Here is a 288358-nt window from a genome sequence, read left to right as displayed (position 1 = left end):
AGAAGATAAAGGATTCCTCTGAGATATAAATGGCTCTCCTGAGACTAATGAAGGGGACTTTGAACAGGCCACTGGCCCACACTTTGAACCTTGGAGGAAGGTCGAGCTGAGGCCCTGCGATGGTGCCCCATGGACTCATGGTAGAACCTAGTTAGATGTGACCAGTATGTCAGGTGTGGCTAACAGGTGAAGGTTGACAGGTTACTCTACCTGAAAAAGCCTTTGCATCCTTCACAGGTCATGACATTGAAGTGATAACCAGTGGCCTTATCCCCACATACACGGCAGATTTGGGGACCCCCATCTCCCTCCTTTGCATTGACCGTGGGCTTCCCAGGAGTGGAGTCTGCATCTCCGCCGTGCACAAGGTCAGCATGGTTCCAGCTTTCTTCATGTCTCACCTCCAGGTTTGCTTCTGGGCCTCGGGGACTAGAAGTAAAACAACCACAGGGAATTAGAAGGGTGGACAGGGATGTGCGAAGGCACTTCTCCTGTGTGTCACTCTCATTTGGTTCTGTGGACACAAGAGATGACCTATCATGGAAGAAGTGGGGTAGGGTTGGAGTTGTTATAAAGAGAGATGAAACAATGTCATTGTATATACAATAATAGGGCCTTGGAGTAAAACCTGTGAACAAGACCATGGGAGAGAGAAACCTAAGAGGAAGAAATGAGAAGGAAAAAGAAAAGGATATCTGAGTTGGATCATAGAAGTAATTCGTGAATGGACTGAGATTAGGAGACCAGGAGCTGGTCAAAGGCCTGAATAGGGAGCAGCCCATGAGACAAGCTTCTTGTTCGAAATGGTTTCTGTGACTGGGGAGAACCAGGAGGGTGGCCCCTCAGGTGTGTCGTGGCCCCATCTTCCAGAGAGAGCTGGAAAGGATGGGCAGAAAGATGATTTTCCATTGAGTTACTAACCAGATGAGGAGAAACATAGAGAGGAGCCCAGTACAAGATGCAGGAAGAGAATGGTCCGGGTGCCAGTCAAGCTGGGGTACGAGTGAATATCAAAGAATTTTTTTTTAACAGGACTTTATTGGGAACAGTGTGTACTTCCAGGACTTTTTTCCAAGTCAAGTTTTTGTCCTTTCAATCTTAGTTGTGGGATTTGTACCTATTCATAGAGCTATGCTTAAGGTGTTCACCAGGCAAATTTCACCTTGAGAAAGTGACTTAAATTCTACTTGGGATGGGCACTGAGAATGATGAGTAGAAATTGTGAACTGTCCTATTCACTACTCTAGTCTCTCTGGGCACTGATTGCAAAGGGCCGCCATGCCACAAATGATGTAGCTTTTTCTAAAACCAAAATAAAACTTTTAGTAAAATTGCAACACACAAATTTCTGTGTCTAATAGCATGACAGATGAAAGGTGACAGTTTTACCTGTAAGGATGAATTAGAAATTAATCTTTCCCCTGACGCTGAAACTCCAGAAAACTGCAAATAAAATAGGCTGACTGGGAACTTGAACTGAAGAGGTGTTGGGTGGGGGGGAATCTCCTCCAAGTTTTCAAGTCATAATCCTGACCTCATATAGGTTTGCAGACACAATGTAAACTTCAGGTGTTCACAAAAACTCAAGGCAAGAATTTGACTTAAACTGCTCTTGGGGTGTAGTGCTCCCAGCCCCCCACAGAAGCAGATGCATTCCTCCTTTCTATGTAACTTCACTTTCCACTTAGGATCAAAGAATCACATAAGTAATTTTCAAGAAATATGAGCAAAAACTCATAAATCGTGAATCAAAGATAACACAGTACCATGAGCAAGAGCCAGCAAGCGAAAGCAACTTACCGAAGAATTAGACACGCAAAGACTCCTGAACTACTCGACACAGAATCTGTTTAAATAAATGGTAAAAGAGGTTGGAGATATAAGAAAAGAGCCAGACTATAAAGCTGACCAAGCAGATTTGAAAATGAATAAAAATTGACCATAAAATCTGAACAAACTATCAATTTCTTGGGAGTTAGAAAGAGTAAAACACAACTAAAATTGCAATAACGTGTAAGTCAGAAGATAGATGATCACAGTCAAAGTTTTCTAGGGTTAAAGGAGGAAAAAAAATAATAAATAATCCAGATTTTGATTAATAAAATATGCTTGTTAAAATTTCTCGGTGACACCTAAAAGTCTAGAAGTAGAATGTATAACTTGGAAGTTAATAGAAAGGGAAGAAATGGAAAGAGAAAAAAATATCCAACTAGAGATCCAACTAAAAAGAAACTGAAAGAGTGAGACAAATAGGAAGCACAAGATAAGATGGTGGAAGTAGCAAATATATTGATAATTAAATGTAAATATATTAAATGCCCTGTGGTGGCTGGGGTAATCTAAGGTTTGGGATTAGTATTTTGGGTGCAGACTTTGTGTCAAAAGTAAATGATAGTGATGGATGTTAACCAGACCTATTGTAGTGATTGTTTTGCAAAATATGTATACAAATATTGAATCATTACATTGTACACTCAAAAGTAATATAATGTTATATATCAATTAGTATCTCAATAAAAAAAAATAAGGGGGGTGGCTGGTTATCTCAGTTGATTAGAGCATGGTGCTGGTACCCTGTTTCCCCAAAAATAAGACCTAGCTGGACAATCAGCTCTAATGCGTCTCTTGGAGCAAAAATTAATATAAGACCTGGTCTTATATAACATCATATAAGACCCGGTATTATATGATATGATGTGATATGATATGATATGATATATGATACGATATGATATTATATAAGACCTGGTCTTGTATTATATAAGACCGAGTCTTATATTAATTTTTGCTCCAAAAGACGCATTAGAGCTGATTGTCCGGCTAGGTCTTATTTTCGGGGAAACATGGTAGCACCAAGGTTGCCGGTTCAATCCCCGCATGGGCCACTGTGAGCTGCACCCTCCTTAAAAAATAAAAATAAAATAAAATAGGATGGGGGAAGGGGGGTTCACACAGTATGAGGGATATAAATGATAAATGTCTAAGTATTACTTTGTCTTGTGCACCTGAAACTAATAAAAAAATAACTAAAATTAAAAAATGAAATAAAAGGAACAAAGTAGTCTTTAAAAAAAAATTCTCTGGAAGTCATGTGCTGACCTCAGCACATTAGAAAAATATATTTGGGGCGGCCGGTTAACTCAGTTGGTTAGAGCACGGTGCTATTAACAAGGCTGCCAGTTCGATTCCCCACATGGACCACTGTGAGCTGTACCCTCCACAACTAGATTGAAACAACTACTTGACTTGGAGCTGATGGGTTCTGGAAAAACACACTTAAATACAAGTTTTTTTAAAAATAAGGTAAATAATTTTTTAAAGGATGGGGTATATACTAAAGTGGTAATTAACAATAATTGAAATTCACAATGTTATAGGTCCTTTGCAAAAAGTGAATTCACTTATTCACCATCACAATTATTAGAACATTTGTCATTTCATTCAACAAACGTGTGTTGAGCATGTATCACACACCCCATCCTCTGTTATAATGGGTTCTTTTTCAGGTTCTGCAAAAGCTGGAAGTGACTGTTTTGGCAGAAATCCAAGGCCAGCCATAATACCTTCTAACTGCTAACAGTCAAAAAGACTGTTCCAAAATCAAAGGATACTGTGTTTCCCCGAAAATAAGACCTAACTGGAAAATAAGCCCTAGTATGATTTTTCAGGGTGATATCCCCTGAACCATAAGCTCTAATGTGTCTTTTGGAGCAAACCTTAATGTAAGACCTGGTCTTATTTTTGGAGAAACATGGTATCACAGGAAGGGAAATTTTTATATGAAGGTATTGTTTCAGAGTGCACATAAGAGGAGAACAAGCTTCCTTAAGTTCACAGCTTCATTCTAGAGCCATTGGGAATAGCAGAAACTGGGGCTATGGAGATGGATGGCAGAAATTCTGCACATAAATGATCAACTTTTGGCAAAGGAAGACAGTGGGATGGCACTCCCTCAGCCATCGGTATAAATGCTGTTCCCTAGTAGGGAAGCAAGACGTAATTACAACATGATGCACGAATTTCCTAAGAAACTCAGTAGATGACACACACAAAGATGAAAGAAATGTCTCCAAAGGGACAGAGGAGAGGCCTTTACTTAAACTGTGTCTGATTAATACACTCCCCAATTCTGTAATGAGGAGGTATTAGAACTAATGCCAGAATCCCACTCCCTAGCGCTGGTACAACTTACTTTATTTTGCCAAGTTTTCTGTTAAATAAGCAGACTCTGGTACAATCCGTAGTCCATTCTTTCATATTCTTATGAAACCCCAGGTAAAGAACCATGGCAGCTATTCTCCAGAGATGATCCCGGGATTCCCACCCTTACAGTCAACTCTCATGATGAATCTGGGATGGTCTGTGACTTGCTTTAAGCAATAGAATGTAGGGAGGTGACACTGTGCCTGTTCTGGGCCTGAACTGGAAGAAGGCCTGGTAACTTCTGTATTTGTGCTTTGGGGAGCCCTAAACCATCATGTGAGAAATTCTGATGGCAAGGACAACACACAAAAAAAGAGAACTACAGACCAATATCTTTGATGAATACAGATGCAAAAATCTTAAACAAAATTCTAGCAAATTGAATGCAACAATGCATTAAAAAGATTATTCATCAAGACCAAGTGGAGTTCATCCAAGGGGCACAAGCATGGTTCAACACATGCAAATCCATCAATGTGGTACATCACATAAAAAAAATAAAGGACAAAAATCATATGATTCTATCAATTGATGCAGAAAAAGCATTTGATAAGATACAATATCCATTTATTATTAAAACAGTTAATAAAATAGAATAGAAGGAAAATACCTTAACATAATAAAGGCCATATATGACAAGCCCTCAGCTAATCTCATAATTAATGGTGAAAAACTGAAGCCCTTTGCTCTATGTTCAGGAACACGACAGGGCTGTCCCCTATCACCTCTGCTTTTCAACATAGTGTTGGAAGTCCTTGCCAGAGCAATCAGGCAAGAGAAAGAAGTAAAAGACATCCAAATTGGGAATGAAGAAGTTAAATTGTCACTCTTTGCAGATGACATGATGTTGTATATAGAAAACCCTAAAGACTCCACCAAAAAACTATTAGAAATAATCAATGAAAACAGTAATGTGGCCGGCTACAAAATCAACGTACAAAAGTCCATTGCATTCCTATATACTAACAATGAAATCTCAGAAAAAGAAATAAACAAACAAAAAAAAACAATTCCTTTTGCAATTGCAGCAAAAAGAATAAAATACCTAGGAATAAACTTAACCAAGGATGTGAAAGACCTATATGCTGAAAACTACAAGACATTTTTAAAGGAAATTGAAGAAGACACAAAGAAATGGAAAGACATTCCGTGTTCATGGATTGGAAGAATCAACATAGTTAAAATGGCCATATTACCCAAAACAATATACAGATATAATGCAATCCCCACCAAAATCGCAATGGCTTTTTTAAAAGAAATAGAACAAAAAATCATCAGATTTGTTTGGAACCACCAAAGACCCCGAATAGACAAAGCAATCTTAAGAAAAAAGAACAATACTGGAGGTATCACACTCCCTGACTTTAGCTGATACTACAGGGCTACAATAATCAAAACAGCATGGTATTGGCAGAAAAACAGACACATAGACCAATGGAATAGAATTGAGAACTCAGAAATAATACCACATAAATATGGACAGATAATTTTTGACAAAGAAGCTAAAAACATACAATGGAGGAAAGACAGCCTCTTCAATAAATGGTGCTGGCAGAATTGGAAAACCACATGCAAAAGAATGAAACTGGACTGCTATCTGTCACCATGTACCAAAATTAATTCAAAATGGATCAAAGACTTAAGCATAAGACCTGACACAATAAACTGCATCGAAGAAAACATAGGTACTAAACTTATGGACCTTGGATTCAAAAAGCATTTTATGAATTTGACTCCAAAAGCAATGGAAGTAAAAGCTAAAATAAATGAGTGGGACTACATGAAGCTTAAAAGCTTCTGCACAGCAAAATTAACCATCGACAAAATAAAGAGGCAACCAACTGAATGGGAGAAGATTTTTGCAAATAGCGCCTCCAACAAGGAACTCATACAACTCAACAATAAAAAAACAAATAATCCAATTGAAAAATGGGCAGAGGACCTGAAGAGACATTTCTCCAAAGAGGACATACAAAGAGCAAATAGACATATGAAAAAATGCTCAACATCACTAATAATCAGAGAAATGCAAATGAAAACCACAATGAGATCTCACCTCACCCCAGTCAGAATGGCTATCAGCAACAAGACAAATAGTAACAAGTGTTGGAGAAGCTGTGGAGCAAAAGGAACCCTCATACACTGTTGGTGGGAATGCAGACTGGTGCAGCCGCTATGGAAGGCAATGTGGAGGGTCCTCAAAAAATTACAAATAGAATTACTGTATGACCCAGCCATCCCTCTCCTGTGTATCTACCCAGAAAATCTGAAAACATTTATCCATAAAGTCACATATGCTCCAATGTTCATTGCGGCTTTATTTATGGTGGCCAAGACATGGAAACAACCAAAATGTCCTTTCATAGATGAATGGATAAAAAAGTTGTGGTATATATACACAATGGAATACTATTCAGCGGTAAGAAAAGATGAAATAGGACCATTTGTGACAACATGGATGGATCTTGAGAATATAATGCTAAGCGAAATAAGTCAGACAGAAAAAGCAGAGAACCATATGATTTCATTGATATATGGTATATGAACCAAAAACAACAAAAGAACAAAACAAACAAATGAGAAACAAAAACTCATAGACACAGACAATAGTTTTGTGGTCACCAGAGGGTAAGAGGGGAGAGGGTGGTAGATGAGGTCAAAAGGGGATCAAATATATGGTGGTGGAAGGAGAACTGACTCTGGGTGGTGAACACACAATGGGATATATAGATGATGTAATACAGAATTGTATATCTGAAATCTATGTAACTTTACTAACAATTGTCACTCCAATAAACTTTAATTTAAACAAAATGAAATTCTGGCTACCCTGCTGGAGTGTCCATGCAGTGAGGCCATGTGAAGAGGGAGAACCCTGAGATGACATTGATGAGAAGGACCCAGCTGCCCCAGGCATCCAGCCATCCCCACGAAGCTCCAGACACGCGAGCGAGCCCTCTTGCACATCCCAACCCAGGCAAGCATCCAGCTGATACCATGTGGAGCAGAACTCCTACCTGAGCCCTGTCAACACACAGAACACCACATGGTGGTTGGTTTAATCCAGTCAGCTTGGGAGAGGCTTGATACCATGGCAAGAGGCAATGGAAATGGAACGCTTGGAGCTTTGTTAGAAATAGATCTGGACTAAGATGGGCTGGGCGTGCCAGACAGCACCTGGAGTCCTGACCCTGTTCCACTCTCACATCAGTCCTCCTGGCAGAACGGTGCCCCGTGGGCGGGAACTGACAGTGACAGGAGACTCGTCTGTGCCAGGCATCTCTCTCTTTCATGTGAATTTAATAAAACCGATTAGACCTGCAGATTCAGTGGAATCCAGCTGCGTTTACCCGAGGCTTGGGGATGTGAGCAAGCCAGCCCGCCAGCAGAGGGCCGACATGATTGCCTCCCGTATTCCATGAAAGTGAAATCCTTCAGTGAGGCCTTTGCCAAAATAATTAATTGTAAAATCCAGTACATAGGCTGAATACCGAAGATAGGATATATTCTCAGCAAGGAGGAGCCACCAATAAAAGAATTATAAGTCAGTGAATGTAGTGTTTTTACAGGACAGAGTCTTGCTGCGCGGAGCACACACATTCCACCCCCTCTCTGGGTGGGTGACCACCTCCTTACCTAGTAGGAGGTAGAACCAGAATTTGAATCCAGGCCAGTCTGCCTCCTAAACCTGTGTTCTTAATTCAACATTATGCCCATCCTTCACAGGATTTGTTTCTGAATGAGTGAGGCATTTATTAAACTTGCTTCATTTCTATGCAGCTTTTTCCTAGGCAGTGCATTGCAAACAGAGGCCTCCACGGCATGTGATGCCTTTGATGTAGCTCTCTGTTCTTGGGCAGAAAGTGATTCGCTAAGATCCTCAGTTCTCGCCGTCTCAATGCTGCTGGTAGCAGAAGGAACCAAGGAACCTGGCTGCCACTCCTGCCACACCGAAAGGCATCTTGTCCCATGCCATCTGAAGGGCTGAGGGTCCTCTCTTTCATGTCAGAGAAATATTCAAGGTCGTGATGCCCATCCACTGGATCTTGACCAGTTGCCGAGAGGTTCCATCTGTATTCCACATCCTTGACTTTCTGAGGAGAGGCCCATGTAAGTGGCTGACCATGTGACTAAAAGGACCTGCAGTTTTCTGGGGCTGAGGGTTGCCTGTTTCCTGCAGATTCAGTGGTTCTCAGCCTTCGGATTTTAGTCATCATTTATGTTGGAGGCTTTTTCTTTTGTTTCCCACTAGTCAGGCCTTTTACTAAGCTCTTAAAAATACCGGCTTGCCTTACTCACAAGAGACCTCTGAAGAGTTATGGGATGGGCCACAGATTCAGGTGGTCTCACAGGGTGCTGCCTAGCAAATCGCTAAAATTGCTGAAGGCTCAGTCATGTGTGGGGGCAGCAGTGGCCTTTCCAGGTATGCAGTGATTTCCTTTGCTAAGCGCCCCAAATTCCCTATTAAATTAGGGAGGAGGGAGGGCCTCCATGAATGAGACACATATACCCATGGAAATACTAATTGTGACCAAACAGGACACAGCTGTCCCACAGTCTCCTGGAGGTCAGAAGACTTTGTTGTTTGCTCCCTGAGGCTGGAGATGCAAAGAGCACTGTCCTACTCTTATTGTTAAGAAGTCCTAGCCCCTGTCACTGTCCTTGGACTAACTCGCTCTACTCACCAACTTCTCTGGTGCTTAAGATTCTCAGAAAGAAAATGGAAACTGCTGAAGAGGCCAACATGGCGTTGGGCATGAAGAGGACGAGCAGACTGCCCTCGGGGGGGGGGAGGGGTGTTGCCATAAGGGCAGATCTGACAGGGCAAGAAGTGAGGGGAGAGGTGGAAGTGTGGAGGCAGGTGCCACGCAGAAGCCAGCCTGGGGACCCCCCAGTGGTGGAGAGCATGCACTTCAGGGGAGACACCTTTGGACTTGGGGAGAAAGAAAGGAAGGAGAGTGGTGCGGAGGGAAATTCTAAAGCAAACATAAATCACATTTCTGCTCTAGAAGGAGCAAGGGTCCCTGGGAAGAAGAAAAGAGGAAAGGAATGGGTGCAGGAGCAGGATGGGAGACAGGAGAGTAGCACTGGTGTTGAAAGAGGACAAAGGGCTGAAAAGGGGAGCAAGGAAAGAACTGCAGAGACAGTGTTGACAGATGAGAACTAGATGGAACCCCATGGTGGGCTGGGGCCAGCAGAGGACAATGGGTTTCAGGAGGCTCCCACAGGCATGCTGGCAAAATGCTGCTGCCGTGGTGCTGGGAGAGGACTCGAAGCAATTTCAGGTTCAGAAATAAGGATGACCGAGACCCTGCTTCAGGTCCACAGACTTGAGGTTTCCTGATCAATGGGGATCAAGCTGTGAGACGCAGCACACTCAGCGTGAATGGGTCAGTGATCTGAGATGACTCAATAACACAGGCTAGATGGCTGATCATGACTACAAACTAGAAAAAAAAAACAGAAAAATGAGTGAATATGTACACTCCTCCCCCTGCACGAGGAACATGTGAAAGGGAAGGACTAAAAGGGAAGGTGCTGGGAAGCAATCAACTGGTAACCTTTGGAGTCAAATATTTAGAGACTGTGTGTGAGAACATGGGTGAGTGGTGCTGTGGGTAACCCAGGCCAACAGGTCAGAAATTAGGCATAGACGTGGGCAGTGGTTGTCTTCACGTGCAAGAAAGGAGAAAATGCCCCGTAAGAGGTTCAAAATGATGCCCATTAGGTTGCAAAGTTTAGCAGAGAGGTACAGAGAAGGGGAAAATACTCACTAGAGCAGGAAAAGCAAAATGTTAGAGGAATGGTGAGCAGGACAGAAGTCCTTGTCAAGGTGTTGGAATATAGTAGAGAAACAGAGAAAGAGAAAACTAAGGAAGGGAGAATAGGGGATTATCGCTTAGAAATTGGCGAGAGCAGAGTGAAACAAGTTCAAGCAAAAGTGAGGGACCAGCCTTGGCCAGCAGCACAGACGGTGGGAGGGGAGGCAGCATTAGGTGATAAAGATTGAGGACACAGAGAAACCACTGGTGATGGGTGTTTTCCTTATGGAGAAAAGCAGAGGGACTGCTGGGTAATGCTGAGGCCAGAAAAGAATACTAGAGAGCAAGGCAGACAAACTGCCATCTCGTAGCCATAAGCAAGGGCGAACGAGTTGACTGTGTGAACAGAAGAGAATTGTGGCACTTGCCAAAGCAAATTAGTTAAGTTCCCAGTGTAACGGTTCAGGGGGTCACCCGTCTTCCTCACCACCCTCCCATGCTTGTGAGAACACAAAGCTCATCTGTTATTCAGGGCTTCGTGCTGCCCTTTGCTCGCTAAGTGACAGACAGAAGGAGGGTCCCTGGTGAGATACCGGTAGTCTCCACTTCCACACTAGCTTGGTTCCCTTGCTGACCCAGGAGCCGACCCACCAGCCAACAGCAGATTCTTCCCTGCTAGGGTGGGAGAAATTTCATCAAGCTGTCAGTTTTGTCAATGGGGGAGCAGTGGTGCCGTGCTGTTGGTCACCATTATATCGTGGTACATATAATGAAATACTTTCAGCCTTGCAAAGAAGGGTAATTCTGATACCTGCTACACCATGGATGAACCTCCAGGACATTATGCTAAATGAAATAAGCCAGTCACAAAAAGATAAATATTATATGATTTCACTTATGTGAGCTATCTAGAATAGCCAAACTCAAACAGAACGTAGGATACTGGCAATGCACAGCAAGATACCTGTAGTGCATAAAACAGTGTTAGACACTTGAAAGTTGCTAAAAGTAAATCTTAAGCATTCTCAATGCACACGTGCACGCACACACACATGAGTTATTTAACTATGTTAACTATGTGAGGTGAAGGATGTGTTAATTATCATGACCCTGGTAATCATTCTACAATGTATATGTATATCAAATCATGATGTGTACCCTTTACACATATACTATTATAGTTGCAATTATTCCTCAATAAAGTAAAAACAAACAAAAAAAAGAAAAGTAAAGGGTCCTTGCCGGGGTCTGTGGGAGGGAGGAATAGGGGGTTGTTTAATGGGTATAGAGTTTCAGTTTTACAAGATGTGAATGGTCTGGAGATCAGCTGCACAACAATATCAATACAAGTAACATTACTGAATTGAACACTTAAAAATGGTTAAGATTGTAAATTTTATGTTATGTATATTTTACCACAATTTAAAAAATAACGTCACTTGTTACTAAATAAATGTTGGTCTACTATTTAAAGAATGTTCCAAGGGGAACCAAAATATAAGAGTCATGTGAGTGTCCACGTGACCCAGTCCGGCCTTGTCTAGGTGGCCCTTATACCCACAGAGAGAATGCAGGATATGGAACCAGGAGAGTTATGAGGAAACAGAAGCTATGAGGCAGAGAAGAAGCAACAGTAATTAAAAGCACTACAGTGCGGAGTCAAAAGATGACCAGGTCAGTTAAGCTGCATTTGATCCTTAATGACCCTAGGTGTTTTTGTTTTGTTTCGTTTTGTTTTTAGTTTCAGGTGTACAAAACAATATAGTAATTAGATATTTATACCCCTCACAAAAGGATAACCCTCCTCCCCCATTCTACTATCCCTCTGACATCGTATATAGTGGGTACAATGACCTTAGTTTTTGAACCATATCTGAATCTTTGTGAGGCCTGGGTCTGTGGCAGTTATGACTGCTGCCTCCCTTCTCGCCCACGTCTGCTTCAGAATCCCCACTGCTTAAGGTCACCTATTGCTCACACTTATAAGCTAAGATAGTGATTCTCCAACTTTACTGTGCATGCGAAGCACCTGGGAAAATGCACATTCCAATCCAAGCCCTGGAGTGGGCCTGAGACCTCCTGCCTTTCTGACAGATGTAAAACTGTGGTCTGCAGGGCCGGCCCGGTGGCTCAGGTGGTTGGAGTTCCGTGCTCCTAACTCCGAAGGCTGCCGGTTTGATTCCCACATGGGCCAGTGGGCTCTCAACCACAAGGTTGCCAGTTCAACTCCTCGAGTCCCACAAGGGATGGTGGGCAGCGCCCCCTGCAACTAAGATTGAACATGGCACTTTGAGCTGAGCTCCCAGATGGCTCAGTTGGTTGGAGCACGTCCTCTCAACAATAAGGTTGCCGGTTCGACTCCCGCAAGGGATGGTGGGCTGTGCCCCCTGCAACTAGCAATGGCAACTGGACCTGGAGCTGAGCTGCGCCCTCCACAACTAAGACTGAGAGGACAACAACTTGACTTGGAAAAACATCCTGGAAGTACACACTGTTCCCCAATAAAGTCCTGTTCCCCTTCCCCAATAAAATCTTTAAAAAAAAAAATTTACAGGGTTTATCTTTAAAAAACAACAACAACAAAAAAAACCTGTGGTCTGCAGCACACACTTGGAGTAGCAAGGATCTAGCAATCCAACTAACCCAGATGGAAAACCAGCCATGTAAACTGAGGGAGAAGATGACCAAAATGGCAAGCAGAGGCGATGGCAAGAAAAACATCTGAAGGTTCTGAAAAACAGAGAAAGTGATTGTCATACGGGGTCTCAGCTCCCGCTCCCCACACAAGAACGCAGGATAAGGTGAGGCCAAAAAGGAACAGCAACAGAGCCGTAGACAGGGGTGTCAAACCACTATATTCTGGTTAAGACACAAAAGCAAACATCCGCCAATACCCCAATGAGAGGGTCTTCCTGCACCCCAATCTTGCTGGTGGCCAGGCGAGACACAGGAAGTAGGATCAACACTATCCAACCGCTTCTCTGCCAACCAACCAAACCCCTAGAGTAGCTACGACAATTATATCTGTGGCTAATATCTAACCGGTAACAGCTGATGGCCACTAGTCACAGCAGATGGCAATTTACTACCTAAGCCAGCACCTTTCCACGTGAGGCTGAGAGCCTGGAAACTGCTCTCTGGGACTCTGTCCCCACACTGATCAAACAAGCTTGTGAAAAGACTGGCATCATAAATTGTTATTTATTCAATATACATTTAGGGGTGAGAGAAACAGCCCCTTTCCAGGAAAAGGGTATGTGGAAGAGATACAGTAACATTTCATCTTCAAATGAGTCAAAGCAAAGGTTTTGGGACCAGGTCACAGAGATTATGGGAAGGAAAAGTGGGCAATAAGAGTGGGCAGAGTCTAAGTGAAAGGGGGAAAATGGTAAAAAAAAAAAAATCATTATCTTAGGGATAGAAATTATTGGAAAAAACAGGATTAGTATACATACATATATACACCTATATACATATATGTATATTTTATATATGTAAAATAATCCTGCTTTTTTGTCTGTATGGCTTATGAGTGTGTATATGTGTATATCTATATACACACACGTGTGTGTGTGTGTGTGTGTGTGTGTGTAGCAGAACTGGGCAGAAGATGAAGGGGAAAAAGCAGGTAAAAGGAAATTATATAAGAATTGAAATTCTAACAAGTCAACAATGAAGCTTATAAAACTGTTGGCTTTGTTCAATGAAGGGAGAAGTTTGGTTAATTTATTAACTCACATTACACAGGTTTTGATGTTTACAAAATGATTTCAAAATCATCATCTCCTGTCAAGGTGCCTGTGAGGTGAACAGAGCAGGTCTATCCCCAGGTGAGCAGGACAGGGCAGGTCTTGTTATCCCTTTCACAAATGAGGAAATTGGGGCTTTGACATGTGGCAGGAAGGCAATAAGTGATAGAACTTCGTTTCCCTTTATTCTGATTCTTTCTGTAGTGCAAGTAGATACACTATGTAAATTAATTTTTGTCACAAAGCTCACGGGAATAAAATGAGATCATATATTTAACTTTTTTAATGGATCTAATGTTGTGAACAAAAATCTACCCTCCCCTTCTTGGCCCTGGCATGGGCTGGCCACCCAGAGGGAACTCAGGTAGCAAAAGTCGCATTGTATGAATTCACATAAGACAGGTCAGCTGCTATCTTCAGGTGGTCATACATGAAAGTTGGCCTTTGTGTTTCCCAGGACGCAGTCATCAGATCCAAGAGGTCAGAAGGTTCATTCCTAGACATGGATCATGAGTGAGAGCTGGCGTCAGCCCAAGTCAAAAGTACACTGCGTACCCTCTTCCAATATTTAACAGGGTACAAAGACCTCTGATTTAACTGCCTGTCTCTTACATGCATGTGTAGATTCCTCTTATTACCTATCGTTTTATAGTTTGACTCTGTTTGGAATTCACAGAAACCCAGGAGAATTGTTCATATATATCTCTTTATCTTAATTGTCAGTTGGATATTCAGTTTGTTATTTCAATGTTTCACAGAAGTTCAAGAGGTATGGCAGATGGATGAGCAGGTATTGGGTGGCAGGGAACACTTCTCAGTCCCCTTTATATCACACCACCTAGAACGCCCCAGTATGCAAGAACAGCCCCACACATATTTCTATGTCCTGCCCAGGGTATAACCAGGGCACAATCCCAAGCCTCAAAGAATCCTCAGAGGAGTCTTCAAGAAATATGAGCTTACAGCATGTAATAAAAATGGATTAAAATCAGGAACATGAGAATACTACCTACGACATCTAAGTGTGAATGGTACCCCTTAGAACTGTGCAGTGTACAACCCACACAACTATACATCAGCCCTGAGACTTTTCTCTCTCAAGGTATTACTCAGCATTGCGTTGGAAGGCCAAGAAAAGGAAATAAGACCAAATACATACATTAGGCTGTGTAAAGATTAGACAAGAAGGAACAAAACTATTGTTGTACGTGTATAACATTGTTTACCAAAAAATTCCAAAGGAATCATCTGATAAACTTCCACAACTATTAAGAAAATTCAATAACGTGACCAAAATATCAAGACATAAAATAGACTTTCTATATATCAATAAAAATCAATTAGAAACAGTAAAGCTACAATGGAAATTGGCTCAGGAATAGAAAATGAATACAAAGAATAGAGTATCCAGCAACAGACATGTAAAAATGAGAATTTAGTACATGATAGAGATGACGTTTCAAATGAAAAGGGAAAGAACAGACTTTTCAATAAATGCTATTGGAATAATTCATAGAAATAAGTTCCAGGTGGACTATCTTTAAAATAATAAAAGAATTAGAAGAAAGTATGCCATCATAAACTTGGAGGTTGAGAAGTCTTTTTAAAGTAAGACCCAAAGAGCAAAATCCATAAAGGAGAAAATTAGTAACTTCAACTACATCAAAATAATGATAGCATGACAATAATAGTAAATCCTTCTGTTGACTAAAAACATCATGCAAACAAAGTTAAAAAACGAAATTACAGACTTAGAATATTTATTATACGCATATAAAAGAATTAGCGTCAAGAATAAATATTAGACTCCTACTAGTAGAAAAAATATCCCAATATAAAAGGAGCTAACAGTATAAATAAGCAATTAAGAAGAATTATATTAAAAGATGGCCAAGAATTGAATAAAAAGATGGTTCACCTCACTAGTTGTTATGGGTTGACTTGTGTCCCCCAGTACCTCAGAATGTGACTATATTCGGAGATAGGGCCTTTAAAGAGGTAATTAACATCCAATGGGGTCATTTGGGTGGGCCCTAATCCAATACAACTAGTGTCCTTGTAAGATGAGGAAATTGGAGCACAGAGACATCAGGAATGAACTCACACAGGATAAAGGCCATGTGAGGACTCAGGGAGAAGACAGTCACCTGTAAGCCAAGGAGAGAGCCCTCAGAACAAACTAAATCTGCTGACACTTTGATCTTGGACTTTTAGCCTCTAGAATTGTAAGAAAATAAATGTCTGTCGTTGAAGTCATCCAGTCTCTGGCATTTTGTTATGGCTGCTATGGAAATCGAATACATTAGTAATCAGGGAAATTTAAATAATTTTTAAAATGGGTTACTATTTTCACTTAACCAATGGGAAAAATAATAAAATGTTTAATGAATAGCAAGCATCAGGGTGTGAAGGGACACTAACAATTGTTCCCTGCTGGTGGGAGTATACATTGGTACAGACATGGTGCAGGGCAATGTGACAATATCCAAAATTAAAATGCACATATTCTATGACGTAGCAATTCAACTTCTCAGTATGTCCTCTGGTAAAATACCTGCACATGGGCACAAGGAGACATATACAGGGCAGGTCATTGTAGAATTTTGGTAAGAGTGGAAATTTAGAAACAGCTTACGTATCTATCAAAAAGGAAATGTCTATAAATACAAGAATTGTACTCTGTGGAATACTATGTAGCAGTTAAAATTAATGAGGTGGAGACATACAGAGATCTGGAAAGTCTCCACATGGAATACACATATGGAAAGTTTGTTGAGTGGAAGAACAGAACGACAACAAACAGTTTATTAGTACATATATGTATTTATAAATGCCAAGGAGACCATCTGGCAATAAATACACCAAGCTGGTTAGAGTAGTTACTTCTGGGGAAAGAGGTTATTAGCATTGGCAGGATGGCTCAAGGAGAATTTAGCTTTATCTATACTCCTTTGTCATTTTATAAGGAGCAAGTAATCATTTATAATTTTAAAAAGCTATTACCTTCTAATAGTAGTTCAGTTTTATGATTGTCCATTATGTTTATTCCATAATAATTGAGGAACAAGCTGATAGCTTGAGACTAGGAGTTGGCAAACTTTTTCTGTAAAGGGCCAGACAGATAATATTTTAGGCTTTGGGAGCTACACTGTCTCTTTTGCAACTACTCAATTCCACTGTTGTAGAGCAAAAGCAGCTATAGATAATACATAATGAATGAGCATTATGTATTCCAACAAAACTTTAAAGAAAACTGTGTTCCAATAAAACTTTATTTTTTATTTTTTTTTTATTATTATTTTTTTTAATTTATTCCAATAAAACTTTATTTACGAAAACAGCTGCGGGCTCAGAACTGGCCTGTGAGCCATAGTTTGTAACCCCTGGTTTAGACTGTTTATATATAACTGAAGTTTTTAAAAGTTATTTATTTACTATATACTTAATATTATTTTACTTATTTTATTTTTATTTTACATTATATTTATTTGTATTATTTAGCTATTGTATAACTAAAGTATTTTAAGTTAGTATTTTTGGTAGATGGAAAAATGATCTTTCCTACTAACCAAATAATTAAACAAGTAGTAGCTTCTGGGGCCTTGCTTAGACTGTTTTAGACTCTGGTCATATCATTAGAGACCAAACACTCATCCCAGTGGAGATAATCCAGTCACCATGGCCATCTCGTTGGTGACCATTGACTTTGCCAGCAGCAGAGTTGCACAACCATGCATGTGGCGGGGGATGGCACCTGCCACCGCTGATTCACTGAGTCAAGGTTCGGTGACCTCAGAGGTGACTCCTGACCATCCGATGCGATGCAGAGTTGCCTGATAGCAAAGCCTCTGGCCAAACAGCCTCAGCCAAGCTGGGCTCTGCGGTGGGGAGAGGGCGGACTTGCTGACTCTGAGCACAAGAGCAGACCTTGGTTCTGGGGGATGAGGTGCCTCCCCTCGCAACTAGGGGTAGAAAACTCACTCGTCCAAAGCCAACTCAGCCCCATGGGTGGCAGGGCCTCTGAGGGTCCCCTCCCTGAGGTGGTGAGGCGCTGTGACTGTCATGCTGCTATCTCTTAGCCCTGCTTCCAGGGGCTGCCAATGCAAACCCAGCAGGTAGAGAGGAGCCAGGGCTGAGTCGTTCCCAGCTCCCACAGTCAGGAGACTCCAACTCTGCAACAGAGAGGGGCTGATTGTATGTACAACTCATGGTGGCTCCTATGGGACTGAGGTTTCCACTGTGATTCTTTCTCGAAGGGGCGGGTACAGGATCAGAGAGCATCATTACTGGGACTCAATATGAAATGACTGTCTTCACGGTTTCTTCCAGCCTGAAAGTGTGGAGAGCAACAGGCCAACATGATACACAAACCCTGTGATGCTGACCTCATACATAAGAGACTGTGTTCCCTCACTTCTTTTGTATGGAGCTGGCGGGGGCACTCTGCCCCCAGTAAAAGAGAAAGAAAGAAAATCCATACCTGCTGGGTGATAAATTCTTTGCTGTGACTTCTCCTTTGGGGTCCACTTTGAACAATCAGGAACAAAGGATCAATCAGAACATCAAGCCCCCCATTAGCTTAGTCGCTGGCCTTTGAAGGTGAACACTTCCCTTGTAAGCAGAGCCGGAGGCAGTGCTTCCTCTTCCTCCTCTTAGGTTATTATTCCCCAGGATATGAGCCAATCTTGTCTCTCACCTACATTTCAGGCCAGGTCAGATGTCTTCTCTAAGTGGCCCCATCTGGCACTCCTAAGTCCCAAGTCCAGCACTCCAGTGAGCAAATGAACAGATTACCGTATTTCCTCTCATTATGTGCCCCCACTTTTTTCTCTCAGACTTCTTCACTGAAAAACTCAGAAGGGGAGGAATGTTGCTAGTATCTGTTTTGTCTCATTAGTTCTGAGCAAATTTCATGCTTCTGACGGTCTCTGCATTTTAGCCACTGGGGCAAATTTAATTTAAATTTAGATCTTTCAGCATGTTTTCTTGCATGTCTAAGCCACCTGCCTGGATAGTGTTACTTGATGTGAAAGCCAGCCAAGTATTGGATCCTGTGAGGCCCACATGTTTATGTAACAGAAAGACAGGCACAGAGGAGTTGGGAGAGTGTGAGATGAGGGGACTGAGCACGGTTCACCGGAGTGTGACCTGTGGCTCCACCTCAGGGCAGCCGGCTGACCAGGAGCAAGGAGAATGGACCTCGGAGAAAGGTTCTAAGGGTTCTTTCCTCTTCCAGGCCCTGCCAGGAGCCAGCAGCTCCTCACGCCTCAGCCTGATCCTTTGTGTTCCCCAGCAGTAGCTGCTGATGGTTGTTCTAGACCCTAAGGGAAAAAAATAGACAAAGGACAAAAGCAGTAGGTTTCGCAGGATTTATTTCTTCTATTTGCTTTGTTGTAAAGGATGCTTTATAACAGATGGGGGCAGTGAACTAGCCATACTTCAGACAACAGTAAAGCAGGGTCATCAGCCACCTGGGGAAATGGGAGAGGGAGACTCGTCAATTAGATAGGAAGAGAAGAAAACCAGGGATTTCCAAAAATCACAGCAATCTTCATGTGAAAATTTGGACTTCTGTACACTTATTTTCTGATTTAAACTGTTTTTATTTTGAATCACATATTTGAATCCAGCCCTCCTGAGGAAAAAAAGCAAGTCTGATTTTTTGTTTTTTTAATTAAATTGCCTTCTTCTCTTCCACTTAATTTGCCTGTACCAGGGGGTGAGGAACACTTAAGTCTGGAATTTCCTAGGGTCAACATTTCTCAAGTGGTTGCTTGCTTGCTCTTCCCAACCAAATACAGAAAATAAGACAGCTCACACAGTTCACTGCCAGCAGTGGTGAGTGGGACCCAAGGCCTGGGCCTTCTTTCTTTCAGTCAAGTTTCTGACTGTGCACAAGGGATTCCGCTGGGGCTGGGAGGCACTGGATTATAAACTATACTGGTTGGAAGGTTGGCCTGGGCCTTGGGCAGGGAAGACCTGGAATAAATGAAATACTGGATTCAGGCCCCAGTGGAAGCAGCCTGTCCAGTGTTCCCTGGGGACTATATGAGGGGCCTGGTGGCACCTCTAGGACCCTGGAAGCTATGACCAGAAGGCCATGACCACAGTCACAGGAAGTAGAAAGACTGAAAAGGGTTAGTAACTCACCCCAGGAAACTTTTGTTTCTAAGATTAAAAATAGGCCTTTCTGGGAGCATAGAAAAATTTTAGGACAGTGCAAATATCCTTGCATGATGTTGTAATGGTGGATACATGTCATTATACAGTTTTCCAAGCCCATAAACTATATAACACTAGAGTGAACTGTAAACTACGAACTGTGGGTGATTATAATGTGTCGGTGGGGGTTCATCAATTATAACAAAGGTACCACTTTGGAGGGAGATGCTGATAATGAGGGAGTTATGCCTGGGGGTGGGGTGGGAGGGCAGGGAGCATATGGAATCTCTATACCTTCCTCTCAATTTTGCTGTGAACCTAAAATTGTTCTAAAAAAAAAAAGTCTTAAACAAAAAAAAGGTAGGCGTTTTTGTAAAGACAGGCATTTCTATGTCCAGGAAAAAAAGGCAAGCTCAGGGAGGGCAGCTTGCCAGAAGTCCTTGGGTCATGGGTAAAATACACAGCTTTCGTCATCTCTCAAATCTCTCCTGGCCCACAAGGGCTTGGCCTTATCTCTCTTATAAAAATGGTGAATTATTTACAGCAGAAACACGGAACTAAGAACAGGTTATAAAGTCACTAAGACAACGAAAATATTCTTAGGTTTTTGCAGGAATCTTCTGGATTCCCTGTCCTCTGCTGTGCGGTGTCATGGACCAGAAGGCTTTAGGACTGCCAGGCCTCTGGAGTCTGTAAGGGCAGTTTTAACATTAGGCATGGCTCTGAGCTAAGAAAACACCCGGAAAATACACTGTAGTTATTACGGACAGCATACTGACGCCCCCAATGACGGTCTGGGTCAACCTCAAGCACAGCTAGGAAACGGGAGAAACTTGAGTCCTTTCAGGATTTGTCTATTGCAGCAACCAGAAATGTGCAGCTCCCAAGCCACTCATAAGAGAAAAGCAGGTCTGATAAGCATAGAGTTTCCTTAATGGGAATTCATTTCATGTTTTACCTCCCTCCAAGAAATATTTCCATTTAAAAAGAACCCAGTCGACAAAAGGAGTGATGCAATAACAACGGAATAAATTCAGACAGACCCTGAGGAAAACAGATGTTTCTCAACCAGTCAGGTGGTCTTTCTCAAAATCTCTTAGGAATCCTCTAGGCTCAGGTAGGCCTGGAAAAGGGGTCAGGGCAGCACATGAAGGTGAAGCTCCGGTCCCATGAGGTGATCTTGAAGGAAGCCTTTCCCTTTTGTTCTTGGGTGGAGTCAGTAGAAAGCTGTCCAAGAAGACGAGGAATAGAAACCTTGCCTTTGAAAGTGGTCCCGTTTTATCACACATGGAAGCAGTGACAAGAATTTTCCCATCCTAGAAATGGCAGGTTCCAACAAGTGGGGGAGCCACTACAATTGACCGTGCGCTGTCCCAGATCCTATAATTGCTTCAGGACCCCATCAATCCTACCAGTGGTATTTGGAGCCCCAATCTGTCTCTCCTCAAACTCTTGAAACACTTTCTTTTCACCTCATTTATGAATTATACTGTGGAATGTGATACCTGTGTCTTACTCCCCAGTAGGTTATGTCTCCCTTAGGGCAGAGGTCCTTACCTGTCTTTTATATACCACCTTGTACAAAATTCATTGGATGGGTGCTCAGGTTGGTTCAATCATTCTTTTAAAGATGGTCTTTCCTAACACTGCTTTAATTAGTGTCCTGCTTTTATTGAAAAGGAGAAAAAAAAATCAGCTCACAACCGCCTTGAGAGAAACTTCCCTGCTGCTTATGCTACCATTAAATGAAACCCATGCTCACTATTAATTTATTGTTAAATGAATTAACTCTTCAATGAGTAAAACTTCTTAAATTTTGATTGGTAAAATTTAAACACATGATGATGGCAAATGTCATGATGAGATAAATTATATTTTGATAGCAAAGAGATAATTGGGTTTTAATAAATATGGAATTATCTAAAAACTAAGAATTTGGAATTTTACATTTTTGATAAAACACTATAATGTATAGATAATAATATGATCATTACCTTCTTTCAACAGCTGTAGCTGTTAAATTCCTTTGCTCCACAATATTGCATGAGACTCTTGAATGAAATGTAAATTTAGGGGTCAGATGGAGAACACCTCTGACCCATGAGTTGGCTCATCTCCTGGAAAAAGTGTGCCTATTCCATGGATAGATAACCAAATACTGATCATATTTACAATTGAGGTTGCTTAGCCAGTCAACCTCAGCCAGTCAGTTGCTTAGACCTGTTTTGTCTCTGTAACATGAGCTGTGACATTATTCCCTAAAGTAGGAATTGAAGAAATTCATTCTAGTATTTAACTGTCTTAAAATTGCCAGGTACTATTATTTTTAATTTATTCATTTTATTTTCACATGTTTATGAAGTATAATTTATGTCTTTAAAAATTTTTTATTATGGTGTTATAGATATAGATCTATAGATAATAAAATTAGTGAGGTTAAGTAACTCGTGGGAGGACACAGTGTCATTGGCCTGGGATTTCAATCCAGACCATCTGGCTTCAGAGCCTGCTCTCATAGCCTCCGTGCTGCTGCACTTCTAGGCTGCTAGCTTGGCTTTGTTCCACAGTTGGAGGCCATTCGCTGTCACTCATGTGCTCACTGGTGTTCTCCATTCTGCTGGTAACTAGGTCTATGGGCCTCCATGCAGCTTGCTGCATAAAAATACTCTAAGTCTTCTGAGTAGATGCAACTCTACTCCCAAGTGGGTACCATGATCCAGAATTAAGGAGGGGGATGAGAGTTAGTAGTGGGAGCTTCCCCTGAACTAAAATATGCGCAGGCTTTAATATAATTTGTCTGGGACGTCTGCACTTCAGGAATTTGGAATCTCCAACAATTTTGTGCTAACAGTTTCTTATCCCAAAGAGATCCTTTACTCCCACTACACACTTCTTCCTTGGATTTTACCTTGCCTGTTCTTAAGAATTTTGAAGCAATGCCTTTGTTAACTGGCACAAGGGTTCATGATATCTGATTATGCATCCATGAAAACAGTTTTCTGTCTCAGAAATCAGTTTATTGTGATTTTGTACTGCTTTTGACTGTATTAGCAATAGTTTAGTCTCAATCCACTACGTGGCTCTACTTGCCATGATAACATGGCTTTAAACATAAATTTTGCTCATCACTCAAGGTATTTTACTTTCAATGGCAAAGGTTATTAAAGTTGAGGTGTTTAAATTTAAGCTATTATAATTAGAAGGTTTCCAGTATCAGAAAATCTTTTTTCCTCTTCTGGTAAACTTCAATTAGCTACTGGGAATTCTGTAGTACTTTACAGTTTCCTTTTTGTCTAAATACAAAGCACTTTTTTTGACTACATAAGGATACAATTTTTTAGAAAATACTCTTAGGTTTCATTATATGTTCTCTATAGAAGACATTTAAAATCCTTCTTCAAAGTAGGTATTGATGTTAACTTTAGTTATTGCTATATAGCAGGGATGGGCAAACTATAGCCCATGGGCCAACTCCTGTCTTCTGCCAGTTTTTGTAAATAAAATTTTATTGGAACACAGCTACATTCATTCATTATTTCTTATTCATGGCTCTTCTCACCCTACAACAGCAAAGATGAGTAGCTACAACAGAGACCGTCTGGCCTGCAAAGCCTAAAATAGTTGCTTTCTGGCTCTTCACAGAAAACGTCTGCTGTTCTCTGCTGTACAGCATGACTCCTCTTTCCTTCCATTCCATCATTCCTAACTCACTCCTCATTTTGTGGTCCTGATTTTTTACTTCACCAGTAAATAATACAACCTTTACCTACTTCAGGTTAACATTTTGAAAGGAACAAAACAAAATTCAGTTGCCTCCTTACTTGTGCAATACTTTTCTGTTAGTCAGTTAGTCAGTTAGTCACTGCGTTGATATGCTAAAACTGATTTTTCCATTCCAATGTAGATGGATATTTCGATTTCCAGTTTGGGGGCTATCATGAAAAATACTACTATGAACATTCTTGTCATGGCTTTTCGTATACATCCTCATGCATTTTTATTGGGTATGTATCTAGGAGATGAAATGCCGGGTCATGGGATATGCATATTTTTAACTTTAGGAGATAATGTTAATGTACTATGAATAGCAAACCAAAACTACTCAAGAAATATCCAATATCATTGCTTTTTATTTGATTCCACAGCTAGCATAGCCTCGTAGTCAATAAATGTTGAAATGAGACATGACAAAACTTTCTCTTGAAGTAGAGCACTCAGGAAACACCAAAGAGAATAAAGCTCCTTCATTTGATTACTATTATTACTGAAAATCATTTTAAAGTATTGGGAGTTTAAGAAACAGAAATCTCTTTCCTCATGAATCACACATTGACAAGCCCATAAGAGGTGCACATCGTGGGAAAAGCAGAGACTACTGGAATTCTTTATGATGATTTGGACAGCTTCTTAAAAAAAAATCATAATCTGTAAAAAAAAAACAACACAAATAGTTATCACTATGTCATCTTTTTAGACACAATCATTATCAGATCAGTACATCCAAAAAATTACTGTGATACAATTACACAGAGCGTGGTCTTGAAATCAGACAGCCCCAGACAGCCCAGCTCTGCCACTTAATGAGTCCTATGAGTCAAACCTTTCTTAACTCACAGGGTCTCCAAATTCTAGCACTTAAAAAAAACAATCTTTACAGTAACTAGGTCATAATTGAAAACTTAGTCTGTGTACACCATAAAAGTATTCAAATTACAAAAGGATACAAACATGAGGAAAGTCTCTTTTCCCTCAGTCTGACCTCCAGTCTCCAGTTTCTGTGCCTAGCGACAACTACTTATTAATTTCTTGTCGATCTTTCCAGGAATAGTCTGTGTATGTTGCAGGCATAATGAATGTATATACATGTTTGTGAATATACATACATATTTCTAACTTTTAATTATGGACTATGACACATATAGGAAAATATAGAAAACCAATGTGTAGCTTAATGAATTCATGTATTCATCTGTGTAAATACCACCCAGATCAAGAAATCCTAGAAGCTCCCACTTACTCCTTCCCAATCACAATCTTCTCCCTGCCTTCTAAAAATAATCTATTCTTATTTTTATTTGATTTTTCCAGTAATCACTTCCTTGCTTTTCTTTATATCTTTACTTCCTAATTATACATTCCTAAACACCATAGTTAAATGCTACTTTTGAACTTTATATAGACTCATGCTGTAGATTTTTTTTTTTTTTGTATTTGGCTTCTTTTGATCCTTATTTTATCTGTGAGATTCATCCATGTTGTATTTACTTCTACTTCGTTCATTTTCAACTGCTGTAGAGCAGGGAATGACATTACTTTTTCTGCAGAGGGTCCAATAGTAAATATTTCGGCTTTGTGGACCAAAAGACAAAATCAAGGATATTATGTCGGTACTCAAATAAAAAGAGAAAACAAATTGTCACAATTTTTTATTGATAAGATTCAAAAGATAGCAACAATGATTGACTACAGTTCTTTTGTAATACAGGTCTACTAATGAGAAGAATGGAACTTTTATTTAAGGGATACCATTTTGCTTAATTGAGGTTCAAATCATCAAAATTGACTGCAGATGTTCATGTGTTAATGGTGATGTGTAATGAGACATCACCCACCTCAGCTTTGAAAATGTCTCTCACACAGATATGTGCTGCCAATACGGATATTAATCCATGAGCTTATGTTTTTAATTGTGCGTATTTATTACTTAGAAGCTTTTTCGAATTCCTGTAGATGTTTCTCAATATTTGCCTTTTAGCATGTCATTGCAATGTAGGCTAATCACTTCTGATTGAAGGTTAGACAGACATGCCCCCCATTGCACAGTTAAACAGATTTTGAAGTATGGGCATTTCTTTTGCACTTATTTCAAGGTCCATAAAACACTCCTGGAAGCGTAGTTTTAAATTCAGAAAACATATTCACTGCAAATATGTGTGGGAATTGCAATTCTTGCTTCTTGTTTTAACTTTTGGCAGCACAGGAAGTATATAAAGCAGCTTATATTCACCTCGTAATGTCCCTGTGCCTTTGGCAAGCCTGAATCTTAGCTTGTGCCCAGAGTGGGCCAGTGCCCCAAGGGAAGAAAATGGCCAGTGATCTCAGATCACTTAGGAAGGACTCTTTCCCCTCTACCATTATAGTTCATATAGTCCCCTTCGTTTCCACAATTTTCCAATGTCTTTAAAAATATGACATTTACAGTACAACCATTATTTTTTCTAATTGTTGCAGCTACCTACTACAGCCTACCTAGAATCAGAAGACATCTCTATTTTCCCTTTTATTAATTTATTTTATTTTTATTTTATTATTTCCTTCCTTTTACTTTTTTGCATCTAATTTGCAGTTATTTTTCTAATTTATTGAAAAGGATGCTTAATCCTATTTTCACCTTTTCTAATAAATGCCTCTAAGACTACAATTTTCCATCTAGTGCCACATTAGCAGCATTCCACAAGTTTGATAAATACATAACATTTTTGTTATTTTTCAGTTCAAAATATTTTCTAGTTTCTATTCTGATACTTTCTTTGATGAACATTTATTTACAACTGTATTTCTTAATTTCCAAACATACTAGAATTATCTTGTCATTGATTTCTAGTTTCATTACACTTTTATCAGAGAACACACTACACGATTTAAACTCTGAAAATCAAGGATATTATGTTGGTACTCAAATAAAAAGAGAAAACAAATTGTCACAGTTTTTTATTGATAAGATAACTCTGAAATGGCTGACACTTGCTTTATGACACATTTTGTAGATGGCTGCCTTCTAGCTATGTCCTCATATGTGAGGGAAAGACAGAGAGAGCGAGCTCTCTGCTACCTCTGATGATAAGGATACTATTCCTATCATGAGGGCCCCACCCTCATGATCTCATCTAATTTTAATTATCTCAGTCCTCATCTCCAAATGCCAACATATTGGAAGTTAGGGCTTCAATATACGAATTTTAGGGTGACACGATTCAGTCCACAGCATTCCACACTGACCCAAACATCCAGATTCATGTCCTTCTCACATGAAAAACACATTCATTCCATCCCAACAGCTCCATTTGAACATTAACTCTAAAGTTTAAAACTCAAAATCTGATCTAAATATCATCTCAGTCAGATACGGGTGAGACCCAAGGTACGACTCATCCTGAGGCAACATTCCTCTCCAGCTGTGAACCAGACAAGTTATGTGCTTCCAAAATACAATATCGGGACAAGCGCAGAATTGATATTCCTATTCCAAACGGGAGAAATCAGAAGGAAGAAAGGAGTAATGGATCCCAAGCAAGTCCAAAGCCTAGCCAAATTCTATTGGATCTTAAAGCTTGAGATTAATACTCTTTGGCTCAATGTCCCGCCTTCCAGGTCACTGGGAGGGCAGCATTATTCCCATGGCCCTGCGGGGTGGCCCCCCTCTCAGGTCTGCTGTGCCCCATCCCCATGGCTCTCGGTGGGGATCCCGACACTGAAGCTCTGCCAGGGTGGGGTCCTATGTGTGGTCCCTCCCTTAACGTTCTAGGCAGAGGCCATCTGAGGCAGTGGCCCTGGAATCTGAATAGCCTTCAGAGTTATTTTTCCCTTTTCTTGAAGAATTGTGCACATTAGCAGCATAATAGCTCATCTTCTCATCCTGTCAAATCCAAGAAGTCTGACAGACTTCCTTCATTTCATCTCATCTCCATCCCTTTCAGTTCAAATTGGCAGTGCTGCTACTCTTATAATCCCCATAAACTCTTTATCAAATAGCTGCTCAGCCACATTCTTAGTGTTTTTTCTAGAACACATTTTCTCATTCTTTGAAATATTGATAGGCTAAGAATCTTCAAGTTCTTGTTCCTTTTTGCCTAACAATTATTTCTTCAATTCATCTCTCTGCTTTCATGTTTTACTATAAGCAGTCAGAAGGAACCAAGTCACTCCTTCAACACTTTACTTAGAAATCTTCTCAGCTAAATATCCAATTTCATTGCTTGCAAGTTCTACCTTCCATAAAACAGTAGAACAAAATTCAGCCAAGTTCTTTGCCGCTTTATAACATGGATTGCCTTTGTTCCAGTTTCCAATAACACATTCCACATTTCTGTCTGAGACCTCACCAGAATTACCCGTAAACATCTGTATGTATTTCTAACATGCACCCAAAAAATCTTCTCACCTATACTTACTATCTAGTTCCAAAGCTGCTTCCACATGTTTAGGTATTTGTTAGAGCAACTCCACTCCTGGTACCAAAATCTGTCTTAGTCAGATCGGGTTGCCATCACAAAATACCACAGAGTGGGTGGTTTAAAAAATAGAAATTTATTTTCTCACTATTCTGGAAGCTAGCTGTTCAAAGCAGTAAATATAGTTATTTTAAAATTTATGTTTAATAATTCCACTATTTTATGTCCCTTTAGTCTGTTTTCATTATCTGTAACTTCTGCTGCTGTTTTTTTAAGTTGTTGTGCCTCCTCATAAGCTTGGATATCCTTGATTGTATTCTGGAAACTACACTTGACAAATTGTTTGTGAAAATAAACTGAGGTCTAAGATGATGTCGTTTCTTCAAAGAGAATTTATGTTTTCTGACAAGTTCCTTCAGGCAATAGGAATCAAGGATCTATAATTCAATTTCTGGGATTCAGATTTTTTATTTTTTTTTATCATTCAGGTGATTAGATGCTAAACTGCAGTCTATGCGAGGGACTGTTCACTTCCAATTAACCCTTACAACTAGGGCATAGCCTTTTGGAGTCCCAACCCAAATGGAGGAGATTTGCCAGGGCCTCAACCTTGACTCCAGTTTTTGTCCCCCTGGTTTTACAAAGCTGGTATAGCACTGCTCAGCCTTTCAGCCACATTTTCTAGAATTTGCATATCCAATCAGGGAAGAAAAAAAAAGTGGCTCCAAATGCCAGACCCAACGCTCTGAATTTGTCTTTTCCTAGATTTTTGCCCAGAAATTCCTCACTATTCCTCACTATTCCTCACAAGCTTTCCTTGTCTTAAAGCTGATTAAAAAGTTTTGTTTTTAAATCAATGTCCATGCCTACTGCCCCTTTCCCTAAGCATTATTAAATAAACTCACATCTGCCCTTCCCTGTGAGAGAAGGAAGAGGAGTAATATATATGTGGGAGCCACTAAACGTCATGTTCCCGTCATTTAATAAAGTATTAAAAAGATACTTTATGAATTTATTGATTGCTCTTTCTTGCTGGGTGTCTGTAGTTAGCTTGCCAACTAGAATTTTTAAAAACTATATTTTAGAAAACTACAATGTGCTTTACAGTTTTAATGAAATGTATTTTATTTCACTACGTACAAAAGAGAAAATCATTTTAATACTCTTCTGACTTGATTTCACAGCTCACCATGGATGTCATAGAACAGGTGTTAAATTCAGAAGGAAATGCAGATGTATTTACTTCAAACTATGTAAATTATTACTCTTATTAAATTTGCTAATAAAAATGACTACCCCAACATCAAAGCTGATTTTTATCGCAGTAACAAGACAGGCAAAATGCTTTGGTCTTTGAATTTCTGTTATACAGATAGTATATAACGTTATGTATAAATACATGGTTTATATCTTCAATGATTTCAGAGGTTATTTCATTGTTAATTAAAAACAAAAGACTTTCTGCTGTGATTTATAGCCACAGCTTCATATTTAAGAGTCCTTTATCAGTTTTCTCTCTGCTCTCTTAATTTCCCCCTCCTTTCAACCGTCCTTCCATGATCCTCTTTTATTGAGAATTAAGGTCCCTATAGATTCCCCTAAAGAGGGTCTCTTGGTCACATGTGCATGTACAAGCCTCTAGGGAAATTATTTGTATAAAATTATACAGGTAGTGGCAGAGCTGGCCAGTACCCAGACCTTCTAAATGCCAGGCTCAAATTTCTGGGTGCCTTCCCTTACCCAGTAGCACACCCTCAGGCCAAAATAGCCGATGATGTTCCTCTACCATGGGAGGGCTGAGGGAAAAGGTATGGGCAAAGGGTTCACTTCTTTCCCTGTCTCATGAGATTTTTACTTTCAATTGACTCTTTAGCTCTGTTCTTCTAGTAATCTGATAGGTGGTATATGTCAACTACGTTACTAAGAAATACCACTGAAGGTAAAAATGACCCCTGATTAGGATCTAGCATGTGACTGGGAGGTGTTTTAAATGAACTATTAATACCAAATAGGAAACAGTAGCTTTGAGCTTTCCTGAGTGTGCTGACTTTGGTCACTGGGAATACCAATTAGGGAGACACTGGAAACTTTGCCTATGGAATTATTACAAGAGATACTGGTCCAGGGACATGAAAACCAGGCCAGCTCCCACACCCACCCAATGTGAATCTCTTCCCTGCACCTGAGCTTCGTCACCTGTGGGCAAAAGAAAATAGCTATGGGTCCTCTGTGTGGATATGGCAAGAGCTCCCACAGGAGGAGAAACACCTGATTCTGCCCTGCTGGACACTGTGGTTCCTGTCTTATCATATCTTTCTGAGTAGAATGATACTCAAATCCCATCAAATGTGTCCTCTGTTAGTCTTGTGAGCATGAGTTGAGGCTGAGACCAATCCCTCGTGGGCATTGCAGAAGGTGTCCGGGCTAGAACCAGGCAGGCTGTGCCTCATGCTATGTGTAAAACTAGCACAGTGTGATAGGGTACCTTGTGCACCTCCATAAGAACAAGCTTTTTATTTATATATATATATATATAAATATAATTATATTAATAATATATAATATAATATATATTAATATGTTATATATATTCTATAATATATTATAATATATTATATAATATATTAATATATAATACAATATATTAATATATAATATATAATATATTATAATATATTAATATATAATAATATTATTAATGTTTATAATATATTATAATATATATAATATATATTATATATATATTAACACTGACACATTTTGTAACTTTATTTGCAATGGAATACTGTCACATGCTAAAAGAAACCATAAAAATAATCTGGAGTCCCGTTTTCTGGTCACAAGAGTCCAATTGCTATAATATCAACTCTATTCTCTAATAATTTCAATAGCACATTCCATAACCTAGATGAAATGTGCCAATTTAAATGGGAGTGCTTCATTTTCATAAAAAACAGACAATCTTTTCACATTATGATTGTGAGAGTGTAGTACAAAGCTGAATGAGGCTACTTTTCGTCCTCTCTCTACATCCTTTCAGATGAAAAATCAAACTCACCTTAGCTGTCTTGCTCCTTTTGAGTTTCTTCCTTAAGTAACTTGTCAGTGTTTGAGACCTCATCTTGCTGTTGCTCAGCAAAATTCCTTAGGAGCATGGATTCTGTGTGCCTGTGGATGAGCTGATGGGCTGCTAGAATATGCTTCCGCTGTGCGTTCCTCACTGTGCCAAAGTGACAGAAGAATTTTTACTCTGAAAGTCTGAATGAAATTATTCCCAAAGGTTTTCAAGAGCGTAGTGATAGAAATGATAATTTTGCATTGTAACGCAAATTTCATGATGCAAAGATCACATATGACATAAAGGTAAGGTGTCTCATATTTCTCTTTGAGCCTTAGTTCCTAATATGGAGGGTACTAGCTGATTGGTAATGAGTTTCTGAACTCAATGGCTTTAGAAAGTGGTCCTAGCTCCATACCCTCAGCATGTTTATTATCAAGGCTGTATAAACATGTGAAGCATCCCATACCCCTTGGAAAGGAGTGAGCATGATGATGATGATGAAATGTTAGCAGTCAGCATCTGTCCTTACTTTGTGCCAGGCATTGTTTTAAGCGGTTGGCATATAATTATTCATTTAAACCACCCCACAACCCTAAAAGAGAGTATTATTTATATCCCCATTTTCAGATGAGGAAACTGAAACACAGAGATCAGGTAATTTGTCCAAAGTCATCCAGCTAGTAAAGGACAGTAGGAAGTCCTGTGGATTAGATTTTGTGCTACTTAGGTATCAGCTGGTTTATACAGGGTAAATCACACAGGAACTCACAGCACTTCACAATAGCATGGTCGACTTTGGAGCCTCACAGACCATGTTTCAAATCTGCAAGTCGTATAATGTCTCTAAGCACTAATTCCCTTAAATGAAAAATGAGAACACACCCACCACTGTTGTAAGAAATGGAGATAAAGTACTTTTCTTAAATGTTTAGTACCTGGTCTGGAACTTAGTATGCATTTAAAATTTGGTAGTTACTGTTATTTTGTATGTATATATAGGTCTCTTCAAGGTCGTTCCAATCTATGAGCTTTTTCACAAAAAAGAGATCTGGAAACTGTCTGTATATGATATTATCTTAATTGGGGGTAAAGAGTATATATAATACATATGGTTCTCTTATTTGAAAAGAGAAACAAAAGGTCCCTATCCATATGGTATGTGTGTAAAGGGAAGAGGTAAGGACCTGCCCAGCTTGCCCACAGACCAGTCCCACTGCATTTCTTCAGCTCAAGTTCCCCTCTCCAGCTCCTTCCCCTCAGAGCCAGGAGAAGCTGGGGGAAGTGAGGGGTTGGTCACAGACTAGTAACTATTCAACACACTATTTCCCCCTTTCCTTCAATTCCCTCAGGTGGAATTGATCTGAAGCTGACCTCACTTAGGATCTAGGAGAAGTAGAAAGGAGTTGCATATATTCTTAAGGATCCAGATAACACAAGATCCCTCTTACAGTATAAGATGACACAGAAATATTTATTATTTGATCTGAAAATTAAATTTTGTTGCTGTAGGCACTATCACACACTGTTGATGGGAGTATGAATTAGAACAATATTTTTGTGGTGGCCGTTGGGTAGTACCTACCAAAATGTATAATGCACATACCCTACTTTTAGCATTACACTGCTAGGAATTTACTCTCAAAAGCATGACCAGAATATATGTAAAATATACTGATTGCAGCACGAGTAGTTATAGGAAAACACACTGGAAACAAACTAAACACTTATTGCTAGAGGATACTGTTTTAAAAATTACAGATCAATCATACAATGAGAAAATAAGATATTTCTTTGTTCTCTTGAAATGCATGTGAACGCCACCATTCCTTTATCCCTGGCTACGTGATTGGAAATCATGTTCACACTTCTCTTAAACCTGTCCAGAATCCCCCTGCATAACTCTGAAACCTTCTGAGATATTATTTCATTTAAATATTTCACCCCTCCCTCTGGGATCAGGTCTGAAAGCTCCAGAAGAGTATTCTTTTTTTTTTTTTAAGACATGTTTGTTTGTTTGTTTCTCCTTCTCCATTGACTGAAAACATCAATCTTTAAAAACATGGCACTTCTGATGAGTGACATATGAGGATATTTATACTTAGACACACTCCTGGAAGAAACACAAGATATTTGTGACACAGAGCACAGAGCCGATTTAAGCCCTTGACGGCATCCCAGCTTTTCAACACCCGCCTTGCATGTGCTCTGCCTAACACAAGGATGCTATAGTTTGAAAATCTTGCACATTCTCAACATTTGCTTTTAGTTTAAAAACAAAATCAAGTCCCAAAATACACCTCTTCTGGGAAGTTGGGAACTTCCTGTTAAAGAAGGTTTGGATTTTGATACTCTGTCAAACTTATTAGAACTATATTCCATTTGTACTAGAGGTGATTATACTCTGGAATCAGATGATGTGAAGAGAATTTGACATAACTCTGAAATAAAAAAGCTCAGTGATTCTCCTTCAGACATTTCTGCAAATCTCTGGGATAGTGAAAATCATTCATATCTTTAAAAAATCATCAAGTGCAGCATTTACATCGACTTACCTTTTTCTTTGACAAAGTCCCTTTGCACCTCTGGGATCAGGAAACTATAAACCAACTCAGCAACAATTTCCTCTGACTGAAGCTGAGTTCGACTGAAAAAAAAAATTAAACTATTTTCTTTGTTGCTTTACTTGAGCTGCCTATTTATACTGAGATCCTCCTTAAATGTGTAAGGAACTCCACTGCTCAAATCCCACCATAGCCTTTTCCTGGATTAAGTGATCTGAAATATTATATTCCTGCTGAGCTTGGTTAACTCCATGAAAAATTCCTATTTGACTCTGTCCTTCGTTTGTCCTATCTGCTTGGAAGGGAATGTTAGAAATACAACTTATACCGGGAAGCCAAACACCTTGGGGTGAAGTCCAGGTAGTGTCGCACGGATTTACTCACATTGCTTTCATGCTTGTAGTATTCTAAAAGCAAGTAATATGAAAGTGATCCACACTGCACAGGATAACTGAAAATTCTATTCCCAATGCTCCTACCATACAAAGGTATAGGCGTGTTCGCTTCCAAAGAGTTATGCAAACCAAGCAATGGGCAGTGAAGCATGGTGTCCTTGGTGGTAAAATCTTCAGCTCTTAACGATGCATATAAGTTACGGTTCCACTCTCTTAGTACATACCGGCTCTCCATTTCGTAAGCGATGTCATTGATTTTCTTAGCCATCTTCTCAATTTCGGCCCTGGCTTGTTCTTCTGCAGTATTCTCTTCAGTGTTCAGTATTATGTCTTCCAGATAGGACGTTATAGTACTTTGGTGAACTTTAACCACCTGCAAAAACCCAAAATAACCCCAGTGACTGAGAACAGGAATCCTACTATTAACAAGACAAGAAAAATGTACAAACATTGGTTGACTTTTTTTTTTTTTTAGCACATCTATTTCCTTCATTAATTTGATAGTCACCTCACTGACCATTCCTTTTCTTTACTATCCAGTCCGTCTGTTTCCAAACCACTTGCCTAACCATTCTGGGTAGGCAGCCTCCTCCCATCTAGCCCATTTTAGAATCATGGGTCTTACTTGCAGGTGGGCAATGTAACAATTCAGAAAGGTCATGGGCTTCATAGTCAATAACGCTGTTTTGGATCCTGGCTTTGTTCTTACCAGCAAGGTGACTTGGCCAAACTACCTAACTATGGCAGAGACTTAGAGGTATTTCCCAATGTCCTTTCTCTTCTTCCCCTTAAATAATAAAGCCCCTGGATTTTAACTGAGCCAAAGGTCCCTAGAACAAGGATTATATTTCCTAGCATCCATAGTTCTGGCCAAGGGAATATATACAGAAGTGATCTGAGCACCTTCCAGAAAGGATTCTTAAAGGAGAAGATCTAACTTACTTTTTTTCCTTTCTCATTTCATAGGGACCCAATGCTGGAGCATTAGAAGTCATCTTAAACTGCTTTGCGGTCCATGCCTTAGGGACAGAAATGCAGAAAGCTAGAGGGACCCTGGGTCTCTAATGAATTTTTTTCAACTATCACATCAGCTCAGCCCTGCACTGCTTCTTTGTGAAGCTTTCTTGAAACTGTGAAATATGATACATATTTAGAGAAGTGCAGAGTGCGTAAATGTAGAGCGTAATGAATTAGAGGAAAGCCAGGACCCATGCAGCCACTGCTAGTAACCTAGAAGACCGCTTTGGGCTCTTCCTGACCACAGCCCTTTTCCAATCTCGTGATTTTATAGTGAACACTTCCTTTTCTTTATAGTTTTGCTCCCAAAGTATACAACCATAAATAAGACAGTTAAGTTTTGCGCATTTTACAGATAGACATACAGGAAGGATCAAACAAGGCACACTTAGTTTTGTATAGATTCTGTCCCATCATCATATTTTGAGCTTCTTGGGTGAAGGCACTTTTCTATTTCATATCTGATTTTTTGTGTGTGTCTGAAATAATGCCTGGGACTCAGTAACAACTCAGTACCTGTTTCCTGACTGGCACTGCAGCAGGACTCTGAGTATGTCATGTTTACTGGGTATCTACCTGGAAACACCAAGTCCATAACCTTGAATCCCTATGCCTTTCCTATGGGAGAGACCAAATGACCAGATTAATACAGCATCAACCAAGCAAGCAGGCAACCAAAATACATTTGCTCAATATCTGTGCCTATGCAGGCATGTAGGCAGGTGCTCTACGAGCCACCAAGGCCTATACAACACGCCTGCTCCAGGAGCCCCGTCTCACTCAGAAAGCAAGTCACACTGACATGGGGAGGTTAGACAGCTGAGTCTTGTAATAGTTCAGAGGTGGGAAGTTTCAGAGGGTTCACTGCAGCAACATATATATTTGTGTGTTTCTGTATATCTTTACACATGTGTGAGTTTCCGGGTACATTTGTGCTTGTATGTGCATGAGTGACTAAGTAAACACACAGGTGGCTCTATGTGTGTCTCCGCGTGTCCCTCCATGTCTGTGATAATGAGCACACTGGGTTACACTTGTGAATATGTATTTGTGTATGTGCCTGCAAAAGTGTGTATGTTTAAATGTGAGTCTATATTCCTCAGTATTTATGTAATTTTTCTGAAAATTTACTTAATGTAAACATTCTGTGTTTTGGTATATTTATGTGCCAGTATATTTATCTTTAACAGGGCTGTATGAAGGGAGATTGAGAATTTAAATGACAATGGTATTCGAATGGGGGTCAACAGATGGATACATTCTTTACATAAATGATCCTTAAATCAGGTGCAAGGGTCATCTTAACCCTTTCTTGCCTTCCGAGACATGGCTGACATTTCCTGGGGTCATTCCTATTTAGGAGATACCTTCTCAGAAGCCTTTTACCAGCTTCTTCTTTTCTGTGTTTTTGAGCATAGTGGTTCCTCTGTTCCTTTCCTTTTTATTCTCACTCCCAGTTGGATCTTCCCATTCTAGCTGGTTTTTTCTTAGTGATATAAGGTAGGGGATAGCAAGTTCTGATTTGTTAATTTCTAAATATCAGTAACTCTTTTTGAAGCTAAATGTGTTAGGATGGTAGGAAGCTAGAATACAAATTATTGTACAGTTAAAAAGCTGAATTTGACAATATAGAACCCCAAACTTAAGCTGTAGAAAGAAAGGACAATCTGTTTTGTTTCAATCAATTTTATAATTAAGAAAAACATACACCAAATACTATTCATGGATCAATCCTAATTCCATGGGAATTGGGTAAATCCTTAAAAATCTCAAATCAAATATGAAGACTCCAAATTGATGTAGCAGTTTTTTCTTTCTGTTTTTAACTGAGAAGCTCAAAAGTATCCACATATACAATTCAGACAGCCATCTTGGACAAGAATTTTTTTAAGTTCCAGGTTGGCTCTTTCCTTCCCATGTGGCCCACATCTGGTCCAAGGGAAACTCTCACACAGTCTCACACAAGTCTTTGCCTTGACACATTCTGGGTGTGCCGGCCACCCATACAGCATCTTCTGTGCCCACCTCCAAAGCAGCCAGCTTGCCCAGCTCCCCTCCTCTCCATTCCTAGGGGATCTGACACCCTAACTGAAAGAATACATATCAAGTTCTCCAATGAGTACAGGAAAGGGAAGTACCACCCCCATCCTCTGGTGTTTTTTGAGGGGAATATTAGTCACAGCATTAGTCACCCCTTTAAAGAAATTTTCCTCACCAATCCCTCCAATTTCAACACTTGACTTTTTATATTCTCAATACTTGACCTTTTGTATTCTCAAGAATGCTTTGAGATATAACTGGTTCCTCTAATTTCCTCTGAATTTGCATCTTGGTCACTTTGGAATTTCACATCCACTGTGTCTTGGTCAGAATTTTAATTTACCAGCCTGGTACCCTAACTCTCAAGGTCGTAGTTTAGCCAAAACCTGTCTTCTAATTCTATCTTGGATATCTATCTGCTGAAATGACAGCTCTAGGTAAGATGTCTTAAACTTAATATAAATCAAATTCCTGCTAACCCATGTCCCTAAACCTATTCCACTATCAGTTTTCCTTCTTCAGAAAATAGTACTTAAGCTGGAAACTGGACATTATATGTGACTTCTCCAGTTTCTCTGGCCTAAACTACTTCGACAGCTTCCTTTCTGGACTCCTTGTTTCCACTCTGTCCTTCCTCCAACCTGTTTTCCATAGAGAAAGCATAATAATGTGTCACTGGGCCCCATTTGTTTCCTTCGTGAAACTTACTACATTTTCTAGTTCTACACTTACTTGCATGTTATATAGTAAGCTCCAAAGTATCCACAATGCCTTTGCACATAGGAACTCAACACATATTTGTTGAATACAATGAAAAATAAAAAACAAAAGTCATTTCCTATTATGAATTCCCTTTGGTTTGACTTGGCTCCTTACAGACAGTTTCCAGACATCCTGCTGCCCCCACTTGCCTCCTTAAATATCTGGTCCTCTTCCCGCAGGCGCCTTTGTTCCACCTGGCGCCGACCACTCTCTTCGGCTTCCCGCATCCTCCGCTGTCGTTCAGCCAGCATGGCAAAGGCATGGATTCTCCTCTCTTCCTGTAGTCTCACCAGCTCTTTGGAGAGGAAGTCAAACATGTCTGCCAGCGCCCTTCCTTCCAGTCCAGCCAAATGGTTTTCAACTACTGACACCTTAGAAATAACATAATTTTAAGGATGCAAATTCCGCTAAAAATGGTGATTTATAAAGAAGGTTGCTGGATTACCCAACACTCAGACAGTCACTACGTGTTCAGAATGCATTTTGTTTTTGTTAGTTATATTACCTCTTGACTGGCTCCATCCCAAGGGTTTTTACTAGGAAAACTTAAGACACAAACTTAGACATGAGGAAGTGGATTGCTCAGTCACTGGTGGATTGTAGTCCTCATATTAGGATGATTTAGCAAAACATTTCTGTTAACGTCCACACAGACTGTATTTTTTTAATTTCAAATTTATCCAAATTTAGGGTGCTATGTCTTCCCAATATTGAAGGAAAATGTCAAGGGTTTTATTAAAATATAACATTAGAATTTAATAAAATAGAATCTCCTAGAAATTCACTCACGATACCTTTTAAATTTTTAATGCTTGATCTTTTAACACAAGTTTGGGGAATTTTTAAGATCTTGAATAACATCAAAGTAGAAAACCCATGGTACTTTTTACTCCTTTTTTCTTTTAACATTTATGTATTTTAAGTGTGTTTTTCCAGGACCCATCAGCTCCAAGTCAAGTAGTTGTTTCAATCTAGTTGTGGAGGGCGCAGCCCACAGTGGCCCACGTGGGGATCGAACCGGCAACCTTGTTGTTAAGAGCACTGCATTCTAACCAACTGAACTAACTGCCCATCCCTTTTTATTCTTTTAAATAACTTCAAAGTCATTAACAACTATCTTTGAAACAGAGCAGGAAAAATACACGTCTATGTGATCACTGAGGTAAAACAGAGGTCTGGAGCTCTTGACAAGGAATGAGCCACAATATCTATTTATGGATTCCTGTGTCCCAGCTTTGACACCTGGAGAATAAATGTGTCTAAGAAGATTGTATCCTTTGAAACTTCAACCTGTTCCCTCTCCCATCCTCAACTATAAAGAAGAACAGCTCTCCTCCCAGGGACATGCTACTTTAACATTGACAGTTCTGCCACTGTGCTCAGTTCCCCTCTCGTTTGTATCTGAAAGGGAGGAAATCCACAAAGGTCTCAAAGGTGACATGGCTACTAGGTAAGACTGTCATTCGGGTGTTACTCACCCTCCTCCTTACCTACCACCTAGCCCAACATACCTTCTAACCACAAAGTCCAGCTTTTCCTACAAGGCAAGGTGGAAAGAAAGGGAGAGACTAAGAGCATCTCCCGACCCCTTACATTTATACACCGTGGTCAGTCAGCCCAGAGATCACAGATTTTCTCATGCCCAGGGATCACAGCCCCCTCACTTGGGGGGCAGACGCAACCTTTAAAATCCTGAGATGGCTACCTGTCCATGTTTAGCTTCCTCCCTCAGCAAGAACTGGGGGTATGCTCAAATCGTGCAATTTAATTTGAAAATTAAGTCAAATATTCAGCGAGGTGATTCGGCTGCAGTCACATCAGGTAATGCATGACGTAATTGGGAACTGTGCTTTTTCTGGATTGTTTTCCACAGAAAACATAGGACAAGGAGAAAGGAGAGGATCAGCATTGCCACAGGCACCCGTGAGGGGCCTGTTCCCTGGGCCCCTGCACATCACTGGTGTATGTAAACTCAGCTGCAAGTCAGCAGGGTGAGTCCTTGGCTACTATTGCTCTTCCCATTAACTCCTCCCTTAGCTCTTAGCTGACATGATACCAGTCAGGTATTTGTCCACTACATGGCATAGGTGAGTGGAAAAGACTGGATTGGCTTAGCTGTACCTGCCAGGGTCTATAATCAGAAACCTCACAGGGCCCAGGAGGACATTTGCGCATCCAGGTCCTGGGACCTGGTGCTTCCAGGGCATTCTGTTCCCCATCTGAACGGAAGTGCAGCCCTGCCTCCACCATTTCCAGGACTCTCAGACTCTAGATTCAGAGACTCCAGTGTCCACATTTTCTTCTTCTTTCTAGGGTCCTTCTGTTGGGTCTCAAAGCCCCAACCTATCTTCTTGCCTCCCCCACACTCAGGGACCATCCAGTCCTGCTGTCATGTAAAAGGAAAACCACTGTGCTCATTTCCGAGCTGCTTATCATTTATTTGTGCTCAATTCCACGCAGCACAAGAGTTATGTGTGTTACTAAAGGTGGGTCATATTAACTCTACTGTAAGTTTACTTTCTTAAAACACTAAAGTCGGTGCCAATTGATTCTTTGTCACATTGATTTACAGATAAGCGGGAGAGGTAGTAAAAGTGCATCTGCACTGCAGTCAACAACATTACAAACTGTGTATATAGAGACGAACGCCAGAAGAGAACAGGAAAACATTTACAGTTGTTGGGTTAGAGCTGCTATTACCAGCTGTTGTCGGGTGAGCAAGGCACAGGTCGTGATGAAAGTCACAAAATAGCATGAGATAGTAACATTTAATATGCAGTATAACCAGCATGAGCTATGTAGAGCTCCAAAGCTCATACATAAGTGCTGATATTTAAAAATAAATCTCATTTCTCACTTTTTTCTTATTGCTTTTTTTACTTATTCATTCTGCTAAGTCCCACTAACTGAGATATACACATAGTAGAGATGCCAAATATTTAAGAAAAATTGAAAGGGAAAAACCTTTTAAAATGTAGTTTATTTTTTCTTTTATCTTTTTCCTTTTTGTGTGTGTGTGCAAATAATGAAAATAAGACCATCTTCAATTCACTGAGGGCAATTTGAATGGGGATTCAAATTATGGACTACAGCAGCATTGTTTAAAAATGCTGACTGTGATAGAGCGATGGGATTGTGGGGGAATGTTTCTGCCTCAACATTTTGTTTATCATCATGATAATGTTGCTCATGCAATAATAAAAAGCAGGGAAGAAAACGTAACAAGAAAGTTAACAAGAAAGAAAAAGTAATAACCTTGTGTTGGTACAAGTGCCTCTGCCGCTGTAAGGCCAAGGTGACTTGCTTCTCAGCTTTCTTCACCAGCCTGTCATCTTCTTGCAGTGCATGGGTGGTGCGCAGCTCTTGGATCAACTCCAGTCGCTTTTCTTTCCCTTCGAACATCTGTATCAAATCAAATCAAAGAGAGACTTGCAAATTAGCATCCCTTGCAGCAGGTACAAGGACTCACACGCAATGACTTGTGAACAGTGGGTTCTCTTCTGCCTTTGGGGATGACAGAGCAGGTGTGTTCCACAGAGCGAGTTCAGCCCTCTTTTCTACACCTGCAGCTGCTCAGGCAGAGAAGGAGCTTAGTTAAGAATGAGTTGTTTACTGAATTTCTTAAAATGCCTTGCAAAGACAAGGTGATAACTTAGGGTCATATTAAGAAACTTGAACCTTCCCTCATTTCCTGTGCTCCTTCCCTAAGAAACCTGGGGATGGTATATTTATTTCATGGCCATATGTTTTTTTCCCCCAATAGATCTGCCCCTGGTTTGTAAGATACAATGTGCTGTCTGAACTGTGGCATTTCTCCTGGGAAAATACTGAAAGGAGAGTAAAGAAGAATGCGGAACCCAAGACGCTCGCCCAGCTTCCCCGGACTTATTCTTCAAAACTGAGTCTCTTAAAAGTTATAACTGTTTAGGGACAAGAACAGTTTATATCAGTCCATTTTTAAATTGAGTGCCTGCTCTGGCAGCACAAATAATCTGGCTAAGGCTTTACAGTTAGGGAGACCAGAGGTGAATTTGCTGGCAATTAACATCATTGCTCTCAGACTCACATTACTTGCCTGTAAAAGGGGGTAATGGATAGAAAAAAAGAGATGATATAGAGAGAGCAAAGAATATATAATGTGAGCATATAGTAGGGGTTCAAAACTGTAGTTATTATGTAGCTATTTCATTTATTATTCAGGTATTGTTAGCTATATGCCAACTCAAATAATTGTACTATGACTTTGTCAAAAATTAGGAAATCCACTTGGTTTGTGATGCTTTAATGGTCAAAATTCAGGTAAGAAAATTGCTGTATTTAGCAGTCCCAAGGAAGGCAGACCTTAGTTTCACACTGCCTCGGTTACAACTGTGACAAACAGCAGGCGGGTTCTCGCTGTCCTTGACACAGTGTCCCTGACAGTGGAAAATCCATAGCAGTAGAGGGAATGGTAATTCAAGGGTATAGTTCCACAGGACAGCAGGGTGCAAGAGGGAATTCACCCCGAGAAACCAAGCACATACGCATTCTCTAAATCTATTTTCAAAGCAGAAGCATAGGGCCAGCGGTTGGACCCTACACACCATGTTCTGAACGACTCTGCCTCGGAGTAACTTTTGAAGGCAGATAACAGCCATTTCTTTATCTTCTTCTTCCTAAAAGAACAAAGGGAGAACCAAGCAGTTTGAGAAGAGCAGTCAGCATCAAATAGTTTTGGAAGAATCGTATCAAGCAAAAGAGACTGTGCTCAATGACAGAAGGATGTAAAGAAAAAAAAAAAACATGGTTCCTATCCTCATTGAACATATAGTATTTTAAATGTTACTGTATTTTAAAAATCCATTATTATTTTTTCATTATAAATATCATTAACGAATCATATTCAAAAGCAAAAAGTTCACCCACTGTCATGCTATCACTACCAATTAAGCCATTTTGATTTTTCTATACTCCTTTCCAGCAAAATCTTTCTTGAAGTAACAAGTATCGTTGATAACATCTATTTTGTAATAGTTTTATTATGTTTGACCACGAGTAGACAAAGAACACAGCTAGTCTATATCTGTGATAAATTCACAAGAACTTATCATAGCTACACTGGCGAAATCAGAATATAATGTACAAGGTTAGCGATCTACAAAAATCACCTTAAATAACTGTGTCAAAGCAGGAAGAGCAGAGTCTACAAATCTAATTAAGGCACCTCTGACTTCAGAAGAAAGCAACAGCAAAATCAATGGCATTTAACACACGTGAAAGTCCACGTGTTAACCACAGGCAGTGGCTAGCACAAAGTCAAGAAAATGGGGTGCTGCCCAGAAGCACCTCCTTGCCAGTCAGTGGGAACACTCCAGTCCCGCCACAGAGCTGACCCATCAGGGGTGCTAGCGGCTCTCCTGTCCACTCCCCATCCTCTGAAGCACAGCAACCTGAATACAACCTGGCTTCTTGTGAGAATTGCCCTACACTGGGAGAGAGTGGGTTGACCTGCAGGAGGGACATCTGAGTCACCAGGCAGTTATATTTCTCTCTGTAAAATTCTAAACGTACATTGTGACATTGCTAGTGGTTTCTTGTGGGTCTGTTGAGTCTGAGTCGGTCCTTTAAATGCTAACCAACTCTGTACCTTGCTCAAATTAAGTAATGTGCAAAGCTGAGGTATCGTTCTGATCAGAGTGAACTCTGCGTCAGTCCTATCCCGGCAGCCAGCCTGTCGGGATGGCTTCCTGGCAAGTCATTCCTCTCCGCTTCCAGCTGTCATCAGCCACCTCCCCACGTGGGAAAATAGTTATAGTAACTGATCATCACTTTAATTGTTTTTTATTTGAGGATTTCCCTTCTGATACCTATTTGTCTTGGGAAATCTTTTTATTCTTTGTGTTTTCACTCTTAGATTTCATTTCATTTTATTTGGCTTGCTTGTATGTATGTTTGATGTTTGAAAGAAACATAAGGGAAAAAGGCAACATAGGTCAGTTCTTGGGAAATCAACACTCTTAAATTATTTGTTTTTAATCCAGACTATGCTAAGAATAAATGGGCAGCAGTGCTGAATCTAGCATTTCAAATAAAAAAGTTTCAAACTTACAGTGGAAGTCATTTCCAAGGTTGGAGTTGGAAGCCGAGGTTGAGGTACTGGCTTTCTTTGGAGAAAAAGCAGAGGTTTCTTTGGTTCAAGAATCTTATTCTTCTGATCTAGTAGTGCCTGAAATAACATAAACCACTGTCATTTCTTACCTTTGTGTTTTCTTCCAACACCAGATCTAGGTCAAAGATCTGAATATCAATCAGAAATAATCTTCTCTATGGCTATGCTAGGTCAGTTGGAGAAAGTCCAAAACAGGGTGCTGTATCTCCCAAGGAATGCTATGCTATTCCTAAGGAAAATTTGACCACTGAAAAAACATGGCACATATTCTAGGTGTATCCTTTTTAATCAAAGATTTCAGAGACTTACTTTTTTTTTTTTTTTTGAGTTTTTAAAAGGTTCTGTCATGTGTATGCAAGCAAAACCCCTAACGCCTATTCTTCCACATAAGCTAGTTTGCTGTTTTAAATGACTGCCTGGACAATAGAAAATTTTCCTGTGCAGTAAGTGACTGAAATGTTTGGCATATTTTGCTGTTATGGGGGAGCTGAGGAGCATTATATGGCAATTGTCTCAAAGTGAGAGAGAGATTTACTTTAGCCTTAAAAGCCTGCATGCCAAGATTTTTGAAAATGAATTTGTTTCCTTATGAAAGAGTGTCTGTTTCTGTTTCAATATACTTTTTTTTTAACTTTTGATCACCAAAAATCCTGCCAAAATTATACATAAGGTTTTATTCATTCATTGGTTCCATTTTCAGCTATAGGAGGATTGTTTAACTTAAAAATAGCAAAAGTTCTGATCTCTATGATTTTAAGATCATATTTTAGTGACTTTTTCATCAAATAATAATTTTATATTATTTTTTCCCACAAAAAAATAGATAAGTGATAAAACAACAGGCACTAAGCCAAAAGTTAAAATTAATAAAAATATGCAAATCATTAGTAAAATCTGGAACCACATGAAATTACTGTGGTTGTAATAGAGCCTCTGAGTTTCTTCAAAATAAAACTGACAGCAAATATATAACAGCTCTATGATAATCACAACTAATGAATCAATAGAAAGCAGCAGCAATCTAAAAGTAACTAATAATTCTAAATTCTGACATGTCCTGAGTGAAATGCCCTGAGCAGTATCACATGAAACTATTTTAAAAACAATCATTCTCAAATATTTTTGTTGGTTTTATTATGCTTTTCATTGGACTTCTTGACCTACTATTTTTCTTTTCCTTTTATTGGGGAAGGGGAACACGACTTTCTTGGGGAAAAGTGTGTACTTCCAGGACTTTTTTCCAAGTCAAGTTGTTGTCTTTTCAATCTTAGTTGTGGAGGGTGCAGCTCAGCTTCAAAGTTGTTGTCCTTTCAGTCTTAGTTGTGGAGAGCACAGCTCAGCTCCAGGTCCAGTTGCTGTTGCTAGTTGCAGGGGGCACTGCCCACCATCCCTTGCGGGAGTCGAACCAGCAACCTTGTGGTTGAGAGGATGCACTACAACCAACTGAGCCATTCAGGGGCTCAGCAGCAGCTCAGCTCAAGGTGCCGTGTTCAATCATAGTTGCAGGGGGCACTGCCCACCATCCCTTGTGGGACTCCAGGAATTGAACTGGCAACCTTGTGGTTGAGATCCCACTGGCCCATGTGGGAATCGAACCAGCATCCTTTGGAGTTAGGAGCATGGCGCTCTAACTGCTTAAGCCACCGGGCCAGTCCTTTTTTCTTTTTAATTAAAGTTTATTGGGGTAACAATTGTTAGTAAAGTTACATAGATTTCAGGTGTACAATTCTGTATTACATCATCTATAAATCCCGTGTGTGTTCACCACCCAGAGTCAGTTCTTCCATCACCATATATTTGATGCCCTGTACCTCATCTACCACCCCCCTCCCCCCTTACCCTCTGGTAACCACTAAACTATTGTCTGTATCTATGAGTTTTTGTTTCTCATTTGTTTGTCTTGTTCTTTTGTTGTTTTTGGTTTATATACCACATATCAGTGAAATCATAGGGTTCTCTGCTTTTTCTGTCTGACTTATTTCGCTTAGCATTATATTATCAAGATCCATCCATATGGTCACAAATGGTCCTATTTCATCTTTTCTTACTGCCGAATAGTATTCCATTGTGTATATATACCACAACTTCTTTATCCATTCATCTATGAAAGGACATTTTGGTTGTTTCCATGTCTTGGCCACCGTAAATAAAGCTGCAATGAACATTGGAGCACACGTGTCTTTATGGATAAATGTTTTCAGATTTTCTGGGTAGATACCCAGGAGAGGGATTGCTGGGTCATATGGTAATTCTATTCGTAATTTTTTGAGTACCCTCCACACTGCCTTCCATAGCAGCTGCACCAGTCTGCATTCCCACCAACAGTGTATGAGGGCTCCTCTTTCTCCACAGCCTCTCCAACACTTGTTACTAATTGTCTTGTTGATGATAGCCATTCTAACTGGGGTGATATGATATCTCATTGTAGTTTTGATTTGCATTTCTCTAATGATTAGTGATGTTGAGCATTTTTTCATATGTCTATTTCCCATTTGTATGTCCTCTTTGAAGAAATGTCTCTTCAGGTCCTCTGCCCATTTTTCAATTGGGTTGTTTGTTTTTTTGTTGTTGAGTTGCATGAGTTCCTTGTATATTTTGGATATTAGCCCTTTATCGGAGGCACCGTTTGCAAAAATCTTCTCTCATTCAGTTGGTTGTCTCTTTATTTTGTCAATGGTTAATTTTGCTGTGCAGAAGCTTTTAAGTTTCATATAGTCCCATTTGTTTATTTTAGCTTTTACTTCCATTGCCTTTGGAGTCAAATTCATAAAATGCTCTTTGAACCCAAGGTCCATAAGTTTAGTACCTACGTTTTCTTCTATGCAGTTTATTGTGTCAGGTCTTATGCTTAAGTCTTTGATCCAGTTTGAATTAATTTTGGTACATGGTGACAGATAGCAGTCCAGTTTCATTCTTTTTCACGTGGCTTTCCCATTCTCCCAGCACCATTTATTGAAGAGGCTGTCTTTTCTCCATTGTATGTTTTTGGCTTCTTTGTCAAAAATTATCTGTCTATATTTATGTACTTTTATTTCTGAGTTCTCAATTCTATTCCATTGGTCTATGTGTCTGTTTTTCTGCCAATACCATGCTGTTTTGATTATTGTTGCCCTGTAGTACAAGCTAAAGTCAGGGAGTGTGATACCTCCAGCATTGTTCTTTTTTCTTAAGATTGCTTTGGCTATTCGGGGTCTTTTGTGGTTCCCAACAAATCTGATGATTTTTTGTTCTATTTCTTTAAAAAATGCCATTGGGATTTTGATGGAGATTGCATTAAATCTGTATATTGCTTTGGGTAATATAGCTATTTTAACTATGTTGATTCTTCCAATTCATAAGCACCGAATGTCTTTCCATTTCATTGTGTCTTCTTCAAGTTCTTTTAAAAATGTCTTATAGTTTTCAGCATGTAGGTCTTTCGCATCCTTGGTTAAGTATAGTCCTAGGTATTTTATTCTTTTTGCTGCAATTGCAAAATGAATTGTTTTTTTATTTCTTTTTCTGAGATTTCATTATTGGTATATAGGAAAGCAATGGACTTTTGTACATTGATTTTGTAGCCAGCAACTTTACTGTATTCGTTGATTGCTTCTAATAGTTTTTTGGTAGAGTCTTTAGGGTCTTCTATATATAGCATCATGTCATCTGCAAAGAGTGACAATTTAACTTCTTCATTCCCAATTTGGATGTCTTTTACTTCTTTCTCTTGCCTGATTGCTCTGGCAAGGACTTCCAACACTATATTGAAAAGCAGAGGTGATAGGGGACAGCCCTGTCGTGTCGTAGAGCAAAGGGCTTCAGTTTTTCACCGTTAATTATGAGATTAGCTGAGGGTTTGCCATATATGGCCTTTATTATGTTAAGGCATTTTCCTTCTATACCTATTTTATTAAGTGTTTTAATAATAAATAGATGTTGTATCTTGTCAAATGCTTTTTCTGCATCAATTGATATAATCATATGATTTTTGTCCTTTATTTTGTTTATGTGATGTATCACATTGATACATTTGCATGTGTTGAACTATCCTTGTGCCTCTGGGATGATCCTCCGCTTGGTCATGATGAACTATTTTTCTTTTAATTGTGAAAATCTAATGATTTTTCTTCAAAGTTTGAATTACTTTTTTCAGATTGTTTGGTAAGGGTGTTGGAAAACAGGTACTCTCACAATTACAGAAATTAGTACATCATTGCTATAAGAAAATTTAGCAATATCCACCAAAATAAGAGATGTGTGTATATTGTGGGCCAGCAATTCCATGTCTAGAAATTTAATTCTAGATTGTTCGCACATGTATCAAATTATATGCAAACAAGTTTATTCATTGCAGCGTTGTTTTTAATAGTAAAAAGTTGAGAACATTATAAATATCTATCAAAAGGGGACTAGTTAAATATATTATGATACATTTATACAGTGATATATCATGCAAAGAATAATAAGAAAGTTTTTCTGGTAACATTGATATGGAATAATCTCCAAGATATATTAAAAAAAAAGGGCAGAGGCAGAACAGTGTGTATGACATACTAATATTTATGTAAAAAATAATTTAAACATATAGAATATATTTATATGTATTTGCTTATATATTTATAAATACACACATGCATGTATATATTTACACATACACATATATTTGCTTATATAAAATATCTCTGGAAGGCTAGATATGAAACTAAAGACACCAGTTGTTGCCAAAAAGGAACTGCATAGCTGAGAGACAGGAATAGAAGGGAAACATTTCATTTAATACTCTTACATAAGTCATGAACTTTGAACTATGTGGATATATTTTCCAGTCAATAAACAGATTACAAATACAAGAAACAAGAAAGGGGCCGGAGCAGCGGGCAGAGGCTGCATGTGGGCTCCCTAATAAAGGGGCAGGGCCGCTGCGCAGCGCGCTCACCCCGCCCGCTCTCGGCACCCACCTGGCTCCCGGGCGCGCTGCCCTGCGCACGGCCGGCCGCGCAGACCTCGCCGAAGAGGCGCTGCCCACGGCGGGGACTGACCCGTGGCGTCAGTGCCACGCCGCCACCCCCACGCGCCTGCCCGCCGGGCCCTCCGGTCGCCGCCATGTCCTCCTCCTCCTCCTCCCCCAGGGAGACGTACGAGGAGGACCGCGAGTACGAGAACCAGGCCAAGCGCCTCAAGACGGAGGAGGGGGAGATCGAGTACTCGGCCGAGGAAGGCGAGAACCGCCGGGAAGCGACGCCCCGGGGCGGGGGCGATGGCGGCGGCGGCGGCGGCCGGAGCTTCTCGCAGCCGGAGGCAGGTGGAAGTCATCATAAAGTTTCTGTTTCACCCGTGGTCCACGTCCGAGGACTCTGTGAATCTGTGGTGGAAGCTGACCTTGTGGAGGCTCTGGAAAAATTTGGGACGATATGCTATGTGATGATGATGCCATTTAAACGGCAGGCTCTAGTGGAATTTGAGAACATAGATAGTGCCAAAGAATGTGTGACATTTGCTGCGGATGAACCTGTGTACATTGCTGGTCAACAGGCTTTTTTCAACTATTCTACAAGCAAAAGGATCACTCGGCCAGGAAATACTGATGATCCATCAGGAGGCAACAAAGTTCTCCTGCTATCAATTCAGAATCCTCTTTATCCTATTACGGTGGATGTTTTATATACTGTATGCAACCCTGTTGGAAAAGTGCAGCGTATTGTTATATTCAAGAGAAATGGGATACAAGCAATGGTTGAGTTTGAATCAGTCCTTTGCGCCCAGAAAGCTAAAGCAGCGCTCAACGGAGCAGATATATATGCTGGATGTTGCACACTGAAAATCGAATATGCAAGGCCAACTCGTCTAAATGTTATTAGGAATGACAATGACAGTTGGGACTACACTAAACCATATTTGGGAAGACGAGATAGAGGAAAGGGTCGCCAGAGACAAGCCATTTTGGGAGAACACCCTTCTTCGTTTAGACATGATGGCTATGGATCCCATGGTCCATTATTGCCTTTGCCGAGTCGTTACAGAATGGGCTCTCGAGATACTCCTGAGCTTGTTGCATATCCATTACCACAGGCTTCTTCCTCTTACATGCATGGAGGAAATCCCTCTGGTTCAGTAGTAATGGTTAGTGGATTACATCAGCTAAAAATGAATTGTTCAAGAGTCTTCAATTTATTCTGTTTATATGGAAATATTGAAAAGGTAAAATTTATGAAGACCATTCCTGGTACAGCACTGGTAGAAATGGGTGATGAATATGCTGTAGAAAGAGCTGTCACACACCTTAACAATGTCAAATTATTTGGGAAAAGACTTAATGTTTGTGTATCTAAACAACACTCAGTTGTTCCAAGTCAAATATTTGAGCTGGAGGATGGTACAAGTAGCTACAAAGATTTTGCAATGAGCAAAAATAATCGCTTTACAAGTGCTGGCCAAGCATCTAAGAATATAATCCAACCACCCTCGTGTGTGCTGCATTATTACAATGTTCCATTGTGTGTCACAGAGGAGACCTTCACAAAGTTGTGTAATGACCATGAAGTTCTTACATTCATCAAATATAAAGTGTTTGATGCAAAACCTTCTGCGAAAACGCTTTCTGGGCTATTAGAGTGGGAATGTAAAACTGATGCAGTAGAAGCCCTTACAGCACTTAATCACTACCAGATAAGAGTTCCAAATGGCTCCAATCCGTACACATTGAAACTTTGCTTTTCTACATCATCCCATTTATAAGAAGAGAAGAGCATGTTAGAATTTATGTTCACCTTTATTACCATTTTAAAGCTATACTTCGTTTAAAAAATCTAAAATGGTTGACCTAATGTTGCCTTGCTTACTTTGACTTAAGATCCTGTTCTGTAATAATCAAATATTTTGCCTTGAGTAAATTTGTTGTAAACTTAAAAAAAAAAAAAAAAAAAAAAAAAAAAAAAAAAAAAAGAAACAAGAAAGGAAAAAAACCCCTCAAACTTCAAAGGAAAAATATCATTAGATTTTCTTAAAAGAAAAATGTTAGGTCAAGAAGTCCAATGAAAAGCATTATAAAACCAACAAAAATATTTGAGAATTTCTTCAATCTCAGTCTCACCATTGCCTTGAAAGGTAAAGCTTGTGGGGTGTGGGGGGGGGCAGAAAGGGGAGGATATGAAGGACTATGAGAATATTAGGGAAATGCTCTTATCAAATAATACATTGTAATATGTTCAAAAGGCAAACTTAAACAACAGGTTAGGCAACTAAGTTTAATCTATGGTTTTCATAATAGAAGAAAGGACTGATTGGTAGACTCTTTTAGCCTACTTTATGACATATGCAATTTGACAAGGCATCAAAAATATGTTTCAACCTAAATTTCTACCAAGAACAGCCTGAAAATATTGTACTGTGGAAATTCTTTTATGCCATTCTAGACATTTCTTCTTCATGATAACTCTGACATAGTTCATAAAGTATTTTCTTAAACTCTTATACCACCCATGCCTTCACATTTCTATGACTCTGAATTCTCAAAATAACGTAACCATGCGACTAAGAAGATACATTGCCTTGACATAAACCTGATATTTACTGAATCCCTTCAATTGAAACTAATATTTCAAACTGATAGGATTCATTTAATGGCATCTCATCCCAAAGCCAGGAGGGGTGATAAAAACAAGGGCAATAAAAGAAATGTGAATACTCTGGTACCATTAGCTACAACAAACATGAAACACAGCCCAAATCCTAGCCAGATTAATATAAACCCTACACCACAGCCTAATTACCTCACTTCCTATTACCTGATAACAGATGTTAGGCTATCAACAAAAAAATCAAAAGGCATTACAAAAGGGAAGAAAAAACAGAGTCTGAAGAGATAAGCAATCATCAGAACCAGATTCAGATATGACACAGAATTATTTGGAATTATCAGACAGAAATTTAAAATAACTATAATTAACATGTTAAGGAAACTAATGGAAAAGGTAGACAATATGCAAGAATGATGAGTAATGTAAACAGAGAAAGACACTCTAAGAAATAATCAAAAGGAAAAGCTATAAATCAAAACATTAAGTGACAGAAATGAAGAATGCCTTCAATGGGCTCATCAGTAGACTTGACACAGCCAAGGAAAGAATCGAAGAACTTCAAAACAGGCTGATAAAAACTTCCCAAACTGAAATGCAAAGAGAAAAAAAACAAACAAACAAACAAAACAAAAACAGAACAAAACATCTAAGAACTATGAGACAATATCAAAAGGTATAATATGTGCAACTGGAATACTAGAGGAGAAGAAAGAAAAAATGCAGAAAACAAAATATTTGAAGTAATAATGGCTGGAAACGTTCCAAAATTAGTAACAAACACCAAACCAGAGATCCAGAAAGCTTAGAGAAAACCAAGCAAGATAAAAACCTAAAAACAAAACAAAACAAAAACCTACCTCAGGCATATAATATTTAAATTGAAGAAAACCAAAGACAAAGAAAAAATTTTGAAAGTAGCAAGAGGAAAAACACACCTTTGCTACTAGAAACAAAGATAAACATTATAGCAAAGTTCTAGTGAGAAACCATGCATGCAAGCAGATAATGGAGTGAAACCTTTGAAGTGGTGAAAGAAAAAACACACCAACTAGAATTCTACCCCTAGTAAAATCATTGTTCAAGAGTGAAAAGATCAAAGTTAAAAACTTTTGTTCTTCAAAAGATACTATCAAGAAAGTAAAAAGACATCCCACAGCATGGGAGAAAAACTTGCAAATCATATATCTGATCAAGGTATAGTCTCCAGAATGTATATAGAACTCTTACAAATGAATAATAAATAGACATTAAAAATAATGACTATAATAAACAATAAAAAGACAACTTAATTAAAAAATGAGCAAAAGATCTGAATAGGCATTTCTCCAAAAAAGACATACAAATAACCAATAAGTACATAAAAAATGCTAAAACTCATTAATCATTAGACAAACGCATGTCAAAACCACAATGATATACCACCTCGCACACAGTAGGATGTCAATTAAAAAAAAGGATGATAACAAGTGATGGCAAAGATATGGAGAAATTGGAACCCTCAAACATTGCTGGTGGGAATGTAAAATAGTGTAGCCACTTTGAAACAGTCTGGCAGGTCCACAGAAAGTAAAACAGAGTTACCATGTGACCCACCAATTCCACTCCTACATATAGACTCAAGAGAACCGAAAAACACACGTTCACACAAAAATATGTACATGAATGTGCATAGCAGCATTATTTATAACAGACAAAAAGTAGGAACAACTCAAATAGATACACAAAATGTGGTATATCCATGAAAGAGAATAGTATGTAGCCACAAAAACTAAGGAAGTACTGAGACATGCTAGAACATGGATGAACTTTGAAAACATCACGTGGTATGAAAGAAGACAGACACAAAAGGCCATACATTGTATGATACCATGTATATATTATGTCCAGAATAGTGAGATCCAAAAAAAGAAAGATTAGTGCATTCCATGGGCTAGGGGGAAAGGGTAATTGGGAATGACTGCTAATGGGTACGGGGTTTCTTTTGGGGATGATGAGAATGTTCTGGAATTACACAGTGGTGATGGTTGAAGAATCTTATGAGCATAGTAAAAACAACTGAATTGTATCCTTTAAAAGAGTGAATTTTATGGTATGTGAATTATATCTAAAAAAAAAATGTAAAGGAAAAATAAAGACTTCCTGAGACAAACAAAAACTAAAGAAGTCCACTGCCGTCAGAACTGCCCTATAATAAATGGTAAAACAAGTTCTTCAGGCAGGAGAAAAATGACATAGGTCAGAAATTTGGATTATTATAGACAGAAAGAGTGGTGAAGAAAGAATAAGTGAGGTAAAATAAAATCTTTTTTCTTATTTTAAATTGATCTGAAAGGTAGCAGAAACATACTGGGTGATTATAGCATATGGATCAGAGAGATGAATGACAGCAATGTCACAGGGACAGTATGGAGGAACTGGGAATAGTCTGCTAGAAGGTACCTGCACTACATGTGAAGTTACAGTATTATTTGAAGGTGGCCTTCGATTACATTATATGTAATATATATACTAGTTCACAAAGTAAGCCTCACTAAATTTTAAAAAATAGTACCATACAGACTAGGATCCCTGAACATACAGCAATTGAGTTAGAAGTTAATTAGAAAATGAGTTAAAATTCCTGCATATTTGGAAATTTAAAAACACAGTTAAACACTCACAGGTTCAAAAACCGTAATAGATGTTTTCAAAAATTAGATCTTAACAACAATGATAAATACTATACATCAAAACTAATGGAATGTATCAAAATTAGTGTTTTAAAGGAAATATTTAGCTTTAAATACTTATATAAAACTGACGAGTACCTGAAAGTTAATGAGCTATGTGTCTACTTTAAGTTAGGCAAAAAACTACAAAACAACTCCCCCCAAAAGTAAAAAGAAAGACATAGTAAATATGAGTGGGAATTAATGTAATTGAAAAATATGTGTATAACAGAGAAATCAACAAAGTCAAAAGTTCATTGTTTGGAAAAATAATAACAAGAAAATAAACAAGCATCCAGTAAAACTGATTAAGGAAAAAGAATTAAAGCACACATCAATAATATTATGTGCTATCATACACTTAATATACTACAGTATTGTATAAAAAAATAATATTATGAATGAAATGAATATGCATGATTATAGATAAAATAAATACTAAAAAGATCATAAAATAATACTGTCAACAACCATGCGCCAAAACATTTGAAAGTTAGGTGAAATTGTATATGCAAAGAAATTATAATTTACCAAAACAATGCAGAAAGTTCTGAAGGTTGTAAGGAAACTGCAGGAGTGGTTGGTTAAAATTTTTCCCATGAAGAAAACATCGGTCTCAGATAATTTTATGTGAATATTCTACCAAGCTGAAAAAACAGATCATCTCAAACTTATTTAAACTCTTTTCAAAAGTAGAAAAGAAGGAATACTCCCAGTTTATTTCAGAAGACCTGCATAACTCTGACACCAATGTCATATATAGTCAAAATGAGAAAGAAAAATAAGAAGGCCAGTTCACTCATGAATATAGAATCCAACTTCTGACCAACATATTAGTAAATCAAATAGAACAATGTATTAAAAATAAGATAGTACACCTTGACAAAGTTAGGCTCATCCCAGGTATGCAAGGATAGATTAATATTTGTTTTTAAAAAACCAAAAATCTATAAATATTCCTTAATACAATCATTTTTTTAAAAAAAATGTATAATTACCTCAATGAATACAGACAAAACATTTGATAAAATTCAACACAAACACATGATTAAAAGCTTCAGGAAAATCAGAATAGAAGAGAACTTCTATACCCTAATAAAGAATATCTACAAAACACTTACAGAATGTGAGAGAATGATGAACACAGAGTTCAGAACGGGTAAATGGAGACAGGGGAACGAGGTAGAAAAGAACCACATCGATGGATGTAAATGATTGTCAAGGTACCGATTTTTATCATGCGTAGGGGCTCCCACGGATTCTTATTCTATTATTAAAACCAACTGAACAAACAAACATGCATGGATCAGTGATGAGAGTATGTCACAAATCAGTGAGTCAAAGTGTTGTTCCTACAGCATCAGCATCACCTGGAAACTTGTAAAAAATGCAAATACTCCAGCCCCAGCCCAGACCTGCTGAATCAGGAACTTTGGGGGGGTGGGACCCAGCAACATGTGTTTTAACAAGCCCTCCAGGTGATTCTGATGCATGCTAAAGATTGGGTACCACTATCACAAACCACGAAGTCTATACACCTATTGTCCAATGAACAAAAGAGAAAGCCCAGCTGGTGGAGGCAGTGTAGGTGGTTCACGGGGATGACCATCAGACTTTCTCATTTAGTTGACTTTTAAAGTAGATGATAGAGTTTTAAAGTAGATGAATCCCTTTCTTGATGATGCCCTGGCAACAAATCTACAAGGGAGAAAAAGAGGCCTATTACACTATTAAAACCAACAGTAATTCCTAACACTAGAAACTTGCTACACCTTCATGGAGTGTCAAATTTTATTATGTAGATCCAAAGTCAGAACCACTTTTAGAAAGTAGCATTCTTCCCATTTGCAGAAGAATAACCTCCAAGAGGTTTTCCTACAGTTTCATCTGAGGGGGAAAAAAACACATTGGTTCAATGTGCACAAGCAACAATGTGCACAAGCAACCTTCAGAAGAGAAAAATCTAGAGAGGATAAAGAATGAAGGGTGGTGTGTTGAAAACTACTGGGCAATGCTGCCCAAGACAAAGTGCCATTTTTGGAGTGAAGTATTTCTCTGCAAAAGTCCAACCAAAAGCATCTTGTTTTCCAGATAAGGGTTATACCTTATGAATCTCCTCCAACTCATGGTCCATCCTTGCTGCCCTCTTTAGAAAACCAGCTTTGGTGGTAACGACTTTAGGTTTTGGAGGTCGGATTCGGGGTTGTGTCACAAAATCTGGGAGACATGACTCAAGTTCGACTAACCCTAGGGGAAGGAAGTACATGTTTTTAGTAACTGGTGCTTAAATTTAGCATTTTGAAAGCCTATTGTTAATTTTAGTAGCTGTTTGCCAAGTAGTCTCATTTAGAATTATTGATAAGGAGTATCTCATATAATTGAATTGTCCCCCAAGTGTAAAGCAAATTTCTATATAGTTAACTCATGTTCTTTGTGACTTAGACTGCAAAACGAGAAATGAATGCTAAGATGAAAACACTGCCTTACAAAAAAATAAATTCCACAATAAGAATCCACAGAAAATTGATGATCATATGATACACGGCACCACGGGTAAAAGGTGGATGTACATCAAGTCATCGTACTCTGCCCTGGAGACGGTCAGCCAGGGCTACATGTTCAACAGTGTAAGAATCAACTCGTGGTCTAGGCCACGTGATGCTTCAACTTGTCAACTGAAATTTAAATGATTTCAATAAGCCTCGCTTGAAATTTACAACAGGGATAGCCCTCTTCATGAATTATCCCCTTGCCCACTAGTTTTCTGCCATTTCTTCTTAAAGGACTGATTTCATGATATATTTCTTGTTTGCTTCATAACCCATTATAGAAGCTTTTTCTATTTCAGTTTTTGTATAACTTTGATTATTAGTGACCTTAAACATATTTAACTGTGTATTATCTATTTGACTTTACTCCTTGATAAACTGTGGTATAGTGCATTCATCTGTTTATTTGGCTCTTAATAGTTTTTATTTGTTTGTATCAACTCATATAAATAAAGTTAAATCTGTTAATTGCTATTTCTTGCAAATATTTTTATTTGTTGTTTAGCTTTTAATCTAAATTACTGTATTTTATATATTTAATTTATATTTCTTTTGTTTTCACCACTGTTGAATTATGTACTCTTATATTTGTTTAGCTAATCTTACTGAGGTATATTTTGTTACCAATTGCTAATTCTCAATACGCAATCTTAATCACTAGTATAAAAGATGTAAAGTACTGCTCATACCAAGGCTCATATAGGAAGACTCTCCTCCCCAGGATACATATAAAGTATATATTTAATTTGTATTTCTAAGATATTCCTCTTATACTAGACTTGTAATGATATAAATTACTTACCTTCATAGGTGTCGAGATAGTGGTTTTTTACCACAAAGTCCTCTGAGTTGTTGTCTGGGAAACGACCAAGGCGAGATAGAGGTCCATAGACCTGTGATGCATAATCAGAATAATCCTTGATGATATTTCTTCTCTCCAACTTCCCTTCTACATTCTTTCTCTTTCCCACAAGTTTTCTGATTGCTAAAATACAACATACCTCGATGACTATCTCCAAAATATTGTTCTGAATGATCCAAATGCAGAAAAGCGGACCAGTCCTAATTTTATTCCCAGGGAAGCTACTGAACTGAATGAATTTCATGAAGACAACTCAATGCAGCCCTAATGTAACACTGAAAACAAAGTCTATCATGGGTGTAACCCAGATGGCCATGAGACAGACGGGAGTGACAGAAGCTGGATCAACTAGTGTCCTCAACGGGTACTCGTCAAAAATCCTATATAAAAGCATTTCAGGTTCTGGGCCAAGAAGAGACATTCGATAAAAGTTTGTTAAATGAATGAAAGAAACTCAAAGTAACTGAAGAAATACATGTTCATTGGAGTCTAAGGGACTTACTCTCTCCTAGGAGAATAATTAAAAGAGAGGGAAGACTACAGGTTCTTCAACAAGCCCTGTTCATCTTGGCTAACTCCAGAATAAATTAGAATATGTCAAGTATTGAAAAGAAAAAAAATGCTGACAATATCTACATGCCTACCTATCAGCTATTAAAAGTTATTTTCTCACATCAAAAAAGAAAAGAACATAGACACAGACAATAATTTAGTGGTTACCAGAGGGTAAGGGGGTGGGGGGTGGGTGATGAGGGTAAAGAGGATCAAATATATGGTGATGGAAGGAGAACTGACTCTGGGTGGTGAACACGCAATGGGATTTATAGACGATGTAATACAGAATTGTACACCTGAAATCTATGTAAATTTACTAACAATTGTCACCCCAATAAAATTAATTTAAAAAAAAAAGAAAAGAAAAAAAAAAGTTAAAAGTTCAGTTCAGTAAAAACAATTTTTAAGGAATTAATTTTTTGTAATTGACTTTTGCTAGAAAAATGACAATTTTGTATGATTTTTAAATGTGATTATATTGCTATTATTATGTCTATAGATTTCTAATTTACATACATAATTGACACATTACAATTTTGTAAGTAAATAAATTACATTAAAAGTTACTCAACACACTTGTCTCATTAGGGAGACCACCTCAGGGATGATGTAGATGCCTGATCACTGCACTGTACACCTGAAGTTGAAGCTGAGCAATAATGAATGTCAACTACAAGTTTATATATATACATATATATACATATATATATACATATATATATGTATATATAAACATTATATAAACGTATATATGTATGTTTATATATATATATATATATATATATATATATATATATATATATACTTACAAGAAGCGGAGCACAGCATTAGGAATAGAGACAGTGGAAATATAATGGCTGTGTGCGATGTCAGAGGGATAGTGAATGGGGGAGGGGGTTTGACACAGTGTGAGGGATATAAATGATAAATGTCTAAGTATTACTTTGTTTTGTGCAGGTGAAACTAATAAAAATAAAAAAAAAGTTACTCAACAAATTAACTATAAATTTAAGTGACAATGGTAATAAGTTAAAACTTTTTATTTTAAATTTTAATTTAAAACTTTTATTGACATTTTTAATCTTCCACTGACTCCTCTTTTAATGTATAAAGTACAGATACACCTGCAGTAAATAAACAGATATACAGTATATCTGGTATTAAAACTTCATGGGAAAGGGCGAGTAGGAAAAACAATGTCTCACTGTCTCTTTTGGGGGCAATAATGAAAAAAAAGGTTGAGAAACAGGACTCTCTATCCAAGGCGTCAGTCCATGAAAATGGGAGCCAAACACCTACCCACACACATACATACCCCATAATGTCAATAACTTGACTACCTGTTAGAACATCATTACTTGATATTCTTAGTGAGGAATTTTCCTCCACTCTCCTACTATTAAGAAATAATTCATCTCCTGTCCCTTGCCTTTTTAATAACACTAGGACCAAAAAAGAATTATATCATAGTTAAACCAGGTTTGGTGAAAGAACCAAAGCAAAGCCAACTTTTCCATTCTCCTCATTGTTCATGCTACACTATTACCTGATACATGTGCACGTCGAATTTGTGCCAATTTTGCCTCCTTTGCTTCCTGCAGTTTAGACCATTGGGTATTCAAGTGCTTCGTGTTCACTTCATTTTGATTCTCGTTACGTTTCTTCAGCAGCTCTTTTAGAACTTCCAGGCGAATTTCCTGTAGTCTTCAAATAAATGACAAAATGTAAGTGTGTGGTATCTCAAACAGGGTGTTCTACTAGAAAGGGAACAACTGCCATAAACAGGATCTTCTTTTTAGGTTGGTATCATAGTCATGTATTCTAAAAACACCACTTTGGCAAAAGTGTGACAAATGGGGGCCGGCGGGGAGCAACTCAATAGTGAGTCTCTCAATGATAGGAACAAGTATGGGTGTAGTTCTGATGGACAAAGAGCGTGCCAGGTGATGGGCAAAACAAGGGCTCTCTAGGCAGATGGGCCTAAATGAACAACAAGATGTCCGTGCACAGTTCCAGATTGAGTGGTTGCTGGAGGGCTAAGTATAATAATGGGAGGAGTGAAGAGAAAAGGAGGTTGTGGCATGTCATCGTAAGTGGTAAAATGTGCAAACGCCAGTGACTGGCACATATAGGTATTCAGTCAACTTTTGTTTCCCTTCCCCTGACCTTTATTTTGTTCTCCCAGAGTTACCTTGTTCATGTGTATACAACTATACACGAATGCCTTTAAAATCTTTACATCTAGCCCAGATATTTCTGAACCAGAATTTCTGTCTCTCTGAATCTCCAGGTATCCCCTGGAAACCTCAAAAAACCCCACTCACTTTGTTCCCCCATAAACCCACGTGTCCCGTTACATCTCCTTCCTTCCTCTGAGGATTCCTCTTCTAAAACCCTTCTTGCATCCACTCCCTAGCTTACGTTTTTTGTCATCTCTCTCCTAACTTGGAATATAGTTGCTAGTCTAGTTTCTCCTTCTAATCTTTGTTCCCCGTAGCTGTCAAGATTTTCCCTCCTAAAATAGATATTTGAACATTTTACACCTACTTCAAAATTCACACAGTCATGTAATCAGTCATTCATTTGCCAAATATTTATGAAGTGCTCACCATGTGCCACACAGGGAACAAATAATGATGAACAAGATAAAATGCCTTCTTTCCAGAAGCACTGTTCCAGTGGAGAAGGCATATAAACCAACATTTACAACACAGGGAGATAAATAATAGACCAGAAGAATGAAAAGACTTCTGTGGGAAAAAGAAACGACAGAGCATCTATGTGTAGTGCTAGTCCCAGTAGGTCAGGGGGGAGGAACGGGTTGGTGGGGAAGGCTTTCTGAGGGAAGCCATAACTCAGCCGTCTGGAGGATAAACAAGGATTAAGATTTGTCACGAGGACAACAGAGAAGTGAGGCCTCAGCAGAGGGAGATGAATGTTCGACTCAAAAGGACTAGAGACAGAGCTCGCGCTGCTGGGGCTTCTCAAACTGAATATGCATGGAGGGTGGGGAAGTAGTGACAAGTGAACACGGCAAGGCAAGCATTTATTAAAAATAAGCCACACAGCAAGAGTCACCTTTCTCTCTAGAGTTAGGAATCTTAGGTTCAGTTCTCAGCTTCATCACTTACCTCAATTTCATGTCATGAAACGGACATAATAATAGTACCCATCCCGCTAGGTTGTTGTAAGCATTAAATAATTTAATGTATACAACGTGCGAGAACAGAGTTCTTGAACTTGCGCATGTATCAGATAATCGAAGGGCTTGTTAGGACAGATTGCTGCGCCCGGACGCCTGATTCAGCAGGTCTGGGATGGAGCCTGAGAATTCGCATTTCTAACGAGTTCCCAGATAATGCTGACGCTGCTGGTCTTTGGACCACACTTGGAGAATTACTGAAACTTGGTTCCAGCACATAGTACGCACTCTATATGCGTTACATGCTATATTAATATCATCATCATCATCACTGATATTATCACATTATCTGTGAAACCTGATGGTTCCTTACTTACTCTGCAACCCCCAGCTCAGAGGCTACCTTCTCTCAGTAGTTTTCCCAAATCTCCGAGCACCTCAAACAGAACTGATTGTCCCCTCTCCTGGGTTCCCCTAGCGCTTTGGGGATAGGGCAGCACACCACTTGACAGACCCTTCCTGAGAGTTGCTGGTGTGAAGGTCTTTTGCATCATGCCCACCCACCCTCCCTTCCCCCACCCCAGTGGACCATAAGGAGCCATGTCAGGGAATACATAGCAGTTTCCTATTCATCCCAGTTTCCCCAACTCACAGCACAGAGCCGCGCACAGAGGAGGGACTCAAAACACGTTTATCAAAATTACCCTCAGTTGAACAAAAGTACTCAATTTCTCAGATAATGACTTCATTCTGGCCAGATTTATTTTTGATATTTTTGATGTCCTTGTGACAAGAATATACTTCTCCAAATTGCAGCAATAAGTTTAAATTTCTGCAGACAGGATTGAATATCTGATACCTACTTTGCTCCAAACACTATTTTCTACAAAATTGCAAGCTTTTACCGAAACATCACACAGTCCCAATTCAGGGCTCATCAGAAGGTGTTGCAAAAAGATAAACATATTTTGAATTCAGAACCACACTTAGTCCCTGACCCTCTTTGTCCCTAACATTCTTGTATGTAAGCAACACGGTTAGCAACCTCAGCAGCTTTGCTCCCAGCAGCAAAGTGCCTCTGCCCGGCTTGGAACAAAGGACAACCTCCGTGAGACCTCTTCCCTTCTCTCCTGCTAGGAAGTTGTCATTTTTTGGTTCTCATCATTTCTACATATTCCAGAGACGACCTCAATCACTGAAAATACATCAATGAACGTGACTGAAAACTCAACCAGAAGTACCTAAGCATATGGTTATTTATGCGCCGTGAGCTCATCTCTTAATTGAAAAATTCCACAATTTGGCTTTTAAATAGAAAATGCCTCAATAGCTATAGCGAGAACTCCAGGTGTGCTTACTGTGAATCTGGTATCAGGGGAATAAGAGAGGATCAGCTAGGAGGCTGTTTGATGCCTATAAAGAAGGGATGGTGGCACTGGGAAGGAACAGAAAGGGACAGTTTGAAAGACAGTTTGCAAAACTCAGTGGGATTCTGTGACAGTCTAGACCAGATACTAAAGAAAAAAGGAAAGAGAAGAATCAGAGGTGCATTGAGGAATTGCTCAGATCTGGGTTCCACGCTGAACTTCACACACAAGGAGGGCACGGTACATTTTTATATTAATGGAGAGAAAATTACAGTGTCATTATTCCTGGAAGAGCCAGAAACCCAATTTCCTATCTCTATAGGCTGAGGATTATTTTTAAACCTATACATTTGGGAAAATGCTTTACAGATACAAAGTATTAACATTACTTCCATTGTGCAGGAGCAGTTGTCTGGGTGATGGAGAACCTACTTTTCAATCTCCTGCTCTCTGAAGGCCCACTCCTTCCTCTCCATCGCATTTATCATCCTCCTCCTCTTCTCAGCCTGGGAGGCGTCACTCAGAGAGGGAAGAGTGGCTTCCCAAGCTCTCTTCTCCCGGGCACGTTCTATCATCTCTACCTCAGCTTGTCCTGCTGGGAGACCTCGACCTGGAGCATGAAGCAAAATACTTTAGAAAAACATGGACAAACTCATTTACTCCCTCTCAGTTCCTGTCCTCCTTAAATTCAAGGTTATGACAAGATGGAATGGTACTAGGAAATATCCTCCAGATGTGCCTCACAGCTGTAACTCTGACTGCTTCTTCTTGTTAATTTAGCTAGAAGACATTCTAGTTGCGTGTAAGATGCTAGAAAGTATTTGAAGAATATTACGGGACTACTGAATAATCACAGCTGGAAATGCCCTATCTTGGACAAATCTAAATTTTGAAATACAAGAGAAATATCAAAGTAACTTGCAGAATGTCACCATTTATATCTTTTTCCATAAATACCTTGCACATGTTTTCATTAAGTGGTTACCCAGGTACTTTGCTACTTGTTGGCATTAAAAATGATTTTTTAAATAATATTTCTAATTAGATATTGCTCATCTACAGGAAATCTACTGAACGTTATATGCTGATTTCATAATCAGCTACCTTGTTGAACTCAAGTTCTTCTGATCATTTATTTCATTTGAGTTTCTAAATGAGCACATTGTCTGTAACTAAAGATAGTTTCCCTTCTTGCTAATCCTCAAACCTCATTTTTTTCTTATCTTACTGCACTGACTCAGTATTTCTAACTGGCGTGCTATTATTGCCATATTGGACAGTTATTTGGTTTATGGGCTGCCCCCTGGAGGACAGAATGTTTAACATCCATGCCCGCCTATCCCCTAAACCCCACCCGTGTACTAAATGCCAGGAGCACAAAAATGTCCCTAAGGGAGAGCGGTCAGAGCCTAACTTAATACCTCTGGGCTGGGATCTTCTCTGCGTTGCTAAATAATAGTGGTGATGAAGGGATCATTGTCGTTTCCTTTATGGATAAAAGCTTCTCAAGTTTCACCTTTAGTATTATGTTTATTGAAGGCTGTGGTAGATACCTTTTATTAAGTTACTCAGATTTCCTTCAGATCCCAGAGTTTACATCATGAATGAATCCTGAATGTTATCATACACTTTTTCCACATCTATTGAAGCATTTTTTCTATATTTTCTGTTAAAATGGTGAATTACATTGGTTTGTTTTCTGATATTGTATTTATGTGACTTGAATTTATGTGACTCAATTGACACATAAATTTGAATTGAATTTATGTGACATAAACTTGAATTTATGTGACTAAACCACTTGTTATGACAAGTTATCCTTTTTAAGTACTGAAAGATTTGATTGCTGGTATTTTACTTAGAATTTTTGCATTTTCTTCATATGTGAGATGGCCCTGTAATTTTCCTTTCTAGTATTATCTTTATTCAGTTTTCAAATCAAGGTTATACTAGCTTCATAAAATGAATAAATTAACTTTTATTCTCTCTTTCTTTTTTCTGGAACAATTTGTATAAAACAGAGCTTATGTATTAAAGGAGTGGTAAACTTACCTTTAAAACTGTTAAGGCCTGGTGCTCTTAAAAGGATTTTTTTTTTTTTCCAACTCAATTTCTATAGTTATTCTATTCAGGTTTGCTGTATCTTCTTGAAACCAACTTATATTAATTTATATTACCTTTAAAATTTTTATAATTTAAGTTTTAAAATATAGGGCAAAATATGTATAGTACTCTCTTATAGTTCTTAAATAATTTATTCTGTAGTTATGTCCCTCTTCCAATCCTAATACTCTTTATTAGCATCTTCCATCTTTTGTCTTAATGTTTCCTATAAGAGGTTTAAAAGCTATATTATTAATCTTTATCCAAAAAGTTCCTTTATGATCCTAATGACCATTTCTTTTGCCTTTTCAAAGCTCTATACTATTAATTTCTGATTTAAATTTCATTATTCACTTAAGAAGATTAAATAAGTTAATCTTCATTAAAAATGTACAGCACTTGGAACAGTTCTTGGCACATAGTAAGCACTTAATACGTTTTTTTCTTACTGCGTATAGTGTCAACCTTTTCCACTGTCATTATTTTTCACTTATTTTCATGTACACATTTTATTAATGTATAACATACATGCAGAAAGGTACACAAATAAACATTCCACATAACCAGATCAAGGAACAGAATATTACTAGAACCTTAGATTGCCCATCATACTACCTCCTCTCTCTTCCTGCCTCAATCATGTCGCGTCCGGCGCGATGAGGGTTGTGGGGAGCGAGGAGGACGGCACAGGGTTAAGAAAAGACAGTAGCCATGAATAGAGTGCAAGCAGGGCCAAGGGGCTGCAGCTTCAAGGACTGGACGTGCCTAATTGGGCCAGGGCATTAGCTTTTATTAGTTACGTGGGGAAGTAAAGGAGATAAAGCTTGTCAATCTCAAGATCCGTGAATCCTATACATTATAATAGGAAACTGATTCAAGCCAATCACCCTTGCCTGCAGGTGATGTCTGTACTTCCCCAAGGGACAAAACCTACTATATGCATATGAATAGATGGAGAGCACACCATTGAATATCTTTCCTTGCAGGTTTTGGGAAGGAATGCAGCCACAGAGGCAGAGGCTTTAGGGGGCTGTGCCCACCTCTGTGAATCCCGTGAGTTCTCCATTTGGTCCCCACTCGACTGCACCTGTTTTAGGTTGCTTTCCACGTGGAAAGTCGTACCCGTCTCTGACTGTCCAGTCATCTTCGGGGCCAAACAGGGAGACATAAGGTGCAAGCACAAAGGTGAAGCAAAGTCCCTGAAAGGATCCATCTCAGACTCTCCTTTCTTTAAGGGCAGGTACATGGAGACAGCTGGGTAGGCTGTTGTGTGGCAACACAAGCATAACCACCATCCTGATTCCTAACATATTAATTTAGTTCTGATAGGTTTTTAGCTCTATATAAATAGAATCAAAGTGTACATACTCTTTTTTATCTTACTTCTTTTGCTCAGCATTACATATGGGAGATTCACCCATCTGGTTACATGTAGTTGTACTTTCATTATCATTGCTATTATATATAGTATTCCATTATGTGAGTATGCTATATTTATTCATCCATTCCATGGTTGATGGACATCTGGGTTGTTTTTAGTTTGGAGTTATTATGAATAATGCTGCTATGAATATTCTCGCACTGGGGTTTTGGTGAATATTCACATGCATTTCTGTTAGTAGAACTAAGTACTCACTTCTCTTTGGTCTATAGCTAGGAATGAAATTCCTGGGTCAGAGGTATCAGTGTTCAGCTTTAGAAGACACTAATTTTCAAAAACATGGTTGTAATATATACATGCAATATATGAAATTGTCTTTGCTACAAATCCTTATCACACTTGGTAATGTCAATCTTCTCAATATTAGCTTTTCTAGTATGTGTATGGTAGTATTACATCAGGGTTTTAATTTGCATTTCCCTGATGCAACTAATCAAGTCGAACATTGTTTCATATGTTGACTGGCAATTTGAAAATCCTTTTGAATTAAGTGCCTGCTCACATCATTTGCTCATTTTTCTATTGGGTTGTCTTTTTCTTATTGATTTTCAGGATTTCTTTATGTGTTCTAGTTATGAGTCTTCTGTCATATACAGCTATTGCAAATATCTTCTCCCAATCTGTGGCTTGCCTTTTCACTATCCTAATGTGTGTTTTGTTGACTAGAAGTTCTTAATTTTAATGTGATCTAATTTCTCATTTTTCCCTTTATGGTTAGCATTTTTCATCCTATGTAATAAAATCATTGTCTACCCAAGGTCATGAAAATATTCTCTTATGTTTCCTTCTAAAAGTGTTATTGTGTCATCTTTCACATTTAACATCTGGGATTGATTTTGGTTCGTGGTGTGAAGTAGGAATCGAGTCACTTTTTTCAAGATGATCTAATTGACTCAGTATCATGCATTGGAAAAGACCATTTTTTCCCCAACTGCACTGCAGTGTCCTCTTTGTCTTAAGTCAGATGATATTTATCTGCGAGTTAATTTCTGGACTCTATTCTGTAACAATGATCTATCTATTCATCTATCTTTGAGAATATGCCACACTCTTTAATTATTACAGCTTTATAGTAGTTTACATCTGGAAGTGTATATTGCTCTGTTTCTTTACATTTGCCATGGCTAATTCTGACACTTTCACATTTCCATATTAATTTTAGAATCAGGTTATCAATTTACACACACACAGACACACACACAAACACACACACACACACACACACCCCTTGTTGGGTTCTTTACAGGAACTGCATTGAAGTAGGAATCAGAATTAAAGTTTGGTTTTTTTGCACATGGATATCTAATTGTTTCATCACCATTTATTGAAAAGACCTCCTTTGCCCCAAGTGGTGTCTTTCTCATAAGTCAAATGACTATAAATGTAGAGTGAGGAATCTTCCAGAACCATTATTTCCTTGCAACGCTACAGTCAAGTATTTCTACATTCAATTTCTTAATGCATTGTCAGATCCACAGCAGGTCTGGCCATGGCCTACCACACACAAATTCTTTTATGTGACGCACTTTAATCATCTTGTTGAAATAGCTTAAACTTTACTGACTTTTGACAGCTTCATCTGAAAACGACCGTTAAAATCAGTATGAATAGGGATTTGTCCAGTTCTCCTTGTGATTCAGTCAATTTTTGCTTTATATATTTGAGTCTATGTAGGGTACGTACAAGTTCATGACAAATACATCTTCTAGTAGATTACTCCTTTTATAACTATTTCATGTCCTTCATTTTCCCTTTTAGTGTTTTTCTGATTAACTTTGGCCTAATATTAATACTGTTACATCAGCTTTCCTTGGGTGAGCTATCAGTATATTTTTCCACGTATTTATTTTCAAAGTTTCAGGGCTATTTTATAAATAGCAAGCTGTTTTTGCTGGTTAATCCAACCCAAGAATGTTTCTTAATAGGCAAGTTTAAGTCACTTTTGTGTATTTTGATTACTAAAATATTCCCCCCCTTTTTTTTAGAGGTTACCCATAAATTTTTTAACTTAGAAATTTCCACTCATAGTTCTCTAATAAAGTTTAAAGCTAATTGCTGTTCTTTCCAATGATTTCAATTGGTTCATTTTCACAGCTCCCATTCTTGTTTTCATTGTTGCTATTTCCCCCTTTTTCTCTTTAAGGACAGAAAAGGTACTTCCTAAGTCCTTTTCAGATTGTTCCATTTGCTTTGTTTGCTCAAGAGTTTAGTCTTCCACTTTCTTTATTTTTTGTGGGTGACTCCTGGTGTCTGTGTTCCTTAGATGTTTTGTGATTCTTGGGTTGAGATCATCTGCAGATTTTTCTCCTGAGCACCCTGGGCAGTAGTACTCTTTGATCTGGCCAAAGGGACAGCTCCCAACATCATTCTTTAGAGCCCTGCCCATTATCATAATGTGAGGAGTTTAAGGGGCTACACCCACCTGGATTTGCTCCTACCCCTAGAGACCCTGGAATTCCTTCCACAAATGGCCCCAAGCCCACTTTCCAAATCAACATGGGCCTCTTCCCAGGATTAGACTCCTGAGGGGACAGGAATCTGCTGTTTGTTCACCCATCAGCCCAAGCGGTGGCCAAGTAGCAGCTTGGCTTGCAGGGGTGTGTAAACAGATTGGAAAAGCAAGGTGAGGTGATCGCATGCACACCAGGCCCCTCATGATATGGAACAGAGTCAGAGAAAAGGCCAGGCCACAGGCACTCTCACGCCTTGCTGCTACCTTCCAACATGGAATTGCGAGGAATCTGCGAATTTAAAATTTAAACTTGTCCTTTCAGCTTGTTAATAAAAATATATTTGTGACAAATACAGAAGGTATCTTACTTAACAGATATTAGCTTTATTTATAACTTTTAAACATCTATACATATAGTATGTGGGCCTCCATTTGAACCCCTACCCAGTCTCACAAATGAGGGGGTAGGCCTGATACGTAGAGGTTTTTATTGATACTTCAACCTCAGTGCTGCCAGGGGCAGGGCTCCAGATTAGACTTCGGCTAGGGAAGCATTTATGAGCCCCTTGCTTTGAGGACCTGGCTCTTGACCCACTGCATCAATGCTAAGCCCACAGAACACTGAGAGGTAAAGCCCACGGGCCAAGGCAGGAGTGCCTGCCTCAGCTCTGGATATAATCATAAATGGGCAGGCTCTGGGCTTGAGACCCACCTGCGGGCGGGAGAAGAGTTTCTGCCTCCTCTAGTTCAGGCAGGTAACTGGGATCTGGCTCCCAGCATTCACAGTGCCTGTTCATCACCATAGGTTCCCAGCTATTTCTTTTAGGAAGATGTCACCACATCTAGACCGTGGACATTTTCTTTCTTGTTTATAAGTGTGGCTATGTGTTTATTAATTTTTGTAATGTATTTTTATGTGTTCAGTGCAGAAGGGAAAGGTTTTAGCATATTTTTAATCTGTCATCTAGGCCTGGAAGTAGAGCCTCTACTTTAAAGCATGGGTGTCAAGAATGCTCAGTCAGCCAGGAAACAAGAATCAAAACTGGAGCTCCACTGTGAACATCTTCATTGCCTGTCATGCAGACTTGATCACAGTAATCCATTACAATGGGGAAACAAAAGTAATCTCATTTTAATAAAAATCTTTATGGAGTATCAACTATGTCCATGACCTTGGAGGAGTCAGCTTTTCTGGTTCTCAGTTTCCTAGCTACAATCAAGTGAGTTTGATAAGCTAATGTCTAACAATTTCTAAAGGTCCCTCTTATTAATTTTTATTGTTTCACATAATATAGGTTTAGACCAGATTTTATTACGTTATAAAAGTGACTTTCTAAGAGCTGAGAGATATCAGCATTTCAGAGATAATATCAAAGATATCATCCAAATCATCCAATAAGGTATGCAAGAGAGCTTTGATAAATGCCAAGTTAATCTGGCAAAGTAAGATAATATTATACATATGTTGAAAAATACATTCTGTAATACACTCAAAAAAGGTTTATGAATAAAGAAGGAGTAGGGAGTGCTTAATGAAAAGGAGTTGATTCAGTGGGAGAAACGGTGAGAGTAGGAAAGTGAGTAGTCAGCAAAGCCACCACAAAATTAAACTGACTGACCAATTTCACTTAACATAATACTCTCAAGACCCACCCAGGTTGTCACAAATGGCAATATTCCCTCTTTTTTATGGTTAAGTAGCATTCCAGTGTGTGTGTGTGTGTGTGTGTGTGTGTGTGTATTACATCTTTTTTATCCAATCATCCATCAGTGGACACTTTGGTTGTTTCCATGTCTTGGCTATTGTAAATAATGTTGCAATGAACATAGGAGTACATATATCTTTATGAATCAGTGTTTTCATATATATATATGTGTGTGTGTGTGTGTATATATATATATATATATATATATATATATATATATATATATGTAAAAGCAAGAAGACGAATTGCTGGATTATATAGCATTTCTATTCTTAATTTTTTTTAGGAACCTCCATACTATTTTCCATAGTGGCTTTACTATTCCCACTAACAGTGTACGAGGGTTCCTTTTTCACGTGTGGAATATAAAACAAAGAGTAACAAACAAACTAATGAAACAAACAAAAACAAACTCATATATACAGACAACAGAAAGGTGGTCACCAGAGGAAAAAGGGGGTAGGAGGAGGGAGAAGTGGGTAAAGAAGATCGAATATATGGCAATGGAAGGAAACTAGACTTTTATAATTAGACACAGATGTCGGATTATAATCTTGTATACCTGAAAATTATATAATGTGTTAATCGATCTTACCCCAATACATTTAGTTAAAAATAAAGAGTATGGATTGGGAAAAAAGCTAAGCCAAAATATAAATTCAGCTTCAGGGATCACACGCAATAAGCCTCCTTACAATGAAAATGGTGTAGCTTTCTTTGAACAAAAGTAGCAGAAAAAGTATGAGTCTATGAAGTAGCTCTACTGAGCAAGATACTTTAAATAGCAAAATTTTAAACCATAGTTGTCTCTATGTGCTCTCGATTTCCTGGAACTCAATAGCCAGCATGGTTATCAGGATTGTCATCTGCAAATATTCAAGAGAATTACCAACTCACCCCAAGTCAGAGTAGCCAGGGTCAAGAGCTCAGGGATTGAATCCTGACACACTACATATTCTGGAGAATACGGATCTGTTTGAACTTCGGAATCACGATAATCAGTCTGAGTTCCCACAGTGTACTTTGAAAAGATGGGTGGGTACTTAGTAGAAGCAGGAGGAAACGTGTATGGCTCCATCCTAAAAGGGAAAATTACTTCAAAAATTAAAATCTCATACAATCACTTAGAATACTATATAATCAAATAAAATTAAATTATTGAACTTCACTAGGTCCTTTCTCCCTTTAAACATTGACAGGCACGATGTTATGAATCTAGTGTAACCAGGATTACTCCCAGTAATCTTGAGAGAATCGCCTTGTTATTCTCACCTCTGCCAAGAAACGGAAGGGGTATAAAAACCTAGGTCTACACACAAAAGTGCCTATTTATCTGCGCATCCTTGGGTAGGGCTGTAGTATAGACTATAAAAAAGGTAGATTCTAGGATGTCCTGAGTTACTTCTGAGTCTATTCAGAATTGCTACTTCTCTGTTTTCTTTCTTCTCTACTTTTAGTTACATAGACAATTTTAGCTGTTTCCCTTCAGAAATACAAATACAGGAGCAGGAAAAAGAGAAGAAAACTTCATTCCTTGCACAAAAATTAATTCCAGATAATTTAAAGCATTTAATGTAAAAACGAGACTATAAAAGTACTAATAGGAAGCATAAGTAAATAAATCATCTTTGAGTGAAAAGTCTTTTTAAGTATGGCTCAAAACCCAGAAACTATAAAAGGAAATAATCGATAGAATCAAGTTTCAGTTGAAACTTCTATACCTCAAATTACATAAACAAATTTAAAATGTGAATGGTACACTTGGAAATAGATTTTACAATATACAAGATAAAAAATTAAACAGCCTCTCTCTATAAAAAAGCCCTTGGTAACCAAGAAGACAGTTAAATACCCACAGAAAAACAGATAAAGGACAATTCACAAAATAAAAAGTAAAACTTCTAAAAAAACATATGAAAAGATAATGACATAACTAGTAATCAAAGAAAAGTAAATTAAAACAACAAGATGCTATTTTATTATATCACATAAGCAAAAATTTAAAAGATTGAAAGTACCTAGCATTGATGAAGTTTTAAAGAAACAGGCATTCTCATAAACTGTTCATGGAAATACAAACAGGTACAACCCAACTAACAGGGAAATGAGAAATATATATATCAAACCCTTAAAATACCCTTTTGCCCCAGCAATTGTACTCCTAGGAATTTATTTTAGGAAATAATTGGACAAGTGTACAAAGACATATGAAAATATGTTCATAAAGTCTCATTTATAAGAGTAAAAATTGCAAATGTAAATGATCAGCATCAATAGAACTGTTTAAAATAACAATCGTTAAAAAGTAACAAAGTAATCTATACTTATGAACATACAAAAATGTCCATGATTCCATGTACAGTAGAAAAAAAGGGACACTCTATACAGCAGTATGTATAGAAGTACATTTTCATGTTTTTAAAAACTGTGTTTTTGTGCATAGTAAAATGCCTAGATGGTATAAAATAAAACAATCACAGCAATTATTTCTGGATAGTAGGATAACAGAGAGAATGTTTTTTCATATTTATAATTTTCTGAATTTTACTTTTTTTTTTAAACCTGGACATGTACTACTTTTAAAATAAGAGGTATACTTCCATTTAAAAGAAAATGTTTTTTCTAGTTGGTAGGAGAATTGGTTAAATTACATGAACAATAAACAACTAAATATAATGGCAAAAAAAGAGATTTCCATTTTGAAAACTAGTCAAAGATAATGAGAGATGCTTATATATGAGTATAGCATCATAGTTTAGCTCTAAGAAAAATGCACCCCAAGCCAGCTAGAAAGAAGCACCTATTTGGAGGTTCTACCTGTGATGGAACAGTACTTTAAATTCTTTTTAATGCTGAATTCTAATGGATAGTGAAATAATTTTTCAGCAGTTGCTATGAATTTCTAAAATATGTAGACAACATCGTATTTATAGTTTCTTATGTTTTCAGCAGAAATTATTCTATTACAAAAGTTCTACTTAAGGAAATAACTTCAAATCAGCTTTATATCATTCCAGACCATATGAATATTATTACAACACCATTAGCTTGAGTCAAGAGAATAAATTCTTGTTTTCCAAATTAAATAATTATACATTTGAACCATCAGATCAAATGTGCTTAGATTACGATAAAGTCTAATGACTCCTTCTGATTAAGCTTCCTAATGACTTAGGATCCTTCCAGGTCAGTCAGAAGAGAGATATGAAGGAGAAATGCTAATTTCACAGAAGTCCTATGGTAACTTAATACAGTTTCTTTCCTACCTAATTTGTCATTTTCCCCCAACCTATTCTTTTTTCTCCATTCCAGTTGGATGAGGGAAGAGTAAAATGTGAAGAAGAAAGAGCAGTGAATGATTTCTTTCCCACCTCTCCCCAACCTCAATCAGGACCCAAAATCTTCTGATCCCACATCTGCTCCCTCTTGGGCGTGAGCCCTGTTTCGTCCTGGATCCAGTCCGGGGGCTCACTCACTCTGGCTCTGGTGTCCTTACGGGTGCCACGGCTTCTCTATTCCCTCAAAGGCCCTTCCTCCTCCACTATCACCCCAGGCACCAGGTCCATGCACTATAAGCCACAACCATAGTCTTCTAAATTTCCCCTTCCAACCCCAACAAAACTATACACAAAGAGGGGCTGGCTACGCAAAGCTAGCAAATACTGTTCTGTTAGTATGCACTCCACTGAACGTTTGTATTTTTTTAAAGACAATTTAAATTTTTACTTCTCTCTCTTCTTGCTTGCATGATTTCTGAAAAGATGTAATTCTTACCTTTGTTCCTTTATAGATAAGGTATTCTTGTTCTCTGGCTTCTGTTGGAACTTTATCTTTGATTTTCATTAGTTTGAATATAGAATGCCTTGGCGTAGCTTTCTTTTTTTTTTTTTGGTATTTATCCTGCTTGGTGTTCTCTGAGATTACTGACTCTGTAGTTTGGTGTCTGACATTAATTTGGGGAAATTCTCAATCATTATTGTTTCAAATATTTCTTCTGTTCCTTTCTCTCTTTCTTTTCCTGGTATTCCCATTACACATGTTACATGTGTAACATGTAGTTGTTCACAGTTCTTGGCTATTCTGTCCTTTTTTTTCAGTCTTTGTTATCTTTGTTCCCTTTGCTTTTCAGTTTTAGAGGTTTCTATGAATATATCCTCTATCTCAGAGATTTTTTCCTCAGCCATGTCCAGTCTATAATGAGCCCATCAAAGGCATTCTTCATTTCTGTTACAGTGTTTTTTATCTCTAGCTTTTTTTTTCTTTTTGGTTCTTTCTTAGGATTTTCATCTCTCTGCTTACATTGCCTATCTGATCTTGCATGCTGTATACTTTATCCATTTGAGGAGCCCTTAGCATGTTAATCATAGTTGTTTCAAATCCCTGGTTTGACAATTCTAACATCCCTGCCATGTGTGGTGCTTATGCTTATGCTAATTCTTCAAATTATGTTTTTTCCTTTTCAGTATGCCTTGTAATTATTTGACAGCTAGACACGATGTGTTGGGCAAGAAGAACTACTGTAAATAGGCCTTTAGTAATATGGTGGTAAGGTGTAGGGGGAGGGGAAGCATATTGTCCTATAATTAGGTCTCAGTCTTTTAGTGAGTGAGCCTATGCCTCTGGACTGTGAACTTCATAATTGTTTCTCAGTTTTTTTTCTTCCCCATTAGGTAAGGCAGATGGCTAGAGGGAGCTGGAGTTGGTTATTTCCCTTCCTCCAGGTCAGTTAGGCTCTGATAATACCACAGGAGGTTAGGCTCAGGTTAACTAATTTCTACTGAGGGCTAACCTTGTTTAGAAGAACAGAATACTCTGGCCTATTTCAAAATGGTTTCTTTTCCTTTCCCCCTGCCAGAAGCATGAGAGGATTTTTTCTCTAATATTCATTATAAGAATGTGTTTGAACTCCTGGAAGGAAATCTCACAAAGTTGTAGGAACTCCCTACGACTGGGTCTCCCACGAGTTTTTGATTCTCAGAATTTTCCACACTGAGCCTTCAGCAATTTGTCAATTGTAGTTTAGGTTTTCCTACCTGGGACTGGTTCCCAGGGCAGTTTCCATTCATGAATCTCTGTTCTGCAAGCCATTACTCCCTGTATTTGCCTGTCTGTCTCTCTAATCTTGGGGCAGATGTTTGCCCTTCATCCTACCTTCTCTTATGGATCCAAGAAAAATTACTAATTTTTTCATTTTTTTTCAGCTTTTTTACTTGTTGTTAGGACAGAGTGGCAACTTCTAAGCTCCTTACATGTGGAACTGGAAACCACCATTGAACTTTTAAAAAAATATTAGCTTTTTATCCTCTTCTCCAAGATGCTTACAAAGAATCCAAAGTTATGACTCCATGAAAAGGTTGTGGCTAGAGAAGTGGTCCCCAGCTGGCCCCCAGACAAGTGCATCCCTGCTTCTCAGACACTCAACCCTGCCAGAATTCCAGAGTTAACTTCACTCAGGGATACTGATTCCTTCTTTAGACATGTCTAAGAAAGATAGAGACTATCCAAAGTGGCAACTGGTTTAACTCTCAGAGGGAATCTATATCCCTTATGTCACAGTTATTTATGAAGGAGTGGGAGGGTCCAGAGGTCATCACTGTAGACCTCAGAACTCCCCACAATTAACTGAACAACGTTTAGACCTGATGTAATGATGACCTCCAGAGCAGGTGATTCAGTGAGCCTGCTTTTAAAGAATTACCCAAGGAATCTATAGGGATCCACTTCTCTCATAGCTCCCACTTTGCTCATACAAAGCATTTTATGGGAAACAAGTCTGCAGCTATTCCCGGGTAAACTGACACCACACAAAGATGCTCCGTCTAGGGGGAGAGCAGGCAATCTGTTCTCCATCTATGGAAGCGCCAAAGGTGTCCATACGGTTTTTAAAAATCCAAGGAGAATTGGGATCATAATTGGCAGTTATCTTGAGGATCACAGACATCTTATAACATATACCTTATTCATAAGATGATATATCATTAGGAGTAACCATATCCTTTAAATGCTTGTTTCAAAGCCAAGCCCTGTCTAAATTTCTATTCAGAAATTTGACATCTTAGAAAAGGTTTCTTTTCTTTATCATTTCATGAATAACTACGTTTGTTTTTTTCTCTTACAGAAATATTAAGTTTTGACACAGGAAAGAGTACAGAAAAACTTAGATTTTTAATGGGACATTCTACCTAACCTTCTGCATTACCCTAAAACAAAAGACTGGGGAACTGCAGATTAATCCCAGATCCAGCCTTTGTCCGTTACCGCCTTCTCACTCTGGTTTACTTCCTTGTGAGACAGAAACCATGTTTTATTTATCTTTGTATACCACATTGACTTGTACAGGTTAGATAATTGATTATTAAATTATAAAATTCTACTATTCAAAAAATATTTCATGACTGATTAGTTTTCTTGACAAAATGTTTAAAAAAACGTGTTATGTTAAATGTGAAAAAAATAAGTGTGTGTTTCAGGGAAGCAAAAAAGAACATTAAAGCATTTTTCACCTTTTATTTTTATCATAACTCATAATAAGAAATACATTGTACACCATAACCATTATATACATATGTATATATCTATCCAAAACAAATACAAATACAAAACAACTTATCTTCAATATGTCTGATGCTTTTGGTTATTTTCAATTCTATTTCGTTTTTCAAAATGCTGCTCATGACCCACTAGCAGATTTCATGACATTCTAATGGTTTGTGATTCACAGTTTGAAAAATGTTGATTTAGAAAGCTATCTTCTGGAAACAAACAATAAAAAAATGAACTAGAAAAAAAAACAGTTTTAAAATAATGGTTACTTACTTGGTTGTTGCAAAAACAACATTGAGTGGCATCTGTTGGTAGAATGGAAGGAAAGGCCTGGGGGAGAAAGGAAAATACAAACATACAGGACTTTTGAATTATGTGCACTCTGAGCTTTCTTCCAATTTTAATATTTGTCCCTTAAAATCAGTGAGTTTGAATATCCTGTATATCAGTAACCCTTAAACTTTTGACACATACAAAATCATTGAGAAACAGGAACATTCTTATTTAAAATGCAAATTCCCAAGTCTAGCCCATGAGAATCAGTGGCTATAAGAGCCAGTGAAATCTGCACTTTTAATAAACATTCCAGTGTTTTCTCTGCAGATGTTAAACAAGATACACTTTGAGAAGCAGTGCCCTATAGTTAGTTGGGCTTCAGCTGGTCATCAACTAGCTCCCAGCAACTTCTCAAGTTCCCTAAGGCATTCTGAAATTCCCAATGATTCAGTTTTTAAAAAATTCTTTCCAAAACGTCTAGGAATTGAGTTTACTATGTAAAGAATTTAACATTTCTCTGAAAAAGTCAGCATCCTAAAATTTCCATAAGGAGTTTGTTCATAAATAATAATGTGGATTACAAATTTACTTTCTCAAGGAAGCTTGTATAGATCAAGACTTTTTTTCTCACTCAGATAAGACCTACAGGGAAATCCTCATTTTAATTTGATCTGAGATTATGATAATCTCGTGAGTATTAATCACAAAATGAAACAAAGTGAATGTTTTGACCGTGTTGGGTTTGACAACATTCACAGAAAGAGCAATGTCATCTATTTGCTCACATTTAACAATGTTCCCTGCATTATGACACTCATGGTGTCTCAACTATATCACTTCATATGACGCCTTCATTTTGTTCTCAAATATATATTCTTATTTTAGTACCTCTGAAGTCAGGCAGTTGGAATTCCAGCACTGCTACTTGCTAACTTATATGAGCTTGAACAATTTATTGCTCCTGTCTTGGTTTCAGCTTCCTTACTGCTAAATGAGGATAATATATCTCATACTACATTTCTGCTGTGAAAATTAATAATAAAATTAATAATATGGTGCCTGGCACAATGCACGCACTTAAAAATGCTAGCTGCTATCATTATCATAAAGAGGTTCTCTATTAATATCAGGGCTCATATTCATTAGTAATTACTTTTTACCTTTCAAAATACTTATAGCGATTCTTTCCAGTAACATCAGGATCTTCACAGACTTCTTTAGGAATCTTAAAAGAAGTGTCAGTTCTAAAACAAAGCAGGAAAATATTCAAGTCTAACATATAATTGCCAAATATAATTTCTATTTAATATTTCCATCTCTATAAATTAGGAGATACAAGGGTATCTCAGATTGAGAGCAAAATCTTCTATAACACGTATCTGACTGACCTATATCTCAGATGAGATACAATTACTTTCCCTGAGCCAGGAAACCAGGAGCTAACAAGAAGTGAAGAAAAAAGCCAATTTATGAAATCCCACATTAAAAAAAGAAATGCCCACTTTTAATTAATAGCACATGAGAATAAAAATGTTTTAAAGGCAACTTTTTATGTCCAGTCTGAGGGGTAGAATTTTTGTTTAATTTACTAGGTATAACTTGGAAATATAATTAAAAGAATAAGGAATTCAAGAGACTTGTCTCTGAAGGTGCTTTGGCTACAAGTCTCCAAAAAATACATTTAGATACTAGCAGAAAAGTACACTCGCAATTTCTAACATGGATCAAAGGAATAACAAATTCAGTCACCTCAATCTTTGGTGGCAAGATGTCATTTAATATATGTATATATTAAATCACAGCAACCTTCTGAGAACATCTACTAACCAATAAACCTATAACCATTGCTCCTGAATCAGGCTTGTTTCGGTCAAAGAGGTTAAGAGAGAGAATTCGGGGTCAATTGGCTTAGGTATAACATCACAATTGTTCATTTTAAAATAATGCAGAATAAATAAATATTTTAATAAGAAAAATGCATTCATGAAGAACATAAAGCAGCAGTTGAAGCTACTTGACACTTACGTGACAAGTTGCCGGAGGACTTCTCTGTGTTTCTCCTCATGTCCCTTCCATTTCCGACTGATGAATGGTGGCACGGGATCTGCCTTGCTCCAATATAGAGAATATCGTGGATAATGGATCAGATTACTGAACATGGTTCTAAATCTGGGAACTTTCCTCTAATGTTAGGATGGAGAGGCAGGGAGAAAAAGGACAAAATTATACCATCAGATTTTCTAAAATATTTTACTTATATTGTAAACATTTTTAAGAGGTACAAAAGAGTGTATATGGTATAGAAAGGAGGGTTATTGGTATATGCATAGAATATCTCTAGAAGGATACCCCAAAAACTGATGACAATGGATGATTTCATGAAAGAGGCAGGGGGGTTAGAATTTACTTCATACTGTATACGCTTTTGTACTTCTTGAATTCTTTTAATACAGACATATGTTACTTTTCCCATTGAAATAAATTAGGCTAAAATGAGTCCTTTATTCACTACCAATTAATTAATCCTCAGTTTGGCCACAAGTATCAAGATACCTTATCTCCTAGTAATCATGGCAAAGTAATTTCTGCAGAATATAAAATCCAGTGGAGATTTTTTGATAAGTCAATCTCACAAGTGCAGTTAGCCAAACTAGATGGTTCCGATTCATTAGGCTGCCTTCATGGAGGAATTAGACCTACCAGTCTGCTGCGACTCAAGATGGCTTGCATATTTGCCTGTGCCTGGTCTTTCTCACTTGACACAATAAATAATGGATCTGCGAAATAAAAAATAAGGTAGTATAAAGAATAGAACATATCTACTCATAGGCTGAGAATAATGGCAAAGCAAGGTAATTTGTTAATTGGGAAACAAATTTAAAAATTTAGATATTGGCCAGCTCTGCAACAGCTCGTAGCCTTGTTACTCTACCACCAGTGAGAGTCTCTTAGATGCATTTCTTTTCTATGTATCCCAAAGTCGGTTTACAGAACTGGAATGCAAAAAAGGCCTAACATAGTCTCAAATACCATAGCCTAAACATGCTTTCTTCTATTTTATGAACAAACCACCTTCTGGGACTGGGTCTGGGTCTGGGTCGCCCAGAAAATAGTCCAAGAGGAAAGCACTATGCCCATTTGCAAGTAAAGAAACAATAAATTTGGACACTACCTCCCATATTCAGTACACAGAGAAGATACAAACTCTTAACAGCATGTCATCTCCGAACTGGTAGACATGGTAAGAAAATATTATTCTCTAATACGAGATAAAATAAAATCAGCTATCTTCAGAATTCACCCCTTAAGTTTATAAGCATGTTAATGATGGGACAAAGTTATTTCTCCAAAGAAACAAAAGACTGTCCTGCTGTAATAATTATCTGCTTATTAGGTATATCTTTAAAGTGATGAAGCATATTCATGATTTTCTACCATCCCTTAAAATCAGATAATTTGACATTAAATTCACAGCAACCTTCAGATGTAAACTTGATTTCCCAAGTAGACATCTATTAAGAAACAAATACCCTGACCAACTAGTCTAGATGACTTGGTAACATATATTTCTCCACAGAAATTAATAAATTAGTATTGTGAATTAGAAATAACTCTCTTTTGAATTTCGATAATGTGAGTCAATTCTTAGGGCCTAATAACTCCTTGGTTACCCAACAGAAAAGATTTATTGGATGCAGAAAATTTGATATTCCCACCAAGGCTGAAAAGCGACAAGAGGCTCAGGTTCTCTTTACTCTTTCATTCAAGAAATATTTATTGACTGGCTACTATGTTCTAGGTGCTTGGAACACATCAATGACAAGGTAAAGATCCCTGACTTCATGGGAGAAAGGCAATAAACAACAACACAAGAAATTAGCAAATTATATAACAGAGTTAGGGGGTAACAAGTGCTACTGAAAAAAAAGAGGAGAGCAGTGTGAGGGAGACTGAGTTGCATTTTTGCATAGGGTCGTGAGAGTGGGCCTCATTGAGAAGGTGACATTCAAGGAGACTTGAAAGTGAGGTTAGATTTGTAGTTATCTGGAAGAAGAGCATTCCAGAGGAAAAAACTAGAACAAAAGCCCTAGGATGGTGGCATGCCTGACATGTTTGAAGAACAGCAAACAGACCAATAGGATGGAAACAGTGAGAGAGAGAAAAAAACAATGGATAAAAACGTCAGAGAAGTTACAAGGGGCCTAGATCACAGGGCTTTGTAGGCCACTAAAACGACTTTGGCGTTTAATCTGAGTAACAAGGGGAACCATTGCAAGATTTGGATGCAAGGACTGACACAATCTGACATATGTTTAAATATTCATTGTGGCTGCCCAATTAAGAACAGACTGTAGAGAAGCAATGGAATAGGTAGGGAGAAAACTATTAGGAAGCTCATGCAGCAATCTAGAAGAGACGATGGTGGTTTGCACCACAGCGGTAGCAAGAGAAGTGATGAAAGTGGCAGGATTCTAGCTATATTTTTAAGTTAGAGCAGAAAGGACTTGTTAATGGGTTGGAACGGTGTGAGAGAGACAGAGGAGGCAATGATGGCTTCAAGATTTTTGGACTCAGCAACTAAAGGATGGGGCTGGCATCCATTGATATAGGAAAGCCTGTGGAGGAGCAGGTTTGTGGGGAGAACATCAGGAAAACGTGTCTAGTATATGTCCAAGTGGAGATAGAAAGTCAGCAATACAATATACAAGTCTAGAGTTTGGGAGGTAAGTCCAAACTGGTGAAATAAATTGGGTATCATCAGTCTTTAGATATATCCTTCTTTAGCTGCATCACTCAAATCCATATCTACCATTCAGGTTGGGAAGTGATGAAAAGTGGGCTGATTAGCAGTGAAGAGTCCAGATTTTATGGCCTCAAATGATAGGCTAGTGAATTGGAAGGCAGAATGAATGCACCTGTTTGAAGAGAAAGACGAACATAGCTTCAACATCTCTGATATACTGGGAATAGTATGGAATAAAGGGAAATTTCTATTCATACTCTTAAGTGTTTTAAAAGATACGGGCCTATGTTTGCAATTGTGTTATGCATCTGACATTAGTTTAGTATGCATTTCCCCTGAGTCTGAATAATAAATAATAAACCATTTTACTCTTATTCCCATAAGGAGTGTGAAGGAGTTTTACTCTTATTCCCATATGGAGTCTTGCCCTCCATAGATGATAATGACATAATACTGTATGATTTGTGACTACACATTCTGCAACAGATCTTACAACTGTGATCATAATCAGTGCTGAAAAGGCAGTGGAAAGGTCTGTGAGATGCCCAAGTAAAGCAGTCACCAGGTATCGCCTGCTTACTTTTAGACAGGTAGTAAGTGCTTTACATGCAATATTCCATTTAATTCTCACAAAAACACAATTAGGTAGATGCTAGGCCTCCATTTTATAGGTGAGAAAACTGAGGCTTCAAGAAGTTAGCAACTCACTGATTGGCAGGATTTGAACTCCAATCCTTCTGTCCCCCAGACCTAATGTTATTGAAAGCCTATGAATTTTATGGGGGAAACTTTCCCATGGAAATCGTGAGAGAGGCCTAGGGAAATTTTCCCATGGAAATCGTGAGAGAGCCCCTCAGCCAATCTATGAGTATTGGAGAAACAGTTCTAACAAGCCCAGGAAATTGTCACAACCAAGTAATGGTGAGAGAAAGTGTTTCAAACCCCAAGACATAATGATTACTTTTAGGGGAAAGTATAATAAATTGCAGATTCTAGTGGGAAAGAAAGAAGAAAGGAGCTCATGATAAACCCAAAAAGTATTTTAAAATATTTTTAGAAGCTAGGAAAATAAATCATATTTTTAAAAGACTTGAATTACCAGGGCAGTAGTGTAGCTACTAATCCGTCAACAAATAGTCAGATTCAGGGAAGTGACAAAGCATGGTGAGCACTTCAAGAGAGATATTTGATACACAGCATTCACACACAAAATGGAGTGAAATGCAAAATGGTACATAAATGAGGTAAGATTGATAAAGGAATGATGGTAACTGTAAAGTACTATGTAAATGTAAGGTATCTGCATCTATCTTAATTGCTACAGTGATCAGAAGGGTAAAACATTTAGTGAAGATATCCAAGCAAAGCTTCCTAGAGCAGCAAAAGCTTTGCATAGACAATTAACTACACTGAAAGGCCATTGGGTTTGAGGGGTGGGGTCAGGGGAAGGGTGACAGAGCTTGGAAAGGTGTTTATATTTGTACCAGTGACTTCCACATCCACCCCATCACAGTTCTTTCTGCCACGATGGAAATATGACTCAAACCAGTTAACTCAGAGGCTGGTCAACAATCTACCCCATTTATCTCTTCAATTTTCAGCTAAGACACATGAGAACTCTGTACAATTGGTGGTGAGCTTAAGGCTAAGAAGTCATGTAGAGTGCCACCCCAGTCCCTGTCATAGTAAAAGAAAGCATACACAAGGCTTTCTGTCAGACGGAAGAAGGAAGCATATACACAGAAGGAAGCAGGATAAAGTACAGGACGCCCAGTTAAATTTGAATTTCAGATAAACAATGAATAACTTTTTATATAAACATGTCCCAAATATTGCATAGGACTGAAAATTTGTACTAAAATAGTGTTTGTTGTTTATCTCCAATTCACATTTAACTGTGCATCCTGTACTTTCATGTGCTGAATCTGCCAACCCTAACAGGGGGAAAGACCGTAAGGTCCCAGAAATCAAAAGAAACCATCGACAAAATAAAGAGGCAACCAACTGAATAAGAGAAGATTTTTGCAAACAGTGCCTCCGATAAGGGGCTAATATCCAAAATATACAAGCAACTTGTGAAGCTCAACAGCAACAACAACAACAACAACAACAACAACAAAAACAACCCAATTGAAAAATGGGCAGAGGGCCTGAAGAGACATTTTTCCAAAGAGGACATACAAATGGCAAATAGACATATGAAAAAATGCTCAACATCACTAATCATCAGAGAAATGCAAATCAAAACCACAATGAGATATCACCTCACCCCAGTCAGAATGGCTTTCATCAACAAGACAAATAGCAACAAGTGTTGGAGAGGCTGTGGAGAAAAAGGAACCCTCATACACTGTTGTCTGGTGCAGCCGGTTATGGAAGGCAGTGTGGAGGTTCCTCAAAAAATTACGAATAGAATTACCATATGACCCAGCAATCCCTCTCCTGGGTATCTACCCAAAGAATTTGAAAACATTTATACATAAAGACACGTGTGCTCCAATGTTCATTGCAGCTTTGTTTACAGTGGCCAAGACATGGAAACAACCAAAATGTCCTTCGATAGATGAATGGATAAAGAAGTTGTGGTATATATACACAATGGAATACTATTCGGCAGCAAGAAAAGATGATATAGGAACATTTGTGACAACATGGATGGATCTTGAGAGTATAATTCTAAGAGAAATAAGTCAGAAAGAAAAAGCAGAGAACCCTATGATTTCACTGATATGAGGTATACAAACCAAAAACAACAAAAGAACAAGACGAACAAATGAGAAACAAAAACTCATAGACACAGACAATAGTTTAGTGGTTACCAGAGGGTAAGGGGGTTGGGGGGAGGGAGATGCGGGTAAGGGGGATCAAATATATGGTGATGGAAGGAGAACTGACTCTGGGTGGTGAACACACAGTGGGATTTATAGATGATATAATACAGAATTATACACCTGAAATTATGTAATTTCACTAACAATTGTCACCCCAATAAATTTAAAAAAATAAATTAATTTAAAAAAATAAACTGGGGCTTTATTGGCCCAAAAGGACCCAGTGGACCTAGTTTATAAGCAGTGCTTTGATGGATAAGAATAAGTTTAAAGAAAAAGAGAAAACGAAAACCAAAGGTGAGATACACTGGCACTTCTTCACTGAGAATGCCAAATTTGGAGGTGCCAGAGAACCGGAGCGGGAAGGTTATTCTTGTTGGGCATTTTATGCAGTTTGAACGTGGGGAGTGTTAAGTGACTCTCCAAATCTGAAAATCATTGCATACTTTTCTGGACGCTGAAACTCCCGTAACAGGCTTCAGTAAAATCGTTTAGGGATGTGCAAATTATCAGAAAAAGAGTCAGGCGGCGCCGCGCGTCGCTGAGACGCAGAGCCGCTTCCGAGGCGCCCGGGAGAGCGCCCCCGCGCGGACGGCTCGGAGCTGCCCCCAACCAATGAAAGGACAACTGCGGGCCAGGGATGGGTCCTGAGGCTTGTCTTTGGTTCGCGCTTTCCTGGCCAGGTCCCACCGTCTCGAAGCCCATCTGTCCCAGGAGTAAACAACTCAGGAAGGAGGTCTGGAGCCGCCCTTACCGTACAGGAAATCATATGTTCGACTGGGGGGGACTTTGCCCCAGTCCCCCGACTTCTCCCCGCACCGGGTTTGAGACCCCTGCGGCTTGGCCTGGGGCTCCTCGATGGTCACTACGTGGCTCATGGTGCCTCCACGTCCCTCCGGCCAGCGGGGTAACAACTAGGTAGGCCGGGCTGCGGCGTTCATCGTAGCTATGGTAACCTTCACTGGCACTCCAGGGTGAGGGGCGGGGCGAGGGTGAGGGGCGGGGTTGGCGTGTGGGAGAGGTAGGGTGAGGATACGCCAGCGGGGGGGCGAGGCGCGGGAGAGGAAGGAGGGCGGAAAGGGCTTTGGGGAGGCTAGGGCCAGGGAGCGGAGGGGCAGAAAGCACGGAAGAAGGGCAGACTTGGGGAGAGGAGAGAACGGGTGGGGAAGAGGCACAGTCAGCCTCACTGCCCACTACATTCCCGAGACAGATCCTCGAGCTTTCATCCGCCCATTCAGGGTTAACGCCGCAGGGCCGGAGGCTGAGGAAAAGGCTGCTGCTCAAATCTAGCGATTTGCCATTAAACGCTGTATCCTCCTTCGGAAATCTCTGCAAAATCTCAGAACATTCTGGAATATGTGGGCGCTTTCGTTTCGGACATCCCCTGTCCGCGGGGCTTCTGCGAGGTGAGGGATCCAAGCTCCTGCACACTGGGCCTTGGCTCACTGCGCTCGGGCTCCACCGGCGTCAGCGAAGGTGGGCGCGGTAATTAGTAACTGTTGCTCGGCAGGCTGCTACCGCTTACTGAGAGCCCTGGGCGTCAAATCAACTGAAGATTACGTGGTGTAGGCACTAGCTCTGCTTTTTAAAACGTTTATTATGGAAAATTTTAAACATAGGGAAAAATGAATCCACTTTCAATAATGAACCCTTATGTACCCATCACCAAGAGTCAACAATTATCAACATTTTGCCAATCTCTTTTTATATCTCCCCTCCCCTCTTCTTGCTTGAATATTTTAAAACAAATCCCAGATATTACTTTACCGTTGAATTAATCTGCATGTCAAACTGATACGGATTTTTTTTAAAAAAAGTTTAACCACCAATGTCACATCTAACAAAATAATTCCTTCATATCATCTCATACCCAGTACATATTCAGATTCTCCTGGTTGGGTCCAAGATGTCATTTAATAGTTGGTTTGTTCTGATTGAAAGATACAGAAAAAGTCACATTGCATTTTGGTATGCCTCAAGTTTTTTATCCTAGAAAAATGGTTCTAATACTTTCAATAATTTTCTTTATACCTGGGATTCTTCTATTTAAAAGAAATACTTTCTCTCATCAACAACTCATTGGTTACCCTGAAATACAGGGATCTTAGAAGAAAGATTGGAAAAATACTGGATTCTTTCACTTTATTATCAGATTTCAAAGAAATAAGTTGGTGCCCTAGCAACCTCCAATGTTAACCAATAAGGGTTTGTTTGTTTATGAATGTGTGCATTTTTACATATGTGATGTTTAATCCATTATGAGCATTCTTTATGATGCTTAAATTATCCCATTAGGCTAGTGGCACACCATAGAGTTGGCCTCTTTGTCCTTTTGATGTCATTCACAGACACACCTCCCAACCTGCTGTTTCTCTTTCCACACGGACTCCTGGTTTTATTTTCTCTACTCCTACACGTCTGGGGTTTTTGCAAACCAGCCATATACCTTGTCACCTCCAAGCATTTATTTGCTCAAGCTGATTCCTTTGCCTAAAATGGCTTTTCCTATTTATTCCCCCAACTAATTTAGGTATCCTTCAAGCCTCAGCGCTAATTCTGCACCTTTATGCGGTTTCCGCAAATTCCCCCCGAGTGAGGCTTCATTGTTTCTTCCAATGCTGTCTAGCACCAAAAGCGTTGACTCCCTTGTATTAGTAACAGTTTTCAACTCTGCTTTCCACAACTGGGAGATCACTGAGGGCAGAGGTCTTCATCCTTCTGTATGTCTGAAGTAACTGCTACATGAAAGAAAGCTTAATAAAATGATTCCTAAATGAATAAACCCATCTGTTTGTTAAAAAACTTACTGTCTACTATGAAATAGGTATTAAGATTTTGAGATAATTTGTACAACTCATTGGATGGAGAAAACACACAAGCAAAATACAGTGTTATAATGGTATAATATTTTTCTGTCTCTGGGTATAGGTACATTTCTCACTTTCTGTTCCTTCTCCCCAGGAAGCTCCTCACCCTGCCTCTCCCATTTTCTCACTGCTGACTCCTCATCATTTGAGGTCTCAGCTAAAATGTCTCCTTCTCAGAAAGACTTTTCTTCATTCTATCAGACAAATTATCTGAAGTAGCCAATAGCCAGCCCCCTACATAAACACATCAGAAGACACTAACCAATAGAATATGTCAACCGTGATAGGATATATGTGACTATGTAATTATCTTTCATAGATGGGGGTGGGGAAGATGTACAAAGGTGTATTACCACTAGTTTGGGGTAATATTGTTACCCAGCAAGAAATGACTAACATGCAATCTTTATGAAATTAGGTTCTGTCTTTTAGTTTACCAATATAGCAGAAACTTTGATATTGGAGAGGGGTACTAATTAATAATAAAATTTCATTAAAAAGAACGTTATACTTTGCCATATTGGGAGACAGTTCTTCATGGGTCTCTCATGTATCCGTTTGTCTTAAATAAGCAAAGAAAAAAAAGGGAGGGGAGAACTATTTGCCTTTTTTCCTTTGTTTGTGTAGGAGACAGCTTGAACAATAGAAACAGTGTCTGCCTCCAGAACAAAGGGTAAATTTGTTTACAGCATTAGAAGTCAAGGATAGTGTTTTCCTTTGAGCAAAGGACAGGCGCCCATTATTATAACTGCCCATTATTAAAGACTTGGGTTTCCTAAACTCACTGTTCCTTTCTTGTGATGCAACCCAGTGTGTAAGCAGATGTCATCTAGCCTTCTTCACATCACCCTGTGGGAACTGGGGCTCAGGAAACTATCACAAAAATGCTGATACTTTGCTGCTACTGCTTTGAGTAATAAATTATCCTTCATCTCTGACCCAGCAGTTTTCTGCCTTCTACCACCAATCATGGAACTGTGGCAGGCAAATAGGGCAAAACTTGAAAAACGGTAGAGAATTATGTATAGCACGTACTTACCTGTGGATATTGGAAAGCATTTTTCTGTAGATGCAGAAATGTAAATACTATGTAAAATTACCTCTGAACCTAGTAACCAGGCAAGTGAGAATTCAAGTCTTCTAATTCTTCTCTCTCAGCATATGGTATTACTCCTTCTCTACCAACCTTCACTACCCACCCTTACTTGATAAAGTCTCCATACCTGGGATTAATTAGGCATGAAAATAGCTCAGAATACCTTTATCACGGAGGAATTTTAGAAAGTATTTCCTTAGTTGTTGCTTGTTACAGTAGCAGGGCTGTCATCCCATCCACAGACTGACTACTTGGTGCCATTCATAGCTAATGTCCACCTTCAGTACCATACAATAACATTGTACAAAGAAAAAGTTCATTATACTCACCATTTAATTTCTTGCTGTCTACTGTATTAGCAATTATAGCACTAACAAAGAGCCCCAATGGCTTAAAATAGGAGAATATTGCTGGTTAAAATCAGAATTAGGGAGTGATTGCTTCTCGGCCTTTTGGCTAAGATAAAAAAAAAGGTACTAATCAAACTAAACTCAGGGTTGCCCCTGTAAAACAGATGGTTGAATCCAATCTTTTATTATTTAGTCTCTACATACTACCTACTCTCAATTTAATCTACAATTACAGCTCTAAAAATTGTGTTTTGAGGGGGGAGTAGGTTATTGAAATTTTTCATAAGGTAGAATGGGAAATACTGAATTTCATTGTGTTATACTCCTACTTTTCTTTTAATACTAAGACCATCCCACAAGTCTAAAGACATTTAGGCTGGGTAATAAAAGTAAAGCATGACTGTTAATGTAAAAATCAATAATTGACCTTAAAGCTTACTTATTCATAAATTAAAAGGCAAAAGAAATGTGGGTTAGCTGTACCATGTGTGGGTTAGCTGTACCATTCTGAAACGGGGAGAGTTAAGTAGCTGGATATAAGTGATTAAATATTTTACTTTGGAGAACATCCTTTGGTCTTTTCTTTCAAAGGCAGAAGAGTATTCCATCCCTAAGAAGCAGTTGTTTAAAGAGTTTAAGAGACACAGTGCTCAGGGAGGAAACCAAGAGGTCTTGAATAACATGTTGAACACAGTAAGTTAAAAGAAGTAGGGGGGGGGAACTGCGGGCAAAGAGCTGTTACCCCACTTCTCTGCCTGAGGCCTGCCAATACTAGCTGACCCTGAGGAAGTCACTGAGAGTCTTGTCACTACAAGTACCCTCTCTTTACTGAAGCAGGGAAGGAGAGTGGGCCATTTTTTCAATTGCAGAAAGTCTGTTTCAGTCTTTTGGTCTATAATCTGTCTACAGTTCATCTCAAGTTTCTTAACTCCTTAAACTTAGCTATTTTTTTCTCTTACTTGTTCATTTTCTTTTTCTTTTTTTTAAAGATTTTATTGGGGAAGGGGAACATGACTTTATTGGGGAACAGTGTGTATTTCCAGGACTTTTTTCCAAGTCAAGTTACTGTCCTTTCAGTTTTAGTTGTGGAGGGCGCAGCTCGGCTCCAGGTCCAGTTGCCTGTGTTAGTTGCAGGGGGCGCTGCCCACCATCCCTTGCGGGAGTTAAGGAATCCAACCGGCAACCTTGTGGGTGAGAGCCCACTGGCCCATGTGGGAATCGAACCGGCAGCCTTCGGAGTTAGGAGCACGGAGCTCCAACTGCCTGAGCCACCGGGCTGGCCCACTTGTTCATTTTCTAGATACAAAAATTAGAAGTGCAATTCAATACAGATTAATGATTGATTTTAAAATAGGTTAATATTCACCTTGCATTTAGACAAATTAAGTGGGATAGTAGATAGAACACAGACCTTAGAGGGCATGAGGTTATAAAGCATAGAGCATATAGTCAATAATATGGTAATTACTGTGTATAGTGCCAGATGGGTAATATAGTTAGGGGGATCGTTTCTTAAATTATATAAATGTCTAACCACTATGCTGTACACCTGAAATTAATATAAAATAATATTGAATGTCAACTGTAATTGAAAAATTTAAAAGGGGAGGGACCGTGAAGGGAAATAAGAGGTTCAAATTTCCAGGTTTAAAACAAACACGTCATGGGGATGTAATGTACAGCACAGGGAATACAGCTCATAATACTGTGACAGCGCGGCACAGTGTCAGATGGTTTTTGGACTTGTCATGATCACTTCTTTAGGCATACAAATGTTAAATAACTATGGTGTGCACCTGAAACTAATATAATATGCATTAGCTATATTTTAATAAAAATCTTTAAAAATAAAAATAAACTGTACCCTTTCAGCCCGCCTCCCCGATCCTGCGCAGAAGAGGTGCCCTCCCATTGTCTCACTCAGCCTCCCCTGCGCAGGCGCTCTTTTTCTCCTCGCTCACGCCCATCCGTCCGAGAGGCAGGACTTCCTGTCCTTTCCGGAGCGACTCCCGGAAGTGACTGGGGGCAAAGTGGCTTCTGCGGTGGCTGGGAGAGTTGAATGTGTCTGTGCTAATTGCTGCTTTGGGCTTGAAAGATGCCGGGTGTGGTGGCCGCGAGCCCGCTCCCGTCTGAGACGCAGGAGAAGAAGCCACTGAAGCCCTGCTGCGCCTGCCCGGAGACCAAGAAGGCGCGCGATGCGTGGTCAGTGCGCAGCCTGGGAGGGGGGCGCCGCTGCGCCCCTCGCCTCTTTCCCGTGCTTCCGCTCTCAGCCGCCCCTTGGGCTCGTGGTGGCCGTCGCTTTGCTGCGGGGGCGCTCTTTGGGGTTACGTGGGCCCGGTAGGCTCCCTGTCGGCTGTCTTATTGCCGGTGCGAGCGCGGCCCGGAAACGGATGGAGGGCTAGGCCAGAGGTCAGAGTCCCCCGGCCCGCCGCGCACGCGCACTGCTTACTGGGAAGGGGTTGTGATCACGTGTTGTGTGTGTGTCAAGCGCTGCCTTAGGTCGGAAGACGTAGAAATGGGTTAACTTGCTCCTTGATTTAAAAGAGCTTCAAGTTAATGCAGACATATACCAGTGATTGCTGTACCCCGTGGGATGGACTGTGATGGAAGATTTGGCAAGGCCAAAGAGTAAAAATTTTCTGGTAATTTCTCCCAAAATGTAGACATAGGGCACAAGGCACATTTCTGAAAACTACTAGAGTTCCACTTATTTCTCCTATGCCTCCCACTGTCCCTCCCCATCTTAGGTGGATGATTTAAAAAATCAGGCCCTGACAGTAGGTGGCATAGTGTTCAGAATCAGTCTACGAAAGCTTTTGTTTTCATTTTGTGTAGCCTCTATTGTGGGACAAATATCAGCAGGGATTCTCAGATAATGTGAACGTACACCTCCCCAGCCCCTTTTTTGTCCTCCCATAAAGAAATCGTAACTGGCATAGTGGGGGTGGTTGTCCGAGCTCGGTGCTTTTCATTACTACTTCGTACTTTGCAGATATAACTGTGGAGAGAGAATTGAAAGATTACGATCTGATAACAGAAGTTGTTTACACAGGAATATTTGAATTCTGGTCCACCAACTTGGACCTTGAGCAAATTATTTAGCATATCTGTCTAATGCATCTGTGCAATGGGCCTCAGGAAAGTATCTGCCTCCAAGATCAAGGGTTAATGATATAAGCCTCATCAAGCATCTAGCACAGTGTTTACAGCATGCCATGAATGATCAGGGAATGCTAGCTACTATCTTCATAAGGAGCTCGCCGTTTGCAGGCAGCCCTTGAGCTTTTGAAGAACCTGTAGGATTTAGATGGAAGGAGAACCTACCCTTCTTTAAATTCCTTTGGCATCAATTGCCTCAGACCACTATGGCTTCTCTCCAAATATCTATAGTCAGGAGTCAATTTTTTCTCATAATTGAATTTGGCGTAACTTGATTCTTGGCTAAAATTACATTTTCAGGCCCTAGAAAATAAGTTGTGTGGTCCTGTTCTTTACTTTGTGAATTTTACAAGTAAAAAGTTCTTTGATCGTTATGAGGGGGTCACATCAGACTGTTCTCAGCTGCCAGATCTTGTTTGCTATTTATGTTGTTGGGTGGCTTGTGATTAGAAGTAGATTTATTTGGGTATACTTGCATATAGGGCAGAATCAAAAATTTAACGCCTCTGTGATAGCAGGTAAAAAAATTAAGCTCTCCTTTAAACATTTTATTCAGGCAGTTAATTTCATTGTAGAACAGTATTCCTTGGATATGGACGAGAAGCAATATTTGATATGCATACTTGTTTCTTCTAATCAAATTCCCCCATGCGTATTTATTTCTTCTAATCAAATTCCCCCCAAATACTAGTTATGGAACATCTTCATGGGCATGGAAATACCACAAGAGCCAATAAAAACAAAACCATTTGGTGTAATAGCATTTTTTTAAAAAACTTCAGCTGCATGCTGTCAGATCCATGTTCTGCCTCACTTCCCATCACTGTTATGCATGCTTATTTACTACTATGTGCTTAATGCTCACTTTGTTAGATAACTAGTATATTTCGTTTTGTAGCATCATTGAGAAAGGAGAAGAGCACTGCGGACACCTAATTGAGGCCCACAAGGAGTGCATGAGAGCCCTGGGATTTAAGATATGAAATGGTGAGCATTGTACTTCTAATTAGGAAGGTAATAATACCGAGGCTTATTACTTCACATATCAGTATTGCTTTACAGACTTAGCAGTCATTGGGCAGCATTCTCTCTGAAAGGTGGTTCACCTGGTTAATGTAATATGCTGAAGTATCACTAAAACATAACTTTCCAGTTTCTAATGTAGGGAGTAAATGATTCTAACAAATTGAGAGACATTCAGTGGATTTGGGAAGGGGAGAATTAATTTTCAAGAAAGGGCTCGACAAAAGCCTTTAGTTATGTCAGAATCAGAAGGAATCATGGCTTAGGAAGTTCAAAATGCTCAGTTGTCTTAACTTAAAGGAACTAAAAGGGAAATGTTCTCTATTCTTTGCTTCTAATGTTATGGGTCTTTAGTAAGTGCTTTTAAATAGGGAGTAGGTAACAAATTGTGGCTATTTCTTTTGTACTGTCCTTTATTCTGATAAAACTAAAACCTCAGACCGTTCGTTGAAGAACTTGAAATCAAATTTTAATGCTGAAAGGGACCTTCAGTGATGTGTATGCAACAATACCCCAAATAAATGATTTTCTTTCCTTTGGAAGCTCTTCCTTGAATTCACCCCCACACTTCATTCAGGTCTGTTCAAAACTCTACTTATTAGAGAGGCTTTCCCTCAAATTTCATCTAAGATAGCATCCCGCTCCCATCACTATCCCAGCTCTGTTCCATAGACCTTTCTGTGATAATGAAAATGTACCGGCACTCTCCAGTATTGTAGCCACTAGGCATAGGTAGCTGTTGAGCTGTTGAAATGTGGTAGTAAAACTGAGGGACTGTCGTTTTAATTGTCGTTTGCATGGCTTTAGTCCAACTAGAAGGGTAGTTTTGAGAGAGTAGGATTTTCTGTTTCATTCACTGTCGTATCCCCAGGACCTCAAACAGCACTGGGCACTTAGTAGATGCTCAGTGGAAGGTTGTTAATTAAATGAATCAATAAATGAGGAAGCTAAGTCCTATAGGAGTGAAGTGACCCTTGAGATGGGCCGGCAGGATCAGAAGTGCAACCTGTCTCCAGGCAGACTCCCTCTGCTTTGTGCCAGCCCTCTCCACGCCACACATCCACTTTTAACTTAATAACAGCTGAGAGATAATGCCAAAGCCACATACCAACATCACAGTAACAGAGAGCCTGGGCTTCTTTTCCTTTCACCTCTTTCCTGCCCCTTTGGAATTTCATATATGGCCAGTGTTCCTCATTGAGCTGGGAAAAAGGAGGGGGAAGGAACCTGTCCCAAGCTGATAAGAAGTATCACATTGTACTGGAAAATAGTCTAGGCTGAAAGCCCTGAGGTCTCCTGATGTCTAGCTTAGCATGTGTTTTACTTCAGCTACACTTAATGTTCATTAAGACATCAATCCTCTCTGGGTTTTACTGTTTTCATTTATAAAAAGAGAACCACAGTAAATTTTGTGATTTTTATATATAGTATGTATATCTACTCTGTGTATACATGATACACTTAAGTGACTTTTAGAATAGATGGTCATTTAAAGAAACTCCTTGAATCATTTTGTAAAATAAGTAGATTTGGATAGGTGGGTGTTCTTACAAAGCATAAAATACCTATTGATTGTTTTTAAAGACATGCAATCTTAACATTTGTACATGATTTTCATGTTCTTTGTACACAGCCCCAGGGGAAAGCCCTGAGACTGGAAATCTGCATCGCTAAAAGGAGAGCAGGGAAAGATCAAAGAAAGAGGCTGGCCACCCCAGTGTGGTAATGGAGTAAATTTATTATAGTTCTCTTTTTATAAATGAAAACAGTAAAATCCAGAGAGGGTGAATGTCCTGAAGAACATTAATGGAGTCTATTAAGGGACACTTCCATACGAGGCCTGTTTTGGGTGGCTGTAAGACGAAATGGATCCCCGCACCGCTTGACAGGCGCCAGAGAATTATATACGGTAAAGGGGGAGGAATAGTCATGGGTGCTAGTACATGAAGGCTACAAGATACAGGAAATGACTTTACATGCTTGACCAGGTCGAGACGACGGCCTGTTCCAGGAACCAGTACATAGCAGGAGGCAAGGGGAGGGTGCTGATTGATGTCAGAATGCACAGTAGTTATAATTAGACAATCTGTAAGGCGGGTTTGCAGAAAGCAACCTCTGTTCTGGCCCCGGTCCAGCTTGTGGGACAGACGGGTCCCGTCATGGCACTGTCTGCTCCACACTTGTTCATAATCTAACTGTCTTCCTAGTCAGTTGTGTAAGCTGTTGGCTAGTGCTGAGCCTGCCTTGATAAAAAGTGATTTTTAAAAATGCTAATTTTAGGAACGTCAGAAGCTTCTCTTGGACTTAATGTGGACCACAAAGGTAGTACAATTGTTATAAGTAGCACATATGCATAAGGACCAGAAGATAATAGTTTTCTTATGTTATTAGGACAGAGAGTGAGAGTAATTCCTATGTATTTCATTTGTGTGTGAAAGAAAACACAAGAGCTTTGGATGTAGAAGACCTGATGTGTAATTGTGTGGTCTTGGGCAAATCCTTAACTTTCTGAACCTTAGTTTCTTCATCTGTAAAGGAGAGGTGATACATGACTAAACTACTTCATAGAGTCATTGTGATGATTAAATGACATATGTATGAATAGGCTTTGTAAACTGTCAGTAGAAACCAGAAAGGAATATACCATGTCTTGGGACTCGTGGATAGCAGACATTCAGTTGAGGTCTGTTGAATATATGACCTAATAATGTCTTTTTGAATTCTGGTTAAAGAACAACAGTCTGAATCAGTATAGGGCCTTTCTAAGAATTCAAAATGTCATGTTTTCATTTTCAGTGAAATAATACTTTTGGAAGAGGAATAGGTGTTTAGATCCCTATTGGTCCCAGGTGTCCTATTTCTCTAACCTCCGTGGGGAAATGGAGGAACAGTGAAGTCAAAAAAGACTTGCTCAAATTAAGAGGAGATAAGTGGTGGAATTAAAATTGTAATCTAGGTCTTTTATGTTCCCCAAATCACAGGCACTTTACACGTGACTCCTTGCACTTAATGGGGTTTTATTGGCAACATATTCATTCTTAGGATTGCACAGAGTCTTGACCATCAATCCTAAAACTTTACTATGAATGCCAGTTAGAAAGCCTTGTTGGTGAAATGCGTCAGTGTATATAACAAAGCAACCAGGTCATTGGCTATAGGGTAAATCCAACACTGCTGTCTGCACTGTTGTAAGATAAACTTAACTAAATTGATGTATCTTAGACTATTAGACCACATTTTTCTGAGAATAGCTTCAAAGGAAAAATAGTTTCTAAACTTAGGTCTTCTCAGTAATGATTATGAAAGTTCCGTAGTTCAAAAACCTTTGTAGATGTTAATGTTATTTCCTAAATAAGTCTTGGTTGTACCTTGAAATCAGTAGGTTGGGACTTAATATAAAAGTAGGCTACATTCAGCCAGAGATGTACCTTACAAATCACCTGAGAAGTATTTTCCAAAATTCTCAGGCCTGGGCCCCCATCTGCACCTGTTGCCTCAGAAACTCCTGGATAATTTTCAAGTGTTTTCCTCTTTAAGAACCACTGGCTTAAGCTGAAGAAGTAGAAGGGATAATGCTAAATATAAACTATATAAAGATTCAATAGTAACAAAGGCAGAGACTTGAAAACTCTGAAGGAAAAATAGGTGTGTGATGTGATGATTCCTAACACTTTCTTCCGTCTTATGACTGCTGCTTTCACTGAAAAAGAAAGAGGAACTTAGAACCTGCTTAGAAATGTAAGAGGAAATGGCAGCTACATAGTATCTTTCTGCCTGTAGGATTCAGAAGGAACTTGGAGAACTCAGTTTGGGGGCTAAAATCTTGAAAGAAATTAGAGAACTAGCCCTGAGTGGTGGTTTAACTGAACTTCGTTTTTATTGATCTTTCCTGCTCAAACTTTTCCTTAACTGTATTCTTCCTTTGAGCCTTTTAGAAAAGAGAGTTTAGATGTTTTATTGTTGATGAGGCTGATCTTTTCTAAACCAAACTAAATAGCTAGATGAGGGAAGCACTTGCATTAATTAGACTTGAATACCTGGCTAGCTCAAATTGCTTGCCTTTTTAACATTGTTCTCTGTCATTTGGGATAAGGACTGGGGGTGGCAGTGGGGGTGGGTAGGAGCTGTCTGGACAGAAGCCTGGTACTCACTGACTGGATCAGCAACCCGATCCTTTGCTACTCTCCCTTTTTGATCTTTCCAAGTAGATTTCAAAAGGGTTACCCTTATGTTGCCCTTGGGATTAAGTGAGTAACTTTCCACGGGAAGTGGCTTGTATACAGAGCTGACCTTCTGCCTTCCACTTCATGCATCTTTGCCACACATATTTGAATCAGCAAGGAGTTTGCAAATCTCTTCTTTTGAGTATCTGTAAAAATAAACTGCGGCAGCCTTTTTGGGAAGATGTTTTTTAGAAAATAAATACATACTTTTTACTTCAACAAAGACTTCTAAAGACTAAACAATGTAATGAACAGTTTCAATGATGTTTTTAGTTAGGCAAAACTAGACTTAAAATGTGAATCTTTTATTTCATGCCTGGTTTAGAATAATTGTGGCAGTTAGTTAATATGTAGTACTTGGCTGAGGAACTTATTTATAGTCGTCTTAATTCCTTAACTCCATAGGTCTGGCATGATGTTTGAAATCTGACTTTCTAAAATAAATCTTTTTCTGTAGGTGATCTGCTCTGTGAATAAGTAATTCTTGAAGAATGAAGATGACTTAATAATTTGAAGAGTTCTTTGATGAACTTTGATAAATGGAAAAAGTATTTATAATTTATTAAAAAAATAAGAAAAAAAATCCCTGGTGAAAAATCTTCAGGTGTGTTTCTTTCTGTGTTCCTCACATCCTCACGTGGCATTTATTTATTTATTTTTCTTAAAGGATATAGAATAAACAAATCTTGTTATACAAATTTCTTATGTTGTTGTGTCATTCAGGGAACTCTAGGTATTTGTTTTAAGGAGAAAACAGATACTGATCTCATCCAATGAAATCTCCAAAATCAGGCGCCTAGAAGTGAGACTATAACCCTTTACCAATTTGGAATGAATGTGGTCGCCATGTCCTCTCATTCAAGGTTTTATTTTTTATTTAACTTTTATTAAAGTCAAGAACTGGACAGGCCTTTTCAGACTTAATATTTTAAATCCTTATTGTTATTCTTTACTATTACTCTCTTTTGGGGAAGCAATTAGTTTAGATTTTGAACCATATTAGAGTGCCTTGGCTTGGAAGAGCTCAACTGTTTGACACAATCTTAGCTGGCTAGTTATATTGTGGGATAGACTAAGATCATAAGTTTAATGCCCAGGGGCCAGAGAGAGTTGTCTCTTATTAGTTAGGAGTTGGCCCAAGCCAGAGGCTGAATTGGTACAAATAAGTCACTAATGAAATAGCTCTATGCTACGCAGTGGTGATACCTGGAGTAGAACATACAGTGTGGTTCGCTTACTATAGCAACCCTGTGGTCCTGTTAGTTGCTTAAGGGCTAATGAAGCAATTGGTCATATTCTATCTTTTAAGTAAATTGAGTTTCAAGCCTCAACAAAAGATACTGAGGAACATAAGAATATATAGTGTTCAATGTCATTGTGTGATGAGAAAATTGCCCTTTATATAAAATAAAGCAGCGGAATTAAATTATTCCTTAGGATTCCTTCCTAGTTAATTAAGAGCATTGCTTTGAAGTGTGATAGCCTTAGTTTCAACAGCTGGTTATGTGACCTCAAGCAAGTCATCGCCTCTTTGGGTCTGTTTTCCCATCTGAAAGTAAAAAAGAAAGAAGCAGGCATAGTAGTAATACCTAATCTACAAGATTGCGAGTGTTAATTAAAATAGTGTATATAAAGCATTTGGCACAGTATCTAGCATTTAGTGTTATTAACATTCTCTGATTTTCATATTTTCACTTGAATATTTGGATATAATTATTTTAATACACACTTTACAGTTTGGGGAGCATTTTTCTAGGTCAAGAATAGAATCTTGGGGCCGGTCCAGTGGCTCAGGCAGTTAGAGTTCCGTGCTCCTAACGCCGAAGGCTGCCGGTTCGATTCCCACATGGGCCAGTGGGCTCTCAACCACAAGGTTGCCAGTTCAATTCCTTGAGTCCCGCAAGGGATGGTGGGCAGCTCCGTCTGCAACTAAGATTGAACACAGCATCTTGAGCTGAGCTGCCACTGAGCTCCCGAATGGCTCAGTTGGTTGGAGCGCGTCCTTTCAACTACAAGGTTGCCGGTTCGACTGCTCCTCCTGCAACTAGCAATGGCAACTGGACCCGGAGCTGAGCTGTGCTCTCCACAACTAAGACTGAAAGGACAACTTGAAGCTGAACGGCAACCTCCACAACTAAGATTGAAACGACAACAACTTGACTTGGAAAAAAGTCCTGGAAGTACACACTGTTCCCCAATGAAGTCCTGTTCCCCTTCCCCAGTAAAATCTTAAAAAAAAAAAAAAAAAAGGAATAGAATCTTGGACTGCTAAGATAGCTATGAACCAACTTTTCATCTAATACAGATCCCTGGCAGATAGTTATCCAAACTCTGCTTGAATATATCCTGGGACTACAAAAAGGAAAAAAAATTGTCATAACCTTATTACCCAACGTTAATTTTTGATGTATGCTATTCCAGATTTTTCATATGCATTTATACATTTTTAAAACAAAAAGATCATTTTTCTATGCTACATATTTTTAATGAGTTAATAATATTAATTGCCTTTTTTCCTTAATGTTTTACCATCAATGAGTATAGTTCTACAACGTGATTTGTGTTGGCTATGTATAAATCTACTCTGGCTTACGATAAGTTAACCAATTCCCTGTTATTTGTACCTTCAGTCATTAAACAAGTGTTTTATAGCATGCCTGCTGTATGTCATATACCATTCTAGGAATTGGAACTTATTCTTGTATAGAGTACATACCAGGTACCTAATTCTGATTTTTTGGGGGGAGGCAGGGGATATGTTGTTGGTTGGTTTTATGGAAATGTAAGGAAGAAATCATCTGAAATCCCACCAGTCTACAATAGAGCCACTACCTGTGACCTTCATGGCATTCATCTCTTTCTGCATGTATGCACTCTTTGTACTTTTTCTTTTTTTACTCCATAATACTGCAGTGGAAGTTTCATAGGAAAGTCTTTACAAGCATCCTTTACTAAGCACTAGCTAAGGATGGGCCAGAGGCTATGTTACTTTCAAGACTTTGGATGAGTACTGCCTGACCTCCAGAAAAGGGGTACCCTTTTGTGTGTTAGTATCAGAGGGTGCCTATTTCCCTAAACTCTTCACAAGGTTAATTTTTTTCAACCTTTGCCAGTTCGATAAGCTCACCTGATTTGTAAAGGAACTAAAGCACCCTTCTTTATGTCTGCCATAGTTAATGATACATCTCATAAGACCTGCCCATCCTTCCCTAGTGCTTAAGTCTTCCCAAAGAGTATGTGCATCATTTTGGTACTGATGATAAGAGATGTCACCACCATAAATTGGAAAATGAAAAACTTAGCTTCCCAGCAGGTGACCACCACATTCTGACATACTTCTGTGCTAAGCCTCTGCTATTCACAATAATTCCCCAACTCTTAAAGATACATTTACACTATTCTCTCTAATTGGTTCCTTTTGTCTAAACTTGAACTGGTTGATGAAGGTTGATGAGAACAGGATCATGGCCCTAGGCATGGCCTAGGCAAGGCCTACCTTAGGACAACTGTACCTTCCATAGGTCTGATGTGAGGCTGATGGAAAAACTATAACCCCCATTTTACATTCAGGTAAGTACAGACATTCAGAGAGTTTAAGAAGTTGATCTGGTCAAATAGCTTGTGATCTGGGATGTGAGCTCTGGTCATTAGAATTCAGGCCCAATGCTCTTTCCTGTACCGGGTGTGTAATATAAACATCATGTGTCGTAAGTTCATTTCTTCAGTACATAATTATTAAAGGAGCTGCCCTACGTGTTGAGTATTCATGTGTGAATCAGACATCTTGTCCTCAACGAGATGGGAAGCTATTTGACTCAATATTTACATACATTATGCCAATTATGTGCTAAGTAATGAACAAAGCTTAGTAACACATGGACCCTGCTCTCAAAGAGCTTATAGTCTAGTGGGTATATGTATATAAGTTATAAAAATATAAAGTTGAATCCTCAGGGCTATGAATGTGTGACTATATCGAGTGTTAATTGAACTATTAAAAACTGCTAGATGATAGTTCCATCTGTGTTGATGATGGAGCTTTTGAAAGCAAGTAATAGGAAATCCTCAGCAAGGAAAACAACTGGAACTCCAGCATTAGCCCAAGCTCTGTGTGCAATAACAGGCTCAGTGATGCTGTGACTCAAGTTATTTTCATCTCGGAGCTCTTACTTGCAGGACTGATGAAGCCAATCATGTAGGTTATTGTTCAAGTCTTGCACAAGAAAAACCATTCCCAAGGTATGAGTTCTCTTTTTTAGTCTGATTGAGCCAAATTAGGGTATATGTATTTTTATGGACCAATAATAGTTGTCAGCAGAATGTCATCTAATTGGCTTTAACAGAAACCCCCTTTTGCCCCCCCGGGATCCATGTGTAAGATAATGCAAAACTAATTCTGTTACAAGGAGGAAGAGAAAAATGGATATTGAGTAGATGACCAGTTTACCACTAACCCATCTTGTTCACTTAACAACCAAGTCATCCTGAGTTTAGAGGAGCAATTCCTCCCATAGTTCACTCAAACTTTTGAGAGAAAATTATTGGTAAAAATGTTAAGTAGTCTGATGTTCAGTTTTCATAAACTTAAGACAACTGTTCTGTTCAGAGAACTATTCTATGAAAAGTAGTCCTGAGTGAGATCAGCGAAATCTGAATTGGGATGCATTCAACTGCAAGTACCAAATACAAGCTGCAGTGGCTTAAGGAATAAAGACATTTCCTGTCTTGAAGTCTGGAGGTTGAAAGTTCAAGGTTTGAGACAGTGGCTCAATAATGCTCTGAAGTACTGAGGCTGATTCTGTTTTTCTTCTCTTTACCCTTCTCATCCTTAGGCATGTCGTATCATGGCTATGGTAGCTTCTAATGTCACACTGTCGCACAACTGTATTCAAGCCAGGACGAAAAGGAGCACCTCCCGACTGTGTGAGGGAGTATGTATACTTTTTCCCCGAAGTTCCCATACACACTTCCTCATATCTCGTTGGTGACAGGCCCACCCTTAAACTTTTTGCCATCAATGGGAATGGGATCTCTTGCTTGTCTTTGACCAGTCTTATTTCTAAACTAAGGAAACGAAGGTTGCTATAGGATAGGCAACCTGTAGTGGCTGCCTAAGGCCAACTTGGCAGTATGTGTCTGGAGCCTCTGTTCTAAAGTCTATATAGGAGAGCATTAATCTCAAGCTCAGTGTTTAAATTATATGTGGTGAAGAACCAGCTTCATTTTTTTCCAATTCACAGACGGATACTAGGAAAAATTTATACATATATATATTTAAAGACACGATAAAAGCCCAAAGTTTTCATTAAATTCAAAGGCCATAAGTTTCTCTGTCAAATTGCTATAAAAATGTCTAACTACTCTTAATTTCCGCCCTCATCTCATCATAAACCAGTAACAGTTCACAGACCACTATGGTTCATGACCACACTTGGCAAGGCACTGTTTAGCTAGACTACGTAATCGGGCCCCCGCCTGCTTCTCCTGCCTCATGTCCAGCTGCTTGCTCCCTTTGGTTCACCTACAGCAAGCTGTTCTCTTACCAGAATATGCCATATATTTTTGTTTTACTTCTGGACTTGACTTCACATTCTGTTCTCCCTTTCTGGAATGCCCGTCCCTAGCTGGGAAACACCTACTCATCTTTTTAGACCAGCTTAAATGTCACCTTCCCTGCAGTGATTTCCTGAATTCTTTGCTCCCCCATCAGTGCTTCCTTTGACTCCCAAGTATACTTATTTTACTGGATAATAGTTATTTCTGGGTCAGCTTCCCTCACTAGGTCAAAAGTTCCTTGAAGGTGATAATCGTCTTGCTCATCTTTACATCCCCTATTCTTGGAGCACACACTTTGCCCTAAATAAATGCTTATTGAATTGAGTAGACTCAACAAATGAGACGTCTGTTTGTTTCCTTTTATTCTCCCCCAGATACTGTGCTTCTGCCTGAATGTTTGTGGATTTCCTTATAAGAACATACCATTGTGACACAAATTTTTCTTTCCTCTTCTATCAAGTCTGGATTTAAAAACAAGATACAATTTTCCGTTGTTGTGTTCCCATCATAGGTTCTATCCTACAAGCATCTGTGTCACCATTACTGCAGGCAGCAGGTGGGGTTTATAAACCCATGATGCCACCCCAGCAACATGTTCAAATCCCCTGTCACAATAAATGAGCTTGTCTTTGGATACATATAAATTCCCAAAAGTACCTAGCAAGGTGGTACGGCACAGAGAATTTAGAATCACAGTGGCTTAGGCTTTAGTCCTTAGCTCTGTGACCTTGGACAAGTTCCTTACCCTCTCTGAGCCTGTTTCTTCCATTAAAAGAATGGTATCATGGGATGACATGAGGAAACAATAATTGCTTCATAAATGTTAGTATTCTGCTCAGATGAGCACATGTGTGGATTGACAAGGAAAGGCTGAGAACAGTAGTCAATGGGTCTGCCTGTCTCTTTAAAGGGTCAGAGCCAGCCCATTCTTTAGGCTTCCTGAGAAAGACGACCTGCTTTGAAATCCTATCTTGGGTAAGCCTTGGTTGCTTCTCCGTTCCTGTGCTTCTGATTTCCTTGCTCGCAGCTGGCAGGGACAGCGGCATTGGCAGCACAAGGGGTGCATGACTAAGGTGGAGGGATGAGCAGCTGCTGCTTGTTAAAGTGGGTGGTTTGTCTGGGAGGCAGGCAGGTGACATAAAAGCAGCATATGGAAATCCCCAAACTGCTCTGCTGAAAGGACATCACAGATCCAAACCATTGCTGTGAAGTAGGCTCCAGGGGAGGCCTTTCCTTCTCTAGGCACTCTAGTTTTTCTCCTTTACCACTGAATTTCCCTCCCTCTTAACTTTAGAAAGGAGGGAATAAGATGCACTTTTGTTGATTTTAATTAAATAAGAAAAAATCTGGCTTCCTTAAACATGCCATGCATTTTCACGCCTCTGTGCCTCATTTCTGCTACTCTCACCACTAGAAATGATCTTCTTGCTCTACCTACCTGATTAATTCAACCCCTACACCTTGAATCACATGTTAGCTCTTAAATCTTCCTTTCTTTATGCCACTTTCTTCCAGGCTGCCTCCTGTCTTTAAACTTAACCCAGTTGTCATGCATCCACACTGAATTGCCCTTGGTTTTTGACATATTTTTCCATTGATAGAGTGAAAGCTCTGGGAATCTTTGATTCTCTAAGTGCTTGGCTTATAATAAAAGTAGACCCGGGGTTCATCCAGAAGTTCCTTGGACGTCATCATACTTCTGCGGGGGTTTCGGGTGGGGGGAGGAGGCAGATGGATTGGGATTCATGGATCTAGTCCTGTATTTCCACTTACTGTGCAAACTACTTGGGACACAGCAATAAATCTTGGGTTCAAATCCTGACTCTGCCATTTACACTACCTGTGGGAACTTGTTACCGCTCTACGCCTCAGTTTCTTTCATATCTAGAAGGAAGATAATATTTATTTGGAAGGGTTGTTGTGATGACTAAATAATATGTGTATGAAGTACCTAATCTAGGTCTGGCACTCCGTAAGTGTTTAATAGGCGGTAGTTATTGTACTTTGCAAATACTGGGGTGGGTAGGGTGAAGGTATTACCATTGCATTAACTATTACTAGATCCAGATATATGCAAGGGAAAGTCAGCTTAAAATGCAAAAAGCTGCTTTGCATAGCTATTTTTTTAATGGATGTCAAATAAATGCCTAGTGATGTTTACAATGAGATTCAATAAAGGCCTCCGAGAGGTTTCTAGTTCTCACTGGTAGGGTTTTTTCTGATAAGAGTCCCACACTTTCCTACTTCTATGTGTCCTCCCTGAGGAGATCCCCAGCCCTCCGCATAGGGAGCCCTGGACAGCGTCTTGTCCTGAATTGTTGTAAATTCTGTGCTCACTTTTCCGTTGCCCCCTCCGCCTACCTCTCTTGCCCTGAGGCCTTATCTTGTCCTCTGGGGAGCAATGTTAAGTGCTCTGCCAGCCTGTCTGTGTGCCTGGCCTGTTTTTTCTCACTGCCAGTACCTCTTGGATTCCAATTCCAAACATGGTATCCATCTGGGGTCACCCTTTCTTCCGGTGCCAAGAGAAACGCATTCCAAATAGAACACAAGTGTGCCTCCCGTGCTGAGCTCTCCTCATTCTGTTCGAGGACAACAGAGAGCAGGATGTGGCCCCTTTATTATCCTTCACTGCTGACATTTTCAGGCGCCTAGTCCTAGCCTTTCTTTGGGACAACTTTGGTTTTCTGCTAAGAGCCAAATGTGAAGACTGGCTTAAGTATCTTGGAGCCAAGGAAGCTCGCCAGACCTCTGCCGGGAGTGCCAGAGCCTTGCTGAGGGAGAGAGGAAAAAATAGTTTTTAAATTCTCCATGAAGTGTATACCATGTTTTGCCATTCCTTACCAAAGCTGCTGGAAGCATTCCTCTCAGGAAAGGTGGAGCTGATGGTGAGAAGCCGGAGGTGAGAAGACACCTGGCAGGACAGACGAATCCGTTTCCTGCATTTCCTATGTAAGGACAGTGTTAGAGCCGGCAGGGCTTTGAGACGCCCTGAAGATGAGCACCAACAGCAGCACGGTGGGCCAGCTGCTCTGGCAGGGGCCCGTGTGCATTGGCTGGAAGCAGGATCTAGAAGGAGCTGTCTACCATCTGGCGAACTGCTTCTTGCTCCTGGGCTTCATGGGGGGGAGTGGGGTATATGGCTGTTTCTACCTCTTTGGCTTTCTGGGCACAGGCTACCTGTGCTGTGTGCTATGGGGCTGGTTTGATGCCTGTGGCCTGGACATTGTCCTCTGGAGTTTACTGCTGACAACAGCCTGCCTGCTCCAGCTGGCACATCTGTTATTCCGCCTGCACGAGGACACCCTCCCTGAGGAGTTCGATCTCCTCTACAGAACACTGTACCTGCCCCTGCAGGTGCCCTTGCAGGCTTACAAGGAGATTGTTCACTGCTGCGAGGAGCAGGTCTTGACTCTGGCCACTGAGCAGACCTATGCTGTGGAGGGCGAGACGCCCATCAATCGCCTGTCCCTGCTGCTCTCTGGCCGGTAAGCTACTCTCCACTGCTCAGAACTTCTTCCTCTGCCCACGCTTCTCAGTGAGTGCCTTTCCACTGAGTGTCCCCTCCCACTTAGGGAAGGATGTGGCAAATTAAACAAACCAAATGGATTTTTCTAAGCATGGCTTTGCTTCCTCTTTCTTAGTATTTTCCCACAGGAAACTAGATCATGACGCATCTTCTTTGTCGGCCGAAAGGACTGTATGTGCCCCTGCAGCTGGGAGGTGTGCAGTGAGTACTTTTTGAGCCTGGGTCTGAAATGAACACCACACACACACACACACACACACACACACACACACACACTCACACACACACACAGAGCCGCATGTCATGCCTAAGCTGCAGCAATAGCTTTGTAAGCTTTGTAAAACTGAACATTTCAATAAGATTAATTTGTTCCCTCCATATGCATTTGACATTTGCTAAGTGCCAACTACGTGCAGGGACCAGTGCCAAAACAGAGGGGGTTTCCTGTAATCCCAGTTCCCTGCCAGGGCAACAAGCATGTTGGGGAGACCCTGTACAGACTCTGTGGTAAAGCCATTCTGTATATACCCAGATATGGAGAGGGAATTCCCCTTGTCTACTTTTCCATTCCCAGTTGCTCTATTGAGTTTCTTACTGGCCAAGAAGTCAGATACTGTAAATCTGAGGGCCAGACAGTGAGGGAAGAGTAGGGATGCCCACACGTGTCTCTCTGAGGATTTGGTGGAGACACCAGGCTGACTCCTTTTAAGAAGGCTGACAGTCAGACATGAGCAGAAATGGTCAGCCTGCGTGGAGTGCTAGCCATTGGCCAGTATCTCCTGAATAAACACCACGGGGCTCTGTACTGCATATTCAGTAGACAACTGTGGATGCTTTGAAATAGTGTCTTAGGGACTCGATGTTGGGGCTGAGCAACAAACAGTAAACATCTTAGCCCTGTGCACTTGGGCTGACTCTGAGGAAGACCAGCAAAGTATTTCAAAAGGTTTGTCTTCAATTTCCTGCCCTGCTTTCTTGAGACCAAAAGAAAGAATGTGGTAGAAAAAAATAAAATCGTAATCAGAATGCTCTGTTCCAAAGTGGGGAAGAATGAAACCAGGTAAGACCGCCAAATACACAGTGGGGAAAAAAATGAGTTTGACGATCATGATGGTACTGTATTTATGTATTAATGTATAGAATCCAAAGTGTTATGTATACATATTTTTATTTTGTTTGGACTCAGAGGTCCTGGGTTGCAAAAACTACATTTTTGTGGGGAGAAATTTTATTTTATTATGAGTGAATTGAAGTGTAAACAAATGCAATTATTTGTAAACAAAAACATGTATAAGTACAAATACATTATGACTATTGCCAACATGTTTGCCACTTACAGTTCCATGCTTAAAATAAAGACAATTTAGGAAACGTACTCATTCATGAGATCCATGATATTATTTGCTTGCTCCTTGTAGCTCCTCTGTTCAAAGGAGGGGATTGAGACTGGTGGGAAAAATGTCCACTCCACTTGTATGGTGCTCATTTATGGAAATACGTTATGATTCAGGTATCTTTTATATGACAGGTATACCATGAACTTATATAAGACCACTTCCCTGTGAAAGGGAGAGGGCGGCTGGCTCCCTCAGCGTGGCTTTTCCTAGTATACCTAGCATCAAAAATCCAAGTCAGAAATTAGACTTTTGATTTTTTTTTTCTTGCTTTTCAAGGTTTGGAATAAGAGTTTTTGTTTTGTTATCTTTCAATGTCATACCGTTTCAGCTTTGCTACGTTATCGCTTCTGGTCTATGACCAGGCTCCAGTTTTAAAGGAGAATCAGTGTACATTTGGCTGGTTATGGTGAGGTACTGAATACCTCAAAGCAGCAGACAAAAACCCCTTGCCAGGAAGTGGGGGCTTCTTGTGTAGCTCTCCCACCTCATGCGCAGACTCTCATCTGGAGCCCTTTGCTGGAACTTCAGATATCCTTTTTGTTTTATTCTAATAAAGAACTCAGGAGTGACTTCCTCAAAGTTTATCAAAGGGTGCCTGTTAAGCTGTGCTTACTATTAGACAGTTTCTCTCATATATTATTCAAAGCATGTGTTCCTGCCTCATACACTGCCTCCTGAGCAGGCAACTAACTGTCTAAGCTATTCACATTGGAGGAAATTGCTTGTCCATCCAGGAGATCAAGAAGGAAGAAGAGACTCACATGATAAAGGATGTAGTATACCAATTTAAATAGCTTCCGGGAGCCATGCCAGCTCATCAAATGTTACTCATGCTCTGAAATGGCAATCCTTAGTGGCTTACTTGAGTGGCTAGATTTCTTGCTTCAGGAGATGATGCGAGGATCTAATGTATGCTACAGTAGCCTCATTCTCTCCAGTTGTCTTTCTTCCTTTATTCGAGAAGATTTTCTTGAAATTTTGGTCCTCTTTTATGGTGGCACAAGTGAGTCAATTTGTTCAATCCTTCGTTCCTTCTTTCCTCCATCCTTCTGACCCTTTCCTTTTCCCTCCCTCCCTTCCTTTCTTTCTTCCTTCCCCTCTTCCAAAAATATTTATTAAGAGTCCTAGGGACTAGGGATTCAGTGATAAAATACAGAGGGTACCAAAGAAATATACACACATTTTCAAAAAGGAAAGAGCTGTATTAAAATTACACTGATGGTAACCACTTTGAGTACCTCTTGTAATTGCAGAAGTCAACCGTGACTTGTATTCATCTTTTGTTATTGGTATATATTGAGCATTACAATTTTAATACAGTTTTTCCCTTTCTTAAAATGTGTATACATTTTTTGGCACCCTCTGTATGTAAAATATTGTCATTGTACTCTGGATCTTACAGTCTATCAAGAAAGTCAACAATTAATGTTTGACATAGTGGTGAATAATAGACACAATATTTCCAAGGAGAGTTGCAAAGGGCAATGAGAATGAGTAACCAGTAGAATCTCACTTTTCTGGGGACGTCCGACAAGACTTCCTGGAAAAGGGAGTGTTTAAGTTGAGACCTGAGAAGAAGGTGGGGTTTGGGAAGAAGTCCATCTAGAAGGAACAGAATATGTAAAGACATTCTATTCCACAATAGCACACACTAACTTGCAGCTGACTATTTATGTGCCTGTGACTTCCACTAAATTGTGAAATCCTTAGAGGCAATGATCACATCATACCCGTCTCTGCATTTCCAAACCTCAGGAACAAAGGAGGTGCTCCGTGAGGTAGGAGACCATGGCACTTCATTTTCTCTTGTATCCTTTTATTACTCAGGGAAGTTCTGCCTGGCTATCTAAATATATATATTACCTGGTCATGTAGGAGCAAGTGTGTTCCTGCCATCAGAGACTATGGGCTGACACCATATCCTTGGCTTGGCTTGAGATCTACATTCCTTTCCATCTTTAGGTTGTCAGATAATAGACAATAGCTTATTAATTGATGATGATCTTTAGGAATTTGTATGCACACATATATAACTAGGCATTCATTAGGAGCCAGACTTGGAGTACTAATATCCTATTGGCCAGAACTTAATCACATAGCTGTACCTAGCTGCAAGGGAGGTAGGGAAATGTAGCCCAGCTGGGCAGCCATGAACCCGGCTAAAACTAGTTGTATGGAGGAAGGGAAAAAGTAGATATTGGAAAACAGACTGCACACTGGGTTTCCCAGTTGTCCATCCATCTCCATCCTGATTTGCTTCTCAGTTTCCTATTGACCTTTCAAAACAGCTGAAATGTCATCTTTGAGAACTCTGCCGCTTGAAGAGAACTAATTGCTGTCCCTCCTCTGTTCTGTTCCACAATAGCACACATTGACTTTCAGCCAATTATTTATGTGCCTGTGACTTCCACTAAATAGTGAAATCCTCAAAAGCTAGGATCACATCATACCCATTTCTGCATTTCCAGACTTCCAGGAACACAGGAGGTACTGTGTTTAGTACAATAAATCTCCCAAAAAGATAGAACAATAGCTCCTTCCAAATAGTGAAGATGAATCTTGGAGATCTTTTTATCTGAGAACTTGGCCTGATAGAGATCCCTTCTTCCTGGGTATAACTCACTTTAGAAGAGAGGTTGAAGCTAAAACTTTGAGTTTTCTGGGGAAAAGAGGGAAAAGCCCATACTGGATGCTAATCATTTTCCATTTTTTAATATGTCTTTGGACTTTGAAGAGGACTTGGGTAGCCATTCCTCTTTTCCCACACGGTCTCTTCTCTCCCTTTCCCAGGGTTCGTGTGAGCCAGGATGGCCAGTTTCTGCACTACATCTTTCCTTACCAGTTCATGGACTCTCCTGAGTGGGAATCGCTGCAGCCCTCTGAGGAGGGTGTGTTCCAGGTAACAGGGAGCAACATGGTGGTACCCCCCAGTCCACCCCACTATAACTCAGCAATATCCCCCACCCCCATCTTTCCCCTCTGATATTCTGTCCTTGGAACCACTGCCGATATGATGCTATGGTGAGAGCACTCTCCTTCTGTGGAAAGAATTCCTGGGCTCCTGGAAGAGGTGGGGTGGAGTAGGGAGGTACTGACCTCTGATTAGTGGGCCATGACTCTTCTATGCCCCAAACTCTTCCAGATGACTCCAGTGACTACAAGGTAAAAACTCATACACTCCTTAGAGAGTAACTTAAGACCTTTAGTGATATCCAGCCATATCTCCAGCCTCTCCCCCCTCCCCCCTTTTGCTCATATCAGCCATACTGAACCAGTAGTATTTCTCTAAACACAACACATTGTTTTGCAATGGCCATGCTGTGGCCCTGCTGTCCCTTCCATCAGAAATATATTTCCCTATTCTAGATGAAGCGATGGCATCTCACTTCTTCTAAAGCCTGGCCAGATTGACCTTTCCAGCTTCCTCACAGCTTATTATTCCTGCCTGTGTGCCTTTTCTGTTCCTTCTACTTATGCTGACTGGTGCATATATTGGTCTCTGCTCTGATGATCTGGTTTCCTCTCTGTCTTCCACACAATGAACTCTTTGAGATAGAAATCTGGGCTTCTCTTTCTCTCTATCTCCAGGCTCCAAAGGACAGTACCTTGAATATACTAGGTATATAATAAAGGTTGGCTGAACTGGCAAGGCAATGGGCAGTTGGTGTCTCAGAGGACTCCACTGGGCATTCACATACACATTCCAAGGTGGAAGCCTGGCTGCTGGACCCCTACTCTCTTCCCTCCCAATCCTTCAGACTTCAGCTACCTTCTTTGCAGTTCTCACTTACTTAATGGCTAACATGTGGCAAGAACTACATATTATATTGTCTTATTGATTCTCATAACGATCCTCAGAGTTGGACATTATTACTACCCCATTTTGCAGATGAGGAAACTGTGGCTCAAAAACATCAAGTAATTTGCCCAAGGTCTTGATCTAGAAAATGGCAAAGCCAACTTGCCTGGCTCTACTATTTATGTTTTGTTTTTTTTTTTAATGGGAGGATCCCCAGGAGAGTGGAGTTTACAGACACACAGACACTGTTACAGGGGCTCCTCTGTCTAGATAGTTCATCAGCACTGGGTTCCATCTGTCTCCTACCTCTCTCTTCTCTCAGGAAGGGAGTTCCTCAGGCTAGCATATGAGCCAACCCCAGAATAGACACATGCCATGCAGTGCCATCTGGCTGGGCCTGCTTCTGTTCCACCCTGACTGTTGGCTCTGTGAGAACATAGGCTGAGAGGCAATTCTGATCCCACTGCCAGGACCACCAGCCATAGACTGCCTCTGATCAAGTTCCTATCTTAACACACACACACACACACACACACACACACACACACACACCCCTCTCCAACCAATCTACCAGTCCCTTTGAGAACTCCCAGGGCCGTAAGAACCTCCAGGAGGCCTGATTCAGATCCTGAGACAGCAGGGCCAGGCTCTGTTTCTGACAGTGACACTGAGGAACAGGTGGTGGCTAAGCTGGGTGTCCTCCCCTAAGTTATGCTCGAAAGGAAGGGCTATAACCCGAGATGGCCTCCCAGCCTGGAATGTACGTACTGTCATATTCCCCCCATTTATATTTTTAGTGTGCACTTCATTTGGGAGCAATGAGAGCCACACTTTTGCTATTGGCTGTGAAAAGTCCCATTTCCTCTTTGCAAATGTCAAGTGTCATGAGTTATAGTTCATCTTGTCCTTGCCTTTTGCAATTGTGTAGTCTTGGTTGACTAAAGGCAATCTACAGTGACTGCTTGAATCATAATTCTTATTGTGTTTACCACAAATGACTCAACATTCCATCACACGTCTCGATTTCACTGTACCTAAGTCTGCTTTACATATGTAATCTCATTTAATCCAGTCATCAAACTGAGGCGAGAATTAAAGAAAAAGCTTGTCAAACATACAGACATGTACATACTACGTAGGTGGGAACCAGTCAATAAACAGGCTTACTAAAGACGTTTGGGGAAGGATTTTATATACAGGACATGAAAAAGTGACACTAGGTTGTTTAACAACATACAGAATGGATCGTCTTCACTTGATTCAGTCATTCACTTCAGTAATATTTATTTACCAGGTACTTTTAAAGGTGCTTGGACTATATCAGTGAACAGAACTGATGAAGGTCCCTGCCTTCAGGCAATTTACATTGTAGTAGGAGAGACAAGAAATAAGCCATAGACATAATGAATAAGTAAATAATGTAATATGTTAAAATATCGTAACTGTTATTTTAAAAAATAGAATAGTGTACGGGAGATAAAGTTGCAATTTTAAATAGGGTCATGGATGTCTTTGTAGAGCAGGTGACATTTGAGGAAAGACCTGAGGGAAGTGACAGTGTGAGCTCTGTGAATAGCTGGGGGAAGAGCACATCAGACAGGGAAGAGCCAGTGCAAAGGCCCGGTGGTGGGAAGGGCTCGCATGTTTGAGGTACAGAAAGGAGGCCAGTGTGGCTGGGACAGAGAGAGGGTGGGGACAGAATAGCAGTTGAGGAAGCCAGAGAGATGACAAGAAGCCACATCATGTAGAGCCAGAGCATATATTTTCTAGATAGAGCCAAAGTGATTTCCTAATACATTGGATGGAGTGTGTGACAGAAAGAGGATCAAGGAAAACTCTCAGGCTTTTGCCCTGAACAACTGGAAGGAAGAAGCTGCTATCAGCCGAGATGAGAAAGGCTGTCGGTAGAGTCAGTTTGCGGGGAAGAGAGGAAGTTCAATTTGGGATATATTAGATTTGCTTCATCTCTGGACATTCAAATGGAGGTGCTACACAAGCAGTTAGATATCTGAGTGTCTGGAAGTAAGGAACAAGGCCTAAGCTTGAGACATAAATTTGGGAGTTGTTGGCATACAGATATTTAAAGTCATTGGGTTGGATGACATGTGAGTGCGTTTAGACAGAGGAGGGGCTTCAAGAACCAAGCCCTGGGATAGTCTAGTGTCTAGAAGTTGGAGAGAAAGAGAGGAAGCAGCAAAGGAAGCTGAAAAGGAGTAATCAGGAGATTGTACCAGGAGAGTATTGTATCCTGGGAACCAAGTAAAGAAAGTGTATCAAAGAGGAGGGGGTGGTCACAGGATTAAACACCATGAAAACTGACGCTGTTCCTTGGAGGTCATTGGTGACCTTACCAGGGACAGCGTTTGTGGACTGCTAGGGGCAACCCCTTCCCAGTTGAACAGAGGGGGAGAGGAAAGGAGTTGGAGATAGCAAGTAGAGACAACTTTTTCATGGCGTTTTGCTGAAAAAGAGAGCAAACTGATGGAGTGACAGCTAGCCAAGGAAGTGAGGTGAAGAAAAGGATTCTCACTTTTTATTTTGATTTATTTTGAGATGGAAGAAGTAGCAGCATGTTCCTAAGAACGCCTGTGGGTTTTCTGTTCAGCTCTAAGGATGTTGTTTCTGTCCAGATTAGCTCTTACACACACCGCCTCGTATTCAATACTCCTAAGTGTTGTTTGGGAATTGTTAGTACGTGCCTCTGAAGTACCAGGTATGGCAGAGAGTGACCACCACTTGCTAAACTGTTAGTAATGGACAGATTGTGTGTACTTACTACTTTCAGAATTCTTTCTCATGATGCAACATACTCAGAGAGATTAAGTCATTTGTCTGATGTCGTGCAGCTGGTAAAGGGGTAAGCTGGAACTTTAAACTAGCTTCTGGCCTTGATGAGGTGATATAAAGCCTTGTCTTCAGTGCTGATGATTAGGCAGGGAGATGTGGAGAGGACATGAGTGAAGAAAATGGATGAGGGTTACGGCAGAGGGAAAGGGAAGGGAGAGAATAGTGGGAGATCTGGTAGGTAACACAGGAACTAAAAGGATTGTATAAAATCTGTAACAAAGAATGTTTGTAAAGTCAACTCTCCCTTTAATTAGATAAGCCACATAAAGAACACAATGCCTGGCAATTGAGTCACCTCTCAATAAGTATTAGCTGCTATCATCATCATCATTTCCACTGTCTCCATTCACAAATCTTCATCATGAACTCTGCCGCCCATCTCACTTCACAAGTATTTCGGCCAATTAGATTACCAAAAATTGTGTGATCCTTTGCTATCTTAAGCATGTTTCCATGTGAACTCTAGCTTTACCACTCATCATTGTTTTAACAAGGATTTATCAAGCATCCACTGGGTGCTGGGCACACATTATTTACCCTGCAGGTATAACTGAGCTTTGCATCATGGGCACAGAGAGTGCTCAGAAATTCCTAGATGACTAAATCAATGGGGTGTGGGGTACCCTTCGACATTGTGCTCTGAAGAGTTCCTCTTCCTGAATGGCTTGTTTCTGACGTTAATCAGATCTGTCTGGTTACTTGTGGCCAGGTCAAGAGCAACTTCATGGACCTGAATCCTAGGCCAGTGCTCTGTCCACTAGCTGCAGTTTGGCATATCGGATCAGAAGCTCTTCTCTACCTGGGATGCTTTCCTACTCTTTTTGCATCCCTACTTATCTGTCTTTATTCTTAAAACAAGCTGTCCTCACCATTCTGACCAGAGCACTAGGAGGCACCTTCTTTCTCTTGAAATCACAGCAAACTCAGACCCTTCTGCACGCATTAGTGTTATCGGCCATGGGACCATGGATTATGAAATGGGGAGACTAGATGTGGAAACTGAGGCTCCAAAGTATGTGGGCCCAGTGAGTGAATGGCTGATCCCAGGGCTTCTGACAAGGACCCCCCCCACACACACACATCAGTGCACACAAGTTAGTCATTGCGGGACCTCCTCCAGGCAAGACCATTGGGGTGCAGGGGGATCTCCCACAGCTTCTGCAATGAAAGTGCAGCTTTTTGACAAGTAACTGTATGTTTCTCTCTGCTAAACATGGACACATTTTTTTAAGTTTAAACCTTCGCTCTCCGCTCGTGACCCCTCTCAGGTCACTCTGACTGCCGAGACCGCATGCAGCTACATTTCCTGGCCCCGAAAAAGTCTCCACCTTCTTCTGGCCAAAGAGCGATACATCTCCCGCCTCTTCTCGGCCCTGCTGGGCTATGACATCTCGGAGAAACTCTACGGCCTCAATGACAAGCTCTTCGCTAAGTTTGGGCTGCGCTTTGACATTCGTCTCCCCAGCCTCTACCACGTCCTGGGGCCAGCTGCCCCAGATCCAGGGCCGGAGTCCACCGAAGAGGATGAGGACGTCCAGGCGGCCGCGGGGGCCCCACCTCGGGCCACGCCCACAAATGTCCGGCCAGCGCCCCCTTGCTCTCCCACTCCAGCCGCCGCTGACCCTCCTGCACCTCCTTCCCGGGCCAGAATGTCCCGGCCCGACAGCGGCATCCTGGGTGAGGACTCCAGCAGTCTGGTGCTGGAGGATTTTGAGGAGGTGTCAGGATCAGAATCGCTCATGGATTATAGGAGTGATGGGGAGTACATGAGGTGAGGGGAGAACTAATATGGGCGCGGCCACGCTCAGGATCCTGTGTAAGTACTCAGAGGGCCTCGGCCACACCTTCCTGCCCACAGGTGGCCTTAACTCAGCTTGTAGGGACAGAACAAGTTTTCATGGAGCCTGTCCTCTCAGAGGACGCCCAGAAAGTGGCACTAATCAGACCTTGATAGCAACTCACTGCAGGTGCATGCGAGGCATGAGGGGGCTTTAAAACGCATTCCTTTATTAAGTGTGATTGCATTTTGGAAAGTGGGCTGGTTGACATTTTGAGCAAGCAGATAGGTTGCTAAATGGTTTGCAAGACTGAACTAATAGCTAAGGCCACTGTTTGTGCTAAAGGGGATTTTATTTGTGGCATGCGTTTTAAAGGGGAAAACAAAGCTGGCATGATTCTACTTCCAATTGGTTCTTCCTGACATAAAGTCAGCTCTGAAAAACAGTTGTTATTTAGCCTGAATTGTGCAATTACTTGTTAAAATTGTGTATTTCAAAGAGGCTTGTGATACAGGCTAATAACCCTGGGAGGAAAAGGTCTCCACCTTGCTCTCCTCACACCCAGTGGAGAGTACTGATGGTTCAGGCAGAGAATTGAATGCTGCTCTAACTGAATGTTACTGTCATTGGATGGGTATACAGTGGTCTGGTTTTCCCTGCAAAGCACACCTGTGTGAGGTGGAGTGGGCACGAATCTGGGTGGGCCTAGTGGTACATGCAGGATTTCCCCCATAGATCAGATGAGTTTACAAGAAAGGCTGTACTCAGTAGTTCTCGGAAATTGCTTTCATGTTCCCCCTCCTGGCTGTCACATGCTGTGACATTTTCCTCTGGGACTCCACACAGCCATGGTGGAGGCCTAGTTTATCCTGAGGAAAATCCCACCGTTTTCAATTTGGAAGGCATTTCCAAGTGTGTGTGTGTGGGGGAGAGGGGACGTGGAAGGGGGGACGGGCAGGCCCTAAGAGACCCATTGTTCTTCGGGAAACACTGACAAACTTCCTGAGGAACTAGCATGGTGAGGAAGGTTTCCGGGCTACATGAGGTGAATGACTGAATGTGTATTTTGAAACACAAGCAATATAAATGATAAAACAGGCAAGAGAGGTGAGTGACAAGAGGTTAGATATTTGTTTCCATAGATGTGGAATGTACTGTGTCCTGTGGTGCCAGTGCCCCCAGAGCCATAGGTGAGCTAATTCTGGGGTCATTCCAAGGATCCATCTAGCACCCCGCATCACTCTGTCGAGCTCCTCCATTCGCTTTGTCCACTCTCGTCGTCCCTTTCCCACTGTGCGGATCTTTACCTCCCTATTCATCCAGTCCCCTTCCAGACGGGAGGATTATCCCTCTCTTTCTCCAGTTCACCTACTCTTAACTCACAGCAGCTCTCAGTGTTCTCATGTTCTTGCTGGCTTCCTTCTCGTTTCCTGATTCTGGTGTTTGCTTTCTTCCTTCTTTCTGCCTTCTGCTCAGCCCCTGGCTGCCTCGGTTGCTGCTCTTAAAAAGAAAAATGTCCTTTGCTTTTTCTTCTTAGTCAATTTCCCCTCTTTATATTTGTCCTCTGTATCTTCTCCATTTTATTGTTCATGTTTTTGACAATTACCTTCTTTTCCTTTTTCCCCACTTTCCTGCCATGGTCTATCTAGTCTTCCTCCTAAACCATCCTGTACCCCCAAAGTAGTTTTTAATCCTGACTCTTCTAAGAGCAGTACCTCTCACTCTGCCTATGAACAAAACCATTCAAAGGGAAGGTATGAAAATTCCCAACGTAGGTGGTTACAACTGTCAGGCATGAGTTTCCCCAAATATTCGGAGGCAGGCAGCGTGGTAAATGAGAAAGAGACCCAGACAGGGAGCCCAAAGTCCTGGCTTCTATGTCTGTTTTCTGCTACTGTTTGCAAACCACACAACCTCACTGAACCTCACTTTCTTCATTTGTGTGTGTTGGACCGATTGGCCCCCAAAGGCCCTCTTGGGTTTATGAGAGAAGGCCAAGGATGAATTGTTCAGAGGAGAAAGGGGAAGCAGTCAGTAGGCAGTGTAATGGGACTGGGACGCAGGAGTGTCTTTCAGCAAGAACTCTCTGCTACATTTCCCTACGATTTCTCAGGTGACTTCACACTGTCTTCCTCCCTGCCGGGTGGTGGGCTCTGCTTGACTCAAAGTTCTCTCCATTCTGTACCTGTGAACAGAGTTTGTCACCTACCATGTGATGACAGTGCAGATGTCGCTCTATGTGAGAGGAGGTCACAGCTCAGTCTCCATGGTCCTCCACCATTAACATTGTCATACGAAATGCCCCTTTCCAAACTCAGTCATTTCTGATGCTCAAGATGAGAAAACTGCTAATATAATTCACTTGTGAAAGTACTGGTATGTGCAACAGAAACAGAGTAGGTTTTTAAATGTTTGTTTGTTTAAGCAATAGAAAAGACGTATTGTTTACTTCCAAATCACAGAGTTTTCAGAACAACCTGAAAACATGATCACATTTGCCAAATTTCAGGTGCTTTTCAATTTGGTCTGTGATAATGGAATAATTTAAGCCAGAGATCCCTTCCTGGAATGGTGTTTTGGGGTGTTTGGTTTGACTTATTTGCCATCAAACTCCTTCTAGGGTTATTACTGTGATAATAAGCATAGTCCCTTGCGATTGGTAGCAATTCACTATTGTTTCCCTTATGAAGTAAAGCACGATTCATCACCATGTATTCCTTGGCTCTTTGGTTACCCAACTTGTAAGCTCATTGCTATTCTCCCGGCATAGCACTTAGATGAGAGGCAGGAAGCTGGCTGAATTCTGCATCATTGAAAATGACACTGCTTCATTATACTGACACCAGTGCTTGTCCCTCATGCCAATCCAATTTAACACCCACTAAAAATAGAGCTTCCACTGTAGCTCTTTTTTGAAGAGAGTACACTGTTAGTCTTGAGGTGCCCAGAACTGAACTACAAATTCTACAAAAAGAAATAGAGGGCTACTTCTTTTAACAAATAAAGCAGTACTGATGGGTAATGTATTCATGCAGGTTGTACAGGTAGACCCCACATTAACCCTGCCTTCATGAGAAGTTTCCCATTTTATTCTATGGACACTCTCCACAGTGTTCCTTTTTGTGTCTTACTTATAGGAGCTGCTCAATGAATGCATCTCTGAAGTGGTCAGTTAAGTCAGACAATGAGTCCACTATCACAAAGTAATTGAAAGCTGTCTGAAATTTGGCCAATTTTGATTATGCATTTAATTTGTTCTGAAACTCTGTGGTTGAAAGTAAAAACTATATATTGTTTCTCTCTATTTTTTAAATAAACAAATAAATAAAAGATTACAACATGGAAACTAATAGTGGTTAGGGAAAGAAGTCAGAAACAAGACATACCGTGTTTCCCCGAAAATAAGACCTAACAGGAAAATAAGCCCTAGCATGATTTTTCAGGATGCTGGTAATATAAAATAAGCCCTACCATATTTCCCTGAAAATAAGACCGGGTCTTATATTAATTTTTGCTCCAAAAGACGCATTAGGGCTTACTTTATATTACGAGCATCCTGCAAATCATGCTAGTGCTTATTTTCCAGTTAGATCTTATTTTCAGGGAAACACGGTAGTACCAAGGGCCAGGGAACCAATTCAGCAAACATTTACTGAGTATCTACTATATATTTCAGGCATTGTGCCAGGTAATCACATCATGAATAATCATGAGTAAAAGTTGAAAGAATTGAAGATGTTTAATCTGCAAGAAATGGGCAAGAGCAATACCGTGTTTTCCCGAAAATAAGACCTAGCCAGACCATCAGCTCTAATGCACCTTTTGAAGCAAAAATTAATATAAGACCCGGTCTTATTTTAATATAATATAAGACTGGGTATAATATAATATAATATAATATAATATAATATAATATGATACTGGGTCTAATATAATATAATATAATGTAAGACTGGGTCTATAATATAATATAATGTAATGTAATATAATATAATATAATATAACATAATATAATATAATACCGGGTATAATATAATATAATATAATACTGGGTCAATATAATATAATATAATATAATATAATATAATGTAAGACTGGGTCTATAATATAATGTAATATAATATAATATAATATAATATAATGTAATATAATACCGGGTATAATATAATATAATACCGGGTCTTTATTAATTTTAGCTCCAAAAGACGCATTAGAGCTGATGGTCCGGCTAGGTCTTATTTTCGGGAAAACACGGTATCTTCAAAAAAAATTTTGTTTTGTAAATTTTATTGGGGAATATTGGGGAACAGTGTGTTTTTCCAGGGTCCATCAGCTCCAAGTCGTCCTTCAGTCTAGCTGTGGAGGGCGCACAAGTCCAGTCGCCATTTTGAATCTTTAGTTGCAGGGGGTGCAGCCCACAATCCCATGAGGGAATTGAACCGGCAACCTTGTTGAGAGCTTGCGCTCTAACCAATTGAGCCCTCCAGCTGCCCCTCCAGAAGTTCAGTTGCAGCTCTCTGTCTTCAGTGTAGTTGTGGACACAGCTCACTGGCCTATGTGGGAATCGAACCGGCAACCCTGTTCAGAGCTGGCCCGTTGTTCAGAGCTCGCGCTCTAACCAATTGAGCCACCCAGCCACCCCACAGTATCTTCAAATTTTAATAAGAGGGAAGTTAGAATTAGCCTTAATGTGGTATAGTTCTTGAGAACAGAAGTGCATTAAAGGCTGAAAGCTATAAGAAGAATTTCAGCTCAGTAGTTACAATGGATTGCCTTACAGAGTGGTGAGTTACTTGTCATTAGAAGAGTTCAGGCAGGGACCAGAAGAAGTCATCTTAGAGATTTTTAAAAGTGATTCAGGCTCTGAGAGTAGGATGCCTTAGGCCTTTGCGATTAAGGTGCCTTCTAACTCTGTGATGCTGTGTCTATAATTCTGAGATCGAACGCTAGACCTGCCACTCAACCACCATCAAGACCAGCTCCTCATCTGCAGAACAGGCCTAATACTCTAATAAGTAATGAATACCTACTAATAGGTAGACACGCTGCCTCTGTCTACCTTACCAGGTTGCTGTGTGGGGAGTAATTGAGGTAAAATATATAAAGGCAGTTTGTAAGTTGCAAAGCACTAGTTTAATGTATAAGGTATTTATTTTATATGTGTGTAGAATTATTTAGCAATCTCTCTCTCTCTCTCTCTCTCTATCTCCTTGTCAGAGATACATGATTTCCCCTTTTATTTTTCCTCAGTCTAGCTTTCCAGGGAAGGTGGCAATTGGCAGGATCCCCTGATAACAAAAGGAACAGCAAAAATGTGTAGGCCCAAAGAAAACCCACACTAGCTCCTCACCCCCGAATAAGTAAGCCATAGCCAGACCTTCATCTGTTTTCCTTTATTTGCTCAAGAGGAGACAGATCACCACACTAGATTCAGTCTCTTTCCCTCTCAAGTGGCTGTAAGGTGCTTTGGAAGCTGTCAGTGTTGTTAAATAGCATTTTTCTCACAGAACCTATAAAGATTCTTGGGGCAGAAAACTTGCCCTTGAAGGTGGCATGGCAGGAGATGCCCTGGGATCTCAGGTTCTGGGTCCCTAGATGGTGGTAAAACCTTCGACCTGCCAACCTCCACATTCAGTCAGGTAATTAGAGACAGCAGCTGGCCCCTGCCCTCTGGCTCCCAGCAGCTTATAACTGTTCTCACTCCCACATTATTCTCATGTGTTACAGGCCTCGTTTACCTACCCCTAGCTTTGTAAACATAAAAAACAGGGGTCTTATACAGCTCGCCATTTTTCTATACAGTGTTTTTAAAAACTCATTCAGTAATGTTAAATAAGAAGTAGAGTTCTATAGATTCTTCATAGGAAGCAACAGAAGTTGATATCCTAGTCTCTTTGCCTATAAAATATAAGGATTGAACTATATAACTTCAGAGGTGACTTGTCCTAAAACTCTAGAATGAAATGATTCAAAGATTCACTGCCCCTAATGGTGTTAGGCATTGGGTACGGTTAAAACATTGGGAATTGGTAGAAGTAAATAATAATAATAATAAATAAGAGAAATCTGTGAAGTTAGGCAAGCTATCGGGAGCCATAGTGCTAAAATCCTCCCTTTTTTTCTTTCCACAGCTTCTAGAACTCCTCCTCAGAGCTGCTCTCAAGTTACGTCGATGGGACAGGCCCCCTTGGCTCCAGTCCACACTCCTGAACTTTGAGGATCGGTAGACCATCCATACTGTGGAATATTAAACATCCAGTGAATAAATTCAATGTATGTATAGTACCAGGAAGGATATTCATGATATATTGTTAAATGACAAAGGAAAATTGTAGAGTTATATGTGTGCTATGATTTCATTTTTGTTAAGAACCATTTCATGTATATATATTTGTATTAACTTGGAGAAATGTGTGGAAGGACATACACCGAGCTGTTAACATGGATTACCTCAGGGCTATGGCAACTATACGTCTATAGTTTGACTTGTTACAATGAACATGGATTGCTTTTGTAATTTTTAAAATATATATAGTAAGGTGGGGTGGATTTGGTGGGAGGAATTAATATGAAGACCAAGATTGAGAAGAAATCACCAATCTGCTTTAAATGAATCCGGATACCCAGACCCTGAATCACAGTCATGCTTTAGAAAGACCTTGTGGGATAATGGGGGTCTTTGTTCAATAATTACGAAATAATCCCAAAGAGAAGAGAGTTAGGAGCTGGTGAGTACATTTGCTCCACCAACCAAAAAGAGAAAGCAGAGATTCCTGAAATTAGAGATCAGGAAGTCTGATGCTGATTCGCAGCAAAGTCCAGGAACAAATTATTAAAATCGTGGCTTGTATATACTTAGGGAATAAATTAGCAATTCCTAGGAGCCTGCATGGGTTCCTGGGAATCAAGTCATGCTAAAGTTAAATTAATCATATTCTCTCTTAAATCAGGGGATCATTATAAATATAAAGTATTGAAACTTTTCTCATAATATGTAAGTAGTCAAGATTAACATGAGTTAGAAATATATGTGAAGGTTCATCCGCAGAGCACTGATTAATCTTAAGGATGTTTCTGAAGGTAGGACTCCACCCTTGACCTTCTTCTCCGTTCAAGTTCTTGGCTACAGATGTAGAAAAGGAGTCTATAGAAGTGTCATATATAAATAAACATATATATTATATATGTAATAAAATGTAAATAATATAAAAATTACATAAAGCTTGGAGGGAGAGATCAATATTTTTGAGGATAAAATCAGAATATGGAAAATTCCTGACAACTTGGAGAGACTACAACAATAATATGTAATAAAATTGGGTTACATGCAAAGTTAAATCAGGTTCAAACAAAAATCAACTCCCCAAGAAAGATTTCAAGTTGGATTAAGAAGAATACAACTTTTTAAAAGAGTTGTAGTTAATCTAAAGTGACTCTTGGGCTGGATTAGTGGAGAACGACAATGTAGAACAAGTGAAAATGTCCTCCTGCTATCTATGCTCTGGGGGGCTACGGCTGTCTGTCACCTGGAATACTGAGCCCAGTCCTGGGCTGCGGTACGAACTGAACATCTTCAGATTAGAGAGAACCGAGGGAAGAAGGCTCTGGAAATCCTACTGGTCCTGCCACTTGAGGGCAGGAGCTGAGTCTCTTGTTCATTATTTTTCCTTTTTTCCTGGAATACTTAGCACAATGTCTTACACATGGTGGTGAATCTATTGAATTACTTCTGTAATGGTCTGTTCATAAAAAGATCTCAGCAGAGGTCGCGAGTGACGTGGGTGTGACACCCAAACTCTGCCTTTGCTCTGCTATCAAGCAGAGTTTCTCATTAGCATCTCCCTTTTTCCTATCCCTACACTTAGCCCACCGACCTAAAGCCAGGTTTCCCAAAGTGTGGGCGGTGTACCCCACATTGGGCAAGGTGGTTTTAAGGCATTACATGGGGAGATTGATATTCATGTTTTGTCTTTCAACCCACTGATTACATAGAGAAGAAAGTCTCTGGTATTGATAAGTTTCTGACATCGCTCTCATACTTGCTAATCTTCCCTTCTTAATAAGAACAAGACAGGCCTAGGGCATTGAGCCTTCAGCTAGCCACAACATCCAGTTGAAAGTTTAAACAGTGTTCTCATGGTACTTATTTTTAGGATTAATATATGATAAGGGAAACTGGTTTTCCATTTATGGTAATATCTAAATTTTCTGATGGAAAGCGAAATAAAATGTAAGAGTCTGAAAGCTCTTTCAAGTATGCATATATTGACATAAAGCAACACAAGGTCATGCCCGAAAGCAAAACTGAAAGTATGAAGACAGGAAAACAGCAGGTCACCTCAGTGCAGGGCCAAGATGAAAGAACATCATCTTGACCACAGAAGCATAATATAATTTACATGCCCTTTGAAACAACAAGCAGTGGGGAAAGCCAAGGAAGAATGGTGTGCTGAGCAATGTCTCACAGGCTGACAAACATGAAGCTGAAGGAACGGGACATGCAGCTTGATATAGCTCAGGGTAAGACTGTCTTGCTGGGAACCCAGGTGGAGTAAAAGGAGGGGGGTAAAGAAAAGAGGGATTTGGGTTTTGAAAAAATATAAAAGAGCTCCACGCCTGCCTATTGGGAAACATCTAGGTTCTTCAGGCATGTCATTCTTCTACTGACTATGGTGGACAGTGCAGAACATAAAACATGTATGTGAGTATTGTGAAAAAGAATATAAATGGAACCACTTTAAAATGGAGTCAGAGCTTCCATCCCAAGGAACTGAACTGAACTCTGCACACCTGACTCTTCAAGACTTTGGAATGTTAGAATTGGGCAAAATAACATTTGGACTGGGCCTAAAACAACATCGGATCCCAAACAACTGTTTGGAAACATGGTAAGAAAGCAGACATTATGACTACCAAACTGAAAATTAAAGACATTCTTTAGAATTAGCATCACTATGTGAGCTTATCTGCATTTATAGAAATTCCTTGCTTCCCCTTCCTTTTATCATAAATACTTTTTTCCCCTTCCTTTTATCATAAATACTTCTTGCCTTCATTTCCTCATTGAAACACTATTTGGGTTTTTGCCTGAATCACTGCTTCCCGAATAGCTATTCTTTTGGATCTCAAATAAATGCTTGTTGCCTGTCACTTTGACTTTTATTTTTAGGTTAACATTATTCACATTGCATCACCTGTCCCTTTGGTTGCATTTCCACACCCTGGACAAAGGCCAAAGCTCTCTTTCCCGGTCACCTGGGTGACTTGGCCCAAACGGAGAAATTGCCTTTACAGTGGAGAGTGAATCAGCAAGTCAGCAGTTCTTTCTCAAAGCACATTTATCTAGGTTTTAAAAAAAAGTCTTTAATAGATATTTGCACACCCATATTCACAGAAGCATTATTCACTATAGCTAAAAGGTGGAAGCAACCAATTGGCCATTGGTGGATGAGTCAATAAACAAAATGTAGCTTATGGAACATTATTGCCCCTTAAAAAGGAAGGAAATTCCGATACATGCTACAACATGGATGAACCTTGAAAACATTATACTAAGTGAAATAAGCCAGTCACAAAGGGACAAATATTGTATGAGTGCATGAGGTACCTAGAATAGTAGAATGCGTAGAGACAGAAAGTAAAATAGTGGTTAGCAGGGGCTGGGTGGAGGGCAAGTGGGGAGTCATCATTTAATGGGTACAGAGTTTCAGTTTGGGATGATGAAAAGAGTTCTGGAGGTGGATGGTGGTAATGGCTGCACAACAATGTGAGTGTACTTAACCATGTTTCCCCGGAAATAAGACCTAGCTGGACCATCAGCTTTAATGTGTCTTTTGGAGCAAAAATTAACATAAGACCTGGTCTTATATAAGGCCCGGTATTTTATATTCTGTTATGTTATATTATATTAAGACTCAGTCTTATATTATACAAGACCAGGTATTATATTATATTATATTATATTATATTATATTATATTATATTATATACCTGGTCTTATATTAAAATAAGACCGGGTCTTATATTAATTTTTGCTCCAAAAGACACATTAGAGCTGATGGTCCGGCTAGGTCTTATTTTCGGGGAAACATGGTAATACTACTGAACTGTATACTTAATAGTGATTTAAATGACTTTTAAAAGTTAATAGAAAGAAGACCATTAAGCATAGAATAATCCAGGGGGTACCTGGCTGTGCACAAAGTGGTGAAGGTATGGGCCATACCTCTCTGTTCCTCACCCCCATCCCATGCCTTGTCCACCCTTCTGTGCCCTGCTTTATGCCCCAGGCCATATCAGTGTACCTCTTGCCTCCCAGTTTCTGGCTGGTATCAGTGGGAAGCAATAGCAGGAGAATGAGGGAGGACAGAAGAGTGAGGCTGGCGAATCTCCCTGGCTCCCTCCCTGCAATATTGCCACCTGGCTACTGTCCCATGACTGAGGTTCCCACAGCCCGCTCTGGCTCCAGGTATTGGGGCTCCTTCCTCTTGCCTCCTCAGAGCCAGGGCAGTGGCAGCTCCCACTGCCACTAGCCCTGTGGAATTATACCGCCCTGTGTGGTTTCCCCTCTCTCCACTAAGACCTTGTAACAGTCCTTTTATAAATTCCCCTCAAATTCCCCAATTTGAGTGTACCATCTGTCTCTGGTTGGACTGTGGCTAATAGAAGGTTATTTACAAAGATCCAAGTTTGGGAAACACTGACCCAAAGAAAATCTACCTATGTTCCCAAGAGATCTGTCTGATACCCCCAAACTATCAAGATATCCAGAGAGAGCAGTGGTAAGGGATGGTGAATGGTGCCATCTTCCACCCCGCCCTCTATCCCCTCTCTTGTTCCAAGCACTTCTTTCCAATTTTCACACAGAGAATACAGCATCTAATGTTCTCTCCAATCCCACAGACTGTAAGTCACATATTTTTTGCACGTAACAATTCCATTCCAACAGAACAATAAATGATTCAGGTATTCCATGGATTTTTTATTTTTTAAAAAGCATTTTCTCTGTATATATTTCTATTGAATCCTAGGTACAGATGCCCAAGGGTGTAGGGGTAATTGCTGTGAAGTATGACTAGGAAAGCTGAAAGGGTATCCATGGAAGGCTCTTCAAATTGGCAATGGAGATAAAGCTCTGTAAAATGAACTGTCTCTCCCCTCTAAGGTGTTGAATTATGGGGAAAATAAACAAGAGCTTTGCCTTCCTTCTTAGTAATAATGGCCTAGAATAAGTTGCCCCCCTCCACTCCCCCCCACCCCCCAAAATCCAGAGAAATGCGTCCTGCCCAGGCTTATACTAAACACATGCTATTTTCAGGTCACGAGAAACAGTCACATCTGCTTGTAAGTTCACTGCCTCAGGTAAGCAGACCATCTTTTTACTGAAAGAAAAGAGCAACAAGAAAGTATGTGCTCAGGGCGGGTTCCTTTTGGTCAAGAGAGAGGCCTAGGAGTTGTATGCTCGTGTATTTCCAGGATGTTGGGTGAAAGAAGTCTCCAGTCATCTGCTATAGGAGCCTATCCTGTCCTCCAAGGGCCGGGTACGACTCATACTACAAATGCCTGCTAGAAGCAGAGTAAAGGGGAGGGGCAATGTGACCACTGGAAGCTAAGGAGGAGGGAAAATGCAATTAGAAATCTTTATTCCAATGAAATCTTATATAGAAAGAAACCAAATAAATAAATATATTAAAATGGAGTTCCTTATATTGAAAAAGGGAGGAGGATTTAAAATCCACCCTCTTTTGCTTCCCAACATCCCCCACCTAAGATGGCCCTGCTGGAGTTTCAGGAAAACCCTGGGTCTTTGTCATCTCTGCATTGAAGAAGCTAATCACTGTGATGAAATGACAGCTCAACAAGCATCACATCTAAGATCCGTCTAAGGTCCGTGGGTGTACCTGGGGCGGGATGGGTGCTGGGCTTACTTGTCATGGACAGGCAAAGGAGCAGTGCAGAGCTTCCCAGCAATGGTCGTCCGGTCTTTTCTCCAAACCCGATGGGAAGCCTGCAACTTGAGGTTCACTTGGTGTATCTGGCACTGAGGGTCGGGGTGAGCGAGGACTCCTTTCCCCTGCAGTTGCTGCTTAGGTCTGCAAGGAAAAAGGGGAGTCAGTCGCATAGCATTTTTGGTCTTTGCTTCCCCTGGGCTCCGATGGGGCTTTGCTGTTAGCTGGAAAAATTAGCTCCTGGAAGGTGGGAACCACAGTCCTTTGTACCTTCCCCCACCAGCCCCTTTGCCAACACACCCACAGCTTTGAACATTACTCAGAAGATATCTGTTGACTTTTGAAACGAAACAAGTGGACACTGCAGCAAAATAGTAGCTCTAGGGTTTTCACGTCTAGGAAAAGGTCCCTCATTCTTAGATTCCTACTTGGAAAAGATCCTCACTTTCAAATCCTCCAGCCTGGAAATGGAGCCCTCTTTTAGGGCATTCAGAGAATTTTGTGTGAGTACTACTCTAGTTTAGATTGAACATGAATGTGTGAATGGGGAAAAAACAAACAACAGGTCTTGAAGCCAGACAGAGCTCGGGGTGGAATCCAGGTTTTGTTTTTTCCCAGCTGTGTGACTTTGGACTCTCACAGCCCTAAGTCTAAACCCCAGGCTTCCCCGTGCTAGCTATGAGCTTGAATCACCAGATTTGGTCATGTTGACTGAGCCTGGGGGTCCAGAGTGGAAACAGAATCCAGGTCTCTCTTAATCCATCACCTAGACCTTGCCCCTCCGAATCCCCACTCGTTTGCAAGATTTAGGCGTCGCTTTGGACTCATGCCCTTTGGAGACAAAGATGGAGGGAGGAGTATGAAGTGATCAACCTAGAGACTGCGGATCCCTGGACAAAGGCAAGACTCAGTGTAGAGGAAAGAGGCCTGCCAAGGGCATTGCCAAGCTGGGTACCGACCAGGCCCACCTCACAAGCCTTGAGGGCATTCTGTGAGGGAGCAGGGAAGGGATTTGCCTCCTGTGCCCTGGTCTGTCTGCCAACCCTTCCTAGTCCTCTTTGGGCTCAGACAGCAGGGATTGTGCGAAAGCGGGAGAGGGGGCGTGGCTCAGGCAGCATGGTGTCCCTTTCCGTTTTGGCCTCCGCAGTGATGAAATGTCTTCTCTATGTATTTTTTAACCCAGGGTTAATCACATAGTTTGTTTTTCCCTTTTGAGGAAGGTCTTGTGTATCACTTTGTTTAAATCTCTTTTGAGGAAGAGCCTGTAAAACTTTGCTTAAAAAGCTGTTCCTTTTGTTATACAGTTCAGAAGTGTTTTGAAATATTTCAGAGGAAAAAATAAGAAAATTGCTCACTCTGAGAAGTTGCTTGGATTGGAGGAGCTTGCATACTAGGAATATGAGGGATGTTGTGAGTGCCCAGGTAAGTTTTCTAGTTAGAAGGAAATCTTGGGGTTTCACGAAGCTGTAGAAAATAGGGGAAAGACTACACACAAACCCCCTCTCCTTTTTTTTTTCCAATTTCTGTTCTGCAAGAGATAAAAACCCCAAAGAATTGAAGATAACCATGTTCTGAAAGCCTTCTTCAAAAGAGAAATACAAATCTCTTGGGAGAGGGAAGAAGGAATCTGAGGCTGTCCATTCATATCACTCAGGGAACCTTTACAAGTATAGCTATTCCCATCTAGCAACCCTCAGATTTTCCTCTAAGCTGAAGCTGAACAACAAATGGCAACTACAATTTTATATACATATATACTTACAAGAAGCGGAGCACAGCATTAGGAATAGAGACAGTGGAAATGTAATGGCTGTGTGCGATGTTAGCGGGGTAGTGGATGGGGGGAGAGGGGTTGACACAGAGTGAGGGATATAAATGATAAATGTCTAAGTATTACTTTGTTTTGTGCACCTGAAACTTATTTAAAAAATGGTAAAAAAAATAAATTAAAAAAAAAAAGTACAGCTGTTGAAGCAATGCCCAGAAACTCGTCTGTGATTGGTCTGGGGTGGGGCTTGGTGGCAGTTTTCAAATCTCTCCAGGTGATACTAACGAGCATCCAGAATAGGGTGTCACTGTCATGACTCCTGCCAGTCTTGGCTTATCTACCAATGAGCTGGAGAGGTGATGAAAACACCTTTCTAGGAGTGGTACAACCTTGAAGTGATCTAAGCAAAATGATTTAGCTAGAATCTGCAGAGCTCATGCAGGCATCTGAAGATCTGTGTTGGGGTTCCACCTGCCTGCGAGCCTCGCTGTGTGGCCTTGGTGCAGGAGCCCTTGTTGGAGGCAAGGTGTCTGGGAACCAAGGTGAGTGCTCCTCCCAGCAGGATCTTGTCTTCCCTGATAGCACAGTTAGTGTGTGCAGCCTGAGAAATGTTTCCAAACCCAAATCCGACCGGGCCACCGTCCAGTGTCTCCCCTAACTGCTCTCAGGATAAAACCCAAAACCCCTAGCCTGCCCTTCAAGGCCCGGCGTGGTCTGGCCCCAACGTGCCCCTCCAGCCTCCTCTCTCCAGGCCTCACGCCCCGGCTGCCTGCTCCCAGTGTCCTCTTCGCACTAACCCCTGGCTTGGGTCACTCCTGTGTACCCTTAAGTCTCTACTTAGCATCATTTCCTTGTACTCGGTCAGGCTCCCTCATCTATGTTCTCAGAGCACCTGCCTCTGTTGACAATTGTGCATTTGTCCCTGAGCACACTGGTTATTTTCCTGTTTATGCTCCACGCATTCTCCTGCAAATCACATTTTTCAGGCTCCCCGCCAGCAGTTTCCAGAGAGGTGTGTACCAGAGGCACGCACAGGTGGGAGACAGCATTGGGCAGCGATTCGGGAGGGGCTGCATTTCGTCCCTGCCGCCAACTCCTGCCAGCTCTGTCCTGTGCTCTGTCAACACTCCACCACCCCACCCCCCTTCTGTCTGTCTAGGCCTGGGTTGGGAGTGGCTCTTCCTGTGGTTGATTTCTACATTGTCTCCCCCCTCCTCCTTTTGGGTTTTCAGCTCTCCCAACATATTTGTAATTACTTCCCTGAGTTAACTTCCTCTTATTGGTCTGCCTGGCTTGGGCTCCGGTTTCCAGTCTGGACTCTGACTGCGACAATGACTTACCTAATTAGTCTGTTTATTAGTAACTAACCAATTGCTTTTTTAAAAAAAACATGCACTGCTCAGTTCCTCCCCCTTGCCATGCAAGTTTTGTGATGCCCTAGAGTTGAAGTTCTCTGCCCTCCCACCTCGAGCCTGGTCCCAACCAGCTGCTAAGACCCAGTGTGACCCAACAAGGCTCAGACCCAGTTCCAGGAACTGGCACCACCCAGCCTCAAGCCTGCTGGCCCTCACCTTGCACTCATTTGCTGACCGACACTGTGCTTGTCCTTCTATCTGGTGACTCACCTGGTACTGTCGCTCTGCCCAGGTGTGGGTGCTTCCCAGGCTCGGGCCAGCCCTCCCTGGGCTGGTGGCTGAGGCTGTCCCACATGCTGGCATCCCTGATGCCCCCTGCCTGGATTCCTGAGCACTGCTTCCTATCATAGACCCAATTCATGTGTTGTCACCACCTGTTGAGACACCCCAGCACAGCTGCCTGCCTGCCTCATCTGCTTTTGTCTGAATACACTATGCTTGGACCCTGAACCTGGGACAGTTCTCCAGCGTGTGTGTGTAGGTGCACCTGGTAGGGTCTGCCTCACCCCCACCCCCAGCCCAGTGGGCTAGGCTCACCCATCAGCGGTGACACAGTTCCTGTTCTGGTGCGTGTGTGCGAGTGCATGTGTGCTTGCGTGTGTGCATGTGTGTGTGTGTGTGATGAAAAGGCAACTACGTCGTAAGGAGAGGCCAGTCATGAGGGACCCCTACTTACATGGTGATCTTGACTGAAGAGGTGACATTGCTGCTAAGGAAGGTGACCACGATCCTGGTGTCCTTGTTTCTCGGCTCCTGCAAGTGAAACTCCACGAGCCTGTGATGCACTAGGAAACCAAAGCAGAGCGGGCGACGAGGCCAGAAGTCGGTGAGTGCAGTCCCCAAGAAGCCCCAAAGAGCAGCAGTGTAATTAGGAATCTTGGCTCTACCTCTTAATAGCTGTGTGACCTAGAACAGATTACCTGTCATGGCAGAGCCTCAACTTCCTCAAGTGTAAAGGGGGGGAGGGGGGAAATGAAAATCGATACTCCACAGGTCTCAATGAAAATGAAATGAGTTACCACATAGAAAGTCTTCAGTGCCTGTGCCTAGGAAGCATTCAATGCGTGTTAGTTTTTATTAGTATTTGTAATGCTAGCTGTCCCGCTCCTCCTTGTTTGGTGTCATCATCTTGGTGGTGTGATTTTGAAAAAACCCAAACGGATCTATGTTGTACTAAGTAATTGACTCACAAAACATAGCAACCACCCCATCACAGACAGTGTCAGGGAAGCCACTAGTGTGCAGGACATGACTGGTCCCCTGCCTGTGGCAGCTGGGTACCTTATGGCCTCTCCACCCTCCTGGGCAGCAGCGTGGACACGGGGGCTGTCAGAGCCGCTGTCATCAACGTGGACCGGGTGAGCAGCCTAGCTCACAGTGATACCCCTGGGAACTGCTGTCCCTCTGGCAAGAGAGGTTAAGGAGCACAGCCTCCCTAACACCCCATCTTTTCCTTATGAAGGAAACATATCCCTTCTGTCTCTCTTTCTAAGCGGTTTACTATGGGATATAGATTGTTATGGTGATGGGCAAGTCTGAACCGAATGGGTAACTACAGTGTGGAAAAAAAGGCTAACTGACATAAGCTTTAGGAATTTCATTCTCTGGGCTGACTTTTATATATTATATCGCTTCTTCATTGATCAAGAAAGTTTCCTAAGGTTCTACTTCCTTCTCTACATTATCTGGAAGCCCCAGGAGGGCCAAGTCTGCCAACATTGGGTCGGTGGGAACTGGGAGTGAAATCCAATTTGTGCAGCAGTGTGACATGGCAAGCAGCACACAGAGCCCTGGACGTTTGAACACGAGACCTGGATCCAAGGCCCAACCCTGCTGCTGACCTGCTGTGTTGCCTTGCGTAAATCGCTGAACCTCTCTGTGCCTCAGTTCCTTCGTTTGTAAACAATAACCCTGGCATCACCTCATAGAACGTGGCAAGGATTAAATGAGGTACTAGAGGAAAAAAAGGCTTTGTGTGAAACATTGTTTTACAAGGGAAAAGTCATATTGTTAGAAAAATTGTTCTTTGGAGAAGGTTCTCCGCCCTGCTGGTGCATGCATGCCTGGCAGAGGTCAACGGCAGCCATTGTCTTGGTAAGCACAGCTGAGGCCCAGCCCAGAGTCCTGATGGCCTGGGAGACGGTGAGAGCAGGGAGCTGCCAGCTGCTGGCACCAGCTGAACTACCAGGGGAAGGTCATACCGCCGGGACAGCTTGGATATTCAGAACAGGAAGCTCAAAGCATATAAGTAAACACGTATTCGCACTGGCTTGTTTCTTTCTGTGCCCCTCTGAGGTTTTTGAACAGAAAGGACCATGCTTCTGGGGGCAAGGGAGGGGGGTCTCCCAACAAATACAAAACAGTTGGAAAAATTTTGGCTGCATGAATCTATCTCAGCAGAGACCTTAAAATGCCTGTAACTTTCAAGTGCTCCCCAGGCTCCCTGCAGCATGTATTTCTAGCTGTGCAAACAGGAAGGAGCCAGTTCAGGTTGCCGCGAAGAATCAAATCCAGGTCTGTGTGACCACAGAGTCTGAGCTTTGGGCTCCTTATCACACTGCACCAGGCCTTCTAGTATTAGGAAGGTGTGGCCACAAAGATCCCTTCACCAACCAGACACATGCGGATCAGAAAATCAGTTAGAATTAGCGTGGTCATATCATTTATCATCCTAACCAGCATACTTTTGTCCTGTACACACAATAACAAGCATAATCACAGGATAACAAGCATAATCCAGGAAGTAGAGTCACTCTAGTTAAGGAACAAATACTAGGTTGGTGTAAAAGTAATTGCGGTTTTGCAATTATTTTTAACCTTTTAAACTGCAATTACTTTTGTACCAACCTAATAGCATAGGGAAAGATGATGGTTCAGCCAGTACTGCACTTCACAGATTCTAAGACATACTTTTCTCTCACTTTTAACATCTTTCACAATCACTGGCACCTTAACTTCAATGAAATGCAGTGGTCGGAAGCAACGGTGAACAGATGGAATATATATGTGAAGGCGGAGGGTATTCCTCAGGGACCCTGACCTACGAGGGCTACCAAGGTGGGAGACACATAGGATGGGCAGCAAGGAGGGGAGAAAAAAGTATGCAGGAAGGAGGAAGCCAGAGATACTCCCAAATAGCTCTCTAGAGAGAAACCACACTGGAGGGCAGATTTCCACAGTGGAGTCATGGGTTGAACTAGCTTTGAAGGTTCTGGTTTTATCTGAGCCCAGTAGCAGCTCTGCCCCACCCCTCCCATGACATCTATGCCCCAGTCCTTCACCTCTCACCTTGGCTACCATGCTGGGCTGCACACAGCCCAGGCTGGAACCTGGACTCTGCTGGACTCAGCAGACATGAGCCATTCACTTTTCCCCAGACTTACCACAGTATGGAGCCCTCGAAGTAGTCAGGAGGTAAACTCTCACTTCCTTGGGAAGTGGCTCTATCTTGACACCTTGTTCCACCAGGCCTAGGAGTCAGAAGGCAAAGACAGTCGAGCTCTGCGGGCCATTTCAGGGTCCCATGGCACCCATCCATGTATTAATTAATGCACCCATTCATTCTACAAACAACTGCACTGCGTGCTCATTATGTGTCCTGTCCTATGGTAAGTTCCCGGGTACATGCAGTTCAGTCCAGTAGGGATAAACACACAAGTAAACAGGAAGTACATTGTTCAGATCATCTGGCCTAGTCTTAGGAGGCATTACTAAGAAATTTGAAATTATACCTCCAACTTGCAAAACAATCTACCTGCCAGTTGTTTTAATGGCATTTGTGTCCTGTGTAGTAGGAGCACAGGGAAGTGTTTGACCGGAAGAACAGTGGCTGACAAGTTGGGGAAGGGATTCTGGGCAGAGAGTACAGTTCGGGCAAAGGCACACGAGGGGAGGAAACATGAAATACGCTTGGGAGTACAAGGAGTTAGCACCCCTGGGGCGTTCAGTGCCAGGAAAAGGGTAGTGAGAGACGAGGCTGGGCACTGTGTGAAGTGGATGTTCTACCAGCTGTCCCATCTGGGGGAAACTGTGACATACGCCCAATGAGTAGGAAGTAAGGTTGGTTTGCTTTCTTTTGGAAAGTTAGCCCTAGCATTTTGTCCAGCTGGTTTCCATTTCATTCATAGAAGGTAATGACAAGCTGCTGCAGCTCTGAGTGGCAGTCTGGGGTAGGAAAGTGGAGGGGAAGGGCTCCAGAGGATTTTCTGGAGGCTTCATCCTGGATAACCCCAGGATGTTCCTAGCAGTGATATGCACAGGTGAGTGGAGGCCAGAGCCTACATCCTTCCCAGAGTCCTTCTCCCCAGACTGGCTTGGATCATCCAGGAATGTGCCCAAGCCAACCAGCCATTGGGCATCTCTCCAGCTGGTGCCTGGCCACCGCAGCCTCACACCTCTAAAGTGGGCCATGTGTGCCATTCTTGGGGACTCCCCCACAACACCTTGATTTAGGGTCTATCGGGAGTCTGAGGATGGCTGTCCAAGCTAGAAAGACCTATATCAAGCATCCAGTCTGCAAGGTGAAGCAGGGGTTCTTGACTATCCCAATGTTTCTGAAGCTGGGGAGGGACTTCGTGTGCAGAGTGTGTGCAGAGCAAGTATGGCATCAGGCAGAAGTATAAAGGGTGAAGGGTGGGACATAGAGGGCCCAATGTCATCTTCCAGGTGAGAAGAGGCTGAACAGCTCAGCGGTTAAATTTTCTTTACCCTGGTTAGGTACCTTTCTTGACCATAGGAGATCAGGAATTAAAGAGGTGACCACTAGCAAGACTTGAATCTTCGGCAAATTATCAAAGAAAGCCAAAGGGGTAGAATTTACCGATCTGTGGACAGGAAAGCAGAAAAGGATTGAAACAATCCAGACAGTGTCCAGCAAGGAAGGCCTTGTAGCTGGTACAGGGAAAGGCCATCAACAGACAGGAATTCTCCAGGGCGCTGATATAAAGGTACACAGCCCTCATGTGATCACAGATCAGATAACTGTAGCCTGAGAAAGAAACAAACACAACCAAGGTTTCATTTCAAGCCAAATGGAAACTCCCTCATGCTGTAACCTATTGAATTTTATATTCTGTATATTCAATAGGTTTATATACTGTAAACCTATTGAATTTTATATTCCAGCAGGCTGTAAGTACATGGGACGTCCCCTGAGCCACACTTAAAGAACATTAATGGGAGGAAGACCCTCTGTGGCCCACACTGGCTGAGTCAACATGAAGGCTGATGGTGAATTCTGGTCTCTGGAGAAGCGAGATTCAAACTCTGTCTGGATTTCTGACCTGCGTGAATAAAGCTGGGACAGCCAGGTTGGTCTTGGCCTCCGTTGACGTAGTAGTCCACGTGTCCGACAGGAATCCGAATACCCAAATCTGAAAGAAGGCAGAACCCCGTCACCTTCTTACTCCAGGGGTGTATTTTCCAGGTTCCACAGCACAGTCCACTGGCAGCACAGCCTGAGGTGTGCCCTTGGGAACCTACCCACTCTCTGTGCTGCATGGGTGCCCACCTCACTCCTAAGTGCTGTGAGACTGCAGAACTAGCCTTTGGTTTTCTAAAGGGAGTTTCCCACGCTGAAAGGAAGCAAAGAAGAAGAAATTCATAAGAGGACGCCATTTTTGCCTAATAAAATCAAGAAAAATATCCCTTAACATAAGTTTCAGTAAATCAATAAATGTCATAAGCTTGGTAAATTTCTTTGTGGAACAGTTTCTCTTTTGCTTCAAGTAATAGTTCAGATATATACGTTTGGAGCCACATTTCCACATTCTCCCATTTATTTTTGTGCTGTCCTAACTGAGCAGAAATGTGACCTGGCTACAAAAAGTTGAGTTTGAAAGACTATATATTTCATTTTATCGTTGTGTCTATATCTGACCCCACAGACTGGGTCAGATTCAGCTGCCAAAGACACTGATTTTCTCCTTCATGTCATCTGTCATTACTGCAAGCAATTTACTGTGTATTATTTGTTTAATGTCCTCTATCCAGGAGTTAAACAATGACATGGAAGTTATCCTTGACCCATCACCTGTCAGGTCAGCTCTACTTCCAAAATATATTTTGAATCTTTTTACTTGTGTCTCTACTGCCACCACCCTTGCCCAAGCCACCACCATCTCTCACCCAGACTCTTACTGCAAACACCTCCTAATGTACCTCCAGGATTGCCTTAGTGCCCTCCTGCAGTCCATTCTCTTCATAGCAACAACAGTAATCTTTTAAGGAAATCCAGATCACTACCCTGTTGTCATTGACTGCACAATAAAATTTAAAGTCCTATGAGTTTCTGTTTCTTTATTTATTTGTCTTGTTCCTTTGTTACTTTCAGTTTTATATCCCACATAACAGTGAAGTTATATGGTTCTCGACAGACAATAGTTTAGTGGTTACCAGAGGATAAGGGGGGAGGGGTGCTGGAAGCAGGTAAACGAGGTCAAATGTATGGTGATGGAAGGAGAACAGACTCTGGGTGGTGAACACACATGATATATAGATGATCTATTACAGAATTGTGCACTTGAAACCTATGTAGTTTTACTAACCATTGTGACCCCAATAAATTTTAATTAAAAAGAAATTTAAACTCCTTGCCATGGCCAGTCTAGTCCTGCTCCCTCTTTTTTTTTTTTTTTTTAATAAAAGAGGATAGTTTATTAAAAAGCAAAGAAATGCAGCTCCCGAGAGGGAGGAGGCTCCCGAATGGGATACTCCCTCTTCTTCAACCCCACTCAGTGCCTCACTCACTGCACTCTGTCCTGTCCCCACCCATGTCTGGGCTTTCATTTTGACTGTCTTCTCCACCAAGGCCCCACCACTTTCGGCTTTCTTTTTGGCTGTCCTCTCCACCTAGAATGTTGTTCTGTCAGCTCCTCTCACGGTTGACTCATTCACATCTGCAAAATCTCATTTCAAATATCATGTCTTTGGACAGACTTTCCTCAATTATCCTATGTGCAGTAGGACCCCCCCCTCGATCTCATATCCTCCAGATACATAATCACAATGTATAATTATCTTGTCTGTTTACTGGTATATAAGGTCCACAACAGCAAGGCCTTTACCTGTGTTTTTTCTGCTGTATTGCCAATCACAGCACAGTATCTGGCACATGTGAGTGCCTAATAAATACTTATTAAAGGAATAAATGAATGAACGCTTGCCCAACTAGCCTGTAAGTTCCAAGTGGGCAAGGACCTTATTTGATGCCTTGTTTACTGCGGTATTCTCAGTGCCTACTAGCTCAATAAAGATTAATTGCATAAATAGAATGATTCTTTTTGCCTTTGGCCACATTAAGAAGAGGGTCCAACTTTGAAGGGCACTGAGAGGCCTAAGTCAGGTAAATGGGGACCTAATCAGCAACGTATTTAACAAATTTAGGGATGAAGGAGTTAATCTTATTAATTAACATGGTTAATTAACCCAGCACCTAAACAGAGGCCTGTAGGCTTCGGTTTCCTATCTGTGAGATTAAGGTAGGAAAGGGGGTTAAACAATATGACTGCTTGAGTTTCTTCCAGAATCATGAATCTGTGAGTGTTGGATGCTGAAAGAAGGCTTCTGACCAAAGGGAATGAGACATGGACATCTCTCACTTGAACTTCTGATAGGCACAGATGTTATTTCTTCTCACATCCACCACGCTGAACATGGGCCTGGCACAGACTCATGGGCATTTGATATGCAGTCAAAATGAGGAGGAATGACCACTCCCTTTCCCTGCTGGTCAGAAGACCTTAATTTGATCATAATGGATTCAGAATTGGGGGTCTTTCCTGTGCCTGTCACTACTGGAGAGAGGAATTCTCATTCTTCGCTGGACTGAAGGGCTGGGCTCATTCCCCTGGAGGCCTAAGAATTTTCCCCAGGAGTAGAATGCCCCATTCCCCTAGGGCCAGGCACATTCACCCTGAAAAAGCAGTATGACTTTCCCATATGTCAGCCAGCAGCAGTGCCCACCCTGGCATTACCTAAGCATAAGGTTTAGTGCTGAATCAGAGAATGAGACTTTGGTCCACAAATGAGAAATCCCCTGCCTGCTGCTGGCTAAAAATTGAACCACTCATCTCAATGGTGAGAAAATGACAGAACTGGAGGAGACCAGCAAGATGCCGGGAAATTCCTCATTATTCAACAGAAGCTCAGAGGGAGAGGGAATCTGCAGAGTCACATAGCTATATGCCAGCTCCCTATCCCCTGCCCTGTGTGTATTCCCCCAGGAAGGTCCCCCCAGCTCACTGTCAGTGTCTGTGTGGATGGCTTCCACGAAGAGGGCGTCTCCAGGGTCTAGGCGCTCCTCCAGGCTGGCTCTGGTGTACTCTGGTCCAGCGGGGTCCAGTCCTGCAAGGACAGACTGATGTGAAGGCAATCTGTCTGCTCAGCCACAGGAACCTTCACAGATCCATTGCACTCCTACTCTGGAAGCCCTTCCAGTTCAGAATTCCCCCAAAAGGGCCCAAGGGCGGGGAATTAGCTCAAGACCCCCACACTTAGGAACTCCCATTTTGTTGTCTCTAACTTCCCAATGACCCAGGTTCGCGGGCTCTAAAATGAGTTTGATAACACCAACCATTTGGTAAGGGTAAATGTGAGTAATACCTGTATTAATCCTCATGTAGTAATAACAATAGCTGTAATTTTTTGCGTAGTTACTATGTGCCAGGCCTATCCTGGGCAGTTTTACACACTCTAGCACTCACAAGAACACACTGCAGTAAATATTACTATCCCCAGGTCTTTGGTGGATCCCTTCCCTTCCTCCCAAAAAGCTGACCCAGAGACAAGGATTTAAAATGCAAGGGGCTTATTTGGAAGATCACAGGAAGTATGATGAGGGAGTGGGAAAATGAGTCACAGAATGAAGCAAATTTTTGATGAATGGATTTCATCACTTTGGGCACTCCTTCCCACTAGAGCCCCTCGGAGAGACTCTGGAGAACATGACTCAGAATTGTCATATTGGAGGCTATTTGCCATACAAATCTAGCCCATTGTTGACTGAGGGTAGCTCCTGAAACATAAAGCATATTGTGCTTTTGCAAGTATTTAGCACACTGTTGAAAAGTGATTTCCACAGAGGGCCAAGGAGATATAAGCTATTACAACCCATCTTACTATTAACCTAAAAATAAAAGGCCTTTCAAAGTGAGAGACAACAAGCTTTTATTGGAGATCGGAAAGAATAGCTAACCAGGATTTTCTGGTCAATATGACAGAGGACGTGAGTGAGGTGCTTGCCTCCTCTCACGACCACATCAAAATTACGCTAACCTACAAACAACCATTACGGAGAAGCGCCTGAAGTCCAGCTGAACAGAAGTCTTACAACTGAGGACATCAGTCTGTTAGTTATAATAGCTGCAAATTTCTTGTTATCTTGGCAGACAGTTCTTGGGAACACAATGTTGCTTTAGGCCCAGTCCAAAGGTTATTTTGCCCCGTTTTAACATTCCAAGGTTTGAAGCATAAAATGTGCAAGGCAGTTCTTCTGGGATGGCAGCTCAGACTCGATTTTAAAGTGATTCCATCTATTATTTTTTTACATTATAGATGTAGAAACTGAGGCATAGAAAGAACTTCATGGCCTCTTACACTGACATTAGAGACCATACAATAATCACACAATACCATTTTATGCAAAAGGGCCACAGTAGCTAAATTTTAGTGGTCAAGGATGATTCGATCATAACACAAAAGGCTCCACACTGCCCTCTGCTTGCCTCAGCAAAGGCATTCCAGGGTATTCTCTCTCTGTCTCTAAACCTAGGAGGATAGACAGGGAAGAAACAGTGTTACCTGTAATCCATCCCAATTGGCCTTTGTAGAAATGTCCCACCATGCCCCCAACGTGGGCCCCCAGGCTAACACCAATGATGTGGATCGAGGACTCCGACACACCCAGCGCCTACAAAGGGCATTGACAGTGAATTGCATTTGGGTTTCACAGGGTCACACTTTCCCCTGAGGCTTTAGCAGCAAAGGGCCCTGGGTATGACATACCCACCATACATGCTTGGCAGAGAGAATAGATTTTTCATCTCGATAATCCCTTGCCTTCTTCCTGGGCTCCCCACCTTGAAAATCCTCTCACTTTCCCTTTTAGTGCCCAGTGTGTGTCATGACCACGGCCATTCCTTCTGAGGGAAGACTAAAGCGACCACTGGCATACCCCCTCTGACATGCAGAGCACAAGTTACAGAGGAGGCGCGGGACATTAAGAGCGGCTCCGTGATCTGCCCAAAGTCAGCACTGGAAGTGGCAGAGCTGAGATCTGAACCAAAGGCCGGCAAGCCACTGGGGTTCCACCTTAACGCTTCCCCTCATGTGTCGCTGTTTTCCTGTTGACCCCTCTCCCCTCCATAAGCAGCTAAAAATCACCCTGGGCCTTTCTGCGCCTACCAGGAGTTTACTGAGGAAACGGGAGATCTCAATTCCCAGTTTAACCACATTTTCCACGGCTGAGTAGTAGACACCTGAAGCCCCATACACCCAGTCCACGGCAATCACGTTAGCATCTGCTGACCGCAGAAGGGCGAAGACGAATTTCCCAATCCAGGCAGGCTTTGTTCCTAAAGCCCTAGACACCAGGACAAGAAAGTACAGGAAAATGATGTGCCAAATCCATTGCCATTGCAGAATCAACTGAAAAAAAAAAAAAGTCAAAAGTAGGGAAAGGAAATGGATCTATGGGCAGTAAATCACGCAGCACTCTGAGTATAGGGAGGACATAACCCCAAAGTAAGCCCGGCTCCTGCCTGCACACGTGGAGCCTTCGTGTAAATTATAACGGAGTGCCTTTTGTCCAGGTGGCTGCATGCTCATGCCAGGGCTGAGAGCTCAGGCTGACGTCAGCCCCACAGCCCTCAGGCAGGCACCTCTGTGTGGTGCACAGCTGTACACATGGGCACCAACCCTGCTGCTGTTACTTGTGGGAAGGAAAAGATAGCTTTGTATGATAGAGTTAAGATTTGCCATCTTAATTCTCATTCTAGAATACAGGCACTTTCCTTGAGCATGTTTTCATTTATTTGTGCATTTGTTCACTGCTTCAATCCATTCAACAACGTGGGCAAGGCAGTATGCTAGGTGCTTTGCAAGAAATAAAGAAAACTAAGGTATAGTCCCTATCCTTTTGGAACTTACAGTATAATAGCACTTTTCTAGAAAAATGAGAATGTTAAAAAAAAAAGTTTTAGAAAATTTTCTTCCCTAGCGATTGGGATCAGGAAAAAAGTTTTCTCAATGGCACGTAGTACAGGAACAATGACAGCACACTTATAGGGGCAGAGGAGCACAGACTGGGCATGCGCCATGAAATGTGGCTGTGGGGGATCTAGGAGCTCACAGAGTGACGAGCTCCCAGCTCTCTTAGCTATCACTGGGTTGGAGGTACACACTCAGCCTTGGATAGAGGCTAAATGTAAGACTTGCTAGGGGAGAGACTTTGGCACAAGAGTGGGGAGGGAGCCTAAGGAAAGAGTGGTGTGGTCCCCAGAATCTAGGGATTTGAGACACAGAGAACTCAGAGATGAGGGAATGGCGATCCTCTAGGCAGTGCCTCTGTGACCACCTCTTCATTGAGTGCCCCAACTCTAGTTGTCTACAGTGCTATTTCACCGCATTCTCTCCCTCTTTCCTCCAGGCAACCTTTCTGTTTCTGGCCTTGTCAGCAGGCTTTGGAGAGAAGATACTGGAAGGAAGGATGGGGATTAAATTGAGACTCAGTGACTATACATCACAACAAAATTTGGACTATAGGGCATCAAAGAAATTGAAGAAGGGAAGTGCCTAGCTCCTGAGAAACATTAGCCTCTGTGTGTGATGGAAGTAGCACTCATAAACAGAAGTTTCTTCGATCATAAAATCAGGGGGAAAAAGGAAAGAAAAGGAAATAAAATCCTAGATAAAAACGCCATGTTATTACTCCTGAGTGATGGTGCAAAGCCTATGACTTCTTTGGCGGAGATGAATCCTACAACCCCATGGTTCAGGAAAGAAAGGATCACTGAGACTATCTCTACAACCTCCCTTGTATTCCAGTATGGAAACCATGTCTCTGTGTGCTGGAGGGATTTTTCCAGATCACATATATTTACTGTTGGAGAGTTTGTAGACAAGGACTGAGAGGAAGAGTAGCATATATGATCAATAAGAATGAACAACATGTGTTCATGTTGACATGAGACACCTTCGAAGACAGCAGGAAGTGAGGGATGGGACATGGACAGTCGGTAGATCCATTTCTCCTCTTACTGCCCCACTAACTTCCTATGGTTACTTTCTAATTCTCAGTGGAGGCGATTCTATTGATTGGTTAGCTCCCACCTGAATCCATGGATAATCAGTTTGGTTCCCAGAGTGGCATTGAACCCAGAGCGTTGGATGTCACTACTTTCTTCAACTAGCTTCCCACAGCTAGGATCCAAACGGGTGAAGAGGAGAAACTGGACTTTGAGATTAGTGCCTTGGAGGAGATTGGCATTCTGGAAGTCAGTGCACTTTGGCTGTTGGGTAGGAGATGTATCTCCTGCAGGAAAAAAACAAAAGAAAACAAGAAAGATCCAAGGTGAAGTCATCTTTTCTTAGAAGGAAGAAAGGTGTTATTGAAAAGAAGAAAGAAACAGAAATTTACAGGCATTATAAATCAGCCTAGTGCAATAATCAGACTCATTTATTAAAAGCTGCATCATTTCTAAAACAAAAATCTGTGAATATTTTTCATACCTAAAGATAAAATACAGACTAAATATAAATAATGCTCAACTAGAGAAGTTTAAAGGCCATGGTGAAATGGATATTGTTATGGCTAAACTGAGTCCTCCCCATAAATGCGTGTGTTGAAGTCCTCACCCCCAGTACTTCAGAATGTTGCTCTATTTGAACATAGGGTCTTCACAGAGGTAATTACATTAAAATGAGGCCATTAAAATGGACGTTAATCCAATATGACCGGTGTATTTATAAGAAGTAGAAATTTGAACACAGACACAGAAGAAAGATGATGTGAAGACACATGAAGTCGATGGTCATGTATAAGCCAAGGAGAAAGGCCTGGAACAGATCCTCCTTTGTGTCCTCTTAGCTCTTCCTCACTCTAGAAAGGCTCCCCCCTTAGGTGTTTCGCGCTGCCTGTTCCTTCTGCCTGAAGTGTCTCTCCCCAGACATCTACATGGCTAATTCTTTCCCCTCTTCCAAGCCGTTGCTCCTCAAATGTCATCTTCTCTCCTCTAATCACCCTATTTAAATTGCAGTCTGCCTGTAGTCCTCACCCCAGTTCTCTCAATCTTCCTTACCTTGATCTATTTATTTTTATCTCAGTCATCACACTCTAATCTACTATGAAATTTATTAGTTTCTTGTAAAACTTCTTGTATATTGACTTCCTTAGATTAGAATATACTTTCAGAGGGGGCAAAAATTTTTATCCATTTTCTTCACTCTACTGCCTAGAATAGTACCTGCCACACACAATAAAAACCACAAGCTAGTTCTTAGGAAAGAATAATAAAAACTAGATGTACTTTTGATAAGACAGAGTAAGAAAAAAAGAGGAAAATCACAAGTAAACAATATAGAGTACAAAAAGGGGATATATTTACAGTAGATTTTTTAAACCATAAAAAGCATGTTTATACCCACCCAAAAGTTAAATATGCAGGTATTTTTCTGAAAATGGATGAGTCCCTAGAAAAATATAGCTTACTGAAACTTAGTCAAGACAGAAAAAACAAAAATCAAATTTGAAACTGCAGCATAAAGGAATTAAAACAGTACTTTTAAATCTATTCATCAAAGAACTCCATCAGGCCAGACAGTCTTAGAGACATTCTCCCAATCCTTCAATTATCTTACACGTACTGTTTCAGAAAATAGAAAGGGAAAGAGAGAATGCAAACTCATTCTATAAAAATAACCAAAATATCAAAACTGGACAAAGATAGAAGGAGAAAGGAAAACTACAGGCCAACTTTACTATTAAACATAGACATAAAAACCCTAGATAAGATATCAGAAATCTAAATCCATCAAAGATAACGAGAAAAAAAATCATGGCCAAGAAGAGTTTAATCCAAGAATGAAAAGGTGGTTTAACTTTAGAAAAAGTACAAATGTAATTCACGTGTAAGCAAATGAAAGAAAAAATAAAACTATATGCTCATCTCAATTGATGCAGGACAAAAAAAAGACTATGATAAAATTCAGTATCCAACACTGCTTAACATAAGAAAGGGTATCTAGCAAAAGCCTACAGCAATGATTACATTTATTGGTGAAACATTAGATACGTTCCATTTAGAACTGGAAACAAATGAGAATGACTGCTATCACTACTTCTATTAAATATTGTACTGGAAGTCCTAGTCCTAGCCAGTGAAGCAAAACAATAAAATGGGATAAAGTTTAAAAAGAAAAAATTAAATTTATAAAGAAAAGGGGGAGAAAAAGTTGCCAATATTTGCAGATGATAAAACTGTCAGTCATTTAGGAGTATGGAACATGGCACAGTGAATTCTGCTCATATACCCACTGCCCTCAACCACCACTCTAACCAAACAGTAATGACAGATGAATATCAAAAGAGAAAAAAAATCTTCAATTTTTTTTCAAATTTCAAATAGAATTCAATTTCAAATAGAATTTCAAATAGAAAGATAACATCTCCACGAATAAGAACAGAAATTCAAAATGGTGCTGAGTTTCAGGTTTGGGAGAAGGCAGTTATAAGAATTCACCTCTGTGAGGTAAGTGGGATCCAAAGGTGCCCCCTGTCCAGTGTGGAAGACCAGCACAGGCCCACCTGTGGTAGCCAGTTGTGGAGAGGGACTCCCCAACTCAGGAAAGGAAGCTAAAAACCAAAACAATACAAACAAAAAATAGCGATTGACTTTTCACCTGGGGCTATAGCTTTGTTTAGGGAGGCAGGATGGAAAGACAAGACCTCACTAACAGTGGCTGAGACACTCACCTAACTGGAAGAGAGAGCCTGAAGATTGGGGGATTAGTGGGAGATAGACAGAGACAGAGAGAGGCCAAAAACAGACTTTTCATTGAAAATTAAAATAAAACAAATTTATGTTGTTAGAAGTCAGATACTAGTGATCTTTGGGGAGGTAGCAACTAAGAGGGGATACAGAGAATGGGTTTTATGATCCTGGTAATTTTTAATTTGTTGGTCTGGATGATGGTTACACAGGTGAATTCACTCTGAAAATTAATTAATCTGTGTATGAATAATCTGTATTTTCCTGTGTTGTACTTAACCTGTGTTGTGCTTTAATAAAAAGTTTACTTTCTAAAAGCCTGCAGATAAAATGCTTAAATATATAAAGAAATCAAATGTTTACAAAGATATTCAATATAACCAATAAGTGAATCATGAATTCATTGCAGGTAAAATAACATTTTTTTAAATCCTTTGATATAGACTTTAAAATAAGTATGCTGAGAATATGCAAAGATAAAAATAAAGACAGAGCATAAAGAAATTGTGAAATAAAAACAGGCATAAATTATACAATAAGATATATAGGAAACAGTTAATTAGAAAATTGGAAATAAAAAAGAAAGTTATTAAAAAAGAAACCAATACTATAATGTCTAGTATAGACATAAAACACAACTTTTTAAATATAAAAGTGCAGTTAAAAAGTACAGACAATAGATGAAGAGGCTCCAAAATTTATCTAGCAGTTGTTCTTTAAAGGAAGAAAACAGAAGAATGTTCCATAACAAAAAAAAAGATATGGGGTCTCTAATCAAAAATTATACTCAAGGTAATAAACAAGATAAAAAAATAAATCTATACTATGCAGATTACAGTGTAATTGCAGAACATCAAGGATAAAAAGATATACTTAAAAATTCCCAGACAAGAACTGACTCTGGGTGGTAAACAAACAATGTGATAAATAGATGATGTAATACAGAATTGTACACTTAAAACCCATGTAACGTTATTAATCATTGTCACCCCAATAAACTTTACAAAAAATTCCCAGACAAGCGCATTGGAAAACTTAAAAGAAATGGATAATTTTCGGGATCAAATATATGGTGATGGAAGGAGAACTGACTCTGGGTGGTGAACACACAATGGGATTTATAGATGATATAATACAGAATTGTACACCTGAAATCTATGTAAATTTACTAACAATTGTCACCCCCAAAAATCTAATTAATTAAAAAAAAAGAAATGGATAATTTTCTAGAAAAATATAATTTACTAAAATTGACTCAAGAAGAAATAGAAAACTCAAATAAATCAACTAGCATTCAAAAACTGAATTGGTAATCAAGAGTCTTCTCTGGCCCTAAAATACACTAGAGCCACATGGTTTTATTTGAAAGTTCCACCAAACCTTTAAAATACAGATAATCCTTATCTTATAGAAACTGTTTCATAGAAGAAACTTATTCTATAAGATTATAATAATCTTAGTATCAAAACCAGACAAGGGCAAAACAAGAAAGAAAATGATAAATTTCCTTTATGCACATATAAGCAAAATAATAAATATAAAAAGAAATGTTGGCAAATCATATCCACCATTGTATTAAAAAAAAAAACTACCATGACCAAAGGATTTGTCCCTAGTGATTTTAGTCTGATTGGGCTAGTTTGTAGGGTTTAGAAAAAAATATGAGAGATTATCTTTACAGGACAATTGCTTAAACAAGACACCAGAAGCAGAAATGATAATAAGAAATAAGAATTAAGACAACAACATAATATTATACTGTTTTTCCTATCGATTGAATATGAAAAACATTTGATATTACAGTGTTGGCAGAGAGGTAGAGAAATGGCTATGCTTCTTCTATAAAGAAGTTTCTCTAAAGAAATTTTTCTCTAAAGAAGTTATAACTTCTTTGCAGGGTAATTTTTCTCACATCTATCAAAAATGTAGAAGATATAAATCCTTTCAGATCTAGTAGATAATGTATAAACAGCCATTAAAAAAAACTGCTCTGTATGTTGATATGGAAGGATATCTCTCTCTCCCCCCCACACACACACATATACACACACAGCACACACACAAATATACTGGGGGTGCCAAAACAATGTATACACATTTTAAGAGATGTTATCTATGCTCAAGCAGTAGTTCGCCGTAATCAGAAGTGTCTGGATGCTGATGGTCACCACTTCGAGCACCACTTGTAATTGCAGAAGTCAAACGTGACTTGTAGTTATCTTTTGTTATCAGTATATATTGAGTATTACAGTTAATACAGTTTTTTCCTTTCTTAAAATGTGTATACATTTTTTTGGCACCATGTGTGTGTCTGTGTGTGTGTATGCATGTGTTTATATTTATATATTTATATGGAGGTTTTATACATACACACAAATAAATGACACATGAATCTAGGCAGCACCTTTTAAAAGCAACCCATTAATGCAGGTCGTGAACACATACATGCAAACTTAACTGGAGCAGGGAAGGGGTGCTGAGTAAAGGAATGAAGTGTTGTAAGGAAGGTCTGAATCATGAAAGCCCTTTTGGAAGATTTGAAGAGCTAACGAAAAGGTAGCATGAGCTACTCCAGGCAGAAGGAATGACACGGTCTAACGCTGGGGAACGAAATTAAATATCTTGTGGACATGATAGAAGAGCAGTCTGCTGTTGGGACCAGAGAGAAGGGAACTTTCCAAGGGTGGGGCCACTGCGGTGGCGGGCAGGGTAGTGGGTATCTTCACTAGTCAGAGAATCTCAGTTCCACAGGAGGATTTAGATTTGTTTATTAAGCAAGCGGAAATGGTGGGTGGGGGGTTTAATGGGAAAGGTAGTATTCAAATAGCATCTGAGGGAGGTTGTTTTAACCATCATCAGGGATTAGCAGGGACTAGGTTATCGGTGTCCTGCCAGGAGGGATAACAAACCTGAACTTGAGTTGGGTCAGCAACAGTAGAAAGGACATGTAACAATCTCGATGACAAAATCATTGTTAGTTTGGAAAGTTTAAATTTAAAACTTTTTTTAAATGAAAAATATATCTTGGAACAGTGGATATTTACAGGGTGAAAGTGAATCACATTTTGGAGTTAATCAAATCTTATTTTCTCATATTCATCCTGGCTTGGGCAAAGTGAAAAGGAATAATGAGGATTTTAGAAAAATGAGTAAAACAACTAGAGAAAGTTCAGTTTTTCTGACGTAAGAAAGTACCCCTGAGTACCATCATTCCCATCATGACTGTAGGGCTGTTTCTCCCTCTTACAAATTCATCTCAGAAGAGAGAGGGTTTTTAGGGGACCTTCCAACCGTTACTGCATAAGTAACGGTTTGAGAGAGAATCATTCCACCCAAGGCGGGAGCCCCCATCTTACCTCCACTCCCAACACTGAGCCACAAAAGAAGCCCCCACAACCAGAAGCATCGCTCCCATAGGTCTGAGTACATCGCTGAGCTGAATGTCTCCGAGCTGAGGTGAAGCCGAGCCCAGTGCCAAAAAGATCACATAATCCAGCCTTTCAGAGTTTTGAACATCAAACACCCACTTGATTTTCACTCCTACTAATCATTAACTGGCTTCATGACCTGTAAAAGAAAAAATAAACTCTCCCTATTTGTTTAACCACCACAGTTGTTCAGTTTCTTCTTTTCAGTTGAAAATACTTTTTTTCTTCTTTTTTTTTTTTAAAGCAGGGGACATTGAAACACATTGTCCTTCCTCTCTGAGCCAAGCATCATCAGGAAACTATTTCCTGTACCTCTCCCACTTCCCATTATAAACTTAGTAAAAACCAAAGCAAAAGTCTTTCATCTCTGTGTGATCACAAAACCCTTATTGTACTGGAATTATCTGTGGACAAGTTTGTCTCCCTAGGAAGACTGAGTGATTTGCGGGCAAACACCTTCTCTTCATTTTTGAATCCCCAGTGCCTAGCAAAGAGCTGAGCCAATAATAATACCTGTTTAGTGTACATTTAATAGGCAGAATGGAAGAAGCTTAAGTTTGTCCCTGGAGAGCTCTAGCCTGTCATATTATCGTGGGGCTAGATGTGAAGTCAACCTCTAAGAAGAGATGTTCAGCTTCTTAAATTCACAAAGAAACAGAATGGTACAGAAAGAAAATGACCTATAGAGACCCTGTTCCTAGAAGTGGCAGAGCTGGCTTGGAACCAGGGCGTTTCCAGTGTACCTTGTGGCCTCTTCACCGAAAGGAGTGGCAGAAACCACAAAGAACTAGTTCTAGGAAGGTGGGGGGCCAGGCAGAGGGTAGGATATTTGTTGCCCAGCTCCTTAAATTGTGATACATGGCTATGAGGAAGAAAACTTTCCAGCAGGGCCAGTATCAAACTTTCTGTGTAATAGCTCTATGAAGTGAGTAGTGCCTACATATGTGTTTTGCACAGCTTTAGGGTATAGAGAGGTTAAGTAACTTGTACAAGGTCAGTCAGAGTTGAGATGTGAAGCTGGAAAAGCTAGCCCCAGAGGCCATGCTCTGAACCACTGAAGCCGACAGCAACAACCCCTGAAGAGAAATCGGTACCGTGCCAATCAATGTAGTTGTGTCAGACCTGTTGAAGATGAGAATAAAACGATTTTGGAGGGACCAGCTCTTCTCCTCATGCATATGATCCCACTGATAAAGCATTGCTGCCATCACGAAGGAACATGGCAATAAATAGGGCACTACTGAAGACAATTCTGGTATCAGAGACCAAGCGAGGTGCATTCATTAGTTCAGGTCCTCAGAGAAGAAGGTGCCAGGACGGCACGCGAGAATCATTAGGGATAGCGAGAATCATTAGAGAATCACTTGTGAATAAGGGAAGCTAAAGATGGAAAGAAGAACATTTAGACTGCGATGCATACCTGACACCTGTGAAGGAGAGGGGAAAGGAAAGAAAATCACAGAGGAAGAGACTACCCCGGCCCCACCCTGCTCAGTCATTAGCTGGGGTCAGTCTCAACACAAAGACCGAGGGAAGATACAGAAGGGCAGCAACGGGGACCATGAAACAGGTTCCCACAGCAGGAGACTGAGGGCTGCATTTTCATGGCCACGCACACCAAGGCCAGAGCTGGTCCACCAAGCCAGTTATTCCAGTATTCTTTGCACATGGCTTTAATGCACTTTCCGTTTCACATTCATCATCTAGTCAATGCTCTCCAGCTCGGGTTGAAGTGGTCCGATCCAGCACCATCTGCCTCAGAAACAGCCAAGGAACTTAGGACGGATTATTGGGCCCAAACTAGACACACTGAATGAGAATCTTTGGGCTGGACCCAGGACTCGGCAGTTCCAGCAGGTTACACGAGGGTGGTATGCATGCCAGAACCACTAGTCTACTCTTAATTCTTACTATAGCCATCTCCATTTTACCAGTGAGGAAACTGAAGCTTAGACAGGCCAGTGGCCTGGGGAGCACTGCTTAAGGGGTGACATAGTTTAGAAGGTGAGAATAGAGAGCTTTCTACCAGAAGACAATGAGGGAATACCAATTTATATTCAGTGTACATGGTATGTCTCCCCCGAGGAGAACGTCACCCTCAGGGGGGCAAAATTCTGATCTGGTTGGTTCACCCCCAGTGCCTAGCACAGTGCGTGTCACATAGCTGTTGCTCAATAAATATTTGCTAGTCTCCTGGATTCAGGGCTGGTGTGGAGTAAGAGACACTAGGAAGTCTGCCTCCATTAGAGCGGCCTCCAGTGGAAATCATCCTGCTGGAAATGCATGCTTGCTCAAGGTCATGTTTCCCAGTTTCATTCATTCAGGTTCTACCTTCCCTACTCCTGCCATATTCACTTACCACCTGCACTAATACTTATTTCAAGTTTTCATTTATTTAACTTCCATGTGCTGGCATTGACAATGGGAGATGGTTGTCCCTGTACCATTCAAAACGACAGGAAACACTGGTTTGAAGCATGGCCCTCTATTTAAAGTACAAACCTCTATTCACAGCTCTACAGATCAGGAGAAACCAAAGGTTTCTTTGGTTGATTCTGTCCCCCTCTCCAGACAGCTTCATTTTAGACTCATGCTCTTTAGATGTTATAGTTGAAGGTCCATGGGCTCCAAGCCCAGAGACCCGGGGCAGGGGTTGGGGGGCACTTGCCTGAGACTACTATGCTAGTACAGATGATGATACCAGGGCCCAAAAGGGTGAAGTAGGAACCTTCAGTGGGGCAGGTATAACTAAGCAGAGTAGAGAGAGAAGTCCACATTGTGACCCAGGTGTTGAGTGGGGTCTCCTTGGTGGCAGAGGAGGAGGCTCTTTGAGGAGGGAAGAGACTGCAGATACTCTGTCCATTTCAGTTTTATTAGCTGGGCTCAGCTCTGCCCTCTCCCTACCCTTGCCCCACATATGGCAAGCCAGCCTGCAACTGGTGTGCCTCTTGACTCTACCTCATACTTGTGGGAAGGTGAAGATAGGCTGCTGCCATCTCACTCCTGGGTTTCATTTTGGCTTTATCTAAGGAAAAAAAAAATTCTAATTATAGCTAACAATGAGGTGTGCAAAGACAAAAGGCTTTGGAGACAAAGTCCTGGGTTTAAACCCCAGCTCCATCTCATCCTAGCTGCTGACTTTAGACAAATGGTGACTTCTCTAAGGCTGATTTCTTCCTCTGTTAATGGGTTATGGTGAACTGCCTGACACACAGCAACTTTCTTCCTTTTTCCTTCCCCAAATGGAGTCTCACTTATTCTTTAGCTGTCACTTTCCCAACCCCCAAGCCCCAAAGATGAAAGAATGATGGCAAAGCTATCCCCCATGCCCTGTCTCGATGATCTCTGAATCCTTAATCAGACCCCAGCAGCCATTCCTTGAGGAGCTAACCCAGTCGGCTGGTTGACTGTGAAATCATCAGTCTCCATTCCTTACCCCACACTCCCAGTAGTTCTGTTTAAAAAAGAAAAATATGTCTACGTGCTCTGGAAAGATAAAGAATAAATGGAGAATGTGGTGGTTGAGGAAGCCAATGCTAATTTTGCAGATCTTAAAAATGTATATATTGCCAAGACTTCCAGACGACAACATCTAGCAATCTTAGGCAACAAAGCAAATAAAGCACCATCACATAGCGGGTGAAAAAAATATAATTAATCTTGGTAATATTACACATCACCTGTTTTTCAGTTTACGTAAATTAACTTGATAAGCACGACAAATTCACACTGTCAGATCATTTTTATTGACATCTATAACAGTGCATATAATTATCTTTCCCTGTTCATGCTCACCCTCCCTTCTCTCTCCTACCCTCCCCCACCACACACACACACACACACACACACACTCACACACAACACAGACACATAGCACTCATAGTCGGGAGAGAAGCCGGAGACCGTGAGCCCAGATGCAAGTGGATGGGCAAAGGTAGTGATGGGAACGTGCAATTATTCTCTTCTGACTGCTTTTCTCAGAGAAATGGAAAGTGAAGTCGCCAGCTGAGTTTGGGAAGGAAGTTTAGAGGTTTGAAAAATGGAGTCGTAAAGTCTAAACTCTTTTTTAAAGTGCACCTGTGATGAAGAGTGAGAATCTGCCAAGCAACTAAATAGAATCTCTAGAGTCTTTCTCTGTTGTCTCCAATTGTGGCTGAAGTCCTACAATACACCATCAAACAACAAATGCAAAGTCCCCACACTCCTGCCCCCACTCCCTCTGTGCCCCCCTCCCACCCCCCCACCCCGTTCTAAAAAAGACTGGAAGGATTTGGAAATACAAATCCATGGAGGACTTACTAGGAGGGAGCAGAACTGCTGTGACCAGACCTCCCTTCCCCACCTCCACCAGCTGAAAACCAGGGACTGAAAGGAAAAATCCTGAGTCATAGTTATGTGGAGTTTTCCCTTCCCTTACTGAATTGGGAGGGAAGGTGGTGCTCTTCCTTACCCTTTACAAGCCAAATCAGGGAGGGCCTCCAGCTGATAAAGACAGCGGCCTGTGGGGAAGCCTGCACTGCCACTGGAGAACGTGAGCAGGAAGGATGGGTATCCCTTAGGCCGAGTGGACCCCTCAGAAGATGGCTGGCTTAAGCCTTAACTGCCAGCGCTCCACCCGTGAGGCTGGTCTCAGGGCCAACACTGGAGAGGAGCCAGGAGCCCCAGAAGAGGGAGGGGAGGAAGGGAAGAGGCGTCCACGTCCCCATTTCTCCTCTAAGTCTCTTGGGCCCAGGACCGACTGTGAAGGGGAGGAAGGCGGGCCTGACATTAAAGTTTTAGAATTGATTAAACTGGCCTGACATTCCCACTTCCGGGCATTTATCCAAAGGAAATGAAAACAGGATCTTTTTTTTTTAATTAAATTTATTGGGGTGACAAGTGTTAGTAAATTTACATAGATTTCAGGTGTACAATTCTGTATTACATCATCTATAAATCCCATTGTGTGTTCACCACCCAGAGTCAGTTCTCCTTCCATCACCATATATTTGATCCCCCTTACCCTCATCACCCACCCCTCACCCCCCTTACCCTCTGGTAACCACTAAATTATTGTCTGTGTCTATGAGTTTTTCTTTCTCATTTGGAAAACAGGATCTTGAAGAGATATTCGCACCCCGATGTTCATTGCAGCATTTTCACAATAGCCAAGATATAGAAACAACCCAAGTGTCTGTCAACAGATGAATGGATAAAATAGAAAAAAAAAAAATATATATATATATATATATACATTCTCCTATTTTACTTATCCATTCATCTATATGTGACATATTATTCAACCATGAGAAAGAAGGAAACCCCACCATTTTCAACAACATGAATGGATTTTGAGGTTATTATAAGTAAGATATGCCAGACAAGAAAGACAAACACTGCATGGTATCATTTATAGGTGGAATTTTTTTTAAAGTCGAACTCATAGAAAAAGAGTAAAGTGGTCGCCAGGGGCTGGGGGAAATAGGGAGAGGTTGGCAAAAGTATACAAACTTTCAGCTATAAGGTAAGTAAGTCTAAGGATCTGACGTGAAATGTGACTATAACTGATAACACTATATTGTATAACTGCAGTTTGCTGAGAGTAGAACTAAGACGTTTCAATACACACATAAATAAGATAAATATGTGAGGTAATGGATGTGTTAATTAACTAGATGGAGGAAATCCTTTCACAATGTACACATTTATCAAATCACCACAATGTAGGCTTTAAATTTTTGTCTATGTCAATTATACCTCTATAAAGCTGAAATTTTAAAAACCAGACTGGGATAGACTGGGTTATTAATACTGCCTCCCCCCACCAAAGACCAAAAACACTATGTGATCTTCCCATGATGATGCTAAGGGACAGGAAAAGAATATGTATGAAGGCAGTAAATAAAAATAAAATCATTTCATGTTTCCTTCTCACTAAGTTGAGACCATTCACCAAACCAGTTACACAGCAGTGAGGCCTCAGATTCCACTTGTTAAAATATTCTGCCCTTTTCCATATAGTAAGATCCAAGCATCTCAGGTCTGCTGTTTAGTCAGTATTAGTAGAATCCTAGTGCTCCGACTTGAAAATGCAGGCATTCCTAACTACTGGTAAAAGAAACCTCAGCAAGACGAAGAGAAAATGTTTTCTCTTCTTCTATAGCTACAGAAAAGCACATACTATTCTGCATTATGAACTCAGTTCTTATCAAGTGGGAAATTGAGAACAGTCCTGCCCATTATTCTCCATCTTAATCTTTTTCTTAGGAGTCTTGTGTTAAAATGTTTTCTATACTGTTTTCTATTATTCCAAAACTGTCCTCAAAATATTTATGCAAAGGAGTCTTTTAAGACATCTGAATTTAAGAGATTACTATGTTCTGTGAATTGTAACCCACTACCCCTAAAAATAGACAATTTTGATTGATTGTCCCACTGAAGCATCTGTTGTCCTACATAACGGTAATATATAAAATGACATGTCTGTTTTCTGAAATATATAAATACACATGAGAGTTTTTTGAGCCAGAAAAACAGACATGTTTCTACATACAAAAGAATTGGAAATCCCATGCCTTTGCTGGAGTCCTACTTCAAATACAGAGAGCCTTGTCTCATTTCAGTCAGCACATAGGCATGGTTAGGGCATCAAACTCTCCATTTCTTATAGTGCATCTTGGCCAGGTTGCTCCTGGCAATCATAAAAAAGAGGACATAGGAAAGAAGTGGAACTGCATATTGACAGCATTCATATCAATACAACTTGAACTTCCAGAGTAAGTTCAAGTTGAATGTCTCTCAGGCGCCAGGTAGAGAAGCCACAAAGAGAATAAGGCACAATCCTCTACTACAAGGAGCCTGAGGGTGCCACAGATCAGGCTCACAATCACCATACAGCAGGATAGTGTAGTGACAGCTAGGCACAGAGGGCTGTGAGCACAGTGAAGAGAAAGCAGACACATGCCTGAGCAACCAGAGCAGGTTTCATCTAGGAGGTTCTATCTGAGCTGGGGCTTGCAGGATAAGTACGAACTTACCAGGAGAAAAAGGAGAGGGAAAGGCATCAAGAAATAAAGAAAGGGGGTGATGTATTCATTGAATACGATTAGAAGTTCAGCACGATCAATTTTTTATTTGTAAAGATAACTCTGGAGGGCAACGAAGAAGGCAAGACTGGAGTTAGAAGGACCAGCTAGGAGGCTAATCAACAACATTCATTTAATATATACTGATTAGGTATCTCCTGTGTGCTAGGTTCTGCCTAGAGGAGAATAAAGACAAGCAAATAGGCAACAACAACCTAAGCATGTTAAGTGCCATGTCCAGTAAGTAGAGCGCAGCCAGGAGAAGCATCTCCCCAGACCTGAGTATCCTGGATTGCAGAAATCCAGATGAAAAATACTTGGTGCAAGAAGGTAAAAGGGTGATAGATTTAAAGGATGTTTAGGAGGTAGAACCATGTTGCAGAAGCTGTTGGGACCCTACATATACTGCTCGCTGTTCCCATGCTCCCTATGGCTTGCTACTGCAAGCATCTCTGAGTCTTTACTTGAAGACATTCATGTTTGGCTTGCACAAGAGACAAGCTTAGGAGCGCCAGGGACTTGGCACTGAGGACCACCGATGTCAGATGGACAGCAGTGGATATAAATACCCAGGTTCACGTGTCCCTCAGGTGGGACAGCCATGAGGAGTGCCTTACAAAGAGGACCCAGTTGCCGACAGTGGTAACCTGCTCATGAATGCACCTTGTACTGGCTCCTCTTCCTTCCCTGTCTCACTTCCCCACGCTCCTCCCAGTACTCCCTGGAATCGCCTCCCAAATAAACTACTTGTGCTCAAATCATTGTTGAGTCTACATTTGAAACAACAGAAAAAACTTCCTGAAAGATTAGCTGATGAAAACGAAGACTCAAACAGGAGGCCATGAGATTTCTAGCTTGGGAGACGCTGACCCCATAGACTGAGATAAGGACTCTTCAGGACAAGAAGATGGAGAGATTCAGGGAGAACAGGATGAGCCTGGAAAGACTGAGCTTCAGGTGCCCAATGAATTTATTATCTCCAAAGTCCCTGAATACGAAGTTAAGACTCTTGCCTTTGGAAGAAGTGAAAAGAAACTGAGCAGAAAAGGGACTACACAAGAGGAGAAACCACGAGAAATAAACATCACATCTTCCTAAAGGGCAATTACAGTATCTTCCTTTGACCCAAGAGAATATAAAGCCCTAGCTGTCTCTTCCAGCCGGTTTCTGTATTCTAGTTTCTCGTAGTTGGAGGGATTCACGCCTTTAAAACCATACATAACTCCCCACCAGCAGCCAGCAATGGCAGCTGTAGAATCACTGTCTCCACCATGGAAAAAGGCTCGGTGGGCAAGCTCCTTCCAGGAGTCTCCTGCAGCCAAGATGGCATCGTAGGCAATCATGGGGGCATCGTGTCCACTACTGCCACCCCAGCCTTGGTAGCTCACGGAGGTGTAGAACTGATCCCTCTCCTTCACACCATAGGGCTTGGGGAAGGTAGGGGCTGATTTGCCATCCAAAATCCCCCTAAGTTTTAGGTACTTTTCCCATTGGTCTTGGAAGTAGGACCTGGAGGAAGGAAAAAAATCTACAGTCAATTAAAAAAATAAAGTCAATAACCATAAGGAAAGGTATCAGATGGATGTGTGAACAGGGAAAATTCCAAGATGTTTCAAGTTCTTGTATTAATATCATAAACGATATTAAAAAAAATCAAAATGAGCTGTAACATTCATTCAATAAATTTTTGCTGAGAATTGATATAAACAAGGTACGGATACCTATTGCTAAATAAACAAGATATATAGCAAGTCAAAGGTGAGAAGTAAAAGTCTGTTTTTCCTGAGTTGAGACTAATGTGTCACTTTTCAAGGGGGAACTTTAGTCTGTCATTATGTATTTTATTTTATAATTTATTTTATTTTATTAGTAAAAATTGTATATATTTAAGGTATACAACATGATGATTTGATATACATATATATGGTCAAATGATTACTACAGGCAAGCTAATTACCGTATCATCTCCTTATAGAGTCACTTTTTCTTTTCAAAAGGGAACTTCGAAAATCATGACCATAGGTGATTTCAGCAGAAATCTTCTGGACCTTTTGTTTCCAAAAAAGGCAATGTGAAGTGAACTCAGAAAAAGGGGAAGATATAACGAATATTGGTGAGGATGTGGAGAAAAGGGAACCCTTATGCACTATTGGTGGGATTATAAATTGGCACAACCACTGTGGAACACAGTTTGGAAGTTCCTAAACATACAATTCACCAATTCCAATTCTGGGTATTTATCCTAAAAAAAATAAAACAAAACAAAACAAAAAAACTGATTCGAAAAGATATCTGCACCCCTATGTTCATTGCAGCATTATTTACCATAGCAACAAACTAGGTGTCCATCGATAGATGAACGGTAAAAAAGATGCGGTACATATACACAATGGAATATTACTCAGCCATAAAAAAGAATGAAATCTTGCCATTTGTGACAATATAGATGGACCTAGAGAGCATTATGCTAAGTGAAATAAGTCAGAGGAAGACAAATACTGTATCATTTCACGTATATGTGGAATCCAAAAAAAACTAAATGAATGAAATAAAACAGACTCATAGATACAAAGAACAAACTGATAGTTGCCAGAGGGTTGGGTGGTGGGGGATGGGCAAAAAAGGTGAGGGGATTAAGAGGTACAAACTTATAGTTATACCACAAGTTAAGTCATGGGATGTAATGTGGAGCACAGGGAATACAGTCAATATCGCAATAGCTTTATAAGGTGATAGATGGTTGCTAGACTTCTCGTGTTGATCACTCCATAACACAGGTATCAAATCACTACGTTGTACACCTGAAACTAATATAATATTGTATGTCAATTACACTTTAAATTAACAAGAGCTTTATTAATATATTCCAGAAAAAAAGGAGAAGATGTGGTTTTACCACTTAGTAATAATCAGCTAGTAAAAACCTATCTCTGGGGCATTCTAAGAAAAGATTTCAAGAAAAGATTTCAAAATATTGTATGTCAAGACAACACCGAAAAAACAAGTTCCAGGAGAGAAACAGGAAGGTTCATCTCAGTACAGGATAGCCACAAAAACTACAGAAAGGTGGGATGCAGAACAGCATCCGGAAGGAGGGAAGCCCTGCAGCTGCACTACTCACTGAGGTCTTCACTTGTCTACTTGGTGGCAACCACTGCTGGAACTGCACCTGAAATCCTTAGCAGGTAGGCAGGGAGGGGGCTGGATGCAGTGACGACAAAACTGGATGGTGAGAACAGCTGCTATGATCTAGGAGTTCTGGGCATACACACACATGCATGTCTGCTCACAGACTCAACCATTTTCTAGCAGGAGCCTGCACCGACAAACTTACCAGTGTTGGAGGTTCTTCTCCACGAAGTAGCCTGATTGCTCAATGTACTTTTTAGCTTCTGGTAGCACCTCCATCAGTCCTTTTCCCCACTGCAAAGGAGACTTGCCATTCACAGCATAGGCTGTAAAAAGAGCAGACACAAGGGCTCCCAGGTAGCCTGTGGGGTGGTGGTGGGTCATCCGGCCGCTCTCAATGCTAACCTGGATCAGTGTATCCAGCTGACTGTGATGAGGGAACCTGAGACCGATGCACATGGCCCGCATAGCAGCCCCACAGCCGCCCGCATGGCTGTTAAAGGGAACCCTCCAGCCCTCGGCTTGGTCTGGCTTCAGCAGCATGGCGTTATGCATGCAGGTGTTACCTGTGGAAAAGGGGGGTAGGGGACAGGGTCAGTGTAACCAAAGCAAAGGGTCCAGAGGGAGGAAAGAAGCAAACTCTGCTTCCAAGTGTCTTTGGTGGGAAGGGTAAGCCAATGCTGCCTCACTTAACATATACCCCTTACCATGATAAGCTTTAAGAAGTAGAGTCATATACAGAGCCTTGGAATTTTTGCCAGTTATTACTGAGACATCACAATAACTCAAAAAGGTAGGTATAACATGTTTTTTTAAATAAATAAGCTAAGGCTCAGAGCTTAAGAACCTTTTTCAAAATCACATAAGCAGCTAGTGAGCAGCTCATCATGCTTCATAAACACTGTACTCCAAGACCAAGCCCTTTAAGAACCCAACTGAAATTCCCAATGTCAGGAAGGGGCCACAGTTCTAGAGTAAAGAGCGCTGGGCTCAGAGATGGAACAATGGGTTCAGAGCAACAATGTGCCTGTGGGTGCCCTTGGTTTTCTCCTAGGTGAGAGCAGCATAATCCAGTCTTGTCCCATCTCACTATCCTGGGAACTCTGAATGCACGCATAACCGAAGCAGAGGAAGTAACATACTGTGGGATATGATATTACTGTTCCCTTATACTCAGTTTATGCACAACTATGCCATAGAAGGCACAGATGGACAAAGAACACTTTGCACTTGTTAAACTGATGAGATATCAGACCTTGAGAAAGGATGAATAGAGGCTGGCTTCTAAGGCCAATCCTTGGGGTCACCAGAGACCCTGAGTGTGTGTGTGGGATGGGAGCTTTTCAACAAGAGGTGCTTTTCATCAGCTAAGCTGAATTGTGTGCCCCAAAATCTGTGTGCCGAGGCCCTAACCCCTAGCACCTCAGAATGTGATTGGATTTAGCGATAGGGCCTTTAAAGAGGTGATGAAGTTAAAACAAGAACGTTACGATGGGCCCTCATATAATCTAATTGGTGTCCTAATAAGAAGAGGAAATGTGGACACACAAGACACCAGGTATGTACACTGTGAGAGGACACAGGTATAAGGAAGTCATCTGGAAGATAAAGGCCTCAGAGAAAAACAAACCTTCTGACGCCTTGATCTCAAAGTTTTAGCCTCTGAAACCGTAAGAAAATAAATGTCTGTTCTTTAAGACACCGATCTATGGCATTTTGTTATGGCAGCTCAAGCTGACTAATATAGGAGAAGAGGCAGGTCAGATGGGCTAGGGAAAAGGTGATTCAAATCACCTGGGGGCCCAAGTGCCTGTAACAATTTCCCAAAGTGGGCAAAAACCATTTGTGAGCAGACCTGGAAACAAAAAGAATCTCTTCAAGACCCTTTCCATTCTCCTTTAAAAAGAAAAATATGTTTTCCTTATACTTGTTCATTACAGAAAACTTAGAAAATACCAATAAACAAGAAAACAAGAAACTATAAATACTTCATTAACCAGATACAATTATGAACATCTGCATATATTCTTCCAGGCTTCTCCCAACAGGTATATATTATACTTTTAATGACTGTGGCTTTATAAGATACATCCTGTTGTGTAACCTACTTACCTTTCACTTAATATATAACGTCTTTCTAGATCAGTAAATATTTATCTGTATAATTTTAAATGGCTGCAAAAATGTATCACCATAATTAAATAAATTTGGGACATTTAGGTTGTTTCTATTTTTATCACAACTATAAAAACTACTGTCTCCTTGATATTTAAATCTCGATCAACATTTTTGATGACTTCCTTGGGCCTGTTTTATTCTCCCCCTGCCCTGGACCTCTACTGGCTACAGTTACCTGGTGCCCGGCCGTCCATGTCTCCCATGCAGTCTTGGTAATGCTTAGCAAGGAGGGCGTACAGTCGAGCCAAATCCAAGACTTTCCCAGCTTCCACGAGAGCGTCTGCAGTGGCCAGGTGCATCACTGTGTCATCGCTGACTCTCCACCTCTCCACATCTATGGCGTCCAAGCCACCAAGCTGGCCCAGCTGCTGGTGAATCTTCTCTCCATCCCTGAGGAACTCCCACTTCCCATTGAAGTACCCCAAGGCATCTCCAGCTGCACTCAGCACCATGGCAGCCACATACCTCTCGACCAATCCCCCACACATGGTAAGGCTGTTTTGGGGGGAAATTAAGACACACAGGGGATCAGGAGAAAGAAAAATTAGAAAAAACAAGAGCCTTATCTGCATTTGAATTGAGTACTCACTACTTGTAAGTGTTGCATTAAGTGCATCTCATTTAATCCTCATAACTGCTCTAAGAGGGATGTGTTATTGGGCCCATTTTACAGGTAAGTAAAATGAGGATTAGAGAGATAACAGTTTCAGAAATGTTAAGTGACTTGTCTTAGGTCACAGAGCTAATTGGCATGGCTAGGATTCCCTCTGACTCCAAGGCCAACAATTTTAACTACAACTCTGCAAATGGCAAGCCCATTACATTCCGCAAGTCAAACCAAGCTTATCATTTTCTCTTTTTAGTTGAGATTTGGCTTTGGAAGTGCATCCCTCCTTTACTTAAACAACAGTACTTTCTATTACAACGCCCGGTTCACAAGGCACCTGCACATTCTTGTGTCATTAGTAAGCAGGGATGATAGTATGCATTTCACAGATAAGAAACTGGGGCTCAGAGGGTAATTTCACACAGTCAGTGAGTAGAGACACTGGGACCCGAATTTTCTGATTCCAGGCCACTAACCTCAGCGCAAACCTACTTACCTTAGGCAACCTCTTGTGCCACAGCCTCTACATCTTTAAAATGGTGATAAAAATAGTAACAATCTCTTGGGTTTGTTGTGAGGAGTAAATGAATCATTCTCCCCTCGGCTCAAGCTCTTTTCACACTCAATATCCCGTTCCTCCCTTCCACTGACTTAAAGCCAATGACTCAGGGTTTAGTGTAAGTCCTAGGGCTTCCAGGAGTCCTTCCTTAGTTGCACTGCTGTTGGCTGGGGAATGCAGGCTGGCAAGAACCAGAACAGTAAATGAAGATGGATTGAGCATTCCAATACTGATCATGCTTAATTTCTTAGCTCACAAGATACTTGTAAAGCGTTATGTACATGTTTCCTTATTTATAAATGATGCCTTCGAAGTGGAGTTCTGGGCTACTACACCTGACTCTGCCAATAATCAGTTGTGTGATTGCGGAGAAGCCACCCACCCTGGATCTGGATTTTCGCTTTTAATTAGAGTGAGGGAGGAGGAGGTCTATAGGTGCTCCCGGGGTCCTGTCCTGTGCAGAGAGCTTCAGGGGACCAACTTTTAATCCACCGGTACCTGCTCTCCAAATTCCCTAGGCTTCCTTTCTGTATATTCCTTCTGGCTCCACCGAATACATGATTTGCGAGTTGCACTCACAAAGTGGGGGGTAGGGGATGATGACCATCTCTTTTCGCTGGAAATTCTTTTTAACTTTCATACATATTGCTCTAGCCTCCGCTTTCAGAACGCTGCTATTCCTTAAACTCCTTTGAACTTTTCCAGTTTACATTCTTGCTCCCGAACAATAAATTCAAAACTAAGGTTGGAAAGCTGCTTCCAGACAGACCTCCGCTCCTTTCCTGGGGGGATGGGGGGAAGGGCGCCGAGACCGGGATGGGGCACCAGGTCACTGCTGGGGAAGGAGGGAGAGGTGGGAGGCAGGGGGTGTATGGGGGGAGGGAGGTCGGGAGATCGCACACCCCCGACAGGGCCTGGGAAAGAAGGGAGGGGGGGAAAGCGGGCGGGGCCTGGTTACCGCCAGGAGAGGAGCGCCCGCGGAGGTGGGGGAGGACAGCAGGCTGGGGTACCTGGTGGCCGCGACGAGTGGTGCACGGAGGACTTGGGCGAGGACGGGCGCGGGGTCTTCAGCGTGTGCGCAGAGGCCTGGCTGCACACGGACTGCAGGAGGTGCGTGGCGGACCCCGCCGGGGCGTAGCTTTGCGCAAGACAGGGGTGGAGCGGTGTCGCCGCGCTTGGGGACCGCGCCCAGATTCAACCGCCGCGGGAGGAGTGCCCCGGCGCCTTGCGCTCCGCCAACTCCGTGCGCCTCCTGTGGCCTCGCGAGCGGCTTCTGGGCACTGCGGCGGCCTCCTGTGCCCGAAGGAGCGGGGCCACGGGTCAGAAGGGCGCCCAGAAGGGCCTCGCCTCTCAGAATGTTCGGACTCCGCACCCGGAAGTTCTCATTTGGTGACTCACGTGTCTCTTCTGTGTCGTTGTAAACCAGTAACGCTACAAACGCCGGGAAAAGGGCGAGACTTTTGTCACCTTCCTGAGCTCCTCACCCATAATAGGGACCCATATAAGTACTTCTTACGGTGGCTGTTAGAATTAGTTTTAACCCTTGTCACTTACTTGGCAGCAGAATGAATTTTCATCCTGACAGTAAATAAAACCAAAGAAAAACTAAGAGTATTTTTTTCTGAATAATAGTGTCACTTTTTAATAGAATTAAATCAATAACTAAAGAAGAGGTTCAGGCTATAATAAAGAACAAAAAAGCATTTATGAGCAAAAGGAGAGAGACACAGATGCAAGGAGGAACGCAAACTGCATTCCATAGTGAACAAAGAAAGGAGGGTTTTTAAAGGCAAAAAACACAAAGTGTAATTCTTTCACGCAAATGAAGGATTGTTGGCTAGGTTAACAGAAATTGGTTAGTCCCAATGTTACGGGAGAGTGGGCCTTTCTCGCTGAGAAGTCCTGGCTTGGCTCCAACACCCCGGGGGGTCGAACCCAGGCCTCAGGGAGGAGCACTGGGAAGCTTAGCCTCTCTGTTACCGGAGGATGGGCCCATCTTGACGCAGTGTCCAGGTTCTTGGTGTCTTGAGCAAAGAATTGAACGAGATACCAAGGTAAAGTAGTGAAAAAGCAGTTTATTAGAAGAAAAAGTACACTTCAAAGAAATAGAAGCAGGCCTGAGCAGAAAGCAATGGCTCAAAGTGCATTATTAAAAGGGACAGTACACTCCAAAGAGTTTGGAGTGTGCCCCAAGGAAAGGAAAGGCAAAAAGTGGGCAAAAGTGGCATTATTAGGAGAAAAAGTACACTCCAAAAGGTTTGGAGTAGGACCCCAAGCAAAAGCAAGGCTCAAAAAGGCAAAGGGCCAAAGGAGCTTGAGGGTTTTATCTGGGATGGGGTGTTCCTCTCCAGGTTTGGGACCTCTTGATTGACACCTGTGATTAACATGTCCATCTCTTCAGACTGCACATGTTCTCTACAGTTTGAAATTGTTAACTGCAAGCTGATTGGCCCTTCCCTGTACCTCGGCAGTTAATCTTGGTAGGCTCTGCAGCTTGAATGGTTTTGTTACAAACTCGGTAGCAACTAGATTACACCCTGATATTTAGATCTCACTTATATGTGGAATCAAAAGAATCTAGGGGCAGCCAGATGGCTCAGTTGGTTAGAGCACAAGCTCTCAACAACAAGGTGGCTGGTTCAATTCCCACATAGGATGGTGGGCTGTGCCCCCTGCAACTAAAGATTGAAAACGGCGACTGGACTTGGAGCTAAGCCGTGCCCTCCACAACTAGACTGAAACACACTGTTCCCCAATATTCCCCAATAAAATATTAAAAATAAAGAATGTAATAAACAGGCAAACAAAACAGAAATAGACACATAGCTACAGAACAACCTGATGGTTGCTAGACGGGAGGGGGTTGGGGGATGGGAGAGAAAGGTGAAGGGATTAGGAAGTACAACTTGCAGGTAACAAAATAGTCACAGGGATGTAAAATACAGCATGGGGAATATAGTCAGTAATGTTGTATAGATTATGTAGGATGTCAGATGAGTACTGGACTTACTGGGGTGATCACTCCATAGATTATATAAATGCCTAACCACTGTGTTGCACACCTGAAACTAATATAAAATAATATTGAATGTCAACTATAATATATATATATATACATATATATATATATATATATATATAGTCACAGGATATAAAGTCAATGGTATTAGAATAGTTATGGAGTAGGCTTGGTGGGGTCATGACTTTGTGAGGCGTGTAAATGTCTAATCATTATGTTGGTTTGTACACCTGAAACTAATTTAAAAAAGAGTTCAGAAAACAATAATCAATACAAAAGCAAATATAAGATCATGTGACTGACTTAATAAGCTATACCTGAAATCCTGCCTATGACCAAACACCACTCACTAGGACATGGACGACATGAAGGAGCATCAAGTGGTACAAAGTGATGGTGCAAACATGGGCACAGTGGTCTCCAGATTCATCTAAGAGTGCTTTATTTGTCCTTCACTTAAAGAATGAGCGTGCAATTCAGACTCAGCAGCAACTAGATTACACCCTGATATTTGGAGTTTTTTGTCTGAACTGTTAGCATTTGAATTTTGTATGCATTCATTCACTCATTCATTTATTCTTTCAGAAAATATTTCTCAAGTGATCATACTGTGCCAGGAACTGTAGAGGCAATGAGGATACTGAGAGCTTATATTCCTCTTTGCCTTTACCACTTGATCGCCCACATACCTAGAACTACTGGATTTGAAATGAAATTTTGGAGACCTAATGTTTAAAATGCAAGGCACAGCAAAAAATTTATTACACAGCCTTAGCTAAGAAAGTTTTTCTAATTGTTGGAAAATGACAGAGAGAAATACTTTCTGCAATTTGGAGTCAATAGCTTTAGTTTACTCATCTTCCCAAGAAGGAGGTAATAAAAGACCATCTTTCCTCATTTTTCTCATGTATATAAATGTTCCATTAATTATAATTTGTATCTACATGGAATTTTATTTTAAAATATTTCACTTACGCAACGTTCAAATATTCCTTGCTTGTCTTGCTTTTCACTTTTTCCAGTTTCATTGTATGTGTACTTCAACATCTTTTGTTTAAATCTAGTCTTAATCTGATTCTTATTTTAAATTGCATAGAAACCATAAAGATGAACCAGTCAGAAGTGAAGAATATAATAACTGAAATGAAAAATGCACTACAAGGAATCACCAGCAGAGAGATGAAGCAGAAAATCGAATCAGCAATTTGGAAGACTACGTAGCATAAAACACCCAATCGGGAGAGTGAAAAAAAATTTTTAAAAATGAGGATATTTTAAGAGCTCTCTGGGACAACATCAAGCATAATATTTGCATCATAGGGGTACCAGAAGAAGAGAGAAATCAAGAAATTGCGAACCTATTTGAGAATAATGACAGAAAACTTTTCTAACCTGGTGAAGGAAATAGGCATACAAGCCTAGAAAGTGCAGAGAGTTCCAAACAAGATGAACCCAAACAGGCCCACACCAAGACACATTATAATTAAAATGGCAAATGTTAAAGACAGAGTCCTAAAAGCAGCAAGAAAAAGGCAATTAGTTACCTACAAGAGAGCTCCCATATGATTGGTAGCTGATTTCTCAACAGAAACTTTGCAGGCAAGAAAGAATTGGCACGAAATATTCAAGTGATGAAGAGTAAGGACCTGCAAACCAAGATTACTTTACCAAGCAAAGCTATCATTTAGAATTGAGGGACAAATAAAGAGCTTCCCAGAGAAGAAAAGCTAAAGGAGTTCATTACCCCCAAACCAGTATTTCAAGAAATTCTTCCCCCCCACATTTCTTCTTAACGGGAAGAAGTGGGGGGTGGGGGTTGGCGGGAAAGAACATAAATATGAATAACAAAATGGCAATAATACCTATCAATAATCACCTTAAATATGAATGGATTAAATGCTCCAATCAAAAGACGTAGGGTGGCAGAATGGATAAGAAAACATGACCCACACATATACTGTCTACAAGAGACCCACTTCAGGTCAAAAAACACACAGAGACTGAAAGTAAAGGGACAGAAAAAGATATTTCATGTGAATGGACATTTTTAAAAAAAGACTGGGATAGCAATGCTATACCAGAGAAAATAGAATTTAAAACAAAGGCTATAATAAGAGACAAAGAGGGACATTACATAATGATAAAGGGATCAATCTATCAAGAGGATGTAATCCTTATAAACACTTATGCACCCAACATAGGAATACATAAATATATAAAGCAAATATTGACTGACTAAAAAGGAGAGATTGACAATAATACAATCATAGTAGGGGACTTTAACACCCCATTGACACCAATGGACAGATATTCCAGAAAGAAAATTAACATGGAAACAGTGGCCTTAAATAACACACTAACACTGATAAATTTATTTGATATTTTTAGAGCGTTTCATCGAAAAGCAGCAGAATATACATTCTTTATAAGTGCTCATGGAACATTTGCCAAGATAGACCACATGTTATGCCACAAAACAAGTCTCAATAAATTTAAGAAGACTGAAATCATATCAAGTATCTTCTCTGACCATAATGGTATGAAACTAGAAATAAATTACAAGAAAAAACTGAAAAACACACAAACACATGGAGGCTGAATAACATGCTACTAAACAGTGAATGGGTTAACAATGAGATCAAGGAAGAAATCAAAAGATACCTTGAGACAAATAAAAACAAAATGACCCAAAATCTATGGGACACAGCAAAAGCAGTCCTAATAGTGAAATTCATAGCAATGCAGGCCTACCTAAAGAAACGAGAAAAATCTCAAATAAAAAATATAACCTTACACTTAAAGGAACTAGAAAAAGTTCAGCAAACAAAGCCCAAAGTGAGTAGAAAGAAGGGAATAATAAAAATCAGAGTGGAACTAAACTGAATAGAGTCTAAAAAAAAAAATACAAAAGATCAACAAAACTAAATGCTTTTCAAATGTTCTTTGAAAAGATAAACAAAATTGATAAACCTTTAGCGAGACTCATCAAGAAAAAAGAGAGAGGACCCAAATAAAGAAAATCAGAAATGAAGAAGGAGAAGTGACAACTGACACTACTCAAATACAAAGGAGCATAAGAAAATATTATGAACAATTATATGCCAACAAATAGACAATCTGGAAGAAATGGATAAATTCCCAGAAACATACAAATTTCCAAGACCAAATCAAGAAAAAAACAGAAAATCTGAACCAACTGATTACTACTAATGATATCGATACAGTAATCAAAAAACTCTCAATAAACAAAAGTCCTCGGCCAGGTGGCTTCACAGGTGAATTTTACCAAACATTCAAAGAAGAATTAACACCTATCCTTCTCAAACTATTCCAAAAAATTCAAGAGGAGGGAAGAAGTTGAAGAAGATACAAATAAATAGAAGCATATACTGTGCTCATGGATAGGAAGAATTAACATTGTTAAAATGTCCATAATACCCAAAGCAATCTGTAGATTAATGCAATCCCTAGCAAAATACCAATGGCATATTCCACAGAACTAGAACAAATAATCTTAAATTTTGTATGGAACCACAAAAGACCACTAATAGCCAAAGCAATCTTGAGAAAGAAGAACAAAATTGGAGTTATCTCTCTGCCTGATATTAAACTATACTTCGAGGCTATAGTAATCAAAACAGCATGGTACTGGCATAAAAACAGACACATGTGAGTAAATCAATCTAACAGAATAGAGAACCCAGGAATAAACCCACGCCTATATAATCATTTAATCTGACAAAGGAGGCAAGAATATACAATGGGGTAGACATTCTCTTCAATAAATGGTGTTGAGAAAACTGGACAGATACATGCAGAAAAGTGAAACTGGACTACCTTCTTACACCACATACAAGAATAAACTCAAAATTAATTAAATTCTTAAATGTAAGACCTGAAACCATAAAACTCCTAAAAGAAAATATAGGCAGTAAACTCTCTGATATTGTTCTTAGTGATATTTTTGTATCTCCTTGGGCAAGGGGAATAAAAGAAAAAAAATGAATAAATGGGACTACATCTAACTAAAATGTTTTTGCACAGCAAGGGAAACTATCGACAAAACAAAAAGACAACCTCCTGAATGGGAGAAGGTATTTGCCAAAGATGCATCTGATAAGGGACTAACATCCAAAATCTATAAAAACCTCATACAACTTAACACCAAAAAAAACAAACAATTCAATTAAAAAATTGGCAGTGGACCTGAATAGACATTTCTCCAAAGAAGACATACAAATGGCCAATAAACATATGAAAAGATGCTCAGCATCACTAATCACCAGAGAAATGCCAATTAAAACCACAGTGAGGTATCACCTCACACCTGTCAGGTTGGCTACCATCAATTAATCAACAAGTGTTGGTGAGGATGTACAGAAAAAGGAACCCTCATGAACTGTTGGTGAAATTGCAAATTGGTGCAACCACTGTGAAAAATGGCTTAGAGGTTCCTCAAAAGATTAAAAATTAAAAATTATGACACAGCAATTCCACTTCTGAGTATTTATCTGAAGAAATCGAAAACACTGATTCGAAAAGATATATGCACCCCTACGTTTATTGCAGCACTATTTACAATAGCGAAGATATGGAAGCAACCTAAGTGCCCATCAATAGACGACTGGATAAAGAGGAGGTGGTACATATATACCATGCAATATTACTCAGCCCTAAAAAAAATTGAAATCTTACCATTTACAACATTATGCTAAGTGAAATAAGTCACACTGAGAAAGGCAAATACCAAATGATCTCACTTATACGTGGATAAACAACAAAATAAATGAACAAACAAAATGGAAACAGACTCATAGATACAGAGAACAAACTGATGGCTGCCAGAAGGGTGGGGGATCGGGGAGCTGGGTGAAAAAGATGAAGGGATTAAGAAATACAAATTGATAGTTACAAAATAGTCACGGGGATGTAAAGTATAGCATAGAGAATATAGTCATTAATGTTGCAGCAACTATGTATAGTGCCATGGGACTACTAGACTAATCGGGGGAATCACTGCATAAATTATATAAATGTCTAACCACTATGCTGTACAACTGAAACTAATATAAAATGATATTGAATAACTGTAACTGAAAAAAAATTTTTTTAAAAAAAGAGGAAGTTGAAAGGGGAATGCCACCTCTGTGATATATTACGCGAGCAATTTGCCATTATTTTGGAGAAAGCCAGAAAAGAACATCTTAGAAGTGTGGACTCCTACTTTGATTTTTAACACAAGAGAAGCAAGAGTAATTGTTCTTCAGCAAGTAAGTACATTTACTATTATCTTAATATGGGATAGCTTGGTAGAACTAGTTACCAACAACTTTACTGCTTTTTAAACAAACCTATGATCAAGCCTACCTCCAAGACCTATATATAGTAGCCTTCCAAGGAGCGCTCTCAGGGATTTTATTCCCACAGGAGGCTATGGCTTCTCAAGACAATTGGACAATCATCATCAGAGTGATTATTTTCTTTATTTTTCAGGTTGTTAAAGTGAATCCAGTATCTTTCATATTCGGGAGTTTGTAGACCATCAGCTTCTCCTCGGTGTGTTTTGCAAACATAACGGGAAAACCCTCTGTGTGGGGCAACTGAACTGTCTTCCGCCCCAGCCTGGTGCATGCTGGAAGGCGCACAGGTCTCACGTGGTGTGAAATTGTTTGCTTTCATTTTCCATCATAAGCAGCCGCGGCCATGGATCAAACATTAAAACCACCCAAGCGCTTATACTTCAAGCTCTTTCAGCTATTGGTGCTGGCTGGTCTTCACTACTGTTCAGGTAAGCAAGATCCAGGAATTTGACTGAGTCCATTGTTTCAGGGCTTAGAGAAAGGAGATGGTGCTCTCAGTGCTGCCCCTTTATCATCCTGATGGCGGGAAGTGACCGGAGGAATATTTCCATCCATTTTAGGGAGGAGAAAGCAGGTCCAAGAGATTAAAAAAACTGCCCTGGATAGAACAGCAAGTTAAGTTAGCTCCAGAATCCAGACCTTAATGGGAAGGTGGGACAGTGTTCTTTTAGAAATCCAGCTTAGAACTGCGGTCTCTTCCATGAACACTAGAAGTTCCTTTGCATTTTGTAACGTGCGAAGGGCGTTGGCCTGAGGCTCTGATTCCCAGGCTAGATCTCTATGAGACATCACAGCTAACGTGCTCTGCTTCTAAAACTCAGCATTGATGATCTTTCACATTTGACAGGGGAAAAGAAAATGGGTGAGACATATAATCTTCTTAATGTTAGGTTTTTCTCTTAATAGTTATCTTTATGCTTTAGGCACTGGTGTCCTTGGCCAACACTGGCATCTGACATTTAGTGGAATAGATTTAACACAAAATTACATTTTCAGTTATTTTTAACTTACTAAAACATAGGTATTTCATATGTGTTCTGATTTCCGGAGGCTTTTATTTCAGCTCAGGGGCTGGACTTAAGGGGCTATGAAGAAGGGTGGGGTTCATCCTGCCAATAGAATGGTTCTGACTTTATTTTTAAAGCCAAAACAAAAGATTTGCTTTCTGCTGAGCAGTATAGTATCGGTTTCTTTACAATAAAGAGAAGGCTTTGATTCTCGCACAGTTTGCCAGTTTACAAAGAGCCAAATATTAAAGGCCCTTGTCTTAAGAGCTGCTTATTTTAAAATGTCTGTACTGCAGGCATTGCCCAAAATGTCTAAGGTGTGGGGAAGGAGGTAGCGAGAATGGAAGAGGACTTGGGGTGCACAGATTACTTGACTATTTTGTATATCTTTGACAGTTATATTACATTTCTAACAGTTATAATTTTCTTCTGGGAAGTTGGGGGCGCACTCCCAAACTTCTTCTGGAGAGTCTAAATGAGTTTAAAAATATTTAGAAGGAAATTAATGCAGGCTTCCTGGAAGTGTGTGTGTGTGTGTGTGTGTGTGTGTGTGTGTGTGTGTGTGTGTTAGAGAGAGACAGAGAGAGATAAAGAACCAAGGCTTTATGCCAGAAAATTAGTCATAGGCAAATGGAAGATGATTTTTTTGAGCTAAAAATATTTGGAAAAGCACCTTGTTCTATAGCTACATCTAGATTTTATTGTTGCTGTACTGAGTCACAAATGAACCCATGAGCTTATGTCTGAATTGTGCACTGGGTGGGCCTTAAAAACTGAGCCTGGGATTCCTGTCCTCAAAAAGATTTGAAAATGTTAGTTGGAGAAGGCAAAACTAATTCACAAGCAAGTGAAGAGCAGTGAAGGACCTGTAGGAGTCCAAGACCTGGGAAAGGCAGACCAGGGTTGGCTGGGGCAGCTGGATAGTCTTTATGGTAGAGGATGGGTGATGGCAAGAGAATCCTGGGTGGGACAACAGTATGTACAAAGACACAAAGGTAAGGACGAATCTGGCACAAGTGTTCATTCTTTTGTTTAATCATCTATTAATTCAACAAACATCGAGCACCTCCTATGTACAAGACACTTTTTTTGGTCCTGGGGACAAGTTGTGAGCAAAATTGACATGGTTTTGCCTTCATGGAATTTATGGTTGTTAGGAAGAAGACAAAAATTAATCAAATAATCACACAATTGAATGTATAACCAACAAACATTGTCTTTTCCTGCCAGAGGGGAAAGTGGTGAGAGTGAACTGGGAAAAGGTGAAAGGAGCAGCATGTGAGAGAAACCAAGGAGCAAGGAAGTGAAGATGGGGAGGAGGCAAGGACCAGACTCCGTAAAGGCTTAATCACCACAGGCAGGAATCTGCATATTATTTGGAGGGAACTGAGAAACCATGGAAGGGTTTTAAGCAGGGGAATAACATGACCTATACCAGTGCTGGTCACACTTTAATTTTACATACAAGTTACCTGGGGCCTCATTAAAATCCAGTTTCTAGCACAGGGGCCTAAGTATGGAAGCCAGTCCCAGTGGGAATTTCCAAATTGCCCAGAAGATTTTTGGTTCCTCTTTTCAGTCTCATTCTTCCTCAGCATGAAGGGGACCGCACAGAGTGTGTCGCTGATGTTCAGAGACACCTACGCTTCTCCTCTGACAGCTGGACAAAAATTCCTTCAGAACCATCACTGAAATGAACTCACTCTGGTGACATCAGCGTCATGGCAGAGTGAGAAGATGCCTTCATTTCTTACCTTAAATGTACAAGTCAGACAATTAAAACTCAACAAAGGATCCTCTGCTCAACACAAAGTCGCTTGAGAGATCCGCGCTTCTGACAGTGGGTGTATTGGAATGAATAGGAAATGTGGGGTGGGGAAAAGACAGGAACAGTGGCTGAAGACACGGTTCAGCATCCCTCCCCTCTTCCCCCCCCCCCAGCTCCAGCGAACCTGGTAATGGTGGAAAAGTCGGTCTGCAGCCCTCATACTGCAGCCTGACTAATATGAGGGGCAGAGGCCGTGTCCCTCCCTATGAGGGCAGCTCTGTTCCCTCATCCCCATGACAGTAGAGTCCAGTAGAGGTGGATGGGATGCTTAAACAGCACAGTAGTGCGAGCAGCCATTGACAGGAAGGCAGAGCTGCAAAATCATGAACTTGTCTCCCTTGCCTCACCCATAACCACAGAGCCCAGTAGAGGTAGTGGAGAGTGCTCCAACAACACAGTGGAGCCAGGCCATTAGTAACAAGGAGGCAGCCTCGGGTACTTGAAAAACTGGTTCTCTACTACCCACCATAACCCCCTACCTGGTGGTGGGTACCCTGTAACTGAGATGAGCTGCTCACAGAGGGGGACACCAGCACTCCAGTGGGCAAGTGGCATTTTCCTCAACCTAAGTGATGCCAAGGGTCAGAGAACAAAAACTTACATTATAACACCATCTACTGGACAAGAAAAGAAAGTAACCTACCTATCAACCTACTGAACTACTAAGAGCAAAACAGTATCTAAACAAGAAAAACATTCACTTTCTCAGAAGCACAGGTAGAGAAACAATCCACCAAGTACCATGAACAACCAAGATAACGTGGGCACAAAGAAAGACAATGAAAGTCTCCAGAAACCAAACTCAGAGTCATAGAAGACTCAATTTAAATGACAGAGAATTTAAGATTGCAGTTATGAAAAAATTCAATGAAATACAAGAAATCTCAGAAAGGTTGTTCAGTGAACTCAGTGATAAAGTTAATGAACAAAAGAAGCACTTTACCTGGCTTTGAAAGTTTGAAATTGAAACTATAAAAAAGAACCAAACAGAAATATTGAGCTGAAGAACTCAATAAATGAGAAGAGGAAAGCATCACAAAGCATCAGAAATAGAGCATACTAGATGGAAGAGAGACTTACTGAGTTCGAAGACAGAAATGTAGAAATGTTCCAGAAGGAGAAGAGAGAGAACAAAGAGCTACCATATGATCCAGCAATCTCTCTTCTGGGTATCTACCCTAAAAGTTTGAAAACACTGATTTGTAAAGATATATGTACCTCTATGTTCATTGCAGCATTATTTACAATAGCTAAGATATGGAAACAACCTCAGTGCTCATCAATAGATGACTGGATATATACAATGGAATATTACTCAGCCATAAAAAGATGAAATATTGCCATTTGCAACAACATGAATGAATTTTGAGATTATTATGCTAAGTGAAATAAGTCAGATGGAAAAGGACAAGAATCCTATTTCACTCATATGTGGGATATAAAAACAAAAAAAAACCCACAAATGAACAAACAACAGAAATACAGACAACAGAATGGCAGTTACCAGAGGGGAAGGGAGATGGGGGGAGGATGAAGAGGGTAAAGGGGGTCAAATATATGGTGACAGAAGGAGACTAGACTTTGGGTGGTGAGTACACCATAGAATGTACAGCTGTGGTATTATAAAGTTGTCCATCTGAAATTTATATAATGTTATTAACCAATGTTACCTCAATAAATTTAATTTTAAAAAGTTAACTCACTTTCAGTTAAGACTTCTCTTTTGCCACATCAAAATCAGTTAGAAATCTTGGGTTCTTTTTGGGTTGGAACAAACAGATCATGGGGAAAGACCCTATTATCTAGAAACCTGAATGAGTGAGCTGCTTTCTGTCATGATGTCTGTCTGGCGCATAACAAGACCAGAGTTCTCTGTATCTAACATAACACCTGAGGGAGATGAAAGCGACCAGAGGGTAGGAGCTGGAGGGAGAGAAGGGGGAGAGAGGAAAAAAAAGGAAACTCTTACAGAAGCTCTGCTATATACTAGGGACTTTTCCATTTATATCATTTAATTGAGTTTAATTTTACAATGATCCTGAGAGATAGGCATCATACTCTTTCTACAGATAAGGAAATAGATTAATCAGCAAATGGCTGAGCTGGGTCTAAAACTCAAAGCAGTTGGAATCCATAATATGCGCTCCTTCTAAAAGAGAGTTCTGTTTATTTAGTTATTATATGTTCCCCTCAAGTATATCTTTTCATTTCTTTCCCCTTTTCAGTTACAGCCCCTAAATCTGGGATTGGCAATATTCGGCACAATTGCCTAAAAAGGTGCCTTAGATCATTCTGAGTTACCTGACTGCTACAAAAATACCCACCATCACAAAACTCTCTTCCTAAATGCTGTGATGGGGCCATAGGCAGTCTGATGGAGGCCTGAAGAAGGAAGGGATGGTGGGATGGACGGTGCTAGTGCCCCATGATCCTGCTGTCCAAGAAGAGAGAGGGCCTGGAAATGAAACCCCTAGACACAGGCCTCCCCCAGGGACTCTGTGTGGGTCCAGGGGATATGGGGTGGGGAAGGCACAGCATGGTAGCGTTGAAATGGGGAGCCGTTGTGAAAGAGCTTAGGACTCTTTTTAAATTTTTTTTTAATTAAGTTTTTTTAAAATTCAGATTTATTGGGGTGTCAATGGTTAGTAAAATTACATAGATTTCAGGTGTACAATTCTTATTAAATCATCTATATATCACATTGTGTGTTCACCACCCAGAGGGATTCTGCTTTTAGGTCAAGCACAGCATAGGAAAAGTGACCATGGCTTCTGAATGAAAAATCAGAAAATATAGTCTGACAAGGAATTTTGATGCAACTGATGAGTGCTCAGGAGATAACAAAAGATGCAGTTTAGATGCTGAAATGTTGGTATTTCTAGTATATGCTGATGGAAAAATGCGCAGAATGTTTTAAATGGGTGCCCTTCAGCAAAACTAGGTTGTAGGGCAACTGTTGTGTGGATTGCAGAGATTAAGAGGGATAAAGAGAGGACACAGATCTGTGTAGGGTAGCTGAAAAGGGAAGAAATGGTCCAGAGGCATAACAGAGGCCTTATCCTTTCAGTCTAAAGTCATGGGGTCAATCCAGCCTGGAAGGAAAAGAACTGTTTCACTAAGCAAAAGAGCTTAGTGACGGGGCTTGGCTGGGGTGCGGGCAGTGTTCTCTTACTTACCCTAGAACTGGGGCCTAACATTGGGGAAATCAGTACATAAGAAGTGTGGCCTGTAAAGCTTGGGCTAGAAAGTATAAAACTGGGGCAGTTTCCTTTCCACAGCCTGGTTTCCTCTTCTGTAGAATAAGACAATCTGTAAAAATGAATGATCATGAAAATCCCTTCAAGATCTCACATTTCTTAACTGTGACTTCCATACTCCCGTGGGGCTGAGTACATGTCTAACCCACAGCTGGAGCGCATATGCTAGGTCTCCTAAAGTCCTTCTTAAAGGACTAGTGGACTTTCCCCCTCATTGTCTGTAAAGAGATAAAAGGATTAAGAAAGTATCATACACACATACACACACACACACACACACAGAGTGCCAAAAAAAATGTATACACATTTTAAGGAAGGAAAAGTGTATTAAAATTGTAATACTCGATACATACCGATAACAAAAGATGAATACAAGTCACTTTTGACTTCTGCAATTACAGGAAGTGTTCAAAGTAATTACCATCAGTGTCCAGACACTTCTGATTTGGATAAACTACTTCTTGAGCAACGTTGACCAATGTGTCCACTTGTATATACTTTTTTGACATCCCCGGTATATAGGTGTGTGTGTGTGTGTGTGTGTGTGTATACACACACACATATACACAAATATATACATATATGTGTATGTATTATATATGTATATACACACACACAATAGACTATTATTCATTATCATCATCATTCCTTAAATAAGAAGGAAATTCTGAGACATGCCAAAACATAGATGAAACTTGGGGATGATATGCTAAGTGAAATAAGCCAGTCACCAAAAAACAAATACTGCATGATTCCACTTATATGCAGTATCTAAAGTAGTCAAATGCATAGAAACAGAACACTGAGTGGTGGTTACCAGGGTAGAACAAGGGGAGTTGTTTAATATGCACAGAGTTCCAGATTTGCAAGACGAAAAAGTTCTGGAGATCTGTTTCACAACAATGTTAGTATACTTAACATGTCTGAACTGTACACTTAAAAATAGTTAAGGTGGTAAATTTTATGTTTGTTTTTTTTTAACCACAATTTTCTTCCCCGCTTTTTCCACCCCACTCCCCCACCCCCACTCCGGTTCATTCACTGCCTTGTTTCTAGTCAGCTGCCATCAGCACATGGCAGCTCAGCTCCAGAGAGAGCCGTTGTTCACAATCTTAGCTGTAGAGGGCACAGGTCACTGGCCCATGTGGGAATCAAACCGGCGACCTTGGCATTAGGAGCATGGCGCTCCAACCACCTGAGCCACCTGGCTGGCCCAACCACATTTTTAAAATGAAGGCAAAAAAAAGCACTGGAGATCAAAAACATCAAAACCAAACTGAATTTTCTGATTATGCTTAGTCACTAGATACAGTGCTCTGAGTTCTGTCAGCTCCCAATTCCTACTTGTGCAGGAATCTACATTTAATAAACATAAAATCTTGTTCTGTCTGACTCTCCTTAGGCACTACGCAGGTGATCAAGTCAGTGAAAGATGTAGCGGTACTATCCTGTGGTTACAACATTTCAACTGATGAATTGATGATATCTCGTATCTACTGGCAAAAAAAAAGAACTGAAATGGTGCTGTCTGTCATATCTGGAAAGGTGAAAGTATACTCCAAGTATGAGAACCGCACCTTCACTGACATCTCTAATAACCTTTCCATTGTGATCCTGGCTCTGCGCCTGTCGGACAATGGCGAATACACCTGTGTCGTTCAGAAGAATAAAACAGGGTCTTACAAACTGCAGCACCTGAGTTCTGTGATGTTATCTGTTAAAGGTGGGTGGAATTTTCTGACTTACTATAAGCCTGCAGACTCTGATGCCCTTAAAACTATACTCCTGTTGATTTAAGTAAAAATTTTCCTGAAGAGGGATGTATCTCATTTTATTTCTTAGGGTTAAGTGAATCTCTAATTTTACAATAAGCCCTAATTGATTTCTCACGATGTCCTGGAACTATCTAGTAGTGTGCATTTCTTGCACTTTGACAATCTAAGTTTATGACAATCATCCTGGGGCACTACAATGACCTGAAGTGTCTTCTGAATCATTAGGGAACATCTTTGATTTGATGTAGCCATACTAGTAACTGCCCTTGATCCAGTAATAGTATATTCTTGCGAAAATATATTGAAAGGATGAGAACAATGCAGGCATAAATATTTTTCAAATACTGGGGGTGCCAAAACAATGTATACAAGTGGACACTTTGGTCAACGTTGTTCAAGCAGTAGTTCACTGTAATCAGAAGTGTCTGCGTGTTAATGGGTAACCACTTGGAGCACCTCTTGTAATTGCAGAAGTCAAATGTGACTTGTATTCGTCTTTTGTTATTGGTATATATTGAGTATTACAATTTTAATACAGTTTTCCTTTCTTAAAATGTGTATTCGTTTTTTTGGCACCCTCTGTAGTATTTGAATGTCTATTATTATGGCTATTGTACTGTTATGTGTATTGTATACTTGAAGTTTCATCCAACAATCATTCCTATAAAGTTAGATGTTAGAGAACTAAATGTATACTTTATGTCTGTCACAGGAAAAAAAATTAGTTCATGAATCAAAGCCCAATTTATACATCTATTGTGAAGGGCAAGCATTTCTTGTGTAGAAAGGAACTTTGATTTACTCACAGGTGATTTACTCACTAGAGACACTGATGTAGCCTGAGCCCTCATTGAGAAATTACAGCACTGGGCCATTCCCTCACACTTGAAGTTCAAAAACATTTCTTTTCCCCCCTGGGTACTTGAGCCTTTAATGGAAACCAAACCGCTTAATAAAAGATAATACTGTAATAACTATGTATGGTGCCAAATGAGTACTAGACTCATCGAGGGGATCACTTCATATGAAGCAAGAAATTAAACAATCTCTCAGTTGGCTAGGCTGACCAACTGCCCCGTGTTTCCCAGGACTGAAGAATTTCCTTAGACACAATGTTTTCAGTGCTAAAACTGGGAAGATCTCAGGCTAAATGGGGCAAATTGGTTTCTCTACATTTGTCCAAGATTGCAAAATGATATATCATATCAGCCTAGCAATATATGAAAGCCTCCATTAACAAGTACATTTTAGGAACTAGTGATACTAGTTAACAGATTAACTAGGTTAATTGGTATTTTCCTTTTGTGTACCTCTTCCTTTCCTAATAAAATACTCCCCCCACCCCCCATTCATTAAGAGTGGTGAAAATTTGGGTTAGTTGATTAAAATGAGATACAAAGGAGTAATTCTTTGATGGTTCACAGTCTTGTAAGGCCTTAGGAGCTGTTACTTTAAACAGATCACCTTTTAGAAGGGATAGAATACAGAGCTGAAGCTGTTTAAGCCAAGTCAGACTTTGAAAAGATGATGTTTTTAATGCAATCCCTGGTATTAATGGCATTCTTGTGGTTTAGCTATTTCTCAGAAAAACGAAGGGCAGAAATGGACAAGAATCACAATGTAGGATATGAGTTACTTGGATATGTTATTCTAGGTTATAATAAATGACATTCTGATATTACAAGAAACAAAGGGAATATTCTTAATGTTTGCTACCAGTATAATGATTTAATCTTACAGGATAAATTGCAAGAATAGGAAATAATAATATCAACTAAAAATGGCTGTAATGCAGGGTCTCTGGTCCCATTCCCCGCACCAGAACGCAGGGTATGGTGAGGCCAAAAAGGAACACCAACGGAGTCATAGATAGGGGAGTCATATCACTGTATTCTCGCTGGCGGCTGGGTTGGAGACACAGGAAGCGGGAGCCGCAATCTGCACTAACCAATCAACTAACCAACCCCACGTGCTAGCTGCAATCTGTGTTTGCTAGCTTAGCCATGGTAGTTATATTAGTGGCTAATGACTCACTGGTCACAACTGATGGCCAACTAGTCACAGCTGATGGCCATCTACTACCCGAACCAGCACCTTTCCACGTGAGGCCGAGAGCCTGGAAACTGCTCTCTGGGACTCTGTCCCCACAGTGGCTCAGGAAAAATGTCAGAATTTAGGAAAGGGGTTAATCCAAAAAAGAAAGGTGACTTACTTCCAACCAAATCCAAGTTTTTCCTTTTCTTGGCAATTATAATCACTTGTCATAACTTTCCCTTTCCTTTATTATTCACAGTACTACCAGGCTGTCCTGGAACTTTCACCTGCCAACATGATTTAAATAAGGGAGCTCATCTAAGAGAGGTCAAATTTAAGACCCACATAAATCAGTCTATCTAACTAACTTCCTTTGTGTCAGGATCTGTGCTCCATAATTTATATTAATGATGTCATTTAATTCTTGGAAGGTAGGTATTATTATCCTCATCTCACAGTTGAGCAACCTAAGACTGCAAGTGATTAAGTAATTGGCCCAGGGTTAAAAGGCAAACCTGGTTTTAAAACCTACTCTTGACGACCACTTTTCTATATAACATCTCTCTTTGGAACTCAGAATTCTGAAAAAAAAACCTAACTATATGGAATGAAGTATAGGGGGGTTGACTCCCCACATTCATGCTGAGAAGTATAAACTCTTCAAGTCTAAGAACAAGTGAGGAAGAGGTAAGGAGAACTTTCTCCTGTGTTCTCTGCAGTCATTTCACTATGCTTTGTTTGGTGTTTAGGCTGGTGCAAAAGTAATTGTGGTTTAAAAGGTTGAAAAATTGCAAAAACCGCACTTACTTTTGCACCAACCTCATATTTTACTATCTTGTTAGGGCTCAAACATACATAAGAAAGGGTGCCTGAAGTATGTTGGAGGAATGCCAGGAAGGCCTCTGTCCTGTGAAGGCATATCAGAATAGCAAGGAGAGCAGTAAAGGATAGTGACTGAGATTACAGGCTCAAAAATGTACAATTTGGACAGAGGTTTACCTGATAGAAAGACTACTTTTGAAAAAGCAAAGGAGTGCTAAACAAAAGTTAGGGTTGTGGTTACCTCAGGTGTGGGAAGTAGGAGACAAGTTGGTGAGACCATACAAGTAAATTTCCAGAAGTTACTGTCAATGTTCTGGTTCTCAAACTGGATGGAGGGTTCATAGATGTTCATTATAATATGACTTAATAAATAGATAAGCAAAAGAAAGCCACTTTGTGTACTTTAAGTATCAGGAAGAAAGGAAAGAAAACAAAGTAAAAGAAAGGAAGTCAAGGGAAGAGAAGCCTCTGGTATCTGAAACACTTGAATTCAAATGCCAGTTCTGTCACTTATTGGTTGTGATCCAACCTCAACTTGAATATTGATAAAACGGAAATTGTATTAGATCAAATCATATGACCTTACTGATATTTGATCTTTTTTTTAGTCTACAACCTATCTTCTAGGGTTGTTGTAAAGACAAAATAAGGCAATGTACAGACCTAACAAACATTAAGAGCTCAATAAATATTGTATATTATTTTTCTCTTCACCTCTTACAAATGCAAGTACTATGTCAATATTAATTCACATGAAACTACTTTTCTCTAATAATTGCCCTCCTACCTCTATCAAAAGTGATGAAAAATTGCTATAACCAATTCAAATCAAAGTTAGTCTTTGGATTATACACAACTACTAATGGCATGGGAAGTTGTAAATTATATCTCATTTTCACATTCTTATTAAAACTAGAAACTTTGTTAAAAATATACCCCCTCCACACACATAGATGTACAATGATATGTACTTATATCCTTGTTCTTTCTTCAGCTGACTTCCTTGTCCCTAGTATAACTGACCTTGGAAATCCATCTCCTAATATCAAAAGGATAATTTGCTCAACCTCTGGAGGTTTTCCAAAGCCTCACCTCGCCTGGCTGGAAAATGGAAAAGAATTAAATGCCAACAACACATCAATCTCCCAAGATCCTGAAACTGAGCTCTACTCTATTAGCAGTGAACTGGATTTTAATGTGAAAAACAACCACAGCTTCATGTGTCTTGTCAAGTATGGAGACTTAACAGTGTCACAGATCTTCAACTGGAAAGAATGTAAGTGACGTTGTTCTGGGGAGTTTCTACTGTGGAGAATCTAAAAAGAAAATAACTGCTAGATACATTTCAGAATTATGCATATCGACTTTGTATTTTTGTAGTATTTTTTAGACACTCAAATAAAATTATGATAAAATGTTATTGTGACTTATTAAGGTCATTGTACAAGGTGTGACTATAATGTCTCTAGACTTTTCTTTAAAAAGCTTTAAAAATTTAGAGTTCAAATAAGTGCAATCCATCAAAAAGTCATCTTAGGAAATTATTTTTAGAATATTGTTCTTATTGAAAACACTAATATTTGACCTTCGTTGAAAGTGCCCTCAGGGCTTTGGCAGTTTCTTTTGGGCATGCCCTCTCTATGGTCCCATGGTATTAAATCATTGTACTTTGTGGGTGACATTGCCTTTAAAGAATTACTGGTTCATTCAGAGCCACGTCTGATGAAGAAAGTGAATAACAAGCTACTTATGGACAATGCCTGAAAAAAGAGGTCAATTTTGAGCAAATTCTATGACCAAATACTTTACCCAACAGGCAGTAAAATGACAGGATTCTCTTTCCCCAAGAAGTGAAATCATCTGAAAATATAAAATGGAAAAGTTTAGGTTTATGTAAATTTATGCATGTCATAATAGGTTATTATAGGAGAACTCAGATACTTGAAGTACATGTCTAACTTTTATGGCTGATGATATGGAGAACCACCAGGCCTCTTCCCCACCCGCCAGTCCCACTCCTAACAATATATTTTGTGACTACATAGTAAGAAACAATATACTGAGTTTGATATACAGCGGTATGTAAGTGCAGAGTATAATATATGCACATAACGTATAGCATGTCTCATGTCTTCCTCTTGTCTTTACCTGTAGTAGAGGAGACCAGTTAGATACTCTAGCAGTTCATTCTAGTGAATGATTTACTCTAGATCTTTCTGTCTTGAGGTGGGTTCTTTAATTATTTCCCTCAATAGATAATGAGATAAAATTTCCTGGGAAAATTAATTCAAATGTAAACCAAATTTTGATGATTTTATCAATAGTCCAAAAGTCCAAACTCCTATCATCTTTATGTATTCTCAAAATTTTATAAAAATGAGTCTTGACTCATATGATAAAGATAGTGCATTAATTCAGCATTACTTTTCACTTAATGTATCATTATTTAACCAATTTTAGATGATCATGATTAAGTTGGGGAGCAGTCCACAGTAATAGCAGCTTCAATCATATTTTATTTTGGATATTATTTATATTTGGGATATGGGTATATATGATGTTGTAGGACAGAGGTTGGCAAAACCTTTCGGAAGAGGGCCAGAGAATAAATACTTCAGTCTTGTTGCTCATTTGGTCTCTCGCAACAACTCAGTTCTGCTGTGATAGCATAAAAGCAGCCACAGACAAGACATAAAATGAAGGGCATGACTGTGTTCCAAGAAAATTGAATTTTAAAAAATAGATTCAACCCCTGTGCTGTAGTTTGCTAACTTATAGGAAATACAATGTAGCCCTTTAAATAAAAAGATGGAGCTATTATTTATAGATGACTTATCATTACACTGCCCAGCTTTATCAACTTTTCCCTAATATGCCTTCTCTCAAGTCTTCATTTATGCTGAGGGTGAGCAGAATCCCTTTTCAGTCTAATTCAAACTACTAGCTCTGACATATTTGGTCTACATTCACAGTGATTAATGAGTTGATGATTAAGTGTATGTGTTTATTCGTTCCTTCATTCAATCTTTAATTAAGTAGTTATCACATAGTATACATCCTGCGAGGTGCTAGTGTTGTCTCTATGGTTGGAGAGCTTTAGTGTATAAATACTTCAAATCTCATTGATTGGACTGCAGGCATCATCTAGAGTCAAAGCAAGTAAGACAGTTGTGGGTGGTCAAGGGCTGACTGCTTAAGCAGACATAAATTAGGTGTATAGATTATAGAAAAGTTCCAAGTCAGTGTAAGTAAAGCTTTACTGTATAAATACCCACTCTAAAAAGAACCCCAAATTTATTAATAGATTGATCTATGATTCTTTTAGTGTCGGCCTGCCAAGTTTGTTAACCCTTGATGTACTGGAAGGCATATGTGTGTGCAGAAGGCTGTGAATCAGGGAGAACCACTCATGGTGTCTAAGAAGGTGTATGTACTGACGTCCTCATATAACTACGCACTTGGATTCTGGGTCTTCCCTGTAGCGCATTACCAGGCTCATAATAGGTATTATGACAGAGCCAGTTTGCTGTTCCTGGTTCCTTCTTCTTTCCCTTAAATACACATCCTCTCTCTAGGCTGAGTGAGGCTTGAGGATGGATGGGAGTGGCCTCTCAGAGGAAGCCAGGTGTGGGTTGGAACCTGTGAAACTTCTAGACTCCCAGGATGATAGCAAGAGCTTCTTTGTTATTTGGGATGTCATTCTGGTCTATAGAGGCCAACCCTGGTAATCACTTGATGTCTCCATGTAATCTGGTGTTTTAGAGCAAAAGAGAAAAACAACTTTCCCTAGTGTCTAAGTGATAGGTGCACTGTGACGAAATGTGCATTTTAGAATGGATACTATAGCAAACCGTGTGGAAATTATTAGAGCCTAGGAAACCTGAGGCAAAGAGACCACTACGGAGGCTACTAGATAGGAGATGAAAAAATCCTGAACTAAGGCAGTTGCTGATTTGGGGGAAAGGAATCAATTGCAGAGATATTATGAATATGGAATAGAAAGTCCATGGGAGCCTAATGGGCACAAACACTAGCCTTCACTCTTATTTAGATAACTACTAGTATTGCCATTCACTGAAATGTGAGAACGTAAGTGGTAGATATGCTTTGGAAGGAATATAGTGAATTCAGTTTTAAGCAAGTGGAGATGCTGGCATTCAACCTTCTAGTTGGCAGCTGGAAATGCAAATCTGGAGCTCAGAAATATGATATACAGATTTAGAAATCAGATAGTGTTTCAAACCTTGGGTGTAGATGAGATCACCCGGGAGGACTGGGGCTAGTGAGAAAAGAAGGGGATCGCTAATGGAACCATAGGGGACAACAATATTTAAAGGACAAGAAGAGGAAGATGAGCCTACAAAGAAAACTGACTCACAACAAACAGAAACAGAAGAATGTGGTATCATAGAAGTCCAAGAAGAAGAAGGTTTCAGCTTTCAAAATGTATCCACAAGCCTTGGTAATCAGTAAAATGAAAAACAGTAAGTTCATGAATGTTCAATATTTATTGTAAGGTAGTCCAGAAAAATCAGAATAGGATGAGCTACTAATATTCCTTTTAGTTTGTGTTCCTGTCCGTTCTCCAGATGTTGTTGCTAACTATTCCTCAAACAGGTGGAAGAATAAATGCTGTTCTTGAGCAGGAGAGACAGAGAACAGTCCCCCATACACCTGTCTCCTCCCCACCTGCACCCTTCCTAGTGTCCCCAAGTTCTCTCTGTTCCCTGTGTTGTACAGCCGATAGCCAGTTTGCAGAGCTCTCCTCCAGGACGATCCCGACTAATACCAAGCCACATCCACTCTTAGCCTTTGCTGGGCCTCTTCCACCCTCCCAGAAACTCTAGGCTGGGTGGTGGAAAATGTGTACCTGAAAATGAATGCAAAACATCTCCTGTAGCTTTAAGTAGCTATTGGGAGAAGGGTGTGTGGTTGTAAGGGAACATGCTTAGTGAAAGGAAGAAGGCATGACAGAGCTGGATAAGAAAAAATAAGGCATTTCTAGAGCATGACATCAACTAATTATTAGTAGTAATACATAGTATTATCAACTATAAAATGAGAATATGAAGACACGATGGCTTTTAAAATATCTCCTTAAAGTCCTTTTTATGCCAACTTAGTAAATACAAAAGTCCAAAATTTGTTTTTCACATTCAGTATCTGATATCTAGATATGAGTTGCCCACAAGTATGTGTCTGATTGAAGAGTTACACAAGAAAATGCAATCAGCTGCATATTGGAGAGCTGACCAGGAAAAGAAGTGAAAAATACTCTTTACAGTTGTGTCAATATAAGAAGCATACAATCGGTATCAGGCCGTCAGAGACACATTAGAGCTGACACTATTCTTTTTCCTCCACAGTTGAGCCACGCTCTCATTTTCTTAATCTGTCCTGGTCCTCCTGGCTTGTTATCTTAATATCTGTGATTATGGCCATTGCAGGAATCTACAGATGCCGACGCAGTAAGTGCTATCGTACTATCATCCTGGAAGCCCAAACTCTATTAGTATGGTTTAGCACCTCTCCAAGATTTTTGGAAGTCTATGAAAATTTTAGGGTCTCCTTTACTTCTCTCAGCACGTTCTGTTCATTCACTGGACAGACATTTCTTGGATACTTATTTGTGCCTGACATTCTACTAGGCACTGGCGTTACAGAAATAAGAAATCACTCCCCTGAAGACACATTCTAATTTAGTCCTTTTATTTTCTGCCTAACTTTATAATATTTTCTTGGAGACACTGAGGCTTGCTAACTAATATGAAAACATTTCTGATGCAAAGTGATATTCTAATCTTTAATTTGGAATTGGGGGTAAGTCATAAATGATGAGATGGAGGGCAAGAATCACTTCTTGGAGGAGGATAAGATGTACTAATGACGTTGAGAAACTACATGGTCACAGATGATGTTACCAACTCTCAGTTCTTCAGAACACATATTTGGATGAAAGATCAGGAGTGGTTGAGGAAACAAAAGAGATCTAGGATATTTTCCCCTATGAGTTTAAAATTTGGGCCTTACACAAATGCTACCCTCAATCTCTACATGAAATGAAGAGAAACTGATAGGCCAGAGCTAAGGCCACAGTCACCATGAAGGAACCAACCTTTCTTGCAGTAGAACAGAAATCATGTACACTGAGCAGAGAAAACTGGAACACCAACATCTGCTGATTTTCCCAACCTTAAGCATAAAAATTGTCAAAACTCAGGGAAATCACTAGAGACTCTTTACTGTGAACAACTCACCCCATGGGTAGGATAAAAATGTCTGCAGGGCTCAAGGATGTTCCTAATACAGAGTGCCCAGCCATACCCCTCTGGGTTCAGGTTTCTCATCCTTCGTACTAGGAACATTTGGGGCTGAATAGTTATTTGTTTTAGGGTGTCATTCGGTGCATTGTAGGATATTTAGCAGCATCTCGCACTCTACTCACTTTATGCCAATAGCACCCTTGCCCCAGTAGTGACAACCAAAACTGTCTTCAAGCATTGAAAATGTGCCCTGTTGGGAAGTGGGGGGTTGACTATCACCCCCAGTTTAAGAACCGCTGCTCTTATTCTAAGCTAATCTGAAGGCTTGCTGAAATACATGGGCACGATTTAAGGGAAACTCACCTACCTAAATTTTTATAATTTGTCTTCAAGGACTTGCTGCAAGGAGAGAAAACAGGAGGAATGGGGAGAGCCTGGAAATGGAAGAGATCTCCCCACCTACAGAGGTTCTGCAAAGGCATCGGGCTAAACAGGACACCTGGAGGTAGCCTCTTTTAGCTCTTCTCTACCAGTGTGGGACAGATGAGAGCATGTGCAGCAGGAGGCAGAGGGTTTTCTTTCCCTTGGTACCAAATTTAAGATCTTCTACTACTCCTCCTTCTCAAAAACCTCATTCAGCTTTCTCTAAACAGATGATTGACATCTCTCTCCTCTATCCACATACCGTTTGCTTACTAACCTCTCCTTTGCTGTGCCATTCTGCCAATTCAGTGCCTCTCACTGTCTACAAAACACTACTTTAATTTCAATTTGAACTAATATTTCCGGCCTAACTCCTTATTCTAATCATTCCTTTTCCCCTGTATGCCTCAGGACTGATGGACAGATTCACTCTGTACTAACTCAGTCACATCCTCATTGTTCTCTCTGCTTCTGAGGAACAGAATCATCCTACAGACCCAATCACAGAGCCAAATTTCATGAAGAATTACTTCTCTATGTCACTTTCCCACTCAGAAACTCAGAAAAGCCCCCAACGCTTACAAAAAAATCTTAAAAACTTTTAACTTTCCACATTCCAGTTGATCTCTTCAGTCTAAACATTCTCATTTCTTTCCATTGTTCTTCAAATGGCGGTTTCCAGAAGCTACAGGTAAAAACACTACATATCAATGGAGCCCAAGACTTTAATTTGCTCTGACTGATTCTACATACAATGGAATCATTACTATTTGGGGGCTGGGATGTTTTTTCTGTGAAGGGAGCCTAAGACAGCATCAGCTTTTGTGAGTCACACTGTTCACATATCAATTTTGTGTTATCCTAAAATCCTCAGGTCTTTTCATATAGGAGAAACATTGGAACACTGGAATCCAAGAGACTGATATCAGGTACAGGGTAGTTTATAGCCTCCGTGAGCAGTTCAATTTTGACTTGCAGAGGTATCTTGAAAAACAAAAGATAAAATACAACACCTGAGAATTATGTGACAGCTTATGTTTTACAAAAGCATTAATTCATTTTAGTCTCATAAAAATGTCTATGAACAAGATCTTTCTATCTTGATTTTATGGGAAAGGACCCCACGGCTCCCAGAGGTTAAGTGATCTGTTAAGGTCAGACAGATGAGGAACAAAACCAGGACTTAAACTGGACATCAAGCTCAGGTCTCTTGGACGACACTTTGGCAGCCTTAACATATTTTCCCCACAGCAATCTCTCAGTTTCCTATCCTGTTTTCTTTTCATTTCAAATACTTGCTCACTGTACTAAATGATGAAGCCCTGAATCCAGTCTTTTACGCAGCTTTCTGTGGCTGTCTCGTCCAGTTAAAGCAGTTCTCCCTCTGAACTGCAGTGGCAATGGTGTCGCCAGCATATCACATTCCAGCTTGCGTTTACGTTCATGTGCCATGTCTTATATTCTTTACTGACTTGAAGGCTCATTGAGGAGAAGAGCAGCCATACCTGATACATCTTTGTTTGCCCCACACATAGAAGAGTGCCGTGATCAATAATGTTTGATCGTTTGGTGATAGCTGGTGCTTAATATTTGCTTGATATTTCATGTATGAAAAATGGTCAGACTTCCCCTAAATTCTCTCTTAATTTGGACTTTCTTTCATATTTTTTAGCCATCAAGATTAATATCAACAATGTCACCTCAAGTTGGGAATATCCTTTTGATAAAATATATAAAATTTTAAAAAATGCTTTCAACTTTGGGGAATTTAGGGTTTGAAGTACTCAACTGTATCTCAAATCCAACACTTCTTGGAACTTCCTCAGATGGCCAGGATTATCCCACCTTCATATATGAAGACCCAACAATTAAGCTTCTGAATTCATCCTATAAAAAGTGCTGCATACCTCATTACTGAATATCACTACGGTCACCTTTGAAGGACTCCCCTTGGGAAGCTATGCACTGATGCCAGTGCCTAGTCCACCCTTCAAAGTAATTTTGGAACTCTATTTCTGGAATGGCCATCAGAGCTGTCGTCATATTACCCTTGATGTCCTGAATGTCATCCAAATGTCTTCCTTTCAATATTTCCTTTATCTTCAGGTAAAGAAATCATTGGAGGCCAGATCAGGTGAGTAGAGAGGGTGTTCCAATATAGTTATTTGTTTACTGGCTAAAAACTCCCTCACAGACAGTGCCATGTGAGCTGGTGTATTGTTGTGATGCAAGAGCTCCTTCGGGACCATTTTTGCACACACCTTTCTCATGCCAACATTTTCAGTTAAGATTTTCCTGACTGTTTCTCTATCGATGTTTACTTGCTCTGCTATGCTTCTCACAATAAGCCAATGATTGTAACGCACAATTTGGCAAATGTTAGCAATGTTTTTGTCAGTTCTGCTTGTTATTGGCCGCCCTGACCTCTCTCCCTCAATAACGCGTTCTCTCCCCTCAGAAAAGCATTTAAACCATTTGTACACTGCAATTTTCTTCATGTCATTATCCCCATAAACTTGGACTAACATGTCCCTGATTTCACTTCCACACTTGCCAAGTTTAACAAGAAATTTAATGTTTGTTCGTTGCTCTAATTCAAGCTCAGACATTCTTGCGACAGCACACGTAAACACTCAACAACAATAATGAATGTCACTCAGCAAGATATCACTACATGTTGACATGAACACAGCTGTGAGACACTAATATACTAAGATTATGAAATCTTACCGAGCTGCTTGTACAGTGCTGCCAATATAAGCGCATGGTGGCAAGTTCACTAACATAATTGTCAGGCCTTGTACCTATTCTCTAGGAGCCTCTATTTTTTTTTATTAGTTTCAAGTGTACAAAGCAACATAATAGTTATACATTTAAACCCCCCATAAGCTGATAACCCACCCCTTAAGCTACTTCCCTTCTGACAACTTACATAACTGCTACAATACCATTGACTATCTTTCCTACGTTGTTTTCCACATCCTGTGACTATCTATACCTTTATTTTTAATTATAGTTGACATTCAGTATTATTCTACTTTAGCATCAGGTGTACAGAGCATTTGACAGTCTATGAAGTTATCCCCTTGGTAAATCCAGTGCCATCTGGCACCTTACATGATCTTTACAGCATTGTTGATTATATTCCCCATACTGTATTAACTACCACTTTGTATTTCTTAATACCTTCACCTTTTTCACCCTGCCCCCAACCCCATCCCGTTCTGTCACCCTGACAGATCTAGTACCTATCTGGCACCATACCTAGTTATTACAATATTATTGACTATATTTCTTATGTTGTACCCTACATTCCCATGACTACTGTGTAACAACCAATTTGTACTTCTTAATCCTTTCCCTTTTCACCCATCTTTAACCCCACTCCCATCTTAAAGAAGTCCCTCAAAGATTGTGTACTACTGGTTTGGTGGTGATGAACTCCTTCAACATTTCCTTGTCTGAGAAACTCCTTACTTGTCCTTCAATTCTAGATGATAGCTTTGCTGCATACAGTAATCTTGGTAGTATTTCATCACTTGGTTGCTTTTCATCACTTGGAATATTTCCTGCCACTCCCTTCTTGCCTGCAAAGTTTCTGTTGAGAAATCAGCTTCCAGTCTTATGGGGGCTCCCTTGTAAGTAACTAACTGCTTTTCTCTTGCTGCTTTCTTTTTTTAAAAAAAATTTTATTGGGGAACAGTGTGTTTTTCCAGGACCCATCAGCTCCAAGGCAAGTCGTTGTTGTTTTTTCAATCTAGTTATGGAAGGCACAGCTCAGCTCCAAGTCAAGTTGTTGTTTTCAATCTAGTTGTGGAGGGCGCAGCTCACTGGCCCATGTGGGGATCGAACTGGCAACCTGGGTGTTATGAACACTGCAGTACTGTGCTCTAACTTTCTTGCTGCTATTAAGATTCTCTCTTTGTCTTTAACCTTTAGCATTTTAATTATGATATGTCTTGGTGTTGGCCTCTTTGGGTTTATCTTGTTTGGGACTCTGTGCTACCTGGGCTTGTACGTCTATTTCCTTCACCAGGTTAGGGAAGTTTTCTGTCATTATTTCTTGCTCTCTCTCTTCTTTCTGGTACCCCTATAATGAGAATGTTGGTATGCTTGATATTGTCCGTGAGGCCCCTTAAATTCTTTTTAACTTTTTGGATTCTTTTTTCTTTTTGCTGTTCTAGTGGGTGTTTTCTGCTACCTTATCTTCTACATTGCTGGTTGGATCCTCTGCTTCTTCTAATCTAATGTTGATTCCCTGTAATATATTTATTTCTACTATTGTATCCTTTATTTCTGACTGGTTCTTTTTCATGGTTTCCATTTTTATGCTTCCTATCTCTCTGTTGAAGTTCTCCCTGAGATCAGTGCACATCCTTATAAACAGTGTTTGGAACTCTATGTCTGTTAGATTGCTTATCTCCATTTCACTTAGTTCTTTTTCTGAAGCTTTGTTCTGTTCTTTAATTTGGGACATGTTTCTTTGTCTCCCCATTTTGGCTGCCTCCCTCTAGGAGCCTCTTCGTTTCAGTAGCTTTGCAGAAAGTGACTAGAGGAATATGGTGGGGACAGAAGTAGCTCTGGTGACCTTGATCAAGGAATTCAGAAACACAGAATTCTTTAGGGCTGGAGGAGAGATTAGAGAAAACAATTTCCATTAATGACAAGACCATCGAGGCCCAGCGAGGTGACCTGAATTATAAAGGCCAGAGCCCATATTTCCTCCTGTCTCTGGTGCTCTTTTCCATTATTAATCTAGCTCTGTGCTATTAATGCACGCGTGCTCTCTCTCTCTCTCTTTCTCTCTCTCTCTCTCACACACACACACACACACACACACACACACACACACACACACTCTCCTTACTTAATGTTGTCAATAGGTTCTGCAACTTTAAGTGAAATGATTTATGATGAAACCAATTTTACATAGACTAACTGACATAAACAACAGTTAACTTCCCACTGTTAACTTGTAAAATATTTATAAGAAAGTTCTAATTTAAAATACAATAGGTTTTTTTTATGTATACAGGAATACCTCATTTTATTGCACTTTGCTTTATTGTACTTCAAAGATGTTGCATTTAAAAAATTTTTTCAATTAGAGTTGACATTCAATATTATTTTATATTAGTTTCACCTGTGCAGCATAGTGGTTAAACATTTATATAATTTATGAAATGATTCCCCCAGATTAGTTTAATACCCATCTGGTACAATATATATAGCTAAGTATCTTTTCATGTCTGGTGGCCATGTGTATGTCCTCTTTGGAGAAATGTCTATTCAGGTCCACTGCCAATTTTTCAATTGGATTGTTTGGGTTTTTTGGTGTTGACTTGTATAAGTTCTTCATAAATTCTGGATATTAACCCCTTATCAGATGCATCATTGGCAAATATCTTCTCCCATTCAGGAGGTTGTCTTTTCATTTTGTTGTTTGTTTTCATTGCTCTGCAAAAAGTTTTTAGTTCAATAGACCCATTTGCTTATTTTTTTCTTTTCTTTCCCTTGCCTGAGGAGATATATCAGAGAAAATATCACTAAGAATAATAGAGAGTTTACTGCCTATGTTTTCTTCTAGGAGTTTTACAGTTTCAGGTTTTATATTTAAGTCTAATCCATTTTGAGTTTATTTTTATATATGGTGTAAGAAGTTCGTCCAGTTTCATTTTTTTTGCATGTATCTGTCTGGTTTTCTCAACACCGTTTATTGAAGATGATGTTTTTACCTTATAGTCTTGCCTCCTTTGTCATAGATTAAATGACCAAATAGGCGTGGGTTATTCCTGGGTTCTCTATTCTGTTCTATTGATTTACATATATCTGTTTTTATGCCAGTACCATGCTGTTTTGATTTCTATAACCTTGTAGTATAGTTTCATATCAGGAACAAGATACCTGCAATTTTGTTCTTTCTCAAGATTGTTTTGACTATTAGTGGTCTTTTGTGGTTCCATTCAAATTTTAAGATGATTTGTTCTAGTTCTGTGAAAAATGCCATTGGTATTTTGCTAGGGATTGCATTGAACTTATAGATTGCTTTGGACATTTTAACAAAGTTAATTCTTTCTATCCATGAGCACGATATATGCTTCTATTTGTTTGTATCTTCTTAAACTTCTTTCTTCAGTGTCTTATAGTTTTCCAAGTACAGGTCTTTTACCTCCTTGGTTAAAATTTTTTTTTTTAAATGCAATTGTAAATGGGATTGATTTCTTAATTTCTCTTTCTAACAGTTCGTTATTGGTGTATAAAAATGCAACCAATTACTGAATATTAATTTTGTATCCTGCTACTTTATTCACTTATCAGTTCTAACAGGTTCTTGGTGGAATCTTTGTGGTTCTCTACATATAGTGTCATGTCATCCAAAAATAATAAGAGTTTTACTTCTTCCTTTCCAATTTGGATGCCTTTTATTTCTTTTACTTGTCTGATTGCTGTGGCTAGGACTTCCAATACTATTTTGAATAAAAGTGACAAAAGTCGGCATCCTTGTCTTGTTCCTGATCTTAAGAAGAATGCTTTTAACTTTTCCTCATTGAGTATGTTAGCTGTGGGTTTCTCGTATATGGCCTTTGTTATGTTGAGGTATGTTTTCTATTCCCACTTTGCTGAGTTTTGTTTTTGTTTTTTTTTTTATCATAAATGGATGCTGGATTTTGTCAAATGCTTTTTCTGCATCTATTCATATGGTCATATGATTTTTATCTTTCAATTTTTTCACGTGATGCATCACATTGATTTTCAGATACTGAACCAACCTTGCATCCTAAGAACAAATCCCACTTGATCGTAGTGTATGATCTTTCTTTCTTTTCTTTTTTTTTTAACTGTTGGGGTAGATTTTTTTTATTGGGGATTATTGGAGAACAGTGTGTTTTTCCAGGACCTATCAGCTCCAGGTCAAGTCATTATTTTCAATGTAGTTGTGGAGGGCACAGCTCACTTGCCCATGTGGGAATTGAACCAGTGACCTTGGTGTTATGAGCACTGTGCTCTAACTAACTGAGTCAACCGGCCACCCCATTGTATGATCTTTTTAATGTACTGCTGAATTTTATTTGGTAATATTTTGTTGAGGATTTTTGCATGGCTTATTTATATTCTTAGTTATAGGAGTTCTGTTCAGCTAGTCTTCAGAGGGCTCTCCATGTTGATTGTTCTATACTTCAGTTGTAATTTTAATGTGCTTATGGGAGGAGGCAAGCACAGTGTTTACCTACTCCACCATCTTGACTGGAAACTCAGATGTTGCACTTTTTACAAACTGAAGGGGCAAGATTCTCCATCAGCAAAAAGATTATGACTCACTTTATTGCCATACTTGTTTTATCATGATTGGCTAGAACCAAACCTGCAACATCTCTGAGATATGCCTGTATAGTAAACAGTAAGCTGTCTTTAGTAGTTGACTGATGTAATGAAAATAGCACTCCATGAGGCTTCCTTAGATTCCTAAAGTGGCTTTTCCTTGATATTTCTGGGGTCTTCTAATATCAGCAGATAATTGAAAAAGAAAGAAGCAATTAACTGCTGTCCCTATACTATTTACTCATAACTCTACTTTCTCTGAAATTGCCTTCCACAGCTCATTGGACCAGGAGTAGACTGACTTAGCTGGGAAAATCAGATATTCCTGTCTGAAATTTTGTGGCTGGACAGCAAGAATTGACCAAGTTTCTCAAATATGGCTGGATTTAAAATGTTTAATTCTGGTAGCTATAAAGGGACTAGATTATGCTACATAGTCAAAGGAACAGAACTACTTTTAAATAATTGCTCTGAGAACAAAGTCACTGAAGAAAATAAAGGTAGTGGACTGATAAGAACTTAAACAAACAAAAAAAATAGGAGTTGCTGCATTTAGTTAAGACTCGTAATCCTTAGACATGATCAAAAGTTCTCAAGAAATGATTAGCCATAAAACAGAAAAACCTAAGAGAGAGCTTATTTATATTCAAATAAATTATATTAAATTATTGCTTATTACATTTCATAAATGTATTAGTACTGTTTTTTCAGAGTTGTATTTTTATTCTATTATTCTGATATTTTTGTGATATGAATAAAATTAGTTTTAAAAGCAATCATCTAATTTTATATTTTCTAGTTCAAAAGTTTAATCTAAATGTGGGTGTGAATAAAACTGAGCAGACTGACTGCCAAATTGTCAGAAACTGGGATAACTGAAATGGGATAACTGAAAAAACATGCTTTACAGAGTGTGGCAATAACATGTAAATCATGATGAAAACATACTGGTGCAGACGCTCTCATATCCTCATTACTATTTGTTGTTATAGAATGCCCTATATGCCAGCGCACTGTGCTATGTTTTACATGGATCATTTCATTTAATACCCATTCTGAGGTAGAAAGGATTTCATCTGACAGATGAGAATACTGAGACTTAAATTTAAATGACTTTGCTACGTTGCAAGGCTACGAAGCCACATAGCTGGGATTCCAAGCCTACAGAGCCAGGGGTTTTAGCCACCATACTGGCTGCTTCATAAACCTTGCTCCTGTGAACAACAGTATTTTCATAGCACCAATCACGAGGTTTAACATCAAAACAAAGCATTAGCAGTGTTTTCCCTTCAGTACACTTAATTCAGTCATCCCCCCAATTAGTAAAAGTTATAATCTACAGCTATAAATTCCTAGGCAGCCAAGCTCCTGGAGTGTACAGACTATCTATATTCTAAGTAACTCTTTCATAATACAGTGTAGATACTTTATCAGCAATACTGAGAGAAGAAACAAAGTCCTCCTGTTTCTTTGATGCTTATCTACTTCCTTTTGGTTATATTTATATTTTTTCAAATGGTATAGAGATCCTCATTCACTTTTATTAAAGCAAAACACAAAACACGACTACACATTTAGGCCCATACTGATTCTAGAACCCAAGACCATTTGCCTTACCTTGTTCTTTTCTCTCCTCCTCCTCCTAGTGATTCCTAGAGTACCACTTTAAAGGGCTACAAGAATATATACAACCTGTAGAATTCAACTCTAATCTTCTGTGAAATTTTTTTCACAAAATTTTAATTTACTGTTGTAAAATCCAGAAAAAATATACGAGGTTGGACAATTAAGTTCGCGAACTCATCCTAAAAAAAGTGCTACATACCTCATTGCTGAATATCACTATGGTCACCTTCAAAGTACTCCTATTGGGAAGCCAGTGCTTAGCCTACTCTTCAAAGCAATTTTGGAACTCTTTTTCTGGAATAGCCATCAGAGCTGTAGTCATATTACCCTTGATGTCCTGAATGTCATCAAACGTCTTCCTTTCAATATTTCCTTTGTCTTTGGGTAAAGAAAGAAGTCACTGGGGGCCAGATCAGGTGAGAAGGGAGAGTGTTCCAATAAAGTTATTTTTTTAATGGCTAAAAACTCCCTCACAGACAGTGCCACATGAGCTGGTGCATTGTCATGATGCAAGAGCCATGAATTGTTGGTGAAAAGTTCAAATAGTCTAACTTTTTCACGTATCCTTTACAGTACTTCCAAATAGTAAACTTGGTTAACCATTTGTCCAATTGGTACAAATTCATAATGAACAATCCCTCTGATATTAAAAAAGGATAATAACATCGTTGGAAAAAGTTCGTGAATTTAATTTTCTGACCTTGGGTGTGTGTGTGTATCAATCAATCTAGATATAATGTCAAGTGTACAGACTGATCAATATAGATTTAAGTATGTATTTAAATTTAAGGATAAGTAAAGTGAGAGTACAATAGCCCAATTCTTGGTTTAAAAAAAATTAAGAGCAAGTCACTGCCACTGCAGGTGCCAGTGCTTACAACTGTCAGCAGGCTAACCAAGGAGTAGCCTGACAACTGGCATTCAATGGACATGGCAACATAGACCCCTTCAATTCTCCAATGAGTTTCAAGTCCAGAACATTTTCAGTTCTTGTCTTGCTTATCTGTTGATAAAGGGTTTCTAGGAAGATTTAGCAGTGCTTCAATTTTCTTAGCATCATCCGTGGATTGATTTTTCTGTAGGCTACTTTCAATTTCTTCAGGAATCAGCTCAGTCAATTGTAGTCTAGCTTTCCTGTAATCAGAGAACAAAAAGGATACATCAAGTACTGCTCCATTTCTTTAATTCTTAGATTTTTTTTTAAATAGCACTTGTCTCATTCTCCCTGCAACTTATAAGCAAACAGTGCTCCTTGCACTTCAAATACAATGACTTTCTTCTGTCTCATAACCTGTCCCACTCACAAGCCAACTAGAATTCTCATATTACCAATATGAACATTGCCTTAGCAGCAGCTCTGATCCGTAACATATTCCAGAGCCCTTGCAGGGGTGATGAGCAGGTGTGGAAGCACCCTGAGCTAAGGTGTGAGCCTTGTAACCTGGCTGTCCTCTTGCCCTCAGGGTCCACAGGATGTGAGCCCCCGCCACTCTGTTAAATTCTGTTGCCAGACCTTGTAGGAACCACACAGAGGCTATAACAATGGTAATCTTGGTATTAAAAAATCAAATGGGACAACACTATAGATGTATATTTAGAAGGATTTAAAATCTAATTTCCAAATAACAGATCAGTTCTTTTTTCTAAATCAAGTGTTACTGTCTTCCTTTAAGTGATTATCAGAATCACCTATGACTTTCTTCTCAACTCTTCACAACCAGATTTGACCGTTTCTTCTTCCATATCTCTGTAGCCAGTTTTCTACATTTTCTGCTCACTGAGACAATTTTTTAGACTCTCATTTTGATTTCCCTATAGTTAGTTATTTTCAAGCAAAGAAGCAGACAGATAAAAGGTTCTTAACTATTAATTCTCCTTAGAAATATCACATATATATTTATATCCTATACATTGTTGGTACTAGTTCCTTCTTCTAAAGTATTTTCATTACTATAATTTTTTTTTTTATTTTTACCTATTCTTGAGGTTTTCCATCTCCAAATAACTGATTGACTTCTGTAGTTTTCTTTTTCTGGTTTCTTTTTTTTACTGGAATAAAATTATTTGTTCATATTTTCCAAATGTTAATTCTCCGTAACTTCCTATATCAGATTCAAACAGCCAATATACATTCCTTACCTTTCTAACTACTTTCTCAAAGTTTCCTTTTTAAAAAAGAAGTCTTTTATGATACCTAAGAACTAGAAATAAGCTAATGCTTTCATGCTTTTAATTCTCCATAATATTAAAATTTTGCTGCCATTCAGAATTTTAAGTACTTTTTCCTAGAATGTACATAACTTCATATCCCATCCACCCTCTTAAAATGGAGAAGAGAAAGGGATGAAACAAACATATATTGAGCATGATGGTGTGATTTCTGCCTTTAGGATGGCTGAGAAACTGAGAGCTTAAAGTTAAGAAAAATATCTACGGTCATAGAACTAATTAATAGTCTACCTAGTATTACGTCTTGTTTTCAAGGTTTCATGGGCTCCAAAATCAATGCTTTTTCTTCTATAGCACCTAAGTCTTTGGACAACAGATTTATAGATACTAAGAATTTGCGCACGCATGTGTATGTGTACCACAATTCGATGTTTCAAATAAAAACCTAGAATAAAATGACTGCTTATCTATTCAACTACCAATGCAGCAGGTGCAGCAGATGTCATTTTAGGTAGCCAGGAAACTGAACCATGACAGGCACTTGTACCAGGAGTGATAGATGGCAGCCTGTTATGCTGATCTTACAAAGAATCAGCATGAAGTCTGGTATCAGTCTGACTACTGTACCCCAGGGGAGGACTAGGTGGAACAGGTGAAAGTTCTCATCCCCCTCAGTGGCTTCCAGTCCATGCACAGCCACTATAGCTACCTAATTCCTCTGCACCCACAGCAAGAAGCAGAATCTTTGAATGTGGAATCGGAACATGTCCCATATTGTTGATAAGATGTACATGTAAACCGGGACATCACCTTCCAAAGACAGCCAGTAAATCTCACTCATTGCTGTGCATTTTCTTTCCGTAATTTCCATATGCAGTAAAACAAAACAACAAAAAAAGAAAAAAAATATGCAACCAAATGTAATTTACACTTTAAGTTTTCAAAAAAAAAAAGTATCTAAAAAAAGATCCTGGGGCCAACCCGGTGGCTCAGGTGGTTGGAGCGCCCTGTTCCTAAAGCCGAGGTTGCCAGTTCAATTCCCACATGGGCCAGTGAACTGCGCCCTCTACAGCTAAGATTGTGAACAACAACTCTTCTGGAGCTGGGCTGCCGTGAGGTTGGCGTGAGCTGCTGTGTGCTGTCGTGGGCTACCGTGTGCTGTCGTGGGTTACAGTGTGCTGCCATGAGCGGCCAGTGGCCAGCGTGAGCGTCCAGTAGCCTTCCGAGCGGCTGGCAGCCTTCACATGCGGCCAGCGAGAGCTGCCGTGAGCTGCTGTGAGCGGCCCACCGGGCCGACTCAAGACTGGAGGCCGACTGCCTCAGCCCAGGGGAGCGCAGGGCTTATAATACCAGCATGGGCCAGGGAGCTGTGTCCTACACAACTAGATGAGAAACAACAGCTTGAACCGGAGTGGTGGGGGAGGAGGGGAGAGAAGGGGGAAAAAAAAGATCCTCATCAGATTAAAAATAAAATTAGTCTTTCATTTTCCCATTCTACTTAATTAAAAAGATAAAAGACCAGGTAGGGTACAAGTTGAATGACTCAGTAAAAATGAACTCTTCTTTGAATTGAGGCAGTTTAGAGTACTTGGGTTAAGAGAGCACCACTATCTAAGGCCTGCTGCTAGGAGAGTCGAATGCCCTAGTCTTAACCTGTTTCTTACCATTCTTCCAGTTTCAGCTCCTGGAGTGCTTTCCGATCCTTCTGTTTTCTCTCCTGAACGGTCTCCCCATAGTACTTCTGAAGTGCCATCAACAGGCTTCCTATAGGAGTGCTGAGGGGGAAGCAGAGGGAAAGCTTGGGAAAACGGAACCATCAGACCACACATCGTGTGACCGTCTCTGCTAAGACATGAGCAACACCAACTGAACCACCTGGTCACTGACAGGTAGGAACATGAAAATTAATGCATCATTGTGGAATAAAGAAAAAAAATGCAATTTCCTTCCTGCTCTCAATAATAGAGAAAAACAATCGTTGCAACTTCCTAAAATTAACTGATATAAAAACCAATGGGTCTATAAATTGGCTCTGTTTTTTAACCAAAAAATTAACCAGGAAAATATATACTTATGACAAGTTCTAGTAAGTAGCTTTATATTGAAGGTTTCTCAGAAATAAAATTAACTGCAGGAATGGTACCAGACGCCCTAGGAGGCAGGAACTATGGAAGGCATTTTTGGTTGGGTGAAGAATGCTACTGGCTTTTGGGGGTGGAACCGCCAAAACATCCTAAAATTCAAAAGTCTGGCACAACAGTCTCATCCACATGCCAACAGTTACCCATTAAGAAACTGATTTAGATAATTATAGTAATAAGAGGGTTTCATTCTTATGTTCTCAAAGAAAAGGAATTTTTGACTCTGATATAACTTAAATTTCCTCTGGCTACAACTTCAGTAATTTCATTTAAAAATTGTTTCTGCTAAGTGGAAATATCCATCGACAGATGAATAAATGATAAAGAAAACATGACATATACATTGGAATATTATGCAGCCTTAAAAAGAGATGCTGACACATGCTACAACATGGATGAACCTTGAGAGTATGATACTAAGAAAAATAAGCCAGTTACAAATGGACAAATATTATTTATGATTCCACTTACATGAAGTATCTAAAGTGGTCAAAATCAGAGAAACAGAAAATAGAAAGGTGGTTGCTAAGGGCTGAAGGGCAAGGAGAGAGAGAATTAGGGTTCAATGGGTACAGAGTTTCAGTTTTGCAAAATGAAAAAGTTCTAGAGATCCATTGCACAACAATGTGAATATACTTAACACCTCTGGACTGTACACTTAAAAATGGTTAAGATAGTAATTTTTATGTTGCATGATGGTGTGGAGAGCCAGCCACAAGGTAACACTGAAGACACATATCTTGCAGATGTTGTTTGTGTGTTTTTATTTGAATATAATTGGTGAAAAGTGTTGATTTTTTAAAAAGCAGCTGTGATTGGATTTTGTTTGGTTTTTGTTGTTTTGTTTTTTTGTTGTTTTGGTTTTGGTTTTTGCTATTTCATTCCATTCTTGACCAAAGCTTCTCTTTTAGTAGTTTATTATGGAAAACTATCACACTAACTTAAAAGAAAGTTTGGGGAGATATGTAAGTTGCTAAAAAAATATTAAATAAAAATCCTGAAATGTGGGGAAAAAAGGTTAAGATAGTAATTTTTATGTTTTTTTTAAACACAATTAAAAAAATTATTTTTGCTAACTTCAATAATTTTCCCCTTCAAACCAAGCTGGTACATTAACAATACAACAAAAATAATGTGAGAAATGGATTAGGGACATGCTAAATGAAGAAAAATGGAGACGGGAGAACTCTTCTATTCAGATGAATGCCAACTAGTAAGAACAGAAGAAATGACAGAAGTAGCAAATCAGTGTTTTGCAATCACCTTTGTAATAACTGATTATAGCATGCATCATTAAAATCACTAGAAGATAGCTGGAAAGCAGGCTATTCATGTAGTCACACACCACAGATTACTTACTAATCACAATAGGAAAAGATGACTGCAGAGGAGAAATTTATGCAGAATTCTAAAATGGCCCCCCAAATTGTCCTGCCCTAATATCTTAACTGTGAATATGATGATATATTATGCCCATGATTATATTATATTATGTGGCAAAGTGATTTTTCAGATGTAATTAAGGTTACTAATCAGTTCAATCAAAAAGATTATCTGGGTGAACCCTTTATAAGGAGAGAATTTTCTCTTGCTGGTGCTAGAGTGGAAGTCAGAGAGATCTGAAGTATGAAAAGGATTCAGATGGTAGTTGCTGGTTGCTGCTTTGAACATGGAGGGATATTATGAGGTGGAATGTGGATGCTTCTAGGAACAGTGATGCCTGGCTGACTGACAGACACCCAGGAAATAGGGACCTCTAGCCACAAGGCTTTTGTCAACCTGAACGGTTTGAAAAGAGATTCTTCCCCAGAGCCTCCAGATAAAAGCACGCCTGGCCAACACCTCAATTTTGGCCTTGTGAAACCTTGAGCAGAGAACCCATTTGAGACCACCCAAGACTTCTGACCTACAGAACTGTGATATAATAAATGGGTGGTGTTTCAAGTTGCTAAGTTTGTGGTAATTTGTTACATAGCGATATACAACTTATACACCAAGTCATTAAAGTTAACTTCACTTGTAATGCGTGACATAATATGATACACTGAGAACAAAACTTCACCCACGTTGTATTCCTGATTAAAACATGGAACCTAAATCTAATCATGAAAGGATAATCAAAAAATTGAGAGGTATTCTGGGGGGAAAAAGGCAGTGGAAGTGTTCTAAATTAAAGGACTCTAAAGACACATGACAACTAAATGTAACATACAATTGGACCCTGCGTTTTAAAAAAAATTTACACCCACACATTGTTGTAATAATGGAAGATTTTGGAATATAGACCTATCTTAGATAGCTGTATTGAATCAATGCCAAATTATTTATTGTGATAATTGTATTGTGATATCATTGGGCAATGTTCTTTATACTGGGAGATACACACTGATGTATTTAGGGGTACAGAATTATAAGGTCTCAGATGGTTTAACCAAAATGAAAAAAGAGGAAAGAAATATACACACATCCCATATACAGATAGAGATAGAAAACAAATATGGCAAAATGTTATCAATTGGTGAATCTAAGTGAAAGATATATGGATATTCAATGTACTAATTCATTCTACTTTTCTATAGGTTCAGAATTTCTAAAAGTAAAAAGTTAGAGAAGAAAAAAGGATTTTTAAATTTATGATATTAAACAAAATTGAAACAAATTTTTTTTTAACAGAATGTACTTCTTAACTGCTTTTTGTTCCTTTTCCCTGCTACTTATAAGTACTTTTGTTCAAGTTACAAATAGTTTCAGGTGTTAGTGATATTTAAACAATTTTTACCCAGTGAAAACTGGAAGTATTAGGTTGGTGCAAAAGTAATTGCGGTTTAAAAGGTTAAAAATAATTGCAAGAACCGCAATTACTTTTGCACCAATCTAATAAATCAGCAGTTTGGCTAGAATTAGACTTGGATAGTCAAAGCTACTACCAATACGAGACTGGAGATCTTTTATAGGCTCTAAGTATTACATTTGTTCTTTAGAAATGAATGAGATATTTAAAAGACAAGGCATGAATGAAAGTTGGTTAATTTAGAATCTGACCATGTTAACACTTACCCTAGCAAGGCTCCAATTATGCCACCAGCCACCAGGCCATGCAGGCCTAAGTTTATCCTAAAAAGACTTCCCGTGACAGCTATTTAAAAACGAACACAGAAAAAAGGCAGTATTAAATCATCTTTAAGTACCAGAATTCCATTTAAAAATTTTCCTTCTATGAAAAGGACATAAATACCTAAGTAAGCTTTCTGAACCCAACATTAATATATCCACATAACCTAGATGTCCTGGATCTAAAATGCCAATACAGCTAGCTTCTCTTCCATTCTGCAGGTTCAAAAGAAGAAATGTCCCTTTTATGAACCTAATTCCTCCATCCGTTCTATGGATCCAACGTCTTCTCATTCTGCTTCATTTTTGCCCACCTCCCCTTAAAAATCTGTACTTTCTTCGCATCCACCTCTTTCATTCCTTCCTTCTTCAAGGAAAGCCCCCCACAATAAACAACAAAACCCCGTTTACGCCTTCCCCCAGCCCTGCCCTTTCAGTACTGCCATACTACACCTCCGGCAGGCCAGAAAGCGGGCAGCATTTGGCTTACAGTGCCACCTAGCGGCGGGTGCATGGGTCCCCTTTCCCTCCCACTGGGACTCTACATCCATGATGGTCATTCATTTTCTTCTTTTACTACGGTATGCACAACACAACAAATGCCATCTCAGGTAGTAACATTTAAAAGAAAAAACATAACATCTCAAGTTTATATTTTTAATTTAAGTACTATATATTCATTTTTTTACGTTTTCTAAAATGTTTAACAAGAACAAAAATCACCTTTAATTTCATTACTCAGAGACAGTAATAAATTTGGTCTTTTTTTTTTTTCTGAGTCTCTTCTTCCAAATAAAACATTTTTTAAAAAACCTATTACAATAGCCAAAATCTGGGACACTGACACCGCAGAAACTCATTCATTCCTGGTGGAAATGCAAAATGGTACAGCCACACTGACAGTTTGGAAGGTTTCTTATAAAACTAAACATACTCTTACCATAAGTCTAGCAATCACACTCCGTAGTATTTACCCAAAAGAGTTAAAAACTTATGTCCACACAAAAATCTACACACAGATGTTTACAGAAGCTTTGTTCATAATTGTCAAAGTTTGGGATCAACCAAGATGTCCTTCAGTAGGTATGGAGACATAAACTGTGGAACGTCAAGACAATGGAATATGATTCAGTGCTAAAAAGAAATGAGCTGTCAACTCATGAAAAGACATGAGGAACCTTAAATGTGGATTATTAAGTGAAAGACAATTTGAAAAAGCTACATACTGCATGATTCGTACTAGATAACATTCTGAAAAAGGCATAATTATGGAGACAGTAAAAAGATTAGTGGTTGCAGGGGCAGGGTGCAGTGGGGGGATAAATAGGCAGAGCACAGCTTTTTAGGCCAGTGAAAATACTCTTTACGATACCATGATGATGGATATATATCATCATACATTTGTCCAAAACCATAGAATGTACAACACCAAGAGTGAACCCTAAGATAAACTACGGACTTTGGATGATAATGATGTGTCAATGTAGGTTCTTCAATTGTCACAAATGTATCGTTCTGGTGAGGGATGTTGATAGTGGAAGAGGCTATGTATATGTGGGAGGGGAGAAAGTATATGGAAAATCTTTGTATCTTCTGCCCAATTTTGCTATGAACCTAAAACTGTTTTAAAAACTAAAGGCTATTTAAAAAAGGGGGGAAGAGAGGGAAGGAGGAGTGGTGGGATTTAGAAGCTGTTGGCAGCCAAACGTCAAAAATAGTCAGACTCTTTATTACACCAGATCATGTTTTCATTGAATAAAGACAGTTGACTTCTTTTTCAGTTTGGATGCTTTTTCTTTTTGTTGCCTGAATGCACTAGCTAAAGCTTCCGGTATAATGCCAAATACAGGTGTATTCATATCAAGCATATGCTTGAATACAAGTGTATACATCTTTGCCTCGTTCTTAGTATTAGGAGAAAATCATTTCAGTCTTTCACCATTTTAAATATGACATTAGCTGTAGATTTTTCATAGATGATCTTTTTCAGGTTAAAGAAGTTCCCTTTCATTCCTAATTGAGAGTTTTTATCATGAATCTTAGATTTTCGTCAAATGTTTTTTCTTTTACACTAACCTGGAATTCCTTGGATAAATTCCACTTGGTCATGGTGTATAATCCTTATTTGTTGCTGGATTTTGTTCACTACTATTTTGTTAAGGGTTTTTGTGTATATACTCTTGAGGGACAGTGTTCTATTGTTTCATTTGTTATCTTCATCTGGCTTTGGTAACAGGATAATACTAGCCTAATAGAATAAGTTGGGAAGTCTTCCTCTATTTTCTGGAAGAGTTTGTGAAAGAAACTTCTCAAATGGCCAGGGAAGCCATTTGGTCCTGAGCTTTTCTTTGTAAAAAGATTTTAAAATTAATTATTTAGTTTATTAATTTGTTATAGGGCTATTTAGATTTTTCTATTTCTTCTTGAGTGAATTTCAGTAATTTGTGCCCTTTTATTTCTCGTTTGGTCTTGCCAAAGAATTGTCTACTTTGTTGATCTTTTCGAAGAACCAACTTTTGGTTTCATTGATTTTCTCTATTGTTTTCTTTCAATTTCATTGAGTTTTCTCTAATTCTATTATTTTCTTCTGTCTGCTTACTTTAGATTTTGCTTTTCATTTTCTAGTTTTTAAGGGTGGAAGCTAGATTATTCATTTGATATCTTTCTTCTTTTAAAATACAGGTATTGAGGAGTGGCCTTGTTCTCTTTTTTCCTTCCTGTGTGTGCTGACGTCGCCCTGCTCTCGTCAGCTTATGGACCACTGTCTCCTTGAGACTGAGCTTCATGCCTTCAATTAACTTGCAGAGTTCTGATGGAGAGATATCTGAAATTGATGTTGAAATTGCCAAACAATCTGTGACTATCAAAACCATGTTGGAAGATTTTGGAATGGATGATGAAGGCGATGATGACCCAGTTCCTCTACCGAATGTTAATGCAGCAATATTTAAAAAGGTCATTCAGTGGGCAACCCCAAGGATAACCCTCCACCTCCTGAGGAAGAGAACCAAGAAAAGCACAGATGATATCCCTGTTTGGGACCAAGAATTCCTCAAAGTCGAGCAACTGTTGCCTTACAGCTGCCAAACCATTTGTTCCCCCGCGCTCTTCCCAGGATTTCACAAGGGAGTGCCTCAGCAAACTGAGGCCTGATGGAGATATCAGAAAAGCTCCTTTGAGGGGAAGTCTCAGCAAACTGAGACGCGATGGAATTATATTTTTCCCTCCCCTTCAATGGATTCCTTGGAGATGTGCGTGTGTGTGAAAGCAAAGTACAAGCTGGAACACAATGGGAACTTTTGGAAAGACAGCCAGCAGGCTACTAACACACAGATCTTGAGGTCTGTTGACCTCAAGACTTTTTTTTACCTTTTTAGACATACCAATAAAAACTACGCGTTGGCCCGATTCGGAGGTCAGTCCCTGAGGCTGATCCCCTTGGCCCCGCGCTTGCATTCTATTCCTGGCTACTGTCTTTTCTTAGCCCTGCGCCGCCCTTCTCCCTCCCCACAACCCTCCTCGTGCTAGATGCAACATCTGGCGCCCAACATGGGGCAACCGATTCTGGGGCAACCGATTCTGGGGCTCCCGATTTTGGGATTCACTTGTGGGGCTCGAGAAGGAAGGTCGACTTTGAGTCGAAATTCAAAGAGGTTTTACAACGTGGGGACCCGGGAGAGGTTGCGACAACTACTGGAAGAAAGTACGGTAACTCTCAGAGAATTTAACCAAGGTAAATGGGGAATTTTTCTCTTTCTTTGTGCAAGAGAGTGAACGTGTGAGTGTGTATTTATAATTCTACGGCTACAGCTATGGAGCTTGTGTGGGCCCTAATCTGCGGTTCCGTCATAAGGCAAAGGTCATAAGGTCATAAGGCATAAGGCAAACCGGTGATTCAGTGCCTGACAGCGTTTACCGAGCCCAGGGTTTATACGGGTTCACCTTAGCCAAAAACCGACCTTAAAGTCCCGCCAGGGACGCGGCCAGACTGGCATCTGACTCCGTTTGGAGTGAAAGTCTTTCTGTCCTTTTCTCTATACATAATAGGGAATGTTAATAGCCAATATAGGTCTTATATTTGTTTGCTTAAACACCTTCTTAAGGCTAGAGGAGCTCAAGTGTCAGATCAGAAATTAGAGGAGCTTCTCAAAGTAATTGAAACTTATTGGCCTTGGTTCCCAAACTTAGGGACGTTAGATTTAAAAACATGGGAAAAAGTTGGTATGGAACTCCGTGGATTATATGATAAAGGAGTTTCTTTCCCAGTAACCATCTGGGATATGTGGAAATTAATCCAGTCAGTTTTAGAACGTTTACAAACTGATGAGGAAGATAAAGGAGAAAAAGGAAAGGTACAGGAATCTGAGGAAAAGGGGGAAGGGTCTCTAGAAGCTCCCACCGTAATTCCCAAGTCATTATACCCACCATTGGAGGACTGTCCTCCTCCCTCAGCCCCTTTGCTTGACTTGCTAATATCGCCTGTTTTTACAGCAGATAAATTAGATTCACCCTTGCAGCTTGCGAAAAATACTAATCCTTTTCTCTCCACCAAGCGCACCTCCCCCTCCTTCAGGAGGCTCTCACGCGCCTCTGTCTGTAGTAGAAAAACGTATGAGACAGGCTAGACTGGAAAGAGATTTAGAGGCATTTACCTTTTCTGTTGTCATTCGTGAACATATAACACCTGACGAGGATCCAGATCACCCCAGTATTGTTCAAGAACTTTTACATGAGCCATTTTTGTTTAAACTTCTAAAAGAGCTCAAAGAGGCTCTGACTCAATAGGAACCTACTTCTCCTTACACCATGGGTCTTATACGGAGTGCAGCTGATGGCAGTCGATTAATTCCCACAGATTGGAACACACTGGCCAAGACTTGTCTTTCCTCATCTCGGTTTTTACAATTCAAAATTTGGTGGATTGATGGTGCTGAAACCCAAGCTAGACTTAATCAGGCTCACAATATAGCTCTTGTCAAAGATCAACTGCTAGGGAGTCCCCATTGGGAAAACACCCAAGATCAATTAGGGTGGGCCAAACCTCGGGTTTATGCCAAAGTGTCTGCAATTCTTCCCTGCCTTGGGCCAAAGGGACAAAAAGGATTTTTACAGCCCTATGTTGCAGACATTCCAGTTAATTTGTGGGGCTGAGATCTACTTACACAATGGAAGGCAGAAACTTGGCTACCACCTGGACAATACAGTCCTCAGAGTCAACAAATTATGAGTCGAATGGGATATCAAACAGAAAAAGGTTTAGGAAAATTTAATCATGGAATTACTCAGCCAATTCAACCCCCAAGGACGAACAGGATTGGGATATTTGTTTGACAAAAACACAAAAACCTTTTTTATAGGGGCCATTGTTGAATAGTTACGGACTCTGGTAGCCCTTAAATGGATGAACAATAAGCCTCTATGGATAGAACAGTGGCCCCTCTCTAAGGAAAAATTAGAGGCATTAACAGAGCTAGTACAGATTCAGTTAGAACAAGATCATATAGAGCCTTCTACTAGTTCTTGGAATTCTCCTGTGTTTGTTATTAAGAAAAAATCAGGAAAATGGTGAATGCTCACAGATCTGTGAGCTATCAATGCTATAATTGAGCCCATGGGTACTTAAAGCCTGGGCTCCCACGACCTTCTATGATTCCAAAAAAATTGTCCTTTAATAGTTATTGATTTACAAGATTGTTTCTATACAATCCCTTTACATCCTTAAGATTGTTCTCGATTTGCTTTTTCTGTTCCTTCAATTAACAATAAGGAACCTATAAAGAGATTTCAATGGAAAGTCCTCCCACAAGGAATGCTTAATAGCCCTACAATTTGTCAGCTTTTTGTAGCCAGAGCATTACAACCTGTAAGAACTAATTTCCAAGATTATTCATTATATGGATGATATTCTGTGTGCTGCATCTTCTATAGAGCTTTTAGCAGCATGCTTTGAATTACTTAAAAAACAACTTGACTTGGCTGGACTCTACACTGCTCCAAATAAAATTCAAACTACAACACCGGTCCAATATTTAGGAACAATTGTGGACCGTCAGTCTATCAAACCCCAGAAAGTTCAAATTAGAAGAGATCAAATTTCTACTTTGATTTACAAAAATTGTTAGGAGATATTAATTGAGTAAGTCCCACTCTGGGTATACCCACCTATGCTCTCAGTAATTTATTTGGTCTTTTGTGGGGCCCCCCTCAACTAGACAGTCCCTGTACCCTAACTCCTCAGGCCAACAAAGAGTTAGAATTGGTTGAAAAGAGAATTCAAGACGCTCAAGTTCAATGCATTGATCCTTCCATGCCTTTACAAATGTTAATTTTCCCTACTCCACATTCACCTGCATTGGTAATTGTTCAACAAAATAACTTGGTAGAGTGGCTTTTTCTGTCTAACAACTTTGTTAAGTCACTTCTGAGTTATATAGAGTTAATTTCAGAACTCATATCACGAAGTCGCACTAGGATACTTCATTTAAATGGACAAGAACCCAGTAAAATAGTGCTTCCCTTTAAAAAACAACAAATAATACATTTAAACATTTATTCTGAATCTTGGCAAATTGCTATTAGACATAACAGAATAATTGGAATAATTGACAATCATTACCCCAAAAATAAGTTATTTCAGTTTCTCCTAAAAACTAATTGGATTTTACCTAAAAAACTCAGACTCCTATTCCTCAAGGCTTTACAGTTTTTACAGATGGATCTAATAATGGTAAAGCAGTAATTGTCAGCAAAAAAGGTCATCAACTTATTCACACCAACTGTACCTCAGCACAAAAGGCTGAGTTGGTAGCAGTTTTAATCGCTTTACAAACTTTCTCAGATCCTTTAAATATTGTTTCTGACTCTGATTATGTTGTTCATACAGTACAAAGTATTGAGACGGCGTCTCTTTCTAATAATTCCAATCAATCTCTTCAAATTTTATTTACCCAACTCCAACAGATTGTGAGAAATCATCAACACCCTTTCTTTATCACCCACATCCGAGCTCACACTACATGACCTGGTCCTATGACTCAAGGTAATGCTATTGCAGACTCATTAGTAGGAAGTGCCCATGTTACCGAGGCAACACATTTCCATTCTTTGACCCATACCAATGCTGGTGGTCTTTACTCTCAGTTTCCTATCACTAATAAACAAGCTCAACAGATTGTTCAAACATGTCGGATTTGTCAGATTCTTAATGCTCCACAGGAATGACCTGAAGGAGTAAATCTTAGACGTCTTGTACTTAATGCCCTTTGGCAGATGGATGTAACTCATATTCCCTCTTTCGGACGCTTGTCCTTTGTACATGTCACCATTGATAAAGCTTCTGGCTTCCTTGTAGCTACGGCTCAAAGTGGCGAGACTACTGCCCATACAATACGCCACTTGTTTGTCTGTTTTTCAATTATGGGACTCCCTCTAGCGATCAAAACAGACAATGGCCCTGCATACACCGGTGCCACATTTACAAAATTCTGTACTGAATGGCACATTACTCACACCACTGGTATTCCTTACAACCCCCAGGGTCAAGCCATTGTTGAACATGCTAATGACACGTTGAAAAAACAATTACAAAAACAAAAAAGGGGAGCAATAGGGGACCCCCCCCCCCCCCCCGCAGATACTATTTGCAAGAGCTATGTTTACTTTAAAATTTTTGAATTAATCTGGCTCAGATGCCAAGGCTCACCTTGGGCGCACTACAGCTGAGAGACATTTTAATAGTCTCCAGAGTCCAAAACCTTTAGAAAATGTGCCTATCCAGTGGAAAGACATTCAAACTCTGACATTCAATCAGTGGCATCTAGGAACTTTATTGACATGGGGACGAGGCTTTGCTTGTATTTCTCCAGGTCCTGAAAAACCACCTTTGTGGATACCTGGTCGGTGTGTTAAACCATACCATGAGCAGCAGCCAGCGAAAGAGAAACCGCACTTGGCTGAAACCCTTCACAGGGTACACGGAGACGGTGGAACCTCCAACAATCGAGATGTCCAACCTCTCCTTCCAACCTGCTCACCCAATCAATCACTCGTCCAGAGCCCTCAACCTCCGTCCGAACCGTGATTCAACAGATGAGAGCACAGACGACCAGTGTCCAACCTCCCACTTGGGGGCAACTGAAAAAGTTGGCTCACATGGCTGAAAACAGGTTGATTAAAAAGAGAGTTCCCCAAACTGACGTCAATATGTTTTTGTCCATGTTGGTGGTCATCTCTGTTTTAAGTTGCCTCCCCACTTGGCGTTGCAGCCAAGAATTTTACTTATTGGGCTTATTTACCCAATCCTCCATTATTGACACCTGTAACTTGGAATGATGATCCTCCTCTTATTTATATTAATGATAGTTCTTGTTTTCCTGGACTAGAAGATCAAAGAGGTCCGGAATTTCCTGAGGAAAAAGGCCAAAATTTTACTCTTTCTGGCCATACAGCTCTAGGCTATTTATCTACACCCATTTGCATTGGTCCCATCCCTCTGTGTCTTCCTCTCTCTGATCAAGCTTGGGTAATTCCCAAGGGAGAAGGAAATGACACTTGTGAGGAATTGTTTATGATCTCTGGTAAAGGATTTCAGACACAGGAGTTAAACACTCATAGTTTTCCTCCTCCCCTTCATCCATGTCCTCAAAATAATTGGATTGATACACATTCCCGCATTAATTGGGAAGAATGTAGGGGAAGCCTAGATCGGGTGTTATTTAATAATTCCCATGGCACTGTAGTCGATTGGGGCCCTTATGGGATCACATTCCGTGTATGTTCTCGCTTAAAATGCTCTGACCCTCAGTCACTAAGAGAACAGTTGCTCAGTCAAGGTTTTCCAAAAATAATTAAATCACCATTTAATATTTCTATCTTTTGGAAGGATAAGGTTCTTGCACCACCTCAATTAAGAATGATCAAACCCATCCGAGGCCTATTACAAAAAACTTTATGGAAAGTGGCTTTAAGCCTAGGAAAAAATAAGATCTGGAAAGGAAATTATACTAAAGATAAAAACAAAAAAGATACCTTTAGATTTGAAAAAACACAAATGTTTGATTTACAAGTTTGTCTTAAAATTCCTTGTCTTTTTATTAGGAAAGTTTACAATTAATCCAACTTTAAAAGTAGCTGAATGCCCTCAATGTCGTTTATTTACATGCCTTAATTCTTCAATTTATAATCCCTCCCAAAACCAAATTACGATCTTAAAAAGAAGACGGGGTCTATGGATACCAATCCAAGTTCCTAGGGTGTGGGAAGGCTCTCCAACTATCCATGTTGTTCTACAACTTCTTCATAAGATTTTATATAAAAAAGATTTATTGGAATTTTGATTGCAGCAATTATGGGAATTATAGCAATAGCCACAGTGGCTGCAGTCTCTGGAGTAGCACTACATCAGACAGTACAAACAACCGAATTCGTACAAGGACGGCATGAAAATGCTAGTAAGGCTTGGAATCAACAAATTAGAATTGATCAAGAAATTAGTGTTAGAGTAGCTGATTTGGAGACAACTGTAGTTTCTCTTGGGGATCAATTAGAAAGTATCCATACCATGATTACTTTAAAATGTGACTGGAATGTTTCCACTTACCATGTGACTCCTTTTTCTGACAACCAAACTAGGACCCCGTGGTGGGAGGTACGAGATCACCTCCAGGGACATGCTCCCAGCCTTACAGTAGATATTCCACAGCTACAACAAGAAGTAGATCAAATGTCTCATGCCACGCTCCCACTCCTCCCAGGAGAGGAGGCGTTTTCCACGGCTGTGGAAGAACTAGCTCTTTTGAATCTACTCACTAGGGTGAAAACCCTAGGTGGAGGATTTGCGGGTGCAATTGCACTTGTTAATTATTCTTATTCTATTTTGTTTAGTTCTCAGGTGTGGACAAGCCCTCCGATGGGAGGTAAATGAGGAAACTGCCAAGTCTGTGTTTCTCCTACTACAAAAACAAAAAGGGGGAGATGTTGCCTTACAGCTGCCAAACCATTTGTTCCCTCGCGCTCTTCCCAGGATTTCACAAGGGAGTGCCTCAGCAAACTGAGGCCTGATGGAGATATCAGAAAAGTTCCTTTGAGGGGAAGTCTCAGCAAACTGAGACCCGATGGAATTAAATCGGTCTCTCCCCTTCAGTGGATTCCTTGGAAATGTGCCAGTGTGTGAAGACAAAGTTCAAACTAGAACACAATGGGAACTTTTGGAAACACAGCCAGCAGTCTACTAACACACAGATCTTGACATTACCAATCTTTTACCTCTTTAGAAGTTTACTGGTAAAAACTACGTGTTGGCCCGATTTGGAGCCAGTCCTTGAGGCTGCAGCCCCTTGGCCCCGCTTGCACTCTATTCATGGCTACTGTCTTTTCTTAGCCCTGCGCCGCCCTTCTCCCTCCCCACAACCCTCATCGTGCGGATGCTACAACCAAGGAACACTTTTTGAGCTTATTCTGACTGCAAACTACTTAGACATCAAAGGTTTGCTTGATGTTACATGCAAGACTGTTGCTAATATGATCAAGGTTGGAAAACTGAGGAGATTCGCAAGACCTTCAATATCAAAAATGACTTTACTTCAGACAGAAAAAGCAGAGAACCCTATGATTTCACTGATATGTAGTATATAAACCAAAAACAACAAAAGAACGAGACAACCAAATGAGAAACAAAAACTCATAGACACAGACAATAGTTTAGTGGTTACCAGAGGGTAAGGGGGGGCGTGAAGGGAGATGAGGGTAAGGGGGATCAAATATATGGTGATGGAAGAACTGACTCTGGGTGGTGAACACACAATGGGATTTATAGATGATGTGATACAGAATTATACACCTGAAATCTATGTAACTTTACTAACAATTGTCACCCCAGTAAACTTTAATTAAAAAAAAAACAAAAAAAACAACTTTACTGAAGAAGAGGAAGCCCAGGTATGCAAAGAGAACCAGTGGTGTGAAGAGAAGTGAAATATTGTGCCTGACACTGTAACACTGTAAGGATTGTTCCAAATACTAGTTGCACTGCTCTGTTTATAATTGTTAATATTGAATAAACAGTAGACAAATGCAGCAGCAAATCAATTGTATTAGCAGAATGTTGTCCTGATTACATGTGTAGTTTGAGTACAGGTTCCAAAGCTATGGCTGGCTGAGTTTCTTCCAGTATGATCAAAGTTTTCTTTTTCCTTTGCTCTGAATTAAACTGAACTGTGGGTTCTCTATAGGAAGTGGCATTTTGGGCTTTCCCTCTTTCTGTAAAGCAATTTCTGCCTAGTTTATTGTCTAGTTAACTTTAGTTTAGTGACCTTTTAAAAGTTGGCATTGCAAAAGTTTTCTGAAATAGAATTAACAACATATTATCTTTATTCATGAGTTTGGAAGCTGAAAAAAACCTTCTTGAGATAAATGTTCTGAGTGGGGATTATTAGGATGTCATCCAGCTTCCTGGAGTCAAGGAGCACCACTGGTATTGGTTAGCCCATATGTAGTAGGACTCCCTTAAGTGGATCTGAGGACTTGTTTTTGCATTTTTAATTCTCTCAGCTTTGAATATGTTGGCTAGAGTCTCAGTTACTATTCAGTTTGTGGTTTAGGGGGAAATATAACTAGACAGCTTTTCAATTAAAAAAAGACAACCCTTGTGGTATGTCATCTTTTTATAATCGGTGATCCTATGTGGGGAAAACCATTTACACCACTTGCATGTAAAGAAAATTTAACTTTTAACATTAAACTGTTGCAAAACCCTGAAAGCATCCATCATGAATGCAAGACACTTTCAATAAAAAGTAAGTTACATAGTAGGTAGTAAATGGAAAAAAATAAATAAAAATTTAAAAAATATTTTTGAAATAAAATAAGGTATTGGGGCAGCCCAATGACTCAGTTGGTTAGAGCGCCAGCTCTCAACAACAAAGTTGCCGATTCAATTCCCACATGGGATGGTGAGCTGCGCCCCCTGCAACTAAAAATTGAAAACGGCAACTGGACTTGGAGCTGAGCTGCGTCCTCCACAACTAGACTGTAGTACAACGACTTGCAGCTGATGGGCCCTGGAGAAACATACTGTTCCCCAATAAAAATTTATTTTAAAAAAAGTCCTCTTTTGTCTCTAACATTCTGTCTTAAAGTATATTTTGTCATATTAGTATAGTCACTCAAGCTCTTTTTCTGTTTCCATTGTATATCTTTTCCCATGTTTTTACTTTCAACTTCTTTATTTCTTTGAACCTAAAGTACGTCTCTTATAGACAGCATTTAGCAGAATGTTTTAAAATATTGCTGGACAATCTCTGATTATTGATGGAGATATTTAATCCATTTATATTTAATATTATTATTGTTATTGTTGGATTTAGGTCTCCCATTGCTATTTGTTTTCTATATATCTTATTTAATTCCTTTTTGACCTTGTCGCTACTTTTAAAAGCTTCTTCCTTATTCCTTGCTTTAGGGATTACACTATGCATCTTAATTTATCACAGTCTACTTCAGATCAGTACTAATTTAATTCCAGTAAAATGCAGAAACATTGTTTCAATATAGCTCCACTCTTTGCTCATCTTTGTGCTATTATTTTTCATTTGTTATGTATATGTTTCAAAACAACGATACAATGTTATTATTATTTTATACAACTATATGTATTTTTTAAAGTTAAGGGGAAAACAGTTAAGAAAAGAAAGGAGAAACAATAGATTTACAAATTATTTTATATATATTAACCTACATATTTACAATTTCTAGTACTTTTCATTTCTTCCTGTGGAATCAAGTTACTATTTCCTTGCTCCAATATATTTCCAGTTCTTCCTTCTCTTTTGTGCTATTAATGTCATATGTAGCTTTAAATGTTATATGCCCAACACTTCAATTTTATTATTTTACATAACTGTTTTTTAGATAAGAAAATATGTTTATGCTGCCTTTAATAATTATTTATATAATTATCTTTATCAATGATCTTTAATTCTTCATGTAGATCCCAATTACCATCTGGTATCGTGTCTTTTAAGCCTGAAGAAATTCCTTTAGTATTTCTGTAAGGCAGGTCTGTTATCAACAAATTCTCTTTGTTTATCTGACGTCTTTATTTTTGCCTTCAATTTTGTAGGATAGTTTGCTACATATAGTTCTTGATTGAAGCTTATTCTTTTCAGCACTTTGTCAATCTACTGCTTCTGGCTTCCACTATTCTCATGAAAAGTCAGCTGTTAATCTTACTTGATATTCCTTGTGTGAGTTATTTCTTTTTTCTTGCTGCTTTCAAGATTTTCTCTTTATCTTTCAACAGTGTAACTATTATGTGTCTAGATGTGAATCTCTTCGTGCTTATTCTTCTTGGGAGTTTGTTGGATATGTGAATTAATGTTTTTCATCAAATTTGGGAAGTTTATGGCCAAAATTTCTTAAAATACTTTTTCTTCCCCTTTCTATCAAGTACTCCCCTCACACATATGTTGGCATTCTTGATGGTGTCTCATAGATCTCTTAGGTTTTATCCATTTCTCTTCATTTTTTAAATGCTGCCCTTCACAAGACACAATCCATATTGATCTGTCTTCAAGTTCACTGATTCTCTTATGCTATCTCAAATCTGATGCTGAGTTCCTCTTCTCCAGTGAATTTATCATTTCCATTATTGTATTTATCAACTCTAGAATTTTCGTTTTACTCTATAATATCTATCTTTATCGGTATTCTCTGTTTGACAAGTCATTATCATCATACTTTAAGTCTTTAAAAATGGCTTGAAGTCTTTTGTCTGCCATGTCTTACAGATGGGCCCTGTCAGACACATTCCCAATGATTGCTTTTTTTTTATGCTGTTTTTGCATGTCTTGTGACTTCATTGTTGTTGTTGAAAACTGGACATTTTAGGTAATAAATTATAGCAACTATGGATTTGAAACATCCCCATACCCAGGGCATGGCTATGATTCTTTGTTTATGTAATGACTTGCCTGGACCAATTCTATAGAATATTTTTTTCTATCAAGTGCAGCCAGTGATGTCTCTACTCAGATTTATTTTTATGTCTGGCTTCCTAGGAATCACACCAGCTTAGCATCAGCCAATGATTTGTCAGAGGTTATGCTTAAACATCTTAAGCCAGTAAGGCTTCCACCTTTTATCAATGGATCTGTCTGTGGCTTGAAGAATGCATTCAAAGTTTAAGCAATTTATAAATCTTTTCTGGCTTTTACTTTCTGTATTCACAAGATCTCACAATTAACCAAAGATAAGTAGCTTGCCAGGGCTCTCATCAGACTCTCCTGAGTGTGCATGGACAGTTACACATGTGCACAACTTTCCAGTGTTCTAGGGGTTAGTAGAATCTTATTAAAGTTCTCTTGGCTGTCTTATTCCCTGGATATCCCTGTTAAAATTCTGCCTCATCTGCCAGTTAATTGCTTGCCCCAAACAGTATCAAAAATCTCAGATTAGCTGTGTGGTAGTGTCCTTCCCTGACTGTAATTGTTTTCAGCAACACCTATACGCATAGTGCTCTGCTCCAAATAAGGTCAGCCACTGCAAGCAGCAGGACTATTAGTCCTCCCAGTCTGCTCTGCCCTCGTGGAACTTCTACATAATGGAGCTGGGTATTAGGAGGTGGGAGCAGCCCCAGGCCGAAATACTGCTGACTCCCATTGTTCTTACTGAGATTCAATAGAAATTCTTGAATAAATGCTTCTCAATTTGTTGTGACCATGATCAACTTAAAGCATCTTTAAGTGGTTGTTTTTGATAATTTTGTCCAGTTTTATTGTTACTTTTTGGGGAGAGAATTTGCCAGGCTCCATATTCAAACATTCGAGATGTCAAATATACTTTTACGAATGTCCAGACCAATGCCAAATAATAATGGTAAGGGGAGACATCCTTGACCTGATTCTGACTTCAGAGACATAACTTTAGAATTATACCATTAAGTTCAATGTTGGTTGCTGGTTTGAAATAAAATTGTATATTGTATCAGGTACATTTTTCTATTATTATTTTACTAATATTTATATTTAATCAAGAGACAGTTATTCTACTCCACTATATGTTAAACAATTATGATATAAAAGGCAAACACTTTCTCTGAATTCAAGTAAGTCATCTAATAGGGAATCAAAACAGGTAAACAGCTATAACAGAGTGCTTTGATAAAACTGTTTATAGTGAATTATGGAAACACAGGGTAAAGACACCTAAACAGACCTCCAGATAGGAAAAATGGGAGCTAGGGAGGACTCTCTAGAGAAGCTGAAACTGACAGATAAGGTGAACCTTGAAAGACAGGTTAAGTAGCAGTTGAACAAAATTACTTATGGGAGTGGGAAGACGGATTCAAGAAGAGGGACCAACACGTGTAAAGCAAGAGATATGCTGGGTTTGAGAAATCCAAGTAGATTCCAGAGGCTGGAGCAAGAATGCATGGGGCCAGATCAAGAACCAACATTAGTGATAGGAAACCGTAGAAGAATCTCAAGCTGAAAAGTACTATAATCATATTCATATTTCAAAAAAGTAACTAAGACAACAGTGGAGGTGGAAAGAAACAAGGTTAGAAACAGGGAAGACCTGATAGTAGCAGTGGGAACAAAGAGGAGGTGAGAGAGCCCATATACATCTCAAGAACATAACTGATAGGACTAGAAGGTTGGACAGAGGGAAATAAAGGGAAGAACTACATCATTATTTGGTTTCTAGTTTTAGAATTTAATAGGGTAGATGATAGAGAACCTAACAGCACGAACAAGTATGGAACTAGGGGGAGGAAGAGTTTGGTTTGGATACAGGCACTTGAACCTACAGAATACCCATGTAAAAATGTTCTCAGGTTTCAAAAGGGCAAGTTCTAGCTGCTTCAGTGCTATTAACGTCTATTTCTAGTTTTATATTTAGAATTTTTTTGTTAAAATGTTAAGTTTAAATCATGTATATTTATGTTTGTCTGTGCATGTGTACATATACATAGAGTGTACCCCAAATACAGTACACGTGATGGAGCAAATGGGCTAAAATATTAATAGCTGAATCTCTGTATTAAATGGTGTTCCTTGTATCACTTTTATTTTTGCAACTTTCTTTAACCTTGAAATTATTTCTAAATAAAAAGTTTAGGGCTGGCCCTGTGGCTCAGGTGGTTGGAGCACTGTGCTCCTAACACTGAGGTCGCCGGTTCGATTCCCACATGGGCCAGTGAGCTGCACCATCTACAGCTAAGATTGTGAACAAGAGCTGGCCGACCAACGACTGGCGACTGACTGCCTCAGCCAGGGGGAGCACAAGGCTCATAATACCAGCGTGGGCCAGGGAGCTGTGTCCTACACAACTAGACTGAGAAACAACAGCTTGAACTGGAGTGGGGTGGGGTGGGGTGGGGTGGAGGGTGAGAGGCGGAAGAAGGGGGGATAAAAAAATCATAAAAATAAAGTTTAAAAATTTTATGTGCAGTATGTGTTTTTATGTGTGAGAGAATGTACATGAGTCAGTGAGTGCTAGAGTGTATATGGCAGTTAACTTCAACTACATTTCTGAAAATAATACTTTAATACAGCAAGCCCTCCATCTGTAGACTCAACCAACTATGGATCAAAAATATTAAAAAGATCTTATTCAAGTTCATCATCTTCTCCTGAGAGGAACAGAAAGAGAAGTCGTTCTAGATCTTCTTCATCTGGTGATCGAAAAAAAAGACGAACAAGATCACGGTCACCCGAAAGGTGATTGGTGAAAACACTAAACAACCCTGAGCCCAGGGCCAACCCCTCGGAACACCACTACTTTACCCAGGCACCACAGGTCATCTTCTGGATCATCTCATTCTGGTTCCCGTTCAAGTTCAAAAAAGAAATAATGTATTAAAATTTACATCTTAAAAAAAAAAAAAAAAAAAAAAAAAAAAAAATATTTTGGGGGAAAAAAATCCCAAAAAGTTCCCAAAAGCTAAACTTGAATTTGCCAGGCGCTGAGCCCTATGCTGAATCCATGCAAATGAAGTGATGTATGTGTAGGCACACATTGCTGTAGCCCATATGCAAACACTACGTCATTTTATGTAAGGGACTTGAGCATTTATGGATTTTGGCATCCGACCGGGGTGGGGAGCTTAAGGAAGGTGGTGTCCTGGAACAAACCCCCCATGGATACTGAGGGACAGCTATACTTTTTTTTTTTTTTTTATGTTCACTGTAAATATCTACCATAGGCATAGGGTTTTAAAATAAAATCCAAACTCTTACCATGAAAAATCTGGCCCCTTTCTACTTTACCTCACCAATCTCATCTTAAGCCACTCTCCCTCATTCACTATGCTCCAGCTATATTATCCTGCTTTTGAAAAAATGTCTTCCCTAAGAGTCTTCGCCCTTGACGTTTCCCCTGCCTAGGTTACTCATCTTTGTAAGGCTTGCTCTCTTACATTCTTCATGTATCAGCTTAAATATCACTTGGTCAGAAAGGCCTTCCTTCTCTGATCACCCTGTCCACACTAAATCCCATTGTCCCACCTATTTGGTTCTTTCAGCAATCTGTTTTTTCCCTATCCACATTATATTGTAAAACTCCATGAATTCAAAGACCTTTTCTGTTTTGTTCCCCAAGTATACCAAGGCCCAAATACAATGCTCTCCATACATTTTGCATGAATGTTGAATAAGATGTGGTATCGGTAGCTCTGACCTATAGGTTCTTACATATTTCCTAAACCATATTTGAGACTGAAAAACAAAAACAAGAACAAAAATGTCTTACCTCCTGCAATGACAAAATGGCTTAGGGCATTTTTATTTCGGTATACATTTAGACCAGTGTGCACTGTGCTGGGAAGAAGGGAGGAGGAGGAAAACACAAAATTTAAAGCGTATCCCATTTACTTTCTTGATTTCAACTTTCACTAAAGAGATACATTAGTATAGAAAAGGCTACTTTGTCATCCCTGGTCCTACTCTAGGGCGCTTCAATGTGTTTCAGATTGCTAATATGCCTATGGGCTTCTAGGTGGATCTTGTTCTAATAAATGAACCAAAACCCAATCACATTTCTGGAATAAATATTCACTTAAAAATAGAAACATAAAGAAGAGTTTTATAGAATTACTCTTATTTAGAAACCTTGTATTGATTTTGACACTAGTTGGTAGACCTCCATTGATGAATGCAAAATTTCAACTGGACCAATCTTTTACACAGATAGGTAACAGTTCTTAAGAAAAAGGTATTATGAATCACTTTCATGTGGGTGTTCAGTTTTCACAACCCCACTTGCTCAAAAGATGTGCTCATAAAAGAATACCAAGACCCTTTGTCACCATTCGGAGAGAACTTACTTGAATATAGTCACAAACACTGCAGTTCTCCAGCTCCAGCGCCAGCCATACCGGATGAAGCCTCGCATGGCAGCACGATGTGCAGATTGCTAAAGGTAATAAAAAGGCTGTGAGGTTCCTAGGCAGCTTAATCCTCTCATTATTCTAAAACTGTGGTGGGGGGATGTCAGCTATGGGTTAGGCAGGGACACCTAAACAGATAGAAAAAACAAAAAAAATCTCTAGAAATATTCCTGAAGTATTGAAGCTTAAGCAAAAGTCCCATGTGTATTCTATTCTATCGAGGAGATGGAAAAGGAACTAAAAATTGCCAGTGTCAACCAAGTACTAAATCAATTAAGTATCAACTGAGAATCTATATGGCAAATACTATGACAGATATAAAATCAGTATTAGACACGATTTTTTTCTTTTTTTCCAAGAAATCTTGGGAAAAAGAAAAACTGAGCAAATGATAAAGGGTAAGGATTTTTCTTCCTAGGATGTGTAGGAAAGGAGCAGAAAAAGAAAAAAACTAATCTTTACTGACCCCCTTTTTTGTAAAATTTGAGTTAATATAGTACCTCATTTAATCTTTACAATAGTTTCTTCAGACAGGTATTTTAGTTTTAACTAAAGCATAGAGAGGAAGTTTCCAACCAAGATCATTCAGCCAATATGGAATAAAGTCAGAATTGGACGGTAGGTTGTCTGTCTCCACAGCCCATTTTCACTAGGCCACCATGAAAGTAAGTCTGGTATAATATTGTGAGGGTAAAGTCTGGATTTTGAAAGACTGAAAAAATCCCAAACTGGATCCTTAACTATTATATGGTGTTGGGCAAGTCAAAACCCTGAAAGGTATCAGTATGAACTCATGGCTTTTAATAAATAGGTAGACAAATATAGAAATAGATACAGATGTGTGTAGGAATGTGTATATGAATATAAATCACACACACACACACACACACGCACACACACACACACTTTTCCTAACTGTCTGCCTAACTGGGCCTCAAAGCCATGATACCCCAGCAGCAATGCACATACATAGCACCAGATCTTAGTTCTTAAATATCATTTTTCACTAAAAGAAACTAGAGCTCCTTTGTGAAATGGTTCATTCCCCTTGAAAAGTAAAATATAACCCAGGAACACCTTGCTGTGCTGAAAAGTAAAGATGCTGAAAGAATGATTGGGACATATCAAAAGGACACAGTGTGCTAAAAGGGGCTCCAATGGTCCACATCTAGGCCAATTTGAGTATCAAAATTAAAGATGATAATAATGGATTATAAACCTACAGACTAAGAATCCATGAGTCCTTACTGAATAAATCACAGATAGATAAATAAATAGAGAGGAAGTGAAAGCTCTTCCTTATAGCAAAATACTAACTAATAAATGTAAATGGAATGACAGAATTAGAAAATGGCCATTTGGCAACCACCAGAGTAAAAACTGTTTCAGGCAAGAATCATAATGGAATGCTAAAACTAGAGGATAGAAATTTGATGAAAAATAGGATATTTGCATAGTCCCAAAGTATCAAATAAGTATCCATAAGATAACATGGAGGAAAAAATAGTAACTTTACAGTGGATAAACCTTGCAGAGACCACCTTAACCAAGTGAATAAAGTAAACATTACTAGTTAAGGGACAAATAGGTATCATGGGCTTCCATGATATCGATATAATTCCGATATAATACATCCGATATAATACATCCGATAATGTAATGAGAAGGATCCAACATCAACTCTAGGGTATCCCAGCTAAAACACGTAACTAAAATCTAATCATAAAAATACATCAAACAAATCCAAATTGAGGGATATTCTACAAAATAAATGGACCAGTGTTCAAAAATGTGAAGGTCAAGAAAGTCAAAGAAAGACACAGAAACTGTTCCAGTTTAAAGGAGACTAGAGGAGCATGACAGTCAAATTTGACATCTGATCCCATATTAGATCCAGGACCAGAAATAAAAAATTTTTAATTTATTTATTTTTACCACAGATTCTACTGGTGGGACGACTGAAAAAATTTACATTAAGGTCTGTAGATAACAGTACTCTATCTGTTAATTTCCTGATCTGTATAATTATATTGTGGTCATATGAGAATGTCCTTGTTTTTAGGAAATATACGCCGAAGTATACATCATGTCTATAACTCTCTCAAGCAGTTCACAAAAAATAATGCTATTATACAGAGAAAGAATGATAAAGCAAATGTGGTAAAATTGTAACATTTGGAGAATCTGGGTAAAAGGTATATAGGAATTCTTTGTACTACTTTTGCAATGTCTTTAAGTCTGACATAATTTTTAAATAAAAAACAAAAACGCTCTGAGCTGTAACTCCCTCACTAATACAACAGCACTCATGAACAGATCTAAGATATAACAAATGAGTTAGCACTCTATAAACTGTACAGTTATAAATGTTAATTATTGTTTTAGTATTAGCTAGTATACCCCATGGAGTATATGAATGGGGTAAATATGCCACAGCGGAGCCTTGATAATTTAGCAGATTTGAAATATTTTTCAGGAAATAGAGCTATAATGGTGATCCCTTCTGAAGATAAGTGGTCTGACAAGCCATGTATATACACCTTAGCATTATTACTTCCATTGTTACTAAGTATAGACTTGGTTTCTTTACTCTACATCCTAAACTCTCCCAACCCACCACCTTCACTGAATGATTAAGTGTAAAGTGAATTGCTAAATTGGTTGTGCCCTCAAATACTTTTAGAACACCAGTACGTACCACAGCATCAAACCGGTTATGATAAATTTCTGCTTGGCTCTGCTCAATGTAGCGCTGTTTAGCATGAATAAAAGCTGGTATTCCCCCATATGCCCAGCCAATGATGCCTGCTGAAATAGCCGCCCTATAAATATTCTGAAGTTCCTCTGAAGTTCTCTGCTGTTCACTAAAACATCAAAAAGACAATATTGTTTGGGATTAGTATTCGTATATTGCTTTCCAAAAGACAGTATGATCAAAATTATCCCAAATGCTAAAATGACTACATTTTTCATTATGGGGGAAAACCAATGAAATCTTCTGATGAATTAAATAGTGCAGTTATATTACAAGTAACTCAAATTTCAGCCAAAACTAATCTATGCTGTTAGAAATTAGTCTAGTGTTTGGTTACTCTTAGGAAGGCAGTGCCTGGAAGGGGCAGAGGGGAGCTTCAGTGATGTTGGTAACTGTCTCTTGGTGCTGGTTACACAGTTATGTTTAGTTTATGGAAATCCATTGATAATAAAAGAACAAGACAAATAAATGAGAAACAAAAACTCATAGACACAGACAATAGTTTAGTGGTTACCAGAGGGTAAGGGGGGGTGGCAGGTGGGAGATGAGGGTAAGGGGGATCAAATATATGGTGATGGAAGAACTGACTCTGGGTGATGAACACACAATGGGATTTATAGATGATGTAATACAGAATTGTACACCTGTATTCTATGTAATTTCACTAACAATTGTCACCCCAATAAATTTTTTTTTGAAAAAAGGAGAAAAAAAAAAGAAAAAAACCAGAAAACATGTAGTTAGGTAAAATAAAAAATGGAGTACTATTTTAGGCCACAAAAAAAAAAAAAAAAGAAATCCATTGATCAGTGTATGTATGTACATTTTTCTAGATGCATATTATAATAAAGTGAGTAAGATCAAAAACATTTACAGAAAATACAGGTCTATGATAGAACTCAGGAAAGAAAAAATGTAAAAACAGCTTAAGATTTAACAAACAGGAGATGTATACGCTTGGTCTCCTTTTCATCTGAAAAATTCTATGACATAAGTGATATTTATCTCCATTTTAACGATATGGAAATAGGAGCTCTAAGAAATTATATGGTTGGCCCAAACAGGAATAAATGATGGAGAAGAAAGAAGGCACAGTGGTGGAAAGGTCCTGGACTCTGAATAACAACAGTGGGGTTGTGATTCTGGTTCTGTCACCTACTGCTAAGTGACCTGCAGCCAGATCACAATCTCTAGGACACTTGGCCTCATCCATAATGGAGGGAAGAATGAGTTACACTAGACGATCTTTCAAATTTCTTTTAGCTCCAACATTCTGTGGTTTATAAAGCCGATCAAAATAATTATCTTCTGTTATATATTGCATAGGCTCTTTCACAAGCATCTCAAGTAAATATTGGAAGAACCAATGAGAAATCTAATTCGTTATCTTTAAAGATGAAATCTAAATAAATTAAATACAATTCTGCAAACTCCCTTGCCCCAACTATTTCAGCAACATAATAAAGTTTCAAAATTAATTTCACCACTCGATAACACAATGTAGTATGATAAAGTACTTTATGAAAGGGCAAACTTTGCCCCAGTAATTAATGAATAGATGAAATGAATCAATGAATGAATGAAATATCTTGAGTTCTTCATTAAAGGTAGTTCAATTCGAAAGATTATCCTTTATTCTGAAATATCCTTATTTGTTAATCCAGCTAATATCTTTTCTTTTATAACGTGAGACAAAAGGTGCTGTTTTTTTATATAGTATTCCTTATTTGGCAGAATAAAAATTTTACAACTCTCTCTGCCACCTCTCCAATTTCCATTTTTTTGGAGGGGAGGGGGGCTAATAGTCATGAATTATCAAAGTTTGGGATCAAGTGAAATACGAAAAAGAATACCAGAGTGGGATCCTGCACATGTGGGTTCCAGGTCAACTCTGACAATTAGCCCTGTCCAATTCTTCTATCTAAAATCAAGGTATTACACTAAAACTATCTTCCCTAAATAGCCCTAAAAGCTCCGACTTAATGAGTCTCACCCTTACGATTTAAAAGCCGTCCCGTCCACACAACTACCAAATGGGACTGTTAGGATGCAAGCTTGGGGTACAAACATAAGAACCCCAAACCCCATTTAAAAACAAACCACACCCTCCTGGGGTCCCTCACCCCAGGATGAGCCGGGGCGCAGGACACTTCCTTCGCAGCCCCTCCCCACAGACCCTAGGCATTTTTATTACTCTTTGACAAACAGCATCCGGAGGCGGTCCCATCCGGATTCCAGGTACTGGGGCTCTGGGACGTAGGAAGGCATCTTCTGGTCCTCCACAAGGGCCTTCGCTTCGGCGGCCGCAACTTCGGCAGCAAAAACCCGAGGGAAAGGACCCAGCGCCCTGCAGAGGAAGCGCCGCGGCGCCGGCGGCCGCACCTCCATGGCCCTCACGGAACCTGCAGACCGACACACGCTTGGGTTCTCGGGGCCCCAAGGCCTCCCGGAGACGCCGTGGGAGGACAGTAAGGGTAACTGCAAGAACGAGTAGCTGAATACCGGCGCACTGGGCCCGAACTAATCCGTGGCCACAGGTCTTGACACCTCTGCCCTCAGTCCCCGGCCTCACTTTGGAGGTCCTTGGAATACACGAGACAGGAAGTCCCACCCCAACCAGAGCAAAGACACAAAGGCGGGGCACACGGCGGAGCCTGAGTTCAAAGAACTTCCGGTTGGAGGCGGGACGCCAGACAGCGGTCCGGAAGTGAGTTAACAGCGAGTAGCCAAACTCAGCTCCGTCTGGCCCCGCCTCCGGCCCGCCTCCGGGACCACGTCAATCGGGTCTTGGGCAGGTTCCAGGCGGCTTGGTGTGGTCACAGGCTGCAGTAGTGTAGTGTATTTAAAACGTCAGAAACGTCACATAGATGAGTAAGAAAGTGCAGTATTCGATACGAGTGGAGCACGGAGAGGAAGGCAATTTGTGCAAATACAAGCGCAACCCACCGCATCACGGCAGGAGGAGCCTCCTGGGCTGGCCAGGATCCGTTAGTACCGAGGCGTGAAGGATGGATCTTGGTGCCAGATACCCTGAGATTTCCAGAACACTGTTTTGAAGACTCCGCTTTGGGCAGTTCTTCACAAGGTGGATTTTACCTACTGTTTCTCAAAAGACAAAAGAGTTTTTGGAATTTCTAGCAAGTGTCTTGACAGTCCAGCAATAATTTCCCGGCAGTGCAGCCTCTGCTAACATAGGTTTTGAGGTATAGTGTTTATTAGAATGAATTTAAAATACTCTCAAGCTGGTTTGTGTGATTTCATCAAATCTTCGCTACCAAACATAACCCCTTGTGTGTGCCAGTTCCTACCCCTCTAGATGTAATTGAAAACTTTTACTCTTTAGTAGAATCTAGTAAATAGAATTCTGAAATTGATAGCTGGAATTTTATAGATAAGGCAAGCGAAGTGACTGCCTTAGTGCCTTGGCTGCGTCAGTGGCCGTGCTAGGAAGATTTCTGGTGACTGGGAGACAGGATCAGATTCAGCTCCCATCGTAACACTCACTACATTGCATCACAACTTCCGAGTTGCTGCTGTCGCACTAGGCCAGCTTTGATAGCAGAAACGATGTATATGTCCAGGACCTAGCAGTGTCTGGCACGAAGGTCGTGGGAGAATTCAGACACTGACTCTTGATTCTGCCTCCAACTTGCCACTTATCCAATATAGGCACAGGTGGGCACCTGGACAGAGTCCTAAGACCTGAAAGCCCAAGAAAATGGCTGTGGAGTCTGTCTAGTCTACACGGAGAAAATGCTACATGCTTGAGATTACCCCAGAATCATTCTGGGATGAGGGAGGATCTGAAATTGTAGGGCGGGAGTGTTGGGCAGATACTAATGAAGTATAGTAATTTATACACAGCTCAAATGTGACCAGGACTCACTACCCTGTGGATACAAAGGTCATATTAACAGGCAAATTATACTAACTCCACAGCTGCCTTCTCCTTTAGGTAACTGGAGCTTCATTTGTGAGGTTCCTTTTGCCATTTAGTACCTAAAGAAGTCCCCGGACCCTTGGCTACTGCTCACTGTCGGTCTATTCCATCCCGACTCCTCAGCCTCTACCTGTCACCCTCCCACACTCCTGCTTCTGCAAGGCCCTGGGTCTTTACCTGCTTTACCATGAGCGAAATACTCTTCCTCCTCTATGGTCTGCCTTTTGAAGTCTCAGAGCAATGGTAAGCCAAAAGATGTGATGAGGTTTACTTAGGACACTGTTTCACACACAGCTCTCTCCTCCCCAGGATGTGCATTTGCTACCAGAGTAAAGGTATCAGGGAAGGATTTCCGTAGTCACACCATGCTTCGAACGACCCTCCTCCTACTCTCAGCCCTTGTTGCTGAGTTCAGCTCATAGAACTCAATAGAATCTTCCCCATCGTGAATTTTCTCCCAGGGGTCAAGTTTTCCTTTCCCAGTCAGGTACACCAGGTACTGCCCTTGTCACATATATTTCAGTTTATTGTATATGACTTTATTATAAAAAACTGGTTCCATTCCACAGGTAGAATGAATTCTGAGAATTACCATGGATCACTTCATTTACCCATCCCTCAAAGCCTAACTCAATTTTTACCTTTATTAAGTTTCCCATCTACACCAGATGAAAATTCTTCTAAACTCCAAATCCACTGTCTTAATGAATAACTGGCTTTATAAATAACTGGCCTCAAGTCATTTTAATCATCTTCTAACTATGATGCCTCTTACATTGTTAGCTACAGAGCTCCTTCATGCTAAGGAGCCTGTTGTAAACATTTTCTTAGCTCCCACTATTGATGCACAGCAGTTGCTCAAAAAGCATTTAATATAAAATGAGTAACTGTAATTGTACCCCTGTGCCTCACTTACACCTTACCTCTGGATGCAGTTATCTTCAGGGAAGGCATGTTTAGATGCATGCAAAGATGGGTTTTTATGTATCTTGCATGTTCTTGTTCCTAGTCACTGTAGGGGTAAAGGGTAGGGAACCATCCTCTTCGGAGCTGACCCAAAGGAGCCTATTAATTTTTCTTATCTTGGGAATATTGGCAATCTCTGGAAATGAACACAGCAGCACTCTAGAGACAGTCTAAAACTCCCGCTGAGATTCCTGGAGTTGCCCTGCTTCCTACCCTTCCAAATGTTATGCAACTTGTTTAAATTCCTTGAGATGTCTTCATATACTTCTAATAAGTTATTTTGCTTAATCTAACGAGAAGCAGTTTCTGTTCTTAGCAACTAGGGGAACCTAACCTAACACAGTCAAATAAGGTGGGACACTGATATCACACAGCTGATACTTGCCAAATAAAGAAAAGCATTCCTTGTGTTACCTAAATATCCCACTTCTTCAAATAAACTAAATTGTTCTCTTTTCTTGAAGAAAAGTGTGGCCTTCAGCTCTCTCAGGATGAAAAGTAAGTTTGGGACCCAGTTAGTATTAACAACAAACAACAACTTTCAAAAGTTATGGAGATACAAATTATTTTCAAAAACAACATTTTACATATTGTCATACACCATCCTCATACCATCTACACTGAGGTAAAAGGTAAACATAAAATCTGAAAAACATCTGCTATATTTAAATACAAAGATGCCCTTATTGACTCTGCAAAGGAAAGATGAGAATTTGCATTGTTCCAATTGTTAGTCTTGTCCAGTCCCCCTTGGAGCCAAGGGCTAGGCGATCTGTAAATAGGATCTAGTTAGGCCAACAGTCTCCACCCACCTATCCATCTAACCATCCATCCTTCCAACAACACTTTAGTATCTACTCTATGAGGCTTTGTACTAGATAATGGAGATATCGAGATAAGACATTATTCCCACCCATCAAAAAGCTCACAGAACTGTAGAAGATATAGTCAAAGAACTGCAGTGCAATGGAATGTCACATAATACAGGCATGAGCGAAGTGTTACGATTGCCCCTAACTGCCCAATGGAATGAAGAAAGGCTTCAGAGAGAAGGTGATACTTGAGCTGGAATGTGAAGCAAAATGGGAAACACTCCCAGAGAAACGTAGTTTCAACTCCTAATCCAAATGACAGAAAATTTTGTTCCTAGTTTAGTGAGAAGGAAATTAAAATACAGCGAGAATGCTAACATCTACTAGGACCTCATATTGACAAGGCAAAACCACAGTATAACTCAGAAATCTGGATTGCTTATTGCTACACTTATAGCACCTTGACACCATCCCCATGAATTTTTAATACTCAAAAACAAAAATTCAACTTTAAATGTCTGCCTTATCCCATGCAATGATCTTACCAGGGATATTCAACTCCTCTAAAAAGGAGCATCCTCCTTAGGCTTAAAGTTTTGTGGGAGTTTAAAAGGCCAAATACATTTCTCACAAATGGAATAAAATCCTAATTTTATGTGACTGATTCTCACATTTATGAATTTTGAAACCAATTAATACCAAACAGTTCTTAGGAGTCAAATAGAAAGAACTGATTCCTCTTTAAAAGGTTGGGCTTAAGGAACAAGGATGGTTCTGAGTCATCAGACTATAAAGTTTTAATCTAACAATTTTTCTTCATTTTTAACTATGTTAGCAAGAGCATCCTGAGAGATTAAACTATGCTATCCAAATGTATTTTTTTAAAAAGGAAAAGGAGGTCCCTTTCTTCCTTCTCAAAATCCACACATTGAGAGTGTGGATTGCTGCCAATTTCAGGAGGAAAAATATTAAGGTAGTGCAAACAGTGAAGAGTTGCTATGCTACGCATAGCATAGTTCCTTTAAAGAGTGAGGACTACTTCCTAAATTTATTAAGAGGTTTTTGTCTTTTTTTTGAAGAGACCATAAAAAGGGTGTGAAGGCACAAAAAGGGAACTTGAGATCCAATTGCAATAATTACTCATGCAACTGGCCCCTTTGTATGTGGCGTTATGGAAACTTCCTGAGTACCAGAGAGTTTATGTTTTTACAAAAGAGAACTACGTCATTGCATGGCACAACTACTGCTTCCTTAGACCTTTCAGGAAATGACCCCCAAGTATTTTTCACAAACCCTATAGGAATTCCTACATTAAAATATAGTAACAAACATCAAGCCTAGAGTAAATGCAGAATTGCGGTGGTGAGTTGTACTAGTTCCAAATAATTGATTTTCTGCTCCCAACACTGGGACAAGACATCATCCCATGGACACAGTCAGTTTCACAGTGATGGACATATATATATGTGGATGATCTGAGGCACAAGCTGTGATTGGTCCTAAGAAAACGAAAGGTAGAATTGGATTCAATACCCACATCTCATGATTTCTGGTCCTTATTCAGCCAAGCGTCGCTCTGCTTCATCTGTATTATACACAGTTTGGATCTTTCTTGAGAGTTGCTCTGGGTGTAGCATGATAAGGAAAACCAGATATTTGGCTTGATAACAGTATTCAAGGTATAGGTGCCACACTCATGGTAAGCTTCCCACCACAGAATTTCTGAGATCTGCTGCCGTAGAGAGGACTATGGTCCAATGATGACCATTAGAGTTCAGTTTTCAAAATTTTGGGAACAATCTGATCATAGCCTTTCCTTCTTGTTACATTATAGGACAGAAATTTAGAGTATTCAATCAACAGGTTCTCCCAGTAACAGGTGATGTCATCCATCTGCAAGTGGTTCATAATAAATTGGCTTCCCCTAGAGACAATATGAACGAGAACATTTAAAGCACAGCATTTAATAATATTAATAGCTTAAAATGAGTGATTACCTTGTGCCAAGCACTGTTAAGAATACTTTATATGGGCAGGGGTGGAAGATGAGGGTAAGGGGGATCAAATATATGGTGATGGAAGGAAAACTGATTCTGGGTGAACACACAATGGGATTTATAGATGATGTAATACAGAATTGTACACCTGAAATCTATGTAATTTTACTAACAAATGTCACCCCAATAAATTTAAAAAAAGAGAATACTTTATATGAATTAACTCTTTTGATCCTCAGAACTAACCCTATAGCCATCATATCTACACACGTGTGCTTAGCAAAAGAACTTAATTTTTTTCTTAAAAACAAACATGTAAACAGCCAATGTTCAGAGATGTACTTGTTTAGTTACTTCAAAGATTTCAGTTTATTTCTATAAAGGATGGGCTTGGGGCATGTGTCAATGTGTGTTTTTCCCCCAGGAGAGATTTAATTCTGATTAACTCTGTATAATAAAGATGAAATACAGATATCACCATGGTAATGATATTCATATTCTTTCAGCTAGGGCAAAATAGGGATGATAAAGTAGAAAATGAAAAATGAACAGAACTTACCTTTCAGCAATTCCTTGAGCTATGTCATCATTTGCTTTTACAAATTGCAACAGCTCCCTAAATTGGAAAGAATTATTAGACTCTGAAATATAGACCAAGTTCATTAGTACTAAGTCAGACAGATCACAGATGGAGGTCTATGATTAACCTCTAGGTATATGGATGGTGGATAATTTCCTTTTTAAAGGAAAATATCAGAGTCTTCACAGGAACAAAATAAAAACAACAAAAAAGTCCCCACACAAGCTAAAGGCAACCTGTTGTAGTTTGGGGACATATTTGAGAAAAACAGAGAAAGGTTCAATGATACACGTCAAAAATTAATAGTGAAGAAAAAATCTCCCTCCTGTCTCCTGCTCTGGCTTCTCTCCCTACCTACCTCTTCCTAGCTTCCATCATGAGAGGAAACGTGCTTCAGCTTCACTGGGGTCGATTCTCACAATGTATTTGAAAGTTCCTTTGACAATATGATAAGATCCAATATAGCTATCTTTAGTGTTTGAGTGATTAGATCTTTTTTACTGCCTACTCTACTGCCTGAATATTACATTTTGAACTAGCACTAGAGCACTGTTTCAAATTATATCCCACTTATAGCCCAGTTGGATAATAATGCAATTAACATGTGAACAAAAAATTTTTAAAAAGCTTTCCATGGAAAAAGTCATCAGGAGGAAAAGCCTGAAACGGCTGGGGACTTAGAGGTAGATTGTGGGACTCATTAGAAACTCTGCTTGAGAGGGAGTGGCTTACTGGACGTTGGAGAGATCTGTTTTGACTGGGATATAGTGAATCCATGGCTTCAGTTGTGGATAGAAGAATTCCAGCCACTCATCACCGACATGGAAAACAAGTGAACCACACAGGAAGAGGTGTTTGAACCGGAAACTTGCAGCTACACCTCGAAAATTAAACAGATACCTGGGAAAGAGCAAAATATACTTGATATTATATGCCTACTACCACAAATATGACCTTTTTTTCCTTAATCCCTTCTCTTCTCTCCTTGTATGACCCCTCTCCCTTCTCTTTCCATTTTCATTTTTTAAGGACACATCAGCATGGCCCTGTGATTTCAATAAACTCCTTCCTTTTAGCAGGGGCTATAGCTTATTCCCGTGAATGACAGGATGAGGTAAGAGGGATACTTTCTGCAGGAAGAGCTAGATAGGGGCAGGAGCTGGGTGCTGGGTAGAGAGGACAAAAGGCTCAGATGGAAATGATACCTCACCCTTTCCTACAAGCTATTCTAAGCCTAATGTCTCTAACTCATCATGCCCCACCCCCAGCCTTGTTTTTCCCACAGGGTACCCCATCCTGTGTTCCCTCTTTTTCTGAAGTCTGGAGAGGACAATCAGACATACCTAATCAACCTTCAAAGAAATACCTCCTAGAAAAAAAGCTATCTTAGAAAGAACATTTTCTTTTCAACATTTCTCATGCATGCACCCTGGTCTCCAACCAGAGTTGCTTCTATCCTGTAGTTCCCATTGCATAGCGTAATCAGCCTTCATCTCTCTGAAGCTCCCCACTACGCCCTCCTGACCTGTTCATCTAATTCTCAGTCCTGGCATTTAAATATAATATTTCAGTTACAGATGCTTTATTCATGTTGAACCTTCAACTGTTTTTATCAACCTGATAAATACTTCATCTAACTTCAGCTATTGGCGGGGTGGGGTGTGGAGAGAGGGAATCCCATCACTTTGATTACTAGCACACAAGCTATATAGAAGCAGGGACCATATTTCTTTGTCTCTGCAGTTCCCGCTGAACTCAGGCCAGAGCCTCATCATGCACACCAGGCTGTCAGTAAATGACAGCTAAAGGAATTATTGTGACTTTCATAAATGCCAGCGGGGTGCTGGTATGAAAGTTCTCCCCCTTGTATTAAAGTTCCCTATTGCTGTTCCAAAAGCAAAAGAGAAACCAAGAGTCAGGAGTCCGGGAAGTCTTACTTGTATTTGCAGTGATCCACAAGATGGACATCCTTAGCAGCTGGCTTCCCCAAGGTATCCTTTAAGTGGAAAGACAGTTATTAACATTAGCAGTAGTAGCATTTATGGAAGACCATTGTGCGGCAAGCATTGTAAACATTTCACCAACACGACCTCATGTAAGTCTCATAATGAACGTAGTCAGGAAGCATTATTACCCCATTTTATAGATGAAGAAGCCAAGGCTTCAAGATGATAGGAGACTTGCTCAGGGTCACGTGGCCCTAAGTTGTAGAAGAACTAGGGTTTTAACCTGGCTCTGTCTGATTTTAGAGTTTAAGCTCCTCTCAAGCCATATGAACTCAGAGGTCAATGCCTGCAGCACATTTCACTTTATGCAGCTGGTGGGCTTACAGGTGTAGCCCACACACAAATTGTGTTGGCCATGCAAAGTATTTGAAATAAATATTCAAACCACTGCCAACACTTATAGCTGGTAGGGTATTTCTAACAAAAATTCAGATTTCCAACTTTTCTTATAAAAAGAAAGAGGAAGGTCTGGTAGACCAGGCTCCTGTCTCGCTTGGCAGCAATGAGTGGACCTTTAACACTCTCTCCTGTTTATGCTTGTAGCCCCGGGGGTACGTGAGGTTGAGACCCCCATCTAAGCATACTCCAGCCACATCAGCAGATGGTAAACTCCAATGAAGGGAACAAATCTTGTTTGCTTTTCAGTCTCCCACAGTAGATGTTCTGCTAAACGGATACATTTTTCATATTTTAACTTTTTAACAAAGTTTCTTAAACTTTATTTGCTCCTATTTGATTAAAACTATCCAATAATAAATACATACATTTCCAATATACACTTAGTTTTTCCCACAAGGAGTTTAAAATATTTTTTTATATTATCCTATATGGAATATGGAAATTTCAAATGAGTACATTTCAGGCTTAACGTTCTTTGAATAAGGTGAGAAGTCACAGAGTTAAAAGGACAGAGATGCATTCCAAACCAAAGAAGCTGATCATTGTTGGCTTCACCTTACAATCACTTGGGGGGGATTTAAACAAATGAAGATGCCTGGACCTCTTCCCCAGAGAGTCTGATTCTTTTGATTCATTTTTAAATACTCTGGTTGGATTGCATAGTCAGGATGGAGAACCCCAGGGGCTGGCAAACTATAGCCCATAGACTAAATCCAGCCCCCTGCTTGTATTGTATACAACCCATAAGCTAACAATATTTTCACCTTTCAAATGGTTACAAAAAATCCAAAGAAGAATATTTTATGATACCTGAAAATTATATGAAATTCAAATTTCAGTGCCATGAATAATTTCGTTAGAACACAGCCATGCTCATACATTTACATATTGTCCATGGCTGCTTTCACGCTGTGGTGGCAGAGTTGAGTAACTATAACAGAGACTTCACGGTCCACAAAGCCTAAAATATTTACCATCTCATCCTTTATATAAAAAGTTGGTAATCTCTGGTTTAAATCTTCAAAGTAGTATAAAACACTACTGAGAATGTGGGCCAGAAAAGCAATGAGTTTGAAAAAGAATAATTTACATGAATGCTAATACTAGTTTATGGAACCTTCACTACATTTATCCCACCACTGACAGGTGGGAAAAATCTGAAATTCTACCCAGGTAGCAATGTTCTCTGAGTGAGAATTTTCACTGCCGTAGTTTCTATTCAGATGATTGGTGATTACTTTCATAGATTTCCAGGCCTGGTTTTTGGTGTATTCTGCATCAACAAGTTTTGGGTTTTTCCGAGATAGAAGAATGAGAGGATCTCGTTCTGGACTTGTCCTATAAAAGAAATATATGACATAAAATTATGTGCCCTACATCATGCTTCCCAATCTTTGGAAGGTAAGCAGTAATCAGACCCAATGCAGTGACAGTACACACAGACGGACAACTCATTGGTTACTTTAATAGGAGAAGAGGGGGATACTGCATACTGCAGCATCTAGGTGGTCCTGGGCTGTCCCCACTTTACCCTTCTGGGATGGGGAGTATTTGGCCCTTCTTTGCTTGCATCTAGTCTTTAAGATTGTTCTACAGCCGTATCCTAGGAAATGATTTCCCTTTTAGGAGGGTTCCTGTTGCCTCTGTAATTACTAATACCCATAGCTGTGTGACTAGGTAATCACCACTCACCGAAATAGCTACATGACTTTGTTGTGTATGCTCTGTAAAGTCCAGTATAATGTTTAAATTAAAAAGAAAACTAAAAGATTCTGTGGAGAACAAGTCCTAGCTATGGTCCAAGTAGCAGATGGTCTTGACATATGAAGGGTCATGGAAGCCCTGAGAATCTGAAGAGAACTATGGACCCCTCCTCTAGAAAAAGGCACATCCCTCAAAAACTTCAAGGAAGTCCTAAAACCCTTGAAGTCTACACAAGGATCCCAAGTTAAGAATCTATGATCAAGGTTTGAGCATCAGAGAAGTTGGTAAGTTATAATAAGCACTGGCTGATCGGCCCATCTGTACTTAAAGTTCACTGCCCAAGTAAATAGAGGGTGAGATCTTTGAAAAGGACTCATCAAGAAAACTACAGAACCCTTCTCTCTTTAGTCTCTTTTATATTCATCCGTTCAATACACAGTCATTCTGTATTGATGTGGCTGTACTGTCCTTGCCACTGGGGATACAGAGCTGAACAACACAGAAAGGGGCGTTCCTCAACCATTTCCCTTTCCTTCTTCCTCTCTTGTTTCCCTGCTTCCCTCTCCATTTTCAGCAGTCACAGTCTGTGCTCTCTACCACTATTGGGCAGCCACATGATCTAATGAAACAGGGGATCTGTTGATGGTTCCTGCTCTACCATTAACAAGCAGAGTGACTGGGCAAGATCATAAGCTATTCCTAGGAAACTGTAAACTCCTAGGCAAGAGGGCCACTCATCTGTTCTGTTCAGTGCTACATTTTCAATGCCTGTCACACTCAGGGCACTCTGTAAATATCTGCTGAATTACTGGATGAACTTTATTTTTTTGAATTTTAGTTAAGAGTGATTTGGGCAAATAATTTGTGTTCTTCTCTAGTGTAAAATTCTGTGATTCCATTTTTTATTCTTAGTTATCTTGGCTTTCTTTTTGAACTAGAATTTGTTACATCCTCAAAATTACTTATATTTTACACATTAACTGGAAGAATATATCTGTAAAATGTCAGAAAGTATAATCACCTTGATCCTCGGAAATACGCTGTGGAATTTTTCTTTTTCCATGGCCACTGTGCTGCTGACCTAAAAATAGATTTGATTAGTTTCTATGTTTTTTTCTTAACTTATATAAGGATGTGTTTTAACCATTTCTGAGGATTAGTTCAGAGCTTTACATATTTAAATAAGTCTGAGCAAGGCTATTCAAAAGAAAAAGGCCTGGAATACATTTCGTTCCCTTTTGTTATTATTTCATTCCTCTGGTGATGCTAGCCAGTGACATCTACAAATTGTTAAAAAAAATATTCCCAAACACTACATGACATGTTTAGGCTATTTAATTCTGTGAGTATTTAATACAATGAGTATTCCTTTTCTATTTCAAGTAGAGTGCTATTGATAAAATTAATATGTGAAGAGATCCACAGAAAATATCAGAAATTGAATTGAGGGCAAGAAAACAAATCACTCCCTGACTTTATGTTTTGGATACGTAGGAGGATCATCATATTTAACGTGATTTTGCAAAGCACCCCGGTTTTCTCCAAACTGTACTAATAAAGCAGGGCCTGGATGGCACCCCCACAGTACAGCCCTCCCCGGCTTCCCAGAATGTCCCGTCTCACCACTTCCCTATTTTAAAAAATTACCCTGAAACTTATGATTAATACCCTTAGGTTTATTGATCACAATCTCTATGGCCTAGCATTCTTTCCAGGCTAATCCCATCATTGTTCCTCGGTTGCTGACTCCACCATAAAATCACATGGCCAGAGGGAAGACTCCATGCAGACTCCCACGTATGTAGCCTCTGGAGGAACGCCCAGATTTTCCCTTAAAAGCCCCAAGCTGGTCTGAGAATGTTAAGACAGTTTTTGGAGGTGTTAACCTGCTTCTAATAAGTGCCAATGTTCTTTAAATCATTCATGTAAAATGTAACTAGGTTAAAAAACATCTGCAGCTTGGATGACCTGAACAATCTAAATTCTGAAATGACGGAAGAATGGAGTCAACAGGCCAAGGCATGTCTCAGTTATGTATCAGAGGATCTGGAGCAAGCTTGTCCTTGAAATACATATGGGACATTTATACCCACCTCATCCCCACCTAAAGGACTTACCTCTAAATTATAAAGTATGCTTATGTTCCTCCAAGAAATGTTCTATCCTCCCTCACAACGTGGTCATTCTTTTTTTTTCTAGTTATGAAAGTAATTCACTCTTATTTAGAGAATCTTAAAAGCACAGAAAAAGTTAAAGAAGAAAAGAAAGGCTCCTATAATCCCTCCCACAGAAGCACTGCTGATACTTTAGTGTAGGTTCTTCTGTTCTTTTCCTATGGATATATATTTCTATACACATAAAAAATTGTTTGTGCTATGTACAGTTTTTTTGTCTTTTATTTTTAACTTAAAGTTAGTCATTTTAAAGGAAGTAATTGTTTATACTCTACCGTTTATTTCAAGAAGACCCACAAAGAGGGACAAATAAAACCTCTCTAAAGAACCTACCTTAATAGATCTTCTCTGAAGAGGTCCCACCGTCCAAGACCCGTAGGATAAATTGGCCAAACAGCAGGTCCCCCTTCCCAAAATGTCCAAGCAGGATACATGATATCATGGTACTCTGATGTCTTCGACAGAAACAAAAGGTTGCTCCAAATCAGTCTCAGAAGAGAGGGAGAAGCAGCACTAAGACCGGGTCTTAGTTTATTATAATATAGGACCGGGTCTTAGTTTATTATAATATAGGACCGGGTCTTATATAATATAATTATAATATGATATGATATACCGGGTCTTATATTGATTTTTGCTCCAAAAGATGCATTAGAGCTGATTTTTGGGCTAGCTCTTATTTTCAGGGAAACACGGTGTTTCTTCCATTGGAATTGTACATGCAATATACTACTTCTCTCAAATACTGCCTTCTCTCAAATACTTAAAAAAAATGGTGTGTGATTTATCAAGAAGCTCAGACATAACAGCTGCTCGTAAAAGCTGCACAATTACTACAAAGTCCCTCCTTTGGAAACTAAGAGGTTCTGGTTAGAAAACAAAAAGAAAAAAAAACAGAGGGAAGTAAAGATGAAAAGAAAGTTAGTATACTGATGGTCAGACTTTATTATCCACAGAAACAACAGATAAATAATGAACAAAGTCCTTACTGACTTACATGGGAGCCTCTATCTGTTCTTCTGGAAGGGTTTCATGACAAACAATGGGACAAAGCTTTTTTGAGAAATGAGGCTGACCCATGGTAAATGCAACACAAATGTAGCCTCAGCCCACTTGCAATACAGGAAATAAACAAGTCTAGAGAGACAGTAAACTGTGATAAAGAAAAAGTGGGGATAAAATGTCCCTCTGCTTTGGAAAAACCAAATCAGAGATGATGTTCCTGTTCTCAAAGTCCATAGGGTTTTCCCAAACCCATTCTTCCATCATAGGACCTTTGTCCACTCTCTTCTAGCCTCCCCCACCCCCGCCCCAAAATGTGTTCATAACTAGTCTCTAGGGAACCAAGGCCCATCCCTACCAATACGCCATTGACAAGAACCTGGGCACTGGCAACCTGTGCACACAGACGTGTCCTAGTACTCCTATCCCTGCATAACTGGGCCCACAGGTCACCCCCTCACAAATCCCTCTTGGATATCCCAGGCCTAGTCCCTCAATGTGCTGCTTGTTAGTTACCTAACACCTTTGATTTCACTGTTAGCCATGCTGGGCCCCTGAGATACAGTGACAGATAGGCCAGATGACACTCATTACTGTGGCTGATGTATATATTGTAGGAGCTCAGCAAATATTTTTCAAGGCATTCCCCAATTCTAAGCCCATAAGCTTTCTTGAGTCTCTCTCTCCCAAGGATCTCAGAATCTCACCTCCAATGTCCTACAGGTTCCTCAGGCCTCTGTCATTCTGTGCCCTCCATCCTTAGCCCTGTAACCACTTAAGCAATCTCACATTACTTACAGTCCTCAACCCCATCTCCTCAGTCTTATTACTCAAGTACTGTGAAGCTCACAGGAACACAGGTTCATTCCTGGATCTCAGGCCTCATCCTCACCATTACCCACTAGACTCTATCACAGGACAATCATCTCCTGCTCATACCCCAGAGGACCACCCTGCATCCCCTCATATGGCTCGCCCTATACTTACCTTACTGAAGGAGAAGACTGGAATAGCAGGCTCCATCCACTTAGGAACCTGAGGATAATCTCGTACATTGATCACCATCTCCATATCAGGGAGGCGTCCAATAACTTCCAAAATAAAGTGTTCAACACCACTACACCTGTCAACCAGAAATACCACGGATTCACCGGAGCACTCACCTAATGCCTGCTCTAGGACAAGGCAGGGTCCCATGGACACTTTTAAAGTAAGACAAGCCCGTTGTAATAGCTATGTACAAACAATGTCAGATGGGTAGTAGACTTGGTGGGGTTATCACTTTGTGAGGGGTGTAAATGTCTAATAATCATTGTTTTGTACAATGTGATATATTTGCATGATATATTTGCATGAGGCTCAAAGGTGTACACACAGGATGTTTACTGCTGCTCTGTAGGCCTAAACCTAAAACTAAATAATAATAATAATAAAGAAGAAAGGCCAGCGTTCAGATCATCGGCCTACTGCAAAGTCTCCTGAAAGCAATGCTCCACTCTTTCATATTGTACAAGCTATCTTTCCTAGCTACACTGCTCCAGCTTCCAATAGTAAATAAAAATTTCCAACTGAATCACCAGAAGTTTGAAGGGAGTATTATTGCAACTCCTACCACCAATTTTCTATTCATTCCCAGTGTCTTTATTTCCCCTATAAAGAATACTTTAATTAGTAAGCCAGAGACAAATTCTAATGGGAACTGGAAAGGCTAATTTTCTAATTGTGTCCCTTAGGCTTGCTTGTCACAAGACATTATTTTAATTCCCACTATAATTAAGTCTCACAGTTTATGTGGAAAGATAGGAAAGCTTTCATTATCTTCAACCTGAAATACAGAACACTATCAAAATCAGTTTTGCGAGCCAGAAACAGTGTCATTACACAATCACGAAAACTGTAATACAGCATTCTGACTGGACTCCTGGGCAATCCTTAGAGGATTTCTAGGAAGAAAGAGAGGACACATGAACAGCTTAGCTTCTGCCCCATCCTTTTAAGTCCTGACCAGCAGTATACTGAGGGCTGTAGTCCAAGGCTTGACCATAATTTTCTGGCAGCATGGAAACAAATGATTTAAAACACTGATTTACATATAGGGAGATAACTGCAAAAAATATCAATGGTCCATAAACATAAGAAGAGATGCTTCACAGTATTAATAATAAAGAAACGCTCAAAAGCCAAACTTATACAAATAGAAAATAAAATGGTGGTTGCCAGGAGATCAGGAGTGGGGAACAGGACAGATGTTGTCTAAGGGTCCAAACTTACAATGAGTAGTAAATAAGCCCTAGAGATCTAATGCACAGTACAGTAAATCCTCACTTATCATCAACAGGTACTGCAACATTAAGCAGAATGATGTGTAACGAAACCAATTTTACCATGAGCTAATTTTAATTGATATAACTTAACTCCGACCTACATCAGTGTTATAGTGAAATGACATTGAATGAAACAACGATATTCATAGATCTGCTGTGTAGTGAATGTAGACAACAGTATTACATTATAATGATCAAACTTGCTAAGAGACTAGAACTTAATTATCCCAACTACTAAAAAGAAAGGATAATTACGTAACATGATAGAGGTGCTAATTATCCTACGATGGCAATCAGATTACAATATGTATCAAAGCAACATGTACACCTTAAATTTACACAATGTTGTATGTCAAATATATTTCAACCAAAAAAATAAGTAAATACAGTATCACCATGACAAAAAAAAGGAAAGGAAAAAAATCTAGTGAAGCTAGATGCCAGTTTTCACCAATCAGATTGGCAAAGATCAAAGAATCAGATAACAGTGCTGGTGAGAGTGTCAGGTGTATTCTGAGCCTGTGATCCAGAATGGTGAAAGCGTAAATAGGCATAACCTCTTTGGAGGACCATTTGTTTCTATTTATGAAGATTTAAGAAACACATTAATTGATTAATTCTACTTGTAGGCATTAACCTGCAGATATATTTGCATGAAGCTCAAAGGTGTACACACAGGATGTTTACTGCTGCGCTGTTGGCGTTAGTCAGAAATCAAAGGGAAGTGCTAAGGAATAATTTCAATGTCTGCTGATAGAAGACTAGAGAAATCCATACAATGGATTATCATGCAGCTATGAAATTGGTGCTCTCCACGTACTCTTATGGAACAATTTCAAAATCTATTGTTACATGAAAAAGAAAAGTAAGTTGCAGAACATAAGATATAGCATGTTCTAATTTGTTAATGAGTCTAGATAATTGTATATGCATATACTATTTCTGGCAGGATATACAAGAAACCTGTAATTGTATATCCTGGTTGTCTTTTGAGAGGAGGACTAGCAGTCTGGGCTCTAAGTGAGTAGAGAAACTTCCTTTTCATTGTACACCTTTCTGAGTTATCGAAATACTTTGCCACGTGCACGTAACACTACTTTGATACTAAAAAAATAAAACTAGTTTAAAAAATATACTATTGCAGTACATTTATATGTAACAGCTAAAACATTTTCTTTCACATTTGGCTTTGAAAACAGCATTCTCTCACGTATTGTATGATTCCATTTACACAAAATTCTTGGAAATAGTCTATAATGAGAGGAAGCAGACCAATGGATGCCTGAGGATGGGGGTAGGGGGTTAGAGGGTAGGGACTGAGAAAGGGAAGGGTGTGAGACAGGCAAAGAGGCACAAGGACACTTGCAGTAGGGATAGATACCATTATTTTGGTATATATTTACATCAAAACATCAAATTGTGCACTTTAAATGTATACAATTTATGTCAACTATATCTCACTAAAGGTATTATTTTTAAAATGCCATTATTCTCCATCTCTGAAGGGATGCACCTCGTGTTAATAAGATAGGGCTGGTTCCTCAGCAAAATCTCTCAGCTCATCTTGAAAATTGAGTTTATATTTTGTTTTGCCCATAACTGAATTTTTAAAATGTTATACAGGTTTCTGAAACTGGGTGAATTAAAAGTTTCTAGACCTAGAAAGATATTATTGTTGGCTAGATGGAAATCTGAGATATAACACAACCATGTCCATTTCATTTAAGAGCACTGGTCTGAATATTTCATTCTATTTCAGTTCTGTCCAACTACATTTTCCTTAGTTGTGTGTGTAGTTGGGATAAGGAACTTTCCATGCATTTGAAATATAAACTATTTCATTGTCAATAAAATGTCCTGTACTCTCTTAAGAACATTTCTAAGAGCTCCTGATCCTGAACTAAATGCTATGAGGTCTGGAATAAGAGGTATGAGCCTTTCAGAAACTTTGAAAGTATTTAATATCATCTGTAAAGAGTTCACTAACTGTTAAACATTGGGTAAGCTTTCAAAGTCCAATAATATCTATAGTCATATTTTCTTTCTCATTTGTAGAAAGTCCTCTATGCTCATAATTTTTACTTAAAGTCTCTATTATTGTCCCATGTAATGAAACAAATGTCTGTTTAAAATACCTCAATGATTTTCCCCACTACCACTTTATTTTCCCGTGACATTCGATAACTACAAGGTAACTGTGATTACCAACCTCAGTGTAGTGGGATATGAAGTGATCTTTATTTTCGTTTTTGTTGCTGTTTATATACTTTTGTGAAAAAAATGTATTAATTTGTAATAAAGTTGTTATTAAGAAAAAATATATAAATCCTTATGTCAAAATGGATGTTTTTTATAACACTGTTCATTTATTTTACTTTTAATGACAGCATAGATATTGTTTAGAAAGAGGATCTTAGCTAAAAGGTCATGCACTCTGAGTTTTGTACTTTATAATTTTATAAAGATCTGAGTTTTCTTAAAAAAAAAAAAAAAAGAAAGAAAGACTCCTAAAAGGGAGATTTATCGTGTGTTGTATATAATGCTGCCTAAACCCAACTCCCAAGCTCAGTCTAGGACCCTCCCTGCTCGCCACCCCCAGGCCTCAGCCCACTGATTTATTACCTTAAGTCATGGCTAGTGTAGCCCGAGTAATCGGCAGCCCAAGTCCTTCTTGACTTCCCCCCGACTATTTGGTATCTAGAATGATACTTAGCCCTTGACAGACACTCAATCAGTGCTCGTCTTCCTCCTTCAGCCCAGATCACTCCTGCTAGGTCTCATCAGCCTGTGTCCTGAAGCTACTATGTATATGCCGGGAAGGATGAGAAGTGGCAGAGCCACAGCCAGTACAACCAATGATATGTCCAAGCCTCACCAAGAGAGGAGACAGGCTTTAATACAGGAGAAAGGAAGATAGGAGTTGGCAAGAAAAATTCCCAGGAATGAAGAGCTTGTCGTTATTTTGCAATCCTCTGAAATGTGAGGAGGAATTTGCCTATGGGTCCCTTTAATTGACTTCTCTAAGAACAGTATCAAGTAAGCCCATGTATAATAAGGTCAGAAGATATATTTATGTCATAATTCTTACCTTGAGGGAAACATGCAGTCATTTTCTCGGTATAATCTGTTCTTAATGATCTGGTAGTGAGTTCCTAGCTTCCGTCTGACGACCTCCGCCATCATCTTCTGTGAGATACCTCCTCGGAAAGGAGTCAGATCCTCTTCTATGACACTAGGGAAGAATGGAAATCATCAAGGAAAGCAGGTCAAGAGAGTGGTACCATTCTACCTACTTCCTTTCTGTTGGTTTAGGTTTAGTATTAGAGAACACAGGAAGTTGAGGGAAAGAATAGAGAGCATGAATGAGTACCTTTTCCCCCAGAAGCACCATAGGTAATCTAAAACATCATCAACAACAAAGCCACAAAAAGGAAAAAGCAAGTCAATTTCTCTTCTTCCTTGCTCTATCCAGACTGCCCCTCCCTTGCCTGATACATATTCCACCTTTCCTACTCATGCCAGTCACAGCAATCCCACTTACCTTCCCTTCACTGAATCCCACAGAAGGTATGATTTACGCTTTGCACTCTGACACTATCTGATTCCCTTGTTCTGGTCTGTCTGGCCCCCACCCACCCCATACTCTAGCAGCCTAACAGCAATAACCAAAAATTACACTGTTTTGTATCCCTTTTAAAGTTCAGTGCATAGCAAGTTTTCAATAAGTATCATAAGCATCAGGTGAACTTTTTGAGGAGTCATGGAATAACATGATGAGGCGCTTAAGGGACCCTGATATTTAGCTGATGGGGTATCTGAGACCCAGGGAAGTTAAGTGGCTTGCCATGGGGATGATTAGATGTGGGACTAGAACCTGATTATTGTTTTTGAAGTAATCTTTCTTCCATGCCACACTCCAGCCCTAATTTGCATACTTTAAAAATAACCAACAGGAAAAGTATGATTAGATTCACTTAAAAATATGTTCATTCCTTCAACAATATTTATTAGTACTTACTGATAGCTAGCACCAGGGATACAACAGTGAATAAGGCATAGACCTGAATCTCAAGAAGCTTTCAGGCAGCTGAGGAAAACAAACAAGTACATTTGCTAGTTCCCGCAGAGAGTTAGTGGTGGCGACGCCGAGACCACCTGTGCCTCTCCTGCTCCAGGGCATTTTTATTCCCCAGAAATAGGAAACCCACTTCGAGAAACCTATCTGCTTTCAAAATATGCTTAGCTCTTTGACAACTGCAACCAAGGTCTCTTGGGGATCTTAGGGGACTTCACTGTGATGAGAACTAAATTCTCAAAGACAAATCAAAGAACTCACCCATGGTAGCAGCTGCAGTTTTGACTTGAACATGGTTCATAATTCTCCAAAGACCTGTTAATTTGGTCAATAAATACTTTCCATTTTGAACCTTCAAAAAGTGAAGTAAATGAAAGTTAACAAAATACCCCTGAGCATTCTTATTTGCTAGAAGCAGGCAGGCAGAACCAACAGAAGGTGGAAAGATTTAGACACCCCCTTCCCATCCCACTGGTAGAAAAGAATGCCAGGAAGGATTCATTCTGTAACTCTCCAGCACTCATGTGAAGTCTGCTCCTCTACTCGGGCTGTCAAGAAATTGGAAATTTCTTAATGCCTGACACTTCCAAGGCTACGGATAAACTGATGAATGGCATGGTTCTCCACCTTGTACTAATCAAATTGAGTCCAATAAAGAGAATCAATTGAAAGTCACAGACATTAACCTTCCCTTCATCTCTTCTGGCAATGGCCAAACACACACACACACACACACACACACGTAGGGCAACCACGAATTATCCCACAATGTGTTTTAGGGAGGTGCAGAGTTGCCAAGCGCGGGAGATGCCCGCTATGGGTGAGCTGGGGAATTCCCTCTCCTCCCCACCATCACTCCGGATTCCGGAGGACAGGTTACTCTCCAGGGTCCTGGGCAGCAGCCGCAGCGCCAGACACCCAGACACTCACTCTGCTCCAAGGCGTCCCCCCCTACCCCCGTGCCCTCTGCCCAGCTCTGCGTTACAGCGGCCACAACATCAACCGGGTGCGGGTCGCCCGGGGGAGCGAGGGGGGCGGGAGAGCGCCCCTGGACGGAGCCCGAGACCCAGCGACAGGCTCGGCCCCGCGCAGAGCCCACCTGACTCCTTCTGGCGACCCGGCACTGGGGACAGGAGTAGCAACAGCAACCACAGCGCAAGCTGGGAGCGCGCCCACTGCTCCATCGCCAGCCGAGCCCCTGCGGAGCGCCCCACTGCAGCGCGGGCGGAAGCACCGCCCCGCACAGACATGGCCGTGGGAGCCGCCCCACGTGGGCGCGCGGCCGCCCCACACAGAGATGGCGGGTGGCTGCTCCGCCTCCCGCGCACCCAAGTCCCAGCCTGCGGTTCAGTTTCCCTGGGAATGCTCGCCGGGAAGGCTTCCCATTCCGCCGTTGTTAAGGTGGTGTTCCGGGAGGGCGTTTGTTTAGAGCCAAGCTATTTGGTTAGCTATTGAAGGGGACCAGAAGTTTTGCCTTTTGAGAGACTGATTTTTGTTAAGCTGTTTATTAAGAAAAAAAAGACTAGGAAAGAACCTTTGATTCTCCCCCTTGCTGCCTGAGAGATTCAGAGGGAAAGGCCTACTCCACGAAGGGGATTTTAGGATGTTTGCCTTAGCCTAATTTGAATTAAGTATGGTAAATAGGAGGGCATCAGGCAGGAGCCTGTTACCCAGCTAGATATGTGGCGGGGGCCATTGTTTCCGGATTGCCTAGCAAGAATTTGCAGGCCTTGTGTGTTCCCCTCTTCCTCAACTACCTGTAAATCGCCCATTCTCACTTCTAAAATCTAAGACCCCATTCCCCTCTTTTTCTCCTTTGTCCAAATGTTCAACATATACCCAACGTTGTGTCTTTGGAATTTTCATGCTTGTGTGAATTAAAATTTGAAATTCCCCATTTAACTTTCTCCTGTTAATCTTTTAATTTAATTATTAGCCCAGCTAGAAGAACTTGGAAGGTGAGAGGAAAAACAGTATTATTTTTTTAGACCCCACACTGTAGTGTACAGCACTGTCAGACCGTAAGGGCTTGCAAATAGTATAGCACAGGTCTCTTTGTAATAGGAATTTACAATTGGGGTGACTTAGACATGGAAAAATATCAGTGGACAACATTCTACTGGACAATATAGATATATAGGTATGTATAATGATCATACAACTACAATCACCTACCCATTGTATAAAATGTGCATAATGACACCTGTGGAAATACATGGACAACAAGATGAGATCTGTGTCCTTGAGGAGTTTAGAACTAGTGGGAAGAAAAAGAGGCTTCCCCAAAGATAATTTACAATTTAAGGCAATATGTAAACGCTTCTGGTTTCAGTGGAGGCAAACATCAATATTAACTGGAAATGTGGAGAAAGGGGTAAAAAGGGTGTATTCCAGGCTGAAAAAGGAAATGTCGCAATGAAGGAATATTGTGCTGGAGTCACTAAAACAGGGGAAGCTATAATTTGCAGAAGGTGGGGGGTAAACCTTGAGGTTATGGTAGTGGAGGGTAGTACTTAGGATGCGTGTTGAGAAATGGTGTAAGATAAAATGATGTTGGTTAATTTAGGAATGGGCCATGTCACTCACTGTAGGTGAGTAGGCAAGGCAAGAGGAGAAAATGGATCTCCAACACTGTATCATACAAGACTTCTTCAGGATTCCAAATTGTGGACAGAAAAGGGGCCACAGGTTAAACCTGACAAGCTCAGGGGACTGAAAATAACCACATAGGATGGCATGTACCTAAAAACCCCTAAGGTGGGCCATGGCGGGAAGTCACATCTTTAATCTGTAGCTTCCTTGACAAAAGCCAATCTTTACCTTAAATTAGCCTATCGTTTTTTTGCATCTAGGATAACATGGCCTTGGAATGTCAGTAATCCCTTTTTCCGGACCAAAGCAGGAAACTAGAGAGTCCCTCATTATTATTCTTGTCCCCTGATTACCATCTCTTTGTGCTGTAAAAAGTGAACTATTAACTATCCTGTACCCACCTATGTAAAATAAGTGCCTGTCTCTCCAATTTACTTTTATTCAATTCCAGAGATTTCCTCACTTTGCTTTCTCCCACCTCTTAACCTACCACCAATGGGTTTCATGTAACCCTCCTGCTTTGATTCTACATATGAAATAAACTGCAAATCGCCATTTTGCTGAGCATTTTCTCAATCTGTTGAGATTTTGCTTCCTGCAATTGTCACTAATTTGGCTTAAGTAAACTCTTTTAAGCTTTCTTTCAGGCTCGATGTCTTTTCGTCCACAAAATGAAAACTTTAGTCAAAGTTTCTTTTATTTCCAGGAAGGTGTGCAGTACTTCAAAATGAATGTTCAAAAGTACAGAACAAAGCAGTGTACTACATAGAGGAACAGCACAATAACCCTTGTTTTCAAAGTTAGTCTAAAATAAATATAGTGGTGATAATTTTTAAGACTTTAATGATAAAAATTTTTTCTACATTTTATTTTCTGTGATCAGAAGAAAACGGAAATCATCTTGCATTACACTGTCTTTGAAATGAAAACAAATAAGTATTTTCTGCAATTTTGCAATGTTTACTGTGTGGAAGAAGAGCAGTAAGATTGGGAATTAAGTGGATCCTATACATGGGAGCAATAAAGAGCGTGTGAATCCAAATAAGCTTCATTTCCTCAACAGGTGAGGTGTTTTATTCCAGTAATTCCTATGTGTGACTAGCGCCAGAATCCTCCTGGAGATTATGAAAACTACAGATTTCTAAGTCCTATGCCAGCCACTAACTTAAAATGCAAACACTGGTTTAAAAGATGCTCCATGTTCAAGCTCCTGGTTGTGTTTTCAAATTCACTTCATGCCACTGACAAGAAAAACCATCCGGAGATGTTCTCAATTAAAATTACAGTGGTGGGAGCGTGTGAGACAGAACAGTTACCCTGTTCATAGCTGTGGATCAGCTCTGACAAAAGAGTGCTCACATCCCAGGATATCTGTTGCAATTTAGGATTAATTTCCAGGTGGCTATTTCCACAATTATCCATTTCTTATTAGTGCATAAAATTTCCTGTCTGCTGCTGGAAAAGGGCCCGGTTGGGACCCCCAAAAAAGAGGCCTGGCCTCTCCCTGCCCTAGAGCTTAACAATTGATCAACCCCCTCCCTGCAGTTTGAGCTTGGAATGTCCCCTGTCCCAGTTCCTGAGCTTAGGATGTCCTCTGTCCGTTTCTGAGCTTAGGATGTCCCCTGTCCCAGTTCCCTGTTTTAGATAATTATCCTGAAACTTATGCTTGCTTACTAGTCACAATGCCCCTCCCCCGTGCTTGCTGGTTACAATCTCTAAGGCCTAGCATTCTCTCTAGGTTACTGTCATCACTGCTCCTGGGTTGGTGAGCATGTTGGAGAGCCACATCGCCGGAGGGGAGGCTCCATGCAGACCTCTAGAACCATCACGTAGCCTCTGGAGGAAGGCCCAGATTTTCCCTTAAATTTCCCAGACTAGTCTGAGAATGTTAAGGCAGTTTTTGGAGGTGTTAACCCACTGCCTTCTCAGACCATCGGTGCTCTGATAATAAACGATTATTAAATGACCCAACTCCTGTGTCGGTCTACTGGTTGAGCGGTGTAAGCAGCACAAGCCCCGGACTCATTTGACCTCTGGTTTAACTGCCCACAGCTAATCCACAGGGGCAGACACTTCTTCCTGGTGGACTCTGCTAAGCCTTATCCCAGAACTAACCCCCTTCACCTTCTCCCATCCCCTTTATCTATAGTTAATGCAAACCCTTTCAGAACGACTTACATATTTCTCCCCCACTTGATGTATGACTTGCAAAACTCTAGTATGATGGACATGTATGTCTTTTCCACCTAGCCACGCTGCTGGTGGTTTGGACTTCATGCCCTAAGCCCGGTCTTCTTTCTGGCTAGCATTTTTGGCTCAATAAACCTTTCTTAAAAAAAGACTTTCAGCCATGGAAGTTGGAATTTTTCTTAACACCATATTCCCCTTTGCTTATCGCGATCTAGCTATACAGCTTTGTATTAAGTTTCTTAAACATGCCAAGCTCTTACCCACCTTAGAATCTCTGCATAAGTTTTATTTTCTATCTGGACTGCTTTTCTTTCCCATCTTTACATCTCTGGTTCTTTCCCAACATTCAGGTTTCTGCTAAAATGTCATTATCTCAGACATATATCCCTCCCCCCAAAAGAGCACTCTCCTTATCTACCTTATCCCCTTATTTGTCTTCTTCATAATACTTACAATCTGTAATTATTTTATTTATTAAATGAATGTTTCCCTCATTAGAATATATGCTCCGGGAGGCCAAAGACATATCTGTCTTGTTTACTAACACTGTGCCTGGTACACAGTAGTCACTAAATAAATAACTGCTAAATGAAAGGTGGATGCTGAAGAGCCAACAGAAAAGTGGTAAAGGAGTTTCAATGTAGCAAGGTAGGAAACAGTTAACAGAGCAAATATGACAATAAATGTGCAAAATTCCTTACGCCTACAGGTGAAAACAATGAAAATATGCAATGATCTGTGTTCAATTTTATATATTCATGAATGAAAGTGTTGGATTGTATCTATTCATGAATGAAAGTTCTGTGTGGTACATTAGGACAGTAAGAATATTTGGGAATATTACTAACTTTTGTGGTTTTGATATTGGTCATTCCAGCTCCAAATTCTGTGTTATTTTCAACAAGTTACTGAACGTCTCTCAATTTCACTTTCCGCTGTAAAATAGGAACAATGGTAATATCGAAACATTATGAGATTTAAATGAAATATATAAAGCTACTTAGTCTAGTATCTGGTATCACAAAAAACCCTCAATAACAGTTAACTAATACTGTTAACTACTAACTACACTTGATACAAAGGGCTTTCTCTTAAGGTGCTTAAAATCTCTGGCATGAGAAATATCATACTCCTTTTGACACTTTTACTTTTCTTCTAACACCAAACTATTGGCAGTTTCTGAATTCATCGTGATGTTGTCCACCTCCTTACCTTCTTATCTGCTACTTCCTTTACTAGAAAGCCATTCTCCCGCGAACACCTCCTCATTCTTGGAGTCCTGGCTTTAAGCCTCAAGCTCTCTGTGAAGCTTTTCTTGATATTGACACCACTACCATTCCACAGAATTCATTACGCTGTCTTGCATGCTATCTCCGGACCTTGGGCAGAATTTTAATGTTGCATTTATTGTAATCAATTGTAATGCCTGTTTTCCTCGTGTCTTGTCTCTCCCACTAGACTGTGAGCTCTTTGTGGCAGTCATCTTTGTAACTCCAGCATCTCTCTAGCCCTTCACGTTACAGTAGGTGCACCATTGGATGCTAAACTGAAGCAAGACCGCGCGACTTGGCTCCTCAGCAGTGACGTGACCTTAGAGGACATCTCCCAACCTCCCCCATCTGTAAAATGGAAGGCATCACTTGCACACCGTTGGGACTTGGAGTTGATGAAATAACGAGAACCCTTCCTTACAGGCTGGGTGACCAGGCCCGAGGAGGTCACACGTTAGCCAGAGCTGGCCGGGAAGACAGAGCCACGAGCCCGGCCGAGCAGGCGCATCCCACTGCGCAGGTGCACGCGGGAGGGGTGTGGGCGCTCGCTCCGCGCCCGGAGCCGCCCGGGTGGTTCCGGGGGCCACCTCGCCGCTGGGGCTCCGGAGCGTCGCGGAGATGACGTCACCGCCGTGCGCTGCCACGTCTGCTCTGCTCCGCGGTAATGGAGGCTGAGGATGAGTGCTGACGGGGTCGGATCTGCTTCTAGCTTCAGCTCTGGCTCCGACCGGCACGGACTCAGGGTCTGGGTCTAGGTCTGGGTCTGACAGCTCGAAGCTCGGACACCGATTTTCGACTCTCTGGGCGGGAACAGCCTGCGGACGAGCAGCGGGTTTGGAGCGCCTCAACGCGGGGAGGGAGCTCACTTGCCTGGGGTCCAGCCTGTGAAGCTGCCGCTTCCTCCCAGCGATCCAGCCCCACCGGCGGGGTCTCCCCCATGCGTGAGTATTACTGAGCTGCCGCGGTGTCCGTCTGTCCTGGGCCTGCTTCGGCCCTCCGGGTGGCACCGCGGGGACTGCTTTGTCTTCCCCCTTAGGGGCCGGTCTCTCGCCAGCCCCCGACCCCCACCTCATCCTCTCGCTTCTTTCATCCCAGTGCTTTTGCTCCGTTTCCTTTCCTTTTGCTCTCAGCTCCCACCTACATCCAACGGTTTGCATGCTTTGTCTCACCTGGCGTTTGTTAAAATCCACACCCGAAAGCTGTAGGAATAGGGAACATCGGCACAGTCTACGGTAACGTTTTGAAAGCCAGGGATGTTATTTTGTTTTGTTTTGCCTTTTTTTGTTTTGTTTTTTAAACAGTATGTCATTCTTTAGTTTTTAAGTTGTATTGTTGAGGAAACATTTTGGTATCCATATTGGGGGAAACGTGGTTTTGCCACAGATGGAGGAAAACACAGTTTACACTTGTCAGTGAGGGTCTTTTATCTGTTTCTTCTCTTTTAATCCTGCACTTTCAGTGATATCTAAATGGTTTTACAGCACTTTTCCTGGAGTCGGCATCCACTTGAGCTCCTTTCAGTGTTTTCACTCTAACATATTGAGGTGCCACTTGAGCAGTTTTAAACAGTTAAAAGCCCTGCTAGTGTACTTCTGTCCATCATTGCCATTCCTGACAACAACTTCTGTAGGACAGGGAACACTTTTTTTTTGCTGATAAAGAAAGAAACTCAGATACAGTCCGATAATATGTGGAACATCTGATGTCAGAACCAGGTCCCCTAACAAAACCTAACAATTGGACAGTGCTGATTCTCCTGTACTTCAGGTGGCTTACTGTGAAATATTACATCTGAATTGGAAATGCTTATATCAGGTGTTTCTTGTAAACGTCTACCTGATTGTAATATCTTTCATATTGCTGTACGTCAACTGATAAAATACACAAATTGTGGCTTCCCTAATGCTGACCAGAGCTTAGATCAGAACTTAGGCTTCTGACCTGACCCAATAGAGTCTGAATAGTCCTTTCATTAGTATAAAGTAATAGACACTGAGAGCATTTGCTTGAAAATCTGGTTTTACAAGCCCTGCTTTCTCAGTTTTTCTGCTTGTTTTGTTACATTGCCTGGTTTAAAAATAGTAAACTGATATGTAAATTTTTTTGTGTTTTTTTTTTTTGTTATTGTTCAGAGTTGAAACAGGTTGACCACCATTAACCTGGGTTGCAACTACAGGTGGCACTGGAAGCAGACTGGTTCCCGGACATGCCCGGTGGAAGGAGGGGCCCTAGTCGGCAGCAGCTAAGCCGTTCAGCTTTACCTTCTTTACAGACTTTGGTTGGTGGGGGCTGTGGCAATGGAACAGGCCTTAGAAACAGGTAAAGAAGAAATAAGACTATCCATAATTTTTTATATCCTGTGATCAGTAAGACTAACATAGAAGTCATCATGCTGTTTAGGTATTTGTTTATGAAGATGACTTCTTGACACTGAAGTAGAAATCCTGCCCTTGAAGACTGAAAGCTCAGTATTTCAGAATACTTGGGAGATAGAAGTTGTGGTATAGGACCTACATAATGAAAGCAGTCCAACTCTTACTTGTGGCTGATAACCCAAATTCTAGTCATCACCTTTTTATTAATAGCTATTAAAAGAAGGGAGGAATGAATTAAAGTACAAGGCAAATGTAATCGTTTAATCACCAGCATTCTTTTTTGTTGTTCAAAAAATTGTTTGAAATTAATAAACTGTCAGCTGTAACCTAAACATCTTAAGATTTTTTTATGTCATGTTGTATGAGAATAAAGAATTTGATTTTTTTAATGGAAATTTATCTCTGTTCCTAATTTTTAAAAGTTAGGGTGAATTATTTCTAATCCAGGATAATTAACTTCATCAGGAGATTCAATCATGTAGAGAAGGAAAGAGTTGGCTTTTGATTAGGATAATTTTTGCCAGCTAACTTCTGCTTCCTCTGTAAACAGTTTTCTCTTGCTTTGATGCTAATTTTCAAATCTAGCAATCCCTACTGCTGCTGTCTTTTCAGACCCTACTTATATTATTTGTGCACTTCTTTCTTCCTGGCCTGCTCTCCCTGTTTCTGAATTTGTCATTTCATTGGGAGTTGTCCCTGAAATTCCAGTTTGGAGGGATTTTTCCAGTTTCTGATTCTCATTATACTAACTTTTCTATCTAAATTTTATGTTTATATATGTGTACAGATTTCAGAGTATTATTTTTCACTCTGCTCTTTGGATTTTCTCCCTTTCAAAACGATGATGCTATCTGCTTCATAGCAGGATGTGAAAATAAAAGAAATAGCTTTGAAGTAACTTTTTAAAACTTTCCCCTGAATTTTCCAAAATTTCTACAACATGTGTTATTTTATATTTTTAAAAATAAAAATAAAAAGAATGAGAATATGTGAAAATGCTTTTGAAGAAAGGTACCTTCTAATATACCGGGGGTGCCAAAAAAATGTATACACATGACTTGTATTCATCTTTTGTTATTGGTATATATTGAGTATTAAAGTAATACTCAATATTGCTTTACAATATTAAATATTATTGTAAATATTACTTTACAATAATACTTCGCAATATTAATTGTTTTGTTATCGGTATATATTGAGTATTAAAGTAATACTCAATATATACCGATAACAAAAGAATTTTAATATAGTTTTTTCCTTTCTTAAAATGTGTATATATATTTTTTGCACTCTCTGTAGATATTGAAGTGAAGGATGTTTTCTATTTGAAGCATATGTATGCCTTAATTTTACTAATATATACTGACAACTTAGTGATTCAGTACTTTCAAATTACAATAGAAAATCGTAGCTGTGCCTAGCTAGGATTCTATCTAGCTAAACAATTCTAGATCTGCCTCTGTATTAACTCTGGCAGTTCTTTGTTCACTTTCTTCTACTTGGGCTCTGAGGATTCCCCTAGATCATAAGGTTCTCAGACTGAACCACAGAATCCCTCCTCACTGTCCTGGGGGCTACTACAGGAGCGCCTAGAAGGAAGAAAGAGGCAGGCAGGTCTGGCTGTCCAGGCTTCACGTTTCCTAGTCCTCTCTTAATCAGACGAATGCTTATGTGTTTTAAATATTGGAATACCATGTAAAATGTCTTTTGGGGAAGGAAAAATGAAGTGTTCTGCTATTACAAAAAGAGCTGAACACTACATTCCTAGATGATCCTGCTTGCACTTGAACTCTGCAAATAGAATACTGGGAAGAACTAGGAACATGTAGAAATTATCTCTGCTCTTAGGTGGGGTTAGATCATCTATTCTTTTCTCTGCCTTCTTTGTAGCTCTTCTGTCCTGGCTTTCAAGGGTTCCAATCATGGTTGTCTTAATCGTCCGTTCTCTACCTACTTTACTCCTTGAATATATATTTCTTTAGCATTTAATTGGGTGGTGGAGAGAAAAACATATTTTTCAACAGATTAGAATAAAGATGGAAGGTCATATTGTTCATCGTTTGAAAAGTCACTGTTATTAAGTGACTATCTTGTGACATTTTTACCTAAAGAGGTTATTTTGGGAGATGTTTCTATATTTGTTTCTTGATGGGAAAGAAGCAGTCTAGAATAGGGTATTATATAAGACCTGGGATAGGGGTATAAAAAAACATGGGGAAAACCCAGTGATAAACAGCCTAAAATATAGTTTTAGGAAGGATGTGTCTGTGTACTAAGAGTGTCCAGACGAGGAAAACTCACTTCTGGAGTGTCTGTAAAGAGACAAACAGATAATTGCTTAAGTGTGATATTATTTTGGATGATATATTTGATTCCGCAAGACAGGTCAGCTGGAGAAGAGAGCATTTACGCCTGTTTGGTAGGTGTTTGTGGCCCGATTGGTGAAGTTAAACTTGAGAATGTCAAAGAGCTAGTTTGGTAACACAGTCAAGATTGAAATCCATAGTTCTCTGTCCCACTTTCTACCTGTGGGGAGCAAAGATTTGTTTTTGGGACAGTGTGCTTAGGTGATTGCCTTCTAAAGGAGGGGGATATACTGTGAGTTTTTGAATTTCCTAGAGAGCTTTTAGTTGAGAATCTTATTTGAGAAGGACTAAGCGGGAGTGTTTCTTTGTTTTGTCTTTGCAGGTACTTTATTAACAATATCACCTGAGCAAGTCCAAATGATCACTGCTTTATTCCTTCTTCTTATTCTTTATTCCTTTGAAGCTTTCTTACTTTATCCATTTGCTTAAATTGTGCTGCTTGCTGGCTCCATAAAAGCCAATCTTAGGCCTGCTATGCTAAGTCTTTCCTGCACACAAACTTTACATGCAAGGACAAAGCAGATGTTCAGCAGAAACCACATTGTCTGCGCAAATGGTTTAGGCACAATGAGCCACTCTTAATATTCAGGGAAACTTTTCTATCAGTGTCCAGTCAAGTTCCCAGATGCCAGCCTTGCAAGCAGCCCTTTCTTAGGTTAGCTATGCTGAACACCTGCTTTCCTTTTGGGAGTCTGGAATTTCGGTATTGCTAGGCAGAGAGTGTTTCCATGGCCAGCCCCCAGTAAAAACCTTGGGCACTGACTAATGAGCCTTCCTGGTAGACAGTACTTCCCACGTGTTGTCAAGAGTAGTTGCTGAAAGAGTTAAGTGCGTCCTATGTGACTCCACTGAGAAAGGCCTCTTAGTTTGCACCTGGTTTTCTCCAGACTTTGCCCCATCTACTCGTAATTTTCCTTTGCTGACTGATTTGTATCCTTTTGCTAGATAAATCTGAGTTGTGAACATGACTGTATGCCGAGTCCTATGAGTGCTCCTAGCAAATCATCAAGTCTGGGCTTGCTCTTGGGGACCTGCAGCGCAGTTTGAAAGAAAATATTCAGTGTTAACATTGAGACGCGTTCTTTAAAGAGAATCTATTCCAACCCTTGTATTATAGATGAAGAAACTGAGGCTCAGGGATATAAAGTTACTTTCTCAAAGACCACAGCGGGTTAGTGGAAAATCTGGGACTAGAACTTGCCCACATTGTATTTCAAACATTTGTGTCACTTTGCTTTTCTTGAATCTAATTTTATATCCTGTTAGAGGAATAATACTTTTGTTTTCTCTAAATAACACCTCTGTGATTAATTTTCTGATATTATTGACCAAGTCTGTTTATTTAAGCTTTTTTTTATGTGGGGTGTGTTAAGAACTTTGATCATATCTTTTCTCGAGCTTTCAACTTAACAGGACTACCAGCTCTTTCCCATTGATGCTCTGGATCACTTTATTTGACCTTTGTCTCTGTTTTCTCTTGAAATATAATAGCCCCCATATGTAGACTACCACATGTGTAGATCTTTTGTCCTTTGTTTTGAATATCTTTCTTGAGGCTCAGCATGTTATTGACTTTGTTAACTGCAGAGGCACCTTAGTCTTCACTTGGGAAAAAATTCTGTAAGAACCTTTTTAACCTTCAAATCATAACAAATAATTTAGCATGCTCTCCCCATTGGTGTATTTTTGACTGAAGAGGGATTTTTGACTGAAGAGGGATTAGAATTTCTATTTTGTTCTAGAATAGAGGGCTCCTAACCTTGTAACTTCTCATCAGAGTTTTTTATTTCATATCTGATGATTAACTGGAGTGAGAGAATAGATTGGCTGCTGGCATTAATCTCCTCCATTCAAGTTCACCAAATTGTACAACTCCAGAGGGCACTTATGTTGCACTCTGTGTGAATGTTGTCTCCTGGGGTTGTGCAGTGCTGTGGCCCATCTGCTGCGTGGATCAGAGGGCTTTGGTGTGTTAATGATTGGTTTATGATTGAGCAGGTAAGGTTGTGAGACCTGATAGATAACAACCTACTCCTTGGTAAGCTTGTTCTATTGAAGAATGAGAGGAAGAAACTTCTATAATTTTTTCTGACACCCCACCCCACCCCCACCCCTATCCCTGTTCTTCCCTTCTAGCTCCTCTAAGTTTCTGCCATGGTATTCTTTTTTTTTTTTTTTCCAATTTTTTTCTTAATATTTTTTTTTTTCTAAAGTTTCACTTTAGAAAGATCTCTGAAGGCAGATTGGAGGATTTGGATTTGGATTTTTTTCTTAAGATTTTTTTTGTTTTTTAATTGGGGAACAGTATGTTTTTCCAGGGGCCATCAGCTCCAAGTCGTCCTTCAATCTAGTTGCTGTGCCCCTGCAACTAAGATTGAAAATGGCGACTGGGCTTGGAGGGTGCAACTCAGCTCCAAGTCCAGTCGCCGTTTTCAATTTTAGTTGCAGGGGCACAGCCCACCATCCCATGTGGGAATTGAACCGGCAGCCTTGTTGAGAACTCTCACTCTAACCAACTGAGCCTCTAACCATCTGACCACCCTGCCGTGGTATTCCTAACTGTGCAGAATGAGCACAGTTCATATTCCCGTGAGTCACAGAAAGTGTTGTGAATGTCACATACTAATGCTAGAATTCTATATTTGGAAATTTTAGAGTTGAATGGTAATGTTAATATTGTTCCTTCCCTGGAATCTTCTTTGGAAGTATCTAAACCAAGCCTCTTTTCCCTGTTCTGTAAGCCATAGTACACTCTTAGATCTCTATGACTATTTCCAGGTATATAAATACTGGGAAGTTTTATTCCCTTCCTCCATCTTATCATTTTAGATAGCCCAGCTATTTCTGACCTATAAAATAGCTTGGAAGAAAGAACAAGAAGGTAGGGATTAAAACCTGTACATGTTAATTTGTGTTTTAAGAGATCGCGCTCTCTTTTATGACTGTATTGGTCTGCTATCTTCTCAACCTAAAGGCATATATTTGCCGTGAACTAGGAAAAGTACAGTCTCTATCCTTAAGATTGTGGTCTGATAGACAAGACATAGATGTATACAAAAAAATTATATAATAGTATGAAAAGTGCATATAATAAAGGCATATGTTATATTCCATTGAGTTAGCTCCTACTCCTGGCAAGCCTATGAATGAGTGATGTCCACGGTGTCCTATACTCAACAGGACAGCTCCTGTAGACTCACGCCTATGCTGCTTTTATGGAGTCCGTCCAGCTCACATATGGTCTTTCTCTTTTCCTGCTGTCTTCTGTTTTCCCTGCATAAAGGCATAGTTTAGGTGTAATGGTAGTACAGAGGAGAGATGAACGAGTTTTAACGGAGTGAGTCAGAGTAAGCTTCTTGTAGGATATGCTTGATCATTTTAAGTCTTGAAGGATTTGTCAGTAAGTGTGTGTGAGGAGTTAAGGAAGGTGGTTTTGGAGGGTATTGCCAGTAAAAGGAATGGTGTGTACAAAAGAATAGTATGCATGTTCACAGATAGCAAATAGTATGGGTATTGTGTAGGGTGCATGTGGAATAGTGATAAGAGATGGAGCTGGTCTGGTAAGCAGAGGGATTCATGGGACATACTAAAAGTTTTTTGATATTAATTATCCTATCAGCAGTGCAAAGTCATTAAAGGGGTTTAGGCAAGAGAGTAACACTATCAGAGTTTCACTTTAGAAAGATCTCTGAAGGCAGATTGGAGGATTTGGTGAAAGTGGAGTTGAATTTAGGGAGATTACTGCAATAATTTGGATGAAAAATAGTAACTGCTTGAACTAAGGCAATGGGGTTTAGAGAAGAGGGTGCAGTTTGGAGAAAGTTTTATAAAGTAGAATATATAAGATTTAGAGAGTGATTGGATGTGGTGAGTTAGAAGCGAAGTTCTCATATGACCCCCAGGTTTCTGGTGTGGGCAGCTAACTGGGTGGGACATGAACTAGGGTCAGGACTGCAGGAGGAGAACACAGAGATGTCTAGTACACAGCTTGATAACATGGTCCAGAATTCCGCAGCAATCTCTATGGAAAGAAATTTTAGTTTTCAGCATGTAGGAGGTAATGGAAGTCATGGCCGCATAGGAGGTCACTGAGAAAGAGTGTGTAGTGGGAGAAGACACGAGCCAAAGATCCTAGGACAGAGTTGTGGGGAAAGCTAACAGTGAAAGGGTAGGTGGAGAAGGAAGCAGGGGCCCCGTGCCCTGTGACATTGCAGTGCATCACTACTGGTGTTAACCCTCGTTTTTTCTTTCAGGAATGGTAGTGCTATTGGCCTTCCGGTCCCACCTATCACAGCCTTAATCACCCCAGGTCCTGTTCGTCATTGCCAAATTCCTGATTTGCCTGTGGATGGGAGCCTGCTCTTTGAATTTCTCTTTTTCATCTACCTGCTGGTGGCTCTGTTCATTCAGTACATCAATATCTATAAAACAGTGTGGTGGTATCCTTACAATCATCCTGCTTCTTGTACTTCTTTGGTAAGTCTTAATAGCCTTTAAGTTCTTCATGTTACTTAGTCAAGAAACTGGTTAGAAAACTGTGCAGAAATTATTTTTCTTAAATTTTTTTCTCATAAAATGTTTTTCTATTAAACCACAGATTACTTTCAGAACTATAATGTCATAAGATTCAAACAATAAATATCTGGCTTTGGTCCGTGACTGGAGGAAAGAAAAACAAATAAAAATGCAGAAAACATTTAAAAAATGCATTATAATATCACAGAAGGTTTTGACATTTAGCTTTCTCTACACCATGTAATAATTGTCAGAAGTTTAAGGGGCCAATATGATTAAATTCCAGGAACTCTACCCTTTTATGTCTGTATTAGGATAATGGTAGCTTCTAAAACATAAATAAACCCAAAATTGTATAATGCTTCAAACATACAACAGTTTGAGGCAGTTACCCTGGTTGGTAGGACCTTTGGTCGATTAGGGGACGTAGGCTGATGGAGGCGGCCGTCTTCCAACCTGTGGCCTTCAAGTTGGCTGTGGTCCATCCCTGTCAGCCAGAAAGAGGAAAGAGCAAAGGGAATTAGAAAGGAGAGTTGCTTACAGGCCCGACGCACATCATTTTATATGTGTCCACTCCTAACTGCAAGGAAGGCTGGAAAATATAGTTCTTTTACTGGGTTAATTGTTATCCTGAGTAAAATTGGACTGTTACAAAAATAAAATTGAGACAAAAACTAGCTGTCTCTGCTAAAGTACATCACAATATATTGTAGGTTTCTTCTACCTTCTTTCCAGTTATTTCGGAGGGCTGTGATCATCTTGATGCAGAGACGGTTCTCTATAGGTGGGTGTATAAAATAACGGGTAAGGCTAGTCAGGTAACTTGACAGATACGTGGTTGGCGGTGGCAGATTTTGATGGGTAATGGAGATACGCTCTAGGAGAAACATTATTGTCCTGGGTGGTTTATGTGTCTGTGACTTATAAATGATTAGAAAACTTCCCTGGCTTGGTGAACATAGAAAGGAAATGTGGACCAAAATTTTCAAGATAGTATGGAAAGGGAATAAACATTTTTCTTTTAAATATTTGTATCACTTGGTTGTTCCTGGAATTAACTATTAAGAATTTTCTTTCCACATTGACCATCTCTCGATTCAATATCAGGTGAAAAGAATTTCACTTTCTTCATTTAAGAATTATAATGATTTAGTGCCAAATTGTATGCTTTATTTTTAATAGTCTTTCTTCCCCACCTGGATTATGAATTCATTGAGTGTAGGAACTGTACTTCATCCTTCTTTGGACACAGTGTTATAAAATGAAGAGGTTGGATCAGCTGATCTTTAAGTCTTCTTCCAGATATGTAGCTCTATAAATACCTCACTATCTTAACAGTGACAGTGGCAAACACTTACTAAGACACTTGCTGGTTATTTGCAGTTATCATCTCATTTACTCTTTGTAAAAATAGGTTGGTACTACTGTATGACTCCCATTTTATAAGGGAGAAATACGAGACCTAGAAATTATGCAACTAGCTCAAAATCACATAGTGACACAGTGAGCACTGACATCTAGACCTATCTGCTATGCTTTACTTTCTGTATTTAATCTATGGTTATTCCATAATTACTTGTTGCGTAGGTCATGATACAATTTCCACTTTGACATCCTATGAAAACTTCTCACTTAATGAATTTTCAGGCTAATCAAAAAGCTCTCCTCCCAGTCAGCCATTTCTTATGAAAGTTCTTTTAAAAGTCCCCTACAGAAGATGTAGATGCCTGATCACTGCCCTGTACACCTGAAGCTGAACAATAATGAATGTCAACTGCGAGTTTATATATATATATACATATATATACTTACAAGAAGCGGAGTACAGCATTAGGAATAGAGACAGTGGAAATGTAATGGCTCTGTGTGATGTCAGCGGGGTAGTGGATATGGGGAGGAGGGTTGACACTGTGTGAAGGATATAAATGATAAATGTCTAACTACTACTTTGTTTGTGCACCTGAAACTAATTAAAAATGAATAACTAAATAAGTCCCCCCTACAAATGTTTTCTTGAAACGAAGGGAGCCAGTGCTCCTGTGAGTCAGGAGCTGTTGCTACACCGCTGACTCCAGAATGCTACTTCCTTGGCACTGATGCACCACCATAAATGGGTGCCTTTCACTTGCCACTCTCCTTACTTCATTTGGTTCTCAGTTCAAGTTTTACGTGATACCTGTTTGGCAGAAACTACATCAAATATAGAACGTTCGTAGTTTTTAGCTTTCTATTCTGGAGTAGAGGAAGGCACACTTAAAGGAGGTTATCGTGTGGACTGGCTCGCTCATCTGCCACCTATGACCCTTGCTCACACAAAGCTCACAGTTTAATTGTGGAGCTAAAAGTAACACGTGTGGAATAGCAAATAGGGTAAGATTTTTAGCCCATGAATCCGAAAGGGGCCTGAATCAGTGAGCTGCTCAAAGATAAATGGGCTGTGAGAGACCTAGTTCCTTCGTATCACTGCCAGTGTTGAAGCATAGCAGGTGGCGGTCTGACTGGGATGTCTAGAAGGGACTCGGACCTCACCTGGTGGGCTGTCTCTTTTAAGTTCTGTCATGCATATCTGACTCGGAAATGTGTCACATTTATATATTAGGTTTTTCTTTTTCCATTTCAAGATCTTAATAATTATCAAAAAGTACACTTGAATATGTACAGTATCATTCTAGTTGTCAAGCAATTGGCTGAATGAGTCTTAACCCTAAGAAACATTAAGCTAGAAGTAATATGTTAAATTATTCAGAATAGTCAGGAGTGGAGGTCTCCGATTAATCAAATATTCCGGTTTATAGAGCTAATCATAAGTAGATCACCAGTTTTCAGTGATTTAGAATATAACAAAATTTGCTTAATAACAAGATATTTTAGGCACTTAAATCTCTCTCTTTTTTTTTTTTTTTTTTTAGATTTTATTGGGGAAGGGAAACAGGACTTTATTGGGGAACAGTGTGTACTTCCAGGAGTTTTTTTTCAAGTCAAGTTGTCCTTTCAGTCTTAGTTGTGGAGGGCGCAGCTCAGCTCCAGGTCCAGTTGCCATTGCTAGTTGGAGGGGGCACAGCCCACCATTGCTTGCGGGATTCGAACCGGCAACCTTGTGGTTGAAAGGATGCGCTTCAACCAACTGAGCCATCCGGTAGCTCAGTGGCAGCTCAGCTCAAGGTGCCCTGTTCAATCTTGGTTGCAAGGGGTAGAGCCCACCATCCCTTGCGGGACTTGAGGAATTGAACTGGCAACCCTGTGGCTGAGAGCCCACTGGCCCATGTGGGAATCCAACCGGCAGCCTTCAGGAGTTAGGAGCACGGAGCTCGCCTGAGCCACCGGGCCCGCCCGGCCGGCACTTAAATCTTTTGATATTAAAAAAGTCTTAGATGGACCGTTGATGCCTAAATAAGACCCTCAGACATGAGCTAGGGAGTTGAGTGAACTTGCTTGCTTTACTTTGGAGGAGTGGGGTGAGCAAGGAGGGCTCAAAACCAAGAAGGGCTAAATACTGTTATAATCCAAAACAGGTAGTGGGGTGGAGGAGGGGGAAAGGAAATGACCTGAGGAGCGTATGGTCAGCAACTCTCGTGACATTCTGGCTATTCCACCTTTAAAATGTATCCCAAATATGGCCAGTCCATCTCCATTCCTACTCACCCTGTTCAATCCATAATCATTTCTCCCGAGTCAAAAGCAATAGCTTCTTAATTGATCTTGCTCCACTGTAATATTAATATATGCTCCATATAGCAATCAGTGTGAGCATTTAAAAATACAAATACAATCATGGCACCCTTTGCCTGAAACACTTTTATGACTTCCCATTACAGAAAAACATATATAAACTTGATATTTTGTTGCTCATTATCTCATTTCAGCCTTCTTGCTGATTTTCAAACGTATGTCTATTTTCCTGCCTTTGGGGCTTTGTGATTTCTTTTTCCTCTGCCTTAGGCACTGTGCCTCCAGATATTGCTGATGGTTTTTTTATCATTTAGCTCTCAGCCCAAATACCATCTTCCCTAACAACCAATTTAAATTGGTTCTGCACTGCCTTTCCCAGTCGTTATTTATCAGTTTTACTTCTTGCCAGCAGTTACAACTATTTGAAATGCTTTTACTTCTTAGCTTGTTTATTGTCATTAGCCTTCTCCCTTAAACAAATTTATTAAAGATAAGGGTTTAGCTACTGTAACAGGGTGGCTAAAAGAGAAAAGAAGCTTATTTCCCTAATAAATATTAGGTAGGTGATATAAAGCCATTGTGGCAACTCTTTGTGTCTATTGTTCTGCCACCCGCAACATGCTTCTTCTCAATCATGGTCCAAGGGTAAGCTACTCCAAGTCCTGTCATAATCTGGCTGACAGGAAGGAGGAAAGGAGAAAGACACAACTCCTTCCTTTAAGAGCATGCAGGGCTTAGAAGTTGTACACATCAGTTCCTCTCACCTCCTTTATTTACAAGTAGTTTTTGCAAGGGAGGCTGGGAAATAATTCTGTAGTTAGCTGGGAGTCAGTGCCCAGTTAAATTCTGCTGTGATGGCAGAAGAGAACTAGTAAGCTCTGCCACCCCCTTGCCCTCTCACGCCGCAGTAAAAAGTAAGATCCAGGATGGCAAGAACCCTGTCTATCATTCTTCAGCACTGTACCCTCAGTATCAAGAATACTTGGCACATCATGGGTGCCTACTATATATTTACTGAATGAATTAATTGAGAAATTCAACTTTTTATTCTGGAAGCAGAACTGTGGAAACCTACAGACCTTTTGACCATCAAAATGAAAATACATCCCGATTTTGTTGGTTGCTAATGACTTCATTTTGTTTAGTATCACAGTTATAGTTATACAGACTTAGAACTAGAAGGAACTGTGTTTAGCACGTAGGTAATGCTATCATTTTATAGGAAGAAGAGATCAAATATAAGACATGTTTTTAAATCAAAGGAGAAAGACTGAATGTAATTGATGTTTCAGTGAGTAGGGAATTTAGGTTAGTAGATTACCAATGGATTGCATCAAGAGACACCAACAGTAATTCCTACAGACTGGCAATTCCAACTGATCCATTAAATTTGACACTCATAACTATGGCATTTTAGGTAAATTATTCTTGCCATAATCCTGCAGGTTATCACTTGTTAACCCCAAACTGTAATCTTTTCCTTTTAATACAGTAAACTGTACAAAAAGGAGAGGAATACGTTTCCAGGTAGTTTAAAATAGTGTTTGAAAAGTTAAAGCAACTTGTCATGAAAGGAGAAGTAGAAGATAGGTGGTCTCTTCAAGATCTCTCAGATTCCCGTGGTCTGTAACTGTAAGGTACGTCACCTAAGGGAGAGCTTTTGAGGGGGCAAACCTCTTCCTGTAATAGTTAGAACTGGATACACGTATATTTATTTCTGATGAAGTTATTTGTTTCTCTTACAGAATTTTCATCTCATCGATTACCACCTGGCAGCATTCATCACAGTGATGCTTGCAAGGAGGCTTGTATGGGCCCTCATCTCAGAGGTAACAGCTCATTCACTGTATTCTATCACTTGTAGCTAGAGTTAGATACTAGAACAGGTTCAGATTGAAAACATGAAGTGTCCAAATAAAATTTGAATACAATTATAAATTAGTTTCTTTATTTCTACATGAATCGTGCTAGTTCTTTTTAAAAGGCTTTCCTACAGTATATTTAAAATTCAAATGTGATATAACTCAAGAGAATTGTTAGAAATCTCATTTGGCAAGAGGTTATTTCTAGCTTCCCAGTTCTTAAGTACAATCTTTTCTAATTTTAATAGTTACAGTAAAAGTAAGATGAATTTTAGGTAACTTGATATGAAGAGTTCTAGGTAAATAAACAGTTGCATCTAAAACAATATTATTGTTTCAAGTAATATTCACTTGAAATTATTTGTATATCATTTGTGGAGTTGCTAGCAAGAGACATTTGTTTCAGTTTATTAAAACTTGGAATTTTAAAATGACAACATCCAAATTGGCATAAAACTAATCTTGAAGATTAAAATCTAAGTTTAGTGCTCAGTGGAGGAAAGAGTTGGGACATTATTAATATGATCTTTTTAAAAATTAAGTTGTTTATAGAATTGGCTGATGGTATAACGTATCCCAAATCTGGCTGCTTCATCTCCATTGCTATTCACCTTGTTCAATCATTTCTCCCCTGAGTCAAAAGCAATAGCTTCTTAATTGATCTTGCTCCACTATAATATTAATATATCCTCCATATAACAATCAGTGTGAGCATTTAAAAATACAAATACAATTGTGGCACCCTTTGCCTGAAACACTATATTTGTAAACTCCAGTGAGGGAGGAAGATAAATGTATTTTCTTAAGATTTTGTTATCTTGTGCATTATAAATGATTATTATAACAACAACAAAATGTTAGCTAAAGTGGCTAATAATTTTAATCTTGGACTTTATAATTCATTGTGAAATTTTAAATGAATAGTTACTATAATCACAGATAACTGAGGGTCAACTTTTTTCTTCCAAAACATACATGGAAAGTCTTTGTGTCTGTTAGCTCTAATTTTCAGGAATCTTCTTTCTACAAACACAGAGTGATTACAGATATTAAGTCATAATATGAAAGCCATTTGAAGTTAACTAAAAAACATCGGTAGTAGGATCATCTGTTTTTCACAGTGGGAAAGGCTGTCTATAACCTTTTCTCCCAGGTTCTTTATTTAGGTCATGAAAGTAGAAGTTAACTTTGGGATATATTCAGAACTATGTTCTTTCTTTAGAGGAACTCAATGGAGTTTTATGTTTACATCTGTTAAAACAGCAGGGAATGATTTTGTTTCATCTCTTCAGTTGCTTAGAAATGATACTGTGTATGTCATATTAGTATACCCAGTTAGTGTGTAAATCCTTCATAACTGGGGTTTCTACCTTGGAGCTTCAAGGACTCTAACTTGAAGTACTCTGCTGTTTCTTTTACTAATGGTGTCACAATAGTTTAATAGCTTTTGCATAAGCTTAGTTGGAGAGTATATTAGCTGCGTTTTCTAAAGAAACCTATAATTGTTATAGTACAAAATACTTAGGTTAATTTTAAACAGATTTCTAATCAAAGACTTGAATCTGTACCTTAATGTCCATCAGAAAGGGAATGTTTAAATAATTATGGCATATCAACATAATGGAATAGCATGCAGCTATTAAAAAGATGAAAATTTCTTCACATACTGACCTCTGAGATATTAAGTGAAAAAAGCAAAGTACAGAACAGTGTTTAAGGCAGGTGGAAGGAACAAAATATATTTGCTTATATATGAATAAATTATCTCTAGAAGGACATACAAACTAATAATGAATGGGCTGCCTAATTGGTGGCTAGGAGATAGGACTAGTAGGAGGGAAACTACTACAAACACTTAACACGTTTTGTGTTTTAAGCAATGTGAATATATTACCCATTCAGAAATTTGAAATAAGAGCTGTATAGTGATTCTCTTTCTAAAATATTTAAATTTGATGGATAATACCCATCATAAATCATCTTTCCTTCGTTCTATTAAAATGTTTGCCTTTTTTTTTTTTTTTTTTTTTTTTTGCTTATATCACAGAAAGGATCCCTACTCTGAGAAAGACCAATCATTTTTAAGGAGAGGCTGGAGGTAATTAATTCAAAAAGCTAAATACTATTCCAGGAGGAATACCTCTCCAACTAGACAGGCTGTTTATTCACCTCCAGGCCAACTCTACTTCTCTATTTGTTGCACAAGACCAAAAAGTTATTCAGCTATTGTTTCACCAACCTGAGGCAACTCTCTTTAAAAAATTGTTTTTCTAAATAGAAAAGTAGTACATTTTATTGAAGAAAACTTGGAAAACACTAAAATATAAGACAACATTTAAAAACATTATTTAGTACCCTATTATTGAGAAAATCACACTTTGGTAAATTTTCTTCTACTCTTCATATGCATATAGAAAATACATATATTTGGAGGGAGCATTATCTGTATACAGTTTTTTATCCTGTATCTCTCACTCAACATAGTGTTAGGAATATTTTTCTACTTCTTACCTGGCTAATTCTTGCTTATCTTTTAGATCTCAGCTGAAATATCACTTCCTCAGGAAGCCTTCCCTAGGTTAGAGCTTCTTATTATTTGTTCTCCATAGCAGCTTACTCTTTTCTTGTAGCACATCGTCAATTGTAAAAATAATTATTTGTGTAAATGTCTAAGTTTAATATGTGTCTTTTTTGGTTGGGCAGCCTCATAAAGACAGAGGTCCTGTTCATCTTGCTTACCACTGTGTTCCCAGGACCTAGTATAGTACGTGTCACACAAGGCACAGTGGTTAAGAGCTTGGACTCTGGAATAAAGCAAAACTGATACGTATACCCAAGTTGCTCTGGTGATACTGGGCAGAAGCAGCCTTTTTATTTCTAACTCTAAACTTTTGACAGTGGAGGCAGTGGACTAATTCCAGTGGCTGAAATACCTTCCCTAGATTTTGAAACATGAGGTACATTGGCAAGAGGTATATTTCAGGGGAGTGATATGCAACTGTCTGCCCTGCTCTAGCTAAGAACAGCTTGAGTCTTTTTTATAGTTTAAGGCGTAAGCAGTTTTTGATGTTAATACAACTGTTTGCATTCATAAGTAACTATAAATACGTAGTATATATTGCATAGCATATATATTACATATGCTATGTAGTATGGTGAGTAAACTAAGAAATGGATATATAGGAGGGACTTGGAAAGCTCCTTATCCCCTCCCATATGTTATTGACTCCAGAAAATTTTTTTCCCCCTTTCTGGGTTCTAATACTGCTGTTTTAGAGGTTATACTGTGTTTCCCAAAAAATAAGACCTAGTCGGACAATCAACTCTAATGAGTTTTTTGGAGCCAAAATTAATGTAAGACCTGGTCTTATTTGAGTATAATATAAGACTGAGTCTTATATTAATTTTCACTCCAAAAGATGCATTAGAGCTGATTGTCCAACTAGGTCTTATTTTTGGGAAAACAAGGTAGGGGTCTATCATTTTCTCCTGTATTTTGCTCATTCTCTCCTTCCTAGTCCAATTTGAAAGAATGACATTGCAGAGCTTCATGTTCAGACAAGTATGTTGTCTTCCTATATTTAATCAGTTTTAAAGATTTGGAATTAAAGAAGAATATTTGGACAGCTGTGATATAAAGAATTGGAAGTGATTATATGTTATTTCCATGTTTGCAGAAGTCAAAAAGGAAACTTTTATTTATATAGGGATTTGTCCAGGAAGATCTGATTATTTTTTGAAGCTTCAGTAAGTTACTAAACATTAATTCAGCAAACGAATTTGGGGGAGGGATTCAAAGAAAAATAGAAACTGTTGTTACTGTTGATGCCATTATAACGCAGTCTGGAGTCAGATAAATTAGTGGCTAGCTATCTTTATGTACATAGAAATCATTTGGTGGGTTGTTAAAATACAGGTTCTTTGATTTGCGATTTTGTTCCCTGTATCTGGCGAGGGAAGACAGCAGGAATTTGCATGTTCAGTAAGCAGCTCAACTAATTCTGATGAATGTGGTTCATGGAGAAGCCTTTGAGAAGCCTTAATGTAAGAATAAAAATTAGATAATATCATAAGAACTTAAAGGAGTTCTGTATGAGGCACTATGGGAATACAAGGAAGAAACAACTAACTGCCTGGAGATGTCTGAATCTTTAAGAACGAGGAAGATAGGGTGGAGTGGGGCAGTTTTCCGTCCTTACTTGAGTCACATTGCTTTGAATAAGGTCATTATAAAAGGTTCCTTTTGGTGCTTTCAAACTTGCAGGCCACTAAAGCGGGTGCCGCATCTATGATTCACTACATGGTTCTGATATCAGCTCGCTTGGTGCTACTCACTTTGTGCGGATGGGTCCTTTGTTGGACACTCGTCAATCTCTTCCGAAGTCATTCAGTCCTCAATCTCCTTTTCCTTGGCTACCCGTGAGTACTCCAGTTTTACCATTTTCTTGTAAGTCTTTAAAGAAATGATTTGGGTCATGCAAATGATAGTATAAAAGAGAGGAAAGTGAAATTCTTCAAATATAAACCAAGAGCTCAGAAAATTGGGGAAAAAATCAGTGGGTAGGGTGACCCTATAATTTATTTTCTAAACTGGGATACTATTGGACAATAGCATAAATCCAGACTGTCCTGGGAAATCTGAGAGTACAGCTCTCTTACCAGTGGGGAATATATTTTAATTAGCTCTGTTCATCAAATAAAGGACCCTTATACTGGCTGTATTGGCATAAATGGTGGTTAATGTTAGTTGAATGAACTAGATCAACCATTCTTACCCTTTTGGTCAAATTACTTTGCTCTTTGGGTTCATGTTCACCATATTTAAGCCCTATAAACTTACATACTTTTTTTGACCAATATTTTATTTTGGAAACTTACACACAAGGTTGAAAATTTTTTAGCAAACACCTGTGCAGTCCCCACCTACAGTCTGCCCATTAGTATTTTACTATAATTATATAATACATATCTGTTCATTTATTCCTCTATCCTTCCATCAAGCTATCTTATTTTTGGTGCATTTCAAAGTTGAATCACAGACTTCAGTTTACTTCCCCAAAAATATGTCAGCATATACATATCAATAACTAGAATTTGATGTTTGTTTAAAGTTTTCTCTTTTAAAGTAGAATTCATATACAATAAAATTCACAAATCTTGTGTACATCTATAAACTTTGATAAATGCATATACCTGTGTAACTTAAACCACTATTCCAATATAGAACATCACCATTACTCCAAAACGTTCCTTTGTGCCCCCTTTAATCAAATCCCACACCCTGTCACCCAGAGGCAACCACTGTTTTGATTTTTCGTTCCACTGCAGATTAGTTTGCCTATTGCAGACTTTCCTATAAGGGGAATTATACAGTATGTACACTTTTGTGTAAGATATCTTTCACTCAGCCTATTGTTTTTGAGATTCACCCATGTGGTTGCATATGTCAGTAATATTTATTCTGTGAAGATACCAGTTTGTTTCTTATTTTTGAATGCCTGGGTGGTTTCCAATTTGGGCTAATATTAAAAATAAAACTGTAATGCACATTCTTAGATGAGCCTTTTTTTTGGTAAAGATGTTTTCATTCTCTTGGGAGAAATATCTAGGAGTGGCCTTGCTAGGCCGTAAGGTAGGAAAATGTTTTATTTTATAAGAATCTACCAGAACTTTTCCCAAAGAAGTTGTATATATTTATCCTCCCACCAATTCTATAAGAGTTCCGGTTGCTCCACATTTTTGTCAGCATCTGATGTTTTCCATTTTTTAAATTTTCGCCTATTTGAAGAGTGTATAGTGGTATCTTATTATACATATTGGCTTATTAAACTAACAACTACTTTTGCATAGTTTACCTTGTATACATTTGGCTAATACTTTCTTCATGGGATGTTAATAGATAGCAAACATTTATTGAGCTTTTTTTATGTGCCAAGTGCTGGGTTACATGCTTATGAACATCACCTAATGAAATTATCACAGGAACCCAGGATGTAGTGTATTTAGTCCGCTATAACAAATCCAAAATAACAGTGGCTAAAAGGGTTTGAAGTTTATTCCTCTCTCCTATCTAGTATGTGTGTAAGTCATCTTGAGTAGCTGTGGCAGCTCCATGGTATCTGGACCCAGGATCCTCCTATCTTTTTGCTCCTAAGCAGGATAGATTGTAAGGGAGGCTGGAAAATTAAGTCTTTAATAGAGCAGCTGTATCTCAACTAAAAATTCTGTTGCTGTGGAAGAACGGAAGAACAGTGGCTATTGGCAGACAATTAACAGCCTTTGCCACAGATAAAGACAGTTGAAGAGATTTAAAAACTTTCCTGTGGTCACTTAAGTGAGAAGATGTTTTGGATTCCAGAGCCCTTGTGTGAACCATCACGTACTCTAACCGGTAGTCGTCAACGTGTGGTGCCCAGAATAGCAGCGTCAGCCTCTCCTGGAAATTTGTTAGAAACAGAAATTCTCAGAACCTATCCCAAACCTGTTGAAACAGAAACTCTGGAAAGTAGGGCCAAGCAATTTATCTTTTAACAAGCCCTCCAGATGATTCTAATGCCTGTTCAAGTTTGAGAATCATTGCTTTATACCATTTATGGTGCTGAAGTGTAAGCGTGAATTTATGTGGATGGTCACATAGTATAAAATCAAAGCATAATCAGATTGTCTGGGCAAGGATGGCAGGAAGAGGCTTTGTATTGGTCGTCCTATGGGTAGGTCTAATTATATTGTTTAAACAATTATTTAAGGTACTCATCAGCTCAGTTGTGGAGCAACTGTCTGACTTTCTCCCACAAAGTGAATTTTCTATGTTATAAACATAAATTTTCATGATTCAGATTTCTTATAAAGTATATTACATTCTGCATCCGTTGTTTCAGTATTTCTTGATTAATATTTCAGCTCCTTGAGTTGAAAACAAGTGATTGTGGGCCAGCCTGGTGGCTCAGGTGGTTGGAGCGCCCGTGCTCCTAATGCCGAGGTTATGCTCCTAATGCCGAGGTTATGCTCCTAATGCCTGCCCAAGGTCGCCAGTTCGATTCCCACACGGGCCAGTGAGCTGCGCCCTCTACAGCTAAGATTGTGAACAGCAGCTCTTCCTGGAGCTGGGCTGCTGTGAGCAGCCGGAGGTTGGTGTGAGCTGCCATGGGCTGCCATGTGCCATCATGAGTGGCCGGCAGCTGGCAAGAGCTGCTGTGAGCGGCCAACGGATTACCGACTGCCTCCGTTGGAGGGAGCGCAAGGCTCATAATACCAGCCTGGGCCAGGGAGCTGTGTCCTACACAACTAGACTGAGAAACAATGGCTTGAACCGGAGTGGGGGGTGAGGACGGAAAAAAGGGGGGGAGAAAAAGAAAACAAGTGATTGTTATTCTATTTACCAATAATAGCTGGTCGAAACATTATCACAGGGCACATTTGGGTAGACGTCGGAGCTGCTGCTAACCATTCTCTTACTTACTAATAAGCTCATCCTTTCGCCCTCTATAGAAAATATGAACAAGTGACATTTGTTAATTTTTTAAATAAAATGTATAACTAAATATATCTTTATTTGCTCTTTTTCATATCTGAATTTATGTCAGTGAAAGGACCATTTTATTTACAATACCTCAGTCACAATGTGGAAGTTACTTAATGAGGGCTTAGGGAAGTATTTAAAAAAAATTTTTAGGAACCAAGGGTTAGAGTAACTACAAGAAGTTATGAAAATATTGAAAATATTGAAAATATTCATTCCTTTAACCAAGTAGTTCTAATTGTAGAAATTTATTGTACTTCTGGAATTTTTTTCATTAGTCCATCAAATATCTATTGAGTGCCTAGTATATTTCAGCCACTACTCTCTAGGCATCAAAGATACAGCAGTGAATTAAGCAGACTAAAATCTCTGGTTCATGGAGTTTACATTGTAGTGAGGGGAGGACAGACCAAGGGGAATAAAAACCCCAAATAAAAACCTAATTTACATGGAAAATATATGGAGTGGTGAGATCTGTGAAGAAACTAGGGGAACTAGGAGAGCTTGTGGGAGTCAGGTGGGTGACATAGTAGAGAGACAGGGTAGCCCCTCACCAAACTGGACTTGAAGGGCAAGCCATTCGAAAATTATCAGATGTCCACAAAGATCTGTGTAGGAAAGTGCTTATCCCATTGATGTTTATGGTAGTGGAAAGTAAGAAACAGCCTAAGTTTCCAAAAAGAGAAAAATGGGTAAAATTATGGTACATCGGTATGAAAATACTATATTTTTAAAAATTGTTAAACAGAAAAATATTTAATGACAATAGAAAATGCCCAACACACCCAGTTAAAACAGCAGATTATAAAACAGTTTATACTGTATGAGGCTAAACATATAAAAGGAAAAAGTATAGAGTCTATATACCCACTTATAAAAATTATAAAAATAATTATTTCTAGGTGATTTATGTCTTGTCATTTTGATTTTCTGTAGTTTCCCTTTGTTCTACAATGAATGCATATTGCCTTTGCGGGAAGAAATTAGTTACAGAGCTTCCCAAATAGTGAACTTATAATCAGCAAAGTCCCTCTTCTGTTTCCGTTCACGCGAGTGAATCGTGACTGTTCCACTCACACAGTCACTAGATCGGATCGTAGGGGGCACCTGTGGTCTCATTCTCACCTTTACCTTTCCGACAGGTTTGGTGTTTATGTTCCTCTGTGCTGTTTCCACCAAGACAGCAGAGCTCATCTTCTCCTCACAGACTATAACTACGCCGTGCAGCACCCGGCCGTAGAGGAAAGTGCCTCGGCTGTGGGTGGCTTGGCTAAATCCAGAGACTTCCTGTCCTTACTGCTGGAGTCTCTGAAAGAGCAGTTCAATAACGCCACGCCCATCCCCACCCACAGCTGCCCCCTGTCTCCAGACCTCATCCGCAATGAAGTGGAGTGTCTGAAAGCAGATTTCAACCACAGAATCAAGGAGGTTCTCTTCAACTCCCTCTTCAGTGCCTACTATGTTGCCTTTCTCCCCCTGTGTTTCGTGAAGGTACGTGCTTCCGTGCTTTCATGTGCTTCCTGGATTTGTGTGTGAGCGGCATCAACTGGGCATTTCTTATGTAATCCCCCCTTTCTCTGTCTCCCCTTTGGCAGCCTGGATGGTGGAGTTCGCTGCACCTGGAGCGCACTAATACCGCGCCTGGTTGGCGGATAGGTATTTCCATACATGTGAGGCGCCCGTGGTGGCCCCTCTGCTTTTCTTCTCCTTGTTTTTGTTTTTTTTTCTTAAGTTTTCTTTTTCTAGTTTCCAGGGAGAATAAAACTTGTTCTTACAATAGACTCAGTGTGTAGTAGTTTAAGAGGACCGAGGTTTCAGTAAAATTTAGCCGACTGTGATTGATCTTAACGTGGTTATCAGGAGTTGCCTTGATTTTCATCTAACCTTTATCTAAACTTTGGTTTACTTCAGTAGAAAAGACAAATGCTCCAGATGTCACTTGGGCCCAAAATCTTTTGGGATATTTTAGTGCCCTTCACCCCCTGAGAAGCACATCTGCAGCCGGAGTGGTCGTTCACAGAGAGCACGCACTTCCTGTAGAAAGGAAGCACTTGAGACATAATTGCCTCTCCCTCCCAGCCCTAACTCTCACAGCCAGGAAGGCAGGTTGAAGGATTTGGAGGACTCTGCTCTTGATCTTTCGGCACGGACAGCAGGACAACCAGCGCACGAGTGGCTCCGTGCGGCATTTGTCTGCGGGGCATATGTACACACACCCATCTCTTCCTCTCGCTCACCAGTGCATGGATCATTTCTGTCTCCTCTGATCTCTTCCAGAGTACCCAGTACTACGACATGCGCTGGTCGTGTGAGCACCTCATTATGGTGTGGATCAATGCCTTTGTCATGCTCACCACACAACTGCTGCCATCCAAATACTGTGATTTGCTGCATAAATCAGCGGCTCATCTGGGCAAGTGGCAGAAGCTGGAACATGGGTCCTACAGCAATGCTCCCCAGCACATGTGAGTAGGCTGGAGGGTAACACCACACGACACCTTTCTCCATGCTGCTGGTCATGTTTATTTGCTTTGTGTGCCATTCTTGTTCTTGGCTTTGAACATTTCAGTTGTAGTTTTTGTCTACATGGATTCTTATCACTAAACCGAACACAGGGGACATTAATTCATTTCCACCACCATCCCCAGTTTCTCCTAAATGCCTCCTTACCTTTCAACTGCCCAGTCACTCTAGAGTGTCTGACTTGTTTCCCAAGCTATAATCTTGGAGTTTTCTTTTAGTCTTAACCCTTTGCCCAAATTCAAAGAATCATGATATGTTTTTAATTCTCTTTAGAAGACTGTAAAATTCATCTTCTCACTTCATTGCCACAACTAAATAGTTGCTAGCTAATCATCTCACACTTAGGCAGCTGGAATTTGCTTCTCTCATCTTTTATTTCTAATACATGGTCATGTGTTTTAGTACTTTTCCTTGCCTGCATTTTAAATTATTTTTTTCTTCCTAAACTCACTAATGGATATTTCCTTGCTTTTCCCTTATTTAAATAAAAACTGTCCCTCATTGTTTCTCTCTGAGTATTGTTCTCATTGTGTTTGTCCCCTTAACAGTCATTTCTCTGCATGATCCCAAGATCCAACATGGCGCACGTCAGAATCCTTTTGTTCTCTCACTGCCGACCCTTCCTCATACCTTGCTCTCAGGTCTGGACCTGTTCATCTTCCACCCTTTTATAATTTGAACATTTCACAAATTCCATCACCTAGAAATTCTCTCCTAACTAAGTGGGACAGATTGAGGTGACCTTCCCTTCCCCTCTCCCTCTCAGAGTCCTCCCTTCAATTATCTGCCTTGATGTCTGATACAGATTAGCACAGGCCTTCAAGCCCAGGAACTGAAAGAGATTGGGCCAGGCTGAAAAGAAACCCGACTGTGGGCAAAGGACAAATTTCACTAAAAATTGAAAATACAATCCACAGTCCTAGTACTGTACATCTTCAGGCTCCTGATGGCACATGGCCATGAGGTGTATCGTCACTTTAATGCTGGTAAGTGTGAGCAGGGCCGACGGAACATTTTCTGAACTGGGAAAGCTTCAGGGTGCTAGAAGTGGTTTTTTTTTTTGTTGTTTTTTTTTAACATATCTAAAATGCTGTCCCAGTTCTTCCCTTAGGAAACTAACTTTTCCAAAATCAGGAAGAGATGAATTAACTTAGATTAAAAAAAAAAAATTAACCTGAAAGTTCCCACCCCCACCCCAACTCCATTACATTGGTGCTGGAAAGAATGAAGCTTCTTCCGTAGCTTCTTTTTCCTAGAAAAACCTCTATAAAAAACCAAGAAATCGGTAAAAAAGAAGTCTGTGTCAATACCTTGTGTGTCTCTGTGTTCTTCTGTGTAGCTTCTTACATATATGAAGCATTTGAAGTATGTAATAAATAAACTCATTTTCTGTATAACTTTTTGGGATCTGATTTTACAGTAACCTGTTATTATCTCCGCTCCTCTTAGAGCCATCCACTTTCTCTCATTTGCTCCCTCTAGCATTTCCACCAATAGACTCTGCTCACTTGGGATTGAGATGACAGTCCACCTGCTTACACTTGATTTTCCGGCTCCTAGATGCCTTACTTACACATTTATTTTTGCTCGTTCTTCTCAGCCTCTGAAGTCCTTTGCCACTGACTTACTGTATCACTTTGCATCCTCTCTTTACCGTATGCCAATGAAGTTATAATCACAAATCCTTTTTAACTCCTTCCAGTTTGACCATGGAATAACTATTTTCAGAATTCAGGCACATGAAGCCTTGACTATTTAATCCCTTCCATAGAAATATAGCTGGCCTTGCCAGAAACTATCTTATCTGTAATTCCCAATTTGCTAACATTGCATTTCTTTCTCCCTTAGTTGGTCAGAAAATACAATATGGCCTCAAGGGGTACTGGTGCGACACAGCAGATGCTTGTATAGAGCCATGGGGCCTTACAACGTCGCGGTGCCTTCAGACGTATCCCATGCCCGCTTTTATGCAAGTACCGCTTATTTCTTTTCAAACATAAGCTTAGGGGTGTTAGGCTATTCTGTGTGTAAGCACCTAGCAGTGTGTAACGCATACTAGGAAATTAGTACATGGTAATTATTGCTACTACTATAACAATGGCTCTTGTCCTTTGAAAATGTCTTCTGAACGGCAGTTTGAAGGTCAGATACCATTATCCCAACTTCACCAGCTTAGTTGGTTTCTCTAACTGCATTGGAATTTGTTGAATCTAATATTGCTTGAAACAAGTACACAATTATTGAAGACTTTCCCTTTTCATCTTGCAATTTGCTTGTAATAGTTTGGTTTAATGGTATTCTTATATTTGTGTATCCTTAAGGCATATTTAATATAGTAATATAATGGGGTATTTTTTTTTGTATTGTCATATGTATCATCTCCTTAAAATACCTTGACTTCTCTGAAAGTCAGACAGATGCCATAATCTGCAGCCTAACTTTTACCTTTTCCTAAATTAAAAGGAAAAAGATTTAAAAAGTTTAAAAGGAAAACGCAATAGACATCCATTAACCCACCTTCTGTCCCATTTGAGATTACACCTCAGATTATGTTCTATTTGATCTTTCAGTTTTCCAGAAATTCTGGCTCTAGGGGGCGGAAGTATTTCCTTATAAGAGAAAGACCATCTGATTAATGGGAATGGGAATAAGAAGGTGCATCAGGGATCGTTCTTAGTAAAAACACCCATAGTGCAGTGCATTGCCTTTGAATGGAGGTCCTATTCTTAAAAAGATTTGGAGATCTTTTTTTGAGATAACGTGAATCCGTTTCTCGCATCCATCCCTCCATCATAGATTTACTGGTTCTGCAGGTGTTTGCTACTAAGGGCATTTCAATTAAATACTGGGAACGTACATCAGGGCAGGATGCTTGTAAATACCATGGAGGTTGGAGCAGGGTGAGGGTTGGGAAGAGCATAGGAAAGATGAAAGGACCCTTGAATGAGGAAACTGTAAGCATCTCCTAGATTCCTGTGAAATTGCCGTAAGATGGAGGAGTGGACTTAAGTTACAACTACTTAAGTATTTGGTTTCTATACAGAATATTTCATTCAGCCAGCTGAATTCCAGAGGCCATTAATTTCTTCTGTTGGCCCTTGCTGTCCTCTGAAACCTATAATAATCAGATACTAGAATTTTCTGCTTGAGAAACAAGTATTTTCCTTGCTAGCACTGGTCAGCTGAAGAATCGGGTAGAATCCAAAGAAGAAGGATTAGGGAAGTTAACTTATTACTGATTGTGCATGACCAAACAGGTAAATCATTGCTTCTCAAAGTGGTCCTTGGGCCACTTGGATATAAGTCACCTGGTTCACTCTTTATGAAAAACAGTGATTCAGGATCCCTGCCCCAGACTTCTGATTCAGAATCTCTGAAGCATCCTAGGGATTTGCAGCATTTGCATGTTTGGAAATGATTCTTAGGCACACTGACGTTTGAGAACACTCATTTAAAAGTTGCCTGTGACCTATAGCTGTTAGAATGTACAGCCTGTCCTTTCTACTCATTCAAGTTTATAGATAGCTTACTAGCACATGTAATTATAATTCTCATAATTGCCACAGAATCTGAAATTGCCCGAGTCCTTTCAGAATATTAATTCTGATGTTACTGATGTTATTGGATATCATGTAATAAAACCCAGGTTAGATATTTTCTTCCTTCTGATGAAAGACCCTGAGAACCTGGCTACCTTTCAGAGCCGTCATGATAATTTGGCTTTATTCTCAGATTTGAGCTTTTAGGTCTAAATTAGTTATTTTATTTATTTATTTATTTATTTATTTATTTATTTATTTATTTATTTATTTTTAGTGAGACTGGCTGTATTCCAATAGAGCTTTATTTATGAACACTGACCTTTTTTGGGGGGGTATTGGGGAACAGTGTGTTTCTCCAGCGCCCATCAGCTCCAAGTCGTTGTCCTTCAGTCTAGTTGCAGGCGGTGCAGCTCACTGGCCATGTGGGAATCAAACTGGCAACCCTGTTGTTCGGAGTGCGCACTGTAACCAACTGAGCCATCTGGCCACCCCCAAATTAGTTATTTTAGGTGTGCTATACTACTGTTATCGCAGTTTATAACCTATGACCTCTATCTTTCTATATATAACACATTTTTATTAGTAAACCACGATTTAGCCTCTTAGAGTGAAGAATTTCGTTAGAGTGCAAACGGTGAGCCCTGTTTTTAGCCAAACTCTAATTCTGACTGATTTTTCCATCCTTCCTCATCCTGTCTCTGTACACCTACTACTCAATATCCAGGGAAAAAAAAGAAAGAAAACACCAGAAATATATGGTGTAGAGGATTAGAGTTAGTGACCATGGTGGGTAAACAGTTTAAAGAAAAATTAAGAAATTATTGTATTGATATTTCAATTTGTAATACCTCTCCTTCCCCCAGACTTGTCTAGTATAGGTGTTTATGTCTTAGACAAGCCCACAAACTAACAATGAGTTTTAAATGGTTATATCTTACACAAAATAATATTCTCACTTTTTGCCTCTTGAGTTTCAAAGACTAAAATATTTCCCATTTGATCTTTATCCAGCCTGTCTTAAATAAATTTACTTTTGGTTATCTTAAATACATACCTAAGATATAATCTAAGAAAAAAACTTTAGAGGCAGAATTCTTTTGGATATAATCCCTTTTCATATCTCACTGGCATTGAGATAAAATTTATTTCCTTATTCCTTGAGCAAAAAAGGAAAGGGTTTGGGTCTCTACAGCACGAAATAGCCTAACTGATATTAAATAAGCAGATCTATTTGTTATTGCATATAGGAACCTATAAATAGGAAATTATTTTAGAAAAAATACAAGAATAACTATAGACTTTTGTATGAAATAACATCTTGCTTTTTAACTTCCTTCCAGTTCCTATTTCATCGTCCATTAAGGCTGTTAAATCTGCTCATCCTCATTGAGGGCAGCGTCGTCTTATACCAGCTGTATTCCTTGCTGCGGTCGGAGAAGTGGAACCACACACTCTCCATGGCTCTCATCCTCTTCTGCAACTACTATGTTTTATTTAAGCTCCTCCGGGACAGAATAGTATTAGGCAGAGCGTACTCCTACCCACTCAGCAGTTACGAACTCAAGGCCAACTAAGTGCCTCTCAACAATGAGGGAGAACTCAGATAAAAAATATTTTCATACGTTCTATTTTTTTCTTGCGATTTTTATAAATATTTAAGATATTTTATATTTTGTATACTATTATGTTTTGAAAGGTGGGAAGGGTAAGGGATATTAAATGTATCCGTAAACAAGGTGATGTGATCTTTCATGCGTTAGTCCATTTGAATAATATACAGATGAGAGGTGTGCCTCTCCAGTAAAGAAATCGATTTGTTTGTATGGCTCCAGAAGAACTCATTCTTTATGAACACATCTCATACATCACTTGACACAGAACCGTTGGTGTGCCCTTTCAATCCCAGTTCTCGTGAGGCCTCCGTGGGCCGTAGTGCTACAGAGGGCAGATCAGAGGGCTTGCCTGGCAGCACCCGTTCTCTTTGTAGTCGGCTGGCTAATACTGTTAGTGTACATGGGGAGAGACGGTTATAGTCCTGAGTGGGATGGCCTTTGTTGCCTACTGGGAGGAAGTACTTCTGAGACAAACACTCAAGTTTTCTCTCCTGCTATGTGACATTTAAATGTCCTTTTGAATAAGCTACTATCTGGAAACTCAGGATATTGCTGTCATTTTCCCGGTTTTATTTCTTTTGCCTCTGAAGATTTTCCTTTTAGCTGTGTTTAGTATTTGAAGTAATACTTTTTAAGACAGACAGTCTTTAGAATGCTTACACTCGTGAAGAAAATGGTGTGTGCCCGATCAGTGGGAGGTGATGAGTGCAAATGCCATGCGGGCTGAGCATGGGCAGGGTGAAGATTCCGAGTCCCTGGAGGAATGGACGCTGCTTAGCAGCAGCCCACCTACAGCAGCATGCTTGGAGTTAGGAGTGGCAGTAAATTACAAGAAGTTACCTCTTTCATACTGCAGAACCTTCTCAGTCCTGGTTCTTGAGAGGCGATCTTAGTCAATCAATGTCACTAGTCATCTGGACTCCTGAGGCCTTCTCTTGCGAACCTGAGATATATTAAGTTTTCTGTGCTCGGTTTGGCATTTTTACACTGAAGCTTTTGGTGAAACACAGTATGACTTACGAAATAAAATGACCAATCATGCAATTGATAAACTGGCTCTGAAAACAAGTTTTGCAGAAGAGTTCCCAGCAGGTTTTTAGCAAAGGCAGCGTTGAGAAGAGTAGGTATGTATACAGCTACCCAAGGTGACTGCTAAAATGAACCAGTTTTTCCTTAAATATTTTGATGCATATACTTTTTTTTTTTTAAGTTACACTGTTTGGCATTCAGTGTGAGTCTATTCAGTGATTCAACAAATATGTATTGACCACCAGGCACTGTGTTGGGCATTGGGGATACAGCAGTGAATAAGAAATGCAAAGGCCCTACCCTCAAAGAGTTTACAGTGTTGGGGGGGAGGGTGTAAATTGTGCCGTAAATAAATTTATATATAATATGTCTCCTGATGGTAGTAGTAAGTGGTAAAGAGAAAACAAGTCAGGTGAAAGACATAGAAAGTGCTAGTAATGGCCTTGCTAGAACACATCTTTGAGATTATTTTTGAGCAAAGACCAGGTGAAGCAATACTGAGCCATATAAATTGCTTTGGGGGAGAATTCCATGTTATAGGAGCAGCAAGGGTAGTGCCCTGAGGTGGGAACAATTTTGGTATATTGGGGAAATAGTAAGATACCCAGTGTTTTGTTTTGTAAAGTGGTTCAGCCTAAATATAGTGGTTCCTGGGGTTGGGGAGGGCAGGAAAGATGCCATCTTTAATCTTTCCTTAGGACCTTGAAGATATGCTTCTTTTGACTATATATTTTGATGAGATTACTTGACAGTTAAAAACAAAATGGGTGGCCTGAGAACAAAGAGCTCTCATCAAATCGCCCCAAATTGGTTCTATTATTGAAAAGTAGCCCAGGTAACTTATTAAGTCTAATAGACTAGTCTTGTAAGCTGTCACGATTCCCCTTTCTGGTTTAACCTGTCTTGGCCATATCCTAAAGGAGTGGCACAGGAGCACCAGATGCCAGGCTAAATAAATGAATGAATACAAGAAATAAAGTTAATTTTGGCTAATGGAATTGCACAATGCCCCCCTCTCCTTCCAGATATGATAGCCTCAGGAAGATAAAATCCTTCAGTTCAACATGCTCCTACTCATTTCAGCTGCCCTTTGTAGTTGCCACATTTCGATGGAAAGAAAAATTACTAGTTACCTGTATGTCCTGTCCATCTTTGCTTAGTGATAGTTGGAGATACATACCCATTAAAGAATGGCCTTTTTTGTCATTGTTTGTATGTTGGGAAATTAAATGGTATGTGGGAGAAAATGGTGTAGCAAAATACCTGGAAAGAAAAGATGCTTCATCAGTTGTCTGGGTGGCTTAAGGTAGGTAAATGTGTCAGAGTAGAGGAGGGGACTTCACAGGCATGAGCAAGATGAAAATGTTCCTCAGTATCCTATTCACTGATTCCATGTTCTAGTCCCTGAGCTGCCTTCCCTCCCTTCCCTGTCAGTCACCACCCCCCTCCCCCATTTCTATTACCAAGCAATTATGTGCCAGACCTGCTAGGTGCCAGAAATAGTGATGTTCAGAGTTCATTAATAAAAGGCAGACAAGTCAATAAGTGGAATACAAAAGTGTTCAGTAAAGAATATACAGATACAGAGGTAATGCAGAAAAGGGTGATCAACCTTACTCGGAAGCTGCAGTGTCAGGGAAGGCTTCGCGGCAGCAGTAACAATGCATTTTGGAGACGGGCTAGGAGTTTGCCACCTTTATAGGCAAACTCATGCAGTGGGAACAGGACATCCACAGTTGCATGGGTTTGCACTGGGTTTTTACAGAACTAGTTCAATAATGCTTGAGAGCTAGGCAAGGAAGAGAGTACAGAGGGACTTGAATTCCTCTTTAAGGGGTTTGGATTTTTATCTTGTAGGTAACAAGTTCTCAAAGGGGTGATCCTTGGATACTGCATCAGACGTTCTATGTGAAAATCTTGAGGGTGAAGCCCAGTAATATGTCCCTTTCACAAGTAATTCTTAACCAGACAAGTCTGGGAACTGTTGTAGACAAGACAGCTAGTGAAAGCTTTTAAGCTGAGGGCTTACGACGCAAAGGGATCTCAGGTCGAGGGTTCTCCAAGTGTAATCTCTGGACCAGCAGCATCAGCATAACCTCATCAGGAACTTGTTAGAAACGGAAATTTTCAAGCACTATCCCAAACCTGAGTCAACTGGATGGAGCGCTTAAGTCTGTTTAATGTGCTCTCCAGATGATTTTGATGAGAACCACTATCCTATCTTAGACAACTTTGGCAGCAATATGTAGGATAGGTTTGGAGAAGGGGGATATCAATGAGGCACTAGGGAGACCTGTTAATCAACCATTTAAAAAGTCCAAGAGAATGTGGAGGGGGGGCGGGTCACCACTGTGTGGGTGATAGAAAAAGCCATGAACATGAATAAGAAAATGCAGGGGAAGTGTGTGGAGTGAAAAGAGAAGGACAGAATTCTGGTGAATAACAACATAT

The 288358-nt window shown here is 39.9% G+C and overlaps 11 protein-coding genes and 1 pseudogene across 19 annotated transcripts in view; 6 read left to right on the top strand and 6 right to left on the bottom strand.

The window, feature by feature from the left end:
* The window catches only part of NR1I2 (nuclear receptor subfamily 1 group I member 2), a 29516-nt gene extending 10901 nt beyond the window's left edge, over positions 1-18615 (bottom strand). Inside the window, exons 1-2 of one of the 2 annotated variants that reach the window (XM_081075315.1) lie at positions 18195-18615; positions 211-429 (exon numbers count right to left, since the gene is read on the bottom strand). In XM_081075315.1, coding sequence (XP_080931441.1) covers positions 211-242 — 32 coding nt within the window. In that variant the 5' untranslated portion in view covers positions 243-429; positions 18195-18615. The remainder of the gene's footprint in view (positions 1-210; positions 430-18194) is intronic. The other variant, XM_081075314.1, reaches the window with a different exon arrangement.
* A 5368-nt stretch (positions 18616-23983) lies between these two features.
* Positions 23984-85819, bottom strand: CFAP91 (cilia and flagella associated protein 91). The gene is made up of 18 exons (XM_081066393.1): positions 85621-85819; positions 79992-80068; positions 79317-79474; positions 78452-78535; positions 77289-77345; positions 71370-71551; positions 63203-63380; positions 59808-59965; positions 57647-57829; positions 56400-56542; positions 43972-44088; positions 42467-42538; positions 41139-41285; positions 38033-38254; positions 34289-34437; positions 33661-33752; positions 31106-31267; positions 23984-24301 (listed from the first exon to the last, which is right to left on the bottom strand). Exons 1-17 carry the CDS (start codon positions 85742-85744, stop codon positions 31107-31109), a joined length of 2304 nt encoding a protein of 767 aa, XP_080922519.1. The 5' UTR covers positions 85745-85819; the 3' UTR covers positions 23984-24301; position 31106.
* Positions 48881-50909, top strand: LOC308504897 (heterogeneous nuclear ribonucleoprotein L-like). The gene has a single exon (XM_081066401.1). It carries the CDS (start codon positions 49114-49116, stop codon positions 50743-50745), a length of 1632 nt encoding a protein of 543 aa, XP_080922527.1. The 5' UTR covers positions 48881-49113; the 3' UTR covers positions 50746-50909.
* A 4351-nt stretch (positions 85820-90170) lies between the features above and the next one.
* COX17 (cytochrome c oxidase copper chaperone COX17) lies at positions 90171-102468 on the top strand. 2 transcript variants are annotated; one of them, XM_081076583.1, is made up of 3 exons: positions 90171-91381; positions 93237-93325; positions 102417-102468. In XM_081076583.1, the coding sequence occupies exons 1-2, from the start codon at positions 91275-91277 to the stop codon at positions 93319-93321; spliced, it is 192 nt and encodes a 63-aa protein (XP_080932709.1). In that variant the 5' UTR covers positions 90171-91274; the 3' UTR covers positions 93322-93325; positions 102417-102468. The 2 variants fall into 2 exon arrangements, with proteins under 2 accessions (XP_080932709.1, XP_080932708.1); XM_081076582.1 differs by lacking the exon at positions 102417-102468 and adding an exon at positions 98042-100237.
* A 3225-nt stretch (positions 102469-105693) lies between these two features.
* On the top strand, positions 105694-123675 carry POPDC2 (popeye domain cAMP effector 2). 3 transcript variants are annotated; one of them, XM_081076547.1, is made up of 4 exons: positions 105694-106625; positions 110854-110962; positions 115978-116386; positions 122619-123675. In XM_081076547.1, exons 1-4 carry the CDS (start codon positions 106135-106137, stop codon positions 122702-122704), a joined length of 1095 nt encoding a protein of 364 aa, XP_080932673.1. In that variant the 5' UTR covers positions 105694-106134; the 3' UTR covers positions 122705-123675. The 3 variants fall into 3 exon arrangements, with proteins under 3 accessions (XP_080932673.1, XP_080932672.1, XP_080932671.1); XM_081076546.1 differs by having other exon boundaries at positions 105703-106625; positions 115978-116525; positions 122619-123239; XM_081076545.1 differs by having other exon boundaries at positions 105717-106625; positions 115978-116480; positions 122619-122951.
* Positions 123676-127441: 3766 nt separating this feature from the next.
* On the bottom strand, positions 127442-154745 carry PLA1A (phospholipase A1 member A). The gene is made up of 12 exons (XM_081076532.1): positions 154481-154745; positions 149959-150169; positions 143946-144147; positions 142020-142197; positions 141417-141525; positions 139860-139961; positions 136901-136990; positions 136438-136605; positions 135002-135088; positions 132295-132403; positions 128415-128579; positions 127442-127868 (listed from the first exon to the last, which is right to left on the bottom strand). The coding sequence occupies exons 2-12, from the start codon at positions 150029-150031 to the stop codon at positions 127784-127786; spliced, it is 1368 nt and encodes a 455-aa protein (XP_080932658.1). The 5' UTR covers positions 150032-150169; positions 154481-154745; the 3' UTR covers positions 127442-127783.
* A 662-nt stretch (positions 154746-155407) lies between these two features.
* ADPRH (ADP-ribosylarginine hydrolase) lies at positions 155408-164994 on the bottom strand. Its single transcript, XM_081076519.1, has 4 exons — positions 164578-164994; positions 162577-162896; positions 160429-160789; positions 155408-158603 (listed from the first exon to the last, which is right to left on the bottom strand). Exons 2-4 carry the CDS (start codon positions 162887-162889, stop codon positions 158189-158191), a joined length of 1089 nt encoding a protein of 362 aa, XP_080932645.1. The 5' UTR covers positions 162890-162896; positions 164578-164994; the 3' UTR covers positions 155408-158188.
* A 6762-nt stretch (positions 164995-171756) lies between these two features.
* Positions 171757-209181, top strand: CD80 (CD80 molecule). The gene is made up of 9 exons (XM_081030229.1): positions 171757-171856; positions 172080-172374; positions 179441-179761; positions 183664-183945; positions 188036-188137; positions 189326-189437; positions 191028-191489; positions 202146-202359; positions 208405-209181. The coding sequence occupies exons 2-7, from the start codon at positions 172290-172292 to the stop codon at positions 191038-191040; spliced, it is 915 nt and encodes a 304-aa protein (XP_080886355.1). The 5' UTR covers positions 171757-171856; positions 172080-172289; the 3' UTR covers positions 191041-191489; positions 202146-202359; positions 208405-209181.
* Positions 193530-229504, bottom strand: TIMMDC1 (translocase of inner mitochondrial membrane domain containing 1). Of its 2 annotated transcripts, XR_013992077.1 has the most exons (8): positions 229057-229502; positions 226806-226971; positions 224045-224133; positions 223471-223538; positions 205669-205747; positions 202135-202245; positions 198501-199435; positions 193530-193981 (listed from the first exon to the last, which is right to left on the bottom strand). XR_013992077.1 is itself a non-coding variant. In XM_081030238.1 (7 exons), the coding sequence occupies exons 1-7, from the start codon at positions 229248-229250 to the stop codon at positions 199285-199287; spliced, it is 858 nt and encodes a 285-aa protein (XP_080886364.1). In that variant the 5' UTR covers positions 229251-229504; the 3' UTR covers positions 196193-199284. The 2 variants fall into 2 exon arrangements, 1 of the variants encoding a protein (XP_080886364.1); XM_081030238.1 differs by lacking the exon at positions 193530-193981 and having other exon boundaries at positions 196193-199435; positions 229057-229504.
* LOC308489331 (S-phase kinase-associated protein 1-like) lies at positions 208507-216693 on the top strand (annotated as a pseudogene). Its single transcript has 3 exons — positions 208507-208816; positions 216158-216306; positions 216644-216693. The product of its transcript is annotated as an S-phase kinase-associated protein 1-like (transcript).
* A 1799-nt stretch (positions 229505-231303) lies between the features above and the next one.
* On the bottom strand, positions 231304-254968 carry POGLUT1 (protein O-glucosyltransferase 1). Of its 2 annotated transcripts, none has more exons than XM_081026416.1 (11): positions 254836-254968; positions 249103-249193; positions 247855-247998; positions 243430-243565; positions 241774-241895; positions 240288-240347; positions 238801-238900; positions 237095-237153; positions 235890-236057; positions 235137-235193; positions 231304-234504 (listed from the first exon to the last, which is right to left on the bottom strand). In XM_081026416.1, the coding sequence occupies exons 3-11, from the start codon at positions 247947-247949 to the stop codon at positions 234348-234350; spliced, it is 954 nt and encodes a 317-aa protein (XP_080882542.1). In that variant the 5' UTR covers positions 247950-247998; positions 249103-249193; positions 254836-254968; the 3' UTR covers positions 231304-234347. The 2 variants fall into 2 exon arrangements, with proteins under 2 accessions (XP_080882542.1, XP_080882541.1); XM_081026415.1 differs by lacking the exon at positions 254836-254968 and adding an exon at positions 249941-250089.
* A 452-nt stretch (positions 254969-255420) lies between these two features.
* TMEM39A (transmembrane protein 39A) lies at positions 255421-285925 on the top strand. Of its 2 annotated transcripts, none has more exons than XM_081063622.1 (9): positions 255421-255835; positions 257027-257213; positions 263889-264111; positions 269565-269648; positions 273946-274100; positions 278343-278691; positions 279478-279665; positions 281572-281692; positions 284606-285925. In XM_081063622.1, exons 2-9 carry the CDS (start codon positions 257101-257103, stop codon positions 284837-284839), a joined length of 1467 nt encoding a protein of 488 aa, XP_080919748.1. In that variant the 5' UTR covers positions 255421-255835; positions 257027-257100; the 3' UTR covers positions 284840-285925. The 2 variants fall into 2 exon arrangements, with proteins under 2 accessions (XP_080919748.1, XP_080919749.1); XM_081063623.1 differs by having other exon boundaries at positions 255531-255835; positions 263945-264111; positions 284606-285086.
* Positions 285926-288358: the final 2433 nt, after the last annotated feature.

This window comes from Rhinolophus hipposideros (genome assembly GCF_964194185.1).
Source record: "Rhinolophus hipposideros genome assembly, chromosome: 2".
Lineage (NCBI taxonomy): Eukaryota > Metazoa > Chordata > Mammalia > Chiroptera > Rhinolophidae > Rhinolophus > Rhinolophus hipposideros.
This window is presented reverse-complemented; position numbering and strand designations above follow the sequence as displayed.

Excerpts from the sequence above, each read along its gene's own strand:
- CD80 (XM_081030229.1), top strand. The coding sequence starts at position 172,290 with ATGGATCAAACATTAAAACCACCCAAGCGCTTATACTTCAAGCTCTTT. Across the intron at positions 172,375-179,440 it reads TGGTCTTCACTACTGTTCAG|GCACTACGCAGGTGATCAAG; the intron begins GTAAGCAAGATC and ends GACTCTCCTTAG. Across the intron at positions 179,762-183,663 it reads TGTGATGTTATCTGTTAAAG|CTGACTTCCTTGTCCCTAGT; the intron begins GTGGGTGGAATT and ends TTCTTTCTTCAG.
- PLA1A (XM_081076532.1), bottom strand. The coding sequence starts at position 150,031 with ATGTACTCAGACCTATGGGAGCGATGCTTCTGGTTGTGGGGGCTTCTT. Across the intron at positions 128,580-132,294 it reads TCTTCAGTCAAGATCACCAT|ACCTAAGCAGCAACTGCAGG; the intron begins GTAAGTAGGGGT and ends TTTTCCTTGCAG. Across the intron at positions 127,869-128,414 it reads CCTTTGCCTGTCCATGACAA|TAAAAAGATGGTCTGCTTAC; the intron begins GTAAGCCCAGCA and ends CTTTTCTTTCAG.
- POPDC2 (XM_081076545.1), top strand. The coding sequence starts at position 106,135 with ATGAGCACCAACAGCAGCACGGTGGGCCAGCTGCTCTGGCAGGGGCCC. Across the intron at positions 106,626-110,853 it reads TCCCTGCTGCTCTCTGGCCG|GGTTCGTGTGAGCCAGGATG; the intron begins GTAAGCTACTCT and ends TCCCTTTCCCAG. Across the intron at positions 110,963-115,977 it reads CTGAGGAGGGTGTGTTCCAG|GTCACTCTGACTGCCGAGAC; the intron begins GTAACAGGGAGC and ends GACCCCTCTCAG.
- CFAP91 (XM_081066393.1), bottom strand. The coding sequence starts at position 85,744 with ATGAGCCACGTAGTGACCATCGAGGAGCCCCAGGCCAAGCCGCAGGGG. Across the intron at positions 79,475-79,991 it reads TCTTGAGTCGCAGCAGACTG|AGGAAAGTTCCCAGATTTAG; the intron begins GTAGGTCTAATT and ends TCCTAACATTAG. Across the intron at positions 78,536-79,316 it reads GTCCTCCGGCAACTTGTCAC|AACTGACACTTCTTTTAAGA; the intron begins GTAAGTGTCAAG and ends GCTTTGTTTTAG.
- TIMMDC1 (XM_081030238.1), bottom strand. The coding sequence starts at position 229,250 with ATGGAGGTGCGGCCGCCGGCGCCGCGGCGCTTCCTCTGCAGGGCGCTG. Across the intron at positions 223,539-224,044 it reads GTGTTTGTGACTATATTCAA|CACAGTGCACACTGGTCTAA; the intron begins GTAAGTTCTCTC and ends CCTTCTTCCCAG. Across the intron at positions 199,436-202,134 it reads GAGCTGAAACTGGAAGAATG|GAAAGCTAGACTACAATTGA; the intron begins GTAAGAAACAGG and ends CTCTGATTACAG.
- TMEM39A (XM_081063622.1), top strand. The coding sequence starts at position 257,101 with ATGCCCGGTGGAAGGAGGGGCCCTAGTCGGCAGCAGCTAAGCCGTTCA. Across the intron at positions 264,112-269,564 it reads CTGCTTCTTGTACTTCTTTG|AATTTTCATCTCATCGATTA; the intron begins GTAAGTCTTAAT and ends TTTCTCTTACAG. Across the intron at positions 278,692-279,477 it reads TCCCCCTGTGTTTCGTGAAG|AGTACCCAGTACTACGACAT; the intron begins GTACGTGCTTCC and ends GATCTCTTCCAG.
- COX17 (XM_081076583.1), top strand. The coding sequence starts at position 91,275 with ATGCCGGGTGTGGTGGCCGCGAGCCCGCTCCCGTCTGAGACGCAGGAG. Across the intron at positions 91,382-93,236 it reads AAGAAGGCGCGCGATGCGTG|CATCATTGAGAAAGGAGAAG; the intron begins GTCAGTGCGCAG and ends TTCGTTTTGTAG.
- LOC308504897 (XM_081066401.1), top strand. The coding sequence starts at position 49,114 with ATGTCCTCCTCCTCCTCCTCCCCCAGGGAGACGTACGAGGAGGACCGC.
- POGLUT1 (XM_081026415.1), bottom strand. The coding sequence starts at position 250,025 with ATGGAGCAGTGGGCGCGCTCCCAGCTTGCGCTGTGGTTGCTGTTGCTA. Across the intron at positions 249,194-249,940 it reads GGGTCGCCAGAAGGAGTCAG|GTTCAAAATGGAAAGTATTT; the intron begins GTGGGCTCTGCG and ends CACTTTTTGAAG. Across the intron at positions 241,896-243,429 it reads CAGTCTTCTCCTTCAGTAAG|ACATCAGAGTACCATGATAT; the intron begins GTAAGTATAGGG and ends TTTCTGTCGAAG.
- ADPRH (XM_081076519.1), bottom strand. The coding sequence starts at position 162,889 with ATGTGTGGGGGATTGGTCGAGAGGTATGTGGCTGCCATGGTGCTGAGT. Across the intron at positions 160,790-162,576 it reads CATGGACGGCCGGGCACCAG|GTAACACCTGCATGCATAAC; the intron begins GTAACTGTAGCC and ends CCTTTTCCACAG. Across the intron at positions 158,604-160,428 it reads GAGAAGAACCTCCAACACTG|GTCCTACTTCCAAGACCAAT; the intron begins GTAAGTTTGTCG and ends TCCTTCCTCCAG.